The 254,539-nt window shown below is 40.1% G+C and overlaps 28 protein-coding genes across 46 annotated transcripts; 12 read left to right on the top strand and 16 right to left on the bottom strand.

Moving 5' to 3' along the window:
- Positions 1-7,893: 7,893 nt before the first annotated feature.
- Positions 7,894-8,271, bottom strand: RB195_016497 (uncharacterized protein; the record flags this gene model as incomplete). Of its 2 annotated transcripts, none has more annotated exons than XM_064183057.1 (1): positions 7,894-8,271. In XM_064183057.1, one exon carries the CDS (start codon positions 8,269-8,271, stop codon positions 7,894-7,896), a length of 378 nt encoding a protein of 125 aa, XP_064038938.1. The 2 variants fall into 2 exon arrangements, with proteins under 2 accessions (XP_064038938.1, XP_064038939.1); XM_064183058.1 differs by having other exon boundaries at positions 7,894-8,166.
- A 2,279-nt stretch (positions 8,272-10,550) lies between these two features.
- Positions 10,551-11,690, bottom strand: RB195_016496 (uncharacterized protein; the record flags this gene model as incomplete). 2 transcript variants are annotated; one of them, XM_064183055.1, is made up of 2 exons in its annotated part: positions 10,551-10,803; positions 10,924-11,690. In XM_064183055.1, 2 exons carry the CDS (start codon positions 11,688-11,690, stop codon positions 10,551-10,553), a joined length of 1,020 nt encoding a protein of 339 aa, XP_064038936.1. The 2 variants fall into 2 exon arrangements, with proteins under 2 accessions (XP_064038936.1, XP_064038937.1); XM_064183056.1 differs by lacking the exon at positions 10,551-10,803 and having other exon boundaries at positions 10,920-11,690.
- A 29-nt stretch (positions 11,691-11,719) lies between these two features.
- Positions 11,720-13,759, bottom strand: RB195_016495 (uncharacterized protein; the record flags this gene model as incomplete). The annotated part of the gene is made up of 1 exon (XM_064183054.1): positions 11,720-13,759. The coding sequence occupies one exon, from the start codon at positions 13,757-13,759 to the stop codon at positions 11,720-11,722; it is 2,040 nt and encodes a 679-aa protein (XP_064038935.1).
- On the bottom strand, positions 11,720-14,472 carry RB195_016494 (uncharacterized protein; the record flags this gene model as incomplete). The annotated part of the gene is made up of 2 exons (XM_064183053.1): positions 11,720-14,106; positions 14,346-14,472. The coding sequence occupies 2 exons, from the start codon at positions 14,470-14,472 to the stop codon at positions 11,720-11,722; spliced, it is 2,514 nt and encodes an 837-aa protein (XP_064038934.1).
- Positions 14,473-22,916: 8,444 nt separating this feature from the next.
- Positions 22,917-26,880, top strand: RB195_016493 (uncharacterized protein; the record flags this gene model as incomplete). 2 transcript variants are annotated; one of them, XM_064183052.1, is made up of 5 exons in its annotated part: positions 22,917-23,102; positions 23,689-23,841; positions 25,012-25,124; positions 25,547-25,671; positions 26,810-26,880. In XM_064183052.1, 5 exons carry the CDS (start codon positions 22,917-22,919, stop codon positions 26,878-26,880), a joined length of 648 nt encoding a protein of 215 aa, XP_064038933.1. The 2 variants fall into 2 exon arrangements, with proteins under 2 accessions (XP_064038933.1, XP_013308722.2); XM_013453268.2 differs by lacking the exon at positions 22,917-23,102.
- A 1,685-nt stretch (positions 26,881-28,565) lies between these two features.
- RB195_016492 (uncharacterized protein) lies at positions 28,566-34,046 on the bottom strand (the record flags this gene model as incomplete). 2 transcript variants are annotated; one of them, XM_064183051.1, is made up of 12 exons in its annotated part: positions 28,566-28,613; positions 28,674-28,755; positions 29,130-29,221; positions 29,379-29,452; positions 29,519-29,651; positions 29,704-29,784; positions 30,119-30,236; positions 30,322-30,471; positions 30,577-30,656; positions 30,968-31,017; positions 31,398-31,472; positions 33,998-34,046. In XM_064183051.1, the coding sequence occupies 12 exons, from the start codon at positions 34,044-34,046 to the stop codon at positions 28,566-28,568; spliced, it is 1,032 nt and encodes a 343-aa protein (XP_064038931.1). The 2 variants fall into 2 exon arrangements, with proteins under 2 accessions (XP_064038931.1, XP_064038932.1); XM_064183050.1 differs by lacking the exons at positions 28,566-28,613; positions 28,674-28,755 and having other exon boundaries at positions 29,126-29,221.
- A 1,132-nt stretch (positions 34,047-35,178) lies between these two features.
- Positions 35,179-43,428, top strand: RB195_016491 (uncharacterized protein; the record flags this gene model as incomplete). The annotated part of the gene is made up of 10 exons (XM_064183049.1): positions 35,179-35,239; positions 35,296-35,408; positions 36,427-36,503; positions 40,095-40,195; positions 40,288-40,326; positions 40,390-40,453; positions 41,492-41,698; positions 42,195-42,294; positions 42,515-42,601; positions 43,333-43,428. The coding sequence occupies 10 exons, from the start codon at positions 35,179-35,181 to the stop codon at positions 43,426-43,428; spliced, it is 945 nt and encodes a 314-aa protein (XP_064038930.1).
- A 1,495-nt stretch (positions 43,429-44,923) lies between these two features.
- On the bottom strand, positions 44,924-47,855 carry RB195_016490 (uncharacterized protein; the record flags this gene model as incomplete). The annotated part of the gene is made up of 3 exons (XM_064183048.1): positions 44,924-44,973; positions 46,461-46,547; positions 47,714-47,855. 3 exons carry the CDS (start codon positions 47,853-47,855, stop codon positions 44,924-44,926), a joined length of 279 nt encoding a protein of 92 aa, XP_064038929.1.
- Positions 47,856-53,456: 5,601 nt separating this feature from the next.
- On the top strand, positions 53,457-64,211 carry RB195_016489 (uncharacterized protein; the record flags this gene model as incomplete). Its single annotated transcript, XM_064183047.1, has 12 exons — positions 53,457-53,583; positions 57,506-57,683; positions 59,394-59,533; positions 59,864-60,006; positions 60,858-60,976; positions 61,034-61,172; positions 61,231-61,332; positions 61,716-61,826; positions 61,917-62,058; positions 62,455-62,639; positions 62,708-63,084; positions 63,617-64,211. The coding sequence occupies 12 exons, from the start codon at positions 53,457-53,459 to the stop codon at positions 64,209-64,211; spliced, it is 2,358 nt and encodes a 785-aa protein (XP_064038928.1).
- A 5,236-nt stretch (positions 64,212-69,447) lies between these two features.
- RB195_016488 (uncharacterized protein) lies at positions 69,448-77,567 on the top strand (the record flags this gene model as incomplete). The annotated part of the gene is made up of 12 exons (XM_064183046.1): positions 69,448-69,490; positions 69,557-69,704; positions 73,083-73,222; positions 73,696-73,835; positions 73,974-74,092; positions 74,155-74,308; positions 74,364-74,465; positions 75,157-75,267; positions 75,611-75,752; positions 76,220-76,404; positions 76,460-76,617; positions 76,973-77,567. The coding sequence occupies 12 exons, from the start codon at positions 69,448-69,450 to the stop codon at positions 77,565-77,567; spliced, it is 2,037 nt and encodes a 678-aa protein (XP_064038927.1).
- Positions 77,568-81,103: 3,536 nt separating this feature from the next.
- Positions 81,104-86,112, top strand: RB195_016487 (uncharacterized protein; the record flags this gene model as incomplete). Its single annotated transcript, XM_064183045.1, has 12 exons — positions 81,104-81,134; positions 81,200-81,261; positions 81,402-81,508; positions 81,565-81,737; positions 81,801-81,972; positions 82,057-82,131; positions 82,751-82,898; positions 82,949-83,090; positions 83,657-83,781; positions 84,111-84,290; positions 85,095-85,262; positions 85,318-86,112. The coding sequence occupies 12 exons, from the start codon at positions 81,104-81,106 to the stop codon at positions 86,110-86,112; spliced, it is 2,178 nt and encodes a 725-aa protein (XP_064038926.1).
- An 846-nt stretch (positions 86,113-86,958) lies between these two features.
- On the top strand, positions 86,959-103,607 carry RB195_016486 (uncharacterized protein; the record flags this gene model as incomplete). Of its 6 annotated transcripts, none has more annotated exons than XM_064183042.1 (22): positions 89,331-89,421; positions 89,473-89,627; positions 91,707-91,780; positions 91,869-91,958; positions 92,040-92,111; positions 92,784-92,894; positions 93,345-93,429; positions 93,484-93,637; positions 94,261-94,389; positions 94,461-94,580; positions 95,813-95,906; positions 96,932-96,993; positions 97,111-97,209; positions 97,725-97,825; positions 97,943-98,016; positions 98,186-98,275; positions 99,366-99,437; positions 101,661-101,771; positions 102,029-102,113; positions 102,250-102,403; positions 103,315-103,431; positions 103,489-103,607. In XM_064183042.1, 22 exons carry the CDS (start codon positions 89,331-89,333, stop codon positions 103,605-103,607), a joined length of 2,259 nt encoding a protein of 752 aa, XP_064038920.1. The 6 variants fall into 6 exon arrangements, with proteins under 6 accessions (XP_064038925.1, XP_064038920.1, XP_064038922.1 ...); XM_064183041.1 differs by having other exon boundaries at positions 97,725-97,879; XM_064183043.1 differs by having other exon boundaries at positions 97,725-97,879; positions 98,180-98,275.
- Positions 103,608-105,462: 1,855 nt separating this feature from the next.
- RB195_016485 (uncharacterized protein) lies at positions 105,463-120,126 on the bottom strand (the record flags this gene model as incomplete). 3 transcript variants are annotated; one of them, XM_064183038.1, is made up of 17 exons in its annotated part: positions 105,463-105,581; positions 105,647-105,957; positions 107,374-107,455; positions 108,715-108,809; positions 108,972-109,091; positions 109,154-109,299; positions 110,351-110,431; positions 110,532-110,594; positions 110,663-110,746; positions 111,675-111,752; positions 112,420-112,574; positions 112,622-112,788; positions 113,703-113,837; positions 113,994-114,097; positions 115,912-115,991; positions 118,342-118,441; positions 120,049-120,126. In XM_064183038.1, 17 exons carry the CDS (start codon positions 120,124-120,126, stop codon positions 105,463-105,465), a joined length of 1,998 nt encoding a protein of 665 aa, XP_064038917.1. The 3 variants fall into 3 exon arrangements, with proteins under 3 accessions (XP_064038917.1, XP_064038919.1, XP_064038918.1); XM_064183036.1 differs by lacking the exons at positions 113,703-113,837; positions 113,994-114,097; positions 115,912-115,991; positions 118,342-118,441; positions 120,049-120,126 and having other exon boundaries at positions 112,622-112,700; XM_064183037.1 differs by lacking the exons at positions 105,463-105,581; positions 105,647-105,957; positions 107,374-107,455; ... (2 more) ...; positions 109,154-109,299; positions 110,351-110,431 and having other exon boundaries at positions 110,590-110,594; positions 110,659-110,746.
- Positions 115,953-121,709, bottom strand: RB195_016484 (uncharacterized protein; the record flags this gene model as incomplete). Its single annotated transcript, XM_064183035.1, has 3 exons — positions 115,953-115,991; positions 118,342-118,471; positions 121,663-121,709. 3 exons carry the CDS (start codon positions 121,707-121,709, stop codon positions 115,953-115,955), a joined length of 216 nt encoding a protein of 71 aa, XP_064038916.1.
- Positions 121,710-125,332: 3,623 nt separating this feature from the next.
- Positions 125,333-129,033, top strand: RB195_016483 (uncharacterized protein; the record flags this gene model as incomplete). Of its 2 annotated transcripts, XM_064183033.1 has the most annotated exons (13): positions 125,333-125,406; positions 125,570-125,736; positions 125,799-125,953; positions 126,006-126,083; positions 126,414-126,545; positions 127,555-127,635; positions 127,696-127,844; positions 127,955-128,086; positions 128,166-128,269; positions 128,367-128,457; positions 128,518-128,662; positions 128,719-128,812; positions 128,864-129,033. In XM_064183033.1, 13 exons carry the CDS (start codon positions 125,333-125,335, stop codon positions 129,031-129,033), a joined length of 1,572 nt encoding a protein of 523 aa, XP_064038914.1. The 2 variants fall into 2 exon arrangements, with proteins under 2 accessions (XP_064038914.1, XP_064038915.1); XM_064183034.1 differs by lacking the exon at positions 125,333-125,406 and having other exon boundaries at positions 125,622-125,736; positions 126,441-126,545.
- Positions 129,034-130,965: 1,932 nt separating this feature from the next.
- RB195_016482 (uncharacterized protein) lies at positions 130,966-133,001 on the top strand (the record flags this gene model as incomplete). Its single annotated transcript, XM_013437137.2, has 5 exons — positions 130,966-131,124; positions 131,179-131,445; positions 132,402-132,644; positions 132,701-132,865; positions 132,927-133,001. 5 exons carry the CDS (start codon positions 130,966-130,968, stop codon positions 132,999-133,001), a joined length of 909 nt encoding a protein of 302 aa, XP_013292591.2.
- A 1,449-nt stretch (positions 133,002-134,450) lies between these two features.
- RB195_016481 (uncharacterized protein) lies at positions 134,451-146,875 on the bottom strand (the record flags this gene model as incomplete). 2 transcript variants are annotated; one of them, XM_064183032.1, is made up of 32 exons in its annotated part: positions 134,451-134,482; positions 134,552-134,588; positions 135,108-135,254; positions 135,355-135,459; positions 135,525-135,608; positions 135,666-135,786; positions 136,355-136,461; positions 136,512-136,625; positions 136,680-136,820; positions 137,067-137,204; positions 137,312-137,401; positions 137,460-137,636; positions 138,580-138,681; positions 139,172-139,309; positions 139,366-139,476; positions 139,572-139,679; positions 139,998-140,165; positions 140,226-140,513; positions 140,569-140,685; positions 140,891-141,010; positions 141,176-141,337; positions 142,190-142,322; positions 142,378-142,507; positions 142,565-142,732; positions 143,922-144,041; positions 144,116-144,314; positions 144,368-144,454; positions 144,850-144,924; positions 145,399-145,476; positions 145,532-145,627; positions 146,527-146,615; positions 146,815-146,875. In XM_064183032.1, the coding sequence occupies 32 exons, from the start codon at positions 146,873-146,875 to the stop codon at positions 134,451-134,453; spliced, it is 3,843 nt and encodes a 1,280-aa protein (XP_064038912.1). The 2 variants fall into 2 exon arrangements, with proteins under 2 accessions (XP_064038912.1, XP_064038913.1); XM_064183031.1 differs by lacking the exons at positions 134,451-134,482; positions 134,552-134,588; positions 146,527-146,615; positions 146,815-146,875 and having other exon boundaries at positions 135,003-135,254.
- A 775-nt stretch (positions 146,876-147,650) lies between these two features.
- RB195_016479 (uncharacterized protein) lies at positions 147,651-155,266 on the top strand (the record flags this gene model as incomplete). Its single annotated transcript, XM_064183029.1, has 5 exons — positions 147,651-147,717; positions 148,284-148,341; positions 152,217-152,282; positions 153,268-153,314; positions 155,208-155,266. The coding sequence occupies 5 exons, from the start codon at positions 147,651-147,653 to the stop codon at positions 155,264-155,266; spliced, it is 297 nt and encodes a 98-aa protein (XP_064038910.1).
- RB195_016480 (uncharacterized protein) lies at positions 149,642-150,181 on the bottom strand (the record flags this gene model as incomplete). Its single annotated transcript, XM_064183030.1, has 1 exon — positions 149,642-150,181. One exon carries the CDS (start codon positions 150,179-150,181, stop codon positions 149,642-149,644), a length of 540 nt encoding a protein of 179 aa, XP_064038911.1.
- A 2,290-nt stretch (positions 155,267-157,556) lies between the features above and the next one.
- Positions 157,557-163,351, top strand: RB195_016478 (uncharacterized protein; the record flags this gene model as incomplete). The annotated part of the gene is made up of 4 exons (XM_064183028.1): positions 157,557-157,607; positions 157,799-157,905; positions 159,526-159,601; positions 163,106-163,351. 4 exons carry the CDS (start codon positions 157,557-157,559, stop codon positions 163,349-163,351), a joined length of 480 nt encoding a protein of 159 aa, XP_064038909.1.
- A 3,883-nt stretch (positions 163,352-167,234) lies between these two features.
- Positions 167,235-169,285, bottom strand: RB195_016477 (uncharacterized protein; the record flags this gene model as incomplete). The annotated part of the gene is made up of 7 exons (XM_013437140.2): positions 167,235-167,248; positions 167,449-167,540; positions 167,591-167,709; positions 167,780-167,878; positions 167,961-168,034; positions 168,950-169,066; positions 169,141-169,285. The coding sequence occupies 7 exons, from the start codon at positions 169,283-169,285 to the stop codon at positions 167,235-167,237; spliced, it is 660 nt and encodes a 219-aa protein (XP_013292594.2).
- Positions 169,286-171,210: 1,925 nt separating this feature from the next.
- On the top strand, positions 171,211-176,689 carry RB195_016476 (uncharacterized protein; the record flags this gene model as incomplete). 2 transcript variants are annotated; one of them, XM_064183027.1, is made up of 7 exons in its annotated part: positions 171,211-171,269; positions 171,381-171,471; positions 171,783-171,883; positions 171,969-172,083; positions 172,138-172,242; positions 174,801-174,929; positions 176,462-176,689. In XM_064183027.1, 7 exons carry the CDS (start codon positions 171,211-171,213, stop codon positions 176,687-176,689), a joined length of 828 nt encoding a protein of 275 aa, XP_064038908.1. The 2 variants fall into 2 exon arrangements, with proteins under 2 accessions (XP_064038908.1, XP_064038907.1); XM_064183026.1 differs by lacking the exon at positions 174,801-174,929 and having other exon boundaries at positions 171,783-171,842; positions 171,922-172,083.
- Positions 176,690-178,736: 2,047 nt separating this feature from the next.
- On the bottom strand, positions 178,737-192,838 carry RB195_016475 (uncharacterized protein; the record flags this gene model as incomplete). Of its 3 annotated transcripts, XM_064183025.1 has the most annotated exons (37): positions 178,737-178,869; positions 180,839-180,948; positions 181,014-181,146; positions 181,205-181,398; positions 181,637-181,712; positions 182,160-182,302; positions 182,373-182,488; positions 182,551-182,672; positions 182,743-182,831; positions 182,888-182,962; positions 183,213-183,315; positions 183,437-183,561; positions 183,856-183,952; positions 184,005-184,160; positions 185,568-185,671; positions 185,833-185,957; positions 186,010-186,157; positions 186,218-186,310; positions 186,368-186,460; positions 186,643-186,828; positions 186,915-187,016; positions 187,082-187,171; positions 187,316-187,479; positions 187,548-187,640; positions 188,251-188,361; positions 188,424-188,620; positions 188,680-188,771; positions 188,828-188,936; positions 189,022-189,213; positions 189,757-189,770; positions 189,910-189,957; positions 191,323-191,432; positions 191,723-191,846; positions 192,064-192,146; positions 192,205-192,290; positions 192,571-192,671; positions 192,776-192,838. In XM_064183025.1, the coding sequence occupies 37 exons, from the start codon at positions 192,836-192,838 to the stop codon at positions 178,737-178,739; spliced, it is 4,200 nt and encodes a 1,399-aa protein (XP_064038906.1). The 3 variants fall into 3 exon arrangements, with proteins under 3 accessions (XP_064038906.1, XP_013292596.2, XP_013292597.1); XM_013437142.2 differs by lacking the exons at positions 178,737-178,869; positions 189,757-189,770; positions 189,910-189,957; ... (4 more) ...; positions 192,571-192,671; positions 192,776-192,838 and having other exon boundaries at positions 180,811-180,948; positions 189,022-189,212; XM_013437143.2 differs by lacking the exons at positions 178,737-178,869; positions 180,839-180,948; positions 181,014-181,146; ... (25 more) ...; positions 189,022-189,213; positions 189,757-189,770 and having other exon boundaries at positions 189,796-189,957.
- A 425-nt stretch (positions 192,839-193,263) lies between these two features.
- On the bottom strand, positions 193,264-195,766 carry RB195_016474 (uncharacterized protein; the record flags this gene model as incomplete). Of its 2 annotated transcripts, XM_064183024.1 has the most annotated exons (5): positions 193,264-193,413; positions 193,573-193,688; positions 193,978-194,109; positions 194,215-194,241; positions 195,757-195,766. In XM_064183024.1, 5 exons carry the CDS (start codon positions 195,764-195,766, stop codon positions 193,264-193,266), a joined length of 435 nt encoding a protein of 144 aa, XP_064038904.1. The 2 variants fall into 2 exon arrangements, with proteins under 2 accessions (XP_064038904.1, XP_064038905.1); XM_064183023.1 differs by lacking the exons at positions 194,215-194,241; positions 195,757-195,766 and having other exon boundaries at positions 193,978-194,101.
- Positions 195,767-199,598: 3,832 nt separating this feature from the next.
- Positions 199,599-204,965, bottom strand: RB195_016473 (uncharacterized protein; the record flags this gene model as incomplete). The annotated part of the gene is made up of 13 exons (XM_064183022.1): positions 199,599-199,689; positions 199,818-199,891; positions 199,970-200,126; positions 200,364-200,436; positions 200,501-200,571; positions 200,627-200,734; positions 200,800-200,894; positions 201,838-201,957; positions 202,185-202,260; positions 202,397-202,570; positions 202,633-202,801; positions 202,937-203,096; positions 204,927-204,965. 13 exons carry the CDS (start codon positions 204,963-204,965, stop codon positions 199,599-199,601), a joined length of 1,407 nt encoding a protein of 468 aa, XP_064038903.1.
- Positions 204,966-215,355: 10,390 nt separating this feature from the next.
- Positions 215,356-223,355, top strand: RB195_016471 (uncharacterized protein; the record flags this gene model as incomplete). 2 transcript variants are annotated; one of them, XM_064183020.1, is made up of 5 exons in its annotated part: positions 215,356-215,429; positions 220,684-220,732; positions 220,802-220,854; positions 220,918-221,005; positions 223,206-223,355. In XM_064183020.1, the coding sequence occupies 5 exons, from the start codon at positions 215,356-215,358 to the stop codon at positions 223,353-223,355; spliced, it is 414 nt and encodes a 137-aa protein (XP_064038900.1). The 2 variants fall into 2 exon arrangements, with proteins under 2 accessions (XP_064038900.1, XP_064038901.1); XM_064183019.1 differs by lacking the exon at positions 215,356-215,429 and adding an exon at positions 220,505-220,524.
- Positions 218,215-218,547, bottom strand: RB195_016472 (uncharacterized protein; the record flags this gene model as incomplete). The annotated part of the gene is made up of 1 exon (XM_064183021.1): positions 218,215-218,547. One exon carries the CDS (start codon positions 218,545-218,547, stop codon positions 218,215-218,217), a length of 333 nt encoding a protein of 110 aa, XP_064038902.1.
- A 2,054-nt stretch (positions 223,356-225,409) lies between the features above and the next one.
- Positions 225,410-227,301, bottom strand: RB195_016470 (uncharacterized protein; the record flags this gene model as incomplete). Its single annotated transcript, XM_013451594.2, has 6 exons — positions 225,410-225,494; positions 225,567-225,647; positions 226,753-226,861; positions 226,919-227,040; positions 227,118-227,193; positions 227,256-227,301. The coding sequence occupies 6 exons, from the start codon at positions 227,299-227,301 to the stop codon at positions 225,410-225,412; spliced, it is 519 nt and encodes a 172-aa protein (XP_013307048.2).
- Positions 227,302-254,539: the final 27,238 nt, after the last annotated feature.

Here is a 254,539-nt window from a genome sequence, read left to right as displayed (position 1 = left end):
AAGCATCATGTGAGTTTTGTGTGAGTTTCTGTCTAGATTTTCTGGCCGCTTCGAAAACGTTATTTTAATTCTCTGGTGCATCAAAGAAAGGACTGACCAAAGTTTCTTTGAGTGGTATCTTTAATCGTTCAACGCAACTCCTTTAAGTAGAAGGAAATTTGGATATCTCATTGGATAGGCCTCTATACTTCCGTACGTCCTACATACTTTTAGCCATTGCTGTCTGCCTGGAACATGAGAGAATCCAGCTTAATACTTAATTTTTAAACTTGGCCCGAATTTCCAGATTGTTGACCACTGCTTTGTATTATCCCACAGATACCCGAGAATTGTAAATTTCCTGGTAATCTGTCTTTCAGAGCATATATCGGCAGGTGCTTTTTCTGAGACTCCCACCTAATCCGCCAGTCGTACTCTTCTTTTGTTCGGCTAGCGAGCGGAAAACACTTCGTTTTTATTATTTATTTTTTATTTATTTATTTTTTATTTGAACAACACCTTTTTCTGTTTTACTCTGTCACTTCGAATATGCAGAATGCTCTCCACCTACGTATCATCCTAGTGTTCCTAGATTAGAAAAATGAACTGGCTTTCTCCTTTGCCGATTCGATGCCCTACTATGTACATAGAGTTATGCTCCTAGTATTTGAAAAGGAATAAAAGTTCGGAGCAAATGCATGGGAACTGGGTGGAATTCCCTAATTCTCAAAAATTTACAATGTCATCCAGAAGTCTGCATAGGTTTGTTGCTTAGTTAATCCTAAATAGGTTAAACCAGCTCAGCGTTCCAGAATCCTCAGCATACATAATTGAAAATAATGCTTTATTCTGTTCTCTGACAACCTGAAGAAGGTGGTCTGAAGTTAATTCATTTTTGCGTTTTGGACAAATTGTCTTCTTTACAACCTGAAATAATAGGTTGCCTAATCATTTTTTCGCATCCTCATACCTTAATCAAATCCAGTTTTTTAATCACACACTGATGATCATTCATTGATTTCACCACGAGAGTGCACTCACTCTTTTCTCTTGTTGTAACACTCTGTCACGAGTCACAGTGTTCCATCATTCTCGAAAGCTAATGTACCAAAAGCTGGATTCTGAAACTCAAAGAACTAATCAGCAACGGGCTTGAAGTCAGTGAGAGAAATGAACAGTTTTCAGTTTTCAAGAAATCCATAAGGACCTCGAACATGTTGTAGTATGATGTGGAGTGGGTCCTCAAGTTGGCGGTGAGTGCCCAGGGCGACATGCACATGTCAAGTTGAGGTCTTTTGTTGAGGAACGGTCCTCGATTCATCCTACTCTCCAGACTTAGCCCCATCAGACTACTATTTGCTCCGAGCCCTCAATCGGCATCTCAAAGTATTGAACAGTTGTTCCTGAAGCAAAAACTGTTCAATACTTTGAGATATCTCAAGCCGGCTGTTGAGTTGTTCTTTGAGTCTCCGTCCTCTCCCATCCCCGCGAGCTTCTGTTAACAAAGAATAAGTAAGCATCAGAGAAAGACGGCAAACTGTGTTAGACACTCATAAGACATCTCATGGTGAATAAATCGATGGATGTTCATCAATGTGTGTTTAAGAATCTATGAAGCCATATAGGGTATCTGTGTGCAAAAAAGTAGCCAACCTATTCATGGATAAAAATTCTAAATACTCGGATGATGATGGTGAAGTGCTCTTCCCTCCAGTTGATTTCAGAGTTATTAGTATGTGTGGAGCATGCTGCAAAGTTTTACGAGTGGATTTTTGTGCTGCAATCCCTATCTTATCTTCAATATTGCCTCCTCTTAACTGTTTTTGGGCATAACGTGTATTAGAGAAGTCCGTCCTTTCGTAAGCATGATTTTCTTCTTTTCTTTGCGGCCAAAATTATTGTCGGTGTTCGATATAACTTCACTGTCTACAACAGAAAGTCTTAGTGATCCTGGTAGGCTAGAAAAGCAAAGAACAAGGACATTCCACAATTAGAAGTTTTTTTTTTTTACAGATTCTTTGAGAGAAGAGTTTTTACCTACTAATATTTTTGGATCGAAACATGTTGCTCTAGTCACATTTGGAAAATTTCGAAGATCTGGAATTAAAGTTGCAAAAGGCAACAAAATTTCCACAGTGACTTGTACGTGTCGAATATAGTAGGGTCAAAACGAGAACAGTGATAGTAAATTCATCCTTGGGATTGCCATTCCAATTATAAAGTAATTTTACTAGACAAGAGAAGGAATAAAGTCTCTAACGTATCAATTCACTTGAGATGTTCCTGCGCTTTCGACTGCAACTCGCAATCGTTGAGATACAATAAGCGCGTCCTGGCTTATACAATGACTTGCGGGGGCCAGCCGATGTACAAAACAAAGGTTTTTATCCGTACGGACAAGTTTAGTACCGATCCATCGACTCCGGGAAGTGTTTTTCAGCAGTAGGGTGGTTTTGAACGATCGATCGTGCTGTTACTGTCGGACTTCTTACCGACAGCGCTACACCCATCCCTTGCAACTGCAGTGTAGACGAATAATTTACGACCATATGCGCTGTGCCAGGATCACGTTTTCTGTCGTTTTTGTTCTTTTTGGTTTTCTGGCGACGATTAACACACTTTGTTTAATTACTTCGATTTCTGTATCTACTACGTTATCTGTAAGGGTAATCAGAAATAGAGCACATAGGTAGTAGATTGTGTAACCACGGGAGAGAACTGCTTGCGGCTGGTTCGTCTGGATGGGATTTGTGATAATCATTGCTGTCGAATTATTAAAGGCAACATACAATGAATCTGACGTGTTTAGGGAATTCGCAGAGAAAGCTAGAGGTGGGGTTGTAGATTGCGGGATGGTTCCGCTTATCTCCCTAATAATCGCAAAACACGTCCTGGGAACCATTAGGGCTCCGAGGTACGTCAGAACGCTCATCTATGTACACGTTCCGGTCCCCTCAGCACCCTATTGATTGGTTTTACTTAAACAGGGTGGTGAGGAGACCTCACTAAAATTCGACCACTCGAATTTGGATGCGGCGCGTGCGCAAGGTTGGCGCGTCGCAACTGAAAAGGTCGTTAAGGCGGCGTCTTTCACGCCTGTTTTTTACGACGATTAGGGAGAGTTATGCGGCCCCACCCCTGACCTCGGAATCTCCAAGCCCATTTCTAGCTTTTCCCGCGGATTCTCTCACCATCTCAGATTCGTGAGATGCTGCCTTTAATAACCATCTATCCAGGAGGCTTACTATGTCAAGACATTCCCGAATCTCATTCCATCCTCTAATTTTCCCTGTTTCGTCAAACAGTTCCCTTTTAAAAAAGAAACTCACTAAACGTGATTCTCTCTTGTGAGACGGGTTTCTTCCTATGCTTTCACAAGAGGGCTGCTGTCAGTCCGATTTATTCATTTCTTTTTAGAACTGGGATCAAATTAGAAACGTTGTCACTAGAACAAACAATTCATGAATGTATCTGTCGCCAAAAAATGATCAAGTCTGCTGTACTACCTAGATCATTGTAAACATTTTTCTTTTTTTATTTTCTTTTTTTCGGTTAGGGCAAGAGGACTAGTTCGTATGAGATGAAGTTTCTTCTAAATGTGAAGAAACCGGGTTGAACAGGATTATTGTCACCTGATGACGTAGCCCTGGAGCGTCTGCTGCTGTAGCTGCATTTCGTCGCTTAGTCGATAATCGTGGATCCTGTTTCTGTGCGCCATTTACTTTTTGAGGCTTCACCCGTTTACACTTCGCTTAGTGTAAGGTATTCAACCCATGCAGTTCTCAACGCGTTCCAGATATCGTTTTGTTTCACTTCATGCTTTTCCGTTTGTTTTAGAGGAGGACAAGGCAGAGCTTGTTATGTTATTCATGATGTCGTATGTTAATCTTCTGAACTCGGCCCAGCACAGCTTTATTGCTGGCCAATATTCTGTGGCATTGAATCATCTAAAATTCAGCAAACTGGCCTTCGTCCTCTAATCGTGTATGTGGCATCCATCCTCTTTCTCATATGTTTTATTTTGGAGATTAAGTTATAAATTCGTTATGCAAGTTATATAAAAACTTATGAAGTTATATATTCGGAATGGTCAAGTTTACACTGATATGGTGTTTAAGGTTGTTTATGGGAAGATCGGAACCTTTCTTCTTTCAAAAACGAAAGTTCGCAAGCAAAAACAAAACGACACTGTGGTGTAAGGATTGAGATTGAGGAGAGAAAGAAAGTACATACTCTCATCATGGTTATTAGTTATAACTTTTTCCTACAACAACTTAATTTCGAGGGTATTCACTATTATTCAGTGGTTTTAGCATCATTTGTATCTCCTGTTCTCTCCGTGTCGACCCCTCTCTCCACGTCAATTGTGCCGTTATTGTATGATGGTGGAAATTTTGGTCGTGAAGTTGCTAAATAACTACCGAATTGTCTGTGTATAGAGGAGGAACGAAAAATGAATCAAAGGCTCCCTTCAAGTCGATGAAAGTGAGACACAGCGGCATCTTGTACTTTCGCAATTCTTCTACGAAATAGAAATACTTCTATGATTCTGAGGCGGTATGTATAGCAGTGGCCAAAAAAACAATTGACAGACGCTTTTTTTGAGGTTTTCTCTTCTAAATATCATTGAATCGCCCCCAAACTTACACTAGAGCTGTTATTTGGATTAAGAAACTTATTCGGGAAAATAGGTTTACTTTGTTTCTCAGGATTAGTGTTATTTTGGAAAAACTGAGAATTTACTTTTTTACTTTTTTATTTCTAGTTTATTTTGGGTATTTTCTGTGTTTTTCTCGCAGTTTTTTTTTATTTTACTGTTTTCTATTTTTATAATAAGCGACTTGAATTAAATTCCATATACATATTTAGAAAACTCATATAATAAGCTTTCCAACAATGTATAATACCTCGTAAAAAAGCCTTAGTTTATCAAAAAAAATAGTGTTGAAACTAATAAAACAAAAAAACCTGCATTTCTTTTGCACCAACCTAATAGATTGTGTCTAGAACACTCGGAGCATTCTTATATCAGATGAATAAGAAAAAGTGATGAAAAAATATAACAAATAAACTAGGAAATGAAAAAGTAAAAAAGTAAACTCTTAGTTTTTCTGAAATAATAGTAATCCTGAAAAAGGAAAGTAAACTTGTTTTTATAGAATGGGTTCCTTGCCCCAAATGACAGATCTGGCGCAAGTTTGGGAAGGTTGAGTGATTTTCAGAAGGGAAACCCTCATAAAAGCGTTTGTCGATTGATTTTTGGCCGCTCCTGCGCATACCGTTTTAAAAGAAAGTAGAATCGTAGAAGCATTTCAGCACAGCGCGGTACTGCTGGTTTTCTGTTGCTTGCATTCCGACAAACAACGAGTGAAGAGCCTCGCCAATGTGATGAAGACTGGTGCTAGATACTTCAGATGTTCTGGCTTGATTCTGTCGGGACCGGGCGAAGTGCATTTTTTCAGCTGCATGATTGCATGTCGGACTTCGGAAGGGAGGGCTTCTGGGATGACATGTCCATCTTCTCTCAGATGGTGAGATGGACGTGGCTCTCGTAGAGATCTGAGCAGAAATCGTGAGTGACCTTCTCAATCCTTACGCTGATGTATTAGCTTTAGAGTTTAGAGATGCGGGCGCATTTTGGTGGCTTTGAAACTCTTTGCACTCCTCATACAGCCATGAAGATGCATTATTAGCCGTGGTCGATGTTGTCCACTGCGGTATTTTCTCAAAAGGTGACAAACTAGCGAAGAGCTCCCCGTCGATGATGGCACCGGGAGTTCGCTTTGTGAACTTCGCGGCTTTTTCTCCTCTCCCTAAGAAAGAAAATCTACCTTGAAGAAGGCGATAGCCCGATCCCGTATAAAACTTTGTTACAACAGCGGCATCCGTCAGACAAAACCTTTTACTGACGATGATGTGGTCAGTTTCATTTTCATACGCTCTATCGGGTAAAATAAGCGAATAAGCGTCTTTTTTTCAGTATTCAATTTTCCCGGGTATCCTGAATAACGGGGTGTGAAAGGACCTCCTGCGAGGTTAGTTAGAACGCGCCATCTTTGTGCGCTCATCGGTTCCTTCAACAACCTATTCATAGTACAACTTGAAGGCTGCTTAGGATACCTCATTGATGTTCGACCGCTCGTTCCTGTAAGCGGTGTGTGTACAAAGGTAGCGCGTTCTAATGTACTTCGTAGGAACTAAGAGCGTTTTCAACGCTGTTTTTCCATGCGATTGAGGGAAATTGAGTGCGGTTAGACTCATAATCGTAATCTACACTCGCAACACTAGATTGTTCTCTAGTGATCAAAACATTGGAACTTCCATGATACTCTGCCTTTAATTACAGCAGAAAGTTCTTCCGTATAATTGATTTAAGTAGTATTTCTCCGAGCTCTTATTTTCTATTGATGAATTGCTATGAAACTGAGAAAGATGTTGCTCCTAAAAAGAGACTGTTATTTAAGAAACACTTTCTCAGGGTAAGTGGGATTTGCAGCGGTCTTCTAATCCTTTTTGTCTTTTTAAAGCTCATGCTCTTATCCAGCCACATGAATAGTGGAGAGGCACGCATGCAGAAATAAGCTAACAATTTCAACTTTTGTTGCTTCATTTACACCTGTCGCTTCAGGTAACATCATCATTAGAAGCTAACTACGATACCTATATCAAGGATGTTTGTATGCCAAACCAGTTCCACTTTGACCATGACCCACTCTGCTATCGTAATAACTCCTGTCTCTCCGTGCTAGTAGCTCCTCAGTTGATCACGCGAGTGATGTCATCTTAGCAACAGTCCTACTTTTGCAAACTTCGCGTTCCAAAAATGTCGCCATTTCAGTTCATTAGTATTTCTGCGCTTCTTATTATGATGCAGTTGTAGGATTTTATTTCGCTGGTTATTAACGACACTATGCCACAAAACTGAAAAATTAGATCCTCTCATCGACTAGATAAGTGTAGTTGATGGGTATCATAGTAATCACGCCCACTTCCCTTAGTATTTCAGAAAACGGCGTGTGGAACTGCCCTGTGTGATCTTTTCTCCCCAACGATGCAACCTTTTACGGGTAACAGAACTATGACAAGCCGCATCTCGTTTATGACTGTACAGAAAGGTTAGCACATACTGCTTGCTTGGGTTATATTAGTTGAAATGCGGAAATTAGACGAAATGTTGACGAAGTTGCCCGTGTGTTAAGGCGACGAGACCACACAGGGCCCAACACAAATCGTGTCTGTTTTGTCTCTTTTTCTGCATTACTAAGAGAAACTGAGCTAATAGTCATGTACTGCTCCCCTATCTATTCGGAAAGATAAACCAAAATCGTCAAATTCGTGATACGGTGCCTTTAATGACTTCTTTATGCAGACAGTATGAAATTTTCTACATATGTTCCACCAGCATTGTAAACTCTTCTGTAGTTCACCTTGATCAACCTGACTCCCGTTGTTTTTTGAAGTGATCGATTGGTCGCCAGTAATTGTTCCATTCGGACAAGTCCATTCGCTCGTGTGCGATTTTCATTCAGACATGTTCGTTCCGTTGAGCGCAAATCCGGCATCTTAGGCCCTTACGTTCCTCACGTTCTACATCGTCTTTCGCAGTTTTATCTGAAAGACGATATTATCACGCTTTTCTTTGAATTCAATTAGCATTCGTTCTGCTTGGCTGATGCTAGATGTGTCAGATCGATGTCATCAGCAAACCTTGGATGGTGTAGCTGTCCACCATCAATTTCAACCCCTACGTCATCCCATTCTAGCCTTCGCACTGCTTCCTGTAGATCTGCAGTAAATATTTTTTGGTGAGATTGTACCACTATGTTGGATCTCTTCCTCAATGTTAACGTTGCTGTACAATAGTAAAATTCCAGTAGTGAAGTAACTGTATAACTTTCCGACTACCTATATGTATTAAGCAGGGACGCCATGGTTGTTCAACGTTTCCATTACCACTCCTGTCTCACTCGTGGTCTTCTTCAAATGATCAATGAATATGAGACAAGGTGAGAGAGCAACATCATGGCTGAAGAGTTCAAACCACAATTTTCCATGTCGCGGCTCCTCTCTCCCTTTGTCTGCTTTGAAAGCGCTCCTGCCACTTCCTTCCCAGCAATCACTGCTCTGCACTTTTCCGATACCCTTTGTGATTTGGTTATATTTCTTGTGGAATTTCCTCGAACCCATCTTGCACTCTCTCAGTATTCTTTTTGGAATTAGGGCAAGGAACTGTCGCAATAACAACCATGTATTTACAATGTTGATGAACGTGCGCTGGAGATTTCCCCACATTTGAATTCCTTCTAAAGAAAACATTCATGTGTGATGTTGTTCTGGAAATCTCTTATTGCTCGAAATAATGTGACGTGACGACTGAGTGCTGTTAAGTGCAGTGGAACTTTTTGCGTTCGAACAAGTGTGTCTAGGATTCACATGATTTCGATGCACTTTCATTGAAACGTCAAGTGCCAGAGGAACGGGAGTGATTGACTGGTGATGCTCTGAATTAGATTTTAAACCACAAGCCATATGGGCAGCTTCTCTTCTGAGTATGTTACCTATATATTTCTTTTGATTCCGTGAGCAAGTTGTTAGTGAATTAAGATCTCTTCTATCGTCCCTGAGAAATCCACTGCACAGTTCCGTTCTTCTTTCAGGTCTCTGCTAACTGGACAACAGCAGTTCACGTATTCAGTCTTTTATTTGTGTATTTTTCTGAGTATTTTTTGAATTTGATTATTGTTGAAGTGTACTCAGGGCGTGTTTGTTTACGAGGTAAGAAACACGCATTCATTTGCGGAATAGAGGGAAGTGAAATACATATCTCTCGGCACTTCACTTGCTACGCTGTTAAAGTCTATTTCGAGGACCTGTCTTTCAAAAAACGTTGCAGAGAAAACTGCATGTCAAGAGAGATGAGCTTTCAGCTGGTCTCACCGGCCAAGTCCTTCTAATTGAAACACTCGTTTTTTGTCCCGCAAAAGCGCTCGCTTTCAAGGTTTTATTTGTACAATCTTCCGTTGTTAATCCGAGAAAAATTACCGAGAAAAGTAAGCTGCTTCCGCTTGCAATGTGTTTGAATTACAAAATTTAAGCTGTCATGCGGCTATCACGTGCAACTACTCATGTAAGAGACACACTTTCTACCTTTTTCTTAAAAAATACTTCGTTTCACAGCTGACAGCTGTTGGAGATATGCGCACTCTTACTGCTTGAACTTTCGCCGAACTTGGTTGAGATATTCTTTTTGAAGAATCTGATCAGAATATACAGAACAACGAGCTACAAATCCATTAAGGCTTTCTGCCTTTATGTAGCAATTTTTTTTCATTAGTTATATGGAACATCTGAGGAATGGCTCAGAATGTACTGGTTGAACTTGACTGCATACAAGCTTGTGTTTGCAGGGATCATATTTTTGTTACTGTTACTGCTCGATAAATAAAACTTTTGGAATTCTCGATATTTCCTGAAATGTTGATGTTTGTTCAGCTCGGCTCACTACATGCATAAGTTACACCCAGCTGACACCCTCCTATTGTGAATGAATACACGATTTGTGGATAAAGTGGTAAAAAGAAAAGACGGAGCAAAAAGTACGAGAACTTGGTTATGCCAGCCTGGACGTCCGGAAGGTCGTACTTTCAATTATTCTTGCTCGATTCTTGCCTCGTGTGTGAGCAAAATTTTTAAGTATGATGCACTTTCTATACACTTCTTTTATCCGCCACAGAATCAAAACTGTTGTTGTGCTTTAAACTTTCAATCAGATCTCCATACTGATGAGGTAGCGTGCGGTCATCTCACTAAAAATAGCACTGCAACATCGAAAATTTGATTTAGTTACTTTAAGTATTCGTGTTTGGATCTTTTATATATCTACATTTCCTTGATATTATTACAGTTTGGAAGCATATCTTAACTATTGGGCAAGGCTCTCTTTTTCCTCTGTTCCAAATCCTATTAACATAGGATGATATAGTCTTCACCTCCTTGGTGATGGGGGCAAGGCTCCTACATCAGGTATTGTTTTATCGTATTTCTTCAAGTTTTGTGTACTTTTTATGTGGTTTCTTTGACTTTGCTTCGTAGCAGCAATGCAACCAACCTTTTGCTTCCTCTCTCTTAAGCCTCGAATAAATCTGGCAACACAATCCTTTTGCAGTGTTTTTTGGCATCTGCACACCAACGTTGCTCCATATTTTACCCGTTTCATATTCTTGTAGAGCTCGCATACGGATCTGCCAACACCGAGTCCGTCTCTGGACAAACGCACCGCGCGAATTGTAGCCATTTACATAATGTATATTTGTGACACATCGCTAAGTAAAGTATGTGTATGTATATGTATTCGTAGGTTAGCGGGAAAGCCTCATGGTCGGTTGCTCGTCGTTGACCGCTATCGTTTGAGATCAACATTAATTTTTCGAAGGACAAGGTGACATTAGGTATTATTCAAAAATGTGTTTCTCTTCTCTTGTCTTCTTGATTGTACTGCTTCTGATCATATCAGCTCTGTCGTAATTCATGAAATTGATTCCATGGAGGGAGTAAATTCGAGAAATATTCTTCTATGAGTTCAAATTGGGTAATCCAATGGAAACAACTGCCAAAATCGAAACGCGTTTGGCTGTGGAACTGTCAACAAAGGTACAGTGCAACGATGGTACAAAAAGTTTCACAGTGAAGACGAACGCCTTAAAAATGACACGTTTTGGCAGCCCAGGCGAAATTGACAACGACCAATTGACATCCATCGTTGCTGGATCATCTGGAACAAATTGAAAACGTGAAGAAGCAGCACAAGGGTGCATTGTGAACGGACTGAAAGTAAAAAAATAATTGCTTCAGATATCATCTTTTCTTCTTCTGCGTAACAGTTACGAATCATTTCTCCAATTCCAAACCCATTTCTCCAAACCCGTGGGACTTCACCTTGATCACCTTGACTCCCGTTGGTCTTCGAACCGGTCGAGCGGGCGCCAGTAATTCTTCCATTTGTCCCGGTCGCGTGCCAGAGTAGCCCAGTGGTTCCTCCTTTCGCGTGGGACACGAAGAGCATCGTAATTTTCTTTGAAGGACTTCGTGAAGAAATCTGACCATCGGGTCGGCGGTCTTCCTGTATTGCGCTTAATATCGCGGGGAATCCAGTCGCTCACGGCTCTGGTCCAACGGTTGTCGTTAAAGCGCATCACGTGTCCGGCCCACCTTATTTTACTTTCCTTGGCAAACGCGGCGGCGTCTCTGATCTTCGATCGCTGACGTAGGAGAGAACTTCGAATCCCGTCTCTCACTTGCTTGAAACGGGATACTCCTAGCATCACTCTCTCAATTGCGCGTTCAATGACGCTCACCGCGTTTTCTTCCTGCTTGCGAAGTGCCCAGGTTTCTGAGGCATAGGTCAAAGCAGGAAGTACGGTGGTGTTGAAGAGGTGAGCACGGAGCCGGGTGTTCTTGGTCTTCTTCACTACGTCCTCGATGCTCTTGTACGCTCCCCAAGCCGCTCTTCTCCTCCTGCCCAGCTCGGGGGCCAGGTCGTTCATCATGTTCAATTCCCGACCCAGATAGACGTAGCTGGTGCATTCGGATATGTTCGTTCCGTTGAGCGTGAATGGGGCATCCGAGATCCATCCGTTCCGCATGAACATCGTCTTTTGAAGATTCAGCTCAAGACCGATGCATCCACATGTTTCGGCGAATTCGGTCAGCATTCGTTCCGCTTGGCTGATGCTAGGTGTTATCAGTACGATGTCATCAGCAAAGCGCAAATGGTTAACTGCCGACCATCAATCTTCACTCCCATGTCGTCCCATTCCAACTTTCGCATTGCGTTCTCGAGGGTGGCTGTGAATATTTTGGGTGAGATTGTATCACCCTGTCGAACCCCCCTCTTCACGTCAATGATGATATTCTTGTAGAATGGCGAGATTCCGGTCGTGAAGTTACTGTACAACTCTCGAAGCACCTTTATGTACTGAGTGGGAACGCCTTGGTTGTCCAAGGCTTCCACGACCGCTTCCGTCTCAACTGAGTCAAAGGCCTTCTTCAAGTCGATGAAAGTGAGACAGAGCGGCATCTTGTACTCTCGTGATACCTCGATGAGTCTCGAAACAGTGTGAATATGGTCGATCGTGCTGAATCCTTTTCGAAACCCTGCTTGCTCGCATGGTTGTCCTTCATCCAAGACCTTTTCAATCCTATTAAGGATCACTCTTGTGAAGAGCTTGTAGATGACGGACAGTAAGCAGATTGGGCGATAGTTGCCGATGTCATGTGGATCTCCCTTTTTATACAGCAACACGGTCTTGCTGGTCTTCCACTGTTTAGGGACCTTGCATTCCGACAGGTAACGTGTGAAGATCCTCGCCAGGGTGTTGATGAGTACTGGCGGAAGATTCTTCAGGTGTTCTGGTTTTATTCTGTCGGGACCGGCTGCTGTACGATTTCTCACCGACATGATAGCATGTCGTATTTCGGACGGGAGAACCGCTGGAATGACATGTCCATCTTCCCTCAGATGGTGAGGAGGCAAGTGGGCACGGCTGTCGAAGAGATCAGAGTAGAAGTCGTAGATGATTTTCTCCATTCCCCTTCTCGATGCAATGGTTGTTCCCTTCGGGTTCCGGAGAGCTGTCATCCTTGTCTTGCGACTGGCGAAGTCTCGGCGGGCATAGCGGATGCTTTTTCCCGCCTCTGCTGCTTCAGCCAGCACTTCTGCTCTTCTCTCTTTAAGGTCTTTCTTTATCGCCTCTCTGCAAAGCCTTGCGAGCTCGGACGTGAGCTCTTGGTTCCCTGCGGCTCGTGCTGCTCCACGCTGGCGTATCAGCTCAAGAGTTTCAAGAGACAGGCGTCTCTTGGTTGTTTTAATACTCTCAGCCTTCTTCGCGCAGTCATGAAGGTGTTTGACAAGCCGGTCGTATTCCTCGTCGATGTTGTCCATTGCGGAATCTTCCCAAAAGCCGGCTAACGTAGCGAAGAGATCCCAGTTGATGGTAGTTCTGGGATTTCTCTTGCTGAACTTGGCGGCTTTCTCTGACCTCCGCGTGAAAGAAAATCTTCCTCGGAGGAGGCGATGGTCCGATCCCGTATAGAACTTTGGTACAACAGCGACATCCGTCAGGCAGAACCTTTTATTGACGATGATGTGGTCTATCTCATTACGGTACCCTCCACCGGGTGACTCCCACGTCCAGCGTAGAGAGGAGGGCTTCTGGAATTGCGAGTTCCCATGGATGGTCTTAGTCGTCATGATGAACTCGGAAAGCCTCTCCCCCTGGTCATTCCATTGTAGGCCGTGGGTCCCGATGTGAAGTTCCTCCGGCGTTCTTCTTGGGCCAACTTTGGCGTTGAAGTCGCCAATTATGACCTTGTAAAAGGCATGATCTTCTCGGTAGAACTTCTCCAGGTCCATATAGAAAGCTTCGACTTCTTCTTCTTCGTAGCTTGATGTTGGAGCGTAAGCGACGAAGATAGTCAAAGCCGGTGTGGGACCACATCTTCTCATCCGCAGACGTCCGATTCGGGTCGTGAGTTGTTCGAAAGAGTCGATGTTCTGTGCCATACTCGTGTTGACGAGGACGCCAACTCCACCAACACCTCTACTGTCGCATGTTCCTAAGAACAGTTCTTCTCCAGTTTCAAATACAGCGTTGAGAGAGTGACGTCGTCTCGTCTCGGTCAGTCCGATGACGTCGTACTTGATCTTCTTGGCTTGCACCATCAGATCTTCGATGGCCGCTTCCGATGCAAGCGTGCGTGCGTTATAAGTACAGATCGTCATCCTAGTCCTTTTCCGTTTCGGTAGCCTACATGACTCCTGCAACCCCGTCCTACCTGGCGCTACCGTACCAGGCTTTCTACCGGAGTCAGGAGACTCTTTTCTATTACTGTTTTTTGCATGAAATTTAAAACCCACGGGCAGGTTGCAAGCCTCTAGTCCCATGGGTTTTTGGGAGAACTTCCGTTCTCCCAGAGTGGACATGTGGAGCTTATTTGTTGGAGGCGACTCCAAACCGCCTCCCTTGCACCTCCCAGTCAATTGATTGCAGGCTTTTGGCCGGACCGACGTGCGGGATACAATGATTTTACGAGTCAGTCCTGGCACAGCAGAAGCAGGGAGTCCATCCCCTGAATCCACCTGCGTCTCTGGGCAAGCACAAGGTCGCTTTTGGTCCGCGGTTAGCCCCCTATCCGCCACCTGGGGACGCGCCACGTAGCCTCGCGACTAACCGGCTGTGATCCCTCTAGTGAGGGAGATCCGTGGGCAAGGCTCCTACATCAGGTATTGTTTTATCGTATTTCTTCAAGTTTTGTGTACTTTTTATGTGGTTTCTTTGACTTTGCTTCGTAGCAGCAATGCAACCAACCTTTTGCTTCCTCTCTCTTAAGCCTCGAATAAATCTGGCAACACAATCCTTTTGCAGTGTTTTTTGGCATCTGCACACCAACGTTGCTCCATATTTTACCCGTTTCATATTCTTGTAGAGCTCGCATACGGATCTGCCAACACCGAGTCCGTCTCTGGACAAACGCACCGCGCGAATTGTAGCCATTTACATAATGTATATTTGTGACACATCGCTAAGTAAAGTATGTGTATGTATATGTATTCGTAGGTTAGCGGGAAAGCCTCATGGTCGGTTGCTCGTCGTTGACCGCTATCGTTTGAGATCAACATTAATTTTTCGAAGGACAAGGTGACATTAGGTATTATTCAAAAATGTGTTTCTCTTCTCTTGTCTTCTTGATTGTACTGCTTCTGATCATATCAGCTCTGTCGTAATTCATGAAATTGATTCCATGGAGGGAGTAAATTCGAGAAATATTCTTCTATGAGTTCAAATTGGGTAATCCAATGGAAACAACTGCCAAAATCGAAACGCGTTTGGCTGTGGAACTGTCAACAAAGGTACAGTGCAACGATGGTACAAAAAGTTTCACAGTGAAGACGAACGCCTTAAAAATGACACGTTTTGGCAGTCCAGGCGAAATTGACAACGACCAATTGACATCCATCGTTGCTGGATCATCTGGAACAAATTGAAAACGTGAAGAAGCAGCACAAGGGTGCATTGTGAACGGACTGAAAGTAAAAAAATAATTGCTTCAGATATCATCTTTTCTTCTTCTGCGTAACAGTTACGAATCATTTCTCCAATTCCAAACCCATTTCTCCAAACCCGTGGGACTAGAGACTTGCAACCTGCCCATGCAGAGGTTTTAAAATTTACTCATGTCACAGTGATAGAAAAGAGTCTTCTGATCCCGGAGGAAAGTCTGGTACCATAGCGACAGGAATGGAAAGACAGGATACCGAAGCTAAGCTACCGAAACGGAAAGGACTAGGATGACGAAGTGTACTTACGACGCCCCTACGCAAGCTTCGTCAGCTCTCAAAGATTTGAGACGCCCTCACATTTGCCAAGGAAAGTAAGATAAGGTGGGCCAGACACGTGATGCATTTCAACGACAATCGTTGGACAAGAGCCGCAAGCGAGTGGAGATTACTCAAAAAGACCGCCGACCGGATGGTAAGATTTTTCACAAAGTCCTTCAAAGAAAATTATGGTGCTCCTCGTGTCCCACGCGAAAAGAGGAACCACTGGGCAACTCTGCCACGCGATCCGGACAAATGGAAGAATTATTGGCGCCCGTTTTCGACCAGTCCGAAAATCAACTGTAGTCGAGGTGATCAGGGTGATGTCCCGTTGGCAAAAATGTGTTGTTTGTAATGGTTCTTCTTTCAGTTAATGAACGTCCATGTTTCATCTTCGTTATAATGATTTGAAACTAACAGTCCCCTTCCGATATTACATTTGTTCTAACGTATATGTATGTAGATAACGAATTTCCAAAAAGCAGTGAGCCGGGTGCAATGGCGTCTTATAAGTGCCAACGCAAGAAGGCAAAATTATGGGGTGAGAAGAGTCACAGCATGTTGATTCCGTGCACTGTCTGCAGAGTGCGGCAAAACGAAGTAGCGCATCGTCGAATTGGTGCGCCAACGTCAAGATGCCCCGAGGCAGATTCCTCGGTGCGAGATTATGTGCAACGGCGCGAGAAATTGAAGTCAGCGAGGTTATTTGTGCACCAGTTATACAATTTCATGTACGCTTGCAAGAAGTAAATGAGACGTTGTGACATGTCACGGCCGTGGCAATTACATGTCCAACGTTTCAGCTAGTATGCCCTTTCGTATGTCTGGTACCCTGTACCTTCATCATGTCTGTCAGATCCTTTCTTCATAAACTTAGTCCGCGCTTGCAGTCAGCTGCTTGAGTAGTTGTCAGCATTTTACTTGACTTGACGTATCACTCTCATCTTTACCGGGATTTTGGCGACTCTCACGTTATTTCGTGTTAGCACAACATTGTACATCAAATATTAGCGAAAAAAGACGAGAAAAACCAATATTTTGACTGATCCTTAACTATGTAGGCATAAAAGTACAGATTGGGCGGGTGTGGCGCAGTCGGTTAGAGATCCGTTGTAGTCACACGGTCCAGGGTATCGAAACCGCCTTAATGCAAACCAAGCCTTCCATCCCTCCGGGGTCGATAAATTGGTACCAGACTTGTCTGGAAGGATAAAAACACTGATTTGATCATCAGCTGGCCTCCGCAAGTCATTGTATTAGCCAACACGCGTTCCAAAAACCTCAGCGATTACGAATTCCAGTGAAACGCTATATAGAAGGTGTGTTAAATCAAGTATAAATATACTCTTGATGTAGTACTGAAAGCTTTTAGCGAAAAGACGAAATCTTTTATCGATGCTCATACTTCCAGAAATAAAGCGAGAAAAGGGTTTTTAGGAAAGAAATAACTTTCGTTCTGTGGTAGAAAATTACGGAAAAGCTGCTACTTCGAGTCTTTATTGACACTCTGTTATTTTCCAATGCGCTCTATTTTACTCTATTTAATGGCAGCAGCACCAGCGCTGCATTATCGATTCCTCCCATCATCAGCAGCCATTCTCCCGGCTCATCTGTGTTGCACACTTCTCGCCTAGTTTCCATCTTCCTGTTGAACTTTTTTTACTGCTGTCTACGTCCAAGATTGGCCGCAATTCCGATTTATTTAGAGCCCATGAGCCCAGCGATTTATTTAGAGGAATGTCATGCCAAGTAAATATAATGGAACGAAGAGCGAAGAAGATCCCTTAAATTTAGCAGAATTGTTAGCGAAATTGGGAAATTTGGCCAACTAGGAGAATGGAGTTCTCTGTTACATTTTACTTCATTCTTTTCTTCTCGGTTTCGCTCACTTGTCTTATCGTGCTGTCCTTAAGTAGACTTGTGGTCTACTGACATCCACATTCTAAACATCACACATTTTGTTAAATTCGTCACTTGTGAAGGACAAATGAAAATAAATCTGCTGTAGGAACGTTGTTCTCCGACATATTGTAGCACTTTACTATTTTATGTATTCTCCTATCCATTGGTTCGTCTTTCCTCTTTTGCACTAAATTTGATTTTTTTTGACATTTTCCATAGCATTCTTATCGTTTTTCCGCTTAAAATTCCCAAGATATTTTTTCATATTGCTCCTCCTAGAACTTCTTTGATCTTATCTTCATTTGCTTCCATTTCATCTCGCCATATTAACATAATATCTTTGTAGACAGACTTTTCCTTAATCTTCCCTTAAAACCATGTTTTTCTTCGTTTCCGCCAAGATTTAAGAGTGAGTGGAAGTAAAGGAGATAGGGAGGAAGCAAAGAGATAGCGCATTTCCAAGAATGGTGTGCGAAGAGAGGGATTGATCAGTTCCTTCTACTTCACCGTTGAGAAGTCGCTTTTGGTTTCTTCATTTTTGAAATAATCTCTCGTTCTTTGTCGATTCTCCGATAATCACATTTGCTTTGGTACCCCACTGCAAATGTACATATACAGTAGCGAAATCAATTGATGATGATTCAAACGGTTTTCAGAGGTTTTCTTCTCTGAAAATTGATTCAAACGGTTTTCAGAGGTTTTCTTCTCTGAAAATCACTGAATCGTGCCTAAGCGTCCACTAGATCCGTCATTTGGGACTAGACACTTATTCTAAAAAATAAGCTTACTTTGCTTTTTCAGGATTACTATTGTTTCAGGAAAACTGAGAACTTGGTTTTTTACTTCCTCAATTCCTAGTTTATTTGTTTGCATTTTCTGTATTTTTATCGCAGTCTTTTTTATTTTACCGTTTTCTATTGTATTTAGATTGTATCTAGAACATTCGGAGCACGGCACATGTCAGATGAAACTATCAGATGAAAATCTATTCTCCGAGGAATCAATCAAGCAATGAGACAAACCGAATAAACAAAACTGTTTAATGTCTCTAGAGCGACTATCTCCGCTTTTCTGAACAAAACATTAGCATATGGAGTAATTGGAGCAACGTCAAATCCAGAACGAAGCCGAATGAGTAGACGACGACGATAGAAATATTCTTCGAATGAGTTATGGTAATTCTAGGCACACTCTCTCCCATATTCGAGTTCTGTTGGCCATCGCCAATGAAGAGATTCTATAAACTAGAACTGCTCGAAAACGCCCACAAGTTGCTACTCTCAATGGAAGACCTCCTGCGAAGAAACCGCAAATTTCAAGGAAGAATCGTGTTACCCGTGTCACGTGGGCTAAGGAGCGTTTTGGCTAGACTCGCTAGCAGTAAAAAAAAGTTTTATTTTTCCATGAATCCACATTTAGCTTGATGGGAAGTGATGGTATTAGGTATATCAGTTGGAAAAAGATTCGATCCCATGTATCAACTGCCTGTGGTAAAGGATGGTGGAGGAAACATCATGTTTTGGTGTAGCCTTGGAATGGGACCTTCTCGCCAAATTCATAGACATTTGTATGGATATGGCTATGAGGACATTTTAGAAACAACAATGCGTCAATTTGCTCTTCAATTCATTGGCAAGGGATTCATCTTCTACCAAGATAATGACTCGAAGCACACATCTGGCCATATTCGTGACTAGTTCAACTGCCGTATAGCGGTAACTTGTGCAGTCATTCGGCTTTGTTCTGGATTTAGCGCTGCTGGAATTTCTTCATAAGTTAACACTTTCTTCAGAAAAGCGAAGATAGTCGCTCTATATAGTCGGAGACTTTAAACAGTTTTGCTATCTCGACTTGTCTTATTCCTTGATCGATTCTTCGCAGAATGGATTTTCGAGTTTCATCTGACATGTGGTGTGCTCTAAATATTGTAGCCGTAATCTAAATACAATAAAAACAGTAAAATAAAGAAAATCCTGGAGAAAAACACAAAATATACACAAAATAAACTAAGAATTTGAAAAAGTGAAAAAAGAACATTTTCAATTTTTCGAAAATACTACTAATCCTAAGAAAGCTAAGTAAACCTATCATTTTGGAATAAGTTTCTAATCCTAAATGACATATCTGGTGCAAGTTTGGGTATGATTCAGTTGCCTTTAACCTTGAAAACCGTCTGTACAATTGATTTTTGGCCGCTACTTTATATGCTTTCCAAATTTCTCGCAACTTTTTAACATGCAAAAATATGCAACAATTTTAGTTCCCGACAGCCCACTTCCAAATGAAAACTTCTAATTTTCCAGTTTTGGGAAATGTTGTATCACATTCGTCTTCCAGTAGTGCAAAGCATCATAGTTGGGTCTTTTTTTAGAAATTATCATGGCAAATTTGTACAAACAAAAATTCGCTACTGTTTTCTGATGAGCTACAGAGACATGTGTACAGAGTATGAGGGATTTGATGTTTCAAATGTAGGTGCAACCCAAATGATATAGGTATTTAGCCAGTTAGCGGGTGTGGGGTGCGGTTGCAGCGCAATTGGTAGGAGGCTTCGATGTGATTGTACAGGTGATCGTTGGTTCGAAACAGCCCTTGTGTCAAAGAAGTCTTTCGTCCCTTTGGCATCAATGAATTGGTGCAAGATTTGTCTTGGAGTACAGGAACACTGACTTGACATATCGGCTAACCGCTATGAGTCATTGCAAGGCTGCACACACGTTCATAAACCTCAAACAATCCTGATTTAGAGTCGAACGCGTAGGCGGATTCTAAGCGGATTATAAACATGCACTTTATTCGTTAGCGTTTCCAACACAAATTACCTGAAACAATATTCAATAGGGTTTTATGGATGATTCAGTTTATCGTCCATCGAATCGTTCTATTTCTTTCTTCTGTTCTTTGCTGTTTTGGCACTACTATTTACCATTGAGAGTCAAACATGTCGGACCCTATTAGACCAGGTCTGTGTGCCTATTTATTTGGGTGCACCAGCTCTTACCTAATAAAAAGCACAGAAAAAGCGTTCCTTTAGCGCAATTTTTCTTGACCGCGAGGTAGTATCCAGCAGCTCGGGTCTCAGGGATAGATTTTTTAAAACACGCATGGTGATCGAGAGTTTTTGAGCTTTTTTCACATACGTACGAGCGGACATGGACAATCCAGTTCGATTAAGGAAAAAGGAACATGCACTCTTTAAGAAAAAAAACAGGGAGAAACTCCTTTTTGACCTTATTCCTTATGCCACTATGTATGTACACACGATTGGACCACAAATAAGGTTATGAAATGATGAAAAGTATCATCCTTTGTGATACCGTATGGAAGTGGAAATCTTTTACATCTAATAATAGTAGTCTAACTGGAAGTTCGAAAGCGTATGCTGAACACATATGCACTTACTTTCGCTCTACCTTTGATCTAACAAAGGAATAGTATTCAAACATACTGTCGACAAGTGTTCAAATGCTTCCTTCGAGTTTTCATACTCGTCGAACAGTGGGTGTTGGATAAGAAGGGTTGTTTTGGCTACCCACCAAGGTTGCACTTTGCTGCTGATGGTCTACCTCTAAAAACTCGTCCTTAAACTGGAAACCAGTTTTTTTGGAATGCTTCTGATTTGAGCGTGAGAGGATATCTTGCCGACCTCTAAGCATGGAAAGCACACTCAGAGGTATAGTCAAGTCAAAACGACATGAAGCACGCGCTCGAAACAGTGCGGTGGAGGCAGCAGTTAGAACCGAGGTGGGACCATCGCAAACTGCAGCGGTGGGTGTTGCCAGTAAGGGTTCAAGTACTCTCCTAATCGCTACGCTCCACCGCAGCGCCTCGAGAGAAGCCGCGCACACAATTGTACCGTGCCTCACGTCGTTTTGACCCAACTATACTAATTCTGAATCCTACGGTAGAGTTCACAGCTGTCGAGAAACGAGAAACGCCTAGGCTGTCCACTAGGCGTTTCTCGTTGGAACCTCTGCATTGGCGGTGTTCAGTCGATAGTCGTCAATCGATAAAATCGTGGATTGTAGTGGGAGCCTAACCAGAGATGTACCCTTTTAAGAGGAGAAGATTCCTTCCTCTAGTCTAATTTTGTAATGAAGTTACCTCGATAGTCTTGCCATAATTGCATACAATTTTGAACAGATACAGCACTTTTTTGCAGAGATTACGTGTTATTGCACAACGTTGCGGTGATTGCATGGACTTTGGTTGGATGTGTGCGTAATTCTCCGTTAGGCAATAGTGTTTCCTAGAACAAAGAGTTATTTTGTATGAGTCACCGATTTGTTTGAGACACACGTATGACTAAGACGTATTACACGAACCACTTGCAAATCACAGGTATTTATAATTGAGAAATGACTCATATGCACTGATTATCCCTCTTTGCTGCGTTCCTTTATTTGATTCCCTTTGCAGTTTTGGTGAAACGCTAAGAAAACCGTGTTGTGCATTGATTTGTTCTGAGCTGTGCACGAGATTGTCAATAAAAGGAATCATATCACGCACGTGCTGGAAAGAAGCATATCACGTTTACTCACTCAACGACTAGACCAAATGCATAATGCGCAAAGATTTTAGTTTTGGTTTAAAAATTGTCTGCGTCGTGCTTTGTGTTCTATGATTGCCTAAAGGAGTCGATTCTCATGACTTTCTCTTGTTGTTAATATGTCGCTTCTCAATATCAGTGTAGTTGCGTTTTTTCGAAATTATAATCCTCCCCACAAATCAGCGCTTGTAAGAAATCAGATGCATCAAGTAGATGACATCGGATCACATCCAATCCTTTGTTGTGCTTGTGAAAGAAATACTACAGTTTGGTGTTGTACAGATAGTTCCGTACCAAGCGTTCTCGCGGATGTTCCAAATTGTACGGTGATACTTCTGCAACCGAAACAGATCTGTCTAATTTTGAACAAGACGCTATCGAAATTTGCGATCACGGTGTTTGGGATCCTCCTCCATGGATGGGATATCTTTCTGGTTCCCTTGCATCCTTCACTAGCCTTCGACGAAGTGAGCACTGTCATTAGGGGATACATAGGAGCGCGAACTTAAACAGCTGTTCCGGCATCGTTCCCGGACGTTCTATTCATCTTTTCACAATGTGACCGAAGAAGCGGAGACCATTTTGTATGACGTCTTTCGACGGCGGTGGAAGATGTTGATGCACCCTAAGTCGAAAATAACCAAACAGCTGTTCCTACATCAAGTGAGTGCGAATAGCGGATAGCTAGACTTGCAGTTCGTTTATTGACTTTGTGAACGACGGGTATCGACCAAATGCAGCTGAAAAATTATCCCAATCCGAAATCAGTTTCGGAGACCAAAAAAGCTAAGTGTATTGGTCTCGAGTAACACTGTCATACGTCAGTAGTTAGTTGAATAGGACGAGTGCAGGTGTACTTGTGACGCATTGTTTCCTCGCAATGTTTGAAAGAGTTGTTCGAGACAATTCACTCCAAAACGCACACAACACAGTAATATTCACAGCTCTAACTCGGTTGATCACTGCTCGTTGACTAAGTCGGCAGTTGGACCAGTTCTAGCTCAGGATCTGATGGCTTTGACATTCAACAGGTGCTGAAGTGATCCCTCCAAATTGTTACGGTTGCTTCTCCGACAGGGAAACCTATAGCATTGTTGAGGACACGCCGTCATGTTGCGAGTACCTTCCCCTCTGTCTTCGCATTTGAACGTCATTGAGTCAAATCTCTCCACCAGATTGTTGTTATTGTTCCTCATAACTATCGCAGCCCCCTACCCAGATGGTGCGGTTTCCAATGCTGATAACTATCCACTCCCAGGTTCTCGTTTGCTGGAGTGCCGCGAACTGCATGCAGAGGTATTGCACAAAACTAGATGGAGAGGATTACTGTGGTAGACATAGGAGAAAAAGAGATAGCAATCAGACTTGCACACGCGGCCCTTTTCTACAACAATATTTGCTTATGTGAATCATTAAATGTTTTTCTGCCCTAACATTGTCTACCAGAATGTCCTCAAATTTGAAATTTTTGGAAACCACTGGATGGTTCCTTGATTTGCTATTTCACGGATTTTATACGTGTTTATTGTGGATTATGGATTTCTCAGTGTTAACATTGCCTGTTTTCTTTTATTTCAAACAGTCGTCTATAGAATCCTGAACTTTTGAAGTTATTCTACATTGGAGCCGTGCTTCACCAACACTGATTTATGATCCTTCTTTTCATATATGGTTTGTGTATGTATTTCGCTAGAATTTTTAGCTTATGCGGTTATGAATAATATCTGTGTTGTGCGACCCGCTATTGCGCCCGCTTACCTAGTGCTTTGAGTTTGATTTTCCTCAGTCTTGGAGTAATTGTATCCAGAGATTTAATTATTCCGTGAATGTGTTCAAATTTTCTAACTCTTGATTTTTATCCTACTCCCGACCAAAATTACAGATGACAACCGTAAATCCGCAACGGCAGTGTCCACTATTCCGGAAATTCAGCTCAGAAGTGCGACCACCTCCGCTGCTGAGACGAGATGAACGTATTCGTTCAATGACATGTTCGTTCGAAGAAATTGCTGAGTCGGAAGAAGAAGGTACTCAGGTGAGTAGATGGTTGTAGTAATGATATGTTGAATGTATCTCTGAAATATTGTATTACGATGCTTTGAATTTGGGAATTCGATAAGCCTATTTTGTATTGCACATCTATCAAAAAACAAAGATATTCCTCCCACATAGATAGGCTTGTGCTCAGTTGTGTAGTTGTGAGCTGTAGCATCTTTTTTTTCACATTATAGAACGAAAATTTGGATTAAATAGGTTTACCTACTGGTCACTGCTAGAGAATTAATTGAAGGCAACTAGTTAACTTTTAGGATAAAGGGTTAGAGCGTCCGTCGTTAATAAATCCGACTGGGGTATGCCATAATGTTCGACTTAATTCCAAATTATTAGAGCTTTATGAACGTGTGTATACGCTACACAATAAATTGCAGGGCTAAATCTGTCAAGACACAGTTTTTATCCTCCCAGACTAGTCTGGTACTCATTTATCGAGCACAGAGGGATTAAAAGCTTGGATGGTATAGGGCAATTTTGAACAGTTGCAGAAGAAACTCTTCCCAGCAGCTGCACTACACCCACCCTTAGGCTTGTGCTCAGCTGTGTAGTTGTGAGCTGTAGCATCTTTTTTTCACATTATAGAACGAAAATTTAGATTAAATAGGCTTACCTACTGGTCACTGCTAGATAGTTAATTGGAGGCAACTAGCTAGTTTTTATTCGAACATTTGATACTTACTGTTTTTACTCAATCGCCCAGATTTCTAAACTAAATTTATGATTCACGATACTCAATTTATATATTTTACAGAATGTGCTTGCCCAAGTTCGTGTTTGTATTTTTTCAACGAGCACACAGCATCAGCTGTAGCTCTTTTTGCATCCTCGTCAACGTCACAGCTCGACTATACAGATAATGCAATAAAAAGTTCATGGGCCTTTTCCTCATTGTTTTCCTACAGCCGAATGAATGGGGACGGGGGTAATTTAGCCAGCATGTTTCCTGACGACTTCAAATTTTGTCTCCTGAATTACACTCATTCATACGAAACAAGTAATAAATTCAAAAAAAAATAATAGGATGATTGAAGTGGCTTACTTTCCAATGACGGTGATTTGCTTAAACCTGAGGTAGCGCTTTCTGCGTTTACGAGGAATTCGTTAATGCTAAGTTTTTGTGATCTGAGCTCAGAGGTTGCGTTCATTTCAGCTTTCCGAACGAACTCAAGCCGGAGGAAGATCGCCTTTTGCGGTCTCTGTGCAATCTCCATTTCCACAACGACGTGGTAATTCGCCACAGAATCTGAGCCCTACTTTGCAAAAGTAGGTCAAATTTCACTGTTTTTAGGCGGCACATCACGAAATTGATGTTGCTGCTTCTTTCCACAAAAGGGTAGGAATATAGGCGCATATCTTGAGTAAGGGTGTGATCACGCTCAATTCATCCCCGGTTATTCTGAAAAATAGTCTCGTCGATCAAATTTTCCTACGAGACGCCGCCGTGACGTGTTGTTATGTGAATCCGTTAATTAGGTGGAAAATTCGACAGAAATGGCCGTTTACGACGTCGTTTAACGGAACGATTGAGCTTGATCGCACTTATAGTAATCTGTGAATAATTTACGATGTCGGAACTTGTTCACGAAAAGGCAGAGGTGATCTGCATTTGGCCCCACCTCGTAGAGAGGTTACGACGTCAATTTCGTGGTGCGCTGTCCGCAGTCATCTCTGCAGTACTTTTTTAGAAAGCTCGTTGCACCTCGGTTATGTCGCGGTTTCTCGGACCCAGCCATTCGTCGAAAACCGTCCCCAACACATATGTTCAACTCGATGAGCCCGGACCGACACGACAGTGTTACAGATCTACTGAGTGAGTTCTCGCAACGCCTCTTTCATTGACTTGCCTGCACCCGTCACTTCACTTCTGCAAGTTTAGAACAACTGATTTGACGCAATGATGATAATGTGCTAATTATCGAACATGAACTGCTTTTTTTGACGTCCTTCGAAATGAAACCTTAAAACCAAAAGGTGGAATGGAAATACAGCAACAGGATATTTCAGACACAGAAGCCACTCGAAATGCCTTGAAATGCCTAGGAAACTGAGTCATTAACGTAGTTTAATGGTTAGTAATACACAACTACTAGTTATACGGGTTTTATACAGAAAAAAACCAGTCTTACAAGCGCTTAAAGTTGAGCAGCTATTATGGCACAGGACAGAAAGCGTTCTCTAATGATTAGGCGGTTACATTCAATTTTTATCGGAAGTAATGGTAAAATAAGTCTTGCATAGTGTTTCAAATTCATCACTTTTGCTATACCGAAAAGGAAAGCACAACTAGTCAGAAAGAAGAATTCAGTAATTTCCGGCCAGGACCTGTTAGTGTACCAGTAGCCGCATCAGTTATAACTACAAAAACTTTGACTTTACCGTTAACTGAGGCGCCCGATAGAGTTTAGAGGTACGGTCGCTGTCGGCCTTGTGCGCCTTATTATCAACTGGTGATTATCGATCGAACATGGCCACGTCACAGGGCTTGATCGATAAACATCTATGGGTAGTGACGAGCACAATATACGGATAACACCTGTTAATTCCACCAGAGAGAAGAATTTGACGTAATAGAGTGAGGTTACTGTATAAGTATGAAGTTAGTGACGTAAAGATGCAAATTGAATAATCGATATATTTGTTTTTTTGTTTATAGGAGGTTGTAGCGCCATTGCGGCCCAAAACTCATTTATGAAGTTACTCGGTTATTGAGTCTACTTGAACCATCCAGTAACTAACCATTTTGTCCAACCACTTTTTATTATCACAACTATTTCTCTTTCGAAATAAGTTTTTCAGCGATCATCTTACACATACAGCTACAAAAAAATGAGGTCTTTAGCATAAAAGTTGCAAACCTGTTTATAGCTTCTAAAAAATTAGGAAGTATATTTTCGTTCTTGCCATACGTTAAAATACAAAAATCCAAAAATACTCATTTTAAATTTTAGGCTTGCCGCCTATTCCCGAAGCAGCCGCTCCATCGTCATCATCACCGGATTTGAGGGATGAAAGCGAGTAGCTCGGTAGCAGAAGAACCATATGAACTAATATCAACTACTCGCTTGTCTTCTCTACGAGTACGTCACCCACTCGTCAACGCCATCGGGAACCTGACTGAGTAACTCGGCTGATCTGCTCTACGAGAAATACTCGTGTCCCATTTCACATCGATATTCATTATATCTCCATTTGTGTGTGTGTGCCCGCTTACGTTTCTTTTCTTCAAACGCCTCCTTCGTTGAACTTCGAGACTTCGATCAGTTCTAGTCATTCATCGCTTAGCCGACCAATGATACGAATTCTTTACCTCTGCGATCTCTTTCCGATATTATTGTGGTAATCTTTGCCTATTTCCAAAAATATTTGGCGATCGAGCCAGAACACATGTTCTGGAAGTTTGTATAGATATTTTCTCCAAATGTGGTAGATTTGTGTTAAGTTCACCGTCCGATTTGCTCCTCGGGTTTCAACTAAAGCCTTGAATATTTTCATGCGGGTTCAGATTAAAAAGCTTAATTGTCATAGAGAACTTCACGAATAAACATTATCAGTGCGAGGACATCTATTGTTTACACGAAAATTTCTGGGACATCCTACTGCCTTGACTATCTGATAATCGGTGAATGTAGGTCGCATGGAGCTGCGACGACGGAAGTTTATGCACCTTATTCCTCATGGTAAGTAGGTATGTTCTGTGCTTTCACATACTCTCTTAGCACTCAATTCTCAGCTATGCCAGCCCGCATGAGATGAGATTCGTCCTTCTCCTACTTCCCGCTTGAAAAAGTTCATGACGAGTATAAAGGTTCTTATTTTGTTATAGTCAGATTGTAGTTTTTTTTGAGAGGGATAGTATGTATATCTTAACAGCAACAATACCGCGGAAAGGTTGGATTTTTCCATAGTGGGGTCGTAGAGCGATGGGGTTGCCAGGGAAGGGGGTCGAAAGGGAGGGAGCGGTGGTAAGATATTACAACGAATAATATTAAATGATTAAATACATTACAAAATATTACATTAAGTTACAGGGTAAGACAGCAACATGGAAGCTCCAACATTTTCGTTTGAAAATGCACATCATTTTGACAATGGAACAATCAGACCACACAGGTTCGACACCCCACTAAGTCAAATTTGCAATGTGTTTTGAAAAAGAAAAATCGAAAATGAGCCAAGGAACGAATGGCAAATGAGAAAATTGGTAGCTGAAGACACACCAAATAGAAGAAAAAGGAATTTTGCTGAAATGTTGTGTCGAAATATTGGTGTTGAAATATTTTAAACTTTATTCTATTCTATTTGTATTCTAAAATCTATGATATATCTCTAAATACTGATTAAAGCAACTAACACGGCAGAAAAGAGGAGAGTCAGGTGCATAGGCCGGATTATTTAAAAACGCCGAAAAAAAAACCGAAAAAAATCAACATTTTATTCCCACAATATGAAAATGGAAGACGCACGCAGGTTCGACACCCCACTGAACCAAATTTTTGCAAAAGAGAAGGAAAGTTGAAACCGCTTCTAAAAGATGAAGAATTCAATTTTACGTAGTGCTCAATAGTTTGAAGTTGGATTTGTTGGAATTTAGTCAAGAATAAGGCTCAGATTCTGCGCAAGGAATCCCAATGCCTACGTTTTTAGGCATCGCCCTCGGTCCTTGAAGGAACTAAAGGAATTCGTTGAAGAAGAAGTTGAAGAGACTTAGCTCTTCCCAGAGTGGCTGACAGTGGTGGAAACTTCCCAGAGCGGCTGTAAATATGTGTTAGCCGTCAAGGCCAGCATTTGGGAGAAGTGATTTTCAAAACTTACAGCAAAGAATTTTTTATATCTACATTTGGGTAATAAAAAGTTTTTGCTGATGCGTCGTACCGTTTTTTTTTGCAATTTCCTTCTGAAATGTGAAAGTTTGCCGCCAGGTCTTATACATTGGAAAAAATTATGTTCATTTTATACCTTCGCACAGATAAACATGAGTAGAAATATATACGAGCATGAAAAGAACTTTATGGATGAAAAAAGGCTAAACTAAATTTCCGGAGAAATCTTTCATTTTCATAACAAATACTTTACAGATCTTCCTGCTGGGTGGCCACATTAACGGGAAGTTAGGGCAAAATAATCTGTCCAGCGATAAACAACGGATAGTCATAACCACATACAATATTTTCCACGGAAAATGTAAATACAAATGTGTAGGTTTCGTCAAACTCTTGTAGTAAGCCCATCATTCAGGAGAAGGTAGCCCTGTTCACGTGGGCTGACTACCTTCCAACACCTATCCCTGATCCCACACCAACGTTGCCTGCTCCTGGAGCCTTGACGCCGACACCACCGCTTATTCCAACAATACCGCCGCCCTGAAAACAGAAAGAACACATATTTTTAGGTGTACTCTAGTGCTGCGCATTATTTACTAAATTACTAATTATTTACTAAATGCCTTCAAACACATTTTCATAGTCAGCTTTGTTACAGCAAGAGCTTTAATAACGGAGACTCAATTTGTGAATGTACCTTCTCGTTGGGATTATCTTGTCCTCTTCGGAAAGCTTCAGGCGATTTTGATCCCATTATCCCAAGGTCCAATCCTTAAGCAATAAAAGTTGTTCAAGAAGATTATTCTTTTTTTTATTCGCAAGCGATAAACCTCTCACCAAGACCAACTCCAACGCTTTCTCCCATTCCTGGAATTGGACCAACATCAACGCCCCAACCAACGCCAACATCCAATCCTGGCACTGCACCAACCCCAAAACCAAACTTCCCACTTACGTCAACGTGGCCAATCTGCTAGTAGAGAGTTTATTCCGATCAAGATTTGAAACAGATTTTTACTCACCGAGCCATCACCACGAGGGGGTCCCATTCGAGGACCAGGAAGTCGGTGGAAATTGGGAACACTACAAAATGCTGAGTAGTCCTGAAAAAATCATTTGTTTAGGATCGACTTTTGAACTTTTGTTATTTGTATTTGTTCTTCTGTCGGGTACAATTAAGAGTGCTAAGGAGACTGATTTTAAAAAGTAGTTATTTTATTTTGAGCGTAATGAGCGCTCTTCTTGTTAGGCTGCAAAGATTACACAGATGTAGGCTAAATAACTGAAAATTGCTTGTTTCTTTACCAGAGAACATGTTTGAATTTTTCTTGTACTTGCATTGAAAATAAAGATGGAAATGGAAGGCCAACTAAAACATCCAGAAATGAGATGTCCTTCTGTCATGTCAGTCTCCACGAAAAACCAGGAATCACTTGCCTTGCAAAATTCCACGAGATCAATTCGAAGTGGTTTACTGGGCTGGCAAGTATAAGCGAACATGCCTCGCATATCTGAGCAGAAAGAACCATCTTTCGGGTGAAGGCCGGGATAAACCCTAGGATAGAAACCATGGTTGGATTCGAAAAATTTGAAGTCGAATTGAAAAAGAAAAAACAACTATTTCATTAAGTCAAGTGTACCTATACAAAAGTCCGTTTTGAGGACGTTGCTGCTGCTGATAGTAATCTCTATGCGCATTGCCATAGTATTCGTTAAAATGCCTGGAGTGCTTCAGATGCCTTCGGCCGGAAGGCCTAAGGAATGTATCTCCAGTGGATGTAGGAGGAGGCCTAAGAACTGTTCTTCATTCATAATAGAGGATCATGGAAAAACGCTATTGTGCCAAATAAGATGGGATCGGTGACCTGAACGGGGAATTCTTGGGAAAAGCTTACCTTGTACCAAGTTCCTCGAACGGATTCTCATCGTCATTGTTTTCCGGTATGAACCCTTGCTTTTCGGATTCTCCAGATTTCTGACAAAAGTACTACTGTGGTCAAAAAGTTGGAACACGTTTCAATTTAGAACTTCCGATTTATCCAAAGACATTTTTTTCCTTATCTTGGGAGAAACTTCACTGACTGTGTCAAATTTCGTGACAGAGAGGCAAAGTTTCACTTTTCTGGTGCTTTTCGTTACTTTTAAGCTTTATGTTATTTTTTTATTACCTTGATGGGATAGTTGGATGCAAGAAAAAGAATTGACAGAGTATAACACACTCAGGAGGATCATCAAGCCAACTATCCCATCAAGGTAATCAAAAAGCAGCGGACAATCGGAACTCACCGTACTGCTCGGACTGTCTCTCTGAAGTGGTAAAACCGCGTGAGCTCGTGCTGAAATAGTTGTAATTTTTTTTGAAACCGAAGAACTTATTTGTACAAGAAAGCGGTTTTTTTACTCCTCATATCGATCCAATTGTTCTATAAGTAGATCTGGTGAGTTTTTGCCATCAAATGTACATATACTGAATTTCTTTTGTCAGTATATTTCGTTTTCAAAATTGTAGCAGAATACGAAACTTCTTGGTTTCATACTTGTTTTATATTTGTTACTTTTTTAAAAATACCCTCCATCTAGTGTTCTCCAGTATCTGCAGACGTGAAACTTATCGAAAGAAAAAGGCTTCGGATGATTCTAAATTTACTAACAAATGTGAATTAAGACAGATGAACCAAATATTAGGAAAAAAATGAAGATCTTTAGCACAACGTACCTCCTTTGCACAAATCCAAATGAGGTTCTGCTTCGCAAATTTCAGCTTTTGTGAACGAAAGAAAATTATCCGCACCTAAAATAAATGTTTTGGGTGGTTAATATTCGTTTATGTCGTTTCGTTTATGTTTATGTCCCACCAATTTTAAAATTGTCTTTTAAAAAAACGGCCATGCCCTTATACTCTTCTTTCTAAGATTTGAAATTTGTTGATGAGAATGAAGTTTCTGTTGGGGCTCTAAAGGCGCTTCAAAAATATCTGTTGTTCTCAAATTATTATGTAGTGAGAAAATTTTAAAAAGAGCTGTAGTTTGGCTATCTGGGGTGGAGCATACCATGTTTCATTCATACTTGTTCTAGGTTTATTAGAACGGTTTTGTAGAAAATTTAGAGACTAGTGAAGATGTTGTGAAATATTGAAACAGAAAATGATGGAATTTGTCCAGAAGAAGGCAGACAGTTCGAAGTAGTTGATAGCGTTTGTTCGAGATGTGGCTACGGAAGAATAGAACAACTGATATCAAGCTTTTAACTCGTGATTTTCTGGATAACAAAATTTACCTCTCTCAATTTGCTCTCCTTCTCAACTTCTGCAGCATTCAGACCAGAAGAGGACAAGTAATTCAAAGTTGTTAACTAGAAAAAACCTTCCACATAGTTGTTCCCGCTCTCCTGTTATCATTATTTAGATATGGATTTCGCTAAATACAACTTAATACTGCCTAGTAACACTACTAAGTAGTTTCTGCTACATGCCAGGTGTCACTTAAAAAGCCAAAGCAGAATCCCTTACGAACTTGTGGAAACAACACCAGAAGCTCATGTGATGTCGCCCAATACACTTATAGAAATCAACACCGTTAAAGGCATTACCCAATGGATCTGACGGGCCATGGACAAAATCTACACGGGGTCGAAGATTGCGGGATCAGGGGTTGTTCCGCTCATCTCTCCATAAAAAAAAAGGGGAAAGGGTTTTTTTTTTTTTTTTTTTTTTTTTTTTTTCCCCCTTTTTTTTTTGCGCCCCCCCCCCCCTGGGGGGGGGGGGAAAAAAAGGTGGTTTTCCTCCCCTTTTTTTTAAAAAAAAAAAAAAAAAAAGGGGTTTTGGGGAGAGGGGGGTAAGAACGCATGCAAAGAAGAGCATTCTAATGTTCCTCGTAGGAATTAAAGCGGCTCCCATACCGTTTTTTAGGACGAGGAAGAGGTGAGCAGAACCACCTCTCATCCCGGAATCTACAACTCCATCTCTAGCTTTTGCCGTGGATTCCCTCACTACGTCAGATTCGTGGTATGCTGCCTCTAATATCTAGTATCTGCAGCATTCGAAGAGCAACGGTCAATATCAACGAAAATTTCCCTGCAAAGCTGGAAAAAACTGGCACGAAAATTGTTCTTTTCTTTGCTGGAAAAGAGGTGTGGGGATATTTGTCTATCAAGTACCCAAGTTTGTTGACTGGGTTCAAAGGTTCAAGCAGAGAAGAGACATGGTTGAAGATGATAAGACAGTCACATGCCATCCACTCAAAAGTCGTCAGCGATTCGAAAAAACCCAAAAGTCATTCGCAAGGATAGTCATTTGAGTATCCGAGCAGTGACCGAATTGACAATAGTTGACAAAGAAAATTGCACTGCGCTCTTTGCATAAAAGTTTCCTCGAAAAAGGTGCCAAATTTCCCATCAAAGTGGACGTAGAAATGAACATTTGCACAGGTATTCTGTAAATATTGAAAGGCCCACAAGACCTTATTTCTTTCCGAAATTTAAAGCACCCTTTGAAGAAATCAAATTAGAAACACGGACAGTGAGAACAGGAGTAACGAACGTCACTAAGTAGCTATCAGACAACGATTTCCAGCCATCGGGAATTAGTGGAAACTCTCATGGAAAGCTGCAGAAGTCGAGGACAAGAGAAATAGGTAGAATGTGGCCCAAAAAATCATGTGGTTAAAGTTTTAGCGTAACTGTACCATTTTTCTTCAGCCAACCCCATACAAAGTTCATAACTATGCATTTTGAACTAAAGAGTTTTGAACTAAAGAGTTGTATCATTACTTAAAATTGTCGGGAGGATGGATGTGATGGTGTTAACTAATAATTTGAAGTGTTTAAAAGTTATGGAAAAATATTTTGGACCCTCCTGTACCTTTTTGGGGAGGAATAAAAAGTTATAAAATAAAATAAAATAAAATTGAACGAAAGGAGCTGTCATTCCTCGATCTACAATAAAGATCAAGTAGAAAACAAATCTTGAAGTAGGACTAAGGAGTAGATTTTTCTTCGTGTTTTTGCATCCCACGAAAGGAAATTATGATTCCTGCAAAGCTGGATAACATGCCTTCATATTTAGAAGAAAGTTGTAGCAGTTTGATTTAAATCTCTAGTTTTAGCCATATCGAATGGTAGCAGAAACGACTTAGTTAAATCTATGGCAAAAAAAAAAATTCTACGATCGACCTCTTGCTTGTAGAACGCATAGAGAAAAAAGGACGGTACGCATGAATAGCAAACGCGTGGCGGTGTTGATTGCTGCGTCCGACGCCTTAGTCATTACACTCGTTTGGATGCCATACCCGCTTGATATTTAACGAAGTTTAAAGAAACCTTCACTGTAAGAATGCGACGTTGTTGTCGTCTCTGCGAACCGTTCCATGCAATTTTCAGAATGGAAGCTCGACGCGATCCCTCATTCTTCTTTCCTGGACGGGTGTTTCTGATAAAACAATTTTTCCACCAGAACAGTTGTTTCTAATGTTGTCTTTGCGATTTCCTTGTGCATGAGCACGGACTTTAGCTGAAATTGCGCATGACAACTTTCTAATTTCCAACTACTTTTCAGACGCACTTAAACATGATCACTTATTTGTAGCATAGATGATTCCTCAGTAAAAAAAATTCTAGGTGAACTAAAAACTTCTTTACCAATTCTATGTTCTGTCCCAGCACTGCTTAAGCCCACACTCTTTAACTGAAACGTTTTTTTTGAGACAGAGGCTTTTTGTTTTATCATTCTCCTGCTTTTTCTAACTTTTCTTTTCTCATTATTAGGCTGAAGTACTAGCCATGAGAGTTTTTTTTTTCCAACCTCAGAAATACTCGTAAGAATACGTTGTTTTAGCAAAATGTTGTACCTCATTCGCTAGAGAATTAGTCGTTCTATACAAAGTATCTATTCAAGGTAAGTATTTTTTACAACTTTTAAATTTTATTTGTATCTGTTTCTCTAGACTATCAAAATGAAGCGCGCTCTGGACAAAACTGAGAGTTTTAGGCACTTGCTTTGCCCATTTATTCGAGGTGTTGAAGCTGTCGATACTAGCCTCAAGAATTGCGCAGAGCCATCGAACGAGTGTTGACGATTCAAGAAAAAAACGAAAAAGACATGAAAACATGGAAAAATAGACGACAACAAATGTTGAAAAAACCATTATTAGACGTCGAGAAGTTTATTGAACGATGGGAGGTGCAAAAAAAAACTGTCGCATAAAATCAATATCCTCATTTCTCTGGACAAATCTGCTAAAAATGTATTCGATCCAGCGCTGTTCAAAGACTAGGTTGGCCTACGTTACGCTTTCGGACTGTGCAGACGCTGCAGCCCTCTGCGGGCCCTCTTACCACAGGGAGCGGTAGCATACGTCCTACATCATTTCCACATCATTTCTACACCACTCTCTACCTTAAGCGGTAAGAACATGTTAGGTAAAGGGCATATCACCATCCATTTAAATTCAACCGTAAGCATCCGCGGTGTGGTTACAATGTGCTGGTATGCTGTGCTTCAAATGGCTCTCTTAATTCTGCCAGTGAATGCTCGTGAAGTTTCCCAAAAAGACCCGTTGTCATGTGAGTTTCGTACCAGTTGTCCGGTCGCCTTCTACGTAAGCAGCTATATTCTACAGCTTCTGGTGTGGATGAGCAACCAGTGTCGGAGACAATAAAATACGTTCCGATTGGCCATCGTGCAGCCATCAAATGTGAATCTCTTCAGAAAGCGTTCCAACTCGAAGAAAAAGTTAGTTGTGAACCGTTTGTAGAGGAAAAAAAACTTCTCCATCCAGAAAATATCTAGAGAAAATTCACTACGAACTATTGTTTGAAAAAATTCGTTCCTGCAGGTATCATTCAACGGAATAGTAATAATTTCTCCTAAAATAATAATAATAATAATAAAATCTCTCCTAGTGACAATCTCTCCTAAAATCTATGTTGATTGAATACAGCTGGAAAAGCTTGAAAGCAGATATACATCGTAAGCCTTCTAAAAGTAATGACATGTCGGAATTTGGTTAAAGGCATCACTCCACGAATCTGAAGTGGTACGGATTTCAGTTGGAGTATTCGTATACGGGATAGTAGATTATGAAGAGTGGGGTGATTCCGTCCATTTCTTCCTAATTGCCGTATAAGAAACGCCCCGGAAGATGCGGCGCTGCACAAGACTGGCGCGCTCCAATCGAACCTCATGTACAAAATAGTGCGCCAAAACGAACGAAGTCGTGTCTTCCGGGCCGTTTTTTTACGGCAGTTAAGAAGAAATGGACGGAATCACCCCGCTCTCCATAATCTACTATCCCGTATACGAATACTCTACCTGAAACCCGTACCACCTCAGATTTGTGGTGTTATGCTTTTAAATGTACCAATTTATAGCTGCCTGAACAAGTTTATAGCTCTGCTCTTCTCTATCCGTAAATGTCATCGAAAATAAACGTGAGAAAGTTAATGAAGTGGTTCACTAACGTGCTACGTAAAATTGTCCCAGCACACATTTCTAAACAAAATTTAACTAAACTGAAGGTTTCTTTAAAATGTTGTTATTTTCGTTCTCTTCTATGCAATAACATTTCATACATATTCGCAATTCACATTGTCATTCGTTCAAGTCTATAATAATCAACATACTGGGTATTCTTTGATTCCTCAAGCTGTAACCGATTTAAGGACATCCGAAAAGGGGCAGAAAATAATGACGAGTAATTGAATGAGTGAATTTATCTTGAAAGCTACCTCTGAGGAATGTTGCTTTACAGCAGCCGAACACATCTTGGTTTCTGGTCTACAACCGACTCCAAGGACCAAAATGGAAAGAACTTACTAACGAAGACAGGTACGAGTGATCTCTTCCCAATGCAACTTCTAGTGCCTCTTTGGAAGGAAGAGAGAACAGTAAGAAAAGCGATGGAAGTGCATAGATGCTTACAAATATTTTGTTTTCCGGTGCATCAAAACGTACGGAATCTGAAAACTTATATTAACGCTGAATAATTAACAAACATAATTTTAGTAATTGCCTCCAAGCTTATTACCATAGCTGTAGTCGTTGTCGCTGCGCTGGAACTGTTAGGCTAGACTAAATGAGAATAAAATCCATTGATGATTCACTCATCAATGGATTTACTCTTTCTTGTGTCAACTACAAATTAGTTTTAATACCAGAAACCACATTTCACTTTAACCCAAATTTCACTTCAATATTAGCGAAAAATGACAAGGGAGGAAATTCCTCGAAACACGCGTACATTGTGGAATTAACTCAATTTAAGAAGTACATGTAACACTTGACTTTAACCAAATTTCAGTTCAGAGTTTTTTTTTTTCACCAAAGTTCGACTTTCCTTGAAATTTGGCATAGAGATTGCAATAGAGATTGTCGATAGTCAAATTTAAGCAATAGCCAAGATTGCTAACAAACTTTATTACGGCTAACGTTTCGGCGTTGTCGCCTTCGTCAGAGCCTCAGTAGCCGTGTTCCCGTGAATGTTAGCGGATATCCGCGTGGTGCAATCGCTCCGCTGGATCAGTAATCAATAAATTTGACTATCGACAAGTTGTAATACCGTCTCGATGGATGACTAGCAAATACAAGGGAACAACATCTGGCCACAGGGACGAGACCGAAAAATGGAAGACAGTCAAATTTCCTTATATGGAATCAGCAAGTATAAGTTATGTAGAGAGGAGAGAAAGAAGTCCCGATATGGAAGGAAATGCTGTACTTCAAGAAACGGAAAGAAAGATAAAAAGAAAGATGAAAAAACAGTAATATTCTCTTGTGGAACTGATGTCTTTCGCAACCAGCGCAGAAACACGGCAACTCAGCAGTGGATTTCCTTCACTCAATGATTTTCAGAACTGAATTCAGAACAGAACGGAAAATTTTCAGAATTTCAGAGAAAAGAATTCTATATAAGCCATTCAACTTCTGCAAGAGAACCGAATATCAAAAAAGAATCAATTATGCGCTAAGTGTGAGGAAATTGCTCAAACCTCCTTTTTTTGCCTTCTTTTGTCCCATGCTTTAGAATGTGGGTGTCTGTTAGAAGCGAAGGAGGGTAACGCAAACCTTCAATGTAACCACAGTTCTCTAACATTTCTTAAAAAGTACTTGATCTTCAATCGGGCGTAGACTGATTGCATGAGAGTGAGTAACATTTATGCACTGAAGTTTTGGCTAGAAATTTCTTGATATTAAAAAAAACCAACAAAACTGCAACAATGTAGTCAGCCATGTTATCACCGACTGATGATTTTTAAAGTCATCACCCCACGAATCTGAGGTAGTACTGATTTCAGGTGGAGTATTATTATATACGAGATAGTATTATTCGAGATTTTCGTGAACGTAAGCGGACTTCAGACTTTCTGTGGAGTTTGCTCCGCCCACGATGAACGAAAATTAATATTAGTGCCGTCTTCACGAAATTGGACTTGTGCATCCCAACAATCTTCTTCCTTTTTATATTATAACTAAGGGCGAAACATTTCATAGACATCTTCCTAAACGCGTCAGTTCACATTTTGAGAACATTCGAACTTCAGCTTCAAACACTCCTTATCAATATATTATAGACAAAATTTAAAAGTATCACGCGAAATATGGGTTTTCCTCCTCTGTTCTATAAACAGTTATCAAAGAATGACGTTTCGGGATAAAATTACGTGAAAGACATCATCCTACTGATAAAGATAACGTTCCACGTCAGATCACATAAACATCTTGCCACTATTTAAGCACCCGTTTGCATGCGGGTTTCCACTTTCTGAGGCGGCATGCTACCAACTTAGGCGAACGAAGAAGGAGATGGACACGCGGAGGAGTCATATAGGGTGTAAAGCAAAGCGATACAGTGGCCACGGCCAGAAAGCGCAACCATCTATATTTTGCGTCATGCACACGAAGTTATTGCGCACTATTTCGACGCCAGGTGGACCTGTCGCCCCTTCTATAGGGATCGCCGCCGGTGGACCCGTCGCACCCCCTTCTATTGGTATCTGGCGCCGGGGACCCGTCGCACCCTTTTCTGGACATCTGACGCCGGTGGACCCGTCGTACCCCCTTCTATTGGTATCTGGCGCCGGTGGACCCGTCCACTTGCTTCTATAGGTATCTGTCGCCGGTGGACCCGTCGCACCCCCTTCTATTGGTATCCGACGCCGGTGGACCCGTCGCACCCCCTTCTATTGGTATCTGGCCCGTGGCCCGTCGCACTCCTTTTTCTGGACATCTGACGCCGGTGGACCCGTCGTACCCCCTTCTATTGGTATCTGGCGCCGGTGGACCCGTCGCACTTGCTTCTATAGGTATCTGTCGCCGGTGGACCCGTCGCACCCCCTTCTATTGGTATCTGACGCCGGTGGACCCGTCGCACTCCTTTTTCTGGACATCTGGCGCCGGCGCAGCAATCTGACGCCGGTGGACCCGTCGCACCCCCTTCTATAGGTATCCGACGTCTTGGACCCGTCGCACCCCCTTCTAAGGCTATCTGGCGCCGATGGATCCGTCGCACCCCCTTCTAAGGCTATCTGGCGCCGATGGACCCGTCGCACCGCCTTCTAACGCTATCTGGCGCCGATGGACCCGTCGCACCCCCTTCTAAGGCTATCTGGCGCCGATGGACCCGTTGCATCCCCTTCTATAGGTATCCGACGCCGATGGACCCGTCGCACCCCCTTCTATTGGTATCTGACGCCGGTGGACCCGTCGCACCCCCTTCTATTGGTATCTGACGCCGATGGACCCGTCGCACCCCCTTCTAAGGCTATCTGGCGCCGATGGACCCGTCGCACCCCCTTCTATAGGTATCCGACGCCGGTGGACCCCTTCACACCTCATTTTATAGCTTCCTAGCTTCGAGGCATTAACTCGACGCCGGTGGACCCGTCGCACCCCTCATTTTGAATTTCGTGACTGACACACACACACACACACACACACAGACACACGTGACAGAATAAGCCCGTTATTATATAGTAGATACGAGTATTATTATATACGAGATAGTAGATTATGGAGAGGAGTGTGATTCCGTCCATTTCTTCCTAACTGCCGTAAAAAACGGCCTGGAAGGTGCGGCGTGTGCACACTACTGGCGCGCTCAAATCGAACTCCTTGTAGAAAATATCGCTTCGAAACGCTCGAAGCCGTATCTTCCGGGCCGTTTTCTACGGCAACTAGGAAGAAATGAACGGAATCACTCATCTCTCAACAATTTACGATCCCGTATACGAATAGTCCACCGAGAATCCGTACCACTCCAGATTCGTGGGGTGATGACTTTAAGTTTATTGAATGTTGAATTGAATGACATTTTTGTACGTACGATTATGATCTATAAATTCAGTTCAAATCATCTAATTAAAATACTCCTAATAAAGTGGTATGACTATCTGCACTACGCTTCTTTGTTTATACTTTCAGATACAACAACAAACAAATATCTGTTATAAACAGTGTCGTATATTTGTACGGAATGACAGCCACAATGAGCCATTCCGTACTTGAATGTTCAGTGAAAGCAGGTACGGTTTCCATTCTTGTACTATACGGGTTTTCTGTGATTTGTTACATTTCAAAAAAAAAAATGACAGAGCAAGAGTTGTGCGATTTTTAGAACATCAGCTTAAATTAATGAAAGAACGCATAATGTTGGGTGAGACAGTTCTCAGTTGAATAATATTAAGAGAAACAGTCATCTGAAACTTCGTACATTTAGTTGCACAGGACTGTGGCGGCATCAGCAGTGAAAGAACAGAAAATTCAATGAACAAATTAAATCCGTAAGTGTAACAAACGATCACATGAATTTTCCTCGTCTAAGGACCGCATATGTGTTAAAAATTTGGAAAAAATCAGTCAAAAGAAAAAGCGTAAAAAAATAAACCACGGGGGAACGAGGACTGCAATGAGAAATGTGGCGGAAACACACACGCTATACCTCAATATGACGAGATCGATTATATGGATTAGCGTGACCGCGCAAAAATTTGGGATAGAATGGAACTCCTGCAGAAAGATCACAATATCTTGTTTCCTCTCATGTACATCATCCTAAATATTCAAGGAGGAGGATAATATAAGTGATTAGGTAAGAAAAGTGAGAATAGATGACTATACTGTGCTTTGTACAGGGATATTACCTGCTAAAGGAGCACAAAGATGGATCAACAGATCAGATTTGGGTCAATATTTGGTGCACGACAGGACCTCCTCACAAATGAACAAAATGTTCCTATGTGAACCGTAATTTCCAGGTCTACCTAGCACTTTAAAGCAAAACAGTTAAATAATAGTTTTTAATTGATTTTCTTGAGTTGTAGCCAAGATTGGTATTGATCGACTTTATTAAACAACAGCTAACGTTTCGGCGTTATCGCCTTTGTCAAAGCCTGAAAAAAAAAAGAAAGTTAAATAACAGTTACAAGCAGCAAAAAATAAATTCAACTCATTCCGAGTCCGAGCGATAAGGAGAAGAAATCACCGCGAGGCTTGCGATCACTTCAAATTTCTTAACAATTGATGATGTGATTGTCGATGCGATCGTGGATGTCCAAAAAAAAAGCATTAAACAGAGAAGAAATCCCAATGTACACCTTTTTTATCTCTGAGTTTGTGTGGTAATCTTTAAAAACTCGAATATTGAATGTGAAACTGTGAGACTTTTAAAAAACAATGAAATTCAGGAAGCTGATGAACCGATGAAATTCTGAACATACTCGCTAGCATTAATCCATCCATTTTATGACATTTCTTGAGCAACTGAATTTTTTTAAGTTAATTTTCCCATTGACTGCATGTATTCGGATCCACATGTTCAGGTGTCGCTATGGATCTTGTCACCTGAGAAAACGCGACGGTTTTCAACTACTCGAATGTCGATGTTTACCACAATTCACCGGTCTTTTCTGCGACAAATTAGCGAATCGAGCAACACACTACGAGATCCTATTCTACTCACCAATTTTCGCCATCATTTGTGTGCTTCTGTACGTCGCCTGTTGTTTCCCGTACATGGAAGGAATAAGGTGAAGTGAGAGCTAATTTTATTGGCAACCAATTGATTGAGAATTTTTTTGATTGAGAATTCGGTCTGGTTCTCGGATTTTCGGGGATGATACGAGGGACGAGGCGCCACCTCGTGAACGTTGGCTCGACGTTCGCGCGAAAATTTTCGTTGTGTATACAGCAAGCCAAAACTAAAGGAGAGGTGGGGGGGCATACCACGGATCTGATGTGGTGAGGGAATACGCCGGAAAATGGAAATAAAAAGCTAAAGTAGGGTTTGTAGATTGCGAGACCCCGAGAAGTAGTCCCACTCATTTTTGCCGTGGAAACGGTTGGTCCTCGCCACAAATGCTGATGGTATCGATGATTCCTCTTGAATGTAGGAGTTGTGGTTGTTCGAAGTGTGGTTCGTCGGACATGCTGTATTCGTGACGATAGTTTTTCATGTGTCATCTTCGCGATATTGATATAAAATATATCTCTGCTCGGAACAGTAGCTATTTGTTACCCTCTTAGGAGAGAGAAACCTATGGCTTTTGAAAAACACATTCCGTTGGACCATCATTCACTGGATATGAAAAAGAATTACACAGCAATGTTCGTGACACCTCAACAAGTAAGTGAAAGACACAGTTCGAAAGCAACCGAAAAACCTTAAGAAAAACTGAATACTTACTCTTCTCTTTTTTTTACACAGTCGTCTGCTGTCTCTTTCTCTCAGCTTGCTTTTTAGGAAAGTTTATTTGAAAATTTCAAGTTATTGAGTTTCAGGATACTTTTATTCGTTTTTTATAGTACCTATCATATTGGTATCGAATTAAACATATAATTTTGAGTATGCCAAGTTAGCTGCAACTGCACACGGAGAGGAGACTGAAGCAATGTCTGCAAGTTTGAAGAAATCGGAGCAATCTGCTAAGAAGGTACTTGTCCAAAGAAGCTTTGTGTGATGGAAATGTAATGACATCAGAGGTTAAGCTCAAGGGGTAAACTTCTCTAGCTAGCCATCAATGAGGTAAAGTGCATACCTGGTGTATTATGTAGGTGTTCTATTGTAAAGCTTCAACGAAAAGAAGTGATTTACGCGGACAGAAAAGGGTAATTTCTGACGGAGAAAGATTATCATCAAACTGATTTCTAAAACATGCCAGTAAAAATGATATTCATCGTTGAAATAAGGGGTATTTTTTGTGATACAACAGATCCAGTCTTTACGAAGATGATTCGAGCAACGAGAAATGATAGGACTAATGCAATTAAAGGCATCAAATGGATTGGTACGAGTTTCAGGCAGGTAATGCCTATACGGGCTCGTAGATTGTGAGGAAGAGGGTGATTCCGTTCATCTTTCCCTGTATCAGTGAGGGAGGGAGAGCGCAAGCACCGTTCCGCGGTTGTTCGTCGCATTGCAGCAGAAGCCGTCGTAAGAAACAGAAGAAACAGCGTTCTGAGGTCGTTCGTTCGCAATGATACAGGAAGAGACGAACGAAATCACCCTCTTCCCCACAATCTACGATCCCGTATAGGCGTTACCCGTCTGACTTCCGTACCACGCCAGATTCGTGGGATGATGTCTTTAAATGTAAATGAAAAACTTTGCGTGACTGAAATCAACCAAAGTTTCTTAAAATTAGACAGATAAACAAAAATTTAGAAACATCGGACCAAACCTCGCGACCGATCCGGAAGCGCGCTGACGGCACCGACTCAGTTTTCAGTTGAAGAAGTTGGTAGAGAAGATGCTCAGTAATAGCGAGAAGTTATGTGTTTTCAAGAATGATTTGTGATTTTATGATATTTGCATGTATACTACTATTAACATAAAAGATTAACACCATTGTACATAATGCAAGTGTATAACTAAATAAAACGGCGGGTGTGGTGTAGCGGTTAGAGGTTTCGCTTCCTGCACGATCGATCGGAGGTTCGAATCCGCCCTAGTGCTCACCAAGCCTTTCATCCCTCCGTGGTCGATAAATCGGTACCAGACTTGTCTGGGAGGATAAAAGCACTGACTTGACACATCGGCTAGCCACCGCAAGTCATTGTATAGGCCAGTTACACGTTCGTAAACCTCAAACGATTCTGAATTGAAGTGAACGTGGGGGCGCATCCCAAGCGGATTGAGCGGAACGCCAGAAACTTTATCTTTATCTTAATCTTTATAACTAAATAAAATTATTAGTTCGTGATTAATTGACCGTTCTACACAAGTAACAAGTTTCTATAAACGCTGTTTATTTAATCTGTGCTGAAACGAAACCTTTATCCATTTATCCACAAAACTATGTTTCATTAGTTAACAACCGAAGCTCTGAAGAAGGCGATATTGCCGAAACGTTTTTTTTTAATTTTTTTTAACAACCTCGTGTACAGCTTATCAAACTCGATACTACATTCAACTATGCCGAGGTTCATTGAAAGTCGAACTTTTCAACCGAAATAAAAAGCCGCCAAATAGCGCGGTAACTGAACTCTGCGGGCAGTCTGAGCAGCTGCACCCGAAGCAACGTGGTGGAGCAAATGGTTGCAGTCCAGCAGGTCAGAGCACAGGCATGAAAGAAGCTAGCGATGGTTCCGAACTGACCGCTTCCGCTAGTACCTCATCGCTTTGAGCACGTAAATTCACATAACAGCTTCAGATCATTTCAATACGCCTAGATCAGCACAGCAATAAGATCTCAGTTGAATACCAGAGTACATGGAAGTTCTGAAAACGATTAGGTCACTTTTGAGATCTAAATTCTTTTATGTCCATGTAGGTTTCGGAGAGGGAAACTCACTTCTCCAGATAAAAATTTGATTTTATCGAGCGCTCCGCTCCGGAAATTTAGAGTGATGTCCTTGTTGGATTTAGACCGGCCTCTCGTCAACCACATTTTCATTCATTTTAGAAAATGCAGAATAAGAAAATCTTTCGATCTGTCATCAAGTGTGATAGTGAACAAACCACTCACTAAAGCGTTCTTCGGACTTTTCATCGTATGTGTTTATTGTGGGAGTTACTTACTACTACTACAGTTACCTACACACCATCACCACAACATTTTACACAACACAATAAAAAGTGTATTTCAACTTGTCTCTGAGGACTCCAGTCTATTCATTTCATAGCAGAGGGAAACTGTTTATCTCATCTTGCATCACAAAATCATTACAGCCATCTGATTATGTTTATCCCATGATCTGTTATCTCGAAATGAAAAATGGAATCCTGAATGTCTTATGTTTGCTTTTGCAGCCAGTTAGCCAGTATTCCTGTTGGGAGGGAACGATGTGCGGAGCCATGGCCATGCTGAAAAAAGCGCCAAACTGAGTCCCTTACTGTTTTGAATTTTATAAAACATGATGGTTGTTTAGTTCGGTAAGATTGTAAGTTGACGATTAACCCGCCGAGCAGAAATTAGGATCGAGTATCCAGAAATCGGTTAATAGGCATCGATAATAGCGCTGCGCGGTTCTTGACAGCGTCGTCGCAACAGTATCGTAGCTCCATTTGCGTTACGTCTTGTGCTGATCCCCGCTGAGGAAGTATAGATAAGAGAAATGCCGTTTAGAAATTGGATAAGAATTTTCATATCTCTGTTTTCAATTCCTTGATGGGATCCACCCATTCCTCCATGAAAATGTACGATATGGGTTAAAAAAGTCATCCACTGATCGCTGTTTTATACATTTCTTCAGTTTTTTTTTGCTTTCTTAGCATTAATTATTGCACAAGTTTTTGGGTAAACTTGGTATCCAGCGTGTGACAGACTAATGCCTCGCAAAAGAGGTACCTAAAGGTGTATCTCGAAGATACAAAGGTGTCCTTTGCTCACTCTAACCGGTCATATTACTTTTAACTAAAAATTAGAAATGGACCTTTGAAACGCTGAAAAAACTAGAAAGAAGTCTAAAGAATTACATCAAGTTTTGTTGGATAAAGGATATGAGCAAGTAAAAGAACATTTGATATGTGCTCTACACGAATATCCATGAAAAATTTGCTCTACACGAATATCCACGAAAAACTTTACAAAGCATTGACATAAACATTTTTTTAGTTACATAGCAGGGCATTCGGTGGAAAACTTCATTCACCGTTAGCGTCCTTGCGTTGCTGCTTGAATAAGGAATAAGAGCTACGAGTGTGAAATTTTTAAAATGAGGTTAGTGTAGGTTATGAATAACAGTATATCACATAAGCATATCAAACCTATGGTGACTTATCGTAGGCTTCTGGAAAAAGAAAGGTTCAATGGTCGGGACGCTCGGAGGATAACGGTAAATAACAGTAATGATGAGTTGAGATACACCGTATCTTGTTCAAGCCTAATACATTTTCTCTCATTCGCTTTAAATGATCTGGAATTTTGAAAAAAAAACACATATACCTTACTTTGCATATTTGTTGGGGAGATCCTTGTTAGAAGGAATTCGCAGTCAATGCGAAAGGTTAGAAGGCCTATCTACAGTGTCCATGCGTATCCATGGTGCGCAGACCTGAGCATATCTTGGGCGGAAAGCTGTTGGGAAAATTGTAGACGTTTTAGGTCACAACTGAGGGCAATTGTCACAGAAGTAATATCTGAGTCTTGCTGATCTGAACCTGCTTTTAAAGTTTCTCAACTTGCGTTGCAGCTTGGCGCGAAGAAGCCAAATAAAACTTTTTTTGGAAAGTTTGTAAAGTCATGGAGCAATCCCATTTTTGGAGGGGTTAACAATGCTAGATTTATGTTTTTTTTTCATACTTGTCTTGAAACGAGAAAAGAAGAGAACTAATGCTTGAGAAGCTTTTACCTCCTGCGGGCACATGCCCACCGCTTGGCCAAACTCGCCTCGTCCATGGTCGTGGTGGCGTTGGCGGTGGTGGTGCGGGGTTGCAGTCTAGTATTTGATAGCGTTAATTTCTTTGCTAAATGACGTATTCCTAATCTTTTTTTTCTTTGAAAAGCTGGTGTGGAATTAACAGCAAATAGATAGAGATCTCAACTTAAATCTGAATATCTAGAGAAGTGAAAGCACCTTCTTTCTCCTATAAATTAAAATAGACAACCCCATAAAGCAACTCACAACCTCAGCAGGAACACAGCTACAAAGGGAATATACGCTTACCCTTGTAACAATGTCATAACGCTCAGGCTGCCGCTTTGTGTTAACAGTAACTACGTATTACAGTAGTATTAGTAGCGAATGAGTGGATAATCAGAGAGCGGGAATTTGATATTCTTTGCCCAGTTCACTTCAGAATATCCATAATCTTGTAGGTTAACTCATCGCGAAAGCGAGAGTAAAAACACTCGCTCGAAAGAAGAATAAGATTTTTGACAAAAGAATTATATTTGCGCTATATTTCACTTTTCACTACCCCTAAATAAAACTCCTGTTTTGTTTAGGGGTAGTGAAAAGAACTTAGTTAAACGCACATCTATTAATATTCTTTTTTTTTACAAAAAAGTTACATATTCATTCCCTAGATCTCAATCTTTTTGTGTACGAAACATCTCTCCTAAATGTGGAGTGGTGCATCCCAAAAGACTAATCTTCCCTGCATAAAGAATGATAGTGACCAGATCGGAGCAAGCGTGTGGGAGAGAGTGTTATGTCTTTCACTCTGCGCTGTTTTCTACAGGTGCTGTTGAACAAAGGGTGTTAGAACCCTGTTCGTATGAGCAACCAATTCTTAAAAAGGAACTACAAAAGGTTTTAGGAGGCAAATGCAGCTATTCGGAGTGTAATAATATTCCGAAAATATTCCGCACCGTACATGCTAGGTCCCGTTACACCTATAGGAGAACAAAAATAGAAATCAACGGATGTTATCCCTCTCTTCTTTTCCCTCTTTACTGACCTAACCATGATGAACATGCTTTTGGCCTCGTTTACGCTTAGAAAAATCCATAAATAATTGTCGTAAGATTTGGCAACTTTAGGCTATTATTCTAATGCATTATTTTGTCTCTCTCTTAGACTTCAGTTTCAGAGCGTATTTCCACCAAAAATTCTAATAATAATCCAAACTAGCTGTGCTTGTAACGTCGAGGAAGGCCAACCTGAGCCTGTGATTGGAGGTCTCGGTGTCGTCGCTGGTGCAGGGGGACCTGAGAGAGGTGGTGGAGGACATGGGCTCAGTTGACAGGGTAGATAGGCTGGTGCTGCTCCTCCGAGTGCAATCATCAGCCAGATTAGCCGCATGATTCCGGGTGTTTTGCGCTTGTGCAATTTGCTTAACACGACCGGAATGCGTGATATGTGCGTGGAAATATGTGGAAGAATATGTTCGCAAGAGCGCACCCAAAGGTTCGAGCTGGACGCTTCTGGAGAATTTCCGTTCGTGTGATTGTGTTCAGAAGAACTATGGGCACACTAATTACTGCCGTTTACTTTGGTTTAGCTTTCGGCTTTGTGGATTTTCTCCCTAACTTTTTTTAAGAAGATCTTTTTTGATAGTAGATGTGTGTCGGGTTCAGAAGCTAGCATTTTGTAGTTCAAAATGGCAAAAGGTTCCCACCTCCTTTAGAAATATAAAAAATGCCCTATTTAAGGGATATGGCATAACATAGACAATTTGCTTACTTAGGATATAGTATACTCAGGATTCCATCTCTCTGGATCGATAGACAAATCTGAGTTCACAAAGTAAGATAAAATAGTGTATGTTCGTAGTTCTTCCTCTACTAAACACGCTAAAAATTCTACAAGTGTCATATGTGCATGTACATAACAACCGTCGCCAGCGTTACCATGCCATATAATAACGGGCTTATTCTGTCACATGTGTGTGTGTCACGAAATTCCAGAAAGCAGTGAAAGGAGTTTCACGGCGTCAAATTTGACTGAGACGGGTCCTTCGACGTCGGATTAGTGCGCTGGCGCCAGAAAGCTATAAAAGTGGTACGGATCTCATGGCGTCGGGTTGGTGCGTTATTGCCAGAAACCTATAAAGTGGGGTTGGACGGGTCCCAAAGCATCCCAATTTCGGGTGAGAAGGGTCCTACAACATCGGATAAGTGAGCTGACGCAAGCAACGTATAAGATGAGGTGAAACGGGTCCAATGGCGTGCAATTGATGTCCTACGGTGCGGTAGTGTTGCGCAATTACTTCATACGGATTTGCCAAAATGTAAACAAAGCGATGTAAACAGTTTCACAGCCGTGGCTACCGCTCGTGTTGCGTGGGACCTCCGCGACTCCTCCGCATGTCTATTTCCCTGCACGTTTTCCTCAGCTTGGTAACATCCTTTCTTCAGAAAATGGAAACCGCTGCTTGAACAGTAGCCAGCAGTTCATATAACCTGACGTAGAACGTTTTCTTTATCAGAAAAATGATGATGTTCACGTTATTTGATGTTAGCACATCATCATTTGCTAACTGCTGGCGAAAAAGAGGGGAGAAGAAAATCCGTCCCTTCGTTCGGAAGTTGATTTTGTGAAATTTTATCATACGAAATCCTCGCTTTACGATGTACGCATGTCTATTTTCCTGGTGCAAACCTGAGGTCGCCAGCGGCCCCTTAGAAGGGTTGATTCATTCAATTACCCTATATTACGGCCCTCTTTTTCGTGCTTTCACGGTTTTGCACGAAATTATGATTGTTGGACAGAAAATTCTGGTGACACTCTGGTGTCACCAGTGACATTCAACTTGCCTAAGTTTGATTTTACCGAGTTCCTTGTGTGTCCCTGGGAAGTCGACGAGCATTCGGACAATTGACACGTATGATAGTAGTGCATGAACTACAAAAGCTTCTTAAGTTTTCCAGACTGTTCTTCCGAATAGAAGCCAGTTTTGTAAACATGGGAATAATTCTGGTAGTCGTTTTTCTTGGTGTGTAGATGGATTGGAAATTTCGATCTTTTACAGCTGTCATACCTGCTAACCTTTATTGCAGATCTGCATCGTTAAGGTTTGGGAATTGGAGGAAGTAAAGTGTCCCGACTCTGAGGTTTTTTCTTATTTATGACTACGACATCAATTGCAACGACATTCAGATCGGCAATTTTGTTTCTTGTCTTTATACCTTCGCGCTCTTACATTAGAGAAATTAGGAAAGATGCCTAAATGATATCCCTTTATTGGGTCGTCGATTCGTCGGTGGCTAACAGGTTTTCTATTTTCAGGATCTGCAGATGTTCTTACTCAAATCATTTCTAGAATAAGCACAGATCTGATCAACACTTTTACTGTAATTTTTGAAAAATGTCCGGAATATGGTTGAAAAATGAAGATTATGTGCGGAAGGTGGTCGCTGGGGTGGAATCATTAGTATTCCTTCAGCGCCTCCGGCTTCGACAATGTTCTCCTCGTAAATCCAACCGAGCTCGGTTAACGGTTCGCTCAAAAAAAAAATAGGGCGGCTATTTATTATGAATGAATTATTGGATGAGTTTGTGCTAAAACATACAAACAAAACTCTTCGCTTGAAGTTCGTTTGTTTTTTCTCCGAAAATTCCACGACAAATTTCGATTCCAGTCAATAGATACAGTCGAGATCCACTTTTTCTGAACGAGTTCTGATCCTTCTTATTGCGAGTTACGCGAATCGTAAAGCATGTCGTAATTCGCTGCGAAATACATGATTTTCTAGTGCGATCAGTGAAAAAGTGTGCGAGAAGAAGCGGTCAAGAAGGCAAATTCATTGATGGAAGCAAAATGAGAAAATGTCCGAAATCCAGAAAGCGAATCAACTATGGAGCTCATTTTTTTTTACGGTAAGGACTTCTGGTGGAAAAACGTTTGCACTGGGAACATTCTGCGAATTTAGCTGACTGTTTGAAGGGGACAGCAAGAAGGTACACCGAACGTTAACTCAGACAAGAACGGGGGATTTGTGAATAGTGGAAGTTGCATCTCCTGATCATTCTCCAAGCAAATCATTAACATCAATCAATCAATCCAATCAATCATTCATCATATTCGTCAAGCATTGTCTCACCTTATTATTTAGAGAAAGAAGAAGTGTATATGGTTTTGAAAACCTCCTTTTCTTGCAAAAAGCCATTGCTTTGATGCAGCCCTTGCACAGGTCATGACTTACTTGCAGGTCTGAATGTAGCTACCGAAGAAGAACAGCCTTCACGTACCGACCAGAATGTGTAGAGTTGTGTCCTAAACATTAATAACCACAAAATTTGCTTCAAAAACCTGTTTCTTGAAAATCAACTTCAGTTTGACATTTTAAGAGTGCATTACCACTGTTAGAGACGTGTTGGGAATTTTTCGAAATCAGAACCAAAAAATAAATAAATAAATTCTTCTTTGCAAGAACTGAAGGTCACCATTTTTCACCAGTTAGTGAGTTAAAATTAATCACTTTGCACTAACCATGAATTTATCTCGCCTACTCGGAGAAACTGGTCGAAGGTAAATCCTATCTCGGCGTTCTTTTTTAATTCGAGGACATCAACGTCGTTAAAACTTTGCGAACGGTGAAAACACAGCCAAAGCGAAGCGAAAAAACACGCACACGCACATCCCTATACGAGCACTGTGAAAGAAAATATGCTCTATTATTGCGCTTCCTTCGTGTTTTTCCTTTTCCTTGGACAATCGCTTAATTAGGATTTTTTTTTCTTTCCGATATGAGTACGTTTGTATTTGAATGACACTTTGTTTAATTCCGGTTACAGCAATTTTGTAATTTACGTGAAATTTTCGAAGGTGTTTCGTTCTGCTCCTTCTTCTACTACTCATTTGCGTGATACCCAATTGTTGGATTGAGAAATAGGTCACCAGACCAGACCAAATGTCATTTTTAATCTAAAAAAAAAGAACGTAACGCATAGAACATCGTGTTGGTAACGTAGGACTGGTGTTGTGTAAGAAGAAGAGGTACATAATACTTGAAAAACGGTTCTCCATTTTCCGGAATTTCAAAAATACGAATTTTAAAAAGGATATACTACATAATCCGTAGAACAATTGTTGCGGGTTGAGAAAAAATCGGTTTTTCCTATTAATTTTCCATCTCTGGTCCTATAAGAAGTATTCAGTAGTATAGTTACGGCTCCTACCACCATCATTCAATAAGTTTTTCAATACGTCATAATCATTCTCATATTTTTTGTGCCTATTTTGTTTGTTTTCTAATTTTTTTCAAACTTCGTCCGATGCTCTCCATTCAGACGACAAACTGACGAGCAGCTTCAGCGACTTTGTCACTTCGGTCTGCTGCAAAAAAGTAGGAATCAAAAATTCTCTGTATTGTACTATCATTTTAATTATCTGAAACAACAAAAACAAATAAAACGTATAACCACAAATATCGTATGGGACGAACCCTCTGTCGAAAGTATGTAACTCTGTAAGCACTTTTCACCTCCTTATGCATTTTTAGACTCGAGGAAAAAAAAACGCTCACAACTTATGACTTAACCAAATACATAATGCATTTCTTAGTGGGGCGTAATTTATTTTCTTAGGTTTAAAATAGCTTTCTTAGGTTAAAAATAATAAAATTAAGAATTGTTTTGTTTTTGCGAGCATAATTCCTTTAGAATCTAAACTAGAGCATAAAAAAAAGCTTCAGTTTTTTAGGATCCAAATCTAGAAAATTAACTGCCAAAAATTTTTTATTCCTCTAGATTTATTATCATTCGTTATTATCCTATTCTCTGTGGAAACGTAGATGTAATCAAACAAGTAGAATTCCACAGACACTAACTGTAGCTCGTAGGCTTATTGTGCAAATTAGCTGATTTCACAAAAAAGCTAGAGTTTTGATCTACTTGCGGTTTCTTCTGGCTTATAGGTCTCATGCCTACCTAGCCACTCTGCAAATCAGTCGCCGCTTCCAGTAACCGCTCTCTCTCGTTGTGTATTTTTGCGTACGCCTAGTCAAACAATGCCGGCTCATTGGAGTTGTATGGTCTTTCATGAAAAATCGGGTAGAATGCATGAATACAGGTGGAATAAGCAACTAGATGTGACATTCGGCTCGACGATCTCTGCAGACCCCATGATGGAGACGTGCCCGAGAAGGCTCAAGGTGAGGAAGGTGTGGCGCAGTCGGTTAGAGGTTCGTTGTAGCTACACGGTCGAGGTTTCGAAACCGCCCAAGTGCAAATCAGGCCGTTCACGTATCAATGTTTTGAGGGATCTATGGACACTGAGAAGCAGAAAGGAATCTGAGAAGAGGCTGGATCAGTCAATTCACTTTGTTCAAACAAATGGCTATATTTAAGCGCCTTATCATAAGTATTATTGTTCAGTCAATTTTCCGATTAGCTCCAAGCATTAGTGTAAATACAAAGATGCAGTTGAAAAGCTCAAGAAGAGCCGTTGTAAGAAATCCGTCTGACCAGCTGTTGGAAGAGAACCGAAAAAAAATTTGGAATGCAGAGAAACCCAGCACGAAACAAAAGAATTGGATTACATCAAAAACTGGAAACACAGGTTGTTGGTTCAATTCAGAGAACACCGGAAGATAAACATAACAGATGGTGTCCTTGGCTTTATACAACGCGTGGAGCACTAACACATTTTTGACTTGAAAGACTATCGACTTCCTGAGCGTGCGTTTAGGTTTTCCCAACAGTGAGTCGAGAGATGGGATGGGAGCTGGACGATGGTCGTAAAGGCCATATTGGAAAGTTTCATGTGAAACGAAATTGTGTAATATTTGAATAAGTGATTGAAGAAGTGATTTCGGAGTGAATACTAAGACCGTAAGAGACCGTAAGAGTTAGACTTCATTTCCTTCACAACCAATACAATATATTGAAGATCTGCCTATGTATTGTATCAATAAGTCTTGCTACAATTAAATTTAAACCTTTTTAGTACACAGCAGTAAAATGGCGGACAATCAACCAAATGAAGAACATTTACTTTATTACATGCTGTTTCATTTTGGATCGGGTGCTAATGCGACGGTTGGAACAAAGAAAATTTCTGACGCATATGGAGACGTGTTGAAAGTCAGTAGGTGCCAACGCTGTTTTAAAAAATTTTCCAGCGGTGATTTTGACTTAAAGTGACTGACTCGTCTGATAGCGATCGAAGTGGAAGCCCTGTTGGGTTTGATAATGACGTTTTGAAATCACTGGTAAAAATTGAGCCCAAACTGAGTATTCAGGAAATAACAAACGCTCTTCAGACTACTCGGTCAACGGTCCAAAGACATCTTCAAGAAATTGGAAAGGTTCACAAGCAGGGTGTATTGGTGTATATCCCAAAAGGGGGGCCCCCGCGGGGAGGAAAAACCAAAGAAAAAACAAAGCGGCTAAACTAGAAGGTTTTAATAGATTCCTCATATTATTCAGACATAGCACCATCTAATTTTTACTTACTCCGAGCGATAAAACAATCTTTAAAAAAAAATTTGAAGAATATTGATGAAGTGCGAGTTCATCCAGAATCATATTTTTCCGAAGGGAATGAAATTTTATGAACAGAAAGTTGAAACTAGCAGCGAGATGACCAAAGGTCCGGGATAACGATATGAAGATTACATAGTCGATTAAAGATAGAATTAAATGTAAGTATATTGGAACTGTATGGGTAGCCCTAATATTAAAGGTCACATACCACGAATTCTGACGTAGTATGGGAAAGCTAGAGATAGGGTTGTAGATTGAGAGATCCGGGGTGGTTCTGCTCTTCTCTCCCCATTTCTCGTAGAAAAAAACGAGGTGGAGACCCCTTTGGTTCCTACGAGGTACGTGTCAGCCCACCTCTATGTTCACGTTCCGGTCCTCTCAACATAGTACTCATTGGTTTTACTTGGATGGCCGGTGAAGAGACCTCGTAAGCCCGACCGCTCGCTCGTGGATGCGGCGCATGCGCTAGAGTGGGGCGTTGCAACTGAAATCGTCGTAGAAACTTCGTCTTCCACACCGTTTTGACGACTATTAGGAAGAGATGAGATCCACTCCGGATCCCGCAATCTACAACCCCATCTCTAGCTTTTCTCCAGCGGATTTCCTCACTATGTCAGTTTCGAGGAATGATGCTGCTTCAAAGATAGGAAATGTCTATTTTGATGAGATGCACAGTGATATTTGCCTGGATTGGGTGCAGCACGCGATATCGTCGGTTTTGCTAAAAGAGTCGCGTTCAATCTTTGACAGAAACGAGGTTTTTTATCCAGTTTAAAGAAATTAAATGGGTATATTTTGAACGTGTTGAACAAGGAGATTAACAAAAATATAGAAAGGAAAAGAAAAAAAGGGAAATTTCGCAGGAGATTTCATGCTATACAATTTTGCAGAGTTGTAGAGACAGATTTTGCCTGCTTTATTTTGACTGCGCGTCAAAATGTGTGCTCGAACGACGGTCCTTTCACCTCATTCCCCGAGAAAACTGTTTGAAAGTGTTTCGAGGAAGATTTTTCATATCAGAATCTTGTTTTGACCTTATATTTCTTTTCGTTACCTTAAAAGTTAGTTGAGAAGGGGATTCGCACTCAGTCTCTACAATCCCACCTTCTTTGTTTCTTTTGGGCAAAGTTGTAATTGTAAATTTGAGCTCACCAAAATCCTCACCACTCCTGCGCTTAATCCTTGCCAATTAGGTTTGCATTTTATGGTAGTTCATCCTTAAAATCACCTCCTAATCGCATCATAACTTTATTTTTAACGCATAACTCCTGGCGCAACCACTGGCTGTGACTGTCGAACGTTCTCCTGGTCAGTTCCACAAATGTTCGTGTTTTTCAATATTTACACTCTACATTTCATAATTTCCGCTGTCCTTCTTAATTTCTCAGTTTTAATTGACTTTCCGAACAGCAAACATTTTTTAAATTCAAATTGTACCGGAAGAATTTCGGGGTTTCGACGCGATTCAGCCGGAAATCTGTCGTGTTTTATGTTAGAAGGGCATGGTTCCAAAAAATGAAAATTACCGTCGTCTTGAACAAACTAGCAACTAGTCGTGTTCGACAAAACTGGTTTAATAACTTAGTATTTCCTGTGTTCCCTAACCTCAAAATTTTTGCGGCGATTATTTTCCGCATTCGGATGGTTTGAAGCGTCGCCAACCAGGGGAGCAATAACAAAACAGCATCGATGTCGTGGAGACAGCGCGACGAAGAGATCTGCACTTCGAATGCTATTCCGACTTTGGATGTGAGGCGGGCAAAAAACTCATCTATATAAAGGACAAAGCAGTGTGGACGACCATTACCCGTAAGTTCCGCCAGAAGTTTTCCCTGACTTTGCTTGAGCGTGACTGTCACTGCTGTGGGATGAGCAGGGGACCGTTGTTGTTGTTGTTGTGTTCTGTAGTAACAGGTATGTTGCATAACCTGGATGTTACTGATCAGAAGCAGTCTTTCACATATGCATTCGTAGTTGATCCTTTGAGATCCCCAATGGCCAGATCACGGACCTTTTACATCCGATACTATTTTCTAAAGAACACGTTTTTTTCGACACGTTTCGCAGCTTCTTGAAGAGTGCTCATTTGCGTATTTGAATGATTTTTTTAAGCGTTCTTGGCTATTCTACTTCAGTAGAAGTCTAATTAGCAGTTAGTACCTTATAGGGGCAATTAAGGAAGAACAACTATGTACATAGTTGCTCCTTGTCATAAGTTTGTACTCGAAATCAGAAATAACACTAATGACGATATCCAGCACCTTTTTTCCCAATTTTTTTCTACCCTCAATTCGCCTAGGTCATGTGTGAGTGGTACCAATTGCTTATTCTCAATTGATAAAGTCAGTCAGAGTTTAAAAAAAAAACCATAGAAAGAAAAATCTTGCTTTTTATGTCTTGCTCTCCCTTGTATTTTGCATCTCATGGAAGTCAGTCGCAGTCACTGGATTTGTTCTTAAAACGCATGAATCTGCCTAATTTAGAATTTTGCATTTTGCTTTTCATGGAATATACGAGAGCGATCCCCGATCTTCAACCGTCGACGAAAAACGAACCTTTTTATTCACATTCATTGCTCTTGCACAGGAATGTTTCTCTTGTGTTTGATTACACCGATCTAATTACTTTATAAGGGCAATTAAGGAAAACAATTGTGATGAAGTCGTTGACACAAAGCGCAATGTTCGCGGTTGTTCTCATTGTAGCTCGACGCTCGTGTACGATCCGCAATCCGTTCGTTTCTGTTAGTCAGATCTGGAGTCAGGATCTCTCTTTTCTTGACGTTCTAAAACGCTGGTGATCTTGAGGAAAAAACGCTTCAATTTTCCTATAGAATTCACACCGGTTTCTTTTCTGTGAAAATCCCAAGTTTATGAAATAAGTGCTCTTATAGATATGCGTAGAAATAGTTGAATTTCATCTGCGGTCCCGTTTGAGGCTGTGTTCTTGCGCCGATTATCGCCATCTCGATTAAATGCAATACCGCTTTTTGCCGTTCTCGAAGGAAAAGTCCACTAGAAAACCAAAAAAATCAGGAACAAGGAGGGAGCTTCGATCCCAGTTGAATCATTAGAGGGCGAGAGGGACAGAGAGATTAGATACGACCCTTTTCATGTCGCAATTAAAAGCACTGCGTGACTTGGCCTGCAAATAAGAAAATGATGGCCGTGCAAGAGTTGTGGGGTGAAAAAAAAGGAATTCACTTGAAAGAAGAGTCAGCACTTCCACCTAAGCACTTCAATTCCTCTAAAAGGGGAATCTAAAAGGTTTATAAAAGTATAAACGATCTGCACAGACCTTAGGGTTAGTGTTGTGGTCAAATGTGTGTTTTTATTCCTACCTTTACCTAAAGATTCCAATTGGATAACTTAGTGTGTAAGCGAACTGAAAAGCCACGTTTTCGGCTGTAAGTGAAAATTAAATGGAGAAGTACTCTTTTGAGTTGTATGTGGATTGACTGGGATGAAAACGAAAGTGAAGTGGTGCCACATTTGACGTTTCTGAAAGTTAAGTCCTTTTTACAGTTCTACTTCCTTCATCTCGAGCCAATAAGGAATCGGAAGCTTTGTTCTCCTCTCAACACGCTTACCAGGATGGTAATACCTTGCGAATTCCCATCAACGAGACCTCCACTGAAGATCTGCTGGACAAGTTCATGACGCAGGCACTCTCAGGATTGATGGCCGCTATTGCATCCAGAAGGTATGATCAATTCTGCTTTCTTTTTGTGTTACATTTCGTGAAACAGATCGAGAATGGGACCTAGTAAAGAAAAAGGTGCACGGCGTTGACCGATCCCATTGTATATGCGCCTACACTTTTGATTTCAACTCAGAATCGTTTGAAGTTTCGTTTGAGGTTGCAATGACTAACGGGGGTCAGCCGATGTGTCAGGTCAGTATTTTATCCCCCCAGACTAGTCTGGAACCAATTAATAGACCATGAGAGGATGAAAGTCTTGGCTGGCACTAAGAAAGCTTCTCGATTACCTAATTTCGAATCCTTCAACCATTGCATCAGCGTGTTTCACAGCCAGTTCATAATCAAATGTGGATCCACCCATGGGTTCTCATCTGAACAGGTTCTCCTTTACTTTAATCTACATGCCATATCCATTTTGCTTTTTAGGATCTTTTGTTCTTTTCTTTTATTTCCAGTTCTAAATCACATAGAGTTCATCTCTTAATTCTATTATCATATTAGTGGCGTTACTTTGAACAACAAGCAAACAACTGCAGCTAATGGTTTTTCCTCTAATCTCACAAAACGTACTGAGAGAAACACACTTGGACTTGAATTTTTTCAGGAAGCTTTTTAAGAAGAAGCAGGTTATCCTAAAAAAAACGTCCGCAATCCCTCATTACAGTTACTCAAATTTTTTTATTGGAAAGATTATCTAATTTACAGATGAGCTAGCACTCCCTTACGCCGTGGATGTGTCAATAGGGAGGGTGGAGGCTTCCTCACCCAGATATTTTGCACTTTGCTTTGATCTTTGCTTGAATGATCGGAAGTGAACTCACCAAGAATAATATGCAAGCGTCTCAACAAAAAGTGATTCGAGGACTACTCAGTCAAGTAAAACAACTCAAAAAAAAACTCAATTCCCAAAAAAATTATTCGGTTAACAAAAAACACCTAACATAGTTGTTGTACGTTTTTACGTAGCGTAAAGTGCACGAAAGTGATGTTACATGAATAGTCAGTGTGTCTTTGCGGTAGGGGATATTCAGTTATTCCGAGACAAAGGATTTTTTTCAAAATTATTAAAGTCTCATGTGAAAGTAACTTCTTTTTTCTTCGTTGTCTTCTTTTGTTCACAACTGCTGCTTCTAACATACTCGCTTGTGTCTTTTTTTTCTATTTTATTTTATATTTTTTTTATATTTTTCCAAATTCTGTAGTGGAAGGAGCTGCTTCCTGTTTTCAAAAAATCCAACAAACATCCATGAATATATGGAAATTGAAAAAGAGGTTAGTAAAAAGCAGTCAAGTGAGATACGACAAAGAAGAGGATATAGCAGTATTCGAGTCATCGCATAGACATTCGTGCACGACTAGGAATCGTGACGAAGGCTTACTCCTTTTTTGGATGTGAGATGAAGAAAGCAACGCTCTGATATCCGTGTCTCAAACTCCTTTTTTTTATAAGGAACTGGTTAAGAAACGGCGGTTGTATTTAGCTATTGCTACAGTTTTTTCCTCAGGCAAATAGTAGTGCAATGGTTTGACCCGTTGAAGACTTCTTAGAGCAATGATCTTAAATAAAAACAAAAAAAAAATAGAAAAAACTCCCTCACATGATATTTTTGGAGGAAAATGAATGAATTAATGTGAAATCAAACATAAGGACGATTAGCTCAGACGGCCTAACGTTATGAAAGCGATTCATGGCGGGTGATTCTGTTTTAGGTTAGATCAATTGGATTCGGACGATCGCGAAAGAGTCCATCGCTGTTTGAAATTGGCTGCTACAGTACCAGAGTATGCGAAATGTGTGGTGAAACTACTGGATAGGACCAAACACATCAAAAGGGTGAATATAATAAAAAGTGAGTCTAAATGTGTTAGATTTCTGTTCATAAATATTTCTCTTCATGAATGGTATACTCTTTGGCCACTGAGTTTTTGAGGACTGCGTTTCGGCTTCACCTTAGAAACTCTGGGAAGTTAAATAATATTGATGCAGTTAGTTGTTAATATTAGTTTGAATTGCAACAAGTCAATTATTCCATAGTATGTCATTATGTCATTTTTTACCTACATATAGACAACCCCTGCAAGATTGCATTTTCTGGTGGTATAGATCTTCTTCTTCCTTCTTAGTGTTTTTCTATCTAAATGTATGAACAATGAAATATCCAAAATCTTTGTGTTTATAGAAGAGCCGCCCGTTTACGTTTCGACAAGTGGACTGTCGAGCATAGCTCTGAACAGAAAGAGAGGAAATTCAGTGGGAAAGTCTAGTAAACTGGATTGGGTGGGAGGTTTCCGATTGGCTAGGATGAAAAGGAGTCTACAAGAGGTGAAGAAGGATTTTTGACTTGATTTGCCCCTTACTCCAATCACATTCTGTCCGTACCATTACCATTGATTCCTACAAATAGTTTCTATTATGAAAGATAAAGGATAAAGTCTCCGGTGCATGAATCAGCTTAGGCCTGGCCAACGCGTTTCACTGCTATTCGTAATCGCTGAGTTTTACGAACGCATGTCCAGCATATAAAAAGACTTCCGAGGGGCCAGTCGACGATTAAGCCAGTGTTTTTATCCTCTCAGGCAAGTCTGGTACCAATTAGTCGACCCCGTAGGGATGTAAGGTTGATTCGGATCAAAATATGCTTCAAAATCAAATGTTAGACGTAACAATAAACGTAACAATACAATAAAATGTTAAAGGCATCACCACACGAATCTGAGGTGGTGCAGATTTCAGGTGGAGTATTCGTATACGGGATGGGAGACTATGGAGAGGGGAGTGATTCCGTCCATTTCTTCCTAATTACCGTAAAAAACGGCCCGGAAGATACGGCGCCGCACAAGGCTGGCGTCGCTCCAGTCGAACTCCTTGTAGAAAATAGTGCGCCAAAACGCCTGAAGCCGTATCTTCCGGGCGGTTTTTTACGACAATTAAGAAGAAATGTACGGAATCACCCCCCTTTCCCTAGTCTCCCATTCCTATATACGAATACTCCACATGAAATCCGTACCACCTCAGATTCGTGGAGTGATGCCTTTAAAATGTTACCTATCCGCCGTGTGGCCACAGCAGACCTCTTACGGAATGTGCTAAACCCGCCCCGTTTCTGTGACCAATCTTAGCAGAAAAGATTACTTGTTTTGGTGTTTAGAATGGAAAGTTTATTCGCTTTTCAGGTAGTGAAACAATCGTCGTACAACATACCAACTTCTGATGATGATACTTTTGTAGCAAAAATAGTACGACAGATGACAAAAACTGTAAGAAAATTCAAAAGTAAACCAGGTCCAGAGAGGTCAGTTACAAGAAAAGTTGCTTAACTATCGACTTATTCCTCGATTCACTGATGCAGTTGGCGATCAGCGATTCAACGCATCAAATTGGTGGGAGCCGAGGCTCGAGCAGCGAAGAAACGTCGAGATGCGCTGAAAAAGAGGCTGAGAAAGTTGATCAACAACATTCCAAATAAATTTCAGGATGCAGTAAAGCAGGTGAATTTTAGCCTTGGTGGTATGACTTGATCTTTTCATCGAAGTTCACCTGTTCCAGATGGAAACAATGGACCAACAGATAAACGAACAGAACAAAATCGCGCAACGAAAGCGAAAAGAAGTCCGAATTCCGATGAACATGTTGCGGGAATCCATCAAGGTCTTTTGTTGATTTTCTAGTATCGCTTGAAGGTCTGTATTTTTAGATAGTCCGCAATCGGTGTAACAGTTTTGAGCAAGCGAATTCCCTCTACAACTATTGAAACTTATCGAACCCACATTTTTTTTTGGTGGGGCCCTATTTTGCTTACTGGTTGACCTCGCAATAGGGCAGTTTCACTTCTACGATCACTTTTGATAAGTTTTTGCATTAACCAACAAGACACCATTTCACTCGAGCCTCGGAAATATGTAGATTTTCCGATGATTTCCCGAAGGCGTGACAAGGAAAGTGTATGTATGTTCCCCTGAATCCCTGTATCGAAGGAAATAAGAGTTCTAGAAGTTGGCGCATCTGATTTCTGATTCTGGCCGTCATTGCAGACGATTTTGATGGCTTCTGGGAAGAATGTGACGAATTTTGATAGGAAAACACTTAAGCTCATTTCACCACGGTTCCTAAGCCTTGTGCCGGAGCAGAATGAGGATGGTTTGGTGAGTAGTTTAGCTACGAATCGATTATTATACCACTGAGACTAGCGATAAGTAGGTTTGCATTTCTCCTCTTCATTCTTTACGTTTCAGTTCAATTTACTATCCCCTTCGCTATTCTCCATACATCCAGGGGGTAGAGAAGTTGAAAAGGCAATGTCACTACACCAAATGCTCAAGCAATTACCTAACAAGGATCAGGAAGCATGGCTTGATTTTATTGTAGAAACAGCTGGTGGGAATAATTTTTTTTTCGCATAAAAACATCAAAATATACGGAACTTAAACACTTTCACGTCTTACAAGAACAGAGGTGAAAACAAAAAGTGACAGAAAAAGACCACTGTAGTAGGAGAACGAAACACTTAACTGTGATTAATATCAAACTATTGAAACAAATGGTATTTTTCATATGATAAAACAAAATAATTGATCCGGAGCAACGAGAAGTAAAATGATATGAAAAGCACAAAGAAATATTTAAAAAAATGAGCAAAAAAATAATAAAAAAATAAAATAAATGAAATAATAAAATAATAATAACAATAAAATAAATAAATAAATTCAAGCATGATAAACCTAAGATAACAACATGATCTTCCATGTTATATCCGTTATATATTATATCCAGGAGTCACAGATGCAGTAGATAAGGCGGAGAAAAAGCAAAAAGAAGAACGTGAACGAGAAATGTTTGGAAAAGACGGTGTCCCTCTTTACTTTACCAAAGGGAACGTCACAGAACTATTCGGGGACTATGAGAAGCGGAAAATTGAGACGTTCGAGGCCCTCGACAAGAGTTACACCGCTGAACAGGTTTGTTATTGTTGTTATTACTTTTGAGATGTATAGTCGGGTCAAAACGACATGAATCACGAGTGCAGTTCGGATTCGGTGCATTTGCGTACGCGCTCGAAGCGGCAGCAGTTGGGACCGAGTTGGGACCGTCGCAAACTGCAACGATAGGTGATGCCACCAAAGGTTTCACCACGATCCTAGCCGCTACGCTCCACCGAAACGCCTCGAGAGTGGCCACGTATGCAATTGCGTACTGGGCTTCATGTCGTTTTGACCCTACTGTTGATCTAATTGCTGTGTCACAGAAAGACAACCTGGATAAGCAAGGATACGCCTTCCTCAATAGTGATCAGCTGGAACTCGTGTATGGCCCGAAATCACCGTACAATAAATCGGATTCTCTAAGATTATTCCAGAATCTGCGCCGATTAAACGATGATCCTCATCATCTTGTGGAGCGAGAGTACGTAATTGCTTTCTGACGACTTCTCCAAGCTTTAGCGCTGATTTTATTGATTTCCATGCGGTGAAAGCTCCTTCCAGAAAAGAAAGTGATTTCAAGTTGGCCAAGTTGGCCAAACATTTACATTGTTTTTCATTTTTCGAACTGTCAGTCGACATGTCGACAAAGAAGGGAAGATGTGCACATTTCAGTGTTCATTTCCTATATATTTATTTCAGTTTATGTTTCAATCAAACCTTAACATGAATAAGTGCTCCAGCTCAAGTTTAATGTTGTTTTTTGGCCATGCAACGTTAGAGAAGTTTATGCGTTGCATACGTCTTGCTTACGACACTCACTGGATGTACAAACGCCCTATGCCAATGCATGTTCTCGAAGTCTAAAATGTGCTGGAAAAAAAAACATTTTATGAATGCTTTCACTGAAACAAATCGAATAAATCTGGAAAATTGCTATTTGGCACAGAAATCTGTGCTTTTATGATCAGATTTACTGTTTCAATATATTCTAGAATAATTGCGAATAATTTTAGTATTCGTGCGTTGGCAGAAGCGAAAAAATTCCGCGTACGGCAGAAGGACATCGCTCTGTCGCCTTTCGTCCTCTCACCACTGACATTCGCTTCGGCTGCTCTTTCGAACATGTTTATAGTTCTTTCACCGTTAGTTCTGTCGCCCGTCACCCTCTCACCAGCAGTACTGGGACCAATCATCCTGTCACCGTGGGTGTTCGTTCCCCTAGTTCTCTCACCTCGTGTCTTATCTCCACTTATTGTCAATCCGATCATATTCTCACCAATCGTTTTGTCGCCACTTGTCTTGCATCCTTTAATTCTTGTTCCCGGTGTGTTCAATCCTCTTGTTCTCACTCCTTTGGTACTCTCTCCGTTGGTTCTTTCACCTCAAGTATTTTCACCTCTTATACTATCACCAATGGTTCTCAATCCACTTATTCTGAACCCTATGGCAGGATCTCCACTAATTCTCTCCCCATTCGTGCTCTCCCCACTTATTTACTCACCACAGTACCTCTTTGCAGTTATACTTTCCCCGTATGCCCTGTCGCCTCTAATCGAGTCGGAACTCATATGTTCAGAAGTAATTTTATCACCTAGTTGGCTTTCATAACTAATGTTCCTACTTTTATATGAAAATCGTCAAGTACGTTCTCAACGTGTCCTATTCAATATTATGAATAATTACACAAAAACAATGTTGTACTGTTGATCATCAGGAATAAGCGCAATTTTCTGGGCAAGAGATTCTAACACCACTGTTTTCTTCAAGATTTCCATTTTCTATTCTGGCAACAACAAAAACTTTTCGAATAATCCTTCAGATAGAATGATAGGAAGTACGGTAAGCGATCGATTTTCCAAATTCGAATGAAGCATTTCGAAACACGATTTTTCTTTTTTTATTTCATTATGATTGGAAATTCCCCTGATAAATCACTGCCCTCATAACTTTTCTTTGAAAAAATTCCGTATCTGAAAATATTTTGCTGAAAAACAGGAACAAAAACCACATTAACACTTTGAGAGACCCAATTTTTAGACTTGTGGATTATTAACTACTGTCCTTTCTGGCTTGGCTATTATCCTGGATACTAGCAAAGCCAGAAAGGGAAGTTGTTGCTATACGATAACCCACAACTCTAGCAAATCGGGCTTATGAAGTCAGATTCCCTCGGTTTATTTTCGGACAATGTTCTTCAAGCGAACACCAGCTTTATATGTTGATAAGTCATCTTCAATCTTTCAGTTCTTATATTAGTCAGACTTTTACAGAACAACAAAGAGAACTGTCTAGAAATTTTTGATTGTTTCAATTCTTTCGTGTGTATATGTGTATTTTCTTGTGTATTTTGCATTGTTGCTACAAGTACCTGTGATAATTTACTAATTTGAATGTACTATAAGTAATTCAATTTGTATTTAGTTCCCTTCCGTTCAGTAAATATCCATGTTCTTTCCAATGTGATCCAGTGTCTGTATATCAGAAATCTGTGTTAGAGACCGTTTCAATGGTGGATTAAGTTATTGTGTGTGAATTGTCAACTGAATGAATGTATTGGTATAAGAGTCTAATTTGAGAACTGGTTTTCCCCTTCTATTCTTTCTAAAATAATTTGTAATAGTAATATATTTGTCGACCGTTGGACCAGAGCCCTGAGCGACTGGGTTCCCCGCGATATTAAGCGCACTACAGGAAGACCGCCGACCCGATGGTCAGATTTCTTCACGAAGTCCTTCAAAGAAAAATATGATGCTCTTCGTGTCCCACGCGAAAGGAGGAACCACTGGGCTACTCTGGCACGCGATCGGGACAAATGGAAGAATTACTGGCGCCCGCTCGACCAGTTCGAAGATCAACGGGAGTAAAGGTGATCAAGGTAATATATTTGAGAAGTGTTCGATTTTACGGCGATTGCGATTGCAGATTTTTTGTTGGGTACAATCAGTGGATAAATCAGTGTACAAATAATCTGACGGGAATGTGTGTGAGAACAGTACAAGATGGTTTTCCACGCACTTCAATTACGTCTACATTTTTATTTTATTTTGAGAATTTGTTTGAGTCAAATTTTCCGCGTTATGTGAATACGCCTGCCGCCCCTAGGATGAAGGGCTGGACGGAGGGTCGTGCATGATTTGAACGGATGCGTTCAAAACGTATCAAAACCTCCTCTACGCTGCGGAAGCTCCGACAGATTTGATCTCTATTTTTCACAGATCAAATACTACCTGTTTTTCCCTTTCACCTATCGCTGTCACGGTCCAGTATTCCTTATTTTCGTCGTTCTCATAGGTCGAGAATAGCTCAAACGGGTGCTAGTAGTACTTACATTCCTTATCGTTTCCAATCGCTTGCCAGAGTTGCCTCGTGCTTTTATCCTCGTGCTTTCTCCCTCCGTGCATGACACGATGAACATTAAATTTCCCTTTCAAAAAACATAGTGAGAAATTCTGAGCAACGGATCTGGAGCCTTCCTGTAGTGAATGTAATACTGCGTGAAATCCAATCGGTGTTTCTGGAACTTGTCACGGTCCAGAATTCCTTATTTAACCTTTCTTGGCAAAGGTTGTAGCGTGTTTAGTCTTCCATTCGTGACGTGGGAGCAACTTTTAATTCTCTCCCTCACTCGCATTTAAATGTACATTCCTAGCATATAATTTCGGTGGAGAGTTCAATGACGCTGACCGCACTTTCCATTGCTCCTGAAGCTTCCAGTATACGATAAGACAAGAAGAACGTTGTTATCCTCGATGCACTTATACTCTCCCGAAGCAGCTTTTTTCCTCCTGCTCAACTTGAGCTCAGGTCGTTCATACTTTCCTCTCAACCTAGATACGCATACCTGATATATTCAGATGTGTCCTTCCCGTTGAGCGTGAATGGAGCACCCAAGATTTATCAATTTTTCCATGAACAACGTCTTTTGGAGATCCTGCTGAAAACCGATCCTTCCTCGGTGTGATGCCAAGTCCGCCGCTGCGATCAGTTCGAATTAGCCGTCTTATCGTGAACGCTCCAATGCCTACATTCGTACAAGGAAGTGATTTTTAAGAGCGCACAAGGAACGAACTTTCTTCGAATGTTTATGTGATTTCGTCAAGCTGGAAAGGTTACATCAATTCGACTAAATTTTCATTTTCATTAAAATTTTCAATTTCGGCAAAATTTTTTTTTTTTGGAGTTTCCTTTTAGATTCTTCTATATACTTCCGTGAAAGCATTCCGGAAGCCATCTCCTCTCTTTACAGAGGATGCGTTTAACGTTGCTTTTATCGTTAATATACATAATCGCTATGAAGGGATTTTATTTGGAGAGGTAGCTATATAGCCCCCGACAAATTTTTGATTCATTGTGTTTACTTTGAAAATATTGTAATATTGTAAGAGAATAATGAAAATACTGGATTAGTAGATATGTAAGCAGTTAGAATTTTTACTTACTGCTCAGCTGATGCTAGGAGCGCTGAAAAACGCGGGGACTGAGAAATGGTTTAAAACGAACCGTTTAACTATTTATTACAATACGATTTAAAACCTTTTACTTCATTTTAAATCTAAAAATGAAGTATTATGTCAATAGCGTTATACCACTGATATAATTGAAATTTTCCAACGACGGGTAACGTTTATGACCTGTGTTTATTTGGTCAAGAGTAGTTTTTTTTAATAGCACATGTTCAGTGTTACTGCAGCTAAGTGAATATTGGGTGAGAACGTTCCAATTTCTTTCTTTCGTAAACGTAATCTTTTCACAAATCCACCGAGTCAAAGTCAAAATGATCGTTGTTTGTAACAATAGGCTTTCAGTTCTTTCTTTTGGAACTCCAAATCACTTCAAAACAACTTGTGACTCCTTTAAAATAAATCTGAAAAAAGATGTCAACGACTTTAGTATAAATTGATTGATCTAAGGAACGAAACTGCATAGAACTCCGTTATAGAAAATCTATCTAAATAAATAAAAATAAATAAAACATATAATAATATATTTTATTTATTTTTTATTTACTTAATATTTGTATTTAAATATATAATAACATATTTGTTTATATAATAATATAAAATATAAATAAATCAAATCTATCTAAAGCGCAAATCTCACCAATGTCTCAATCCAATTTAACACGGTGCTCTCTATATTTTATTCATATGTGTGTACACCGTAATTCTTTTGTTGTTTAATTAAAATTTTCCAAATACTAGTCAAAATATGCATATCATCATATAACTTCTAAACAAAATCTATGACTTTTTTCCGTTTTGTTTATTCTAAAATTCTAAAAAGTGATATTTGCTTAAAGACAGCATACCACAAGCCTGATGTGGTAAGAGAATTCGCGGAAACGCTAGAGATGATGCTGCATATTTCTGGATGCGACGTGAAAGACGCCGTTTTTTTTTCTCCACGACGATTTCAGTTGCCCCAGGCGCCACGCTTGTGCACAGCCCGCATCCACGTAAGAGCGGTCGTAGATTAATGTTCTCGTCTCACCGGCCTATTCAAGTGAAACAAATGAATAGGCTGCTGAGTGAGCCGGAACGTGTACACGAAAGCGCGTCCTCACGTACTTCGTTGAAAATAAAGTGTTTCCCACGCCGTTTCTTACGATGATTGGGGAGTGATGAGCGGAACTACGCCTGATCCCGTAATCTACGACCCTATCGCTAGCCTTTCCCGCAGATTCCCTCAGCAGGTCACATTCGTAGGATGCTGTTTCAGGACCACGCTTCTCACTTCTAATAAAATTTGAATGGCATGTCTGAGAAAATGTTGCTACAACCACGACGATATGTCGCATCTTCAAGTTCTTCGATCTATGGTATGGAACTCATTTGTTTTCAGTTGAATTGGATAATTATATTGTATGGATATTGTCAGAGAAAAACGAAATCAAAGGAGAAATTCTTGTATTCCCGTTCAATCACCAAACAAAGAGTTTCGAGTTTTTATGAAAAACTGAAAGAAATAAAATTATTACATGAATAAAATATACTCGATACGAGATCCTTATGTTTTCAAATAAATCACATTTATTCGGATAAATGTTTGACGCGTATCCGCCACGAAAAAGACTGCGCCAGGCCTCATAGACAATGAGTTTACCGATTCTTCCTTGAGTGTTTTGACACAGAGAAATGTGTTTTCTTTTCTGGTGCACCGTTCGTGTATGTGAACAAAAAAAAATAGACAAAATAAAAACTTTGCATGGAAAAATGTTTTATTTCATCCAAATCGTGTCACGGTTTCTGCACTCACAAAGGTGGCTTCGATTTGGTTTATGTAGCATACGGTAAAATCCTAATTATCTTGTTCTTTTATAGTTTTTTTGCTTTGTTTCTACATGTCTAGAACCGAAAGCATGAACTATAAATGGAAGATCACCGCCGCCTTCCAGGGAAATGGGAATTTTCGTAATATCTTAAGCACGTCATGAGGTTTCGCAAGGAATTTGCACTTTTAAAAACCTATGGCTTTAAGGAAAGGTTTCCCTGCTTTGGAAACGCTATTTTCATTTTTCATTCCGCAAACGAACTTATTAATAGTAAAAGAAAAATTACAGATCGCAAATAGTGCGCTTCGCCAAGATCGGCGATCTTTCTCGGTGCAAAATTTCGCGTTGGTTCGCATTGTTACGTGAAAATCGAGAGACACTGAATGTGCGACGTTGCGGTCTTCTGCACTCAATGAAGATGAACGTGAATGATATTCGGCTGATTATGCCGACAGGCGGGCATTTCGTCAATATAAAAGAAGAAACGGTGTGAACAACCACTTACCGCAAGCTACGGTAGGATCCCGTCACTTATCCTCACCGATTTGCATTGGAATTGTGCGCTTCTTCCGAATGCCTCAAATATTGTTGCTGTTATTGGCGACTCTTGCGGCAGGTTTGTTTAGCTGTCGTGAATTTTTCACCACATTCATAGTTCCATGTTAGTTATGGAGGTATCCAGCAACGGTTGTTTCTGTTGTCGACCACGTCACTCAAATCTACTTGTCTATGCCACTTTACCATCGAATGCGCGAGATTTACTTAATTGGAAAAATCCGAGAACTACTAATACAAATTAAGTACAAATTAGAAAAGCTTAATCCATCAAGGTACTGTACAGGGACTTCCAAATTGAGCACAGTTTCACTGAACAATTGGGAACATGACAGCAAATTTTAGACTCGTAGTGGAAATATTTTTTTCCCTATTGTAGAATCTACTGACAGATTATTTAATACAGACCGTTTTGATGGCATATAAAATATTACACATGTTATGTTATGCATAGTGTATTTGGAAGCTTTAATTCGTTGCAATGAAATGCTATCAATTTATCGTTCCAGAAGTAGTAGAGTACCAGCTTTCTGTGTACGTTCTGCAGTCTATAAGTCATCCAAAATGGATAATTTAGATAATCTCTGCTCTGTGTCCTATTAAAAAACTAACAACAAAATGTTAGCGACACAAGGAACATTCCTTTCTCCTTTGCAGCTACGTTAGAGACATTGCCAATTTGTGACGCAGATTTAGAATGAAATCTCAAGTTGGATTTTTGAGGGCGAAAAATTTTATTGATGGTGACATTTGGTGCTGAAATTTTTAGCGCTCACACTTTGAAAAATCTTGAAACTTGATGCTTCTGCATTTTTCATCCAATTTTCAACATCTGTAACAATAGGAAGAAACTGGATTTACGAGGTTTTTTATGTGAAATTGGAACCATTTCTTGTAGAAACTTCTGGAATTTACCCATGTTATTTCTGACAAACACCTATTTAACGATTACTAGATTTCAAATAAAATGTCGTGAAAGCGAATAGACCGTTCCAATTTTTTAAACATAAATCCAACAACATTTTTAATTTATTCTGTTGCCATACTGAAAAAAAGAGCAGATGAATTCTCGGTAACAAAGAAAGAAGAGGGAAAATCTACGTAAAACACCACAAGTCCAGCTTTCTTTTGAGATTTACTTGAGACCAAAGTGCTGGAGATGGGTGCTAAAGAAAATCGCTGATTTGAGGATAAAATGACAGCTTTTGACTTCTTTTTCACTGACAGTTGCCGAAGGTCATGAAATAAGCACGTCAATCTTCCAGAATCCCTGGGCCGCACTGAACCAACTGGTTTGCCAACTCAACACGCTTATCAGGATGGAAAAACCCTGCGGCTTCCCATCAATGAAACCGCCACTGAAGAACTGCTCGACAAATGGATGAATCAGGCACTGTCGGGGCTGATGGCTGCTGTAGTTTCTAGAAGGTCAGCCTTTATTGTATTTGTGGATGTGAAAGAAGTTTTCAAACGGGGCAGATATCTTTGTTTCGCAAAACGTCTGAATGATTTGGTTTCTGACAGATGCTTCCACAGTGAAATCCTCAGATGCGTCAATTCTCAATCTAAATTCTCAAATAGTTTAACTGAAATTGGTGAATTTTTCGGAAGATTTCGAGAATACATATGTATAATACATACATATATAATAAGAAAATACATATGAATACATATTTTAATGGTTGATACTATTTGTTTGAATTGATAACCGATAGACCTACTTTGAAGCCTTAGAAAAATTTCATGAAACTCTCAAAATTCCATGCTCACGATTTCTTCAGCAGAACTACAAGGAAGTGCTGATGTTAGTCCCAAGCAGATTCTTTGCAAGTCTATTTCTTCGAATTAATGCAACAACTGATTCTGCTACCGTGATGTAGTAATCGGATGCTCAAAAGTGTTTTTTTTCACAAACTTCGGCATTTAATTCAAAGTATCTTAATCTGATGATCTTAACAATATAAGATGCTGTTTTAAATTAACTAAGAGTTTTCCAAATCGACGACAATGATCAGCTCAAATCCTAACGGTTTCCTAAGATAAAGTGTAAAAAAAACCATTTTGAGTTCCTAATCAGCCTTTGATCGCCCAACCTACACAGTTTACTCACATCAATGTCCAAAAGAAATAGTACTTCCCTTCTGTGCCAACAACAAGTGTATTTATCAAATATTTCTCGCCATTTATCTGCTAGGACACTGAATAGGACACGGAAACGCCGCACAAAATGTTTCTGTTGGGAGAATTATTTGACCCAATCTGACAGCACCTACAAACAGGTTATCAGTTTCCCGTAGAATTTCCGGATTCTTCGTCCGATCCTAGCGTGTTTTCTCCCATTCGTCGGCAAATTGCATAGTGATAGAAACATCAGGTGCAGTATTTGTGCATTAGCGATCACTTCACCGACTGCACGTGCACACGCGGCGACGGAGTGATCGCGGAGAAAAGAGCGATGTCGGCAATCGGGATAAAGTTCGGAAAGATACATCTTGACAACTTGAGACTTAGAAAAGATTCAAGAATGGTTATTCTATAACTTAGTAACTAAACGAAATTTGTGAGAACATATCAAAATTAAATGACCCGACCTGAAAATTAAATGACCTGCCAACCCAACACCCCTCATGCTTTGAAGGACCAGCCTTGTTGTGCAAAATTCAGGCGAAATTCTAGTGAGCTCTCTTTCATCTTGTTTTTTTTTTGTTTTATGGCACACCTACAGGTGTTTTCAATAGAAAAATGAATAAATAAATAAATACGAGCACTAACTGATGGTAATTATTCTGAATGAATTGTAGGATTCATATTATTCAAAACGTTCTGCAAAGTCACATTCATTTTACACCTGAATGATAATTATTGTTTGTAATAATTACTCGGTTGTTCTATCAGAAAAGATTACTCACTATTTACAATGTTTAGTACATTTTTTCAGATAGTTGTTTACGAAACCTTGATTATATGCGCCGATTATGTCAAATGACGATAATTTTGGCTTGTTTCCAAGTCCGCAGGGAAATTGTAATTTATATTGCCACATATCCATCGCATAGTCTTTGCTGAGTTCAATTTGTCAGGTGCTTTGAGACAGAAGAAAATTTTTGCGAGAAATTTTTTTCATGAGTGCTTTAGGAGAAAATATTCCAAGAAATCTTGTATGATTTATGGTGTAAAATTCAAAAGGGTACCTTTGCAATAATTTATTTTTTAAAAAAGTGGGGCCATTAAGACCCCGTAAAGAAACTTTTATAAAAATGTAGAACACAGGAGCGATCAACATTTCCTCCCTCCCTCTTTTCCCTCCATCTCCTTCCTCCCTTCCTTGAAAATGTTAGAACGAAATTTTTCAAAATTTCTGTAAGGTCATTGAATTCCTTTGCACGATTTCCATGTTATGCTATGCGTTTTTATTTTTTCTTCTGCTTTCATTTTACTGATGTCATTTACACCATACAGCATACCATCAAAGCACCGTTTCTACCAGCATATCCGAGAATAAACTTTTAATCACCTAACCTCTGAGGAAAAAAACAATTTTTTGGATTGCTATACCTAAACAGTTGCAAGGTTGTTTCTGCAACAGTTAGATCTGATGTACTAGATGATATATAGAATTTTATGTCATTCACGGGATAAACTAACTTTTTTAGGCTAGAACAGCTGGATTCGAACCACCGTGACGAGCTGCACCGATGCTCGAAAATGGCAAATACAGTGCCAGATCATGCTAAATGTGTGGTGAAAGTGTTGGACAGAACCAAGCACATGAAGCGGATTCGGATAGTTAAAAGTGAGAAAAAAAACAATAAGGAGTCACAATTTTATTTTATTGATATAATTCTGAATATGAAATATTTCTCTGTGTATTTAAACGCTGCGTTTCTTTTACAATTACAATTAGGTGCATTATGTACTATTTGTGTTTGCTTAACAAGAAAAGAGAAAATTAGTTTTAGTTTTTAGAACATTATTTATCCACAAGGACTGTCCTTTAGAAAGTAGCGTTTGAGCACGTTAAGATGTAAGAGCTAGGTTTATTCTAAAATAACGGATTAGATCTACGTTAGGAACGAACACTAGTTTCGAATTTATGACTTTGTTTATATGCCACATGGAAAAAACGAGACAATCTACTTCTCCTATCCTTTTAACATTCGCCATTTGTTTAGATTTACTTCAAATAATTTACTATTTCTTTTACTGTTCGTCATTTATTTATTAACTTATGTTTTGCGCTACATTTTTAACTCTTTACGTCTTCAGACAAACAAACCAATCAAATCAAGCATAAACCGGTAAAGATAGCTGTGGAATCAACGAACAGCAAACCTTTTGTGGAAGCAAGGAATCGCGAGTGGGTTGGAGGATTCAGGATGAGTAGGTCAAAGAGGGAGTCCGGACAGGTGAGCGTAGCTATGTAACTCTTTGTTTTTCGATTTCACTTGGCTTTTTCCTTTTAGTGTCAAGAAGTACATGAGTGACTTTAATGAGAAACAATTCTCGGCAAACTTTCCTCTTTCGTGAAGATTCATCCGTTTAAGGTTATTAACCGTCAGTCATACGATATTACCACGGCAGACGATGAGACTCTTTTCTCCAAGGTAGCCCGACAGATGACAAAAACTATGAGGAAACTCAAGGATAAACCAGGCACCGAAGGGTGAGCTAATGGGAAATTTGCTTCAACATTACTTCAAATTGTAAAAGGTTTTTTTTTATTAGTTGGCGCTCAGCTATTCAACGAATCAAAAACGTTGGTGCCGAAGCACGTGAGCAGAAGAATCGGCGTAAAGAGCTGAAGAAAAGATTACGTCAGATGATTGACAACACTCCTGACGAATTCCAAGATCCACGAAAACCGTTAGCAATGAAGGAGGTAGGGAATTAGGGAGCAGATAGTGTCTAGCGAAGAACTCAAACGACTGTTTAAGATGAATTTGCAAGACGACCATCTTGCCAAACAGAAGAAATTGACCAAGAAGAAACGTGAAGAAATCCGAATTCCCATGAGAATAGTACGGGAGTCGATCAAGGTTTCTTTTAGTTGTTATTTTCCTTGTCTGCTATTTTTAAACGCTAAAACTATACACGAAGGTAGAATTTGAGGTTAGTTGCATTGCTCCATTGCGGAAACTATCTGCAATTAAAATGTGAAAACCGGAATCAATTAATTAACAATTTACTCGGAAGATTCGCCAATAGGAGATAAGATTCTTATTACCGAATTAAAAACATTCCAACACTTTTGAGCTCACAATAGGGTGTAAATGTCGAAAAATGAAACGGCACAGCATAATAAAAGTTCTACGTAACAGTTTGTGAAGCGTATGCATTTTGATCCAACGCAAAGAAATCGCAGATTTAAGGAAAAGAAAACGTGAGACCTGGAATATCATGTATCGCCAAATCTTTCTCTTATAGCACATAGGGAAAGCAATGTCACTTCGCAAAAGTGATAGTAATCAAACTTATACTCTTGTTTAAGTTATTAACTCTTTTAAAGAACTTTGGACTCGAATAGGTAGAGAGAAATGAGAAATATGAAAAAAGAAGAATTTCCATCACCATGATCTCTCCCTCACTTTCAGTAATTAATAAATTATTAATTAATTATATAAATTATTAAATTAATAATTCAATATTAACGTGTGTTCTAAAGAAACTTCAGATTTAGAACTTTAGATAAAACCAAGATTTGTTTCCAGTTATGTTAGTGTCGTTTAGATGGCTCTGATGGCTACCGGCAGAAATGTCACGAACTTTGATAAGAAGACGCTGAAACTTATTTCGCCACGTTTCTTGAGCTTGGTACCGGAACAGGACGACAATGACTTGGTATGAGTTTCTGTAGCTGAGAATATGTCTCTGCAAGTGATTCCAAACTAATTGGATTCCCTTCATGTGCCCAAGTATTCGACCATATCCCTGAATCTAGCGATACAGGTTGTAATCTTGGCCATCTATTTATTACACATCCTGATGAGGACACACACATCCTACATCCTACACACACATCCTACAGTCCTTACACATCCTTCAGTTTTTTGTGTTCACACAAATAATGTATTTTTGAAAATCCTACTTGAACTTTTCATCTTTCTTTTGAATAAAAATTTGTAATAAATTTAATGCACAATCAATTCGTCCTGTCAATTCGTCCTCAAGTCTCTGCTTTCAGTTTAACCTCCTCTCTCCGTCCCTATTCTCACTACATCAAGACGGTGGAGAACTTGAAAAAGTCATGTCTCTGCCGCACATATTGAAAGAATTACCAAATAAAGACCAGGAAGCGTGGCTGGACTTTATAGTGGAAGCGGCAGGTGAGTGAACGTTTTCCAATATTTGACCTGTTTGTGGAAGTGCTGAAACTAAGTGATAGAGAAGGATATAGCTGATAGAATAAGTGTTTCTCTTTCTTTGCACACATTCTATTCATATTTAAGAATTAGCTTGAAGATGATTGAAAGAAAAAGGAAGGAACAGTCTGCATTTCCTCCCATGTTCATAAGCATTATTCTCTGGATGGTTAGTTGCATAGTTTTTGCCAGAAGCCGTACAAGATATAATCAAAAGTTTTGACAGTTGGATTCCTACCTTTTTTATTTCTGACCAAACAATTATACCAATATTATTTTCTGAGTAATTATTCTACTTCTGACACAAGCTCTCTTTCTATTTTCCAAGAAGGAAAGGCGATGGTGAGAAATCTCCAAATATTAACAACTTTGTGTACAGCTTAACAAACTCGATACTACATTCTCCAAATATTGTTGTATCCCATTTTCAGGCGTCACAGATGCAGTAAACAAAGCAGAAGATATGCAAAAAGAAGCTCGAGACCGAGAAATGCGTGGAAAAGACGGCGTACCTCTTTACTTCACGAAAAAGAACGTTACCGACATATTTGGCGATGTTGAAAAACGAAAGATAAACACATTTGAAGCTCTTGATAAAAGCTACACTCACGAACAAGTTAGTTTGAATTCTACTGATCGTTAATCTACTTACTGTACTCATTGTATTTCAGAAGGACGATTTGGACAAACAGGGTTATGCGTTCTTAGATGCTAAACAACTGGACTTAGTCTACGGAGGTGATTCTCCCTACAAAAAAACGGATTCGTTGCGAATGTTCAAGAAAATGCGTCGTTTAAGAGACGATCCGGACCATTTTGTAGAGCAGGAGTGAGTTTCCTTCCTAGCTCCAGAAAACGAGGGGGTGATATTTAAGCTCCGGATTAAGTAAGGCAGTCGTTTGATTTTTCCTGGGTGTGTTTGTCAGAATTCACTAAAGAGTCAACTGGTTATAAAACAGCGCTGCTGTTATGGATAAAAAACTCAGAAAAATCTGGGTGCAGAAGTAGCAGCAACTTAATCGCTTGTACTTTAAATAGAAGCATAAGCGCCTGTATTTCTGTTTTCCTAGAGGTCTGCGAGTTTGATTGGGTCTGAATTGATTTTTTCTCGCTCCATTTCAGAGCGAGTGCTACTTTAGACTGTATTCTTTCTTCATGGCTACAATTTGTAGTTGTGTTTTCAGTATTCGTGCACTGGCAGAAGCGAAGAAATTCCGTGTCCGCCAAAAGGATATCGTGTCATCGCCGTTCATCATGACACCACTGACATTCGCTTCCGCTCCTCTTTCGAACACCTTTATAGTTCTTTCGCCGTTAGTTCTGTCGCCTATCACTCTCTCACCAGCAGTACTAGGACCGATCATCCTGTCACCGTGGGTGTTTATTCCCCTAGTTCTCTCACCTCGTGTCTTATCTCCACTTATTGTCAATCCGCTCATATTCTCACCAATCATTTTGTCGCCACTTGTCTTGCATCCTTTAATTCTTGTTCCTGGTGTGTTCAACCCCATTGTACTTTCACCTCTCGTGCTTTCACCTTTCATCCTTTCGCCTCAGGTCTTCACACCAGTAATACTCTCGCCGATGGTTCTCAATCCACTTATTCTGACACCTATGGCAGGGTCTCCTCTTATTCTTTCACCGTTCGTGCTTTCTCCGATAATCTACTCACCACAGTTCCTCTTTGCAGTCGTACTTTCTCCATATGCGCTTTCGCCTTTGATAGAATCGAAGCTCATCGCATCCGAAGTGGTTCTGTCACCCAGCTGGCTTTCCTAAGCAATTTTAGCCGGAATTAGATCTTTGATTGTTCGATATCGCGGAGAATATGTGACACACATTTTGCACATTATATTTTGTTATTCCTAACTATGCCTCAGAAGCGATAGGTTCCTTTTACTTTGCGAACATCTATCAAAGACGTAGTATATTCGATTAGAGAACTTTTCTAAGGTGTTTCGTCCCTAGTCGCTTTCCATGAAGGTACGTGCAAGTGCCTCTACCGTGCACTCCACAGCTCCTGACTGTCAACAACGAAATTTGGGAATAACATTTGCATACTTTAGATAAATAAGACAATAAACAACCAAAGACATCTGTCACTGTGGCGGATGGCGATTCGACAAACCGACAACTAAGTAATTACAATCGTTGCCGCGAACACCTTTTCTAACGCCTAGGAGATGTAAAACACTATCAGACTACAAATTAAAGAAAGACTTACCCAAACCAAGATCAGTCTCACCCCTTGCCGACTAACTCAAAATTCCAGCACCAGCTTTAAATAATTTCGAGATTGTGGCACGCTTCTGTAAATGTAAAATGTGTTCTCGCTATAAATGCAGTGATTCGTTTTCATTTTTATTTCCTTAGCAACATCCTAAGAAATAAACTCGTCCAAAGCGCTTGCGTTGCTCATATGCCGCAGTCATCCATTTTGTTCAGATAACACTTTTGCTTGTGCTTTTTGTGGATTACTTTGTGCAATAGCTCCTCTTTCCATGTTCAGCTTTCCTGATCGACGTAGTAGGTGTCTTTCACGTTTCTCAGTTCATGTCTACTTTCTCTTTGTTAATTTGCAAATCGTATTCATTCATTGTTCCTCTTCAATTCAGTGTGTATGTACATATTATGGTGAAAATTTGTGTATTTATCCATGTCCATATTCATGTGTCAAGCCGATAAATTGTAATTAATCAAGCAAATCGATTTTCAACAAATATTTACGGTGATTTACTGACTAATTTGAAGTTGTAGGAAGTGACCGTGTATTTGAGCCATATTTAATCCAGAGTTTAATTTCTTCAGCGCATCCCCATCATGAACTCTACGTTAGATTTCCATGAAGTTATTCTTAACAAGCATTTTTCTTCCGGTTGGCACCTATCCAGAAGTCCTATGATGCAGCTAACAAGACCCAGCCTAACTTAGATTTAACTTTTTCTTTTTTTTTATTATTTTAAGCTTTTCTATGTATGAACGCGCATTACTACGTTCTTATCGGAAAAATATGTTACCGTTCCTAGCTAGGATATTTTCAGAAGATAAGAAGAAGAGAAAACTGCGTTGTTTGTAGTAATAGAGTTTTTGAATTCGTTCCAAATCAATTATCTGTCGCATGAGAACGAAATGTTGCGCTGGAATCCATGTGTACGCAGCACTTAATGGACTTTCTCTATCATTGGATTAAATATCGCTATCGCAGAGATCACCGCTTATCATAATTCGCCACCTGGTATTCTGAGTTCATCGAGTACGTTTACAAACGATAAAGTGCACATCGTTGATAAATTCCTTTGAGACACGCCTACAATTAAATTCAGAATTGACGTTTTTGGACACTCGTGCAGCTACAGAATCACGTGAGTACGGTAGCCGATGTATTTACGTGTTGTATTAATGTATTAATGTGTTTTTCCTCTTCCTGTATTAATGTTTTTATCCTCTCAAACAAGTATGGCATCAATTTGTCAATCCCGAAGCTCCGAAGTGCTTGGTTAGGACAAGGACGGTTTCAAAGCATCAACATTTGCTGCCTTCAAATATTTGAAGTAAGCAACTCAAGAATTTTGGATCTAGTCGGTTACGATTCCTGAACTTAGTCCCAACGAAACACGCAAGAAGTAGTCCTCATTCATTTTGAGGCACATAGATTTAATTGGTGACTGTAACTATTGTACTCCCCTTAACTTCTGAAATCCAGCACAGAAACTATTCCTACCAATGTTAACCCGCTTCTGTACGTTTAAATCAGCTATATCGCGAAGGGAACAACAAAAAAAAGTGTGAATTGTAAAAAACCTTCATCCGTAGTACCCATGGTTTACTGCCTTTGAACCTTGGCATATTAAGTAAGTATTAACAACAGCAACTTTTTACAATAACTGAGTAACTTTCGCCATAGAACTGTGCAAGTTGTTTGGCTCGTACCTACCCGGAGCGAACATTTAGATTCTTCATTGCATTTATTGTACGCAAGGCCACCGCGAGCAAGTAGCAATGAAGTTTGTTTATGCGGTCCCAAAGGTTCTGTGTTCCACCACATGAAAAGCCCAGTCCAAATTGGTTAAATACGTAGGAAGAATGTGGAGTCTTTGGTAATGACTCTCCGTTCCGTTACGCTGAACTCCCGGTTATCGTCGACGTGAGGTACTCGGCTCACTTGGTGTCGACAGGCAATTCATGCGAGGCGCCAATTCTTGCAGGATATGGAACAGTGACAAATGGATGTTCTGATGATTTTGTGCGAGTTCTGCTGTGGATCGAGAAGGTTGGGCAAAGCTGTAGTCAAGAACAGCTCGCTTCGGCGAAAATGCTGTCAACCGCGTCAGATAATAGTATCAGGCCGCCGATTGAGTCATTTATTCATTGGATACGTAGATTTCCTTGCTTCACCTGGAACCAAGACTAATACTTGATGAGATAGGTACCCTTTATTTAGAGCTAATGTTGTCGCCTTCGTCAGATCTTGAAAAGTCAAAATTCCAAGTCATGGCTTACTCACTTATGGTTTTGATGTTCACAGTCTCTGACGAAGACTATCATCCTGAAAAGTTAACTCCTGTAATGATAAATACCAATCCTAGTTGCTGCTCATGCCAATCAATGAAAGTCTATCCTTAACTTGCTATATAGATCCATGGAAGCTTGCATGATCAACAAGGAGAATCATCGTGGGTGTTCCAGTCATACACTCACACACATCCAGAAACAATATCTATAAGAGTCATGTATAAATTCCTCAGTTATGTGCAATAATAACTTCTCGTGGAACAAAAAAGGAATATAGAAACCCTTAGAATATAGAAAAAGAATAGAATATAGAAAAATTGAAATTCCCAAAATTTCAAGATGATCAATAGCGATATTAATTTGTCATTGGGAAATGTAAGACAGCAAAAATCGTAGGAAAATTATCTGATTCTGTGATTATCCATGATCTTTCGTACTAAATCAAGGACCTCATGACCTAATTAGACTATGTGTTGCGACTTTTTAATCCTATATACAGCGAAAGTGTTTCCTCGCTCCGTTAACGATTCACCTATAAAAGATCGACCCAATGCACTCTCCCTGGGCAAACGTAAGTCTTTCAGTGCAGTTCGTTCTTGCTGAGCGCATGACCACTTCAATACAGACATCTTTTTCAGATCTTTGGACGAATTTTTCGAGTCGTAGACGAAACCATTACTGTACTCTGATGCTGCTACATTCCTGACTGTTCTTCGAATTTGCTTTTTGCTCTCCTAACGATCAAATTCTCACTCTGACGAATTTTGAACTATCGATTTGTGCCCTCTGACAGATATCTGGCAATGATGGTGCCGCTATTACTTGCCCTCCTAGGTAACCTTGATTACTTGTTGCTCTGCAATATGCCGAATTTCTCCAATATTACTGTAGGTTTACAGTACCGGTGTATTGTATTATGGTTGATAGCGACGTTGACGTCAAGAATTCTCCTCATTATAAGGTTGGTGGCTCGACACTAGTGAGCTGAGTTTCATTGTTACTTCCCAGGTGTTGTGGGTTGATCAGATAATTTCACAGTTACAAGTTCCAAGTTCACATTACGGATATCGTTGTGATGTAATTTTATTTCACTTATTCAAGAATGGGGTCTTCACCATACCAATAAGCGAGGAGAGCGGTAACGAACTTTATCAACATTGGGTAGATCAGGCGTTCAGCAGTTTGATGGCAGCACTCGCGACGGAAAGGTTATCTCTTGCAGTTTTTTCTCCTAACAATTTCTCGTGTAATCCTTTCTTTTAAGGTTACCTAAAGTGTCAAGCTTGGAGAAAGAACGACACTATAAATGTGCAAAACGGGCTGAAAATATACGAACTCATGCTAAATGTGTTAGCATGCTCTTCGAAGCCAGTGCAGATCAAGCGAAACAGATCCGCTGGGCTAAGTTGCTCGGGAAAAGAAGGATGGCTAATCGTGGTCGGTAAACCCCTTTACTAGCTGCTAAATACATCCAATGCAGCGAAAAAGTTTTTGTTGCAGTGCTTCGTCGAAATACTAACTCTTCCTCTCATTGGGGACGGGAGAATTCCTCTAAAATGGTTAAGATCAAATCTAAAAGGAAAATCCCATGGATAGGTGGATTTCGCATGGAACGTCGTAAACGAGAAATAATCAATAAGAGCAGCTACACTCTCATCGATGAGAGGAACAGGTAGGAGGTATCTATGATGATGTCGAAAATTATGGGTAGCTACAGAATTAGGAGTCTGGTGTAGGAAAAAAATCCATATTTCAGATCTCCGTTTGGTCAAATAGCAGAATCTTTGACGAAAACAGTGCGAGCATTAAAAAACAAGAAAAAACACAGAAGGTTGGGTATTATTTCAGCTTCACGTGCACAATTCAGTTTTTGTACACAGGACTCTGTTCATTTTTATATACTCTTTTCTGTTGTCCCGTCTTCTTTTCTTTCCTTTTTGACGGTCTATATTTAGTTTACTTCATTCTATACATACTTCGTACCTGATCACTTCAGACATTTTAAATCATGTCACATCTGCTTTTTGCTTCTATTTGTTTTTTTTTCTCTTTCTCTTGCCTCTTTTTTTCTTACGCTGTTTTCTCTTTAAAAAATACCATACATCTAACTATATTCCCGTACGTGGCCTTCTCTGCTGCTCTCCTTATTCCAAACCGTTCATTTTTCAACCGCTTCGCTTTGCTGTGCATGTACAGACAAAAAATTTAAACGTACATGTACATAGAACTCGCTGACCTTTTTATTCTCTTTTGTGGTGGAAATTTTCGTCAAATTTTAACCAATACATCAGTGTTATTTACATCCAGACAAGGCTTCGTGTACGGTCACATTATCTGATCTATTTTATCCATAAGTTCTTCCCTATCTACGCAGCCTGTTACATGTCTACGCAAATGTTTGTGTTGTTTTCCTTTCATCTTACTGTCCACTCTTTATCGCTACTCTTTAGGTGGCAATCTGTTATTTCTGATATCAAAAAAGAAGCGGAAGAAATGGAGAAAAAGCGACAAGAAAAAGAAATGTTAGAAAAGCGCTTGAAATTCTATTCAAAAGCGGCTGTAAACTACAGGAAATCAAAAAGGCTGGACAAACTAACGGTAAATTTCACACGATTCCATCTATCTCAACGTATCGCTACACCTTCCAGAAGCTGTACGAACTTGAGAAAACTCTTAATCCGGATAGCACTAATCAAATGGATCACATGAAGAGAGAGTACCGGAAGCGACAGAAAAACCTAACACTCTCGGAGAGAGCGGTTTTGGAACCCATCAGAATGATCAGGGAAGGTCCGTCAACGAATTCTATTATCATTTTTATAATATTATTATTATCCTATTATTATTGTTATTAATATTATTATTCTATTATTATCTGCTACGGAAACGTGGCCAAAGAAGAGCGAAACAAAAGAAAATGTTTATAATTATAAATTTTCCTACCTGCAAAAGTTGCTTTTGTGAATTGCTTCAAGTCTCTTATTGATCAGCAGTTATAATTAGAATATGAAGAAATATTTCAACTGTCCATTTTTCATTATCTAAGATTTGGATACTATACTTATAAATATCGTACTATACTTCATCAAAATTATTTTTGACATCTCCAACATACCACATATCTTCTTCTTGGAGCCGTATACGTAGTTACGGACACCTTACGCGCAGCTCTGGATACCAGAACAGAATGCAAACTGGTGAAGAAACGCAAAAATATACTTGCCCTTGGGTCTTACGTTGCTCAAAAGTCTGGGCATCGTGTCGTTATGAAGCGATTAATCAGAGTCTAACGTGCCGAATTTTTTCGTTTTTTCCACAGATGATGAGGATTATGTATTTTTAAAGTTGATGTTCAGGAGTCAAACTTACAATGATGATGACTGGTCATGATGTGAATAATTTTGAGAAGAAGTCTCTCCGCATGATCAGTCCCCGTATGATGACTTTCACTCCGGATGACGTAGATTCTTCCAACAATGAGGTGTGTACTTTGAGAATTTTGAACTATGTATCCGTTCAAATTCCGAAACATACAACGACTGAAGGTGATTTTGAAGAAATTACTCCGGCTGGATGAAAAACGAACGCCAATCTACTGAAATCACCTCCATTAATCTAAAATTTATTTGTTTTATTTGAATTGTCTCAATCATTGAAGGCAGCGTTTCATGAAACTGACGTATGTAGTGCGGAGAAACTCCAGGAAAAACGTAGAGTTCGGATAGTGGATCATTGAAACGAGCGCGATTCCTGTATCATGTCAATTTCGCGATAAGCTACCTAACAAAATTTCCTAACCTTATTTTTTAGATAAATGTGCTATCTCCATCATTGTTCTCTCTCCACGATAAAGGAAATGGTATCGAGAAAATGACATCACTTACAACTTTGCTTAACAGTACTGGAGTACTAAAGGAACGCGACCAGCAGGAATGGATGGATTTCATTATAGAAACCTCTGGAGCAGCAGATGCGTTCGATGAAGCCAAGGTGTGCATCATTACAAAAATCTATTCACCATCCTGATCACTTTGACTACCCCTGTGCTTCGAGTTGATCGAACAGACGCCAGTAAACCCTCCTCGGCAGAAATCCGTATCCCGTCGCTCGCTTCTGTGAAGCAGAATACTTTTAGCATCACTCTCTCTATTGAATGTTCAGTGACTGAGCTGACTGTATTTTCCTTCTGTTCGCGAAGTGCCCAAGTTTCCGAAGCATCCGTTAAAGCGTCGTCTTTGAGCAATCTCTTTGCCAAGTCATATCTTGTGATGTGACGAGACTTCGAGGGGATAGATTACATGTGTCTTTGATTTTCCAGGCTCTATTCATTTTCCGATCTAGATATATGTACATAAAATTAAACGAATACACAATTAGAGGGGATCCAGTGACTATAAACTAGGCTCTGAAGGAGGCGATAACGCCGAAACGTTAGCCAGAATAAAGGTTTATAACAATCTTGGTTCTGCTCAAACAAAGTAGTGCACGATTCAGCTCCCCATTAGTCTGTTTTCTTATGCCCTTCTAGGGAGTCAGTACGTTTTTCTTGTTCAATTGATTTTTGAATGACTGCACCTGATTCACGAACTTCATAAAATTGCGAGATGTTCACGATGAATCATATAACGATAGATTCCACATGCTCAAACAGAAAAAGGTGGACCTTATGACAAAAAGAAAAACTCACTGAGCCCTTTCACTGGAATATCATCACTGTTTAATTTTCCACTTTTGTCCATTATTGCACTTTAAAATCCTAAGCATTCAATTATTGTTGATAATGGGTTCTTGAAGGCAACGAAAAGGATGGAGGAGGCGAAAACCGACGTGAAAAGAATCCGTGGTCCCGATGGGCAACCTATTATCCTCACAAAGGAGAATGTCACTAAACTCTATGGGAAGTACGAGGCGTCAAAAGTTAACCTATTTGAACAACTACAGAATTCGTTCACGCCGGAACAGGTGGATTTTCGGTGCCGTTGAATTTGCTCCTCTTATCTTGAAATCTGCATTTCAGCTGTTGGCAATGAATCGCACTGGATACGCAGTGCTGTCTCCTTCCCAAAGAGTACTGGTCTATGGGGAGAACTCGCCTTTTAACAATTCTATAGCTCTTGAAGCGATGCGAAACGTCACAGACTACGATGCACATCGTACAGTCCGTGACACTGTACGTCACGTGGCGGCTGGAAGGTTACGGTACGAGTCAAGAGGTGGTGTGGTTAGATTGATATCCGTGGTACCTGCGTCGAAACGCCAGAAACGCTCGATTGTGTTGTCTCCACTAAGTGGAGTTGTGCTTTTGAACGATCCTGTGACAGTTAGCCAGCCGTTGATTTTATCCCCAGTTCAATTCTCCGCCCTGATTAACTCACCAGCTATATTTGGCGTGATCGTACTATCGCCGTGGTTGTTTATCCCCGTCGTGTTGTCTCCTCGAATATTTTCACCTGTTGTATTGTCAGCGTTTGCATTTGTGCCAATTATACTCACTCCATTGGCTTTTGTGCCAGTAATCCTGTCCCCAGGAGTTATGAACCCTTTCGTACTGTCTCCATTAATCTTCTCACCGTTTATACTATCGCCTCAAGCTATGACTCCATTGATTTTGTCGCCATTTGCATTCTCGCCTTTCATAGCCACGCCGAATGTGCTTTCGCCGCTTGTCCTGTCACCGTTTGTGTTGTCCCCCATTATTCTCTCTCCAGCCTATGTTTCAGCGTTGGTGCTCTCGCCGTACGCTCTTTCTCCAGCTATTAACTCAACTGGTGCCATATTTACAGCTGTTGCTTCTCCAAGCTGGTTAAGTTGAAGCAAGTTCTGTCATAGAATTTGCTAGCGTAATAATAGAGTAATAAATTCCCGATGACTTCGTTTTATTCTAGTTTCTGATAAGGCGACGACTTTGTCCCTATTTTTATCCCGGTATCCATTTTTTTCAAGGATTCAATTTGCTGCCGATGAATTTCGGTACTTCAAAGCGAGTCCTTTTCCTAGATTGGAGTAGAAAATGCACTGCCCTGAACGAATTCTGCGTCATTTCAGTGAAAGCTTTTGAAATGTGCTCACATGCTTCCTTAATAAGTTTCTTGTCAATTTTTTTCCTTTTTTTCTTTCGAGATGCATTGTTACATAGAAAGCTCTCAGCTCCGAATCCGAGAGATACTCTCAAAGATATTTTGTGCCCTTACGTATTCAAATACCATTTTTTAGTGAAGAAAATCTTGAATTATTTCCATGCGGGTGTGTAATATGATAAATATTACACACCCGCATGGAAATAATTCAAGATTTTCTTGAATTATTTCCATGCGGGTGTGTAATATTAAGCCGCAAAACAAAGAACTAAACTAAAAAAGTACAGCAGTGCATAACATGAAACTGACTTCTATTTTCTTCCTGTTTTTGGCATATTAGGTTACTACTTACATTAATTAATTAATTATTAATTGTTACAAAATTACCTATTTTGGATGAGACAAGTACCTTTTATTAACTTATTTTAAGTGTTATGTAATTGTTATTATTGTGTGAAAGTTGGCCACTAAAATAGTGACTCAGAATATTCGGATAATATTTCAATATTTCTGTAGAATATATTTCTCCTTATTTTGCTTGTTTTCTGTACTATAGCTATTTACCTGGCTTTACTACTGTAATGTCCTTCCTGTTGAGGTAGATCTGATGTTTAAATAGATATCAATGGCTATTGTTCGAGTTGTTGATACAGCAGCAGTTTTAGGCGGAGTCTCCTCGGTCTCCAGGTGATGTGAGGCTCTATTGATCGGAAACCGCTTCTCATGGACTCCAAATCGTCATAGTAACACTTGCATAAAGATATTATATTCTGTAATCGATTTGTGATATTTTATAACTGTTTTCTCTTGAACTAAATACTGCACTGTCTTGTAGCAGATACGAAAAGCAATCTTTTTGGTGGCTTAACTTATCATTGTGATTTTTCCGAGAAGAAATCACTAACAATTTCGTCCTACGCGTGAACTCAAACGATCAGCTATAAACTAGTGTAGTGTTCAATAAATTAAGTAGAGCGACTTACCTCCTGCTTACATAGTTCTATAAAACGAGACTGAGTACAAAAAAAAAGTTGTGCAACGACAGAAAGAAGAATTATGATAGGTGGCCGTTGTCTTAGAAAAGGGCTAGCTTAGTAATCAAATTCTTCTCAAATTCAAAATTATCCTATCATTATATATAGCGTATTATTAAGAAGGAAATAGATTTACGTATGAATTACCATTGAGCAAGAAATGCTGCCTACTGTATTATTTGAATATTGTGTATTATAAATAAGTAATCCTGAGGACATATAGGTAATAAGAAATAGTAATAGAACTTAGTTCCGTTACTTGCTTTTTTATCTAAGTCAGAAAGTAAGTAATGTTAGAGACTGTTAGACTCTCTGTTAAATACTAAGTAGTGCTACTTTTGCTACTATTTTGTTTAATTTTCCACTCACGCTAACTTTGTGTTGTTCGTAAACGACAACATATGTAATTTGGCTGCTTTTAGTCTTATACGGGGGTCGTAAAGAATAACGTTTTAAGCAAAGCAAATCCCTTCTAACCTCTAACTTTCTAGAAACCAGAAAATCTGCTACCAGTCAAAGTTCCATAACATGCTAAACACCGAAAACGAAAACAATAATAAAAAAAAAGGATAAAATATTTGTCCCTACCAGTGTCATGGGGATTGGAGCACTGCTGCTTTATAATTTGTGGCCTTTTACAAAATTTCCTTGGAAAAGTAAGAGGAACATTTGCAACAAACTAAGATCTCGCTTTGTCAGCTTTTTTTCAACTCTATCGAAAATGAAAATGATGAAGAAAATGAAGATGAAAATTTTAAGGCCAACTTTACAATTTCTGGACCTATTCCGTATTCGCGCATGGGTGCTTACTTATTAGCGGAGTTATTCCAGGTACGATATATGGACATACAGTGTTCATGACAAGCACTGAAATTCTGCTCTCACGGATAGAATGTTATCAATAAATGCAAATCATCGAAAGAATCTTTCAAAACATTTATGCGAATCCAACTTAGTTTTTAACTGAAGTGGTTGACGTTTCAGAGCATCCGGCCAATTGTTTACGCTCATTTTGCCCACCACTCCTTATTTTTTGAGCGTTTTATTATGTGTTTCATTATTCATTATTGTTTTATCGACTCTGAACTATAGTCGTTTGTCAAATGCGTTTCTAGTAACTAAATTACGCAACGCCCATAGTAATCACACACATAGTAATCACAACGAGGATTTTCCTAGCAACGGATAATACATGCCGGTCCCCTTCCCTAGGAATCAGCACATGAGCGTTTGATGGTGAAGCTAAATTACCGAAAATGTGCTTTTATGAACGGGTTTGTCACAAATTTTACGGACGAATTTCCTTGTGACACAAAGTAAAAAAATGTTGTTCAATCAGGACTATTATTCAATTCTCACAATGATTCTATCCATCATATTTATTAGTGCTCTTCTTTATTTATTTACTTATTCTTTATTACCTTTCCTATACGAATTGATCAACTTGATTACCAGTTTTGTACCTGATATTTAGGGCCATCCATATAGGTAGTACATTTTTCTAGCTCGTGGACAGTCCAGTAAACAGGGTTCGACAAAAAAAAATAAAGTGAATGTGGTGGCGCATCCCAAGCGGAATGATTAAAGCCACACACTTTATCCTTTATCCTTTATCATCCGCATGTCCTCGGGTTCGCAAAATGAAACCTATTTATGTATCAGAATAATTCAATATGGAAGATTAAAAAAAAGAAAAATTGTAATTGTAGAAATTTAGTAAATAAATGTTGACTTCCTTATCCGCAATCGTTTTCGAAACTGTTCCGAATACAGCATTTATATACCCTATGCTCTTGTTGTGATCGTGCAATGCTTTGATTTTCTGTTCAAACTTCCCCTGCTACCATCGTTTTCCTCTTCAGGTCCTTCAGACTTCCCCTGCTATCATCGTTTTCCTCTTCAGGTTAGATGAAAGAGGCATGGAGATAGTCAAGACGCTCATCAACCCCCAAAACAGTTCCATATTTGATGAGGATCGACAAATACCGGAGAGCCGAATATGGATAAGAGGTGGTCTAGTGCCGTGATATTAATTATTGATTGGTTATGATTTTTTTTCAGAAATTGATACGTTTTATGCAGCATTTCTTGTGTTGGCTTCACTGTTTACGATAGTTATAATATTTCTGACGGTAGTTCAGCTCTACTATGTCATAAAATACGTCAGCAATGCGCGGATACAATCAGATCTCTACTATTTGGCTCTTATGTTTCCCGTAAGTAATTTTGGCTACATGATTTTGCTGATTTTATACATGTAACAACGTAATAACTAGATTAACTAACCCTGCATACTGGCTCAGACTTCAAGAAGCCTGCTTGAGTAGCGGTTAGACCACATTTTGCCCCACTCCCCTCCCGCCTCCCAACTCTCTTTTCCTCAAGTTTCTCCTCAAGTAATTGCATACAGCGCATTTTTCATTGTGTGTGCCATATATGCGTTCATGAGCCTCAAACGAATTGAATCGAACGTGTTGATTCGATTCCAAGCTGTCTGGTCAACGTCGGACAATTTATCGCTTATTTTTTCGTTGTGCACGGTTTTCATCATTCGTGGTCATATCCCTGGAATAATCCTTTTTCGGGGGTTTGATAGATTACTTCGCTGCTAACATGTCTCCTCGAAGGCCTCAGTTTTCAAGACTTGGACTTCCGCCCCACTTTTTTGTAGAGAAATCCGGTACCCACAGACTGCAATCCTAGAGAAGTTCTAGCAGCAAAACTAATGAAGTAGGACTTTGCTAAGACTATGAAGTCCATTATGCTCTACTAAATATTTTGAGAAAAAAGGAAAAGGGAACTCTGAGGAGATTGTCGTGTCGCGTCATTCCGACACTACACATTCGACGACGACCGCATTTACACTACAATGTGGTTATCCTAAGACAAGGAGGACACAATTAGCACGTAGTGGTCCTTACAGTCGACGCTGAATATGTTGAGTAGGCCCGACACGCTGCGTTCTATGTGGACACCCCCATCGATCAATGCTACGGAAATCGGCAATGCAATGGCGCCGATACCAACGAAGAATTTGCTACGAACTTCTATAACGGAGTAGCCATAATCATACAGAAATGTATTGCCCATGTACGCCTGTCTTTGAATCTCAGCATGTTGAAACGAAGTTTTTAAATGATTTCCTTGAGCTGTAGCCAATCACTAATGGCTTTGAACTTTCCAGGCTCTGACGAAGGCGATAACGCCGAAACGTTATCCGTTGTTTAATAAAGGCGATCAATACCAATCTTGGCTACAGCTCAAGGAAATCAATTAAAAACATACAGAAATGTACAGAAAATGAAAAGCTACAAGAAAATAGGAGAGATAGGTAAGCAAGAAGCTTATCTGCGCCAGTGTACTGTTCATTATTGTTCCCGCAAAGATGGTGTCTTCCTCGGCCAAAGATGTAACGCGTTAGGTCAAAACGATACATTCGTTCGCGGGATGAGTCCAACCGAGAGAGACGGTACCGACTGGGAAAGGCAGAGGGGGGAATGAGTGTCTGTCAGTCAAAGAGTTGCAGCAAACAAGTCGTGCTCAAGCTGTTAAAAAACATTCGCCACCGTCCACACAAGCGCCACTCAGGAACGTCCAGAGAGAGAGAGAGGTGTAACCCTTCTTCCATGTGTTCCTTGCTCGTACGTAACACATCAAAATCAATCTTTTGCAACATGGAACCTTTAAGGCAGCTCCACGAATCCGAGGTGGTACGAATTTCAGGCGGAGTTTTCTTATACGGGATAGTAGATTATGGAGAGGAGGGTGATTCCGTCCATTTCTTCCTAATTGCCGTAAAAAACGGCCCGAAAGATACGGCTGCAGGTGTTCTGGCTCACTATTTTCTGCAGGGTGTTCGACCGGAGCGCGCCAGCCTTGTGCGGCGCCGTATCTTCCGGGCCGGTTTTTACGGCAATTAGGAAGAAATGGATGGAATCACCCCCCTCTCCATAATCTACTATCCCCTAAACGAATACTCCACCTGAAATCCATACCACCTCAGATTCGTGGGGTGATGCCTTTAATAAGAGGGTGAATAGTATGCCCAAGGCAAGGTAAAAATGGCATGACCCAGGGTGCAATACGGCGCGAGCATTTTGACTCGCGTGGTTCTCAACCGCAAGTGACTGCGAACATTGCAGCTGAACCGGTGCTCGGTCTCAAGCCCGGTGGTTAGGTTACCCACAGGTCTTCAGTGCCGTGCCGTTCTGCCCTATAGGTCGGGTCACTTTAGTTTGACCATATGAACCAATATTATAACCGTCTAAAAACCAGCCACTAATCGATAATCGCAGGTGACGACTATCTGTAATGTTGCTGGAATGTTCATCCCAAGGGCTGCCATATTCCTCTATGCAGTCGCACTTGTGTAAGATTTTCTGTATCATTGTCATAACTTTGCTTAAAGGCAGAGTAAACGCAGCGATAGATCAACCCCTGTTTCCATCGATTTCCAGATACTTCATGTTTTGCCTTTTCGTCGTTGTGTCCCTTCTTTTCAATATATTCGGCAGCAGAAAAGAGATGTCAGAGTACTTGTTGGAAAGGTGGGTGGTGTTTAGACCTTAGCAATTTCCTGTAACAAATATTGGAGTATCTGTTACGTATATTGACAGCTTGCTTTCTAGAAATATCCGGATTTCCTTCTTGGTGCCTCCATTGTGTTGCTGCCGGTTCCTGCCAGACGTTCCCAGCACTGAGTGAGCATTTGAGAAGGCTGTTTTCGCGTTAACGGTTTTGGCGCTTGCTCATCTAATTCGTCACTTATACAGTACTTATACAGCATACAGTACTCAGAATATAGTTGGGTCACAACGACATGAAGCGCGGACAATTATGAAAGCGGCTGCGCTCGAAGCGGCGCTGTGGAGCGTAGCGGTTGGGGTCGCGTAGGGAACCTCGCTACCGCCAGCCATCTCTGCAGCTCCGCATGATTCCACCTCGATTCTAACCGCTCTCTCCACCGCACCGTTTCGAGCGCAGCCGATTCCGCAATTGTCCGCGCTTCATGTCGTTTTGACCCGACTATAAGTCCAACTTCGAAGCTGTCTGGGCCGAACAAACCCGTGCTCTCTTTGGGCTCCAGACATTTGATCAAATTTTGAGTTTGACTACTACCGTGTTCTCTCTTGTCACACTTCCCATGTATTTTATCAAATGAACGAAAGTTAACTAGATTTATTATGACATATTCGTAGTTAGGAAAATATGGCGACGGTATTTCACTGGGCGCAATACTTTGATCATAATGTAAATTGTTTAGTAAGAACAACCAACAAAGCTTCAGTGTTGGATTTGCCTAACTTGGTTACAACTGTTCTATGACCGTATTGTCATATTTCTCAACTATTCTTATTTCTTAATCAGTTTAGGCAAAACCTGCAGCGTGTTGAATGGCTCGTTTTTCAAACGCCAATTCTGCGCACAGCTTTTGAACTGACTAGTGTTGTCGTATTCATGGAACTTGGACATCGTCATAATTTGTAAGTTGAAAGAAAACAAGAACTTTCTGGCATTCGAAAGATAGCAGGTCTACAACAAGGTTACAAGTTTGTGCTTTGAAATGTTATTGTTTTGGATCCGTCCCTTATGTGAGTTGTGTAAAATATAAGTCTCGCAAGGGCAGTTTGCAGCATTGTTTTTACGATTATTAAAACGCTTTTTTTCAATGCAACGATGACGACGGAGTTTATGAATCAACCGCGCATAAACTCTAGAGATTGATCATATGCAGCGTTCCATAGCACAGATTACTTGTCCTAGAAAAAAAAACGACATCTTTGGAGTAAACATATCGTTTTTACGTGAACACTGCGCCGAGTCTGCTGCTCCATGATAACATTTTTTGAGGATCATGGGGATATGGACCTTGTCATTCCCTGTATATTCTGTGATGTTGTTTCTAGCAGCAATCGTAGAAAGTGCATTTCTAGGTGGTTCATGTTCTCGCAACTTTTTGGCCTGGTCTCAATGTGTGTGGCTTTCTACGGTTGCTACATGATGGTTCCCTTAGGAAAGGTGAGTCGCTATTAGATTTCGGAACTTTTATGGTGTTTTTATTCTTGACTTCAGGAGAAGGTTGCACCCTATCGTTTTATGCAGCTTTTCACTATAGTGGACATAGCTCAATGTCTGTATACTATCCAAAAATTTAGTTTCGACTTCGCCGCAGTTTTTGGGATTATCTCGCCGGATCGTTTGTTGACAGCAGCTGCAAAAGCGCAGTGTAAGTTCAAATTGTTTTTACTATCTGCGGTCAGTCCTATGGTTTCTGCCTCATGTGTTGCTGCCCTGCGATCTTTGCACACGTAATGAGTGCAGGATGCTTTGATTTCCTTATTTTACTGATTTTGTTCCTAATTTTTGTATCAAAGTGAGATGTCTCTAATGTACGAAATAGAGCATTTTTGACACCTTTTGCTTTTTGTATTTTTTAAATACAAAAATTATTAAAATTTAAAAAAACACTTGTGGAGCAAGAAATTCTCTTTCGGATGGTATAGAAGATTTGTCGCAGGTTCGTTGATTTTGTTTCGTTTTGTTTCCATGTTCATTTTTAAGTTAAAAAAAAACAAATCCTCTTAGCTTATTCCTCAACCTGACACACACTTGCGTCATACAAATTTGTCGCAGTGGTCGTAATAGCGACATCTTTTCCGATAAACCTGGTAAAGACTGTGCCTACAAACTTGAACAACGCATGTGAACACCTTCCCTGTTCCAACAGAACTTCACAATGCAGCCCGTCTTTTTTGGATGTGTGCTATGTGGTATATGACATGGATCAAGATGGTCAAGACCATATTTATAATACTATGTAATTTCTACTATTTTTTTTTCTTATTGTAGTTTGGTCATCTTTCATGTTGACATGGGAGATGATGACGCTGTCAGCTATTGCCAGTTATCTTCTACGACCCTCGCAGTCAATATTCTTTGATAAGTACCCGATTGTCGACTCAACATCTTCGCATACAGGTGAGAATTATGTGTTTGATATTTTCTTCTTCTTGGAGTCTATTTCCGTAAAACATGTTGCACCTTTACAGGCAGTAACCAGACTATTAATAGCTTCATTAGTCCTCCCGCTCGTGTTGAACCGAAACCAAAATCCATATTCGATTCGATAGACGACGATACTATTCAGACAAACTCTGGTTCGAAACCGGGTTGATCAGCAGCCTCTTTCACATCCTCTTTGTCTCGCGGCAGACTATAAAGCAATAAGTGGAGGGGATGTCAACCACTGTGGAAAGTAATTCCTTAGAAATCGTCTGAAAGCTTTGAATTTCTCGATTATGTGATGCTCGTTTAGCAAAAGATGATAGATCTGTATTGTAATTTTTTCCTCTACTTCCATTGTAGTCCAGCACTCCGCATGCTACGTCCTACGAAGACTTGAATGTATGTAGTGTCATTTAATATGGTTTAGGTCTCCAAAGATTTAACACTGTATTGTACAGTTACGAATTCATCACCAATTTGGACTTTTCTAATCATCAGGCTGTCATCTTCAAAGGGCAATGGTGTCCGTATTCCGTCATATAATATCACATTTATTGCCTAGTTGTTTATGTTCAAATGAGACGGAAATCCCAAGCAAACACTGCATAAATGCAGTTTCGTAGTACTACATTCTTCTTTCTATATAGTTTGTCACATTTGGTGGCGGAGAACGTGTTCCGATCTCACTAGAATGAGGCCACAATCTTTCCTTATGCGGTCCTGCTTCCGATGTGGTTTGTGCCGGTTCACTCTATGATTAGACAATGTTGCTTTCATGGTTGACTGATGTTGTACACAATCTAGTTTCTATCGCCTTTTGTATTCTATTTGTTTCAAAAACGTGTTGATTTCACTGCATTTGAATTGCATGTCGCAGGTGTTAATTGTTATTTTAAGCAAATTTCATGCAATTCATGTGGAACCTATATATCGAGATTTTCAACGAATTCAAGGCATTTTGAATAATTTCCAGTTATTCTTTGTTTAGTACTGTACTCCTTCATCAATCTCCTTAAGTCATCTGCACACGATCTGATAGTTTTCATTTGGTCTTCACCAACTTTTGCTGGTGATGCACGTCCTGCTGAGACATTAACACCATAAGCTCCTCTGTGCCTCGACAGCAGTCTTACCTTTACGAAAATAAGACGGCAAAATATGACTACCATACTTCTCTTTGCATTCCATGTTGAAATTGAGTTTAGCGAGAGCTGATAGCTACTAAAAATTGGAAGGAAATCCATAACATTGACAGAAGCCTTTCAAAAAGAAAAAAAAAAAACACAAGAACCAGGAGCACACTTCTGTGGGAATCGAAGATTAAATTGATGGCAAAAGCAAGAGTAACTTCATCTCTAGATCTCATTCACGCATAACTATGACGTTGATGTCGAAGATGCCGCCTACTTACGCTCAAAGGCAGCGTGCCGCGAAACTGACGCTGTTGAGTTCTCTGTAGCCGAATATGGAGCTCAGAATTTGGATCACAAGTACGAGCGTGACCTCACTCAATCCTAACCGTTTTGAACTCGTAATCTATAATACACCACAGCAACCTGAACATCGACAGTTTCGTGATACGCTGCCTTTCATTCATTGGAGTGCCGAGAGGTAATTATGCCTACAATAGTTTTGGTGTTTGAAGTGTGCAGGGGGGAAATTCTTTCAAATGGAGTCCGTTCATAGCACGAATCATGAGAGGATTTGACTCTAACTTCCCCTCAAGATGTGCCTGCACAGGAGCGCTCCAAGTTAAAGCCGAGGAAGAAGTTGGTTCCTGCATCTGCGGAAACAAGATCTATGTACAATTCGGTATGCGAAATCCCTTTGCAAGACGCCTTCAACCGAAAAAGCGTCTAAGAAAGATGCGCCGACAGCTGCAAAAAGATCACAAGAAGAAATGAATGTCAATAGCTCACCATATAAAGTGAAATAAAGTAAACAATAAAAACAGTAAATAATAAACAAAGGCCCGAAAGAAGCTTATGCTTTATGCGACACTATACGAGAAAGATGAGCAAGTCTACTCCAGTCCTTTCCACCTACCAACGTGTTTGTTGTTGGTGAGGCAACCGCCATTCCGGAGGAGTACTTCAATACCTCACCGAAATGACTGGTTCCCATAAGTTTGTGAACTCGAATAAAGAGCTGATACGGAGATGCGCAGTCACCTATCAACCGTCAATCGAGTCTTAGTTCAAGCTTACAAGAAAAAAGAACGGAAGGTCCGGTGTAGGTGATAGAATTAGATCGAGGTGGAACGATCACTGGCCGCCCTAAGGACTATTTTAGACATTGCACTCACAACGCACATGACGTGTAAATACGCTCACGTACTACGTTCGGGTCAAAAGCATGTGATCTATGCATCGCATCATGTAGTCGAGTGTCATTGGCATGATTATCATTAACAACAGCATCTCCTGAATCATCCATCTATGTTGTGAAAAAAGAACTCAAACACTATGAAGTCCTGTATTATCTGTAAGCGTATCTGTCTCTTTGTCTTACACAGTGGTTCTCATTTCACTTCATTTGGTCACGGTAATAGGCGGTACTTGGGAAGTGTATCTAGAGGTTTGTTGGTCGTTGCAGGTCTCTCGTGTGATGGTAGTGACAATAAGAATTGAGATGTTTCTTAATGTTTTTAAGCGCCGTGGTTTCTGTTCCCTCTGATTAACTTATTATTTGCAGCTGAATGTTGCATGGAGATAGTGAAAACACTCATAATTTCCTATAATACAACAATTGACGACTATCCAAAATTACCTGAATCACGGATATGGATGCAAGGTGGTGTTTAGATGTAACATACCACTAAATTTATGGTGTTGAGATCTATCCATGAGAAGATAGGGTTGGAAGTGCGGATTATGAGGTTGGAACGAACACGCTCAATTTCTCCTAGTTGTCCTGAGAAAAAGTATGAGAGTTGGCCTTGGCGGTCGAGTTTTCCTACGATGCATTAGTGACGTACCACATCTGGGAGCGCATGCATGCGCGTCCCCTCTGTCAGCGAGCGAGAGAGACACCAGGTTGGCGATTGTCCCGCTCGCAGACACGGCGTTCGTGCCTGCGCCCGCAGATGTGGCGCCTTGCCAGGTGCCTTGTAGGAAAATTTGATCGCAAAGGCCGATCCCATCCCTTTCTAGTCAGGATATTAACGGGAGAATCAAGCTCTGTGGCGTCCATACTGGTCATCAAAAGCTCAACCCTATCTTGTCGCGGCAGAAACCAACATACAACCCAACACAGAAATGCTGGTCTAAATCAAATTTTTTATTAGTATCTTTCAAATGACGATTCAGAAATTGACTCGCTCTATTCTGCTCTTCTCGCGCTGGCCTCAATGTTTACGATATTTACAATTCTTTTGGCAATCTCTCAACTCTACCACGTCGTGAAATACGTCAGTGACCCTAGAATTCAGGCTGATTTGTACTATTTGGTACTGATGTTCCCGGTCTGTGGATGTTTGATGGATTCTAAAAGATTCTTGTTCAATCAACAAACTGTGGTTTTCCAGATAGCAGCTATATGCAATGCTTCCGGAATGTTTATACCACGAGCAGCTTTATTTCTTTATGCTGTCGGTCTCGTGTAAGTTTGGAACTGGATAAAAACTTTGAAACCTTTTGGTTCTTGTTAGTATGTCTTTAATATAACTTTTTGTTAACATAACTTCGTATTTTCATGACGAGATAACCAAAGAACAGTAATTTTTGTGCAGATTACATTTCTTTAAGGGTAAGCGCATTTTCAGTTTTAGATATTTGTCGTTGTGTCTCTTCGCAGCAGCATCCCTGTTATTCGACATTTTCGGAGGCCGGAAACAGATGTCCGAATATTTGTTGAAGAGGTAGTTGCAATACAGCTTCTCTTGTTGGGATATAAGCTGTCAATGAGGCGGAGTATCAAATGAGGATGGAGTGCATCTGACTTACAGTTATCATTTCGGATGCATCTTGCACCATTTTAAAATTAGTAGTACAGTACTTGAAAAAGTATAATAGTATGACCTAAAGTAGGTGGCTATCATTGAACATCTTTGAGTTCTGACGTCAGTAATCATAGTTGCACTTCAGTAAAATGAAAATTGTGTATAGGAGGGTCAAAACGACATGAAGCACGGTATAATTGCATAAGCGGCTGCGCTCGAAGCGGAGCTGTAGAGATGGCGGTTGGAATCGAGGCCGGACCATCGCGAACGGTGGTAGAAGGGGTCCTCACTCGATCTAAACCGCTAAGCTCTCCCGCACCGCTTCGAGTGCAATCGCTTGCTCAACTACTCGTGTTTCCTGTCGCTTCGACTCTATATTAGTGATACAATATACAGAGCGCAAATATTGTGCCTGTATCACCAGTAACAGATAATTTAAACTCGAGCATGCTTCTATATAGCTCGCTAAGGCATTATGAACTTCTGCACTGTTTCCCACATTGGGTCGGCAGGCAGCTCTATCATGGTAGCAACCCCATGTTGTCCAAGGAAACGGCGTTCTAGAGCTCTTATTTTCACTTTCATATTTTTTTTTCCGAGGGCGGGTCACCCATGCCACAACATGTTCTGGCGTAATGGATGTATCTGGGTATCGTGATGAGATCCCACACATTTTGAAAAGAAAAGATACTTCTTTTTTGCAACGTTCACCTATTTTTCCAACGCTTCACTGCCGGCCTCCAACACTAGGAAAGTTTGACTCTATCGGTGTACGAATAACCATCGGCAGCGCACGCTAAAACCGCCTCAAGGTCCCGCCAGCGCTGGCAAAACACGCGCATGCATGTATCTAGTTGATGAATACGGATTGGTGGCCAGTATCTTGGCAGCATACGCAAAAGTCGTTGGCACTTTGATCAAATTATGAGCTACCTCAGTTCAGGTTTCTCATTTTCAAATGCGTGTGCGACCATTCACGACTGCTTTAGTATGCATTTTTGTTTTGCAGGAATATCTGGATTTCGTTTCGCATTCTTCCGCTATGCTGTTTAACGTTCATACCTGCTGTAAAAAGCACAGAGTGGGTAATACCATTTTATTATGACGCTTTCAAGACATGCTCATAGGTGCGTTAGGAAGGTGCTGGTCTCTCCTCAGATGAAGGGAGTCTAGCTCATGAGGAGCAGCTTAAGTGATGAGGATCCCTTCGTTAACCACCCAAAAGTGAAGGGTGTTGGAGTACCGACTCCGACTCTACCAACTATGGGCATTCTGACTGCACCCTGATCCAAAGCCACAAATGTGTCTGACAAACCGCTAAAACACGCTACGGCGGCAGATTTTGTTTCCGGCAGCTCGGCGTCGCTTTTACGCTAGTATTCGCCACATTGTGGGTAGCTCAAGGCGTTAAGGCTTTTTTTCTTTTAAACTTATTGCCGCGTTGCTTATACTATGTTACTACTACTTATGCTTAAAGGCATCATCCCACGAATCTGAGGTGGTACAGATTTCAGGTGGAGTATTCGTATACGGGATAGTAGATTATGGAGAGGGGTGTGATTCCGTCCATTTCTTACTAATTGCCGTAAAAAACGGCCCGGAAAATGCGGCGCGTGCAGAAGGCTGGCGCGCTCCTTGTAGAAAATAGTACGCCGGAAAGCTCGAAGCCGTATCTTCCGGGCCGTTTTCTACGGCAATTAGGAAGAAATAGACAGAATCACTCTTCTCTCAATAATCTACGATCCCGTATACGAATACTCCGCCTGAAATCCGCACCACCTCAGATTCGTGGTATGCTGCCTTTAAGAGATGTGTTTCTTCTACAAACTCCCGTTCTTTTCTCTTTACGTATCAATTCAGCTTCTGTCGTCTCTTCAGAGTCGTTCTTTAGGTAAATGCAGCTTTACTTTCGATACATTACTACTCTTTATTCGCGTTTATTTTTACGTTGCCTATATTTAAGAGGTATATTTCTTCTGTAAGTTCCTGCTGTTTTCTTTTCATAGCTTTACGTTTTGTCTTCTCTCATTTCTTCAGAGTCGTTCCTTACGTCAGTCTCTTTTTACCTCTGATTCATTACTCCTCTTTATTGAAGTTTATTGCTAAGTTGCTTACATACATGGACATGGAGAAGGTATGTTTCTTCTATGAACTCATGCTGTTTTCTCTTCATGTGTGGTTTTCAGTTTCCGTCCTTTCTTCAGAGTCGCTTTTCACATCTGATGATATATGATAGACTGATGTGAGGAACGACTCTGAAGAAACGAGAGGAGATAAAAACGTAAAGCCATGAAAAGAAAACAGCAAGAGCTTACAGAAGAAACATACCTCTTAAATGTAGGCAACGTAGAAATAAACTTGAACAAAGAGCAATAATTTATCGAAAGTAAAGCTGCATTTACCTAAAGAACGACTCTGAAAAACGACAGAAGTTGAATTCATACGTGAAGAGAAAAGAACGGGAGTTTGTAGAAGAAACACATCTCTTTAATATAAACAAAAAGTTTGAAAAGGAGCAACAGCGTACCAAAAGTGAAGCTAGACTGGTGAGAAGAACGACATTGAAGGAACGACAGAAAAAGAAGCAATGACAAAGCTTTACATGTCCTCACAGCTGCGAATAGTGAGCAGTAAAAGCATACGCCGAGTTGCCGCAATGTGGCCTTCCGCGACGCGGCCGCGGAAACAAAATCTGCCGCCGTAGCGTGTTTTAGTGGCTTGTCAGACGCATTTGTGGCCTTGACCAACACTCATCTACATATTCATTGCATTTAAAATTACGTCTATTCTTTTAAGATCTCCTTTACTTGTTTTTGAATTAAGAGATTAGAAAAAAGAATGAAAATTTCGAGAAGAGTTCTCATTATGTTGGTTATTTTCTTTGAATTTCATGAGTCTTTTCTGGAATTGTATTGCATGCCGAGCGCCGCAGGCCAAACTTTGGACGAGCCAACGCCTGAGAGTAAATGAGTGATTACAGTAGCATTGACATCAGCTCACCACATTTAGTTCACAGCTGTTTATGGCGGCTGTCAGGGTGAAAATAGCTCATTCCCATTGGACAAATTCGTCCCGGTATTTTTCAAAAAAAATCTGCGTTGGAAAATTTGATTATTTGTGATAAATCGCTCCACGCATGTCGAAAATATTCCATTTGGTAAACTGTCTAAAGAGGAACAAAATTTTCCGTGGAAGGGTTGACGAAATTCGTTGAGAGATCTGTTTTTTGTGGTACTGTGTGTCTCCTTTCAACCACTCTAAAACGTACAAGTTCTGCAAATTTCTGTAAAAGTTGGCACTTTAGAAGGAATCTCCGACGCGTTGAGTGGCTCGTTTTTCAAACCCCCATTCTTCGAACAATATTCGAAGTGAATAGCGTTGCTGTGTTTATGGAACTTGGACACAGACATAATTTGTAAGTTTTTTAAAATAATTATTATAAAGGTAGCATATCACGATTCCGACGTGGTATGGATTTCCGAGGGTCAAAGACTATACGGGGGCGTAGGTTGCAAAACGAGTGGGATCTCGCTCATCATCGCTCTTTGCGTCACTGTAAACAGACGGCTTCGGAATGCGGTATTGGTGTTGGTGCAGTTTTTTGTTAGTGCAGTTCTCCGAGCTTTCTCTTCTTAATTCTGGTTTTTAACTCGTTTTTTTTGCTTGTTTCAGATGGTTTATGTTTTCGCAGCTATTCGGTTTAATTTCCCTTTGTGTTGCATTTTACGGATGTTATGTGATGGTGCCACTCGCAAAAGTCAGATGAATTATTATTTTTTTGATGATTTCTCTTAATGGATGTTTGAACCTTTAATCCGCATTATTTTTTGCAAGTAAAGATATATTTGAAATGCAGTACGATGTGTTTACTTCTTCGAATTGTGTGATTTCAGAAGAAAATTGCCCCCTATCGTTTTAATGATCTTTTTTATATTGTCGACATTGCTCAGTGTTGCTATACTATCCAGAAGTTTTGCTTTGATTTTGGAGCTACATTTGGGATGTTCTCTCCGAATCATTTATTTACACCGCCAGCCAAGGCTCAATGTAAGTTTGCAGCAGTGTACCAAATGGCTTGGTCAATTCTGTTCATAAGTGAAAGCTTCAAACCAGGGAAAGGCAGAGTTCCGACCTCCGATTCCGAATATTTCCACGTTCAGGCGCCTTTGACATTCTGAGCTTCTCGATTCTAGTTTTAGTATGGAAAAAGTTTTAGTATTACTACCATTCTTCTGCTTGATGTGGCTGATGCTCGATGTTATCAGAACAGAGGGTTAAAGAAGTATTGTCAGCTAAACGAATATGGTTTTGCTGTCGGCCACTAATTTTCGCTCCTATGTTGTCCTGCCCTAACATTCGCATTGCTTTTGCATGAAATGACCATCTTTTACTTTCTTCAGTAAGCTCTGAAAGTGTTTTTCTAGCGTATGCGTAGCGTAGCAGTAAGCTTTTTTTTCGATGTGCATTCCCATGTAAAAAAAAAATCGAACAATTTTCTCGGGTTTTCAGAAATTTTGCTACCTTTGTGCTTAAGGAAGATCACCACTATCATGCATCTAATTCTATGTTAGCACCTCTTCATTTTTTTTTTAAATTGGAGTCAGGCACTGCACTTTCGCTCCCCATTCTTTGATACTTCCCATATCATATGTTCCGGGCTTCCGAGTTCCGGGAACTCGAAGCCTACCTCTATTCATCCCTCTTTCGAAGAGTAACCAGTGCGGCCGGTAAGAAGATCCAAAGGAAGTGGTTGAGGTTTCCTCAAAGACAACTCGAAGATACGAATAAAAGAACCATTACACATTGAACGGTAGCAATAAGAAAAATCAAGGAATGTAAAATTGGTACTTACTACTAATTCACCAAAAGTTCTGGACGATTTTTATTCGCACATCGTCCTTCTTATTGGATTGCTATCTATCGGGCAAATTCTCTCACACGACTGGTGTTATTTACAGTTTGGGCTTCGTTTATGATCACATTCGAGATGATGATGTTATCTGCAGTCGCCACATATGTTATGCAACCGGCTAAATCGGCGTTCTTTGATAAATATCCGACATTAATTACCGAAGGTGAAGACTAGATCCTCGCGTTATTTTTTTTTTCGATGGAACGGTTTTGTTGTTTAGGACATGGTTCATCGGTCACCTTTGTGTCGACAGCCAACTGCATTGAACAAGAAATTAAGACAATCAGTGAATTGAGTGGAGGTAGTTCTGCGAAAACGGAGGATTCAGAAGCAAGCTAACCGTGACCTTCTCGTGAATTGTCGGCTGAACAGTTTTCATTACTCTTTTTCGTTGTACAAATGCAGCGAGGGCACTACCATTTTTTGTGATGTTTTCTGAGATGTGGCTTTGTTCAAACCGAAAGTCGAGAATTTTTCATTAAGTAACCTTATCTCATGTTAATGTTTTTAAAAAAGAACACTCGTTTAAAAGATTTGTTCTGTTTTACTCAATACTGAAATTGAAGAAAGTCTCACCTGTCCTTTCTAAGAATTATCGTTTCTGCTATTTCCCTTCTTCGGTTAGCTTTATATGTTTAGTGTAGCCTTATGTCTTTTTCTCCTGTTCATCTCTTGCTGCATAAGTAGTTGTTTTATTGAGTCCAATGGAATGCACATTAATCACTTTCTGATAAACATCAGGAGTAAAAGAGAAAACAGTACAATTCCTGTCTTCATTTGAACAGCTTCGTTAGGAGCGAAATATATAGAGATGGATTCAAATGACGATAGAAGGTTAATGAAGCTTCATATATCTAAAGTCACTAGGTGATCATGGGATTAGGATGGCATGGTGAGCGGCTCACTCACTGCCCATCACTCTGAATTTTCTCACAATTTATTAAACCCATCTTTCACGTTACAAAGTCATGGTCTTTCTAATTTGATCAGATTTGCAGAGGATTAGTCGGAAAGGCTGCATTTCCAGATGCGCTGATATTGTTCTATTTCCGCTGTAGTTAGCAGTTTCAGCGGCAGCATTATGTTTTGTCACTACGTTACGTAATGCCCATTTGGATGTGACAACATGAAGTTGTTCTCCCATCCCAGCTCCAATCCCATGAACATCTAAGGGACGACTGATAGCCAGCACCAAATTAACGTGACGATCAGACCCATATACAAAGGAACCATACCACGAATCTGGCGTGGTGGGGAAATCCGCGAGAAAAGCTAGAGATAGAGTTGTAGATTCCGAGATCAAGGGTGATTCCGCTCATTTCTCCCTAACCATCATAAAAAACGGAGTGGGGATCGCTTTAATTCCTGCACGGTACGTTCGAACGCGCCTCTGTGTACGTGCTCCGGTCCCCTCAGCAACCTATTCATTGGTTTCACTTGCATAGGCTGGTGAGGAAACCTCATTATCCATTGACCATGCACTTAGGTGGGGAACGTCCACAATGGTGGCGCTTTGCAGCTGAAGTCGTCGTAAAAACAGCATCTTCTACGCCATTCATTAGACGAGTTGGGAGAGATGAGCGGAACCACCATCATACCGCAATTTACAACGCTATTCCTAGTTTTTCTTGCGGATTTCTTCGGCAGGTCATATTTGTAGCATGGTTAAGGGTAGCATATCACAAAATTGACGACTTTGGGATCTTTCTACGAATAGATGGTGATCGGAAAGGGTGTAGTTCACAACTATGACCGATATCACGCTCAGCTCCCCCTAGTTGTCCAGAAAAAAGGAGCGAGAAGCAGCCTTTCTTGTACCCGTGTCCTCTGCAATGCCACTTATCACGTGGAAAAACGCGAAATTTCGATGCTATTCATGAAGTTCGGCTTTAGCCGGACGTTGAGACTGGTGTCCCGTAATAAGTTGCATCGTTGGGAACTCAGTCAAAGCTGATTCACACATCTTCTGGAGAGCCAGGAAAATTGGGCGTCATCGCGCTCATAATCATGAGCACTTAACTGGTACAACTACTAGATAGGGAAGCACTAATTGTTTTGAAACTTGGAGGACGTATGTTTACTAGATCTGGAGCTCTATTAAAGTCATTTTTCTGACGGTTGGCTTGGAACAAACTATAAAATATTGGTAAAAATCAAAGTTGGAGGGGGAATATATTGAAATAAGAGATGCACCCTAGTTACAATGGCTACAAACACAAATAGGTTGTTTGGGCACTTTTAAAGATTCAGCTGCACTTCCTTTATTAGATCGAACATCGTCAACTTTCGTTCCTTCGTGATTGCTGGTTGAAGCTGAAGGTTCTTAGGTTTTTGTTGCTTGGTTCTTGGATGATTCTGCCGAATGAAAAAATACTAACCATTTAATTGATGCATTGATCTGTCCTTACTCTCTTCCAAGATAATAGGCAAACCCATAGAGCTGTAAGAGTCTCGCCGAGATCCGTCCGCCTTCTTAACCAGTTGGAGTGTATCAGGTGCTGAGTGTCGTTTGCGATTTCTATTCATATGCTTGTCCGAGTGTTCCAACTGCTGCATTGAATGTTGCGATGCTTCTCTCCCTGTAGCTATGGGCGTCGGTGGTTGCACGTAAAGAGCTGGAGGAGTTTTTTGACCATCATGTAACCACAACGCCGGCGACAAACTGGCACAATCTAAGTACGATGCAGCGCTGGAAAGGAAACAATGTGGTCAAGCTACATTACGCAACAGGCTCGCAGAGCAATAAAGTGACTGAAATAAGAGCATAAAGCAAAAAAAAAACATGAAGGGGAATAACTGTGGTGATACAACTCGCAAAAAGAAGGTAAGCACATCATCTCTCACTATTCCTCTTGGCATTTAACGTATTAGGTTGGCAACTAAGTTCCCGCCGTTTTTTAATTTTAATACTCCGCGTGTTATTAAATATTTGTGGCATAATGTTTTATGCAGTTTCAAAGAGGATGTTTTGTTCTATCGGAATCTATATTTTATTTTTTGCTCAAATTAATTTATATTGATTTTCAGATCATTAAAATGGAATGTCATTTTAGTTGAATTTGAGAAAAGTGAACCTCTTTCTTTTTGCTTTTAATCAAGGTTCTTAGGCCACAAAAGCTGCTCGCGACATTTGTACTGTGTACGGAGATGGTGCTATAGCTGAGAGAAAACCTCGTGACTGGTATGTCAAATTCAAAAATGGATGCTTTCCCCTCAAAGTCGACATCATTCCGGCCGTCCAGTTGAGTTCGATGGAGAGCGATTGAACCAAATTTTGCACGAAGATTCGAGTCAAATGACAAGGGAACTGGCAGAGAAAATGGAATGCTCTCACACTGCTACTGAGTTTTTTTTTTTTTTTTTTTTTTTTTTTTTTTGGTTTTTTTTTTGGGGGGGGGGGGGGGGGGGGGGGGGGGTTATTAATTATTTTTTTTTTTTTTGGTTTTGGGGAAGGGGGTTTTCGCGAAAAGTTTGTCGCTTTTTAATAAATGTTCCAATCTTGGCTACAGCTCAAGGAAATCAGTTAAAACTGCTCTCACACTATTACAGAGAAACATCTTCATTCGTTGGGAAAGGTTCAAAAGTATGGAGCATGGGTTCCGCATGCTTTAAGTGTCAACAACAAAAATCAACGAGCCACAATCTCTGCTGGTTGGCTTGCTCGTCACCGCGCAACTCATGGACACAAACAACGATTTCTCTACCGAATTATTACTGGCGACGAAGAATGGTTTTTTTTTATTAAAAGCAAAAGAAGGAGGTGTTGGAAATGCCCATTTTTCTCAACTTTACACTCCATTTTGATGATCTGAAAATTAATATAAATTAGCTTGAGCAAAACATCCTCTCCGAAATGGCATAAAACATTATGCCACAAATATTTAACGACATGCGAAATATCAAAATAAAAAAAACGGCGGGAACTCAGTTGCCAACCTAATAGATTCAAAACTAGTGAACAAACAAAGTAAACAAAGTATCATATGTTGGTCAATTGAGAAACATGGAGAGGGATGCCATATGTTAGGTGGAAAACGCCTAATGTTCTGTAGACACGATTACCGAGCGAGAGTAAATACGTAATGCCACACATCCGGGCACCCACCTTGAAATTACCCCAGGGCTTTCTATCGTCCTCAGGCTGCTCACATTCGTTGATCGACGTTTTGCAAATTGCGATAGAGAACCTAGATGGACCATCATATCATACTATTACCGTGATCATGCTATATGATAACGGGCTAATTGCCAATTATCGTATGAGATCCCAGTCCCCTCTGTATGTTCGCCATGGTCCCCGGTTCCACCGCTGTCCGCACCGCTTGAGTGGCCGCTTACGCAAGGTCTGCTGCGTTGCCAACACTGTGTGGTGTGTGTGTCTTGTGTGTGGTGCGTGTGTGTGTGTAGTTACAAATTTCCAAATAATGAGGGAGAGGGGCTCCCGGCGATCGAATCGGTGCGCCGGTATCAGAACGCTATTTTGAACATCTCTGATGATGGATCCCTTCAAACTCTCCACAGCACACATCCGAAGTGATTGTTTGGTTCTTTGGTAGAAGCTCAAAAAATACGACATATTCGAAATCCCTCACCACTCTAATAGCATAACCTTTCTCTGATGAATGTTTACTTTCGAGACATTCATTCGAGACAAATCATTACAAAGACAGTTTGCTCAACACATTCTTGCAAATAACTCACTTCTCATCTCCAGTTGTCAGTCGCTTTAAAAAAAAAAACCATTCTCCTCACGTTTAATAAGGATAATGCAGATGTTTTTGCGCGCCAAGAAATGAACTTCTTTGAGTTCATGAGGAGCCCAAATATCGAGCTTGCTTGCGCATACCACTTTTTTCAAGTGGTTGTGAACGTTTGAATGATGGACGTCTAATGTTTTTGTTTCCGAGCGCGGTTGAAATCAAAATCATCAGCACGGAATTCCGTAAATCATCTTCGGCACCGACATCACCGTAAACGTTACCCAACTCTTCACAAGCGTGGTGCGTGTTCTTCTCCTTGCAGAAATGAAACAGTAAAATGTGGCGAAATCGCACGGTTTGATCTTCCATCTTCAACTTGTTGTAAAATCTGACAACTATCAAAAGACTTAAAATTAACATGATAGCAAATTACTCCAGTGTTTTCAAAAATACACTATCATTATCTATTGCAAAAATACGTAATGGTTTTTCGACAACTCCATTCAGGCAGGACCACCACGAGTGGATAGCAACGGATCTTGTATACGCCTAATTATTATTCGATCATGTTACAAAGAGATTACAGCTACGTTTATTTGATAATCCCCAGTAGTGGCTGTGGATGTTCGTGTACGGTTTCTGCTCATACTGTTGTAGATTTAGACGGACAATATTCGACAGATTACTGCTAGCCCATTTTGTGAACAGAAAATAATAAAACAATTCAAAACCGGATTGTTACTCACTTAATCGTCTACTTCCATGCTTAATTTTCTTGATGAAGTTGCTCATTGATGATGTTGATATGGAAGTTGGAAATTGAGACTGGAGATCGATATGTCTGGAAAGGAGTACTATGTTTTTGTCTATTTCAGCAGTGCAAATCTGAGCGTGCAATCCGAGAGGTCGTGGAGCATGTGTTTGATTTTTTTGTGTGCTCACTTACCACCTTTCTCACTAACTTCTGTTTTATTATCTTCACGTATTCATTAATTTCACAAACCCGTTGTTTTGAATAACAGGCACTACTTCGTCCGATTCCACTTGCCCATCCCAGACAGATGAAGTGTTAATTGTCCTTCGTCGTGGTCGAAGCATGTACGATGAGCTGCTAGGTGTGGCCCTGCGCGACGGAGCATCAGCAGTACACGGATAAATTCAAGCTAACAACCAAAAAGTTCGCACATGTTCACGCAGCTACCCATTTGAGGATTTATGGGACGTATAGCGCTTTGCGCAGTGTACAGTGGTTCTGGATTTGGGGTTTCCCAGAAGGAGTCGCGATCCACAGGTGGATACTTATCGTAGCATTCCTCGACAGAAAATCCTACCTGAAATTAAACAACTCATTTAAGATGAAACGTAGAAAGTGGTCAGTGATCCGGTGGCGTTTTTCCTTCAGTTTTTCTGCTAGACTGGACAAATACAAGTTACATGTCTATTTCAGTGGACCCGACCGGAAAAATACCGTAGCACCGCAAACCCGTTAAAGACGAATTATTTAACGAGAACAGTCGTAATTTCCAACTTTTCGTATAATGGACAATAAAGCTTGTTCCTGATTTACACATTTTCTCAGAAGTTAACAATGCGGAAGCCACAGCGACGTTATTTCACTGCCTTCTTCGTTTCACGCCAACGTGAATCATTTCCAACCTTGTATCGAGCCGCCTTTAGCTCCTACGAATGGTCGGGGCCGATCTTATACAGTGTTGCATCCACTCCTTCTCTACCGGATATTATTCATGTGCAGAATCAATCTACAACCCACCTCTCTGAATTCGCGTTATTTTTTACTGAGTTGGTCGCACGTCAACTTTTTTAGGTCTATAAATCGGACGATTCCGTACATCTTTGGATAATTTTAGATGTGAGATGGTTTTGACGACTCTACTTTACCGATTGAAACGGAATGGATGTATTGGTGCGCGTTCACAGATCGAATCCAGGACTTTCTGCGTGGCGTAATACCTTAAAGGCAGCAGACCACGAACCTGAGGTAGTGCGAATTTCAGGTGGAGTATTTGTACACGGGATAATAGATTATGGAAGGGGTGTGATTCCGTCCATTTCTTCCTAACTGCCGTAAAAAAACGGTCCGGAAGATGGGGCGCCGCACAGGGCTGTCGCGCTCCAATCAAACTCCTTTTGAAAATACTGCGCGGAAGCCGTATCTTCCGGCCCGTTTTTTTTTTAACGGCAATTAGGAAGAAATGGACGGAATCACTCTTCTCTCAATAATGTATACGAATACTCCACCGGAAATCTGCACCACTCCAGATTCGTGGGATGATGCCTTTAACTTCCCACACGGGCTCCTTTTCTCGTGCTTTTGCTGTCATTTTATGCAAATTGTCTCATTATGCATTTCGGCAATCAAACCTGGAGGTTTCGGTCGATAATCCAATTGGACTCGAAATCGTCATCATCCTCACCGAGTGGATTGAGCAGCACTTCGGCGACCTAAGCATTTAGTCATTGATTGATCAATAGTGCGATCTTGTGATCAATAGTGCGTGAATCATGCAAAATCACGGATCTTTCGTCAATCATAAAACCAAACTTTAACCCATCCGACAATGAATGTGAACTGTAGAATGGACATGATGGGAATATAGAGATCAATCTGGAAAGATGGATTATTTATATCTCCCACCAAAAGACGATATTAACACCAAAAGAATGGCAACTTGCGGATTTCTTCACTCCTTCTCTTTCGAGGTATTGTCGACCGAGTAAGGCAAAACCAAAGTAACTGTAGACTGCTAAATGCACAACCTAAAGACAAAGAACTCAATGGAGAAAAATTTACACCTGTTCACAACTAGAAGTGCTCTAAGTAGATCAATGGGTAATGTCTGGATGCAGATGATCATACTGGTGCGGACTAAACGTCCGTGATATTAACATGCAGTCGTTCTATTTTGTCTTGGCACGCTTTTGGTTCGTATTGCCCTCATGTCATTCACTGGACAAGTACAAGGGTTCACAATCACGATCACAACAAACCAAATGAGTGGTTGTACTACATGCATTTCTAGCATGCATTGCTTGAAAACGGTGATTGAAGGCGAAGAAGTGCTTGGAAAATTCTCTACATTGAGTTCTTCCTGTTATTAGGTACAGTTCGAGATGTGTAGTTGGGCCAAAACGACGTAAAACTCCGTGCAGTTGCGTAGGCGGCTGCGCTCGAAGGTGCGTTGGAGCTAGCGATTGGGTCCCAATCTCTACCACACCTCTTCGAGCGCAGCCGCTTACGAAACCGTACCGGGTTTCATGTCTTTTGATCCAACTATACTTTGCAGAGCAAACAGTGAAAAGCTGCACATATCCAAGAATTAGAAGGATTGTTTCACGTGAGGTTTGAGTCAGTTTATGTAAGCCACAGCTTATACTAGTGATGCAGAAATGAGAGTGAATTGATGACCTGGAGCAACTGGTTTTGATTTGGGCGCAGCACTTTTTAGGAAGCTTTTATTTCACTTCACTGCCGTAAATGCTTACATTGTCAGGTAAGTAAATGCTAAAAGATCCCTTTATCTTCTAATTTCTGGATCTGCGCTGAGTTTCTTTCGTTTTCACCGGCTCTCTCATTGAGGAATTCAAAAGTTCGGGTTTCTTGGGAAACTGAGAACTGTGTTTGAGAACGAACATTGGAAGGACTAGAGAAACGAATTCGTTCATTGTGTATGCAACTATGACTGACCTGTGTGTATACAAGCGGTACGGGAACCCAGTCAAACAGAAACAAATTGATTAGCTTTGCCCGGAAGCCAGCAATTCTCTGGAATATTCGCCATCTGAACCTTTTAAAATATGCTGCTACGTTGATCCGGACGCTTAAGATTTTACAGGCGGGAAACCGGAGTCAGTTGCCTTTCGACTTCTCGGTTATAAATTTTGTCTTTGCACTACCTATTCAACAAATCAAGATGACCATATCTACCTTTGCGACCTGGATGACGGAACAATTAAATATGTAGAGTCAGTGGATCAAATTCCAAGCCGACTTTTCGGTTCGACTATAAAAGAACGGGAACCCACCTAGATTACCCAGTCTATTGATTTGCAAAAAAATAGTTTCCGTGCAACCTAAAGAGGTAGTCGAAGCAAACCGCGAGAGGAACTATTGATAGGGAGATCAAGAGTCGATGGAATTTGATGGTTCTTATGTTTTATTTAAATAGTTTAACCATTGCCTTCATCGCAGAGTCATTAAACGCATCCGAATGCAATGTACTGACAGTGAGCAACTCCTTGACACAGCCATACGTGTGTTGTGAACAAATGCTGTTTAGAAGCCACCCCACTCCCTCCCAAACAGTGACTACGGGTCCTACTGTGGAAGTGTAGGGTCACCATTAGAGGTTAAATCGTTCTAGTATGATTTTCAAAACAATTACTGGAACAATGTTTCCGAAATAAGGGTATATGACGCTGGACAAACTAACGTCAAACAGCGAAACGTAGATCACTTCCCCTTCAATACGACCCTCATCACGAGCTAGAGTGACCAGCGATAGAAGCCATTGGATCGGAAGCCAGTACTTGGCATGAGGAGACGATACGGCATTCATATCTTTTAGTTCCTTTTCCGTCATTAAACCTGGAATAAATGGTTAGCACTGAATTTATTGCGACGAATTCTCGTACCTGATGTGACCAGATGATCCATCGTGGGGAACCGTCGTCGAACTAACGTGGATATGTCTCTGAACACCATCGCCTCCATTAGAACTAGGTACCTAATACAAGTGCGACGAAGCATTTTTGAGCGTTCGTTATCGCCTCGGATGGATTGGGTGATTTGTAGCGCAGGTCTGAAGGATATTATATTTATAGTACTATGATATATATGATATATATGATATATATATATATATATATATATATATATATATATATATATATATATATACACATATGTATATATATGATATATATGATATATATAATATAATATATATATATTTATGTATATATGCACATAAATATATGTACATATATGTCATATATTTATATGCATATATACATAAATAAAAAAGGATATATATATATATATATATATATATATATAGTTTGAATATCTGACTAATGTCGGATCTCACGCTTATTTTGATGCTACTAGCTCCGTTCGCTTTCAATGATTGATAAAAGATTTAAAAAAGGGGGACTTTTTTTCAGGGTTTCACCGAAGTATTACAGTCTTCAAGATTTACAATAAACCTTGGTTAATGACGATTCAGTACTTGTCTTCTCAAAGGCAGCGTATCACGAATCCGACGTGGTGAGGAAATCCGCGGGAAAGCTTGAGATGAAGTTGTAGACTGTAGGATCTGGGGAGTTCCGCTCGTCTCTCGTTAATTTCCGTGAAAAAAACCGCCTTAGTTTCCACGAGGCACGTTAGAACGCGCAACCTTGTGCACGCCCCGTTTCCCTAAGCAGCCTATTCATTGATTTTGACTCGAATAAGCTGAAGAGGAGACCTCATCAGGGGAATATGAGTGGAGCCACGCTCGTTTTAGTAATCTGCAACCCGAACTCCACGTTTTCCCGGGGCTTTGCGTGATATGTTGCTTTCAAATTGAGGCGGATAGAAGGTTGTTATAATGCTTGGCACTAACGCGGTTTCGAACCATCGATCGATCATGCAGTCACACGGGAACCTATAACCGACTGCGCCATTCTTTTTTTTTGTATTTTTGATATATTGATAAGTCGAAGCCGTGCTCACTGATCGATCCAGCCGATGTTATTGAAAACCTGCCACCATCTGTTATATACCGCCGAGACATAAAAGCCAAGCATGAATGTGACTGGAATGAACGACGAGTGCTGGTCGAAGAAAATGCATACGTCCTCGAAGGTTCTAGAAATAATATTAAAAATTCAATATATTAGAATATTAATATTAAAAATTGTTGTTACTTTTGAGATGAGGTTCAAGCTTTGATTTTTGGAAGTGGATACTAATTGTTGGAATGAATCAACTTCACAATAAACCGATTTCCTAAGACAAACTTACTGTTTATGCTCTTTGACTAAGAATAGTCTATATATGATACTTAGTATAGCGTAGAATACGCACCATACTAGTAATTCTGCCCACACAGCTTGCCAAACGGAACCCTATGAAAATAAATTCTTTTGAATTGTTTAAACATGATGTGTTGTTATATATATAAAACTATAAGTAAATAAATATATACAAAACTGTCTATAGCTCACCTTCCATCTGAACAATAATCGATGAAATGTGAAGAATTTTGATGTGGCGACATTAAACGTGTAGGTGATAGTCATTGTGAAGTTACGTAATTTTTAGTTAGTTGAAAGGCAGTCAATCAGACTCTTGAACCTTTTTCTGAATCACGTGTATCGATTAGTAGTTGGGTCACAACAAGGTCACATTTCCTAGAGTTTTTTCAACGAGGATCGTACAACTCGTACATACTGATTTTTGAAGAATCCTTTTAACCTCAGTGGAATCAATAAAGAGAATCAGAATGGAAAACAAAGGTAGAATGGTTGATTACGTTGATGCGGTGTAACGGTCTCCATTTTCATTTCGTATGTATAGCGGATTATGTGGCTGGGAAAGGTACGCATTTCCATAATCTTTTTCATGCCGGAAAAGTTCTGATCTTTGTTTGAAGAAGAAGGAAATGTAGACAGAACCTTTGATGGGTCTTTATTAGAAGTCTACTACGCATCAGCCACTGTCCACGTCTTCCTTGTTGTTACGACATTTAGATTTGATTTTATGATTCTCGATTATTGAAGCTGTCTTAACGGCATATTCGAAGAGTGATTCGTCGTCTATGATCGAATGACATTTTCTGGTGAGAAAAAGCATCGAATTTTCCAAGCTGGAAAGCCTCATTGATGTGATCTCATGTAACATCGCTTACAACCAACTCAAGAGTTAGGTCATAGTTGGTATTTTTTGCCGATAAGAAGCTTAGCCTCGAAAAGAATCAGATTTCATTTCATTTTTGTTTTAGTTTTAGCTTTTTCATTTTAGTTCTCTAAATCCAGCATAACTTCTTTCATTTAGCTGGTGATTTTCCTTTCTCAATTCTGCAGCAACAAAAATAGAAGACATTGAAAATACGGCATTAACTTGAGACTAAAATCCCTCCAAGTGGTGTGAGTTTTCCGAACGATTTTTTTTACACATACCAGGAATACCACAATTTTACACATTGGACACATTGGGCAATCCACAATATGTTGCTTCATTATGATCCTTTTCGTTTACTTCTTCGTTGCACATTCTTTTCCTTCTCCTCTCTTCCTAAATTTTTGTCTTCTATTCTCCTTCTTCTCTTTCCAAACGCGTTTATGGGCGAATTTATTGAATTCCCTTTTCTGCAGTCAATCACAGTTTCTAGAAAAGAAGAAATGTTGTTGATTTATGGCTGATGTTGATTATCTGCTGCTTTCTGCTTCATTTATTCTTCAATGAAACAGTCGCTTAGTCGAAAAGTTCGACTTTCAATGAACCTCGACATAGTCGGATGTCGATAGAAGGCGATATTGAGGGAAAGTTAGCGAATAAATTTATTTGACAACCTCGTGTACAGCTTATCAAAATCGATACGACAATCGTTTAGTTATTTTTAGAGTCAAACGTGTAATACGATTTTCCCATCGGGAGGTCGTAGAGGCAGGAGATAGCTAGGTAAAGGAGTCGTAACTGAGAGTGCGGTGCAGTGATTAGCAAATGAAGGATAACATGATAACCAGGACAAAATATTACGTAGTATTAGATAACTTCATACATTACAAAACAAACAATACGATAAACAATAAATAACAACAATACAAATCAACAAATACTATTAAATGATTATTTTAAAGCAAAATATTACATTTGTTTTTAGAAGTAGGACAGTATGGAACCACCAACATTTTGTTTTGAAAAATTACAACCAGCTTACAATGCAACAATGAAACGACCCATTTTCGACGCCCCGCTGAGTCAAATTTCCGCAAAACAGATAGGAAGTTGAGACCACTTCTAAAAGATAAGGAATTTAATTGTACGTAATTTTCGGCAGTTTAAAAGTGGATTTAATGGAGTTTAATAACCAGGAAAGCTCAGTTTCGGTGCACATTGATAAGTCTGGGAGATTGCAAATGACTTCGTCATGACAGGACCAAAAGAAAAAAATTGAGGTAGTTTTTCAGGACAAAATATTACCCCAAAGAAAAGTCATATCTCCGTTTTTTTTTCACCTCCTAGTCTTTTTGGAATTTCGATGGGGAACATTTCAAATTTTCTACGGACGGATGAGTGGAGTGTTTCGGTTTTTTCTTTCGTCGTTCCTCTCTAATTGGTTTGGTACGGCCGGTACCCCTAGCATTATTCTTTCAATTGACGGTGTTGCATTTTTCCCTTTCTTCTGGAGTGCACCGACTTCTGATGCACGTATCAAAGCAGAACGTGCGGTGGTTTTGAAGAGGTAAGCACGGATACGGGTGTTCTTGGTCTTCTTCACTATATGTTTCATGCTCTTAAACACTCCTCATCCCTTGTTTTCTCCTCCCAAGCTCGAGAGTCAGGTCGTTTTTCATGTTCATTTCTTGACCCAGATAAATGTAGCTGGTGCACTCGGGTATGTTCTTTTAGTTGAGCATGAATGAGGCATCCGAGACCCATCCGTTACACATGAAAGTCGTCTTTTGCAAATTCAGCTGAAGTCCGATGCATCCAAATGTTTTGTAGAGTTCGGTCAGCCTTCATTTCGCTTGGCTGATGCTAGGTGTTATCAGAACGATGTCAACGGTAAAGCGCAGATGGTGTAGCTGTCGACCGTCAATCTTCACTTCCATGTCGTTCCATTGTGGCTTTCGCATTGCGTTCTCAAGAGAGGTCGTGAATATCTTGGTAGAGATTGTGTCACGGTGTTGGACCTTTTCTTCACGTCGATGATGATACTCTTGTAGAATGGCGAATTGTGAAGTTACTGTACAATTGTACGAAGTTCCGTTATGCACTGAGTAGGGACGCCTTTGTTGTCCGAGGCTTGTATGACCGCAACCGAATAGACGGTCTTCTCTAAGTCGAAAAAGGTGATACATAGCGGTATCTTGTACTCTGGCGATATCTTGGTGAGTTTCAAAAGAGCGTGATGTGCTCAATCGTTCTTCTGAATCCTTTTCGAAATCCATCTTGCTCTCAGTGTTGTCCTTCATTCAACACTTTTTCAATCCTGTTAAGGATAACTCTTGTGAATAGCTTGCAGATTTCAGATAGCAAGCATCTTTTTTTATACCACTAGTGATGATTTTGCGGGTATTCTATTGTTTAGGAACCTTGCATTCCGACTGGTAACGCGTGAAGAGTCTCGCCGGTGTTGATAAAGACTGCTGAAAGATCCATCAGATCTTAATGATAGTTCTGGGAAAGGAAAATCTTCTCCAGAGTAGGTGATGGAAAGGGTCGATATTGCTTGCTCAGTGTTGACGAGGACACCAACTCCTCTGCTGTCGCATGTTCCTAAAGACAGTTCTTCTCCAGTTTCATGTACGATGTTCTGTTGGTGACGTCGTGTCGTCTCGGTCAGTTCGATGTCATACTTAATCGTGCGTCATCAGATCTTCGATGGCTGCTTCCGTGCATACACATAATTTCAAAATCTATTGGCAGGTTGCTGGCCTCTAGTATTATGAGCTTTGGAAGAACGTTGCGTCCCCTAGGAGTGGACAAGTGGAGCTCATTTATTGGAATCGACTCCAAGCCGCCTCCCACGAATGTGTGGACGAAAACTAAGTGCTTGAGGAAAGAATTTCCTGCATCTCTAAGTTCTTGGAAAAGAAATTATTAGATAAGGTTTCTACACTTCAAGAAGGTAAAATCTGGACAAATATTATTAGGTTCCTTTTTTTTATTAATTCAGTAATTTGACAGAAGTCTCAGCATTCTTCTTTTCGTATTTTTCTGTTAACTGTGTAGTCTCTGTGCTCAAAAAAGTATCTAAGACGCTTTCTTTCTCCATGAACGACTGGAGCGTGGCCTCGTAGAGGTATGTCTGCGTTTCTCCGGACATATCCACGGATACATAACTCCCGGAGGCATTCGTGGAGAAGTCGCTAGCCTTTGTACCTTTTCCCGAATACCCAGAGCATGGAGTCTTTGGCAACAACTCTCTGTTTCTTTGTGCTGAACTACACGACATTGTCAACCTGAAGGTCGTCAGGTCGCTCAGTGTCGAAAGGCATTTCATTCTCGAATGCCATGAAATAGTGATTACGAATGAATTACAATTTTTGCAAGTGCCGCTGTAGACCGGGAATTTGTGGCAGAGTCATGTTCAAGGAGGATAGCGCCAAAGATGCAGGTAACCGCGTTAGGCGATAATACCAACCTCCATGTTGTTTTCTATCTTCAGAGGATAAATGATAGTGTTTAGCGTTGATCGATACTCTTGTGATGCTCCAAATCCAATTGAGAATTTTGATCGTTGTCTAGAAGGATTGGTTGATAAGACCGCACACCTGCAAGTGAATAATTTGAATGAAAATTCGTAGTCTCTTTGGATATGGCATAGCATAAAGCCAAAAAATGCTGAGTTCCTTTTCGATGAGGAAATACTTGTATTTAAAATGAACGAAAATTACTCTCTAAAACTGTTCATTTGCTACTGATTTCATTTCAGCGCAAAAAATATATGGATACACTATAAATGGGTGCATTCATTTCAGAATTTTCTATCGATTGTTTTCGTTTCAGTGTAAGTTGAGAAACGGTCATTAGCATCATCAAGTACATTTTCATTTGGTGATTTTTTAGAGCTTCGTTTTCTTTGAGAAGTTGGATTTCTTTTTTGAAAAGTTGATACTGTGCGAGGCGCGAAAGAGGGTTCAGCGAATCTGAAGTCCACATTGATCTGAGTGATTTGGTGCAGGACGAGCGTCCTTGAACGATGAAAGTGATAGCGATAATGAGATCATCGGTCAAAGGAAGACACGCTACCGAAATCACCTTTTTCCATCTTGCGCACAGAAGTGCAAGCGTATATTTACACATTCTCAAGTGTAGAGGCATGTACCTCACAAAATACTTTCTAAATCACCTTCATTTTTTTAAAAAATTTGTCCTTTTATTTTGCACTCCACAGCTTTCTGTTTTCAAAGCCTTGTTACATGTTGATCTCTGTGAAGTAATTTTGTGTTATTATTTATCATTATTGCCATGTACGAACGCTCAGCAGTTGAAGCTGTCAAAGCGATTTGAAGATAATCATTTTTCTATTCACAAAAGAAAACTATCTGCTTCTACTATCTTCCCTTACAGCATTTCGTCGGTAATCGAGATTGTTGCCATTTTTCATATATGTACTTGGCAAACGGATTTTACGAATCTTAGTCTCCATTTGAAAATTATAAAACCTATTGTTCTTCCACTATAGTCAGGTGTAGGAGTTCAATATTGTTCTCTTCTTGTTATAAATGAGTAGATAGGAATCTCAATAAACCAAATGCATCAGTAATATCACTAAAAGCAATTTTCATGTGAATTTTTAGGAGAAAAATTGTATACAAAGGTAGGCGAGCAAGAGATAGTAAACGATTAGGCGTACAAGCGAACATTTTCTCCCGGGTCTGCTACTGATTTATAGCACAAATTCAGTCTTTGATTGTAAATCCTTATGTGATCGAAAAAAACGTCATTACTAATTTTTATGTTCCCTCTCATTAGCTATATTAGTTGAAATAGCTGTTTACAGATGTTTTATGCTTAGTTGGAGACTAAACAGGCTGCAAACATCTTTTCTGAAATTAGGAAAGAAAACTACCACAAAGTATTCAATGATCTCAAATAACATGAACTAAATAGAAATGAAATAATGGAATTTTCACCGAATATTAACTTTAAAGTAATCCCTTCCACAGTTACAGTGGTTAGTTTCACCTGCCGGAGACAATTGAGGACAACATCTCTGTGTTTCACTTGTAATTTATAAGAATTGAACCACTTAACATTCGTTTTGCGCCATTTTTTATTTCCACTACCACTTTATATTAAATGGTGAGTGAAGACAACATCGTAATAAATAACGCATGCGAAATACCCCATCTTCCCGCACAGGAGCGGTCATCAACATCAACCTGCTTCCCGCCTTATTGATCGTAGTATCAGTGCGTAACATCATTTAAAACGAAGGAAAAAAAAAAGTGGACGAAATGTATTTTTGTTGCCCCAACCAGTTCTTTTACACTTCCTGTCTCTTCATTCACATGAATCTCTCTTATTATAGAGCACAAGAGGTTTTGTATAACAAAAATTCATAAAATTTTAGTAAGAGGATTTCCCTTTTTTTATACAACTGTTTTTGTTCCTGTTCTTATGTTTGGTTGCACTTTTGAGGTGTACTGTCAACTGTAGTCTCGATTCAGTTCTCCTTTGGTTACTTATTTCTTATGGCTTTGAAGGAGACCACTTCTAAATAAAATATACGAATTGAGTGTGCTCTTCAATCGGTTTAACATTCATTCGCAACTCTTCCTCATTTACAGCTTTATTCAATTTTTAGAATCTTCCATCTCTCTGTTTCATTGTTAAAATCAAAAAAAAAAATAAAATAAAAACTTGCGAAACTTCTCTGATCTTCTCTGATGTATGAACAGAGATGTATGTACATTAGCCTGAATGAATGCGTGGACCAAAAAATTAATCTATGCGTGTACATACATATGAATGAAGACTGAAAGAATAAATAAATAAATGGATGGAACCACGAATGTAAGAAACGCAGGAGTCATTAGAAGACTGCAGTTCTACATTTGGAACATCTTTGTCCTGTTGTACAGCTTTTTTTTTTTTTTTTTTTGAAAAACTGCTTACGAGATGGAAAATAGTAAAACTGCGTTCCTCGTATTTGAAAATGTCAAAATTCAGAACGAGTATAAAACAAATCCACAGAAAAGGCAAAGCTAACAAGGGCATCGCGTAGTCTTGCAGTGGAAGCTAATAGTTTGCTCTCTACAATGCCGTTCGGAGATCTTCCGTTTTTTTTTTCCCTTTTCATCATCATCACATTTTACCTTCTTATGCTAATCTCTGACAACTATAAAAACAACTTTTTTTAGTACGTCGCATTTGAATATGACTTCTCCTCAATCGGATCAATGATTTCGTAGATTTGCATAAAACCTGTGTGGAGACAAGAATTAGGACAGCCGCACTCTCGTTTGTTCAGCAATCCTTTCATCCTTTTGTACTCTTTTTAGTGATGAATTTTGCTCAATTCTTCACGTGATAATCATTTTAAACACCCCTTTTGTAGTACATAGATATCTCAAACATACATGAGTGGCCATTCTTATTTAATCTCCTCAGATCTGCATGTGTAAAGGGTCCACTCAGCTTTTTTTTGCTCATATGATAAAAGTATGTAAATTGCCCAACAAGAGTCGAAACACAGATTACTAAACTGGTTTCACGAATATTTTCTGCAAATATTCGCCGTAAGAATTCAATGTTGAAAACAGCAAAGATCTTTCTACACCACGTTATTCTAATAGCGTTTTTATGTCTCGTGTAAATAACTCTTGTAAACATCAATCCTAAAAAAATACTTTTGACTTTACCACTCTATTGCATTTATTCTGCCCTATCGCCGGAATTCTCATTCACTACCGCAATGATTTATGAAATTCGCACAAAGATTAATTCTTTATGATACCTATGTCTTTGAGCAAATTTCTCTTTCTTTTCCAATAAATAACCCATACAAAAAATATTAGTGGAGTTGTGCATAAATAGCAAAGAACGATTTTTTTTCTCAATTTTTAAACGGAAACAATCTTACACAATCTTAAAAGGAATCATGGTCTTTCTCTAGAACTCTCTACGGGAGTTTTTGCGAAATTCCCATGTAAAATATTAAATCTTCGAAAATAAAAGATTGTTGTGATGCATGTTTCATCTCCACGTTTTTTACTTCCATAAAAAAACCCACTGAGTTGTTTGAGCTGTAGCTAAGAGCTGTCTCCACTAACAGCTAACGTTTCGGCGTTTTCGCTGTTAATAAGGATCAGTACTACTTTTCTTTACAACTTAAAAAAATCAATGAAAGCGACATATGTATTCAAGATGTCACAATTCGAGAACAGTCGAACATGGGTGCAAAAAAAAACTACTGCGAATTAATGAACATATACATATTCTCTACTATTGTTCTTCTCATCGAACATCAACGCCCTCGTATCACTCAAGTTTTTCGATGATTCCTGTTGGTTTTTTCTATGTTTTTCCTAACCGTCTCATATTATTTTTTGATGTTCCACCTTCACAACACAAATCTCATAACCAGCATCAGCACCTTTCTCAGCCCCACCCAGATATTATTTCTACAATAGCTGGCTGCATAATTTTTTTTTTATAACTATTCTCAATAGTTCATACGCATTTAAACCTATATGTACTATGTATGTTAACAAATTAGAAATAACTTGTCTTTCCGCATTTTAACAAGCATTTTTGAACTAATATTAAATTATTATTCTTAAGGCTGAATAAAACTTGCGGGAGCCAAATCCCCAATTTGAGAAAAAAATAGACCAACACTTCGGCGGCAGCGTTTCTTTTCATATGAACTCTGAGAAAAACTGAAATTTGTTGTCTTTTCTTTTGTACAATTCTTCGCATAAACAAGCTTGACTCTGTCAACAATGCGTGATTAAAAATCAGCTTACACCTACTTACTGATTAAGTCAAACATCAAACAAACTATGCGATATGTACCATGAGAAAAACAAGGTATGTATGTAGTGCCTTTCCCCTCACTATCGTGGTTTCGTAGTTTGTTTTTCTTTCCAACTCTTTTATAAAGGATATCCCTATCGAAATTGTCAAAATCATGACTTCTTGTAATTTTAGAATCACTATCGTACAAGATACATGTATAAAAAGTGCTTCTTGTTTTGGAAAATTTCACGCTTTCTCGTCTTGGTCGTTGGCGATTTTTTCCTTCACTTTGAAGATTTCAGATTACTAGTTTGCTGTAGTTATCGAACGGCTTTGAAGAATCGCTCCATATCGAAGACTGGAAAGTGGACGAAGAAATTAATATTAACATACAATTAACTCCAAGGAGCTCTCGTACTTGTTGACATGACCGTCACTTATTCGCTGGATGTTGCGAATTCGTCATTTTTCTGTCTCTACCGATTGTTATTCAGATGGAAGGTACATTTATGTGAATTTATGATTTCTTCTTTGAAATTTGGCAGCGTTGAAATGTTGCTCGGTTTTACGTACTAGTAATCGACTTGTACTTTGTGTATTTCGGCGCTAAATCATAACAGTAAATGACGTCATTCTCAAGTCTTCGAACAAAAAAAGAACTGGAGCAGTAAGCCTGGATTTGATCGGCTTGCTAGGTTTTGGCTACGTCTCACGATTCCTCCAAACTTCTCAGCTAGATGAACGCACCCTCACTCGTGAGGATACCGTTGCATATGAGTGCAAACTGCATGGCTGAGGTGTGCTCTGTGAAAAGGGAATGCCTAACCTTCTCATGTAAAAAGTTTGTAGAACCATCGTTCGACCTGCAGCCCCCTATGATGGCCACTACTGCCCCGTGACCAAGCAATTGAAGCGGTCTCAAATTCATGAAAATGAAGATCTTGCGATGCAAACGGGGCACCTCGTATTATTTACATTCGATTCACCCTTGACATAAGGCAAACTTGCATCTACTCTGACCAAGCACATGATCAGCCAATGTGATGACACCTAGACAGAAAAGTGAACTCTGCCACTAAGGGAGAGAAACGCTGGACAAAAAGAAAAACAAAAAGAAAAAAAAGAATTGAGAAATTCAGGAAAATTTGTGTTAAATTTACTGTGGAACTCACAACAAGCGGAAGAAGCTGAAGCAGTTCCCATAGTTCTCGCAAAAAACGACACGGAACGAGAACTCAAAGAAGCAGGTCAGCAACTTTACATGCTTGATTTCCAACACAACGGTTGCATCTAATGCCACGTGATTCGTTAACTTCGATCACGTGACCTGTTCACGGGAAAATGTTGGCAGACACCTTCCCCGTCTCGTTTGTTGCGAGGAGCTCGCAGTTCTCGCTCAGCATTCTGTTCCTTCAAGATATCGTGGTGTGTGGTAAAACAACGGAAACTCCCTAAGACCACCGACCGAAGTTAACGAATATCATTTCAACTTCTAATTTGGGTCCCAAGACCAGAGTTCTCTGACAGATTAAGAATGTCGAGAACTGTAAGAATTTGTGCAAGTAACCCTCGAAGCAGCAATAATAACATTTGAGGAACTTTCAAATACGAATCCAGAAGTGGATTTTATCAGATAAAGATAAAAGATAAAGTTTCTGGCGTTAATCAATCCGCTTGGGATGCGCCCCCACGTTCACTTCCACTCAGAATCGCTTGAGGTTTACGAACGTGTAACTGGCCTATACAATGACTTCGGGGGGACAGCCGATGTGTTTTTATCCTCCCAGACAAGTCTGGTACCGATTTATCGACCACGGAGGGATGAAAGGCTTGGTGAGCACTAGGACGGATTCGAACCTCCGATCGATCGTGCATGAAGCGGAACACCTAACCGCTACACCACACCCACCACCTTATCAAATGGGCGAACCAAAACAGGCAAATTTTCGCCGATATTTCATCTCCATAGTCTTGTCTATTAACGCAACTTTTTCAGAGCTAATCCCAGGATTTTCACACTGTAATGAAAATGTACAAAAATGACCAGCATTATGTTTAATCTCATATCCTCAAATGAGGTGAAATTACATTGTTTTGAACCGAGAACAATACGAGAAAAATTGTCGAGTGAAAAGATAGTCTTTCCATGAGCACCACTCTTTCTAGGGGTCAATATGGAAATCCATATGGGCGGAACTGATGGTATGGCTGATTCTTTACGGCATATTAAGCGTCATTTACAGAGTTGCACTCTCACAAACTCAAAGAGTGTGAGTTTTTTTTTTGCTTCATCGAATACGCTTCCGTTGTGTAATGCGCACATCTCTGTTGAAATCTGCTAGTCGGATTATAAACTCAACTACTGAACTTATTCAGTAGTTTATTGCTTAACAGAAAGTTGACAAACATCCCTCATTTTTCTTTGAAAAGCAAACGAAATAGAACGGAAATCCTCTCATTTTGGAGAAAGAGAATAAATATTACTCAGATAACTAGAAAGGGATTAATTTTGACCCTTTAATGCACTTTCTCAACTGCCGAAAAAAAATCAACTGCCTGCGAATTCTAAAAAGGGTGATCTTCCCTTATAAACATGGGTTTCTAGAATATTCGAAGATCTCTGTGTATTTTTCGACACGTATTCGTCATTTATTCCTATAACATTTATGCTTGGCTTCTATGTATCAGCTGTTTTCAATCGATGGTGGCAGATTTTTGACAATATCGGATGGATTGATACGTGAGTTTCATCTCTTCTTTTTTTTGCAAAAAATTGAAGATAGATGTGAAGAAGGTAAAAAGAGACTTTTGTTTATGATTGAGGAAACTACAGATAAGGAGATCAAGGAAATACAGAGAGACAGGTGACTTGATGCCATATTTTTCTAGATCGCACTCTTTAGGCCCGCTCTCTGGATAACTCAGTATGTCCGTGGACAAACAGAACGTGCAAGAATGATGCGCCGTACTATTATACGTTACCTCGTTCTCACCCAAGCGATGGTATTTCGCGATGTGGCGGCTGGTGTCCGGAGACGATTCCCAACAATGAATCATCTTGTTACCGCAGGTGCGATGAATACAATTGAGTAATCTAAGACCATTACCGCCGCCTCATTTCCTTCAGTTAAGGCCTCATGACCGAAAAGGAGCTCGACGAGTTTGATTCGGTCGTTTCGAATAATCCCAAATATTGGGTACCGATGCATTGGCTGTTCAGTTTGATTCGAGTCGCCAAAGAAGAAGGAAAAATCCCGGGAGAGATTGTATATGTAGATCTGATGGAGGTTTGTCGGAAACTCCTCATCTGAAGATAGAATTAGGAGATTCTTTTTCCAGAAAATCCGCCAATATCGTGTTCAAGTCCTTAGTTTGACACTATATGATTGGGTACCAGTGCCTCTTGTGTACACTCAGGTATGTGTGGAACCATAGATTTGGGAGAACAGTAAAGTTCCATTTCGGGGCTGTACATTTTTGGAATTTCCGCTAATTGGGGTCCAGAAGATTTCTTCCATAACATTTAGGCACATGTTTGTGTGCTGCAGATATGCAATATGCAAATCCGACATATTCACTATTTGGATCAAATTTCCGTAAAGATCCTCATGAGAACATTGAAACAAAACCAGAAAATAACATGGGTAGTTGTTCTTGATCGTATAGAGCAAACCGCTGTATAGTAAAACTCATATCTCCATTCATACTAGACTCATCGTCAAAAAATTGGAAACAATGGGAGTTAAGGCTAACGTAATGCGACATTTCTTGAAGGTGGTTCATCTTGCCGTACGTAGCTATTTCGCCGTCGGACTTCTTGGTAGACAATACTTGCAGCCTGGGCCGAATAGAAATATAAGCATCGACTCCGCTAAGACGGTAAGATGATTTCAATTCTCGAAACAACTTCTCCCAGTGAAATGAAGCAAACAAGCTCAAAAACACATTTACAAGAAACCATTCACGAACACGGAATAAATGACACTATCACATGACCGTAGCTGGTATCGAAATGACAATTCTGGAGCAGTTTATATCTTAAAAACTAATCTTTCTCAAATCTATCCGAAAAACCCAATAGAATCGTTGAGAACATAACAATAAATAAATAAATAAATAAATATATATATATATACAAAAGGTTCAAAGAAAAATATGACAAACTTTCTTCCGACTTCAGAGGTCCAGAATAAGTAATAGATATCTGCAAATGTACTTATTATAAGTCTCTGGACTCGAAAAGAATAACTACTTCTATAATATTTCTGGAACAGCCATCGTTTCTACATTCTACAATTTTTCTTTTAGGTTATTCTTTGTTTGGATTGAAAGGCTTTGTTATGGTCCTTTCATGCTAGATTGGAGTATCAGAAACATCTATAATGGTAATATAGCGATTAAGAAATGAATTTTTAGCGATTAAGAGAAAGAAGAACATAACAAAAACCTTCTTGAAAAAGAGTTTGTACAACGTGTTCAAAGAAAGCACCAAATTTGATTGGATTCCACCGTTTTCTATCGCAAATCACGTACGTAGTTGAAACGAATTTTAAGAACCATTCGAAAATAAGAATCCCAACTAAACACAACAATAATTTTCCTTTTTGAGTGTTGTTTTGACAACCATACTTCACTTCTCTCATTGATCTGGTTCATATCTTTGGAACGATGGTTTAGTTTGCTATTCTGTTGTATCGCTTTTAATGAAGTGCCACTGTGAGTTCAAAATCAAGAGTAAATAAATGTGCAAGAAAAAGACCTTTGTAGATTGATCTCTACGTTCCAGTGATGTCCATACTTCAGTTCATATTTTTCGTGGGGTGGATGAAGGTGAGTTGTTTACTGTGAAAAATCCTTATTCGGCTTGGAATTAGCAAAATCTACCTAGGTAGCTGAAGTGCTGTTGAATCCACTTGGTGAGGACGATGATGATTTTGAATGCAACTACATCCTGGATCGCAACTTAGAAGTTTGATCCCATTTCTTTCCCAGTTGCTTTATTGGAACCCTAAACGCCTGCTCGATTTAGGTTGGTTTGAATGTAGTTGACAATAACTACGACAAATTCCCCAATCTGGTACGCGATCAGTTCTGGGAAGACACTATACCAGAGCCATTGTACACAGCTGAAAGCGCTCAACGACCAATAAATCCACAAGTTGGCAGTTGTGTGGAATTGTGAGTGATTTTGTAGGTGGTAGCCTTTGCCCTAGTGGGCAGTGAATCTTTCGCAGTCTGCAGTTCCTGTATTTGAAAATAAATTGAAAATATTGGTAATTTTCGTGTAGAGCCACCGAGGAAGACACATACATGCTCCGTCCGCGACGTCGAACGATTTCGCGGAGTTCACACTGGGACGGTGAAATAGAGAACGAAGATGTGGTACCTGTATTTGGAATTGATAAACTCAAAGAGAACAGGTGCTGGCTTTGTATTTTGTAAATGTGGGTGTATCCGTCTTCTAATCAGGACAGTTTTATCAGAGAAATCTCTTTTCAGCAGTATTGCCTCCGGAGAGTCAAACGCATTCTCCCAGTCATTCCTGAGTCAAAGCAGGAGAATTAGTGATATGCTGAAACGGATGCAGGGCGGACATAAAGCAAGTGTGTTCTTACAGCTAGAAAGAGCGAGTAGAACCAAATTAGCAACTTTGTGTTCGAATGAATGGAGCAGTGCCTGAATGAACCGGAGCCATTTCAGGTTCGAGTAACGGTGCAGCCCGTCGACCGTCAAGAAAACTCCACCGTATTTCCGACATTGAAAATAATCCCAGTCCAGATATAAAGTCGACGTAAGCATTAAAGTGTGCAGAGATTACTGTAGTCAATAACTGCAAGCTCTCGATTTTAAGCCACAGCAGTTCTTCGTCGCTGGACAGGTTTGGCGAAACCTTTCACAACAACGTGCACCCGCCCAATTTGCATAGTAACAGCAAATCAGTGCCAGATGGCTTGAAGATTTCACCAGATGACACAGGGGAAGACAAAACGGCAAAAGTCACATAATATTACTAGAAAAGAGAACAAATAGAAAAAATAAGGTTTATTTTCAGCCCGTTTCCCCTACATCAAATGTGGCTTGGTTCGTCGACGAATTACCGGTGATTGAGGAAGAGGAGCAAGAAAAACGCAAAATATCTGAAGAGGGTCAGTTAGAATTTAGTCTGGACTTATGATACCCGTCTCACTGCTGTTCAGGTTTAATTGAAAGTGGAAGTTCTCGAGCTGGTCTCCGGAGCTCCGAAACATCTTCAGTGGATCCAATGCCACCGCTTTACGAACGTGACGAGAAGAAACCAGAGAAAACTAACAATGATGAGCTTAAGGATAATCAAGGAGACAGTAATGTGTCCGATGAGAAGAATTGAAGAAACAATTGGTCATGCTAGCCCTTGTACAGTTCTTCTTGTTCTTCTTTCTTGTTCGTCCTGAAAACAGCGTTTGGGGGATTTTCTATGTACGACTCTTCATACTAGAAGGTAGGAGTAGGAACATTGTTCTCTATAATGGCAACAAAATCGCGAAATACCTCTTACAATTCCTTGGAATCAGAGGCTTTGATTGACGAGGAACGGTTTGCGTAACGAGGCAACTCTTTGCATCCATTAAAAAAACGTGTAGGTGTTTGTCAGCCAGAGATTTCAAAATTGTTTTTGCAACTATTTGTATAACCCTTACAATGAGAGGGCAAACTGTTCTACCAAGTCAATGTCCCTATGCTCCCAGACAAGACTTACGATCGATCCCGAAACAATAAAAAAACTTTTTTGGAATCGGGTGGTTTTGACTAAGCAGAAGCAGTAAATACATCCAACCAAAAGGGTAAACACACCCCTCTTTACACATCTAAAAGTGGGAACTGAAATCACGTAAGGTTGATCAATGACAAAATTCCTCAAAGGTGAAGCAACTCTCTGCATCTGAACTAGCAGCGAAATCCGCTTTACGTGATTTCATTTCACCAACAAATGTAGGTGCAAATAGTCCCAATTTCTGCAAACTCGTGAGAAAACACTACAGCAGAGATTTCCCCGAACGCTGTCATTAAAGCAGAATCGCAAAGCTCAATGAATTTTCGAGCCTAATATTTTGTCTGTTTGAAGTCAGCACCACGCCTTCGGCACATACGAGTACGTTCCATAACGAATGGTAAAATAAGTATTGGTGCGAATTTTAAGAGGAATCAGTAGTAACGTCATATTCAATTCTGATAACTGTGTTATCGCAATACTTGTAACTCATTTCCGGTCATTTATTGCAAAATAAATTTTCCTGTATTTCTGCTCCACTCACGAGTCGCTCAGTTGTAAAACACAACCAGATGACTTTACCTTCTCAATGAAACAATGCAAAAAATAGCAGAAATAGATCCAGATTCAGATAAAACTCATTTTTATACATTCCCTCTACACAAAAGAACAAACGAATACGATAATAAGCGTTCAGGTCCGCACAAAATCACTTTGAGAGGCTACAAATTTGATGGAGTTAACAACATGGACTATTACTTTGAACCTACTTAAAGGCATCACCCCACGAATCTGGGGTGGTGCGGGTTTCAGGTGGGTTATGGTTATGCGGGGTCGTAGATTATGGGGAGGACGGTGATTCCATCCATTTCTTCCTAATTGCCGGAAATACGCCCTGCAAGATGCGACTTCGAGCGTTCCGGGGCGCTATTTGGCTATGGTTAGCAAAAGCGGAATGACCGAAAATAATTTGATTCGATAAATTTGTGAGAGATGGCCACAAACCACAAAACGCGTAAATCGAGTTCGAAGTAGCTACGCGTATACTATTTACTCCCAGTGTATACTGAGCTGATTAAATCTCAGGAAATCCACGAATATGATGCTTGTCGTAGAGCACAGTGTAGAGACGATCAGATCCAATGTTTCAAGTTTCACACAAAAGTAAAACGTCTCACGAACAGCTGGGAACACTCAAGTTTTTTTTGAGTGCTATTCTCTAAATGTAATTTTCAAATTTCAGTTATATAATAACATATCGCGCTAAAAATTCTTCTTTTATCGTCTTCAATTCCCTTCCATAACTAAACCCTCACGAACACTGACCGGACAACGAACACACTACCCAGTTTTTGGCAGTTTTCGAGAGGCGTCAGTGAAATCGGGGCCGCGGTTCGGTATAAAATGCGCGATGCACTTTCAGTTCGCCCCACTCTCGTATCCTGATCACTGCACGGTAGTGGCATACCTACCCCACCAATTTCGTTACTATGTTGATTGCTTTTTAAGTGCTGTGATGTGTGTCTTTGAAACAGCAGAAAACGATTACAGATGGAGACGGCGGAGCAAAAGGAACTCCGTCGAGTCGCATTTTTTGCGATTGTTGTCAGCACAGTGGCGGTGATCGCTGCAGTTGTCACACTACCCATGCTCTACAGCTACGTAGCCAATTTCCAGTCTCACCTCATTATCGAGACCGATTTCTGTAAGGTATGCGGATCTAAACACTTCCAGTTCGACCCATACACCTACGCTTAATTTCAGACCCGTGCTAGAGACATGTGGGCTGAAATTCACCATATCGATGGACCAGAGTTCACTCGCGCCAAGCGTCAGTACGGCTCCTCGCCGAATCCTCCACTCTCGGCGCCAGTTGTAGGCGGCTATGGGCAACCTCCAGTGGTCAACAATGAACCTAACCCCACATGTTGCCCTTGTCAGCAGGGTCCAGCTGGGCCGCCTGGTCCACCTGGTGACGATGGTGAGGATGGACCAGATGGACTGCGAGGAAGTGATGGCAACAGTGGGAAGGTAAGCGCTTCGTTGAAATTCAACAAAAAAGAAGGGAATTTTCAGACATGTCTTAGTTAACAGTACAGTATAGTTAACAGTAGGCATAAGCGGATGACCACCAAATCATCTTTATTAGATAAATGATATACTGTCTGCAGTTAACTAATCCGCCTGGGATCTGTCAACTCGTACACTTCATTTCAGAATCTAGGTTTACGAACGCATGTCTAAGAAAAGTCTAGCACCAATTTATCGTACCCCGCAGGGATGAAGGGTTTTCTTTTTTGACTGTAGAGCGGTTCCGGGGCATCGATCGCACAGTCGCAGCTGAACCTCTTACAGACTGCGCTACTCTCTCACCACATTAAGCAAGTGTCTGATAGTCTCCTAAGTCGGATTATGCAGACATTTTAACTACTATCATCCTGACCCTTATGCTGTTTGCGTGATTTCGTTTCCTCCACTTAGTCGTGTTAGTTGGCGCCGTGCTTTTTCGCTTACAGAGCTTTCGTAAAATTAACACATGTTATTATGAGCTGGGACCATACAGTGAGCACGTGTTCAAACACAAACATTAAAGGCAGCATCCGCTGGAATTCCCTCTGTTGTATTCGATCCTCCAATCGACAGTATAGTATAGGACAGGATCAAAACGTAATTTGCTAGTATCACAGCAAAAAAGCGAAGCATCCCTTATGGCCGTGGACAAGAAGTGGATTATAGCTGATACCCAAGAGAATAACCAAAAATACGTGCATACCAGTCGCGGATGAACCTTTTACCAAGTGTGCTGTACTCGCCATTATCCTTATTGTCCTTATTCACCAAAAGTGAAAAAATAATGTCTTTCTCCTAATCAATATAGATTTTGATGTGAGTTGAACCTAAGTACATTGTCTTTTCAAAAAATCTTCTGAAGCAAAGCGAAGCAAGATCTCTAGTTTAATGGAGGATCCTCGAGGATTAATTTTCAGGACGGCAGCATGTTGGAATCTGCTATCAACAACGATGCATGCGTTATCTGTCCACCAGGGCCACCAGGACCACAAGGAATGGCTGGTGCTAAAGGGCCTCAGGGCCCGAAAGGAGCTCCTGGCAAAAACGGCGATGATGGCAAACCTGGATTACCGGGCATGCAAGGTCCCATGGGAATGATGGGTATGCCAGGCAGGCAAGGTGTTGCTGGACCTAAAGGAGCTCCTGGTAGAATCGTACAGGTGAATTTCATTAACTTCTCAGCTGAACATGTTCCAAGTAATGAGTATCGGTCAAGGTAAATGGCCCAGCTGGCCCAGCCGGCCATAAAGGGCCGCGAGGACCACCAGGACCACGCGGTGAGGCTGGTCTAGACGGTGCAAGTTTGGAAGGACCTGCTGGACCTCCTGGCTTACCAGGACGTCCCGGACCACCTGGACAGCCCGGTCCACAAGGGCCAGAGGTAGGCTCCCTGTTGATTCAAACACGCCATCACATAGAAATCTTCAATTTCTTCATTGCAGGGAGCACGGGGAGCTCCAGGCGAGCCGGGCACATGTGAACATTGTCCTATACCACGCACTCCACCTGGATATTAAACCTTTACCCACAATACGTTGTATTGCCATACTCCGCCCAAATAGGGTGCTATCGAGTGAAATGTGTAATAAAAATTTGTACAACCTAAAACTAGTGATAAAATATTGAGCGGTCTACCACAAAACATTTGTAAGTGGATTTAGCTACTGAAATCGAAAATAGGTGCAGACCAGTTTTATAGCGTAGTTCTGTGGTCAAGAAAGAACGCTTCTAAATATCCGTGAAACGATTCAGTTCTGCAACCCAGTTTCTTCTCGTGAGATCGGCTATCCCATCGGAAGATTTTCAACGAGAATGTAAAAGATTCGATTTTCGAAGATAATTCAGAAGTATCCAGTGGGAATACATTCCACTGACTTACATGTTATTTTATCCTATGGTAAGTATTGAGGATTAGAAGGAGAATTTTCTCTCGAAAGTAAAGTCAGGAGCGATTAGCGCGAATTAATCATGTATATCGGTGTTGCGAAATTTACTTCCGTCTAGCGTTATGTAAAAAACAAAAACCTTACAAGATTGATATCCAGCGAACGAAAAACAAATAAAATCCATTTATTCTTAAGCATTTCTCCTGCTTCTCGCTCAAAACATTTATTCAAATGCGACCAATACTTCCAATATACACTGTTATGAGATCCATAACAAAACATAATCAAAGAACTGCAAAAATCAAGCAAGTTTTCGGCTTGGAGTAGGAAAGAGTAATATCAAATTCTGACGTTTTGCTAGGTGTTGCTTTGTTTGAACTTACATTTGCTCAAACAGTAAGGTTGTTTACCTATTTTCTTACATGATTTGCTCAAACTGTAAGGTTGTTTACTTATCTTCTTACATGCACATACCCTTTACAATTTCATAGTTTCTTATTCACACAATAATGACCATCCGTCGATGTATTCACCATGAGTGTCTATCACAGTGTTTGATCTTTTTGGGAGAGTTACAATTCGCTGAAACCAGAAACCGAGAGCTTGGGACACAAAAACAACTCAGCAGCGGACTTGAAGTCAGTGCGATGCGCTGCTTTCTTGAGGCCCTGGCTTTGGAAACGGTCTCCATTCAACCCTATTCTCTAGACGTCCTCCTCATCACTCTCTCTCTCTCTTTCTTTCTCTGTGTGTCCTCCCCCCTTATCCCCTTCCCCATCAGACTACCGATTGCTTCGAGCCCTTAAACATTCCCTGAAGCAGAAACTGTTCAGCTTCGAACCCGCAGTTGAGTTGTTTCTTTGAGTCTCGTCAACCTAGCTTCTGATCCCAGGGAATAGCAACCTTCACAAAAAGATGCATCACTGTGGCAAACACTGGTGCGTTGAGATGCAAGCTGCCGTAAGAAAAAACGGCGGCTTCCAGGCTGTTTTTTACGAGTACTGAGAGTTAGCATAATCACCTGGTTTTCCACAACTTACGACTCTGTACGGAAGCTTTCCGCGGCAAATCCATACTACTTCAGAATCCTGGTATGCTGCCTTCAAGTGTATCTAAATCAAACACAACTTTACACAAAATTACAACTTAACTGAACCAAAATGACGGTAACTGGCACGCACATATATGCTCGCAATTCACAACTTGCTGATGGGAGTTCTGAAAAAAAAATCTCTAGCAAATCACACAGTTTCCATTTAAAAAGATCGCAATGGAACATAACAGACCATTACAAGCACAAGCAATTCTGAATTCCACCTTCCATAATTTATTATAATAAAACTCTCGAAAAAAAAAGACTCAACAGGTTTTTTTAACACAGTCTGTAAATCACTAACACATAAAATTAACCTCAAATAGAACTTTAGTTAAAACAAGACGCAATTAATATTTACATGGATGTAAAGTAGTAAACTACTCCTCACAAGCAACAGATAAAACCCAAAACCATAAACTACTTTAAACAAATGTTACAACGGAAAACCACCTCAAAAGATGGTGAAAACGACTGATTATGAATAAAGTTCGATAGAAACTATATGATTCAATTTAGAGGAAAATCATGATCTGATCTTATTCGCTCTCTTCCATTAATTCAAGTAATGTATGGGTGTCCCATTGAGGTCGCATTTTTATCAAAGCTTGGTACTTAGTCGGCTCCGGAAGCGCTGTGAGAACCACATCGACAACAGTGCACATCTGGATGGTTTGCTCTATCGCAGCATTATTTCTTTCCTGAACCGTAGTTAGAGGAGGATTCCAGAACAGCGTCAACTGAGCTGGTGGCCCGTCGATGAACACTGGGTCTCTAGCCATGTCTAGGCGCTGAAAATTTCAAGATTATCAGTTCCTTTTCGGAAGAGGACAATTCAAATAAGTCACATATCACACTGACTAAATTATTAAATCAATTAATATCTCTCACGTTTACGTAAACTCTCTTCACTACTCCGTACTTTAAAACAAGAACATCAAAAGAAACGTCCATAATGCTTATAACAACTCCACGAGCTTCGATCGGTCCACTCTGCTGGAATGGTTGGTTTCAGAGGATTCCACAAGTACAGCTTCTTTTCTGCTCTGGATACAACTAACCTTCACAATAAGGCCAAAGAACGTATCATCGCTTGAATCACTGACAGCTTTTGCAGCGAGTTTTTTGTCATTGCAGTGCTGAGCCTGTAATGTTTGCATCAATGAAAAACAATCACCTGCATCCGAAAAGTTTGCACTAACCAGCCTTTCTAAATCATCTTTGGTTTTGTCCATTGGGGGGCAATACCCTAATGCTGCAGCTAACTGTCGATGGACAATGATATCAGCGTAACGGCGAAGAGGAGATGTGAAATGAGTATATCTGTTGAACGCACAAGTAAAGTATTTTCAAATGAACATCCCCAAATTATTTCTAACTGAAGTGCGGCGATGAATCTCCATACAAATTACGCTAGTAAGACCAGATTCAAAATTGACCAGTTGTGTAGGCCACAGAAATGAGAGGGGCAATGACATTTATGATGGAGCCATTAAACATACCAACTGCCAATAATATGCACAGTGATAATGGTATAAACTTTTCGCAGAGACCATCATAAAAATGCACCAATTAAGCAGCTCCAGAATATTCAAATAGTTTTAAATCACTCTTCCAACGCAGCCTTTCTTCTCTATGATTTGCATCGGTGTCAGAAGAACATTTAAAAAAGGAATAGTGGACCTCATCAATGATGGCAAACGTGAACGCGAACTCGCGAAGGTATTGTTCAAGAGAGGCCGGCACATTTTTTGACCGGCGAGTTGTGTACGGACTACTTCCTACCTACGTACTGGGAACAAAACAACAAATACTAAAACGAAATTTTTTTATTAAATGAGAGCGTATTCATTCGTCGAAAATACAATTACAGAGAGCGAAAAAAACTCACAAAGGTACATTAAGGGCATAATGATGGTACTCCTCCTTCTTTTTGGCAGAACCAGCACACATATAATAACCAGATTGCATAGGTTTCGCCAGCAACATGGATAATACCTAATATGTGTATATAACTGAAGCGAATTTGAAATTAGTAGTAAACTCACTTGATTTATTGACTGCAGCAGTGAGCTTCCTCCTTGGAATTTACTAAGCGACGAAGCTAAACGAGCAGAAGACGCTGCGTCCAGTGGGAAACCAATCTTTTCGCACACTTCGAGCTGAAGGCAAACCTCTTTTTCGTGCTCTTTTTCCTAAAGCTATCAATTACTAACCACTTCTCGAAGAACCTTTTGTTTCGGCGGGGAGTGTCTTCTTAAGAACGCTGTTTGAGGGAAGCACGACTCTATCTTAGTCGCGACTGCGATGTTCGCCAGCAACATAAATTCCTTGACCAATTTGTGGGAGTCTTGTGGCTAGAGCAGGTAGATGCTTTCAAAGACAATCGGTATATGTGAACCACCAGCTGTGAGTCAACCTCCACCATCAGATAAATTTTGAAAATCCCACATTTCACCATTTTATAAGAGCGTCTCCAGACGAACGTATTAAAATCATCATCAGATTTTTCGTGGGGGCAGAGAACACCAGATAACCGAACTATATTTTCAAGCAAGTCAACTCACAAAGCCATCAAAAAAGTTGAAAATTTAATTTGCTACCTCCTCAGCTTTCACAGAAAGTGGCAATTTTGTCTCTTCGTTCAGTGAAAATACCAATCTTGGTTGTTCAATGCGCAAGGCTCCATTCTTTACGCGAATGGAACGGAGACGTCGTGCAAGCATGTGTAGCTGCATCACCTGAATAGACATGTGCTACTTACTCAGGGAAAACAACTCTCAAGAGTGCGATAGGAATTGAAACTACTAAATCTCTTCATAAATGCAAACATCTTTGTTAACATAACCTTTCTTCTAATTTCCGACAACGAAACGCCGTCAAGAACCTCTGGATAGTCCTCATCGACAAGATTCTTCTCTGGCTCTTCAATGAATCCCTGAAGAGGAAGACTTATGTTCCAGACCTCGCTCACAAAGAAAAAAAAATCGAAGTACCTGAACATGATCGTACTCAAGATGTACTCTCGAACGAATAATGGTCCTGCCAAACCACTCTTCAACTACAGTTCCATTCTTATCCATTTTCCACATTACAGAAAATGCTAGTCTGTCTTTTCCAGGAAGAAAACTACATATATCCTCGCTAAGCACCCGTGGTAGCATTGGAATAGACTAAAAATAGTATTTTCGGCTACTGCCTTCATACATAGAACACTCTCTGTGATTATTGTTGACTAATTTTCTGTCTCTAGTTGCGATGAATGATTATTTTGCAAAGTCGCTCCATAACCTCATGGACCTCCTAACAGACAAAGCCAAATTGTTGTATTCTGTGGCAGGATATTGCAATGGATCAAACACTTTTTGTTGTGCTTTTTCGTTGCAGCAGGTCTTTGGACTTTCTGTTGAGAGGCTAGTTATCGCGTAGTTTTTCAACACTCACACTGTTCCGATCTCGGAACACGACAACTTATAGCTTGCAATGTTTGTTGCCATACTGTCCCATCCTTACCGACCACATGGCAAGGAGGCGGCGCGCTTGTAGATAATGCAGCTTTTGTACTAGCAGGAGCAGGTCGGAAATAATTCTGTGCTCTAAACTTCATTGCTCTTCTTTTGATGAACATTACCACTGAACCACCGTTCAGTGGTAATGTTCGTTCACTGTCTTGGGTAGGAAATCCCAAACTATCGTAAGCCATTCCACTCACGCGCACGCACACATCGGAAGTTCAAGAGTTGCTGAAAAGGGCTGGAGCACTGTGTAGTTTTTGCCAAGAACGACAAAAAAGAGCATTTTCGACACCTGCTTTTTGCGTTTGATCGATCTGCAAAAGCCATAGAGGCTGCTCAAGAGATTTGTGAAGTGCATGTCTAAGAAGCGATGCCTCTTAGAACGTCTCAAAATTGGGCTGCTCATGAAGCTCAAAACTTCAAACAGCGAGCGGATCGGCAGAGATAATGGAATGCTTCAACAATAACATCGAGCCTCATCCTCGCTCATGTTTACTTCGAACTCTAGAAGAAAACGAAGAAACCCCATAGTAGAAACCGGAGTACAAGTCGGATAGCCCAAGCGAAACGACATGGGTCAAACTGTAACATTCCCACTCACTTTGTGCACAAGATTGACAGTACACCCTCGATTAGCTGCCCATGTATCCAACTCAGTATTATCGAACACAAAATGAGACACATCAGCTATGTGAACTCCTATCTGCAACGATCAAAAATATATAGCTACTGAATTAAAGGCAGCATACCACGAATCTGAAGTGGTGCGGATTTCAGGTGGAGTATACATATACATATATCGTAAATTATGGAGACGGGGGCAGTCCTGCTCATCTCTCCCTCCATCACTGTAAACAGCCGCTCCAGAATGATGTTTTGTACAACGCCATCTATTGCAACGCTCCACCCCTTGCGCAGCCTCCGTCCTGCGATTCGTCGAAAACCATTTCGGACTGCCCCGGTAAGCAGTAAGGGACGCTACGCGTGCGAGGGTGGCGCTCTGCAATAGAAGACATCGTAAAAAGCAGCATTCAGGGGCCGGCTGCTAGCAGTGATTTAAGGAGAGATGAGCGGAACCACCCTAGTCTCCATAATCTACGACCCCGTATACGGATACTCCACCTGAAATCCATACCACCCCAGATTCGTGGTATGCTGCCTTTAACATACCATGCTGCAAAAAAAAAATTTACCTCGAACAAAGGTGGACCGGTGTCGTCACAACCGCTTAGCTCTTTAATTGACAGCGCTTCGCCGAACTCGTGCGAATGCTTGGGGCCAACTGTGAATGTCGCGGTATCACGCAAATCACGACGATATTTGAATTCCTTCTACACATGAACAAATTCACAATAAAATAAATAAATGTAGCTTTGCGGTCCGTCACCTCATCAATAGTCCATTGTTTTGACTCGGCGATTGGAAGGCAATGCATAACTGACACCGAAAATTCACGTGTATCGACATTGTTGGCAAATAATAGTCCCTCAGTTTCTGCCTAAAAACGGGTTGAACTTTTTATACAGTGAACAACTAGCACACGTTAATGAATTTCGCGAGCAATAATCAAGTATGGATAGCAGTGTAGCCCACCTCTACGTCTCCGGCCAATCCCAGGGTGCGTTCAAGCTTTCCACGAGCGAACTGAGCTGTAGCCTGCCACTCTACCATCCTTGCCACAAAAATGAACTTGGCGAAGTCCTGAAATTAAGCCATTTCCTTTGCATCCCAACGAAGCCATTTTCTTAGCAAAACTCGGCATGCTGACGGCACACAGAATCAAGAAATACATAAGTAAAATATGTAGTCGTGAGCTTAGCAGTCATAACGGATGCAAAATATCATTCTCTACACTCTATTCCTCATTTCAGAAGAGTCGAGATAATATGCTTAAAAATTCAAAAAAAAACCTAACCAACAATAAGATTGGTAATAATATCACTTTTAATTAATTTTTAATAATATCACTAGTTGCACCATTAAGATGGCTGCCAGTTGGCAACTATTTAAACAGACTACCTGTGGCCTCTCGAAGAATCCGGATGGAAGCTGCTCCGCTGGAATCATCATTCGTGGCATCCGAGAATCGGTAGGAGAGAATAATGCCCAGTTGCGATTTCCATCCGTCATCACTTTGAGCTGACCCATCGCAGCGCGGCAATTCTTCATCTCCATTATGTACATCACCTAAGAATAATCTTCAGTATTAAAAATTTCCTCCGGAATCCCACGTAGATAGCAATTTACTTCAGCAGTCTTTTGTAGGCACACATCAGGTACTCCCCAGTCCTCATCAGGCATCTCTGATAAAGTCCTGTATGCAGAACGCTTCCCAGTGGAGGTAGTTTGCGGACGTTTAGGTAAAGTCAGAATTTTCCTCGCTAATTGGGAATTTGCAGACGCTGTGAAATCACCCACTCTTCCAATCGATAATGAATCGATAATTTTTTGAACTTCTAGTGAAGGAAGACTGGGATGAACAATCGGCGCGCTCGAGCTGTGACTTGTCATGCATTCCCGACGCGCTAATTCGAGCTAAAAAAGAGAAATGATATTTCGTGGTTTACAATATCAGCTAAGCAGTTCTGACCTGTGCTCCAATTATAACCATCGCTTGTCTGCTGTATTTTCGGTCTTTATTGGGAGGGATAGTAAGATTCAAATTCGCTTTTCTTATGTGTGGATCACTCAGCCCACCGATGGGAACCTTAAATGAAATGGAGCATATCTAAAATTGGTTGTGTATGAAAAATGAATCTCTTCCATAACGGAATCAGAAAAAACTGGATTTACAGAAGCACAATTGGGAATCATTGCTTCACAGCACGATTTGGAATTGAAAGAAACGAGATCATATGTTCCGGCTGGGCACGCCTGTCTGTTATTTCGAAATTAATTACCCTTCTACCCACTTCGACCAAATCATCAGATTTCGGAGCGGCAACCGGCGGTATAGTAATTGGTTGACCGTTATCCTCCCTTGATACATTTAAGTGACCGGCACGCCACGCTTGATAAAGGTTCTCACGAATCTAAACGAGGACTTTTCGAACAATTTTGATCTCATACCATCACATCAGTTCTTAGCTAGTGATCTCAAGATTATCCCGTAACTTTCAATAGCTCCTTTACCGTCAGGCTTCATTTTAACTGAGAAATAACATGGTTTCGAGGTAGGAGATTAATAAATAACTTACCACCCAGTTCATCCTCTCTTTGATGCGTACTACAACGACATCACCGTGTAAAGCACGGTTACGGTCATGAACTCCCAAAATCAGCAAATCAAGTTGATCATCACCATCTGGATTATCTACATAGGATTCCTCGTAATTCCTTTGATTGACACGAAGAGATCCCTGGAAAAATTCACCAATATGTTGAATTATGATGTCACTGAATTCTCTTTCCTGTTTTGTCTTCATTCGATTCAATTTTGAATAGAATGAAACAAGTTAACATATTAGGTTGCCCCATTTTACCACTACATCACTCTAGCCTTCCCATGCAATCTTAGTTCTATTCTCGGCAAGGCTAATCAACCCCAACACACCTTCGGAATTCATAAATTGGATTCGTTTGAAATTATTTTTGTAGATGTATGCTGGACTTTTTAGCTTTTTACAATATTTTGCAACAAACTTTTTTCTTTTTAATGTTATGCTGTAAATAGTATATGTATAGTTGAGTCAAAACGACATGAAGCACGGACCGCTGCGTAAGCGGCCGCGCTCGGAAGCGGTGGACACAGCGGTTGGAATCGATGTGGAACCTGGCGAACTGCAGAGGTGGTTGGTGGCAGCGAGGATCCTTAAACGATCCTAACCGTTACGCTTCACCGCTTCGCTTCGAGCGCAGCCGCTTGCGCAAATGTCTGTGCTTCATGTCGTTTTGACCCGACCATAGTACGGAGTAGCATTGGTAGCATACGATGTTAAAAATGTAAACTCAAACAAAGCGCGCAAGGACTCATAGTATGCATTCCATAATACCAGAAAACATAAGGAAAGGATGATTGAACTAAGATAGTCTTCAAAAACCTGGAGCAAAATAGGAGACGACTCCTTTAACTTTGCAAATGTCAGGCTCCACCTCATAGCACTTAAGCACTACAGATTCCAACATCATGCATTGGTGACGTCAATCGAAATGATCTCCCAGTCCAACTATGTCACCTATATCATATGGAAATGAATATCGCAACAACCTACCTTAACAAGATCACCGTTTGCCAAACCTCTGCTCACAGCTTCCAGGCTCATATATGGCATAAAGTACGGTTTTCTAGTCTTCTGGTTGTTTGCTACGCCAACAAGTTGAGTCGAACTTTGGTAAATGTTCGCACTAAATGCAATATCATATTTGCATCAACGAATGTTGTGTCATCATTAACTATTACTTCGAACGCGCAGAAGGATGACTGTTCTGAAGTCTGTAGTTAGCAGACCCTGTTGATACAGTTCGCCTCGAAGCTGTAGCACCATGATGATTAATACCACTTTGAGGACTTTTGTAAACCGGTGGATGATCTGTTCAGTATTTCTATATAAACAGTACACAATTGGTCACAACAGTGAGAGCCTTACTATATTGATTGCAGTGCGGGTGTGAAGGTGGTGGCGGACGCTGCCCTGATGACGACATATTTCTTTCCAGTGGAAACATTGGCGAGAAGTTCACCCACGGGAGCAGAAAGTCCGGAGACAGTGCTCCTCGCCCGCATTGACGGCTGTCACAACAGTAAGCTCCATCGCCTACGAATAAACTACGTTATGCCAAAAATAGAAAGTCTATTAACACAGATGGACATCATCTTAGACACAAAAATAATCAAATTAATGTATAAGCTAGTTATTTCGGGCCACAGTAAAAGCGAAGAAATCGCACATGGAGGTCTCAGTAATTTTGCTAGCATAGGCTACTGCATTACATACTTGATTTAATGAAAGCACCACACAGATGTGTCAGACACAGAAAATTCGTGAACTCCAAAGTTGGTTTGGTAGATTGTTACGTGTAACGTACACGTTACACGTAACAATCTACCAAATCAACATAATTATTGAGACCCTTTGTTGTTTGCTAATAAAGCCGCGTGACAATGATGAAAAATTTGTCACATAGAAATATTTAAATCTACATAAAGAATGAAGGGCTAGTCAATAAACGCGCGGCAAATTCAAAGAACCACAATCACTTGTAAGAACATCCAAATTTTTGTTGAACAAACGAAATAAATCGAAACAATTGGTTCGAGGTTTATCGTTCAGTTGACCACTGCCGCGAATGATTTAACTCGGATGTCGCTTGCTCTACTTGTTATCGGAGAGAATCGCTAGTTGCTCTGCTGATAAGTATAGACGTCTCGATGGTTACAGTTGGAGCTGTGGAGTTGAAGATATACTGCAGACATTTTCGGTTCTAACGAGAATCGCGAGAATTCTACCAGAGCTCGATGTGCTAAATAAACAACAAGAAGAAAGATTAGCACAATTAAATACTTCGATAAAGTGAAAGACGAGACTTTCAGGTCATAGCAGCCTAAATAGATGTGGAAACTTTGAAAAAAAAAACGAGACTATCTGGATACTTTTCAGCGCAGCATCATTCATTTTGTAATAAGACTTGACGCTACACGAAGCTTCAATAGAACCCTGAGAAAGCAACTAACGAAGTGATGAAATTCATGTAAATCGATATTATTTATGCTGTGCACTGGACATATTCCAGCCGCGAAAATGGACGGCGCGAAAGGAAAGGGATATTGAAATAACCGAAGTATTGATTATTCAGTGAAATCTGACGAATTCATGAATAGAGGAACAAAAACGGCAGGAACGAAGAGTTGAATTATAAACGTATACATAGTAAGACTACACTCAACCAGAACCGACTCTGAAGCAAGCTACAAGTATAAAGCTATAACAGCTGGAAAAAGCTTACGAAAAGTCCCAAATATATCTGAACCACGCTGTGCTGTAGCGCTTGCATATGCTTCCATAGTTGTCTTGAAGAGTTCTGGACGAAAAACCGTACCATGAGGTCCTGAGTCAGGTCGATGTACTAAACAGTAGTCTATTTTAGGACAAATATCCCAATCCACTCACACAATCATAATTTAAAGGTATAATACTCACTTATTGATGGAAAACCTGGAACCTGCGGTATCTGTCGTAATGCTGCACTGAATATTGCTTCAGGATCTACGTTGTTTCCCACGAGACGTTGCAAAATCGATCTTCCTATTGAAGCATTTGACTGTGGTTTCACTGCTCCTGATTGCTGACCATATCCTGAGCCCATAACTTCATTTACCGGCACCTTACCAGTACGAACCTTAATATAGCACGTCTCTGAATCACTTCTACTATATTACTGTTGTCCTTCACCTTCTTATGTAACTCTTCTAAGAGGACATTCCCTCTCGGGTTGACCCTTTGGACAGGTGACGATGCTGCTGTCTTGTTCGGGATATTCTGGAAACTTGAACTGATTGATCATTGAAGAATTACATTTCCAATGTTATTCACTACTACGCCGGACGTCAAATGTGGCAGTGAGCTTCTGTTTTAATGACACAGACATAGTTCATTTTTGAAGAAAAAGTCTGATTGAATTGTTGTACTACGAAACCATACAGAATACACAATACATGATAATACAGAATTCACCGATCCTCTGAGTCTACCGTGCATCTGTACATGGGTAGCTGAGTGGGTAAATCGGGACGGATATGCTTCTCGCAAGCACGATACGAAATGCAATGAGTCTTCTTAGTGATCCACACATCCGTAACCTTTGACACGCCATCGCACATCGCAAATTTTTCCGGGGTCAAATATGTCGACTTCAAGCTTCAAAACAGTCTTACCTGACTCACTTCCTTCAATTTCTCCTTCGTTTTTCTTTTGCTATGACGTCGTTTTTTCTGTGAAGTAGAGTTTTCCTAAAATATGCGTGTCTGTTTACTAACCACAAAAACAACACCAAAATTTTCTATCCAAATAAGAACTACAACTTCTGAAGATACACTTTAGAGTCCTGCCCTGCGTAAAGGACGAGCAATAGAGAAGCGACGGCGAAAAACCTACGTTTTTATACAGCTCTCCAAACTTGCATGCATATCTGACGAGAAAACAAGCGGAAAGGAGAGTGCATTGAATGAGACATATTCCGGTCTCTCAGAATACTTCAAACTTTCAGTACGTCCTATCATAGAAAAATACAGGAAATATGTCCATGCAACCACGATTATATGACGTAACATGTGCTTGCAATGATCTCAAAGTTGTGGTAATAATAGTTAAAGTGAGTCAGCGTTGTTCTCAAAATTACTCTTCATCGCTACCTCATGCTGAGTCCAGCGATATTCCAACGTGGCCGGAAACGAGCGAAGATTGATAGAAACTCCACCACTTACTCTGTTGCAATCCGTGCTTAGTATGGGACTTGAGTCGATAACATTCGCTGTTCCTGCTGCAGTAGACGTCTTGCTATCCTTAAGACACATTTTAAATCGGAGCTTATGGAATCCCACGATAGATCTTATCTACCTTAGACTTCGCTGATCGCTTGAATCCACGTTTTTTCTTGGTGGTAGCATGAGAAGTGCTCGACGAACTAGGCTCGGCCGACTTCGTTTCGGGCATCTATAAGAATTAAGTGGGCATTCGAGTTCGGCTGGCTCCGAACAGTGATTGTATACCATAGAGAGTTTGATACAGATATGCAGACATCAATTTTGTTGCAGTAACTTCACAGAGTGGTAAACAATAAGAATAAGAACCGTTAACTTCCCCAATAACCTCCATTTCTATATGAAGAATGAGTAGGCGAACAGCCACACAAACAAACTATCTGCTGGTACAACTTCATGTATAATATATATTATATACAAATAACAAAAGCGACCTCTGAAAGTAGTGCTACATAGCTCAAATGAGTCAAATTATTTCACTTTCCATATAATTTTCGACTCACCACATGTCATCTTTAATCACCTAGGTTATGAATTCCCTCAACCGCCAACGAGGAAAAAATGCCATTAGATCCGTGGGCGTGTCCTTTTAACCGAATGAACTGTCACAAATCACGACTTTTCTCTGCACAACACACACTCCTTCCTTGTACTCTTTTACAAGCGAAGAGGCATGTGTCTCATTAAGCTGAACATACTCCGTACCGATTATATGTGGGAAAAATTCGTCGCTCAGGAGAACGAGGCAAGCGCCGCAACACCCATCGCTCATAATAATCAACCATACTTTCCACTCTCTAAACTTTGGTCAAACCAAGACCTCATGCAGTGACGCAACTGGTCAGTGCAGGACAAACATATGCGCATCTGTTACCAATATTCTTCAAACCAAAACGTCAAAAATATGGTTCCATGATGAAGCACACATATGCTTCCTGACAGCGATTATTAGTGCGGCCATTACATCCAACAGAAATCTAACTGCAAGCGTGAATAGCAGCAGTATAATTGTGGTTTCGCGCTAGGACCCGAAGAAATCACGTTAATACTGAAGGGCCAAGGATAACCGACCACAGCAATCTCGGCGGCGTATTCCAGTAAAGCACACACGCGTTTTAGACTTAGTAGGGTTCCTTTATTTCGTTTGTTCAGTGGCGCAGCTATAAATGAGTTAACCTGAATAGACTTGACAATGAACTTGTAACAATATACTACGATGAAGAAATGAAACGAAACAGAAAGTGAATTGTCCCCACAAAGAGCACGAGTGCGAATCAAACCTACTCGAAGGGATGTGAAGAATAACTAAGATTGCTAAAGGTTTCTGGCGCCCTTTATTGATGTCGTAGGATCAATCACCGTATCCAACAACGTGAACTTGGGAACAACTTTGAATTTCAGCGCTCTTTTCCGAGAACATTTTAGCGCTTACAGAAGCAGTGTAGTGCTCTATTTCAGCTTAAAAGCACGCACGCATGACTCTTGCACTACTATGATAAGTACAAACAACTATTTGTGAAAGTTCTTGCATTGGTATATGAGTCTTTGCAGATCGTTCGCGTGCGATGATCTACGAATCATTCAGTAGTGCACGAAGATTCTCTTCTAACGAAAGTTACAGTTATCTGTTCATTAGTGCCTAAAACTTCTTTGTTTTTGTCAACGTACGTCAAATGGGAGTACATCTTAACCGTTTCATTACATTGATGGACAGTGTTGTCACAGACTAGAACATTTCCCCATTGACCGAGAGAAAAATGATTTGTGGAAGCTGGGCTGTCAGCAGTTTTATTTGTTTTACTTCCTTTACTTGTTTTCACAACGAGGGAAACTGTTTCTGCTAACGATCATATCCGTACAAATGATAGCCCGTTCGAAAGGAAATCAATAAAGATCAGTATTTGGGACACTGGTGTAATACCAAAACTCCATCCAGATCTGATCACATGTAAGGACTCGCTCACCTACTCACATCTTTTTTTTTTGTTTTATTCCTTGTTAAGCGGTGTATAGTTGTTAGATGCTATCCTCTTCCTCGACTGCTATTGCAAGAGCTCGAAAATGCTCTCTACTTTTTGTGTGATGGAAGGTAGAACAGAAATATAGGAGATCTGATCACATATATAGTCGGGTCAAAACGACATGAATCAGGAGTGTAGTTGCGGTGCATTTGCGTACGCGCTCGAAGCGGCACGATGAAGGGAGCAGTTGGAACTGAGTTGGGACCGTCGCAAACTGCAGCGATGGGTGGTGTCAGTAAAGGTTTCGCCACACTCACAACCGTTACGCTTCATCGAAGCGCCTCGAGAGAAGCCGCGTACGCAATTGCGTACGCGGCTTCATGTCGTTTTGACCCTACTATGGTTCTGCGTTCATTGTTGATTTATCTGTCTCTAAGCGTGTTGACAAATTTAGAGATGAAGGTGGGATTCATTAAATCAACTGACCTTGTATTTTAAAGTGTGGCTCGAATATTTTTTTTATTTTCTTTGATTTTTTTTGTAAAACAAGAGTCTCTTAACTCACAAACATTCGTCTCCCTATGAAATACTTCACTTCACTCATGATATATATATGTATACTAATATAATACCTAATTATATGTACTTAATGCGTATTTGCAAAAAATATTGTAAAGGAGAGACATAATTTGCGCGAGTATTGATCATTTGCATCGCTGAACTGCGAAATGTTAAGTATGCATTTGAACCTTCCTCAATTCCTTATTATGGATACTATAGCTCGTAATTCAAAGACATCCTATTTCTACACTATTTACAGAGAGTGGTATCTATCGTTCAAGAATTTGATACACATGTAAACTCGAGAGGACACTGCAGATCTGGTGTCAACCGAAGACAAAGAAGTGACAGAAAAGGTGTTACGGTAGGTGTTTTCTACAACACTTCTGTGTCTTAGCAAAATGAACGATCGTCGCAAATAATAAGCGGGTTGATCTATGTCCTTTCTACCAAGATCTGCAATCAAATATCCCAGCTGTTTTCGTCGACTCAAGGAAATCTCAAGAGTAGAACTGCAGCGAAAATGCAGAAAGTTATGAAATCGATCTGGAGCTGGAAGATACGAAATATGCACATCGGGGAGCCAGCTCTGTCATGTTATCCAAATTCGAGGTCTTTCTTATCTTTGAGTGTCCTTGTGAATTCACGTCGGATGAACGGACAATGTTCCACTTTACACTATGTGTATTAGATGGATGTATGTGTATGGGTACTGGATGTAGATGTGTGTTCCTCAAAAACTTGCTATCTTTTTATCCTTGGGAAACTCCTTTGCACTCAAATTGTCTTAATGATTACATCATAACTGTATATAGTCGCTATCACATCATAATTGTATGTATGGTCGGGTCAAAACGACATGAGGGACGGACAGTTGCGTAAGCGGCTGCGCTCGAAGCGAAACGGTGGAGACAGCGGTTGGAATCGAGGTGGGACCATGGGGATTTACAAAGATGGTTGGCGGTAGCGAGGATTTTTACACGATCCCAACCGCTACGCTCCATCGCGCCACTTCGAGCGCAGCATCTTACGCAACTATCCGTGCTTCATGTCGTTTTGACCCAACTATACCGGAGTACCAGTGAATATAATTAGTGCACTTGGCGAAAAACAATCACTGAGCTTGACAACAAGAAAGGGATCTTTGGGAGGCATCAACTAACAAGTGGAGAAAGATTTGGGATTCTAATGAGAGGTACAAACACTTTTTTTTCTGCAGTGAACGGAAGAGTTCATTATGGATCTGCAGAGCGCAGATAACTGTCGATTCAGACATTTCACCGGATTTTGGTACCTGACTCTCTCATTGTACTCATTTGTGTACTATTTACTGTGCGGTTTTTAATAACATTTTGTTGAAATTATGGAAAATTCCATTGGAAGCAAGCAAATCTGGATCTCTGAACTTGGCGGCTTTCTCTTCTCTCCTTGTGAAGGAAAATTTTCCTCGGAGGAGGCGATGGTCCGATCCCGTATAGAACTTTAGCACAACAGCGACGTCCGTCAGGCAGAACCTTTTATTGACGATGATGTGGTCTATTTCATTACGGTACCCTCCACCGGGTGACTCCCACGTCCAGCGTAGAGAGGAGGGCTTCTGGAATTGCGAGTTCCCATGGATGGTCTTAGTCGTCATGATGAACTCGGAGAGCCTTTCCTCCTGGTCATTCCAGTAGGCCGTGGATCCCGATGTGAAGTTCCTCAGGCGTTTTTCTTTGGCCAACGTTGGGTTGAAATCGCCAGTTACGACCTTGTAGAAGGCATGATCTTCTCGGTAGAACTTCTTCAGGTCCATATAGAAAGATCCGACTTCTTCTTCTTCGTAGCTTTATGTTGGAGCATAAGCGACGAAGATAGTCGAAGCTGGTGTTGGACCACATCTTATCCGTTATCCGTATCCTCATCCGCAGACGTCCGATTCGGGTCGTAAGTTGTTCGAAAGAGTCGATGTTCTTTGCCATACTCGTGTTGACGAGGACGCCAACTCCACCAACACCTCTACTGCCGCATGTTCCTACGAACAGTTCTTCTCCAGTTTCATATACGGCGTTTAGAGGGTGGCGTCGTGTCGTCTCAGTCAGTCTGATGACGTCGTACCTAGTCTCCTTGGCTTGCATCGGCAGATCTTCGATGGCCGCTTCCGATGCAAGCGTACGTACCTTATAAGCACAGATAGTCATCCTAGCCGTTTTTCGTTTCAGCATCCTACGACTCCTGCAACCCTGTCTTTCGTGGTGTTACCGTACCAGGCTTTCCTCCGGAATCAGGAAACTCTTTTCTCTTACCGTGACATGCGTGCTCTGAAAACAATATACCGTTAGCGTTAAAACTGCCTTCAGATGCATTCAAAAGATGAAGAACAAAAAAGTTAGGGAGATGACACTTCACTTTTTCCTTTTTTCCGATCAAGGAAAGGATCTGATGATTTATAGAGAAATAGTAATAACCATATAATAATAGTCATGATTTATAGGCATGAGAACTCCTGCTTTCATTGAAACTTGTTGTGTACAATTGTTTAGCTACCTGATAATTCTAAATTAATATCGAATATTTTTATTTGTGAGTTCGAAATTTCCCAAAAAAAATACTCCTTTGTTCAACATATGCATTAAAAGATAGTCTATTTATGCATCCTTGCTTTAGGGGATAAAACCACCGCACTGATTAAAGGGAGCATACTGCAAATCTGACGCGGTGGGAAAATCCACGACAAAACCTAGAGGTGGAGTTGTAGATTGCGGGATCTGAGGTGGTTCGGTCCACCTCTCCCGAATCGTCCTAAAACACGGCGTGGAAGCGGCTTTAGCTCCTACGAGGTACATTAGAACGCTCTTCTACGTATAAGATCTAGTCCTCTCAGCAACCTACTCATTGGTTTCACTTGAATAGACGAACGAGGTGAACTTACAGGCTTTCGACCGCTGTGCAGCGGCGCGTGCACAAAAGTGCTCCAATTGAAATCGACGTGTACAATGCAGTCTTCCAAGTCGTTATTTACGACTATAAGAGAGAAATGAGCGGAACCAACCCTAATATTACAACCTACGATCTACAGCCCCATCTCCAGCTTTTCCAAGTGTTCCCTCACTACGTCAGATTCGTTGTATGCTACCTTCAAAATATGGGTTTCTGGTTATTTTGTTACTATTCTGCGCTTTTTCTGACGTCGAAAAGTCCTGGACTAATAAAAGAATCCGTTACTGAAAGTTGGCCTCTGGCCACTTTTTTGGAACATACCTGGTTTGTAAACAACTGTAGTGGTGCCGTTCTCCATTAATTTGGACTTCTTTGGACCTAAGAGAATTAGTAATAACCTAGTTCGGGTAACTATTTAATGCTTCACTCTGCTCGGGTGAGAATTTGCCACAAAATACTGCTATTGTGCGGAATACATGTTGAAAAGTAGTCAGGATGAAGTCGCTGGAGTATCACTCCATTTTTGATGCAACAACGCGTTTTACTGAAGTTCGTTATAGTTGAGGTTTTGGAACGCGTATTGGCTTACACAATGACTTGCGGGGTCCAGCCGATCATCAAGTCTGTGTGTTTATCCTCCCAGACACGTCTGGTACCAATTTATCGACTCCGGAGGCATGAAAGACTTTGTTGGCACTAGGGAGGTTTCGAACCATCGACTGTGTGGCTACAGCGGACTTCTAAGCTCCACACCGACCCCTAAATACATGTTTAGAAGCAAATTTTCGGTGTAGACTGGTATTAAATTTTTGTTTCCGGTCAGAAACCGCAAGGTAAATTATCGGTATGAGCAAGGAACTCTTGAATCTTTGTTGCTTCTCCCGAAATCTTTTTTTTTTTTTTTGATAATCTTAATTTTAAATTTTTTCTCATCTGATATGATACGCCGCTTGCACTTGAGATAAAGACATACTCTAATGGACTTTAACGGGCGGAGGGGGTAATGAATTTCATCAACACGAAAGAACTCTCAGAGCAACATAACTGACTTAGAATCAGAGAGTATGCAGTAATCATTGCAACCATTGCCTGCGTAAGTGTTCATTGGAGTATGGTGTTTGATTAGTGATTAATCTCCATGCAACTACGTAGCTGTTGCTTTCGAAATGAGAAATTCTGCTCAGTTGTTGGTTGATTTTTCAGGATTTTTTTTTATTTCAAGAGAATAGCATTCACTTTATAATCTTGTAAATGTTAATGATGTTGTAAAGACCTTTACATTTGAATGAAACGATAGAAAAAAACCAGAACTACTTACAGGAGCAAACGATTCCTACAAATGAAACCAACATCAAACAGGCAAAAACTGAAGTTTGGTGGAGTTAGGTAAGTGACACCAAGGGATTAGCGGCTGCTATGGAGGTACATAGGACCGTTTCACATCTCTGCAATTGAACTGCAGCAAGCAAGGGTCCTGGTTCGGTCACAGCAGCTAATTCCACCACCTCGACCACAACCTCTTCGCTTACGCAATTCTGGCTTCAGGACTTTCTGACCCGACTATACTAAATAATGACGTATTTATTTATCACTATTTTGTTTCTTTTTTCCATGCCTCACAGTTCAACTTCTGAGGTCACATTTTCCCTCGGTCAAGTAGGAAGTTAGGACTTAAAGTGGGCATGCTCTTTTGCAACGTAGTAGAAGTACAAAGACTGGAATGACGCTGCTATACCATCCGCATTTTCCACGATGAAAAAACTCGACGCCTTGCGTAATTTTGGACAGCCGACGATGACTTGCTACTCTTGAGAACATTTTACTTGCCTCAAAACTTCACAACGAGTCTTTTTCCGTAATCCATTTTCTCTTATTTTGAATATTGGAGAATAACGTTTCAAGAACATTTCGACTGAGTATGAGCGTGTTCACACTCAATTCTACCCGGTAATACAGAAAAAAGTGTGAAACCGCTTTGTGTGGACCGCCGATGATACAACTTTTTATTGTTGTAACGGAAGTGTAGAACGTTGGCAATCCATAACGCCTCTACGATTGTGCGGGAAGGGCAGTTCCTGCTGATTGTTGGAGTTACATCACCCGGATAACGGCCGTTATGCGACGACGGAGTTTCACGCATTTTGCCACGTTAGGGGACGATGACCCGAACAGCTGTTTTGCGTTCCTTTTTCTGGATTACTCGGGAAAATTGCGCGTGGTCACGTTAATACTCGTGAACTACACGTCTACTCCTATTTATTAACGGAGAAATTTCACCATCGTCGATTTGATTAAATGCTTTTTGATTTTGAAAGGTGAAAGATTATTTTGAAAGGTTTCACCAGAGGTCTAATGTTTTTAGTGCTTTCAGATCTCGGATTCCGTCCTTACGAAAAGAACTAGAGCTTTTGTGCTCAGGTTGTTGTAACAATGTCCACTCTTGTTTTGATCTACACCTAACCACACAAAAGATAATTTGTTTGCCTGAATTAATCGCTAGTCTTTGATCTCTTATTGGGTGTATTATTTGGAGAACATTCAATGAACAGATAGGTTTTTTTATACCATGTTAATGTTAGCCTTAGTGATTTCTAATCATTGCACTTAGTTCCATTGTTGTGAAGGAAAGGAATTCCTTACGAATTAAATGACGATTTAGATGATTACAGTTAGAGAAGTTATGCACAATAATTATAGAGGAGATATTTCTAACCTGTGAACGTATCAGGCTTCTGTTTTGGAGCGAAAATACCCATTTCCTAAATGTTTTGATAAAGTATTTTGAGAGATATTTGTTCTCTTCTTATGGCAACGAGGTGTAGGTGAAACTTTTTTATACCTTTATTTTTTTATATATATTTCATTATTTTTTATACCTTTATAAATACACTTCCAAATGCCGAGGTTTCAAGGAGAGGGGACTTGCAGATTATTTTGAAAGGTTTCACCAGAGGTCTAATGCTACTTAACTGCAATACCGACGTGCCGCACAGTCCTCTTGAGATCAAATTCGAATCTGGGATGGTACGGATTTCAGACGATCTATTATTCACCAACATAGTACATACTGTATACAACGATTGCGTGAATGAAAAATAATCATATTTGTTTTGTGAGGTCCAATTTTGTCTTGTTACATTTGAAGCGTATATTGGGACAAAATTAAAGCTGAAAAGTGATAAAACTGTCGCGTGAAAAACATTGAAGACAGAACGTTCCTTTTAAGCATAGAAATTAATTTCAAAGCAATTCCGAAAAAGTACAGCTATTTTTGGCGTGCTGGAGGTGAGCCATCTTATGTTTCGCCTGTACTGCCATTTCTTCCTACATTTTTCTTTTTCTTTTTTTTTCTCCGAACAGAAATAGTTAGCATGAGTTTACGTGTGTTAACATAACTTAATCGAAGTAATCAGGATCTGATTCTTTCTCCTCTTCTTAAAAACGTTATGGTGTTTTCAAAAAATCAAGCAATTGTTGCGGAAATAGACGTGTTTTAATGGTGTATTCAGCATTTCTTGTTTTGACTAGGCTGTTATTTCATACATCAAACTAACAAGAGACTCTATTAGCTTTTTCTGGCGCAGACAGGCAAACCGTGTCAGAATGAAAAGAAGATGCCTTAAAGGCATCACCCCACGAATCTGGGGTGGTACGGATTTCACGTGGAGTATTCGTATACGGGATAGTAGACGCGTGCACAAGGCTGGCGCGCTCCAATCGAACTTCTTGTAGAAAATAGCGCGCCGTAACACCCAAAGCCGTATCTTCCAGGCGGCTTTGAGCTATCTTTTTTGCGGCAATTAGGAAGAAATGGACGGAATCACACCCTCTCCATAATCTACTGTCCGGTATACGAATACTACACCTGAAATCCGTACCACCTCAGATTCGTGCGGTGATGCCTTTAAATGTGAAGCTTTCATTGTAACTACAAAAGGTGTTGTTGGCAATTCTCGGATATCCCCACCAACAGCGTGTGGACACCGTGTATGCTCATTTCCGAATAACGAATCTGCAGATGTCAGAACTAGTCCGTGTATGGGAATTGCTTTCGCTCTGAACATCGAATTGCGAACTTCGAACAGACTCGTCGCACATAAATACCTTCAAGCAATTATCGACATTATTGATATTGACCCAGTTTTGCTATATGGACGGTGAGAACGTGACAGCTAATTTTTTCAGTTACACTGATCATAATTTTCACATATATATACCAATACCTTCTCCACAGAAAGATATTTCTCCGTGATTTGGATATATTTCAAGCAGACTTGCTTCCTCACATTAGTATCTTATCTCTGTTTATAGAACAGTGTTTTCAGCGCGAGAAGCCTGCGAAGCCAGCAGCTCGTGCTGCTGATCTATAAATATTGTGGTAACGTGAGAGAAAATAAAAATTCTGTGGCGCATCAATTCACTTGGGATGCGACAACGCGTTTTACTGCACTTCGCTGGGGTTTTGGAACACATGTTGGCCTATACAATGACTTGCGATGGCTAGCCGATGTGTCAAGTCAGTGCCGCTGTCCTCCCAGACCGCTCTGGTACCAATTTACCGAGTTCGGAAAAGTGAAGGGCTTGGTTGGCACTAATGCGATTTAGAACAATTGATCGATCGTGCAGTCACAGCGGAACTTCTTACCGATTGTGCTACACCGTCTACAAAAGAAAATAGAAAATTTTTAAAAAGGCAAAGCATAGAGAATGGTTGTTGCAAAGGATGGATTTCGAATGAATTACGATTAGTAGCATGCGATGCTCGATAACAGTGTTTCCTCCTTCCGAAGAAGGGCCTGTAGAAGTGGACCAAACTAAATGAGTCGTGAAGGTCAGTTGAACGTGTTCCTTTCAATGTGCAGTCCCTTCATGAGCAGTGTTTTGTACAGTCGGGTCAGAACGACTTGGGGCCTTGTGCTGTCGCAGAGGCGAACGCGCTCGAAGCGGCGCGGTGGATTCAACAGATGCGAACGAGGTGGGATCTCGATCCACTGATTTCTGCAGTCCGAGAGCTAACGACGGCTCTACGCACGATCGATCGGAGCTTCGAATCCGCCCCTATTGTCAACCAGGCCTATCATCCCTTCAAGATCGTCGATAAATTGATATCACACTTGTCATTTGGACACTTGGAAGATAAAAGGGCTGACTTCACACATCGGTTAATCCCCGCTGGTCATTGTAAGGCTTTTTATCACAGGTTCATAAACCTTAAACGGATTATAAATTAAAATGAAGGCGTAGGCGCTTCTCCATTGGGACTAACAACGATGTGCACTTGATCCTTTATCCACTTTGAATTTCTCAAACTGCATTAACAAAAATTGGAAAGAAAACTACAACCATATTGTAGTCCTGCTACTACTTCTTTTTGTGGCTATCCTGCGTAATATGCATTTTATGCATTTCCACTCCCAAATTTCTAAAGTCGGTCTCTGAATAACAGCAAACAAATGCAACAAAATATTCATGAAGGCAAATTAAAAGTCACAAAATGCATTACTCTCCAACCTCGACACCAATTAAGTGGTACAAACCCGTGTCGGATATTCTAATTACCAGCTTTACCGATGCATTTTGAAAGTAGCTGATTATCTATTCTTCACAGTCATACGCGTAATGAGCATTCCATCCTACGAGAATAGTAGGCGGGAAGCAATCCCTACGACGACCACGCCTTCTAAGTTCCCACACTACCCTGCGTTGTGAGTTGCTGAGCATCGCTTCCGCTCCTTTATTGACTTCAAGGGCGCCTCTTATTAGAATTCATGTCAGGCAAACTCCCATTTTATACTTGTCGTTGTTCTTGAAGAAAAAAGAAACAGGAATATGCATGATATTGGAACGGAGAAGTTCCAGTCATCTCATTCAATTCTCTGGTACTGTCAAATGCCTGAAGAACTCTGCTTAAGAGCAGTTAGCTCATGTAGCAGGATTATTGAAATCGCAATGAGCTGCATCTTTAAAAAAATCGTTGTAAACTTTTTTGTCGACTATTGTCATGCTGCAGTTTATAGCGCATTAACTGTAAGTGAAGTGCATGAGACTGGATCCTTTCGGGATGCGTCTATGCGTTCTACTTCATCTCAAAATTGTTTGGGGTTTATGAACCGTAGCGCAGCTTATATAAGGGTATGATAAGCCAGCCGATGTAGGGATCAGGTCACTGTTTTACCTTCCCGGACAAGTCAAGTGCCAACTTACTCACATGATGCAATTATTATGTGAATAAGTTGGTACCTGGCACATAATCAATTTATTCACATGATAAAATTATCACTGGAGAGATGTAATCCTGATCGAAGCAATGCGGTTTCAAACCATCGACCGTACAGTACCGTTGCAGCTCTTACCAAATGCGCTACACTAATCCATACACATTTATGAAATTGTATTGGGTACGCTCACCGACATAACAAGCAAACTAAAAAAACATGTCTGCAAATCTTAATTGTAGGTTATCGAGAAATATTCTTAAACTCGAAAAAGCTCACCATGTAGAACAAGGAATATCTAATAACTTCTTCCTTTCTGCGAAAAATTTCATCTGTCTTCGGGTGTTTCATTTGATCGAACATTGAATTTTTCTTATTTTCACCTTACATACGAAATTCTTTATCCGAAGTATATCAAAATAATGCGCAAGATTATTTATTCAGAATGGGAGCAACTGACGTTCTTCCCTATCCGAGGAGACGGTCATCAACTCAGGTGAGCCTTACAAGAAGTTAAGACCACAAGTTTTCACGTGGAGGTTACAAAAGAAGTGTTGATAGTACTTTTGTGAAGAAGGAAATATCAGTTGAGCTTCCTTTTTCTTTTCGTTTCTGTTTTACATTATTTAATAGCGAGTGTGAGAGGTTTGACTAAAATACTGGAAGAACAGAATCACGAGTTTTCAGCTCGAATCACTTAATTTCCGCCTACCAGGAGAAGTGGAAGGGCCCAGCAATCCATATAAAAATCCTGCGCAGCAAATGGATCGCTCAGTTAGAGACAGAGAGCAGAGGTACCATTTTGTGCATTTATGTTATGTTTTACATATACGTCTTTATAAAGAAGTTGGTGTGGCGGCGGTAATAAGCAGACTAGGAAATGTTGCTTAAGTGATTCTCTCTCTGAAAAAAATTCTCAAATGGTGAGCTCCGAGCAAATATATCGGTACTTTTGGAAAGCAACTACTATTTAAACTAGCTTTGAATGCCGGTATGAAACTAATAGTGCATCAATTTTCATTTCATCGATCTCTTTAAAGTTTTCGTTTCGGACCACAGAATGTAAAAATAACTGTTCTGATAAATATGACACTTGGAATGTGGAATGTTGGGAAGCATATTAGTTCCTAAAGGAAAATACTTGAAGCTCATAAAACTCCTGTGATTTCCGCAACGCACATCGAGAACCACGAACTGGCTCCTCATCGATGTAGTGACTGAAATGACAGGAAATGAGATAAACCAATGAGCAAAACCAACAAAACAAGTGTTAAAGTGTTAAAGACCGTACCGTACCGTAGACACAAGACTGCTACTTTATGCATAAATAGATCACGATCTTACATTATATCCCATTCATATCGAGACAGCGAAGCTAGCTGTTCACAATAGCGCTTAGTTTGAAGAAAAACAGCGTGTCCATGCAAAAATTTGCTTGAATTTCTACTCATTCTGACATTCATTTTAACTCAACTTTTTGCATGAACATTTCGATGGTCGTTTGACTTATAGTAATCGTCTGGTCGGTGCATTGCGCTGTCCAAGTCTTTATAATACTCTGGCAACTAATCATTTAATAATTAATCATCGGCGAGAAAGCAAACTATCACACGTTCAAAGTCCCGACCAATTGACGTCATGGCCTATTTCTTGTCGCTGGTTTTAAAAGTGGGAAACCATGTGTGACTGCTATCATTTAGACAAATGAACATGCTCGAAATAGCATCAGTTTCAATTCTCTCAGAGAATTCTTCAATGAGAAACACAATCCGTTCTAAATTCCACGATTGGTACAACATCGCGCAAGCGGTTGCGTGCGAAGCGATGTGGTTTTAAACCGCTCACCGGTGACTCTCATGTATTATTGCGCAGACATTAGATGGCCTATAGCCTAAAGGTGAAGGTAAACAAGAGTTCTATGATGCAGACATCTACCTAAGATCTGTCAGAACAAAAGTGGAGTACAAGGAAATATCTGACCATACTGTGCATCGAGGAGCTCTTCACTTAAAAATAAAGTTAAAGAAAATGAGAGTAAAGAAAAGGAGAAGATTTTCAGAATTACGCACACGTCGTCATTAGAAGGTAACCACGTATGGACAGTCTTGTCTCATAGTTCTACTGTTGACTGATGAGTAACTCGACTTCATCTAATTCTAGCTAGAAACAATGAAGAAGCCCCTCGAGCAACCCGAGACTAATAAATTTACATAGGTGGTGATACATGAGCTATGCTAGCTGCGCTTTTCATGCGGGCTTGATCACTCAAAACATACATGTTTCGCAAAAACGTACAGTTTAATTTTAATTAATTAATCAGACAATCAATTAATTTAATCATGCATGCAATGTAATTTAAGATGTTGTGCATATGAGAAAACACAGATGAGCTTATTAAAGCAACTTATTTGCAGCCAAATGTCACTCAGATCACCTCCGATCCTTCTTCCACTAAGAGTTCTTCCACGTCATGCTTTCTCACGCGAACAGGTAGGCAATCACTCGCAAGTGTAGTCAAAATAACACTCTCACATGGGAATACTGCCAAACAACTCTTCTGTGTAAAATAACATGCCCTTGGTGCCCTACAAATAAATCCTGGAGCCCTGGAGCTATGGCAACGTTTGCTCTTTGCTCTTGTTATTGCTCGATGCTTGACTACAGCAATTACGAATTGCGAAGAAAAAAACCCAAGAAAAGGAACAACATTTTCTCGGATTGAACTAAGATACACTACAGCTGACAAAAATACTATTTAATTCTTGTGATCTCGGCGCTGTTCGCTGCATAATGGAAAGTTTTTCATCAGAAACCGTCCTCCGCTGTACCGGTAGGGGCTCCCAGTAGAGTTCACTAGTGCTCGCAGGCCGTGCCACTGCGTTTGGGAGCCTAAGCAGCTTCTAGTTCTTATTAGTAACTTATTGGTGTGACCACGTCATAGATATTACTTGCATATCAACGAGAGCAGTCACCAGCTGCATCCTAAGTTGTTACGAGGTTCCAAAATTCTTATATGAACTTTCAAGATTAAAAAAATGTAATGATAAGTTATGCTGTTTTGAATAGGAGTTTAATAAATGAGCTGTAGCGAAGCATTCGATAATATAGAGAAATCACTACAACTGCGGCTGCAAATGATCCAATTGATATCGAAAATCTTGATCATCCAGCATTTTTGTACGGGTACAGCTTTCATTCGATTTGATGTGATTTTTGTCCTGTATGCCAAATCTCATCAACATGTTGAAAGAGCGCATTACGTAGAAAATAGTTTAAATATTATGGCAAAACAACTGAAATTGGAACCAAAAATCAAGTAAAAACAAACGAAACGAGCTAAAGGGAGACTGCTGAGGAGCAAGATTTACAATCCTCATTAACTATTAACAGATAGTTTGAGCGGAAAATCAAACAAATACACAGTGGCAACAAGCACCAATAATCCAATCATGACAGAGAATCCGTCATGCAAAATACAGAGAAAAAACCGAAGCATTAGCCGTACAAAATTTACTAGTAGCTATATAAGACAATTTCTATGACGACCGGAAGAAAGAACCGTTGCGGGCTGGCACGAGCTGGACTTTTGTTAACTCGAGCGACCACGACACATATCACGTAGTTTTTCTCCTGGCACACAAATGTTCATGTCCGCATCGTATTGTCTTTGTATCGAATGCGCGTTTGGATTGGAGACAAGAGTCCAGGCGTTTGCATGCAGTCGATGCACGGATTTTTATTTTTGTACGTGTATATGTGCCGAAAGTAGAGGAAATGTACGCAGTGCGGCGGTGACTGCATGTCTTCTGCCAAAATCATTATTCTTTTTGTTGTGACTTTGTGACAGCCTCATTCCCATACCTATAGTGATGATGACAATGAGGGAAGGGCCTCTTGATGGCTCTTCTATGATTATTACAGTTATCGTAATGTGATTTTGTATCCTTGTTTTGTAGTGTGGAATCTTTCATCTCACTCACTTGCACAACTTTCGTTACGTTCAAGTGAAACACAACACAACACTAATTTCATTGAACATTACGTTTCCTTTTGAAATCATGTGACAATCATTTGTTTTTGAAGACTGAATCCGCACAAAACGTCCTTGAGCTCATCGTAACGATGCACTTTCTTGTGACTTGAGAAAGCTTCGTCCATAGAACACCTGTTACCGTTAATCCACCTGCTTGTAGTTGCGATAATTTACAAGATTTAAGAATAGCAATCGTATAAAGACTGCAAAAACAATAATACAATGTACTTGTGGGATTGCAACAACACCTCACTGAACTCCATCTTTCACAAAGCTGCGAACATCTGCACGGTACCACGAAGTGAACCTGTTGATTTAAATGCTTCGCACAGTACAGTTGCTTTTCTCATGAGCCACAGGGCGAGTGAGTAACGTTGTTTGTCTAAATTCGCAGCTATAATTTGAGCATACTACTGTGGAATTATATAAACAGCCACGTCTAGCACATGAAATAGCATGAAACAACAATCCAACCATGTAAATATTGTTACTATACAAAACAACAAAGGCCGAGCAGCTAGAAGTTCATAAGACAGCACCGAGTTTGGAGCACGTTCGTTTTTAGCACAAAACGAAATGGTAGATTGTTTTGTTTGGTACAGAGACATTTGACAAAAGCTCTGGAGAGATGTAGGAAAGGGTGAATTGAGCTTTAAGAAGCTTTTCTTGGTTCGACAGACGTGTGAGTGCTGATGTTTAGGAGAGTGAATTGAGATAGAAACAGCCCTGAAGCTCACAAACTTCGCGAACTCCACGCCATCGCCATGGTACGGAATCTGGTGGGCAATGCTTATACGGGATCGTAGATGATGGACAGGAGAGCGATTCCGTCAATTTCTTCTTAATTGCCGTAAAAACGGCCCGGAGGATGCGGCGCGTGCGCACGGCTGGCGCGCTCGAGTAAAATTCGTTGTAGAAAATGGCGCCCCAAAACGCTCGAAGCCGCATCTTCTGGGCCGTTTTTACGGCATAGGAAGAAATGGACGGAATCACCCCCTCCCCATCATCTATGACTCCGTATAGGCATTGCCCATCTGAAATCTGTACCACCCCAGATTCGTGGGGTGATGCTTTTAAATGCAGCTTCCGTAGAGATTTTCAATATTGCATTCAATATGCTAGTGATTGATTGGAATTTGCAATAATTTAATTTGTAATTTGCAGATATCACAGCAAAAAAATGAACCGTCCTAAATGACTGTGAACTACAGATGGATGAAGACCAGAGTACTAATGAACCTACCTAACAACGCAACGACCAAACGATCGCAAAATAAATTTCAAGAGATTGATTTCGTCACCCATCCTGGAGTTTCATCCCTATTCTCATTTCTAATCCACCCGATTTCGTTCTGTTAATTCTACTGGTGCAAACAATTGCTACGAAACCGATAAACTCCGCAATTTGTTGTCCCTAGTTTGCATCTTTTTTGAATTCGGGAAGGGCATTTTGCTTTCTTGTTGCGATACATGTAGCCAACGCCATGAACACCACCATCTACTTCTCTGAAGATCCCAACATCGGAAATCCCCACTGATGCTAAGATTAATCCCATTAACCCTACATCTAAATTGTAACGAACCATATATTTGAACGTAAGTAATTTGTAAAATTGCATATGCGGTTACAACTGCTTAAGGGGCTGCGCTCGAAGCGACGTAGAGGAACTGGTGGTTGGGGTCCAGGAGGGACCCTAGCTATAGTAGCACGCGGCTTCTCTCTTTTGGAGCATAGCGGCTGGGAGCGTGGTGAAACCTTTGCTGGCACCATCTATCGCTGCAGTTTGCGGCGGTCCCAACTCGGCTCCAACTGCTGTCTCCATCGCATCGTTTCGAGTTACACAAATGCACCGAAATATAGGTCGCTTTTATCCTACTGTAACAGATCGGATAGGTCTGGATGAATTGATTGTTTGTAATGTGCAGAATCGTTTAGAATCATCGAAAAATTGTTTTTTTAGGCTCGATCGCAGTCCAGCGAATGCCTTTTCCGAACCCGTTCGCAGTCAATGCACAGAATAGACGCACCACATAGACTTCAAACAAGAAGAGCTTCCGGGCAGAATGAACGACCTCATGAGGCAAGACGGCGCTTTGCATCGGAAAACGAAGAAAACACCGCGCAGTTCATCGAAAGACTACGAAAAGACCTAATCGCACAAGTACATCATTCACGTGGATTTGAAATGCCTTGTACGGATTTCTAGATGAGGTGTATGATGTAGTAAGGTCAAAACGAAATTAAGCATGTTGCAGCTGCGTAGGCGTCTACGCCCGGTGAAGCGTAGCGGTTAGGCTCGAGGGAGGACCCTTGCTACTGCCACCCTTTGCTGCAGTTCGTGATGGTCCCTCTTCGATTCCAATCGCTGTTTTCGAGCGCAGCCGTTTACAACAGCTGCGCCGTACATCATGTCATTTTGACTCCACTACAGCTAGAAATACGCCTTCTGTATTTATTTCTATCGCTATTCCAGTTATCTGCCCTGCACAGAATAAAGGAATATAAAGGCTCTCCTTAAGTCAACAGCATAAGTTGGTTAAGGAAAATTTGTTTTTACTGTTATGAAATACTGACATAACGACTCATGAGTAAAGCCACCTCCGGTCCGGCACATACAAGTATCAACGCCCGCAAAACACGCTTGTAGGTCCTACAGCTTGGACGAGAATTTGCGATTAATGCAAAGGAATGCAAGCTTTAACCCCTTAAAGGCATCACTCCACGAATCTGAGGTGGTGCGGATTTCAGGTGGAGTATTCTTATAAGGGATAGTAGATGATGCAGAGAATGGTGATTCCGTCCATTTCTTCCTAATTGCTGTAAAAAACGACCCGGAAGGTACGGCTTCGGGCGTTCTGGCGCACTATTTCCTACAAGGAGTTCGAATGGAGCGCCCCAGCCTCGTGCGGCGCCGCATCTTCTGGGCCGTTTTTTTACGGCAATTAGGAAGAAATAGACGTCATAATCTGCTATCCCTTGTAAAAATACTCCACCTGAAATCCGTACCACCTCAGATTCGTGGGGTAATGCATTTAAGTGGCGCGCGCTTGAGCACAAAAGTACACTTCACAGTTGCGGCATGTATGGAAACACGTGTTGGGTGCATAGAAAGATGAAGAAAATTACTACATTTTACCCCAAAGAAGGCGTATGTCACACTAAACCGATTGAATACGAGCCAATGCACATATATATAACGCCGCAGGCGAACAAATGCGACATTAGCCATTACCATTTTTCGCTTTCGATCACTTTTCTACGATGAAATATACAGGTCGTTAGCCCCACGGTCAACTGGGCATGACGTATATATACGTCAAATGTGTAGTTGGAACAATAATATATAAAATAATAGCCGCTCATGTAGCAACCAAAAAATTGCTACAATAAATAGAATTCGAGAAAAATTGATGCTTAATAAATAGGTTAAAATAAAATAGTGTAATGAATACTTATGAATAATACTATGCTGAATATTAATTTATAGTGGTGCAAGCAAAATAAAAATATGCAGTATAACATGCGCCACAGATAGCTCACTGCAAGAATTGGAACTGTCAGCACACATGCGCACATATAAGTAGAAAAGATGAGGAGGTTCTCAGCGCCTATTCGACAACACAGTTTCTCTTATGGCAACGATGGCAGGCAGTCCAGAGTTCGAACTCAATCGGATTCATTATTTTTGCAAGCGGAAGAGAAATTACTGAGAAGAACATTTCGCCGGCAATTTCTCTAAACTGCATTAATAGCATTATTAACCGCACTTAAGTGTGAACCAGAAGTAATTTTAGCAATTAACATAGGCCAGGGCGAGTGTTGTGTAGCGGTTAGAGGTTCCGTTTCCTGCACGATCGATCGGAGGTTCGAATCCGCCCTAGTGCTCACCAAGCCTTTCATCCCTCCGGGGTCGATAAATTGCTACCAGACTTGTCTGTGAGGATAAAAACACTGACTTGACACATCGGCTAGCCACCGCAAGTCATTGTATAGGCCAGTTACACTTCAAATTCGTGAACTTCAAACGATTCTGAATTGAAGTGAACGTGGGGGCGCATCCCAAACGGATTGATCGACGCCAGACACTTTATCCTTCATCCTTTAACGTAGGCCCTGACTGGAAATGACTACTGGCCTGGTCGAATTTTGTTAGGTTGAAGTAAATATGAATAACGGCCTGCAGAAATAACGAAAAGGGACAGCCAAAAGTCCGTTTTGTAGAGGAAGATTTGCGTTATAAAAGATTTACTTCACCTTCTTAGGAGAACCTTGCTATCTGAAACCTAGTTGAGATAAAGTTCAAAATTTTTGCAAATTTTTATACTTTTTCTCAACTGAACTAGCTTTTGAGAGGACGAAAACCATGTTGGACAAAGAGAAAATGAGTTCTGGTAGCAAAAATCCTCCTTTATAGTACACTCTAATCCAAATTGGTTTTTGTAAATCAAGAGCTGAGTTATTGCACTTTCTTCTAAGTTATGCAGATTTTGACGCGCAGCCGAAAATCTAAAATTTCCCACTTTTCTCGTTGCGAGATTACAGCAGCGCGGTTGCAATATTCGGTGCCATATTTTGATAGAACATTGAAGAAAACCCTTGACACCCAAATTTCGATCTCTGTAGGTGTTCTCGTTATCTCAAAAGCTGGTTGAGGATAATTAGAAAATTTGAGGAAATTTTGCTTTTTTCTCACCTGGCTTTAAAAAAAAAAATAGAAGAGTACAAACTTAAACCAAGCTTTGGTCGAGTATAGACCAAATCTTTCTTTACAATTGCGCACAATTGTATTGCAAGAAATTTACTCCGAGTGTCGTTATTCAGAAACTCCGTGAAGCTCATTTTGCGCTATCTTTATCCCTATTTCTGGCTGTAGATGTCTTTTTTTCACTTAGTAACACCAACGAAATAGCTTTTTTGAGCGATTATAGAGGAATTCATTGTAATTGGATATGTACCCATTACACCTTATGACGATTTCTACAAGATTATTAATTCTGTCAGGATTGATCCCCTATCGTTCCAGTAAAAACAGCGCCACAACGCGCTGCGCCATCAACAGCATTTTCAATGCTTTCAACAAAGCACATGTTAGCTAATTAATAAATTACCTTACCTTTTATATGAAATAATAACACAAAACTTTTACTGTTCAGACCAGATGGCATTGACAGCAAGTTGATTTTTAAAAGGATCAAAATTTTAGGTACATTAAGAAGTGCATTAAGAACTTTTTTTCTGATTTTATTGCCTTCGTTATGCCATTATCACGTTATTTGTAATGACTGATTATTTGTAATAATTTCAATTATTCAAGTTCAAAATGTTACTCGTTCTGACAGTTGACTGGAAAACTCAAGAATTTTCTTGAACAGCTCACTCTAAAGAAAAGCGGTGCGAATTGTGTAATTTATACTCTTGTTATTGTTTTCGTACTTATGACCCAGCATTTCGCCTTATCTCGATCTCTTTCATTTGTTTATAATTTTCCCAAACTAGTTCCGGACTAAAAGGTGTTGAATTCTTTCACAAAATCTTTTAAAAGGTACTTCGCGCCATCGATTTTTCTAACATAATGCAAACTTCAATATGTGTTTATTAAACGTCGAATACCACCTATTTCTTTCCTCTCTGCTCTCCCTATTTTTCTCCTCCTCCAAATCCCTCTCAGGACCTCCCTATTTTGGAATTCTCAACGCACGCCTGACTCTGTATGCGTAATAAGCGGTAAAGGGTCCTTGCATCATGAATTGCATGAATCTGAAGAAGGCGAAGACGCCCACTGATTAGTTTTCCACAATAAAGAAAACAGATTTATCATGCATTCTCATGAAAATAATCAAAACAATCAAAAGCAATACTTTCAAAGCAAAAAACAAAACAAAAACGTAGATGTAGGTCATTAAATTTAGAGAAAACACCCATACAACTTTGTACTTACACATATATTCACCGAAATCGCAAATATCTATGAACTGACATTAATCAGATTGTGTGAAAAAACAAAGGTATTGATGAAAATGTACACAGACGAGACCTTTAGTGTGATGAGGACTTCTATTATTTCGTCGCGAAAAAATTTGCCACACGGATTATATTTCACTGTCTGTAAAGAATGAAATTTTTGTTTTAATTAGATTCTATCTTAAAGGCATAAAACCTAGAAAGAAAAATGAGTTCAACAATAAAAAGTCCCGCATTATGAAGCAATTCTTTGATGTCCATTGAATCCTAACAACTAAAGAAATCTACAACTTAAAAAATTATAGAACGACAAATCCACTGGCGGTGTTTAGACAGACGCACGTTTCTTCATCATTTCAGTCATGGCTTCTGAGACGGCATGGAACACAGCATCAGAGCTTTCCCCGTTTAGCGTTATGCAGACTCCATGGTTCCTGGACGCAAAACCGTAGACTGTAGTTAGAAACAGCGTCTTAATTCTTACCTGTAATAGTCAACGACTTTGCTCTCTGTTTTATCGTGAACCTCTATTCTTCTCCTAACTACTTCTGCCACATCATCCTCTCGCCGAAGCAACGGTTCACCAGTAACGTCGTCCTTTCCCTAAAACCTAGTCTTTCACGTTTGCAAACTTAACCATGATGAACACCAGTTTAATCAGAAATAGGCTAACCTCAACCTTGGGAGGATTGAAGTCCAAATTATACGTTCTCCCTGAAGCCGGATGTACTAACTGTTTCGACAGTCGGTCAATGAGGATTTTCTTTGGAACCTTCAAAAATTGAATTTCATCAGAACAAATATCAGTAAAGTTCCGCAAGCTGTGGAAAGATATATGTCTGCGTGACACCAACCTTCAGCTCAGCCACAAGATTCAGAGGAGCTACTTCCTCAACCATTTTTACCTGCGTTAATGAACGGGGATAACCTAAAAATAGCAATAATATAGTCATACTATATTATAGACTTAATATAGACAAAGTTTGCATTACGAGATTTGCAGGTGGATTATAGTTCATTCATATTTACATGGATATCATCAAGATTTAGAGTGTTGAAATAGTGTATCTATGTTTTCTTGTTATGCCAACGAGGTTTTAGGTGAAACTTTTTTATTGGCCTGATTTTTCGACAAACTTGTCTTTTTCAAAGGCCTGAAAATGGTTCGAGGTCTTTAATACCATGCATATCCCATCAAACTCCTCCTCTCTACTCGACAACCCTCGATATTGTTCGAAATACACCACGCAAGACCTTAAAAGGAAAACAACTGACCACTTCCACCGACTGCGGGGTTGGTAAACCACCACGTTCTCAAAGTTGTCACCAAAGCGAGTGAGATCTATGCACTGTGCAGTATCCTTAAGTACTGGTGTCTGGACAACGTTAAGGAACTGCATGTGGTGCAATCTTATAGCTCACAGAGCGTTACGAACGGCAAGAAGTCATTCCAACCGCTACTTGTTCTGCACAGTACTAAGCACAAACAAAAATCTGACTTTATTTCAGCTTGCGTTCTAAAATAAACGACACGCCCTGATATGATTCATCTTGGAACGGTTAGGTCACTTATCCTCGATACCCAGATAGGACACGTGAGATATCAAGGTGTAAACAGTACATGCAACAAGAATCCTCAAAATGATGTACCTAAGAAATAATCCGTGATTTACTTCGCAGAAATTATCCGACCGTAAACATTCCTTAACAAAAGGTTACGGTTATGATTTTGCTCCTAACTATCAACAAGACAAGTATGTGATTCAACCAGGAGAAAAACGTGACTATTACAAAATTATGATTGGCAATAATATTTTGTAAACGAATTTGCTCTTTAACGCACCATCTAAAATCACTTTCTTTCCAGCACGTCGCACTTGTTCTACGAGCAATCCGTTCAGGATACTGTCGGGGACCAGTTCTCCTTTCCGCACGAACGCCGCTGCCCGTTGTCCGAATTCTATACATAGTAGTTTACCCTCGAGAAGTGAACAAGAATATCCTCCCATCTAGAAATAAGCAAAAAAAAAATACCTGTGCCTCGTTGTATATGATCCCTAATGAAATCACCGGCCGAAAAATGAGCAAACTCATCGAATTCCCTAACTAACATCTTTGCAACAGTGCGTTTTCCACTGCCCGCTGGCCCACTGATCAGTACACGGAATATTGATGTCATTCTAAACTGGAAAGTAGGCAAAAGAAACAAATTGACTGATTCAAATCGAACAAATGAGAGAATGAGGGAAAAAAGTTCGAAACACAGAAAACGAAAAGACGAGAGGTAGCCGAAAAAGTTTACATGCGACAGAATGACTATCAACATTAACAACTAAATGACCATTAGTATTAAGAATGAAGAGATATGAACTAAGTCATGGGCTGACACTTATGCTGGTTTTCTAGTTCATAGGAAATTACCTAAACATACAAGTGTTACAAACACTGCAAAAAAAAAGCAAAACGCATCCTTTGTGAGTTAGCAGTCGTACAAATCCACCCACTTGCAATTTAAATAAACCATTATGACACAATTATTTCCGGGTACAAGTGGGGAAATTCGTGAAGGGTACGGAAAGCTATGCCACGTGCTCCCGCAAAACCACAAACCTATGCAAAATTTAAGTGGCGTACCAGAGAACCCCATACGTAGGCAAGTTCAGGATGAACAGAATTGTGCAAGAAATCCAAATAATCCGCATTTATGGACCATAACTCTCTACAAAGAAAAAAACAGGAGATTCGAAAAAAAAATAGACGTCGTAGCCGTCATTAACATGCAGCGCGTGAATTCGCAGTTCACGCGCAAAATACACACCTTGTGTGTGTGTGCGTGTGGCGTTTACAAAGAACCCAAATTGAATGGGGGAGAATTAGAGAATCCGCATCCTTGCGAAAGTTCCGACTAAGCGTGCAATATGTTGTGTTGTTCGCAGACTACACCGCAGGAATCTGCTGCTTATAAAATAATATTTTCTGATTTTGAATATTACGCGTATGGAATTCGCACCTTGCGAAAGTTCCGCTGAGATTAGGCGTCGAACATATGACTTGTTGTGCAACGTACAGACAATACGTAGGTACTTACGACATGCAAAATAATACTCTCTGACTTTTGGTTTTCACTTCATCTGAATTCTCCAGTACCTGGCGGGTTAGTTTCTTCTTTTTTTTTTTTGACTTCTCTGGTTTATATATTAAATTGATAGCCTCTTAGATGCTGGCACTGTACATTGCGTAATCACTCCTACTACGTTTTTTTTTTGCAGATGTACATTTTGTCATCTAATCTATTCCACTATGCCACGGTATTATAACTTCAACGTCCTTCCTCTTTTTCATGTTTCTTTTGACATCGTATGCTGTGCCTTCTGTCATCCTTTGTTGTCGCATGTATGTAATCATGCGAACCATTGGATGCTCTGAAGGGGAAGCTTGATGTGTACTGTTGCGTTTCTATATATCTACCTTAAGACATTAATTAAGTTCACATTTTATGTACCTCCACAAAAAAGATTCTCCACAAAACGATACTGCACTACTAATATCACATTTCTCCCAATAATGTCTATGAGCCAGTAGGTGTGTATCCGCGCGAACGTTTGCTGACCCCTTAATAAAACAATACACCTCATGCCTAGAGGTGTTGAACGAAGACCTCTATAGCCCGTCATTTGGAAGAAGAACATCGGGTCATGTAAGCCTACACGAAAGTTATTATCTGAGGCTGTTCTCAATCGAGTTAGTCGAACTATTTATTATTTCTGTTCTTAACAACTTATCTTGAGTTTACATTATGGATGCCGCACGCAAGTCAGTTTTTTTTTAACACTACTTTGCTTTCTCTTTCATATGCAAATTATATTGATCTGATTCTAGTATCGTCATGAATATGTGCCTGGTTTGTGATGTAGACAAGGGTAAAAAAAACCCAGAGGCACCTTGCTGAAGTCCATGGATATTCACAAGAGCAAATAGCGGAATTCAAGGCTGAGAAAAAGAACCAGGAAATTGCCGCCTCAGGAAGGTCAGTATATAACTGTGAGTACTGTGATGCGGAATTCAACAGTATTAGTGGGCTAAGCCGACACAGAACCACAAAGCATGCTGACGAGTGTTCACTACCCGACATCCTGTGTTCCATATGCAGAGAGACCATCAAAGTGAGTCACATTAATGAACCGCAGCTTTCACGATGGTTTTGTCCATGCAACAATTGTCGTTCACATCTTTATTGATTACTCTTTCTGATTCTACCAAACGTATCCATGTAGAGTCCGTGAGCTTGCACAGCATGCCCATCAACAAGACTCAGACGAATTTGTAGTGGAAACAGTCGCTTTCCAGAATGTAGATGATTATCAGGTTCGAGCAGTATGACAACATGCGTATACGTTAGCGTATGTAAAGTGATTCTTTCTTCTCAAGAGTTGGAAGTTAGCATCAGCGGAAGCAGGTGTAATAAGTCGCTTCGTGAGAAGGACTAAGATTACGGAGCATACCAAAACCACCTATCTCCGCTGTCACTGCTCGTGTTACTGTACAGCATTGCGACCTGAAAAAACGGAAAAAGTGTGACGTACTGCACAGCGTATATGAATGTATGTGTACTACAATTTTAACACAACAATCAGTGGCTCTTCAAATTAATGGTAGTGAAACCAGACGAATTCTAGGTAACGGAAAGGATTGATGCTGTGACAGTCGAACACTGTCTCACCCATCTCGGACATGAAGTCCGTCCATCTCAGCTGAGACTAGATGAGAGTGCTGAAAAGTATGTAGTCTGTTAACGTTATGTTAATGTTGATTCAGATGCGAGTTGATGCCAACTCGGAATCTGATGGCATTCAGCTATATAGGCCAGCGCAAAACCCTAGCGGAGATGGATTCGACAATATGCGCCTTGCACGCCGTCCAGATGTTCCTCCTGTCCGCCGTCCTCAAGCTCCTACTCCGATACGGAAATTGCAGAAGGTTTGAAGTCAATTCTATGTGAAAGTACTCCCCTTAAACTTTAACTTTGTTCAGCGAGCCCATCTACGCAAGGAGGAGCAAGCTAAGCGACGAGGGCCACTGCTGGACATTCCGGACTGTACGCAAGACGAGAAGGACACGTGTACTGTTTGTCTTCAGGTGCTGTCAAGTAGTAGCGCAAATAATCAGATTTGTTGGATTCAGTGTCCGACGTGCGAAGATTGGATGCACAACGAATGTATCAACAATGTGGTAGGGTTTGGAATCATAAGAATGTGTATGCATGTGCATTTACTTGATGTGGTGTGAATGTACATGCAATGTATATAATGGTACAAATGTCAAATTTGGTGATGAGAATAATATGTGATATGACATACAAATATAAGATGTAAACTTCTTCTTTACATAATGTATAAATTTAGTATGAGCACATGTGTTAGCGCCTCCTTCAGAGCATCCAGTGGTTCGCATGATTACACACACGCGACAACAAAGGATGACAGAAGGTACAGCATGTCAAAGGAAACATGAAAAAGAGGAAGTTATAATAAAGTACCGTCGTGGCATCCATTAAAGACATGTTATTCATATGGGAGAAAAACACACAATAAGAGTGACTACGCAGCCGTATAGCAGTCGCAGCACATAAATGGGAATCAATGTAAACATAAACGAAAGAAATCTTAAAAAAAAAAAACAACTTACGTGGCTCATACGTAAGATTGCAAAGACGTAATATTCAAAATCAGAAAACATTATTTTATATGCCGTAGATTCCTGCGCAAGTGTGTAGCCTGCGGACAACACAACATATTCCTAATAATAATATTGCCTAGTAGGAGCTTACGTTAGGTGCGAATTATATCAGACAAGGAGAAGACAGAGATTAATTACAGAAGTCGACCCAGGCGGAAGTGGATAGCGTCGAATATAATGCGACGTGTGTAATTTCACACAACACATAGGCACTTACGACATGACAACAGTGTTTTCTGGTTTTGATTTTTTTCTTTTCCTTTCATATCTTCCTCTGCTTGTCAGGTGAGTATTATTTCTCGACATTTCCCTCCCTAATTTGTTAGCTTGTTTGTCTCTTGCATGAATTTTGTGTATGTTTGCATAAGAGCTTCTTTTCTGTGGGTTTTTCTCAAATATACGTTATGTCCTCTAATGCGTGCTATGACATGCAATATGGTAATTCCATCGTTTTTCTTGTTCTTTATTTTTCTTTTCACATCTCTTGCTGTACCTTCTGCCATCCTTTGTTGTCGCATGTATATGATCGTGCGAACCATTGGATGCTCTGGAGGGGAGGCTTAAAGACATCACCCCACGAATCTGGAGTGGTAAGGATTTCCGGTGGAGTATTCGTATACGGGGTCGTAGATTATGGGGAGGAAGGTGATTTCGTTCAGTTCTTCCTAATTCCCGCAGAAAACGGCCCGGAAGATGCGGCTTCGAGCGTTCCCGCGCACTATTTTCTACAAGGAGTTCGATTGGACTGCATCAGCCTTGTGCACGAGCCGCATCTTCCGGGCCGTTTTTTTACGGCAATTAGGAAGAAATGGACGGAATCACCCCTCTCTTCATAATCTACTATTCCGTATACGAATACTCCACCTGAAATCGGTACCACCTTAAATTTGTGGGGTGATGCCTTTAAGCTTCCCCTCCAGAGCATTCAATGCTTCGCACGATCATATACATGCAAAAGGTTGGGCTTATTGGCAGAGAATGCTGGAAGGAACGGAGACACTGCACGCCTTGCTTGCGGTCATGATGTACCTTCGGTTGGGTGTCCTCAGGCGCTGACTACGATAAGGAAACTGCATAAGGTCTGAAACTAATCATATGTAAAAAGAAATTCTCTAAAGTATTTCTTTCGCGCGCCTACTTACACAAATCAGAGCAAGCTAAGTGAGAGCAAGACCTGGACATTCCGGACTGTAAGACGAGAGGGACGCGTGTGCTGTATGTTTTCGGATGCAGCCAATCAGTGGGAGCACAAAGCATCAAATTTGTTGGATTCAATGTCCAACATGCGAAGACTGGAAGTATACCGAATGTCAGCAACAACGTGTGCCCTCGCGACGGAGCAGAGTTGCAGAGAAGTGATGTGTAAGCATGCAAAAATGTACCCTTATTTATTTAATGTGTCAGTTCTGTGATTAAAGTTAAATGTGTACAAATTCAATAAATAGAAATTATTTATGAGTGTGATGTGATAACTCAGCAGCAGAGGTTGACTACGATGTGATAACAAAGCCTAGGCCTTGAGGGAGATATCAGACCAGAAACGTCACAACATACATCAAGCTTCCCCTCCAGAACATCCAGTGGTTCGCACGATCATATATATGCGACAACAAAGGATGGCAGAAGGTACAGCAAAAGATGTGATGAAAGAAAGGAAAAGTAAGGAAGAAGAGAAACGATGGAATTACTATATTGCATGTCATAGCACGGATTAGAGGACATGACGTATATTTGAGAAAAATCTATAGAAAAGAAGCTTTCATGCAAACATACACAAAATGCATGCAAAAGGCAAACAAGCTAACAAATTAGCGAGAGAAATATCGAGAAATAATTCTCTTCTGAGAAGCAGAGGAAGATATGACAGAGATAGAAATCAAAATCAGAAAATATCATTTTATCATGTCGTAAATACACGCGTGGTGTGTGTAGTTACACACTTATACATTATATTCCAGGCCATCTACTTCCGCCCAGGTCGCCTTCGATGCGTTTGTTATATGCAACGCCATAAACTCCCGTCCACTTTTATACGCCTGTGTCGACTTTGTGGCAACGGCAGGAGCTCGGGTCGCAGCACGGCAAAGGTATTCTCAGACTCGTCCCAATAGGAGCACGCATGAAGTTCCTATCCCGACGAACTAGTGAAATAATCTTGCAAGGAAGTGAAACAATAAAATATGAAATTAACAATTAGGGGCTTGTTTAATAGCGAAGATGGCCGAGGGGAAGTGAAAAGAAAACAGCATTATAAAACTCACACATTGCGGAAGTGGACTGCGTCGATGTAAACAGGAGCATTATAAAAGTCACACATTGTGCAACTGAACACATTGAAGTAGATGGCGTCGAATATATTGTTAGTTGTGTAGCTACACACATGGCGCAGGCCCTACGACATGACAAAATAATATTTTCTGATTTTGAGTACTACGAACTACAAATCTTCTTGGGCTCGACAAGTAAGATTTATTTCTCGTGGATCTTCTTAGTTAATTTGTCCATTTATTCGCTTTCAGTATGTTGTTTGTGTTCGTTTGCATATACGCTCTTTTCCATGGCTTTTTCCTCAAACATAAGTCATCCCCCTCAATGTACGCGATTATATCTGACATTGTAATTCCATCCATTTTTCTTCTTCTTTACACTTCGTTCCACATCGCTCATCCTTTGTTGTCGTATTTATATGAACATGCAAACCAATGGATGCTCTGGAGGGGAAGCTTGATGTGCGACTTTTCTATACGATACCTCCCTGAGGGCACTGCCGGTCTAGTGAAGCTTATATGTAAGCTCAGTCCTTGTTGGTGTTAGAAACCTCAAAGAAGACCTACTGGCACTACACTCTTCCTAATAAAGCACATGAGACTGGTGTGGTGCATGCCCCTATGCTTTGGCTTGCACTTGTTGTATGGATGTAAAAAGTGGGGTTAGCTGCGTCCATGCAGCTCTGTTGTACGCAGGAGCGGGTCAATCTAGTACCCTAATCTTTGTCTAGTTTATTGGCCCAATCTTCATATTTCTCTAGGACGTCGCTCGCAGCAAGATGCATTGTCGTTAGTAAGTAGAGAGACTGAAAATGTGCGAGATGGGCAGTATAGCGGTGATGGAGATGAAAAGATGATGGAAGTATTAGTGGAAGGCGATGTGGAGAACGAAGAAACTCGACGGATACAAAGGACCGCCACAGAGATATTTTCCAAAAAATGGAAATGGTTATTATACATAATTTTCGTCGCTTACTGTTCAACAACCAATAATATATGTTTATAATTGCTTCAGCTCGCGAGTCTCTCTTAAAGGCATCACCCCACGAATCTGAAGTGGTGCAGATTTCAGGTGGAGTATTCGTATACAGGATGGGAGACTACGGAGAGGGAGGTGATTCCGCCCATTTCTTCCTAATTGCCGTAAAAAACGGCCCGGAAGATGCGGCGCCGCACAAGACTGGCGCGCTCCAATCGAACCTCTTGTACAAAATGGTGCGCCAAAACGAATAAAGCCGTATCTTCCGGGCCGTTTTTTACGGCAATTAGGAAGAAATGGACAGAATCACCCCCCTCTCCGTAGTCTCCCATCCTGTATACGAATACTCCACCTGAAACCTGCACCACCTCAGATTCGTGGAGTGATGCCTTTAAAAGTGATGAGAAACCCAACGGAAGGCACGCGAATGGGTTTGGAGCAGGCGGAAAGCATGTTGAAGGAATTCCGTAAAATGATAGACGATTTGGCAGGAAATGTTGAAGAGAGCGAGAATAATGTTCGCCTGGCTCGCCGCCCAGAGGTACCTCCGGTCGGCCGTTCTCAAACGCTAACTCTTATACGGAAGCTGCATAAGGTTTGAATCCTGTGTGCAAGGAAATGTTCTAAAAAATTTGTTCAACGCGCACATCTGCGCAAAGAAGAACAGGCTAAACGAAAGCCAACGATGGATATCCCGGATTGCGCGCAAGACGAGAGGGACGCGTGTGCTGTATGCCTTCGTATGCAGCCAAGCACAAACAGTACAAACAATCAGATTTGTTGGATTCAATGTCCAACATGAAGATGCGAAGATTGCATGCATACTGAATGCATCAGCAACGTCGAGATGGTACCGACCTGGAAAGGAATGACGTCTAGGATGACGGAGATGTAGTCTTATTTATTTAATGTGATGTTATATAAATGTACGTTTAAATATGCACAAATCCAATAAATGGGAATCATACATAAGTGTACAAATTTGTCTTAAGCAGACGTTCGTATTCGCAGGTGCAATGTCCTAACAGAGCAGCAAAGATTGAGTATAACGTAATAACAAAGCCTAAACAAACACATGAGCTTCTCCGCCAGAGCATTCAATGGTTCGTATGTTCATATACATGCGACAACAAAGGATGAGCGATGTGAAACGAAGTGTAAAGAAGAGGAAAAATGGATGAAGTTACAGTATCATCGAGGAAGATGACTTATGTTTAAGCCATGAAAAAGAGCGTATATGCAAACGAACACAAACAAAAGGAGTAAATGGACAAATTAACTTAAGAAATCCACGAAAAATAAAACTTACTTGTCGAGCCCAAGAAGATTTGAAGTTCGTAGCACTCAAAATCAGAAAATATTATTTTGTCATGTCGTAGGGCGTGCACAATGTGTGTAGCTACACATCTAGCAATATATTCGACGCCATGTGTGACTTTTATATGCCTGTAAGAAAACATGTTATTTTTTCTAGGAATGATAGAATATTAGGAAGGAAAAGTGATGTTAGTCAATCAATTTAATTTTAACAAAGAAGACAAATTGGTTTAACGTGTTTTCTTCTGCAGTTTCGTGTCACAGAATAAATCAGTACTATTCACATTCGTTTTCTTCCCTCAGTTCCTGTGAATAACCTCTACAACAGATATACAACGAATACAATAAACAACAACACTCCCGCAAACCGTCATATAATCGATTGGTTTATATCTTAGGCGGTCATATATTAGGTTACTGATTCCAGAAACCATGCAACTAAGGGATTCACTTTTGCTTTCTCGTCAATCAACCGTAGATCCTCAAGTTACGGATAAAAAGCGTCCGGCGTTAATCAATCCGCTCGGGACGCTCCACTGCGTTCACTTCAATTCAGAATCGTTCCAAGTTTACGAAAGCTTGTTTGGCCAATAAAATGACTTGCGGGGGCTAACTGATGTATCAAGTTAATGTTTCTATCCTCCAAAAGGTAAGATAGGTCGAAACACTAGTCTATATGTGCACTTGAAGTTCTTCCAAATACAAGCGTATCGAAGGCGACCTGGGCGGAAGTAGATGGCGTGGAATATAATGTATAAGTGTGCAAGTACACAAACCACGCAGGCACTTACGACATGCTAAAATAATATTTTCTGATTTTGATTTTTATCTTTTTCATATCTTCCTCTGCTTGTTAGGTGAGTATTATTTGTCGACATTTCTCTCGCTAATTTGTAAGCTTGTTTGCCTTTTGCATGCATTTTGTGTATGTTTGCATGAAAGCTTCTTTTCTATACATTTTTCTCAAATATATGTCATGTCCTCTAATCCGTGCTATGACATGCAATATGGTAATTCCATCGTTTCTCTTCTTCCTTACTTTTCCTTTCTTTCATCACATCTTTTGCTGTACCTTCTGCCATCCTTTGTTGTCGCATATATATGATCGTGCGAACCACTGGATGTTCTGGAGGGGAAGCTTGATGTATGTTGTGACGTTTCTGTCTGATATCTCCCTCAAGGCCTAGGCTTTGTTATCACATCGTAGTCAACCTCTGCTGCTGAGTTATCACATCACACTCATAAATAATTTCTATTTATTGAATTTGTACACATTTAACTTTAATCACAGAACTGACACATTAAATAAATAAGGGTACATTTTTGCATGCTTACACATCACTTTTCTGCAACTCTGCTCCGTCGCGAGGGCACACGTCGTTGCTGACATTCGGTATGCTTCCAGTCTTCGCATGTTGGACATTGAATCCAACAAATTTGATGCTTTGTGCTCCCACTGATTGGCTGCATCCAAAGGCATACAGCACACGCGTCCCTCTCGTCTTGCGCACAGTCCGGAATGTCCAGGTCTTACTTTCTCTTGGCCTGCCTAACTTGGTTAAGAACAACCTCAGATATCTTGCTTGCAGTGTTACATGACCCAATGTTGTTCTTCCGGATGGCGGGGTATTAAGAGTCCTCGATTACCACCACTTGGCATGAGGTATAGGCTATTCTATTGAGGGATTCGCGTGGACACACCTATTCGCTCAAGAACAATATAAAGAAGAGTATCGTGCTAGTAATTCCTCCTAGAGGTTTCCAGCATCCACAAGGTTTGAGCTTACATTTAGGCTTCATTTAGCCGGCAGTGTCCTAAGGGAGGTATCAGACAGAAACGTCACAGCATACATTAAGCTTCCTCTCCAAAGCATCTAATGGCTCGCATTAGAGGACATAACGTATATTTGAGAAAAATCTAAAGAAGAGAAACTTCTATGCAAACGTACAAAATTGCATGCAAGAGACAAACGAGCTTACAAGTTAGCGAAAGAAATGTCGAGAAATAACACTCATCCGACAACCAGAGAAAGATATGAAAGAGAAAATATGAAAGAAAAAAAGAAATCAAAATCATAGAACATTATTTTGTCATGTCGTAAGTGCCTACGCGGTTTGCGTAGTTGCACACATAGCATTATATTCCACGCCATCCGCTTCCGCCCAGGTCGCCTTTTATAATCCATCCTTTCTAATCATGCTAATGTAACGGGTTTTTACTCAACTCATTGTGTAACAATGACACATAGCATGTAAGATTGAAGCGCCAGTGAAAAAAAAGAACTTCATTGTGCATACTACATAGAGATCTACGAATATATTCACAATTATAATACACTTTAAGATACAGAAATAACATTTTAAGCATACTTTTAACATTCTATATATATATACATATATATATATATATATATATATATATATATATATATATATATATATATATATATACATATATGGAATGTTGAAAGTATATATATATACATACATATATATATATAATACTATATACATAATATGTATAATATTATACATATTAGATATATATATAATATTATATATAATACATATATGATATTATACAGTTAGGTCAAAACTAAATGAAGCACGGTGCGTAAGCGGTTGCGCTCGAAGCGGCTCGATAGAGGCAGCGGTTGGAATCGAAGTGGGACCATCGCGAACTGCAGCAATGAATGCTGGTAACAGGAGTCATCACTTGAACACAACCGCTCCGCTATATGATCAGACGGAAATACATAGAGACAAACATGCAAATATACGACTAATGTGTGACTCGCAACTATAGCATTGTATTTGTAAGGATGGCACGATTTGCTGCCGCTTGCAATGTGACTATGTCGAGGCACAATTTTCATTAAAATTTCATCTTATTCCTTCGATATCTTTTCAAATACTACGAGTATAAGACAAATGTGCTCTGTTCCATAAGTAGACAAGATGAGAAATTGGTCGATCCATTACACAGCAGGAAAGAATTATAGTAACAAATATATAGATACCACTTCAGCATTTGCAAAATAAGAAGAACCCGTAGAAGGGAGCTGTTCGCCCAGTAGTGCGTAAGGAAGATAAACGAATTAAAATGAGTCACAACAGAAAGACTCGTCGAGTTATAAATAAGAAAGAACAAAAAGAAACGTGAGTCTCATTTCTGCTACACTGAAGTCAGAGCGACATGTAACATCGCTTCAGAAGGAAGCACCCATAACCGATGAATAACCGTCGTCGATATGACTTAATGTAGCGCACCGTAGATATTGATTGACAACAACATTCCATATGAAATAAAGAAGGAAATTTATGTCCAACAAAGTTGCAGTGGTGAATGCAAACCCTACGGGGAAAAATACGAATGTTTTTGCTTAGATTTCTGACATCTAGCTATTATATGTGTTTGACTGCATGGAAGAACCAATTGGTCTTCGTTGCCCATGAACCATTGAAAGCTTCGTCGAACACCTCCGAAAAGAAGTTCTTAGCTTCGGCAGTCATTCCACTGTGGAAAGCAACTCGTAGTGTACTCTGAAATCAAGTGACTATTGGCGCCAAATATTCAGAAAAGAATGAGAAAAAAAGCTCTTGCGCACTTTCAAGTGATCTAAATCAGCTTCCGTTGTCAGCTCGGGAAGTTCCATGGATTGCATCACTGTGAACAATGAGAGAAAAAGATCCCGTTCTTCCCATAACATCATGTAAGCGTCACAACATAATTTCTTAAATCTAAACCAATGTATCAAACAATACAATATATTAGGTTTATTAACGCTCTTTCCTATACTTTGTAACTTCGTGGCTGTCTTTTGACACTGGCCTCCCTTGTCCAATGACACAGAGAAAATGTTCTGTGAGCACAAACGGTACACGGTCTCGCTTGATGCCCAATTTCGTCTTGCCGTGGCCTAATATGTGACCAAAATCAATGTGGAACAGCTTCCCGTCGTGGGTCATCATTATGTTGTCGTTATGACGATCCTGAAAGAAAAATGGCGAGTCGCGACTTTGTAGGTATTCTCGGTCAAATGAAACTTCGAATAAACTTGACATGAAAGGTAAGAAAAGTAAACATGTAATTATCCATATTATCATTATTATTATTAATTATCATAAATAAATGTGTAGGGAATCTAGAACAGATCCTGGTTGAATGGTAATATTCACTCGATCGACAGTTGCAAATCAAATAAAAGTAAGAGTTCTATAGAATACTCACCATTATGCCCATAATAAAGGTAGCGACAGAGTATCCAACGCATGACATTAAGAATCGATCCACACATTCCATATATCTGAAACTTTCCGCAGATCTTATTTTTACGTAGAGTTCACTGGTAAGATAAGATTCCGGTAGTCACATTCAGTCTCTTACCCTCTTCCGTAAAATGATCCTCGTCATCTAAAACGCATATCCTCTTAATAAAAAAAGGAGAGAATCTGTTCCGCAACAAATGTAGTGATGAGATGTTATACGTCGCTTAATGAAAATGATAGGAGTAAAAAAAAAGCGGGCCAATTAAACTATGAATGTACAATTACAATTACAGTTGCTATACTATACTGTACAATTACTGTAATTGGAATGTAACGTTGCGCATACATAATAGTGAGTGCCTTCCACTTAGAAAGCTATAAAAATAAGCCAAAACAAGGCAGAAGTTTTTTCGTTTGACCAATCTTATGTATGCAAACTACTGGTTCTGCGAAAAGAAAGCATTGCATGGGGAAAACCAACTAACTTTTTTGTAGATCCAGCATGGTTTTTGATATATCGATTGATAAATGTAGTTTCCAGCGATTTAACCGCTGTACCAACTTTTCCACCTTCGGATTGTATTTCAAAAATGGTGGAGCAGTTCGGAACCACACCGATCATGCCATACTGAAAATTCAGCTTGTTAAGAAAAATGAGGGCAAAGAATGAAGATAAAGTGAGGAACAAAAAAATATACTTTCGTCCCCATTGGAAGTACAGGGTAGGGACTTAAGCAACAGTCCAGCTGATTCCGCTTCCAAATGCTGTCCATCACTTCTAGAACTTGTAGTACCAACATATCTTGACGAAGATCTTAAGAGAATCGCAATCAAAGACTAAATTCAAAGAAAAAAAACTCGAAAAGAAGAATCTACCATCTCCATTCTTGAAGATAATCTCGTAAGAGGGTAAATGATATTCCGATAGCGGGCTACGATTCTGCCAAGAAAGAAGAAGTGGCATTTTTGCGCTGCCTAGCACTCGACATTTGTCGATTCTGAAAAAAAAAACTACTTCGTTCAATTCAGAGTAGAATGTATCAGATTCTTCAAAAAAACAAAACTAGCCTCAGCTGACCAAGTGCGTGATTTGGGTCAAGGGGCGAATCGATTCTTTCCAAACTGGGGCAGTTGTTTCTTAATTCCTCTCGAAGGCGCTGCTTTGGAATTGTGAGCAATGAACAAAAATCTGCAGTTGAATCGCACCACTTACTTCAGTTGCAGCGTCTTTCTCCTTGTATCCCTTGATGAACACGCTCAACCTATGGAGAAGATCTACCATTTCAACCTAAAATATGCAATAGATTAGAAGCCACATAACAAAGTCTTCAAGGCCTTCAATACTTCCTTATCCTAGCACAATTCTGCAAGAAACACAAACAAAATTAGAAGCAGGACAGTTATGAAGGCCTAATAAAGCAATGATTTTAATTTCCCCTCGGAAGACACAGGGGCCATCGGAAGACTGTAAATCGTTGCTCATGCGAATATCGGTTAAGAGGTGCTGCCTGAAACATTTTCATAAAAGGGCTACTCACTTGTTTAACAACTGTGCGAATATGTTCGTCATTTCCCCGTAAATAAGCCTCGATTATTAAGGCAAAACGTTTGTACAACTCTGTTATGCTGCCGTCGGATTCTCTGAAACGACTATCTTTAGCAGATCAGATATGATGCTAACCAAAAATTGAGTTGAATTTTGAAAATACTAGATGATAGAGAAACACTTCTATGAAAATGTGTTGAGAGTAGTATAGCTTACTTAAGGTTGGCCAGTTCTGCCCTGAGTAGCCAAAACAACTTATGGCCAATGCGATAATCACACAATGCTTTCTTCAGGAGCAAACATGACAACGGAGAGTACGACCAAGCCTCGCATTTTAATGCCTAAAACGATGACGAGCCATTAGAAATACAATTTTTTCAATAATACTTTTGAAAAGACTACGAGTCTGCCAAAAACAAAGAAATCGGTTCCTCAGCAAATCGGCAGAGGTTGAAAAATGTGTGTATTAGTTGAATTCGTTTTTTGCCGTAACGTAGGACAGATCGTTTATTCTATTTTCTAACAAATTGATTGTTGCGTTCTATGATAGCTCAGTGTGTGAGAAAGTCGAGTCGAGTTGAAAAAGACCCAGCCCAGACTCTTTCACTATGCTCAGTAATAACTTCTACACAAACTTGTATGAATGGTAGAATAAACAGTGGAAAAGTTTGGTTATCCAGCAAGGTATCTAGCTGATTGACAGCAAAGCGACGAACGATAGGATCCATACACCTAAAGATGAAATTCATTTTTCACAAAGCTTGGCTTGAAAACCGAAACTAACTTCTTTCCGAGAATGCACAGAGCTGTCCCTACTGTTAGCCGGCCCCAACTCTCGAGCATCACGTAAAGTTCTGTGAAATGTTCTCGCTTTTTCCACGTCTCTCCCGCTTCGGCAATGATGAGTAATGCGTCTGGTAGATTTTGCGAAACGAAATGTCTATAAAAAAGATTCATAAGCACCTACAACAGTGGAAATACAAGGATAGCAAAGAAAATACAAAGAGCTAGCCCAGCGTTACTGGCACATCAAGGAGGAGGAGGATCAAAACGTAGACTACCGCCCGCTTTTCATAAATTTCCAACCCTTTACTGAATGCGCATCGAAGCTCCGCACGACATGCTTGAATAGATTATGAAAGTCACCACGGAAGTGCTTGAGAATTTAAGGACTGGAGCTTGAACCGAACGCATTGCACATAAGGTGATTGGTAGCGAACACCGGCTGCAGAAAAGCCACGGAGCGGATCCCCCGAAATCCGTTAATATGTTCAGCTAACAAGCTCGTTAAGAGTATAGAATCAAATCGATTTTCAACATAAAATGAAAACAATTACGAAAGTCTCTACACCAACTAAAACTAAAACTAAACCACTACCACTAAAAATGCATTCCTAATTCTTATTTTGGAACCATAAGTTGCGAATGAAGAGTTGATTAATACTGTGAAACCTGCTATAGCTTCCAGCCTGATGTTATATCGGGTAATTTTCACCAAGTTAGTGGACCCTGCTCCGGCGCCTTCAGAACTTCGTTTCAATATGCTCTATGAGAGTTTCAGAAAAAGAGTTAAAGAATATCAATCCAACACACACATCAAAAACACCCAATGAAGGTCAAGCTCAAGAAACAGCTGATTCCGTTGGAATTTCAACTGCATGGCCCACATCCAGACTTTATCGAGAGGTAGAGAAGTTTGCAGCGAATACCGCCTGACTTTCGTCCTAACATTCGTCGTCTATTAGAAAGCTTTTGACAACATGCGAGAGCAGCGTAGGCAAAATTCACACCTATGAGCAAGGCTGCGGACCAACTGATGAACCAACACTTTCGTGCTCATCATTCCTACTCGACACTTCTTTCACAGCTCTGTAACGCAGCGAAGATCTTTGATAAATTGAAAAAGGGACCCAACACTATTAAAATATCAAAGAAGTTAATTACTCTTCATTTAGCTGTTGAAAAATGTCGCCAAAAGTTTGGTCGACAATACTAATAAACGATACCGATAATAACAGCTTCACAGTAAGGCTTCCAGTTCCATCTTGAGAACAATACCCCACAATCCAATTGAATGCATATTGCAGTACAAGCGCAGAAGCAGAAAAACCGACGATAGATGAACCAGAAGAACGCTAGCGAGAGGAGCAGATGCAGTGGCGCCACGAACGGACCCAATGGGAGCTAAGCTGAATATGGTTCAAAGCTGTGAACCTTATCAACGTGATTTACGAAACCCATTAACATCCTGGATGATGACTGCAAGGGAAAGAAACGATTTAAAAATTGGAATAACGAAAACGATGCTTGACGGTCATTCCGACTTCTCTATCTACGTGCTCAGTACCTCTGGTTCCAGACGAAAAGTTCCTCTTCTGCCGAAACAACTCCACCTAGCAGTCTTTTCCTTAGTGTGTTGAGTATTCTCCTGACGCTGATGTCATCAGAAAGCTGAAAATTAAACTAAAGTGGCATATTTGCAGCAAGCGGCAAAAAGCAACAACATTACAATCTGCTCACAAGGATTCCATTTAAAGTGGCATGTGTCCTTAGCTTTTACAGCGTATCGTATATCCTTTACAGCAAAAAAAAAAAAAAGAACTCAGGCTCACCGCTTTGGGAGGTTTCTGAATTGAGTGGATGAATTTAACGAAAGGTGCGAACTGAGCGCTATCTGGCATGCGCACTTTCGGCGCCCGATACCGCGCCAGCTCGATTATAAGACGACAGTTTGATCCTGAAGAGGTTTTGAAATATTCCTCTCAATTGCATTCAGTGAAGCCTATCACCTTGCTTGTTATCGTTGTTTCCAACACGACCATGTGGAGGATATTGAGGCTCTCCACCCCATAGATTTAAAGTAACAACACCTTGAAGCAACTCTCCACGCCAGTCAATTAGCCGAATATTAGCCCAACCAAGAACACGATCTTCTGACTAAAATTTGGGATTTATGACCGTTAGATGAACACTGATGGAAGATAGAAAATACTGAACCTTTGTCTTCTTGACTTTAGTTTCCACTAAATGAACTGTTAGAACTGCTGCGGGTGGTAAATCTTTCATGTACAAATCAAACGGAATCATACCCTAGAAAAACTTATAAATTGGGAAAGAGTTATCTTGATTTGAAGCGACCATTCTCACCTCCACCCAACGAGGGTTGTGACTAGGTACCTTAGCAGAAGCTTTGTGTACCAACGAAGTTTTCCCGCAGTAAACGCTAAATTCGACGCTGATCTGCAAAAAAAGAAGATATAGCTATCCAAAAGGAAGTCTTTCAGATCTTGGTAAACAAAAAACAAACAAACAAACGAACAAAAAACCCAAGGTAGCAATGCACGCCGGCAGTGCAGAAAAAGCAAAAAAAAATAAACAAAACAACATGGAAAAGGAATCTGCGAAAAAAATAATGAACCAACCTGGGAATCCAAATCAGAAGTGCCCATGTTACTGCAACTCAATGGGCGCATTGAGAGGTTTTCATCCACGTCCCAAAGCGTGATGCACGTTTCACCAGTTTCATTCCCAGTTACACCGGGTGTTGTACTACTGCCCTTTGCATTCTGGCTAGCAAGACGGCTTTCTTCGGCCCGAACGTAGTTCGGCTACAACGAATTTCATTAACTGTAAGATAAGTCATAAGTCTTCAATCTACAATAAAATAATGAGCTATTATTTTAATATGTGGTACCTTGTGTATAGGTCTTGGCTTTGGGTAATCCACTAGTACGATTTCCTTTCTCCGCAATACGAATCGCGGGTTTCGGTAATTCTCGAAGGCGGAGCGCACATCCTAAGCTGCGAATTCAGCAGAAAGAAGTAGAAACATAACCCAAAGTCGATTGAGAACAAACGTACATTGTAAGTAATCAAAAGTTTGTCGCACTTCGTCAAAAAACTCTTCTGACCAACCAGTTGAAGCAAATATTCGCTCTCAGCTTCCTCAACCTCAAACAAGAACTATACACAATGCAGAGGAATGTTCTCTTCCGTTATTCAATGTATTCATTTTTGTTTAGCTATTCACTGCAAAATAGATATTATGAGCCAACAACGTGATATATAGAAAGACAGAAAAGATTAAAAGATCACCTTAATATGTTCTGAACGCTTCAAGTCTCGAACTACCTTAGCGACCAACGAGGTCGGTGTCATATCGGGCACAAAGTCCACAACTACTTTCGCCGCTCCATGATCTACACCAATCTTTTCGTCTTCGAATGTTCGGAAGAAAACTTGGTACGTCAAATTTGCAGCTGTAGTCACAATTACAACAATCTTGCTAAGTACGTACGCCCGTTACACAAGTGCACTTCGAACTCACATTTTATTTTTGCAATGAGTGAGTGTGGACAAGCTTGAACCACATCCAAAGCCAATGCCTCTGGGAATGCATAGTGGCTGTATCCTTCGTTTCCTGCAAAGGCAAGAAAAAAAAGTTGTCTCCTAAATCCCATAATTTTCCGGCACTCTTATATCTGTGAATTCTTTTTTCTCATCTTTTGGATGAAATGACTACTGTGTTAATACAGCAGTAGTCATTTCATCCCAAAGATATAGAAAAATATTGAACTGCAAAGAATATTGCAACTGCAGCCGGCAGTCATTTCACTACAGTGTTTTCAGATAAGGCGTGTTAGCAGTTAAGCATGTAAATTTCCAGATACCATGAATATTTCAGAAACAAGGTAATTCTCTAAGAAAAAATGTGATTGTGTGAGTGTGACGCTGGCGCTGAAAGTAGAATTAACGATTGCGAAAGCACTTGCTATAATTTCACAAATTCAGCATATGAATAATAGTAATGAACGATGATTCACAGCCGATAAGCTAAACATTGCTGAACTTTTAGTATGGTGGAAGATAATGGACAATTGTAGGAGGTGATCTGTCATAACACCTCTCGGACCCAAAATGCACAAACATCCACAGAAGAGTAGGCTTCGAGACCGCAGTGATACCACAACTTTTACTTTCCCAGTAATGCAGATTACTACTAAAACTTTGATTTCAGCAGAAAATATGACCTCTGCTATCAACAGCAGCACAAGTATCGTTGAATAATGCAGCACGACAAGCTTTCAATTCATCCGTAAGCCTTGATTCCAGTTCATCGAGTGGACATCCTAGCGCTTGCCCTGAAATATCGAAAAATAAGAGGAAGTATGAAAAAGAGAGCGAAGAGGAGAAAGAGATTCACCTATAACGTTAGCCAAGTCACGCTCATGGCGAAAACTTTCAGGTTCGAACAAAGATAACATTGGAAAAGGTTTCGTAAAGTCGATCTTCGATAGTAGTATTTCTTCATTGTAGAGTTCCTCAATTTCACAGGTAGATCTGCGTAATACACGAAAGACGTAATCCGTGTGCTTCATGGAGAACTGTGACACTGCCATTCTGCAACAAATCGCTCTTCTGAGCGATGTACTGGGAAAACAGGGGCGTCAACAGTATACCTCTTCAAACTTTCAAATAAATCGGTCTTTAAAGAGCTCAAACTATAGTCGAATCCACAACAAACAGTTACTTGCATCCAAGGCAATATAACCTAAAGGATCCACAATAAATTCATTAAGAGAGTAATTTTCAAGACAGAAAAAGTACCGTAATGAGTCGTCTCTCTCCGGAGCCGCCTAATTCAACACAACTGACGGGATCTGACGACGAAGAGCAAAGAAGGGACGGATTTGTATAGTTAACTTCAAAAAATGCCCTAAAACAGCGAGTTTTTAAAGTATATAATAATTAAACTGACAATGTCACAAAGTATGAAGACTTCAACTAAGCCAGTTGCTCACTTTTTCCTCTCTTCCCATTCCTCATACAACTCTTGGAGAGATTGGTGGACACACTCTATTCGGCTTAGTCGGTTTTCGGGGTGTTGACAAACTGGTGTCTCTTGTAGTGTTATTCCCATAAAGTCGCTTCGAGAACTTGACGGTCCAGGGACATCTTCTCCGAGGGTTTCGGTAGCAACCATGTCACTCATTCTTACAAATATCGGAATGATTATTTCTTCTCAAGTTTGCCAAAGTACCATATGTGAAAAACAAAAGCGAAAAAGAAAAAAAAAAACACCTCGATGTGAAACACTCTATTATGTAACCTGGTAGCTACTAATGAGAGCTGTACCTAAATCAAGATTCATGCCTAAGTTAGCAAGCGGTGTCTAATAACAGCAGGTTCAGAAAACATACTGTCCAGCTACAATTACACAGTCATCGACTGAAAACAGCATATGCAGTATATGCACATTTTTAAAGTGGCAACAGTTATGCACAAAATTACATGTAGGTTCAGTAATACAATATGACTTGCCCAATAAATGAGTAAAGCAAAATCTTACTATATCAACTTTTGAAGTAACCGCTTGGTTTGCCTTTTCAGAAAAAAAAAACAAGCTTTTGATGTAAACGCTTCATTGTATAAGGATCACCTCAAAATATGTTAGTGTCTTAGAAAAAATCAAAAGAAGCCTTGACTGTATACTCCCGTACTCAAAGAGAATCAGAAAAACAAAACTAAGAACATACTTCTTCAGCGAATTCTATTATTGAAAGGATAAATGTCTGTTAAGAGCGGGACGACCCCTGTGCCCCAGAGGGTCGTGGTAGCTGCGTGGCCGTATGCGTAGACGACGTCGCCGATGCCGATCTGCCCATATTGATTTTAAGCCCTTCACCAACCATCGTCGCGCGAACTAGCCGAATAGTCTCGTCCTTGTTAAATGTTGGCTAAAAAAAGTGGAAAAATAGCAACACGAGTTCACTAGTCTAAAGAAAGTCTGTCAGTTCTGTACCTGGTACAGAAATAAGTCCATAAGTATGTCAAAGCTTATTTCAGTGTATACGCAGAACACTGAAACTTGTTGCCTAAATGAGGTCCAAACAGAGAAACAATGTGTGCGCAGGAAGTGAGCCAAACGTCACCATCAAAACATAGTGAGCAGTACTGCTAGCCTAGAGGACAGTGCTCTCAAGTGCGTACGCTTCTTGGTTCGGTGCCTAAACCATGTCACTTTTTTACACTTTTTTCTATGTGTTTTTTTGTGTGTAATACGCGAACTTCATATCCGGACGGTATACAGCTCCTCTGCAATGAAACTTTGTGATGTGGTCCAATCAACAATGCTCAAATATTGCACCGTGAGATTTCGTTATGATGACTCTTTCCACCACGTGAAGCGGAACCATGGGGATAAGAAAGGGAACATGACAGGTATAGGTCACGGTTATGCTGTAGAATGTCCAAGACCGAAGAAAGAAATGAAATTGAAGGTTTGATCTTTAAGATGAGGTGGTGGGAATGAATAAGAACTAGAGGAGAATGGCAAACGGAGCAAATGCAGAAAAGATTTGCCTCTTTTTCTGTACGCCAAATAATACCGGAGAAGAAAGCCAGTTATTTCTGAGTTTTATATGAAAGAACTTAAATATGTTCGTAAGCTTTACGTATATGTTACTAGAAATGCTACACTGACCACTCTAACACACATATGTAAAGCGTGCGGAGACATTCCAGTTCTATTGCCTCCGATAATTCCGCTTCACGAGATGGAAGGGGTCAGTTGGCAGAACTTCATGGCACAATATTTCTTCTGCCATGAAGCTATTGTTAGTGTATTTTTCATTGAACATTATCTCTAGTAAGTTGGGCCGAGGCGTTTTATACCGTCCACATCCGTTTTTGGTAGAAGGAAATGCAAAAAAAAACGACATCATGGAGGAACTGAATAAAAGAGTGCACGCTTAAACTTAGCATAGTGTTCACGAAGACGCTACCATTGTCGGCTATATTCCTGATCGCATGTATCATTAACTATACCGCGTCGTTTGGGCCACTTCTAGCCCCTTGTTTCTTTATTTGGACCTCTTTTGGGCAACTAGTTTCCACACGCTGCAGATACACTGAACATAAGCTTTGGTTACGATCTCTGGATTACGAACTGATCTGACGCACCTCCCCGAAAACACAAAAGCTTCGCAAAAATACACTGAAAGGTCCGTAAAAGCTAATGTCACAAGTAATTTGAAGTGGTACTTTTTTCGCAACAATTACAATTGAAAATAAATATTGACACAATTAGGATGGATACCAACCTTGTCGGCTAAGTTTTCATTGTGTGCTCGATCTGAAGAATGCAAACTCTGTAGCAATAAATCGACGTACTTATTCAAATGAGTTATCTGTTTGCTGATCACATCTTGGCCTGGAAAAACATCGTAGGATATATCTGCCAGTAAGTGTATTGAATAAAGTGAGCATATATTTATATGAAGTGTTAACAAACTTCCTTCTTACATCACAAAACTTCTATAGCATTATCGCATAAGTAATTTAGAGGGGTGATTAACATTACGCAACCGTCAAAAGTCGTGCAAGAAGGTAACAACATAAAATTATAATAACAAGATGCAGAAGAATTGGGCCGCATTCACAAAACAAACTGTAGAAATCATTGATTTTGTAACATCGAACAGAGATTAAAAACGAATATACCTTTCTGATTCTTGTCCTGCTCTAGCATCATCTCCTCGGATTCCATTTCAGGATTTAACTTTGTACGTAAATAGTCAGGTACAACATCGTGATTCCAGGAATGAACGCGGTAAGATGTTAGCGCCTGCAATTTGCTGGAAATTCAAAGTTTCTTCTTAAAAAAAAAACAGACGTTTTGCATACACGTAAACCCTAAAGTGATTGAGCACAAACTAAGAATCAAGAGCCAATATACCATGGGCTCGTGTAAAATTTGAAAAATCGAAGTAGAAACTAAATATCACAATAATGACACCAAAAAAGAAAATCAAGTTAAAGACAGCCAAGTGAATATCGCTTACTTGAAGCTGCTGGTCTGGCTCAAGCTGCAATCGTTGTGGTACAAGCACGTGACTTCTTAAAAGTGCACCGTGATCTTCATGACCTTCAAGAAATGAACGCATTATAACGCATAAATATTGAGTGTATTTTCTATGATTCACCTGATTGAATAGCACTTTTCTTTAAAGCTCCCTGAAGCTGTGACATTGCAGCAGCCAATGATGAAAATTTATCCAACATATCAGGCCTACAACATTCATTTGAATATTGAATTACAAGTTGTTTTGTAGTAGCGACAAACGACATGAATCACGGTGCAGTTGTGTAACTGCGGCGCTCGAAGCGGCTCGAGAGAGGCAGCGGCTGGAATCGAAATGGGACCATTGCGAACTGCAGCAATGAACGGTAACAGGGGTACTCGTTCGAATTCAACCGCTCCACCGCACCGCTTACGCAAGTGAATCGTGCTTCATTTTGTTTTGACTCCACTGTATATAGGTGTGACAAGAACCAAAAAATTTGGATACCAGGGAACTTTCTCTTGCATATCAAGCATATACAACAATTCTTCTACTATTTTCTTGGCATCCATCGCTTTAACTTCCAAGTAAGAAATGGCAGTATTCATCTTAAAAAAAAACAGATGAAAATAAAGATTACATACTACATTATTACATACTAGATACATACATAAGCATACTGAAGAATTCAATGAACAAAAGAGAAAACTACCTTTTCTGGATCGCTTTGATAGTTTGATGCCTGTGGCAGAGGGAACGAAGGAGGAATGTTCATCCTGTGGTGATAATGAAAAAGAATCTAAGGATGAGTCTCGATATCCCACCCATCAAATATTCAGTCAATGTTAGACTTCAACATGAACGATAACTCGATGCAAGTACTGAATACTAGCGAAAACTTCACATTTAGAAACATATTTGAAGTCTTTATCAAACAATAGATTTAAAGAATGTGAAAAACAGAAAACCAACAAAGGTTCTAACCGCTAACAGAACAAAATAGAAAAAAAGTGCAACGTGAACCTGTCTAAACACTGTATGAAGAGAACAAGATTAAAGCGCCCATAAGGGTACCATGTAGCAGAAAGGATTGAAAATGCATATTCAAAAAGGTCTCAAAAACCGATCAAAATCAAAAATGAGATTCGGGCCTGATATTTCACTCACAAAGAACATAAATTAGGAACAACAAATCATAGATCACTTATTTTGACGCAGACTTTGCAACATCTTCTCTCGATGTTTATTGCGCTTCTGTTCTTCTTGCCTTATAAACTCTTCTTGATCGAACGAGATGGGAATAAGGTTGGAATATTGTGCAGCATTGATATTAAGCGCTGCAGCCGCGGCCTGAAATGTTTTTTGAAAAACAAATCTTAGAGAATGCAACCTGCAGAGGAAAATAGCGTAATTCATTTGTAACGAGCCAAGATTTGTCTTACATTGTATAATGTATATATAATATATATATATATATATATATAAAGAACGAGGATACAACTTCATCACCTGTTTAAGCGCTTCCTTTTCAATTAAATCTTGGTTCTCTCTGATCAGTTGATCCACTATAGCATTCGTAGTTGAGGAGTCACATTGGGGCTGATGTCTCGCAGTATCAGTCTCAGCTTAATTGAGAATTTTAAAGGACTTAGCACTATTTTATGGTAAGTCATTCTTTTTTTGCAAAGTTGCTCTGATACTAACTGTTTAAACGAGAATTCTGCCAATAAAAACAGCATTAACATTACTCATTGGAAATATAGGAATGTGCCTGTGCGCTTAAGCTCAGAATCGTTTGAGGTCCAAGAAAGCGTGTGCAGATGTCATGAGAGGGCAAGCCGATGAGTCAAGTCAGTGATTTTATCCTCCCAAAGGAAAGAAAATTAGGAAAAAAGGAGAAGAGAATTTGTAAACCTTGAGTCTGGGGAAGAGAATGATCTCCATTTAGCCATTCTTTGTAGAAATCCTCCGGTAAGGGAGTAGGAGCATCCTTATTAGGATATAAATATTCTGCTTGTCCATTCCTTCGCGATGGCATACGAGCCTCTGAAAAGAAACACCGTCTGCCTGTGTTCTGACTAGACAACACATTAAAACAACTATCAGTTTAAAAGAAATTTTAGAAGAAAAACCAGCGGATTTTTTTCTCACTTTGATCAAGCGACACGAGTGTACCAACTTAATGAGCAGTGGGAGCTTGGCTTTCGTGCAAACTGGTAAACGGCTATATCTTCAAAACTTCATTAAAGATCGAAACAGAAAAAATAAGTTCGGGTGAAATTAAAGTAAAAATCTTTACGAAAGCCATGTTCGCATCACAAACTGCCACATCGTGCATAAGTATGACTTCTCATCAGAAACAACGTGATTGATCAATCCTTATAAAAAAGCGGTGCTATATTGTGAAATTACAGAACGTCCACCGAGATTCTCCTACCTTTTGGGTTCAAAATAGTTCAGATATTGATTAAAACAGTGAGAACATAATGAACCAACAGAAAGAAAATATGAGAACAAGAATACTTGGTCGTTGTTGTGCGCGAGTGTACATACATAAATGAATGAAAAACCAAATCTCAGGTTGGAATATAGATCTGATTCATTTCCGAGCTCAGCACCTTTCAAGCGGAGAAGAATGATGACTGTGCATCATCACAGTGAGCAATCTCATTCGAATTCGTGATATCTTTGCTTACAAACGTAGAACTACTGTTTATCTGCACCCATCCATTTTTGGTTTTGCAAACTGCCAATCATAGATGCTATAATCGGAGCCGGCGCTCCGACCCCCTTCACTTTTGGACGGTTGGTGGAGGGATCTCCTTCACTTTTGGACAGTAGGCGAAAAGACCCCATTCACTTCTGTACGGTTGGCGAAGGGACCCCCTTCACTTGAACAGATGAGCTAGACCCCCTTCACCTGAGGAGAGTCCGCCTCCTCCCTATCACACCTATGCGTTTTGTTGAATATTCTGCGCCCCGTCTCAGAACACCGCGAAAAGAGGATGGATCTGTGTCTGATTTCAGGAGTCTAAGGCAGAGAAATAAGTAAAATTGGTGGAGACGGAGAAATCGTACCGTTTGACCGTGACTACCTCCTCTGCAAGAAGAACATACAAATCGTAGTTCATCTTATTTCAGAATAAATAGAAACGTTTACGATAATAGTTCAAATCAGTGATGCTAACACTATGTGATGACCCCTTAAGATGGAATCTTCTGCGTATGAAGTTATTTCCGAAAAAGCGACGCTAGCACATTTTTATTGTTGTGTGTGACTGGAAATTAAGATTCTTAACAACACTAAGCGTTAACTTTAACTTCCTCGTTTTCTTTCTTGTTTCCAGAAAAACAATGAAATCAGGACACTAGCAAGAGCAACAATGAAATCAGGACATCTTGACCACAGTTTTCCGGAAGGGCTCTGTTAACAGAAACGAGCAGCGCTTTGTGATGTTGAGTAGAGCATGATAATACCACACTATTAGGTAAACTACGCGATAATTTTAGGATGCGCAGATATCGAAGGTCATTAAATCCCATTTGTACGGAGTGAAGCATTAAGAACAATAAACCAAGCGAATGAAACAATTTCCAAAACAAGCTATAAAAGTACGTACATGAATGTAAAAAAAAAACAAACTAAGCGACCTAGCGTGACTCACACATGTTCAAGGGAAGGACCCAACTGACCCAGGTACATTTGCTCTTGAATGATGTAAGGCTCAAATTCTTTTGAATACGAAGCTGTAAACAGATCATTCCAGCTCTTGTAAAGACTTTATTAGTTCATTAGCTATGGTATGCTGCAGCATCTTCGATAGAATTTGGGGGAAAAATTGCCGCACTTTTGATAACTCTCTAACGGAATGTAAAACATTCAACATTCAACAGAGCTGATTTTGTTGAAGATATGGAGCGGAGACGTGGGACAATACTACGGAGCCAACATGAATGGGTACGGATAAATAATAGTAAAACATTTTATATCATGATGAGACATCAAGATATATTAGACTTATAGGAAAGAATTCATCCCTTGACAACGGAAAAAAGCAATCCTACTAGTAAAATGAGGTAGATTCCAGATTTTTTATAGCGCAAAGAAAATGTTCGGATACACCTTCTAAATGCAACCACTAAATGGACGCATAAATAAAAAAAAAGAAATGTGTAAGTTCTTGTGCTCAAATTCATAGATCATAGAAGATAATACAATACAATATACAAGACGAATAACTTAACTATTTACTTACCTAGTTCCCCAAAATGAAGTTGCGCTCAAATAAACACAACAGCGGGAAAAGGAAAAACTGTACCTATCTCTAGCACATATTCATAGGCTAATTTGCTGATGAGAAACCTCAGAAACACGTCAAAACTCTTTTGCTGTACAACAATAAAACGGATAAGGAATAACAAAAATTGGTCTCTTCTACCCAGTGTTAAAAAATTCATGTATGAAAAGCTCGATAGAAAAAGGCATGAAAATAGGGCTATATCACCTTGAAAAGAAAAAAACAAGGACTCCTTATAATCACAAGAACCTTAGAACTTCCTATTGAGAACATTAAACTCAGATTTGTATGAATCACATTATTGTCTCGAGTGAGGCTCGAACACTTTTTCCTTCAAAGCATGCGCAGTGCGCCAGAGAGCGTGTAGAAACCGACATTAGAAGCATACTACACAGCGTATTGGCGCAAAGCGCGAATGCGCGGTCAGTAAGAAATGCACCCAGAGGACAGGTCCTCTAGGCGGAAATATGACGACAGTTCACGGAGGCACTGGGCTCCGAACGATCACGAGTGGACAAACTCCGTTCTGATTTCCTCGCAATTTTCAAAAAATATGGAAATATCTTACTCGTAAGATTTGAGAATCTTCCTCTTACTATCAATGCATACATAAGCTTTTTCTTCTTTCTCTTCTCTTCTACTTCAGAGAAAATTGGAGACTTTTTTAACCGAACTTTAACATAAATGGCTTTTTTCGAAGAAAAAAGATATGATGAGAAATAAAGGTAAACATAATATAGTAGCTCACATATGATCTACTTTAGAACACGTGTTGGCTTGCAGTATTTTCGACAGTGTCACATTACATCCCCAATGATTGTAAAAACTTCAACGAGGTGCATCTATAAACTGACCGTATGAAAAAAGGACGAAATACTAGAATAGTCGAGGTTTGCGCCCGAAAACATCCAATATCCGAAAAGAAAAGAAATAAAGACAACTTTCAGTGGTTTTTTTTTTTCTGTAAGGATTGTCTTCGACGTCTATTTAGCTCTTTAGCACTGATAAAGTGTTTCATTGCACAAAAATGAATGATCCTGGATTATCTTGGAAGAAACATTTCTTTTCCGTGTTGCATTCGTAGGGTATTGTTTTAGTACACCATATAAAAGATAAAGGATAAATGTCAAATAGAATAAACAAAAAGAAAAGGTAGGAATAAATAACAAATATGGATTTAAAACGGATCAACGCCTCACAAAATTTTAGAGGTTTTTTCGGACCAAAAAATATTCACCGGTTTTTTTCAAACCTAGCTGATTCAACATTAGGTGCTGTTGGCCGATTGTTAGAATGTAGACTTTTTTTTCAAAACAAAACGTGTTCTTTTCAGAAGGGCCGCGTATACAAGTGTTATTGTTATTTGCTCGTGGTGGTCCTGCTATCACTAAATGCAATCAGGCACCTGACTATACGCCTTGGCAGCGTACGAGCTATATAACTAGTGAGTGTGTACGCAACTGTGAATAAGTTTATACTCCAGCGCGTTGCTCTATTCTGATTCTACCAGAGCTGAAAAGTGAAAGAAGGGGAAGGAACTACAAAAGGTTTTTTTTCTAAAATACTGATTTCAGGACAAAAAACAGCACAGAGATGTCTTGTTCGAAGCCTGTCAAAGCATGGAATTCCACACCATTTTTTCGCAGAAACTGTGCTTATTATATCTGTGTCCTTCAATCTAGATCCGTAAAAATTGCCAGTAATTCAATCAGTCTCTCATTCTGCAGTTTACAATAATTTGAGATAGTAGAAATAACAAGACCCGTATTTGTAGAAGATGAATCTAGTATGGCGAAACCCTTTTTTCCTGGAATCATCTCAGTATATCCAAAGCAGGGCAAAACGGCCAAAAACATGAGATACAAACTCCTTTCCTTCAAACTTCCGTTCCTATAGTCGCGCCAAAACGACATGAAACACGGTGCGGTTACGTACGTGGTTGCGCTCGAAGCGGCGCGGTGGAGCGTAGCGGTTAGGTCGATGGAGGTCCTTTGCTAGCATCGTTCATCGTTGCAACTCGCGATGACCGCTACGAGCACATCCGCCTGCTCCGAACTGCACCCTTTTTTATATCGTTTTAAGCCTACTACGTACGTCACGTGTTGTTAGCAAAATGCAGCAATCCTGGATGGTGTGACACTAGGTGGTTACTCCACAAAAGTTGCCCGAAAATTAGGATAAAAGTGCTGTTGTTCGGACGTTATCGGGGAATCTAAGATAGAAGTCATCAGGGGAATAGTGAAGAACAATATAACAAATAAGAACAAAAGCTCAGCGATTGAAGGAAATCTCAGCAACAGTGTTGGTGAGCAACAGATCCACATACAATGTTGGAGTAGAAAATCCATTTCAATCACATTCATAGTCAAACTCTGATTCGTTTGAAATGTTTATGAATGAAACAGACATTACTACAAAAACAATGCAAGCTATATACAAGATTTATTTATTTGCACATTACTATCACGTCGTACAATTAACCAGTTATTAAATTACACCAACTCACTGGTATCATTCATGCAGTAAAATGGTACATAAACAAGAGAAAAAATCAGTAAGTAGGCTCGACTTAAGGAATACACATTTCCACATGTTTTAAATCCACTTGTTTTTCATCAAGAAGTATGTAAAAATCGAAGTGAAACGAAACTAGATATCAGTCTTTTGTAGTATTGGTCATGACTGAGCCTTGTAGTAAGAACGAGTTTTTGTCAGTGAGAGAATGAAAATATAGTAGGGTCACAACGACATGAAGCACGGTGCAGTTGCGTAAGCGGCGCGGTGAAGAAAGCGGTTGAAGTCGAGATGGGAGCATCGCTAACTGCAGCGAAGAATTGTCCTACCAAGGGTCCTCCCTAGATTCTAATCGCTACGCTCCAAGGACTTCGAGCAGCAGCTTACGCAACTGCACCGTACTTCAAGTTGTTATGACCTTACTATAGCACAGCGATCTGAGTCAGAAGCTCTGGTGCGGAGACCTAATCCGACTAATCTCGACTATTTTTTGAAAACTGGGAACCCGAACCTTCCAAACTACAATGAAGCTGAATCTAAACATCTTCTTATTGTTTCTTTTTTGGGATCACATCTCGTTTTCACATTTTCACAAGTTTTAGAAGAGCATGAATCAGTTTTTTTAGAATATCGTTACGAGATATGCGCGTACGGAGTGACATAAATAAAATCATATGTTAATAAAGGAAACACAATAGATACATAATAAGTACAATAGAGTTATTACATTGGATGAAGTTTCCTGAACTTCGCAGCAAGTCGCTCGCCTATCAGTGAATTCTTGTTGAGTGAACTTCTTTCATCAAGAAGAGTACTGAAAACAAAGAAGTAGTGAGCGAAAAAAAAAGAAAAGAAAAAAGGAATTGTGGGCAAACACAAAGACAATCAGATTGGTATTGAAGAATCTCAGCTGTTAGTACGCGAAAACACGTGAAATTTCACCTCGTTTGCAGGAAGTGCGCTGGGTCTTTTGATAGTATACATGCCTGTATCAGCGTTTGTGCGAACAGATCCCGCTAAAACCGCAAGAGTCAGTAATTGTCTGGGGACTTGTCTCAATTTTTCATCTTCTACTTCCGAATTAAGACCTTTACCTGTGCGTTACTTCCACCAATCCGATAGATCTCGTGTCGTATCGGCAGCAATTTACCGGCAGCTTCATCGTACTGTGCTCTGCCAAAGTTTCTCATTCCTTCATACAATGGTATACCAACGTCGCGAGAGACCTTCGTGTTGTCTACGTCGGTATTTCTTTAATAAACAAAGGATGAAGTAGTGATATGGATTGCAGCTGTATATTTGCTAAATAAGAACGATATTAAGTTATGACAGCATATCTCGTAGGTCTATAAACGATCTCGCTACTTCTGGGAAACTCAATATATCATGCAATCATGCATGAAACAAGCAGCAAAATTTAGCAGCACAGCTATTTTCTAGCTGGAAGTGAAACATCACATTTGTTCAATTTCTTGACAACAAACTAACTCTGAGAACTCAACCAGGGAATCATAAAGACGACTCTCGTTTTCGGTTTCCTCTCGCCTCATCAGAGCGATTCCTGCAAAATAAGTAAAAGAAAATGTTACCCAGAAATGTTGCTATGCTCAAAGGAAACTTTATACCTAGATGCGCATCATTGAAGCAAGTTACGTGGTCCTCCAAATGCGTTGACATATTAGGGAGATCATGCCACCTTCAGTTAAAAATCTCATGAGAAAAGTCCTCGTTGAGCTATCTAGAAAACACACCTTTTTCCAACATCAACTCCTTCAAGCTCTAACCGCCACAGCATTGAAGCAGCATCGGCCGTATCCAACACAGATTGTTTACCACTGCAGGCTCGGCGGCACACTTCGCTACAAGAAAAACAAATAGGCAACTCTAAGAGGAATTGCACTCCGTGGAACTTCGAGTGGCGTACTTATCGAAAATTGTCAGCGGCGTCTCGTAGTCTCCCTTTTCAATGTAGAACAGTGCATTGTGCCAGTAATTATGTGTGGCAATAATCCATCCTGGCTGCAAATGGAGCGATTTACGATTCAATTCACACATGAACCAGCGTGTGAGGGAGGCACAATACGACATCACCATTCCTATGTCGGAGGTTGTGTGTCGGAGGAGCTTTTACGCAGGCAAAATTGTGGATTACGCAACGTTACGTACGCGGCGGCACATAAACAAGCATAGAGTCGGATCAAAGTCATGAACCTTTGTTCAGTAGCGCAAACGACTGCACTCGAAGCGGTCTGGTAGAGGGTGGCTGTTAGGATTGAGGAGCCTTTGCTGGCACCACTCATCGCTGCGGTCCGGTTCTGATGCTCCCACCACGATCCCAACCGCTCTCTCCTCAGCGTCGCTTCGAGTGCAGGCGTTTCCCCAACTGCACTTCATGTCGTTTTGACCCGACTATATATCAAAGGCACTGTATCAGGAAACTGACAATGTTGGGATCCCTGGCAAATAGAGTTCAGGTTGTCCATTACAAGTATGAGCGTGGCCACTTTCAATTCCTCCCAATTGTCAAAAAAAAAAAAACAGCTTGGGAACCACTTTAGTTCCTTCTTGGTAGGTTATAATGCGCCAAACTTGTTCATGCTCCGTATTCCTCAGCAGCACAATCATTTATTTTTTATTGGACACCTGAGAAGATTTCATTTACTATCGAACACCCACTCGTGGAAGCAGAGTGTGCGCCGGTGTGGCACGTTCTAACGTACCTCATAGGAACTAAGATCGTTTCATACTCGTTTTTCAGGACGATTGGGAAGAACTGAAAGGGTCCACGCTCATTTTCGTAATCTACCTTAGCCCCTAGATTTGGCGAAAGAGACTTCAACATCGTCAGTTTCTAAATGCCCTTCTTTTAACCGCTTTAAGTGATGTAAACGCCTTGTTTGCAACATTTTTCTTCTCTGAAGTCCTCCTTTGTAACAACAGCCACAAAGATGGTTAAGCTTACCCTCCAGTCATTCACAGTGCTTTCCATAAAGTTGATGCCTTCGTCGTTACGTCCCTGCATAACCATGCAGTGTGCACGTGCGTGTGTCGCCCAGCAATCAAACCGATTCAAATTCAGAGCCTGAAAATGAGTGCCTTGGGGTGCCAAGATAAGAAATCAGATAAGAAATTAGTATTCTGATCCGTCACAGAAAAATCCACGGAAATTCATCAAGTAGTGTTCGATAATATTCCTTCGATAATTATTTTCGATAATATTCTAGTATTCAATTTCGAACTTTCCTTTAAAGGACGGTATGGAAATGTGGTATGAAAATAGTTGAGAAAATATGTAGGATTAGATCATACTTTCACCGCCGCTTTTTCTGCTTCGTCGTATTGTTCACATTCCTCTAATCCGAACGCCCACATACCATGGAGATAGCTAAACAAAATATGCTAGGCCAACAAAATATAAAATAAACAAAGTATCCTTTAGGCTTATTTTAAAAGCTAACTAACAAAATAGCCCGAAATATCTGCTAACAAAATATCCTTCAGGCTTGTATCAAAATCCAAACCTGTAACAAGGCTCGGACCCGTTGTGTTTCGGCAAGACGGCCTGCACTGAATCCCTCTTTCCTTTGGCGTCACCCATAAAAAAATAGGCTTCATGAGCGAATTTGATTGCCATCAAGTCTGTCGGGTACTCGGTAAGGATTTCTTCCCACAAAGCTGAAGCTGCTCTCATTTTTCTGAAGCAGATGATTCGTGTTAGCCATGTCTTTTTGCATGCGAAATTATCAGAAAACCATACCCCTCTCCCCACAGAAGAACGGCTCTGGCGTGTTTTTGTTCCCTTGCGTTACCATATTCTCTAGCATCATCTTGTAGCTGCTCCAAACTTGTTTTTAGGGTTTCGTTAACCCTGCTGCAAGTACCAGTACCGAGGCTCTCTAAGCCGCATCGAAAAGCTCTCGGAAGCACTGAAAACAAATAGAACAGCTTCATTCTTTTGATTAAAAACATCTCCGATCTGTTGTTCTGTTATCCCATGTGATGCCTCGATACGAGAAAATGGAAATAAAGCGAAATGAAGCGTTAAAAATGCAGGTTTTTACCTGCTTTGGGGTCAGCTGCTTTCATTTTTTCTAGTGTCGAATGAAGCCCTCCAAGGAGATCGCAATCTGACCATGAGACAATTTGTCTCAGTGCTCCATCGAATAACTTTGCACATTCGTTGGACGGAGTAGACAATGTCAATCCAGCAGCATTCCATCCCTGGATGGCAGATTTCATTATTCTCAGATTTAAGAGAACATATTGCGGCGAAAAAGAAAAAGAACACAAATCTAAAGAATTTCTCTAAAAAGAGCAGTCCGACAGACTCTCACTTACTTGTTCTGTTCAGAGAAATAGTGAGGTTCCATAATATTTTCGAATGAAGTAGAAGTACTTTATAGCTGCGTCAAAACGACATGAAGCACGGACAGTTGCGTAAGCGGCTGCGTTCGAGGCGGCGCGATGGAGCGTAGCGGTTGGGATCGCGTAAGGATCCTCGCTACCGCCAACCATCTCTGCAGTTCGCCATGGTCCCATCTTGATTCCAGCCGCTGTCTCAACAGCGCCGCTTCGAGCGCAGCCACTTACGTAACTGTGCGTGCTTCATGTCGTTGGACAACTCTATTATCTCAACTCTATTAAGTTATTGGTCACTTCTACGAGGTACTCTCGACAATCATTGAACGATAATTCTACGAAGGACACCTATTCTCTTTGGTCCTGTCGTGATTAGCCGTTAATAAAGTTGTACGTAATTACGAAGAACAAGAGGGAACTGCTGCCTTCTTTTAAACAAAAATCTTGTTACTTTTGGCAGAATCCTAAACTTGGTCTATTGGTTGCGACTTGAGACATTCTCAAATAAGTGGAATCTACCACCCATTATTTAAAAAATGTTTTTGTTCTCCTTAGTTTTACGAAAAGTAGGAGCATAAAAGTTGTAAGCGAAAAATACACAAAATAGGTCTTTCAGAAGACCTAGAATACGACCGCATTCCTAACTAAGTTTCGTTACGTTTACCGATTACCTTGTGCAAGACACATGTTTCATAAAATCTTAGTCAAAATAGGCGTGATAAAATCTTCGAAATGAAGACTTGCACTGATTTTGTTGTTGTTTTTTAAGAAAAAAAGATTCTCCTGCCGAATTGGTCAAAAAAGTGCTGTCTGCTTCATGTTCAGGATTTGTCGATGATGTTGTCGTTGGAAGAAGGTCAGATGAGAAACTGTAGTCGGATCAGAACGACATGAAACATGATGCAGCTGCGCAGACGGCGGCCCTCGATGCGGCGGAGCGTAGCGCTTGGAATCTAGGCTGGACCCTTGCTGACATCATTCCTCGCTCACGATGGTCCCACCTCGATTCCAACCGCTAGTTCAGCCGCTTACACGACTGCCCAGTGCTTTATATCGTTTCGACGCGACTATATCTGGCTCATTTCAGCTATAGTTTTGCTGTCTTTTACAATTAACATATTATATCTGTCTCAATTTATCTTCAAGGTAATATTCTGTAGCTGATTCTGTGGCTTTGTTGAGAATTACAAAGGCCAAGGAGTGTTACCGCTGAGAAATTCCAAATAACAATGGGGAGAGGGTCGTTAAAAAGGCACCTACACCCATACAAAGAAGCAAATCTTATGTGTTTGTTATCTAAATTTGCGACATGTTGTAAAATCTGTTAGAAAAGCAGAATTAGACTTTATTAAATCGGAGAAGGAAGTGCATGAAAGTCGATGAATCGTCAGAATCGACATTCACTAAACCAGTTTCAGTAAATTCTAAGCCATTTTATTAGTGTTAAGTGTACTCTAAATTCCCAAGGAGGAAGTTTCTGTCTATGCTGTGAATATAAAGACCGAAAAAAAATCAATCCAAGAAAAAAGGTGGGAAGGGACAATCAGTTTATGGATTTGATTCTCGATTGGGAGAACATTAGTTCAAGGAATCGGAAAAGTAGGAAAGAAAGAGAAGAATATGAAGAGGGAACTGAAAAAAAAGAATAAAAGTGTAATAATGAAGGGAACGGATAAAAGCATGGCGGATTACCTCAAGGTCGCGGAGATTCTCCGCACACCATGCTGCCATGCCGGGTTCTGTAAAATCGATTTTGATCTGCTTGTTTAAATGACTCTAACGATGAACGACATAATGTTCAACAACGCTTTAAAGCAAACAATCGAGAATGTATCACTTGAGAGAGAAATGAAATGTAGCTATACAAAGTTACGGAAAAAGAGTTCACATTTGCTGCACAATAGGTTTATAATTTGTAGCGTTTAAGAAAATCCCCTCCTCATTTTGGCAGAATTTTATTGTTTCTTATGCAGTCATTCAATCCTACACCCTCTCAGGCGTATCCTTCTAAGCAGTATCGTACTAAAATCTTTGGTCTATGATTCATAGGTTTTTTATGATTGCGAAATAACATGGATAAAAATCATTCATATGTGGAACATAGTAACAGAAATCTTCGTTACTTTGAATAAAGGGAAGAATCCTTCCAAAATTTTATTCTTGCTGAAGTCTAAATGTTTAACTCCGTCATATGTAGTTAATCGGTATTCATTTCAATACTCATTTCTTTGGGAAGGTGTTAAGGATGCAGGGCAAAACTGGTACTAGCACTGGTAGCTTCGTACTCACTTGGCTATACCGATTAGTAAAAATTCTAATTAGGATAACTCCACTTGGACTGCACAGCTAACGATTTCAATCGAGGAGATGGTCTCCCCTCGATTGAAATCGTTGGCTCCACCGTGCCCCTTCCAGAGCAGCTCACACAACTGCAACAGGGTCCAGACAACAAAATGTTTCCAGTTAGATAACTGCGTTACAGCGGAAAAATGGGTCTTGGTTGGATACGTTACTATCCAATAAAAATTCGTCCGCAGACAAGCGCATCATGCAATGGAAATGCGTTTCCACTCGTCTTAGCAGCACTGGAAATGTTTCTGCAACGAACGTCCAGCTACAGTAGCGAAGTGCCGTTCCACCGAGTTTGCGTCAGCAAAGTAACCAAATAATATTGAATAGCAGGATTGGAAAAAAAAAGATGTCGCCAATGGTTTCCCATCGTATTTATCCTCCTGAAGATAAATTTATTGGATACGGGCTCACGTCGTTTTGACGCGAGTTTGGTATGAAAACATCTCTAACACCACATTCACAAAAGCCACTAATGTCTTTACCGTTGTGGTATTTCCAAACTGTAATCTACTGTATAGGAGAAACGTTGTAAACCGAGTGCATCATGCAGCTATTAATCATGGACGCGTCAGCATGAAATGATTGATGGTGAACTGGATGTTTCATATACAAAAAAACATTACAGCATGCCAATCCTGCTTATGGATCCACATGTTCGCACTAACGACTAGACTATGCGCGGAAGCTGCCATTGGTTTGCTGCTGTAAGATTTGCTTTTGAGATCCGGATCGCTTCGTTACGTAGGCTGGAAGCGGCGCTATTTCCTGATTCACATGTGCCTAGTCGACTCATCCACTGTATAAATAAATGATTCCGGAGAAAAGAATAAAATTAAACCGTCGCTTAAAGGTAGCACACTACAAAATTAAGGGCGCTGGGTATCGGTGAGGATGAGAGGAGCACATACATAGGTCTACGAGCATAGTTCACGAGTATGAGCGCGATCACACGTCTGCCAGCGACTGAAAGAGACAGTGTCAGCAGGCCATTGATTGCACGCTCCATGACAAAGGTGCCGCACATGCATGCTCTCGCAGACATGGCCCGTTATTAGGAGCTTCGGAGGGGGATTTTATTTAAAATCTATCTAATTCCATCTAAAACCCGTTTTCCACACGGTTTTTCGGGACAATCATTGAGCATTATCGTGACGCTGGTGACCTACTTCCCTAAACATATCTATTATCCATAGAGAAATCCTAACGCTCTCACTTTGGTGGTATGCTGCTTTTTAGAAGTGTTGAGATACCAGCTCGTATGATGGAGATGCGCTGCATGCGTCATGCTACGCGTAGCATGCATTTTTCTACGTTGCGAGAAGCTGTTTGATAGTAAAGTTATTTCTAATGTAGATTTGTAAAAAGTGACACCTTTTTTGAGCGAGATGTGGAAATATCTTTGGATCTATATTGCAGCGACTTTAACTGACTTCCTCGATACAAAACGTTTGAAATGAGAATTCTTTGAAATGAGTTATATTCTATAATTCATACAAGAAATGGACTTTCAATGGAGTAGTAAACTCTTAAGATATGTAGCTACAATCCGAAATTTCGGTAGCCCATTAGTGTAGCGTTTTCGAAGAAAAAATGTTTCTACTCCTGGTTTAAAAAATGTACAGAGCCTTTGCTTTAGAGGGAAATGTTTCTATTCTTGCATTTTTTTCTTCTTCTACATTTGTTTTTAGCAATCATTTCACATATTTTTGTTGGAATTATGTTTCTAAAATTAAAATCCATTAACACATGCATGAAATGACTGACGACTGGGATGTTAAGAATATGAAAAACCAGTTTCGAAAAGAGAACTTGGCTTTTTATCTCCAAAACGTGAAAATCCAAAGAGTGAAAATGTGGAAGATTGCCTTGTGTTTTCTTTATTATTGCAATATTTCGTTTTTTAATCTTTTTTCTTAAGGAGTGCAGGTGCTTTGCTACTTCCTACATTTCCATTCACTGAGAGAGTCTCAGTTTCGTTTCCAGTTTTAACTTTTTGCCGCCGTACTCTACAATTAAAGCGAAACGAGAAACCTGAAAAGGGGAGAAATAAAAACGAAGACTGGAACAGATCGTTGTTTTCTCTAGAAACTTGCGATGAAGGGAATTTTTTAAGCGTTAATGTCGTCCAATCTAAAACCGGATCAAAGCTAAGAATAATCATATGAGACCTTAGAAGGGCATGTATATCATTTGAGTAGCACAAAGAGCTTGTGCTAAAAAATAGAAGATCATAGATGTAATGGGTGCGTAGGATTTCTCACCTGCAAAATTGTGCGAAAATGCCGAATGTTCGCAGAAACTCTCGACTTTTCTTTCTTTCATAAGGACTGTTACTGTCAAAGAAGTTCGCAAATATGGAATGATGTTCTGAATGTCAGCAGGCGAAAAAAGAAATACACTTAAGTGTCACCTTTAAGCGTTAAGGTTGTTCGTAATTGCATGATGTCAGATCTGCAGAACACACACCTTAGTCTCTTGAACTAGCTACAGTTACAATTCTTATGATGTAAATTAATTCTGATCCTGATTCCAGTACTCCTGTGTTCACCGCCGTCTAGGGCCGTTGTCGTTGCTATTTTGATGTCTTGCCAGCTTCCCTTCATTTATTTGCTGCTTGAAAACTTCGCTTCGTCGCTTCCAAGATGTTCTTTGCCACAATTTCCAACGCTCGTGACGGTCAGTCGTGGAGAGGGTGGAATCGCGATCATTTGATCACTCAAGATTTGTTTGCTGATTGAGCATCATCATGTCAAAAATATGTTACCATATCAGGGATTTTCTTGTAGATGACATCCGCTCGCAGTTTTTTAGTGCTTTCTTTTACAACAAAACAACATGAATAGGAGAAGTGAAAGAGAAAACTTGAGTTCAAGAAACGCCAAATTATTCCCCACAGAACAATCCTAAGAAGCCCTATAAACGCATCTATGTACGTATGTATGTATGTAAGTCTTTCAGTTATTCGTATATGAGATCACTAAGTGTTCCTTCTTCTGCTGAAGCCCTAAGTAGTACCCTCGGCAGTTTTATTTTTTTAAAATTTTCTTTTGATCACTGCTGTTTCTCGTTAGTTTCGTTCTGTTAGGAAAGAACAACTTTGTTCTGAAAGAGACAGAAGATGCAAAACGTAATTTCGAAGGATATGCGCAGAGTTTCAACAGCACCGGAGCGCGCGTCTTGCAGCTCCTGCGAGAATTGGCGAGTAACGCAACCTTAGTGTGCATCGACAGGTGCATCGCATTCCCAAGGAAGGTCGCTCTATTCGTAACTTCCTGCATTCCATCGTCTTTCCTTCCGGTATTCATTGACAACTGGAAATTCGCCTTTTTGCAATTGCTGCTAAGTCACTGTCCCTGATCAATGCTCATCAATTAGATGCACGCAAATATGTCCTGCCGGAAATGGTGGGAATCTGCGTGGAGCTCAATTCTTCTGGAAGTACTTCCACGGAAAGATAATGTTTGGGCTGTAGATCACGGCCAATGCCCCTAATTGTCTCGAAAAACAGCGTGGAAAACGGCGTTGACGATCGAGTTTCCCGTACGAAGCACCTAGCAACATGACACATCTCGAACATACGTGTACGCACGGTGTCTGCCAGCTAGCAAGAGAGACGAAGTCACCGATTGAACCCATCGACCATTGTCCCCATTGTCTGCTCGCTGGCGAGCGCGGGGCGTACTCCTGGGCTCGCAGATGTGAAACGTTGTTGAGTGCATCGCAGGAAAATTCGATCGCCAAGGCCGTTTCCTACGCCGTTCTCTAGGACAATAAGGAGAAATTGAGCGTGATCTTCCTCATACTTGTGATGTGCATCTGTCCCTATCTTTTCATGGAGAGATCCCAAAATCATCAATTCTGTGGTGCGATGCCTGTGAAGTTCGCAGTCTCGACGAACTTACCGGGATGAGAAGTATGTATTGAGTCCAGAAGCAAAGAACAATTTTTGAGTTCTTATGAATCCCACTGTATAAAGGGTAGCAGGTACATTTTTCAATCTAGACGTGATTAAAAAGATTTTTCTCCATGTTGTTCTTCCAGAGTCTGTGGTCACTCTCCCAAAATCCTTACTTATACATGCTCTAGCTAATAGTGCTAAGAGCTTAGCAGCTAAAGGAACTGAACTTCATAGTTTGCTCTTAATTACTTCAAAATACAATGATAGTAGTAGGAAATGCACGAATATATAAGGCCAATGATGTCAAAATTAATTAAAATTCGCCCCCGCGTACGTCCCTCGTACGTGGTTGCACCATATTCCGTTTGTCGGATAGGTGGTTCAACTGAGGGAAGAACAGGTGGCCTTCAACGATACAGTCTGGCCAATTCCAAGTGGAGCTTTGTGTAGTAGCGTGAGCGCTTGCTGCCATTGAACTGCAGATAGGAGGGAAGGTCCCACCCCGATCGCGCCACAGCTTCAAGCCTTTTTTACCGTTGTTGGATGTTGATTTCGTTAATGCAGTTTCTACATATTCATTACTTCTTCTAAGGGTCGTTTATTTGCCCGTCGACTCATCCGTTCACTCATCGTTTCATTCATCCATCTTTTTATCGATTAGTTCTCCTTGTCTGCAATTGGCATACGGTTCTCTTACGATTAGTGCAGAATTGTCTCTGGGTTCCCTTCTAGTTTTTATGGCGACCAATCACTAGTAGGATTGTTTGTATTTCAGTTTTTTACTGCAATATTTGAGTAAAATGTTGTTAGGGAAGAGGGCACTCACCACCGCTCTAATCGATCTGCACTCGAACTCCACTTAGAGCTCAAAAGTCGCTCTTAGTGCACAAAAACCGTCCTTAACTGTCAAATGGGGATTTCGGAGAAGCCATCTCTCATATCATTTCAGGTCCTTTTTATTGCCTTTGAAAGTTCTACATGGTTTGACTTAGCTATTCACCTCCGGTAACTTTGTGCAGAGAGTTTGTTGAATGTATCAACTTCCACTGATGAACTGTTGATTGATGAACTATCACTTTTTCAAATGGAAAAGCCATTTGACGGTTAAGAACGGTTTTTGTGCTCTGAGAGCGATTTTTGCAGCCTAATTGTTCAAATGTAGTTCGATTCGAGCAGTGTTAAGTGCCCACCTTCCCCCTACTCCTCCAAGCTACCTTTTCCCCGCAATATTTTTGTGGAACGAAGGAAATTTCCGTCTCCGAGTGCATCTCCATCCAATTTTATGATGACATTTGCTACACAAAACATTTCCGGTGATGACCGTGACACGCGTCACTGCAAAAAAAGGCACTTCGACGAGTAAAAAAGGACACTGATGGTGTTTTTCGTACGTCACCCTGTACAATTGTACTCAACAGCGGACAGTTTCAAGGAAGGAGAGCATCAGAAATATTCACCCAATCCCTTATCTCAGAATAAACACTCCCTGTTTTGATAGTTGGTCGGGAACTAGCAAATACTATGTTGTCAAAATCATCGTGGCCACTAATGTGAAGCGTTGATTTACCCGTCTGTGAATCTGCCATGAAATTCCACGTACGCCCACAGAGCATTCGGCTACTCATATTTGGGTAATCGAACTAGCACATTTCATCGAATGCTGCCCACTTAATGTGGTCTTGTTCCGTATTTCGCGGCAGAGGAAATGTTGGGAGAAAGTGTGCAATTGAATTTGCTAACCAGTATTTGAGATTGTCAGTGCCTTTCAAAAAGAAGCATACCCTTGCTCCCGTGTGCGCAGTAACGGGAATTAGACGAGAAGTCTTGTCGCAAAGGCATTGGTGCACTCTAATTATGGATATAAGATGTAGTCGGAAATATCATACAAAATATTTGAAAAAACAGATATAAAAATAAAAATAAGGAAACATAAAACTACAAGATATAAAATCATGGAATTAATTACTTATTAAATTAGAACTAATTACGGATATAAGATATATATCTAAATTATGGACATCTCGCCCGTTGTATGGAAGTAAAGGGAGGGGATTTTTATCGTCGAGAGTTCGACAGTTATTTTTAGTATTTTCTCTCTCAATTTCATTAATTTGGTCTAACCTTTAATAATCCAATATTTCCCATGGCAGCCTTACGGTTCCCTATCGCAAACCAGTCAGTCCATACGGTCTCCAGATGGTAAGATTAGAGACATAGTACACGATATGATTCAATATTGGGATGCTGAAAAGTTGCTGAACTTTTCAGACTGTTCTTTGTATAGTGGACTTCTGTGATGGTTGTTAGAGCTAATACACGTTGCCTTCTTTCAATAGTTCATTGTTATTTTAAGTACACATTAGCAGGGCGATCTAGTATTACTTACTCAAGTGCTTTTTTTGTACAACGATTCATCATATTATGATCTTTGCAGGAAACTATAAACAGTGAACTCAATTAATTTAATTTATCACTTTTTCAGTGTTGACTCAATGCTGCACTAGCGGGAAAATCTTATTGCGTTCCTTCTTAAATTTCTCTCTACATATTGTCATGAAAAATAGAACAATAGAAAAATCTACTAGCTCAGATCTAAATTTTATTAGAAAAAGAATTCAATGAAACACAAGTGAAGAAATTTTCTCTTTTGCTGATGGACATAAGGGACTTTTGTAGGAATGCCTGAAAATAAAAAAAAAGCCCTTTGTCACTGTATGTGCAAGTAAGTGCACGTAAGTAAGTATCCTTTGTTGTCCTTTTTGGTTACGGTGAATGAATTTACTCAACTCAGCGACCAACGCTAAAAATCAGCAAAATCTTATGGTTGTGTACCGGTCCTGTCTTCTTCTGGAATATCATTAACATATCCTCACCTTAGAATGAACCCTTAGAATTTTATGCTACAACTTAGATTCTCCAGGTCTCCTCTGACATGGATTTGGCGTCAACCACACTTTTCACTATTTCCGTTTTTTTACCAAAAGAATATTATTTTTACAACTCTTTGTAGAGTCGACGTATTCACTTAACTAAATATATGCTTTATTCGGTGAGATTTTACTTATCAAGAGTGCCTGTGTTTCAATATGCGACGTATGGTGCATTTTTTTAAAACTTTTAACGGATATTAAGGAAAAAAACGGCTAATAGTACGTCGGACAATCACTTTTTGCGATGTTGGGCTGAACGCTGCAATCGCTGAAACGGTTCTAGTGATGCTGTTTCCTTTCAATCAGCAAGAAAGTCAGGAAAGAAAAGTTGCCCTCGACAATTTAAGACGGTGAAAATTGCACTACGAACAAGTGTTGTTTAACCTTTATGCCGATTCAGACAACTTGATTGCAGATCTAGCGAAGAGACGTGGAAATGTTTTCACGGACAAATAAAAGTGAGAGTAGGAACTAAGATTTTTTTCGCGCTAAGAACTAAGATGGGCGTAGAGATCTAAGCGATATGAAAGTAAACACCAGGAAGACGAGCTTTCTTCGTTTTTTTAGAATATAATGTAGTTTTGAAGGGATATTCTCGGATATGGTGGGGATAACGATATGCATGAGACCCACCCAAAACCTTTGTTTCAGCCTTCCCGTAGCTTACATCAAATTGTAACGTCACCATGGATATCTTAGTATGAGTTAAGTTAGTAAGATTACGTAGCGTACGGATACATTTCTTACTTCTTGCGTCAAATTTCACAAAAAAAAAACGCTAAGATTGATTAGAGTTATGTTTTAGTTGATAATTAGATGTTAATTACCCTATAACTTGATTGTATGCGACAGTTGCAGTTTCGTTATTTTCCGGAGAAAGCTATGCGGATCCACCCAATCGGTCCATTTTTGAGATTTTCGCTGATGTAGACAGAATATGAGCAATAAATATCGGAAGGAACAATTCATGGCTTTTCGATTCGTTAGTGAAATCCTTTTTATTCATGTTACACTTTGCTAGAAATTGAAATCTTTGCGGAATGATAATTCAATCGCTAGAAATTTGTTCTTGCGGAGGACCGCGCTCGCAAAAATCGGTCACATGCGATCATCATTTGCATGTATGCCCAATAGGGCATACCTAATGTGTCTAAGTACAGTTCAACATTTGATAAAAAGAGGCAGCAAATCAATAGAACTCGTTGGAGTTCGAAGTCCTAGAAGTTATTTTGAAGTGTATCCACAGAATTTATGTTGTGGTGATAAGCACTGTTGCGAGAATTAAGACCTCATTTTGATGAGTTCTGCAGTAATTACGACTTATAATAACAGCCTCTAGGATATTTTCGGCAATTCTAAACTTTCTGGAAATCATTCACTGGCTAAACGTACAGAATGAATCCAATCTCTCTTATTCACTTTGCTGCACCCAATTCGTTTCTTTTCCTCCAATTTATAATGTACATTTATGTTTTCGTTGCTTTACTGGAACCAACGCGACGTAGTAATGCACACAAAATTGAAAAGTACGTGCCGACCTCTAAAGAACTTCATCATTTCGTGAACTATCGAAAATGTTCATAGCAGATAGTAGAACCAGAAAAATAGCTCACTTCCGGAATTTTCGCGGCATAAACTGAACTTTGGATCTAATGAGAGATGCAGACGGCTGCAGTGTATTCCCCCAATGTTCAGGCTCAGAAAACATGAGAATGAAAAGTAGACGTAGAGGATAATGAGAAAAGAGGTTAATGTGATCGGTCTGCGTTCGTTTTGGTATAGGAAGAAAACATGTAGGCGTTGAATAGATAATGAGATGAACATTTATGGATACTTTACTATTATAGTAACAGACCCGGGAAAGCTCCGTTCCATGAGGACACTCGGAAAGTCCTTCAGGTCTGTTGCTGTAGTTGCTGGTGGGCAACTATATGATTCCGTGATCTGACAATCAAAATGGTCCATAGTCGCGTTGTGGAACCAATTCGGACAACTCTCGCAACTAAGGGCGTTTTAAGCTTTACATAGCAGAAAATATTCATCCTTCTATTAGAGGAATTAACTACATAAATGTACATGCCACTTATAGTGCTATAGAATATATATATATATATATATATTCTACAGTATATTCCGCATACATATCTTATCGAATGTACCGATCAGTACCAAACATCGCCTGTATACATTTTAGGATCTTTTCCAGATTGTAAACCAATTTTTTGCCGAAACAACATTGATCATTTTATCGATCATGTCAATATCCTTGAATTTGATGTGCATTTCCTCTGAAAGCAACGGGAACTCGTCAACCAGGACATTTTTATTACAAATGATAACCTTTTCAAGCGAAAATGTCAAATTTATCGACATATTAGTTTTTTTCCTTTGTTTTCCTAGGTCTAGTGAACTTTGAAGTATGTTAGTATGTCTAAAAAAATTAGCGGTGCTGGCACTTTTTTGGAAAGCGATTATCCCTGTATAGGTACGGCTGATCTCTTATATTTCTTGTTTTCAAGCCGCGCTTCTTCAATATGCGACGAGAAAACCAAAATCTGCTTGAAAGGTCATGCGAAGGAAGTCTTTGAGGACTTCTCTCAACTCGTTTTCGGCTTTCACTAGGAGAAAGTGAGGGAAAAAACAAGACCAGTTTGCTTTTTCACCCGGGACAGCTTCAGCTAAATCGAACGTGTGTGAAATGTTCTTGCTATTTCCTATTTTTTTGGACTTCTGCTTCCGCTCTGACAGAGACGTCAGAAACGACGTATGACATGACCGATAAATCGTCACCCATCTTTTCCAGAAAGTATTGCAGTTTTTTATGGGCAAGGTGGTGTGAAGGTTATCAAAAGATGCGGGCTGATGACGTACGCGCAGTGAACGCCTCCACGTAGAGTCGAGTCCACATGATGTGAGGTCCGACTCCGCCCTTCTCCGGTAGATGTACCGAATGCCGCAACCGCGCGCGCTCTGCACTTTGCTGCTACTACTGCTCGGTTCTATGAAATTAGTTAGGTGAGTTGTCAAGGCTTATATCTTATCCGCTCTACTCCCGTCATTTGCAGTTGCGATGTAGTGTTATTGGGCTTTCTTTTTTCCCTGCGTTGCCGAAATGCCGAGGGATCTCAAAGTCAGTTTGGCAGCGTTGAGGAACGGTTGCGAAAATTTCTATGAACTTAACTGAACTATTTCATTACTGTCATGGACAATTTACAACGAACTGCAGTTCTGCAATACATCATTCCATCATTAGCATATCAAGCACGATACCTTAGAAAATGACTTTTGTTTGCCAGTTCTCAAAATGTGTGGGATGCAGCACTTCAAAAACAATGGACTCCATCATATGCGTAGTTCTGTAGGACAGAGTCTAACGATTTTTTTTTCAAAAACTTTCTACGTCTCCATCATTTAACCGATGCTCCATTTTAAATGTTACCCAAATTCACTTAATGCTGACAGCAGGTGGTGCCATCAAGGCTACATGACTGGGGATCTGCTATCCGGGCTATTGGTTGTGTTATCCACATTAATCCTTACATATCCTGCGTTTTTGAGTTGGTTTTAGGGAATTTCCGTTTTACGCTTTTGGTGGCACTGATGCTACAGAGTTTATGAGAATGATCGTACTGTGCGACCACGATATCTTGCACTTCGAGCTCACGGAGAAGGTTAGCCATAATAATCCAGTTCACTACCAGCCAGAACTTATATGACAAAAATTGTAGTTCCAAATGTCCAGAATTGGCTGTACTTTTGCCATCCATCTTCGTTTTGCTCAGATATATCCACATAAAAACTAAACAGATCACTTTCCACGCTGACAGTTCTCTATTATAACCCATGGGCATACTGCAGAACCGTTTTATCAATCATGAACGGTTCAGTATAAGAAAAAGATAGGGACAAAGAATAGCAGAGAAATGTGCTACGCCATGAGGACTAGTACAGAATTCTACAGTTCAGATGGTATGCGCAGCATCTCCCAGATAACAACAGCTTTCCAAAAAATTCAAAATGACTCATCGGATAGCTAAAGTCTCGATTGGAAATATTTGTCGGCATAGATGTAATAGAAAAAACCACCTTCACATGGTTATATGGATTACGGTGATTTTCTAAAACACACGCTAGGGGGATATCTAAGCCAGGTTCACATCCGAGCAACGCTAAATCTTCTAGCAGCGTTAAGCGGAGGATTATTCGAAGTACGTTACTTGAAGCGTGTTTTTTTTTACTGGCTAGTATAATTGGGTCAAAGCAAAGTGAAGCCTGATGGGGTTTCGTGAGCAGTTGCGCACGAGGCGATGTCGACTTGTGATCGGGTGAGACTTTCGCTAGCTCCACTCTCCTGTGCAGTCCGAGTTCAACTAGCGATGTTCCCACCTCGGAACAGAATCGCTACCTTCATCGCGTCACTTCCAGCGCAGACGCTTACGCAAGTGCACCAAACACGATGTCGTTTTGACCCGACTGTACAGTAGTATTCAATAAATTGGATGGATGAGCTAAATTTGCAATTCGAGAGTTTCGTTGCGGTTAAAAGTAGGTGAACTTTGATCACTTCCTAACGCTCAAGATTTGGACAAGACAAGATGAAATCCCACGAACTTTTTTCGCGCCTTGAGGCATATATCACTTAAGTGTTGTTGTGCATCCAGGACTGAGCAAAACGTAAACCGACTGTAGGAAACCAGTTTATAGAAACAACTATAACATATAAGTATGAAAAATCATTGGGTGATGAAATTGCTGGAAAAGGTCAATTTTGAATCTTCCCTAATATTTAAAACTGGTTAACGATGCTTGCCGACCGTGAATCGCATCGGTATTCCAAGAATTACTCTTTAAATTCAACTAATATCTCTGAAAAGGAGAACTTTAACATCAATCCACAGCTTTGGGAAGTGGATTTCTGAAAGAACCTTACTTGTTTGGAAAAGATGTTTTGCAGTTGACAATAGAAAGATTCATTTAGAGATTGATTTTATTTTTTTTTTCCAATTTCTTCTAAGTTGGTCCAAGATACGTAATCACTAAGCGTGACTGTCATTACCCATGGTCCTTCGATAATCTTCTGGAAACATGATGAAAGATGGGTCTACCATCTATAATAACTATCCTTCCTACTATTAAGCTGGACAGAAAGTCTTGTCACCATTTGTCATTTTTCTGCCTTATTTTTTTCAAAACTCATCTTACAATAGAAATTAATCAAGAATATACTCACCATTATTAATTACAACAGTGTCCCAACTAAGGGCAGGTCAGCGATCCCTTTCTCCCAGAACTGGGGAGTCTGGGAGTCGAAGAAGTCGCTGACCGCCTGTTCAACTTCTTCGAACTTGGTGAAGATTTTCTTAGCTAAGGGGATGGGCACCGTATCCTAAGCCTAACTTCTCCAGTTTCCCAAAAGTCTCCTTAGCTACATGGGGCCTAGCGTTATCGTGGAAAAGGTGAACCGAAACTCATCTCAGCCGTTTTTTTTCGAACGGAAGATGCGAGCTTCTGGAGCTGACTATCGTATATGGAACCGGTGGCGGTGTGACCTTGTGGGAGCAGCTTATAAAACAGCATCCTCCTCGAATCCCAGAATCAGCAAAGGAGACACTTCTCGGGGAGGAGATCCGATTTGGCTTGCGTCGGCGGGTTTTCTCCTCGAAGGAGCAACACGGTACGGTGCGCGTCGCAGTCATAGAGGACCCAAATCTCATCTCCAGCAATAAGATCTTCGAGAAACTCCTTTCGACGCGAGCGAAGAAGGAGAGATTGGATACATGGATAAACCGGGTACTATCCCTCAAAGAAGGAGAGGTGTGAGGGATCCATCGAGCCAGCACTTTTCTGCAGCCGAGAGCCTGGAGGCAACTGACATTTGTTGAACAGCTACACCCGAGTCTCGTCGCAAGACTGTGGGTGTTGACCTCCGGATCCTCTTTGACAGCGTCGAGAATGGTGGAGTCTTCGACAGAGTAGGGGTTTCCCGACCTGGGCTTGTCTTTGAAGTCAGTGCCTCCGCATGCGAAGTAAACAAACCAGCGCTTGACAGTTCCGATCGTAGTGGAGCCCTCGCCCAATCTGCTGTTGATGGTCCGGGCTGCTGCCGTTGCTTCAATGCCGCCACACCATTCATAGAAGACAATAACCCGAAGTTGCTCTTGCGTAGTTGACATTGTGATTAAAGTTAAGGACGGCCACCGGCTATATATACCTATTGTCGAGAAGCCAAAAATGGAAAGCTCTGGAAATTTCGAAAACGGGTGACAAGACTTTCTGTTCGGACTAATATAAACAAATGCTACGAAGAAATCTACATAACAGCATACAACGTGTCGCATCGAAGTGACGCATCACGCCCTCGGCGAAGGCGTGGACTACGTCTTCTCCCCCAAGAGCGACAAGCTTATCGAAGCTCTTTCCTTCTTGTTTTTTTTCCACAGAATTTCATTTTTTTCTGTGAATTATTCCACAAATAGGATTAGGTAATCTTAGCATATTAGTTTTTTTTATTAGTGAGAATTGAATTTGTCGCCCATTTTCCCTTCAATCAATAGTACAATTCGTTCGGAAACGATGGTTCGAAATCCTGAAGAAGTCTACAGAAAAGGCTCCTACTGATCCTCGAAATTCATCAACCAAGAATGGTTGCAACAATTGTGTTTTTTACTGCGAGAGATCATCACATCTTGAAAATCGCACTCTAACCGCTTCATTGTCACAGCAGCGTTATTACGGAAAAAAAAACTTAAGCAGTATCCTTCTCGACGCTTTGGTCCCGACACGAACTTCTATGTCGTTATCAGGGCCAGCAGGGGGTTTTCCCACAAGGGGTCTGGGGTCTCGAGGGATGGTGGAAGTACGCAGGAGAAATCGTAAGGGTGGAGGACAAATAGGAGGAGGATCTATTACTTATTATCGAAGCACTGACCCAAGGTAGTGTGGAACTTGACGGGATAAACGTAGCATTGCTCCAGTCATCCTCTATTTAGGCCTCTGAAGACGGCGAAAAAGCCGAAACGTCAGGCAAATAAAGAGTTCCATCTAAAAACCTCGCAGGCACACTATTACAAAACATTACTTATTATATTATTTTGCTTTTGTTTTAATATGTTCATCAATTTCCTTATCCGTTTTTTTTTACTTTTATACATTGTATTGAATTTCTAATCACTATTTGACTGGTTATATTGGAGAAAGGGAAGATGGCTTGAGACGTGTGAGGTAGTTTTTGGTGGCGGCTACACCAAATTAGTCGGAATGAAACGGAATGAATGAAATTACACTAGTTGTCTTATTTTTTAATTAATTTGGGAAATAATTAATGAAAAGTGCTATGAGGGGAAAGAGAAATCCACTTCTGGCTTATAAAAGTAAACGTTCTTCAATAAATTCTAAGCTATAAAAACAAAATTAATGAATTTAAAGCAAAGCCTAAATCAAATTCTGTTTTGACATACCGTGCGGGCAATTCTATGTGGATTTTGGATTAGATTTATTCGTAATATCTAAGAATTTCTCGACGCGGTGGCTATTAGGGAAATAAACGATCGCTAAACGCAAGAGTTTCCATTCAGAGAAGAATCTCAATCCATTTATTACATTGAAGGACAAAGTGTTTCCATTGCTCAGTTCAGAATTGTAGAGGTTAATAAAAAGTACCTAGAAGCTACACAGAGTCTGAGGGTTTGCAGGGGATGCACTAGTGTCAATGTCAACAGCCTCTTACACAAGTCTGATGCCAGATTATAGACCCCGGAGGGAAGAAGGGACTGATTGGCATGGGACGACGTTGAATTACCGACCGCGCAGTTGGAGAGCAGCCCTGCATTGTACCCACCCACCGCATAGTATTACTTTCTGAAGAGAGCACGTAAGAAATGCAAGGTGACCACGAGAGTACAGTTCTGAAAGTGAGAAGAGATGGCGTTTGCACTCTAGGGAATTGTTTGTTCCTTTTTCTTCCTAATGTGGAAAATGAGAACTCGAGTTGTTGAGTAAAGATACAGATGAGTGAATGATGGAATGAGGGAACTGGATAGGGTGAATAGACGTATGGTAGGGCATATGGTGCTTCTCGACGAGAACAATCAATGAATGATGTAGGCACAGTGTAAGCGGAAGTCATTAATAGTACGCAGTATTAAACAAGTAGAGATGAGTAATATGTAATAGATACTGAAGCAAACTACATTACACATGTGGGAACCGCTAGTTTTACCAATAAATAGTTGATTATAAGCGTATTTATCCGTGAAAAGATTGATTTCAGAGGCTACTGCAACGTGCTAGATCACCAGGCATGCGATGAGTTATGCAAGGTAAGCTGGCCATTACTATCTGACGATCTATTTATCTATCTATATCTATTTATCTTCACATTTCTATAGGTTGACAATTACTGGTATGGCCACTGTACAGCTTGGGATGGAAAGAATTTTAGGCGAGCTCATTCGATGCGTTATTTATGAGGTTGTTTATGGTTTGTTAACTTGTCAACTTTTAGTTGCAAATGCTTTGACTACGTAGCGCCGTTAGACGGTACAGCATGTACAGGAAAACATGCGCACTGTGCAAGAAAATGTAAAGAAACAGTGAGTTTTGAGTCGTTTTATTCTCACTCTGAACAAAAGAAACGGCAGAATCATTAACGTTATTGGACTGAGGATGGATGCATAGTGAAAGAATCGAATATATCGTTAAAACTCAGCGACTTCCCTAACTACCGATCCGTAGTTAGACAAGAACCACATAGCAGAACCCTCCTTTGCCGTATTTGCACTATTCGCTTTTGTAATTACATGGAATTAAGGTGGAGAAGTCAATCTCAGCTTAGTTTCATTCCGTTCCCTGCGGTCCGAATCGGAGCATATCAATGTCGCAGATTAAAGGCATCACTCCACGAACCTGAGGTGGTACGGATTTCAGGTGGAGTATTCTTATAAGGGATAGTAGATGATGCAGAGAATGGTTATTCCGTCCATTTCTTCCTAATTGCCGTAAAAAAAACGGCCCGGAAGACACGGCTTCAGGCGTTTTGGCGCACTTTTTTCTACAAGCAGTTCGACTGGAGCGCGCCAGCCTTGTGCGGCGCCGCATCTTCCGGGCCGTTTTTTACGGCAATTAGGAAGAAATGGACGGAATCACCCTCCTCTCCACAATCTACTATCCCTTATAAAAATACTCCACCTGAAATCTGCACCATCTCAGATTCGTGGGGTGATGCCTTTAACTAGTAAAAGATAGGTTTGTTCCCAATAATACAATGAACCCTGCACTTGACGGGATGTACATACTCTTACAAATAGTGAGGAACTAGTTGGAAAAAATGAAGCGAGAAAATAAATCGAGTTACGCCTTAACTCTCTCGACAATGTAAAACGAGAAAAAGTTTTTTCCTGACACAAAGGTCATTTTTGTTGAACGTGGTAGCGAGGAATAACGGACTTTAATCGTAAATTTGAGTTTTATAAAAAAATAAGACTTTAGATAGATGTTAAATTAGCAGTCTAGCACTGGCAACACGACAAGGTAGCTTTTGAAAATGCATCTGTTTAGACTGTGGATGTGATTAGAATTTACTTTGCTACCAAAACTGACGAATTGACCAATGAACTTTGTTAAAATGGAAAAACAACACAAAATAGAATCGTTGCCTGCTGTACAGTAAAGGCAGCCCTTCGATTTTCTTTTAGTTTTGTGCAGATCTACCAGAGAGAGGGCATTTCCATCCAGCCCAGGCATGAAATAAAAAGGTTTTTATCAGTCATGATAGAAATAGGGAGATTATCGAGAGACAAGTAGTCGTAAGTTATAAAGATTGAAACTTTAAGAAACGCTTGAAATCTTGTTGAGGTAAAATTTCTAGCAAAAACTATATTATACCGTACCACGCTCACAGAAGCTCAAAAAGTAGAGCGGTGTGATTACCAGTTTCTTTTCGAAACAGAAAAAAATCATTTTCTAAACTAGTTTATTTAGTATCTTTAGCTGTTTGACTAATTTTTTATCTAAAAAGTTTTTTTTTTAAATGAGCTCACTCTGACAGCTCTGGAGAGACCTTTTAGTAGCAGCTATAAGAAGCAGGAAGCAACAGAATGATAAGAAGAGCAATTCGATCTTCTTATCAGAAATCGTACAGCGCTGCAAAGCATAACTATGGGAGCATTCCGTCTTCCTGGACATCTTTTATCTGAAACGTCAAGGAACCTGCGATCGTAAAGAAGTGTGTGACGGATTCAAACGCTTATCAAAGAGACATTCGGTACAATGTTTCGTTGCAGTTACACGGCTGTAAGCGACACATGCATTTTGGAAAGACGAGTAGACTCCAGAAAATGATCATGTGAGAAAAATGATGATTGGTATGACGATGCGGTTACGAAAAAAAAAAAACCAAACGAGTCGAGATCGAGTAGAAAGTCACGTTCTTTTAATGCAATATCAGTGTTTTCGCGAAAAATCAATAGAAAGCGACGGTTTCGTTGTTTACTGGTGGTTCGTGTACTGGTTCGAAGAGAAGCGAAATGTTTTACACGTGGTTGGATGCCTCTTGTTGGTGCAGTTGAAAAAAAAGTGCGGCATGAGATCCTGTGGAAATCTTCTGATTTTTAAAACTGTTTCATTCATATATTAATTTACTTCTATTTTTGATTTTCTATTTTCCATCTAGATCTCAGAGGAAAGAGAATATTCAAGAAAAGGAGAAAAATTGACCTATTGTATGCGATCCAGTACTCTTTAGAAGATGTGTGGTTAAAAATTCTGAGTGAAAATTCACCGATTTGCTTCCAGGGATCAGAGGGTGGATTTTGCTATCCGCAGAGAGATCGAGGATCAGAACGTAGACGTACCGGATGCGAATGTTTCAAGGAACTCCCACCGTTAGTGAAACGACGAAAGCGTTCATACAACTACATAATAGCGACGAAACGGTTGTCATAAGTGATAATTTAAGAAAGCCTTCGGTGCAAAGATCTCACAAAACCGAGGGTTCAAAAATCGTTGATGGGTAATGTATAAACAATATTCAATCATTCAGTATTTTGCGTGTAAATTTAAAGTATTGTAGCCATCGTACTTTACGCAGACCACTGTTGTTTTCCATATTTCTCACTGCCTGAATAATAAAATGGATGTATTTTTGTGCAAATTAATTTTCTGAGAGCCATCTTTTTTCGTTCATAATTTATTGTACTGATTGGTTTTATTAAAAGTATAGACATAAAAATTATGATGGAAAAATATACAGAATTAGTTTCCGAAAAGGCCTAAAATACTTTTGCGCTAGGCGATGTGCACTTATTTTTTAATTTATGGGTAGCATAACGCAAGACATTTCTAAGGAGTTCTCTTTTCCAGAGATCTCACGGCTCACACTCACCACTGTGTTCTCCAAAAATATAGGCTGATCTGTTCTTTACTTAGTCGACTTTTTTTTTGAAAAGAAAGATTCAGCTGAAATTTGAAGAACGTGCGTGAAGACATGGAGTTTTCTTCAGGTTTGAGATTGGATGCTATCATTAGAAGGAAATCCGGTGATAATTTCCCTGGTTCACCTCGGCTGAAGTTCCCGTTAAAGAAACCGATATTAAAAAAACCGGAAAGAGGAAATAATTTCTTAGTTGTTAAAGGATTTAATTGAATAATTGGGCCTGTCGAACGAAAAGAATATGAATGAGTAAAAGAGTAAAAACGGAATAATTAAGGTAACGGTCAATAACAAGACGGATTACCTCAAGGTCGCGAAAATTCTTTGCGCACAACACTGCCGGTCCGTGGTCTGCAAAATCGATTTTGATCTGCTTCTTCCAATAACTCAAACGATGAACGACAGAATGCTCAACGATGTTTTATTATGACTCGAACGACTGAAATTATTTCACCCGTCTAGGGAAGGGAAAGGAAGCCGACGTAGCTATACGAGGTTTCCGAAAAACACTTCACATTTCTTCCGAACAATTTTATACATTGCATCATTGGAAAAATGTGGAATAGATGCGGTCGATCGGAACGCGGACTACGACAGGCTGTGAGTACTAAACTTGCCCTTGAAAAAGCACTTTGTTACTGTTTAGGAAATCGGTATCGTTTTTTTTTTTTGACAGAGTTTCAGTATGGCTTTTTTGTTGATTTTTTCGACGTTATCGCTATCGCCAGACCCTGGAAAATTAAAGCCATCACTGACTCATCCTCTCAAACGCCTCATCACCCATCACAGAAAGTATTTAAACGATACACAAGCGAATTCGTGTAATATGAAATGTAAGAAGAAAAAACTTTGCTAATTTGATTAGTGGGGAGAAATCTAAACGTTCAACTGTATCCTATTACAATTAATCGGTTTCCCGACTTCTCTCACTTACAGTTCCATCCCTTTCAAACAACCGTCTCAATTCTCAATTCTCATTTTTCAATAGTCATTTTTGACTCTTTGTCGGTCTACTGACATTACCGTAACTTAGTTGAGGATAATTCTCCAATGGAGCAGGCACAACCAAACTATTCATTGGGGCACACATAATACCAATAACGGCGTACCGTTTATCTGTACTAAATATGAAATTCAAAAAAAAACACATGGTAAAAAGAAATTGTATAGAACACTCAAGGAGAACGATATGTTTAGACAATTTTACTATTAAAGCACTGCAGTGAGCAGTGACGCACATATTTTCTATCATAAAGTGTGGGAAAGAGGAACGGACTATAAAATTTCCAAGCAAGCAATACACAACATTTAATTACCTGGGACAAGAGGCGGGCAGAGGAAGTGGCAAACTATACACAAGGAAATATTATATCGCCGAAGAGATTCTCATAAGAAAGGCTCCTTTTGGACATGATCAACAGAACTGCAGACAAACGTTGTAAGCGGAGATAACAACAGCACGATAAGGATTTCAGAAATGCTTTAGCTTGTAAAAGTTAAATTATTTTATCCCAACAAAGAGAACGTTAAATGAGAGGTGATTGTCCATTGTAGATACAATTTGAAGCTACCGTACAATTAGGCATGCGAGGATCACAGTAAGTAGCACCACCATGTCTGGCGCTCGGCAGCCGGATAATGAGCCATTACAGCTAGAATTCATTTTATAAGTAGTGAAAAGATAAAATTACGGTAGAGTATCAACTGAGTAGTAGAACACCCACCGATCACCGAGGCAACTGCAGACGCGCACACGTTGCGAATCAGCGCGATCGTGTCTGAATAAGTCAGCCGCTGACATCTCTCTGAAAGTGGATAGTTAAGGATGGGAGATAAAGTGCTCGGCGCTGATCAGTCAATTCTGAATACGCTGTCGAGTTCGATTTCTATTCAGATATGGAGATGTTCATGAAAGCAAATGTAACTTATTCAACAAAATGGAGTGTTCATCGATATCTCAAGACAATGCATTTGTCCTCCTAAACAAGTCTAATATCTATTCATCGATCTCCAGAAAGGCGAAAATGAGATCCAGCTATCTCCAAGTCCTCGCTTCTTGAAAACCTCGGCACTGTGAATTGGATTTGTGTTTTCTTGTCTTCCCAATAAGATTTTGGTGAAAATTTATTTATAGTGTAGCGTTTCGATAACCTCGCACTTATCGAAGGCCTCGAAATGGCTTCGTGTTTTTTGATGCTAATTCAAAATGAGGCCGCCCATGCGTGGTTACAAACTATTGGCAGTGGAATATATAAATAGCTGCACTTCGCGATGGTCCCACCTCGATTTCAACTGCTAGCTGCACCGCGTAGCTTCGAGCGCAGCCGCTTGCGCAACTGCATCGTCGTGTTTTATGTCGTTAAGTTAACCCGACTATACAAAATTTGCGTTTACGACACTTCCTTGCAAAATTTCCGGAAAAGTACAGTACGTAAACGCAAGTCCATATCCATCCAGACGGAACTAAGCGGCCATGGATCGGAGGTATTTTTATCTCAACCTTGTTCAAAACGTTTGAAAATTCGCTCTGCTCTTGTTTGAGCCGCAACTCAGCAGGTCACAGACATTTCCATGATTACTTAAAACCACTTCCTTCGTTAGGAGAATCTTCGCACGAAAACGATTTGTAAGTCGACCCTGCGTTGCGATTGCAATTTGAACCTCTCATCCATTAGAATTCCACTGGAAATTTGATCTAGATGCGGTCGATAATCGACCGTTTCTAAGAATACTATAATGTCAAAGGGTTCTAAAAGAGAAAATGAACACTTCTCTTAATTTGGGCGAGTTTTCTTCTGAAAAAAATCGTGTTGACATCAAAGCGTAGGGAAGTTAGTGGAAATGCGCCGTGTTCCTTACGATGCGCTATCCGAATAGGCTTATTACTGCTTCTGTGGGGAAACAAATCACCTGCATATATCATATCGATCGAACATACTGAGCGTATGATTGTTGAGACCTCTCCTAGCCAACGTCAATGCACATCCACGCATGAATAAGCGTTTACCAGTGGGCTGACCTGGAAGGGGAAGAAACGGTATTCTGAGCTAAATAAAGGTCATCCGAAATCACTCACCCATAACGTAGAGATCCTGCTGTACCGTCAAACATATCGTGCGGCACGATACCAAATGCATAGACTCAGGATTCATTGGTTCGTCACATTGATACGAGAAATTCTTTGGCGGAGTGAAATATCTGGAATAGACGGGGCGATCCTCTGCGATACTGGACGGGACATTGAGAGACACAAATAGGCAAGGATAAATTTGTACCTGTCTAATCCATTCTTGAAGAATTCTTCATACATTGGCGACATGCAGCTGTAGCAGCGATTCTGACGGTACATCCCTATGTGATTTTTAATCACTACCAATCAATACCTATCAGATCCACTGACAACTGACACTCACCTGCTTCAACATTTGCTAATAAAAAAGATATACATAAGGACAACATCTGCTATCATAATTTGCGACGCATTCACTAAAAAAGCGTGATCTGAAAAAGCATGGAACATTAATGAAAACGAACATAGGAGAACTTCGCGGCCATCATGGTGAGTATCTCATCATGTAGACCAGCAAAGAATTAAGAGCTGCGCTCAGGAAAAGGTTAGACGTTGTGTTCTTTCTAAAAAGTAGTTCAAAACATAGTTTGGTATGTATCAGAGTAAAAATGCAAAACACCAACTTCAAATCTAGAAATTAGAGGTTTGAGAAGCAAAAGTCTCGGGGTACAATAGAGCAGTTTTTACACAACTAATATAGGCGAAAAGAAATAAAATATGAAAAATGTGAAGTAGACTTTATTGCTGGTGAGGGTATAACAGTTGCTTTGGAGGCTATTTTTACTACTAATGACTTATTTGATACCTAGAGCACTTCTAATGCCTCTAGAAAGAAAGAGAGAGAGATTTGTAACGACTGTTTTACACTCTTGCTTTGATACATGCTAACTATGTACATCCCGAAACTTATGGATTACTGGAGAGAACTCAACATCAAACATTATTCTAAACGTTGGCTTCAATGGACAATATGAAAGTCTTAGGACGTGGTGATTCAATACCTATGAAATGAGCGGATAAAGCAGTAATTTGTTTAGGAGAAGAAGAAAAAACAAAGTAAAAAATATTGGAAAGAAATACATAGAAATACTACTGAAACACGAAATAGTAAGAATGACATATATTTGAATAAGTTTGTTAACATTGAATTAGTTCTGTGTACTGAACGTCTACGTCTAATTGAGGAGGTTTGTAATATGGCAGTGATTAGAAAGTTAAAAATGTTCGAGCATCACAAGGATGTAAATATCAGAACGAAAAAAAAAGCGCTGCACAAGAAAGACTAACTCTAATCGAGGACCACCGGGGATCTCGTCGTAGCATTAAAATGCGATTTATCCGAGTTACCGTCTCAGACAGGCGAAAATACATTTAAAAAAAAACAGGCAAATTAGATTCGTGGGATGATGCCTTCAACTACATTCTTGTAGTTGAAGGCATCACCCCACGAATCTGAGGTGGTACAGATTTCAGGTGGAGTATTCTTATAAGGGATAGTAGATTATGGAGAGGAAGGTGATTACGTCCATTTCTTCCTAATTGCCGTAAAAAACGGCCCGGAAGATGCGGCGCCGTACAAGGCTGGCACGCTCCAGTCGAACTCCTTGTAGAAAAAAGTGCGTCAGAACACCCGAAGCCGTATCTTCCGGGCCGTTTTTTTATGGCAATTAGGAAGAAATGGACGGAATCATCCTCCTCTCCATAGTCTCCCATCCCGTATATGAATACTCCAGCTGAAATCCGTACCACCTCATATTCGTGGAGTGATGCCTTTAAGCCAACTGTACCTAATAATCTCTAATGTATGCCTCGTAAGATCTAAGTATTTAAGCATGCTATAAATTCTATGAAAGTCGTAATCTGGTCAGAGGGTTTCCAAATAAGAACGTAAACTTGGCAGACTAATGTAATCGTAAAAGCTGATGTTCCAGTGATTTTTAACAGCCCAAATAAGAATTCAAAAAAAGGAATGTAAGAAGGGAAAGGAAAGTTAGGATATTCAACGTAAATTGTGGATAATATGTAATATAAGAACGGACGTTGGAGATAACGCATATCGTCTTCACGAAACGGACAAATTTAGATGTTTGCATTCTGTATTCACACTGTATTTATCACTGACTTTACCCAAAGTAGATCCTCAACTCACACTCATTCACTCGTCTTGTACTCCGACCGGATAAATACCGTGAGAGATACTAAGTTTTCTCAAGTTAGACTCATCAATGCATGATTTCTGCTACGATATGCATCAGCAGAAACATTCTTTCCACATTCAAATAAAATTCAGTGTCATTTAATTGATTTAACTTCAAAATAATCGACCACCAACTTTTCTCTTCTTTTCCTGATCTTCGGATTTTTTTCGCTTACAGTTTTTTATCAGAATATAATGCCATCATTTTGATATTTATTTAGCCATAGTAGGTGAGGATCAGCAAGACCAGATTATTACTCGAGTCGAAAAAACTGGAGGAGCATCGAATGTTTTGAAGGTTCCAATGTTTTCAATGGAGAGGACCAGATCTATGTATGAGCAGATGGTCGTTTTAGACACAAAAATGAACTTATCACGACTTTTTTCAGTATTAAGTGAGAAAGATGCACTCCAACGTTCGTGGGTGCGTCTATGGACGAGCTGGTTCAATATCAGTGGCGGGAGCAGGATGAACAGGATGGTTTGAGACGAAAAAAAGCCGCATAAGATAAGGCTTGTCTCAAGTAAACTAAGAAACATAATTTTAAAGGAAATCAGAATTTCTTATTTCTGACCTTAGTGACCACGCTTGTAAAGGAGGATCTGAAAGTACATCATAATCAAATTCCTAAGATGTTTTTTGATAAAGAAAACCTTTGCAGCAGAATTAAGCAATGAAAAATAAAAAAAGTTTTTCCACTGATACGAATTCTAACCATTTCAAGGAAACGACGGAAAACATGTAAACTAATTTTTGCTTAACGAATGGGAATAAAAGTGGTGCACTTATGGAAAACCTGGAAAGGCCGAACATAGACAAATGGTATTCTATTTCTTCACAATCTATTTGTCATTTGAGTCAAAGTAATTCTAACTCTCCAAAAATGTTCTGAAGCATTGAGAAAAAGAAGAAGAGAATGAGTAAGCAAACTGAAAGTATTAGAATTACGTAATATTGATTAACATCCTCATCGATTTGAGGTCTCCATCAAACATTTACTATGACAATTGTCATATTTACTATGAAATGAAATTACTCATTCTAAGAAGTGCTACAAGTCAACGAATAAGCTACTTAGGTCGATTCCGTCGTCTAACATTTGTAGTTGCGTGCCCATACCGCATAAATTACCTCGTTAGCTTCGTAATGGCGATAGCCTGATCGTTCGTTCATGAAGGTTTCCTGAATGATGCTGCTGCGACTCCATGAGTTCAGAGAAGAAAATAGGATCTCTATAGAAATCAATCATGTTTAGGTACAGGTCTTATCCATCAGTCCCTTGAGATTTTGAGATGAAGGAAATCCAACTCCAAGTATCGACTTGAAATATATTATACATGGAAATTTCTCTAATAAGGTTTTCTATCTGGCAACAATCCATATGGTAGGAGGACTAACGCAACATTCACATTTTTTTCTTTGATTGAAGTCGGCAATGCAAGCAATGCAAACGTTCTAGCTGTTTATACCAGCTAAAAGGTTTGAAGAGAAAGGTTCAGTAGAACTGAAAAGAGATCACCTTCCATAACAAACGAGTGAGATGATAATACCACAGATACCACAGTTAATAAGAGGTACACTAACTTTTCGTTATCGTAATAATCAGAAAAAAAAAGATGATAAATAAAAAATAAATAAATATATAAAAAAATAAAAAATAATAAATAGGCACTCCTGCAAGAAAAGCGCCTGACATCCAAGTGATAGGAGGAATTGGTTGGTGTTTTTCTCGTAGCTGACTTTGAAATAGAGGAAAAAATTGCTAAAGAAAAAACTAGGCTTGCTTTGACAAAATAACAGAAAATAATTGGAAGAACTTAGTACATCGACGCTTTCGCGGTCGATTAATCATTTGTTCATAACTCATACAAATTTATCTAACAAACAAGTTGGTAGAAGGACCCAACACTCACGCAAATTATTATTTTGGTAACTAAATAATGTCACATATAAATTTTATAACATGTATTAGGCCGAAAAGGGTGTGAATAGGGAAAAAATCGAGATACTATTATAGAAAATATCCTGGATGACCAAAACCAGCATTTTTCGTTGGAACCTCAGACCTGAGGGTGTTCTGTTGACTATTTTTGATCATATGTTGACTAGTAACCATGACTGGTACTGTCTTTGTCTATTCACTCCAGTAAGAGTATTGATTAGTGAGTTTGACCAGGTTGAGAAAGAGAAAGAAGGAAAAAGAAAGAGTTAAGTGAGGTAAAACAGATAAAAACATTATGTTTAGGATGGACATGCGCACTCCACTGGCACTTGTTCAGCATTCTGTGTTCCAAAAATACTCAAAATACTGCTGTAAATTTGTATGGAAGAGTTGCAGCCACGTCGCACATCACTTATATCACTTATTAGTCTTTCCTCATTCGACATCGTTCCACAAAAAAAAAACAGACATCAACAAATCCTACTAGTAAAGACAAGTGGACTCCCTAGAAGAAGAATCAGTCCTGGTTTATTCCAATTTTTTTTTGTGTCGGCTGCTTATAGGGGACGTTTGCGGGTTTCCCGATATTATATTACAACTCGCATTTATAGCTACAGTTTTACTTTTTTCTCATTCTCCTAAGCTCCCTATTTAGGTTACTTAGTTAAGTAGTCTTGTGCCAAGTCTTAAAATACGCATTTCTGGCAAAGTGCCACCATAGATTCTTCCTATGAAAGCGAGATGGGAGAGTTTGAAACATGGCAAGTTCGCTGGATTTTTTCACCAGCAGACTTTCTTTGGAGTAGATGTCATCCTCTGTAATTCTAGAAGTATATATGGTGCCCTATTTTCAAGAAGGAAGAGTTTCGGAACCTCACAAACTGTTCTTATACAAAGGGGAAAGGGAAGGGAACCGAGAGCAATTCGGAACTACCGTCCAAAATGCTTGTGGGTTTTGTGTTGTGAAATGCTCACAAATATTATCCCGATCGCGCATCGAAAACGTTGTAAAAAAAGCACGACATTAGGAACAAAAAACAAAAGAACAAAAACTCCAGATTCCATCGAAGGTCATAGAGTTTGCCCACACTGAACCCCAACTGGTCCTTGTCTCAGCGTTTGTCTCAATACTACAATGTTAGCAGCTAATGAGTAAAACTACGAGAAAGATTCTCCTCTGGAGACCATTTAAGAGTGTGATAAAGCGCGGTTACGACACCACATCTCTGACAGCATTAACAATTTTGCCAGAATTTTAATTATCTATAATGAATGGCGGAGAGGGGCACAAGAGGAACAAGCGACGTCGACAACGAACGCGGCATGTAAGCTGTCAGTGCGGTTGAGTGTAACGCCGGATGTCAGCCTGAAGAGTATCGTATAACAAGCGTGTTGTTTCAAAATGGACTCGCAACTAAATGCTTTGCTGTGAGGATCGAATTTATTGGCTGTACGCTGGGCATAACATGCAATTTTATGACAGAGTTGGAAGTGTATTCAGGTGAAGATTCAACAGCGTTAATTACCTTAACATTGTTTGTATTAACTTTACTATATACAGTAACTTGACATTCGTTGTATGTACTCAAAATGTTTCCAAGAGGAGGAAAAGGAAGCTGTCTCCCAAAAGAATTACTGCTATAGGCTGAACATCAGGCATGATAACTACTGGAATGTGTACAACGAAGAACAATTAAAATTAAAATTAAAATTGTCTTATTCTTTCCAGAATGGAAAGAAGACGAATGAGATTATTTAAATTTAAAGGTAGTATACCACGACATTGCGGATGTTGGAATCTTCCCTCCGGACCAGAGAGTGCCTCAGTATCCTTTTGTTTGTCCGTTGGCTGGCAGACACGGCGCGTTTTCTTGCACTCGTAAACCTGGGGCCTGCGAGTGCAAGAAAACGGAACTTGGAAGGTGCCTCATAGGAAGGTAAGTGCGACAAGACCGCTTCTCGACCGTTTTTCTTGATAACAAAAGAGAACTGAGTGTTCGAACTCATATTCTTGAACCAAATTCTCATCCGAGAAGAGAACCAAACACCTTAATTTCGTGGTATGTTTCAATTTTTAACACGAAATAAGTTGAATAACTTTAAGAACCTTAAACAGATGACTGATGCTGGTTCAAAATACCTGTCTCCAGCCAAACTATTTTATGGAAAGATTGAAAAAAAAGAAACTAAAAGAGGTACCAAGGTTGCTCTCTCCACTGAGATTGCCATTGTTACGAGGTACTTTGCCTTAATTGGTTATAACGGCATAAAAACAACTAAAGTATAGAAGCAAACTTGCTGGTATGACATGTATGAAGAGTACGTTTGTAGGATTGCAGGAGCATACAGTTCCTCAATACTCTTAATCTGACTCTGCATAAATGAAGAGAATTTTGTTCTGTGCGCAGCTGAAGCGATCATTCATTTCGCCCCCTTCAAAAGTGCAGAGCATTGGAGTACATCCAAAAAAATGAAGGAACAAAATTAATCAGATAACTAATCTGTTTTTTTTCTGAACCTTACAAGGAAGATCGGTTTGTAGGGGCTTGTATTCGAAAGCTAATTTATCGAGCGAAATTCAAGCTGACTGGTACGAATCGATGGTTCGAAACCACATTGAGGCAAACCAAATATTTTATAACTATGTAGTTGATAAATGTACCAAACGTTTTTCTGCTAAATTGATGCATAGTTCTGCTCCCATAAATCACTGTACAGACCCGTACGCATTCGTAAACCTTAAACGATTCTGAATCGAAATGACTGCGTTGCAGGGTCCCACGCGGGCTGATCAACGCCAAGCACGTTTATCCTCTGTCTATAAAAAAAGAGATATTTATCTATAAGGTATTGAGATCCTGCTCTTCGTCTCCTAATCTGAAAAGCAGAAAAAGAAAGTCGGAAATCTTTGCAAAGACGCAGAGAGAGGAGCGCATTTGTTTGAAACTATGAAGAGGAATTCATTGCCAAAAATCCTTATAGATTTACGTGGAATTCGAGTAATTCTATTCTCGAAAAATTGACAATAGAAAAACCTTTTCTAAAGATTTCTAAAGATACATCATTGTATATCTAGGAAAAAAAACTACTGTAATAACAATGAGAAAAAAGTGTATCTAATCTGGAAGAGCCTATTCTGTTGCATAAAGATCATTAGATGAGCTTGAAGCAGAAGCGAAGGCGTTTTCGTCGAAAACCGAAGCAGGTTGATTTCGCGGTTCGAAATTGAAATCCAGAAAAACTGCGATGAGAGCGCGATAAGAACTGAGACGAGTATTGTTGAATGATTGGTGCACCGAAGAACCTTTCCTTGTCATCAATTCGACACTTTCGTTCGGACATGAAGACAATGAATATAGCGAAAAGAGCACTGTTGTTCGAGCTTTTGCTAACATGGGACAAGTGGAAAAGTAGATATTCTGGCAAGTCTCATGGGAGGAAACATAAACGAAACAAGATAAGAACGGTGTTGAACGTCTATCTCCGCCTTCATGTAAAAAATTTAAGGTAAGAAATAACCGAAGAGGGTGTTTATGTGTAAGCGAAGAATTTATTTAGGAGAAAAAAAAAGCGTCGACACGCAAAATAAGTTAAAGCTGCCATTCTATGGAAAACGAATCAAATGGTTAGGCGAATGTCCGAGTGGGAATAAGGCCAGTGGATTAATGTGAATAAATTCACACTAAACTTTGCTTAATTTATCAATGATGATGTTGAGAAAATGAGAGCATCAACTGGCACGGCAACAGATTTCATTTTAGAAAAGTTTAAAAAAGTTAGTATTTAAAAAATTAGCCTTTAACCACAAGTTCCTTCGTATGAATTCGTTTCACTTATTTTTTGCAGTTGGTTCCTCTTCAAACCAAAATCCCACCCCTTGATTGAGGTGATGAAAGTGGACAGGAGTTCGTAGAAGTGCAGTAACTTTCAAATATTTGTTATATGGAGCAATGACGCTGAATGCATGTGGTTTCCCTTCCGCACGATCAACACCATCGAGATGCGTTAAAGCGTTCGACTCCATATCGTAATCGTTCGTGGTTTATGAACGCGTAAACGTGAAGTTTTGTGGGGTTGGTCTACGTAGGTAGTCAGTTACTAACTTGAATCTACTAACCGGTTTCTCTTTAGGAACCTTAAACATACATTTTTGGCGATTGACAGCAACGTAAAGTAGATGCACCTCAACACATTCCTCCAACTTTCCATTCGGATTTCTGGAATTTTACTGGAATCTTGCATACTACTTTTAAGATAAGGATTAGCGCGTTCTTTTTCACAGTCCATAATTTTGCCCCACAAGCTTCATTTAGAACTTGTAAGCATCACGGATATCAGGTTGGGTTGAGAGTCTTAAACATGCGCGAAGCTGAAGTATAATATTATTTTTGGAAAAGATCGATATCTAACCTTAACAGAGGTCTGATGATTAAGCGTTGAACCGTACGAAGTCAAGCAGAGGGCAAGCTGGTGAAGAAGCTGGCCATTTCCCAGAATGTCGTCGAGGGGACATTTTCTCCTTCTTTCTAACTTGACTTAAATTGCATGTCTCGAGGGATGTATTGAGTCTTTTTTCAAGTGCTCGCGGCATCATTCGCGACCTAACTGAAAGTACATGATTACTGCCATTTTGATGGATCATTGGCTTTAACACGAGCTTTTCAGCTTCTTTTTTCATATGTAGTTTTCTATGGGTAACCTGTAGATTTTTAGTTTCGATTTATTCCTGTTTTTTAGGGTTGTTTGTCCACTGTGTCCATTCGCTCAATCCACAACCATCCTCTAATTCAATCCGTTTAATTTTTCGCACATTTGTTCACATCCCTGCGAACCAGTTCATAAATTCGTCCACTCCCTATACTAACCCTTCCCTTCGCCCGTAGTCACTCGCTTGATACGCCAATTCACGCAACAATAGCTAATAGTTTCAGATGAACATCGTGGAAAATCGCAAAATTTTCACATGAACAGTTCTGTCACAGATTGGGTTTTATACACCTGAATACGCTGTTTTTCGGAGATGCAAACGTAACATAAAGGAGTGATCGAGAACTGTTAGCTGTTAAAATACACTTAGCGATAAAACGACTGGTTATTCCTGCCTAGTTCCATCTAATGTAGATACCTGAGATACCGCTGCAGATATCCTGATTGGAAGAGATCAGATCCGACAAGAAATGTAAGATGACTAAAGATTTCTGGAAATTGAACTCTTCGTAAAACATTAGCTACGTATTTAAACCAAGAGCTGGAATAAAAAGGAAGAAATGTTGACCGATAGAACGTACCCTCAGTGAAAATTCCGATAAATATCAAAACCGCGCCAAAGATGTGCGGCCAGAAGAAATTTAACAGAAAAGCTTAGACTTACCTAATATTATTAAGAAACCAAAAGTAATGCAGTGAAAATGTAGAAAAAAGATTTTGCTAAACAAATATTTCCCAAAGTACCGGGACTAAATGGCTGATTTCAATGGACTGTAGCCGAACTATTTTGCAAATTCAACACGATATTTACAATTCGTCTCTCCAATTCAGAAATCTAGAGGACGCATGGAAAATAATTGCTTATCAAATAACAATAACAAATAATCAATGGAAAAGTGGAATAACAGAGAAATTCCAGACGGTTTTTTTATTCAGAAAGAACACAAAGCACCACTATCTGCATTCCGCTCCCTCCGCTTTTGTTCTAATCCCAGCATAACATCGTTGCGGGTAATTGTAGTGGGGTTATGAGGTGTGAGATTGATGAAGGGGACGTTAATGAGAAACTAGGAACGAGTAAGCCGATGTGGTGCGCGAAAACAGGAAAAAATCGTGAAAAATAGGCAACATGGTGGGAAAACAGGAAGAACGTGGGAATTTGTTGCTTTGTTCATCGCAAAACCGAAATACACAACGCTAAAGAAGAATTATTATAGAATTACGGGTTCCAAAGGAAAAACGAACAAATAACTCGATAAAAACAAACCAGCAAATAAGATGTGCTGCAGTGCAGCCAATCCTATTCCCTAGTACATGGAATGACCTTTTTTCGACAGTGCATTTCAGGAAGAATTTTAACACAAAAATATTCGTAGTGCTGTTGATGTTGAATCGTTGGGCTTCCTCTAAGTGCTTCACTACCTGTACTCATTTTTCCAATCAATTTTACCACTATTAGTGCCGAAAAGCGAGAGTACTCCTTTTAAAAAAGAAAAGAAGATTTGAAACGAAGGATACGCGGGTGATCTCCTTATTTTTTCGTTTATTTTGATCCACTGAAACCTTTTCGCTCAATCCATTATTATCTCCTCTGCAGTACTAAGTAAGTTCTAAAGCTTTTAATAAGTTAACTGATCAATTAATGACAACAAGGTGGCAGTTTCGCGCCACTAATTAGCGCTGGAGGTGTCATCTAACGTGCTAACTGGACATTTAGCTGTCGGACAGCGCGCATGTACAAATTAGGAATCGTTTAGTGCTAATTTCCAGGTCAAAGATTAAATGAGCTAACAATTGGCTTCTACCGCATATTTAGATGTCTAGCTACATTGTACTATTGTGAAGGTACTGGAAGAATTCAGCTCTTAGATGCTCGGAAAATCTGGACAACTTTACAAACATGGGGAAAAGACGTTGGGAGGATACGTAGGGGAATCGTAGTCGAGGCTGGATAAGCTAGATCTCGTCGACGCCTCGATGATGACAAGTAATACGATTAGTGGTAGAACATATGTGCCACAGGGCTTTATTATGAAATCCTATAATACACTTATTGGGTCGTTATGAGAAAAATTCGTGAACATTTTAGATTACTGAGAACAACGCTCCCTTTCAAATCTTCTCCTCAATTAATATTGAAGGCGATAAGTAGAGTGTAAGGTAAAAAAAAAGAGTGGAAAAAACATACAAAGGCGTCTAAAGAACAGGGAATATATGTAGAAAGGATTCTGGAGAACTTGACTAAAGCAAAATTTGAGATAAAACAATAGATTTAGAATATTTAATAAACTCACCCCTCGTTTATTGGCGAGCAAAGGAATTTGTTTATATTGACGCTCAATAAAATATAAAACAAAAGAGAAATTGATAAGCATAGATTTTATTTCCCGTGTGTTTACCCTTGTTAATTCCTTTTTCCATCCTTTTTTAGCCCATCAGATACAGAGTAAAAGAGCTCGAAAAGTGAGAGAACTTGTTAGAAGCATTACCCAAATGCTACTGTTATGGAGGAGAAGGCGATGAGAGAAAATCAGCTTCTCACTGGCTTATTTTTTTTTGCGGCAGACAAAAAAGGTATTACATTATTTTTCTTTAAAAGACGTCGCGAAGAAACGTAACCAGGTTGGCGTAGTGCAGAGGTAAGAGATTCCTCTGCAAGAGTGATGATTCGATATTGCCTTAGCCCAACCAAGCCTTTTACCTCTGTGGGGACGACGAATTAGTAAGAGAGTTGTCTGAAGGGATAAAAAAAAGCTGACTTGATACATCGGTTGGCTCTCGCGTGTCATCGGATAGGTCGTATACGCGCTCACTGACTTCAAATTATTCTAAATTTGAGTCAAGAGCGCTGGCGCATCCCAGACAGATTGGTCGAAGCCAAGCAATTTATTCACTGCAATACTACGGTTCATCATGAAGCTAAAACCATTGTTCATAACTTTTTTTGCAGACTTTTTTTTTGATAAATCGTTTCGCGTTGGAGTTGGAGTAATAAGTTGAACGTACGCATCAAATCTTCAAGCATCAGGGTAGCCTTAGTAACGTAGCTATCTACAATATATACATACATATATATTCGTTGTTTTTATTTAGACACGACTTTTTCCAGCCATATTAGTTTGTTTTGTCCTGATTTTTGTAATATTCTAGAGATTCTAAAGCTATTTATTTGACCTACCCACCTTGTTTTGTGTTCAACTGAAATGAAATGTCTGAGTTAAAAATTGACAAAAAAAAGAGAAAGTTCAATGCCCAGTCCTTCTTTCTATTCAGGGGACACCTGCTCGAAAGCAGAGTTCTTATGTGACACTCTGTATCGCAACAAAAGCAAAAGCTCGGGCATAGCGAGAAAATTCAAGGAAAGACGAACTTCCATTGCACGATAATTTCCGTTCACTACCAACTACTGCGATCAAAACCTTCAGCTCAACTTGGTGGAAAAGTCTTGTCACAACCCTCCCATTCTCCAGCTTGAGCGTCATAGACAGTATTTTTTTTTTTTTTTTTTTTTTTTTTTTTCTTTTTTTTTTCCCCCCCTTTTTTCCCCCTTTACCCCCTTCCCTGCTTCTCCTTATCCACCTGTATAAATATCAAAAGACAAAAGATAGTACAAGATTGGGAAAAGGAAGTACACAGTGAACGGTAATGTAGTTATCTACAATATATGTATATATAGGTAAATATATTATAAAATACATTCTTACCCAAGCTTTTGCGAAACATTGACTTTTTATAATAATACAACATAATTTTAAATTGTTTAAAATTAAAAATATACAATGCTTTTCTTATCATTTCGGACGCAAATGGTGAAGGAAAGTTATGAACACGAGCCGCTTACGTGAGATTAGAAGCTAATACGCACGAAGACTCTTCAAAACTACATATAGAACGAAATCACTTTTAAAAATTGGTCGAAGGATTTGAAGAGGAACCAAAAGGGAAATAAACAGGATTGAGAATAAAATGTTCGGATGGAATAGAACAAAATTCTCAGAGATTTTCCATTAATTCATTCATGGATTCATTGTTGCTCTTGTTTACTACATGGGCTAAATCGCCTGTACTATCCACTTATACGGAATCATTCCTCTCACTCGTTCATTCTTCATTTCTGTGGTGCAGCCTTTACTATCGGAGTCCTTGTTAATCTACTAGCTAAGTTTTATGTGGGATAACGTACAGAACAATGCATTAGTGAATTTTTTCTAGCTTTTGAACGACTGTTGCGTTGCGATATCTCCAGAAAAGCAATAACAAACTGGCTCTTATCTGGAAGTTCTTTAGGTGCAACGAGAACGTAAATTCATTATAACATGATGGAACAGCCTATGATAGGATTTGACATCTATAACTAGTTTATTCGTCATCAAAGTTCTGAATAGAGAGTGATTAGCAAAGGATTTCAAAATAAATGTACGAACAACATCATCCATCTAATCAGGAGGTTACGGTAATTGTGGCAGATCTCATATCGTTGCCAATGAAGGAATGCCTGAAGATGCAGTCATCCAAATGACGAATCTCCAATTTCAATGGTTATTCGTACACTAACGAATTGGTAATCTATCAAATGCCTTCGTCAAAAGGACGCTTCACGACGATTGGCTGGAAGAGGGGATATTTCTGTGACGAAATATCCATTGAATTTGTCATATGGGTTTGGGAAAAGGAACTCGCGTGAGGATTTCTCACCTTCAGTAGCAGGAGAATGACCTGCCAACCTACCACCCTTTATGCTTTGAAAAGCGAGTCTTGTTGTGTAAAATTTAGGCGAAGTTCTAGTGACCTCTGTTCCATCTTGTTTTTTTTTGTTTTATGGCACACTTGTAGGTGTTTTCAATAAATAAATAAATACGCCTCTTAGAAAGTGGCACAGGTTACACCCAGATAGCACAAGGATCTATCGTAGTTGGTAAATAAGTTCCCGATTATTTCTTTTAAATCAACCGGGTTTTGAACATGAAGAACTCTGATTTTGGGGCCTCGATTACTGAATTGGTGGAGGGCATCTCGCGTTCTTGCTGCAGTTCTTCTATAGTAAATTACAGTCGGAACCCTAACTATACACTAATGGATGTGGAAACCAATTTCGAAAATCTCTATGAGCGTTGCCTTAAAAAAGGCTAAATCTTGGAGATATTGAGAACTACTGGCAGTGCAATCGAGAAATTAATTTTCTTCATTTAACGATAATCTTCTTCAGAGACATTAGTGATGTCCAACTTTTAAAAAACAAGAGAGAGAGAAAAAAAAAGGAGAGCACTAATGAGGGGATCGTGGGATATCTTACCAGGCCCTATTTTGCTCAAACGCTGGACTTGTCGCTCTTATGTGACCATCTCGTCAGGCACGTTATTTCTCTTGCTTCAAATGTGGGAACTCGGTACAATATAGCAACGGGGTCGGTGAATTTCTAGCTGAGGGTGAGACTTGCCAGTATTTCAACGTATTGAAGGTCTATCACGTCATTCACTCAGAAGAATATCGAATGTATCAAGGGAAGAGGATTTGGAGATTGTTCAAGAACATAGACTAGGTAACTCTCGACGTTTCACTTTATCCAACAGATAGAGATAAAAGAGGAGGACGGTGCAGAGGAGAATGAAAAAAGAAAAGAGGAGAAGGGGGATTGAAAATCACTCCTAGTCAATATTCGAGAGTTCTTACTCCAATACGTATTTGTGTAGTAGTTCATCATGAGAGATTTGTGAAGATTTTATAGGTTTGGCTGTGTACAAAAATAAAGTGTGGATGTGGTTTCAACTACTGGAAATCCTGTTCAAGTCGAAAAATGTACGCCATTATAAAACACTATAACTAGCCGGAATAATCGAACAATAATCGAAGTAATCTGAGAGCAAAATTAAAGTGTTCCTGTTCGAAAGAAGTTCTATAAAATAGTGCATAAAACTTGCTCAAGGCGAAAGTGAAGAAAGGCCTGGGTGTTCCGAAATGTTGTTAAGAAATGTCCGGATTGATGCAATATCGCGTGCGAATTGCAAACAGATCAACGATCCTTCTCAATTCCAGGATTATCCTAGTTTTGAAAAACTGGTTTTTTCCAGCAGACAATTGACAAAAACCCGGATATGGATTATTCAACGAACAGAAAGACAAATTAGAAGAGGAAAGAGCGATAAATAAACTAGCAGATAGATGGTTGGATGAATTGATCGATGAGTTATGCGGCATTTTTTATAATTACGTTCATATGTGGATCTCAACCAATTTATCCATGATAAATACCACCCACTGGGTGACAGCATATCCAAATCTCGACTTCTTTGAACACGGGCCGGTAATACCAACCCAGTCAGCAAAGCTATAGACATCGTCTTACATTACGAATATGACCTTATGATTCGCGGCAGGCAGCAATTCTTATGCTCGTTCACATGGGACGTAAAAGCGATTATACGTGTTATAGATCATGATCGTTAAGAGACGCAAGCATACCGTGACTATTCGTCTCAGGAGCTACATGCTTATTAGTTGCGATGTCCTTGAAAAATAGCTACACATCGAAAGAATAGCAATTCATGGCTTTTCGAATTTGGCATTTGTTGTAGATGTTGATTGTATTTAAGTGAATTTTTAGTTTTGCAAAAACTAAAAGTGTTGTGTGTGTGAACAAGTAAACAGCTGATATTAATAGAAAACTTTCTTTGTGTCAGTGAACTGCATAGGTTATTACGCAGAAATACACAAACAATAGAACGCTGGCAAATTAGTAATTCATGGAACTCTTTGACTGAATGTGATGATATGGCAGCTATTGGATGTAGAATCGCCAAGTGAAATGCAGAGGCACATCGAAAGATACATTGCAAAAGTTAATTTGTTTGGAAAAGGAAGTGCTTAGGCTTCCGAGGTCGCCACAATTCGCACATTCATAGTTAGAGGCTGCCTAGGATGTTGTGAAAAAGTGTAGCTCTAAAACTGCTGCTACAACCACCATGTTCGGTGCTATGGGAGTGTGTATGTGTCGGTGGCGCGAAGTGTGCTTGAATGAAACACTAATTGGAAACCCACGGAATGAGGCCGTGCTTGACGTCGATGACGTTGACTTCACGCGCGGAAACTCGTGCGTGGGACGCTGGCAACGAGGAACGACAGAAACGACCAGGGATTTCAGGCGGATATCAGCTGATAGGCACTTCAAAGCGGTGAGTCTTAAAGATGAACTGAACATCTCAAGCACATGTATAAGTGTTTCATGTTCAATATCCGCTTTTCCGGGAGGCACCGTGTTCTAAGGAAACGTAAATCTAATCGCACCAGTATTAGTAGACAGTTGCAAATATTTGCATCCTTATCCGCATCCATCCATATTACTACCTGTGCTCCTATAAATTAAACAAACGCTTCCGAATACAGATCTTCTACAAGCGCTCAGAAATGATTCTTGTTCATCTATATCACACCCTAAGGTTTCATCCCATTTTAAATACAGAGGTATGGGAGAAAATGTAGGTGGGCGCGGGGCACCCAACTGCGCTCTTACTTCTGTTAGCTCAATGTTTCTTTCTTCGCTTAGCAACTTTATCTTACATGTCAGATCCTCTAAAACTAATGCTTAAGTATTAGGGCGCCGACTAATTTAGTTATTTACTTTCAGAAAGAAGGGGTTAGCTCAGCACACCGCTCCCCCTCCCCCCCTTTTTTTTTTAACCGAGGTATGCACAAGAACTAAAGAGAAACATAAATATGTGTGAAATTGTGAAATGCATGCTTGAGGAGATCTTTTGAAACGCAGAACTGCATCGAAGAAACTGTTGAGAAGAAGGAGAAGAGCCACAATTGAAATAACGGCAAATCACGGACTGGCAAACAGTTCAAGCGAGTAGTGGCAAGAGAGAGCGTGAAAAGTGCTTTGCATGTCGATGTCCTCACATAGTCTGAATCATATATTACGAGCAAATTGTCGGTGCTTTTGGTGGCGACGAATCTGCACGCTTCCTTCATGGGTGTATTGTAATTGGGTGAATGTTAGAAGAACGCGAGCAAGATTTTGTGTTGGCGCTGGTTGCCGGCCGTGTAGTCCATGTCCGATCTTCAATCAAATCAAACGAAAACTGTTGCACTTAGTAGATTTTCCACTTGAAGGCACTGTTCACATTCCAAACGACAGCTGACGACGTGAATTATTTTGCGTGTTCATTTGAAAATGCTGATAGATTTGAGTATTCGGATCATTTGCAGATTTTAAGGGTATAATGAATGAGAAGAGCGATTGCCAGCAACATAGCTTGGGAAAAATTGTCAATTGTTTCACGCAACAACATGCAAAAAAAAGCTTTCTACTGCAAGAACAGGAGACAATGAGCAGAAAAAAGGAGTAATCCTGAAAAGAGGCGGTGCTGCGAAACGGTTGGAAGAGAGCCGAGTTCTTGACTAGCCTATACCACATCGAACGAAACGAGCGATACGACAAACACTTACAAATCCGCCTAAAATAACAGCTGACAAACCCCCCAATGACTTGCAATTGTCATGTCGTTGTCGAAAAGGCGGCTTGAGCGCGGACTTGAAACGAGCGTTAGTGACAAAAAGTGGCTCTAGCGACAAATTTATTACATGTCTCTAGTGAACAGTAGAGGAACGGAAGTGACAAGTGCTTCCCTCGCACTTCGCACCGAACATGAGCGCCATGCAATGCAAAGTGCATGAAAGGTGTTAGTCAAGGAACGGGGAAAAATAAAGAGATGCCCATCGCAAAATTCCAGACAGCTTTCACGGGAGGCTGTTGTCACTTAGGAACAATTGCGGTGTGACATGATGCGTAATAGCCTGCTGGGAAGGCTAATAATCAGTTTTTTCCGGCTGCTGTTTATTTGTTTACTTCTTTGGTGTTCCGAAAGCGCTGGATCCCTCCGCTACAGAGTATATATCTTCTTTTTCAATTCGATAGTTTGTTCAAAATCCACCGATAACTCTTCTGCAGCTATTAATTCTGAGAAAGGTGGTTCACATCAGAACCAAGAAGTCACTGCAGCACAATTATAATTTCGGTCAAATAAATTCACAAAAAAAAATTATTTTAGAGATGAGAAACAGCAACTTTGCTTCATATTTCACTTTCCTCGTTTTCATTGCATATATTTCAGTTTTAGCAGCGTAATAATTTTATCCAATCTGCAAACGTACTGGTATTTTGCCGCCATCCTTTCGATCCGACTACTGGTTCTTAGAACGTTTGATATATGCAAGATTTGTAAACATTTTCCCATGAAACCAAGAAAATCTCCCACTACAAATAATTTCCGATCGAAACGTTTCTTTGAAGCAATCAGGACTGACCACTGCCAGATTTTGCAGGCATACGAGTGCCAACGGTAAACACTGGCAACAATCCTTGTCCATTTTTTCTTATCACAACTGAACCTTGCATCCATCGGAGGACTCTTTTTTTGAAATGCGATCTCTGAGTCCTTGTCCGACACATCGTCTCTAATTAGAACGTAATCTCACCGTCTACTCGGAAGATGAGTGACAACGAGTTCGAAGCAAATAATCTGCATGCATTTGAGTTTCAATATTTATTTATTTATTTATTTATTTATTTATTTATTTATTTTTATTTATTTATTCATTGAAAACACCTACAGGTGTGCCATAAAACAAAAAAAAACAAACAAAGAACAGAGCTCACTAGAATTTCGCCTAAATTTGTTCGCATACTCTGCTATATGCTATAATTGCTAATATGCTTTATTCTATTATGTTTACATTGCCAAAATTAGTTCGCTGGTTTCTGCAGTATTAATCGCTCTTCCAAACATTGATCTAAGATAAGCTATGTACAGTTGCGTACGCAATGCCATGAATGCCGACAAATTCTGTAAACAACTTCAAGCGACTCGGGAAAAAATAGAATGTCACTTCATCAAATGGACGGATTTCCGCGAAGAGCCGTCTAATCCTCTTTCTCTATCTAAAATTACTTAACACTTCCTATGTTATGAGCTCCTCAGAGACGACTAGCAGAAAAGCGTTCGAAAATATGCTGACCTGATGTCCATAAATTTTTCGTACTCTAACCTATGTGAATGCAGGATGTTTTGCGTGTTTGAGCTGTCTGCGTTTATAACAATTCTTGTTGTTAATTAGCCGCGACAGGTCCCTATCAAATACACATGTATACCCATCTCTTCGTGTCATATTCACGAAAATACACCGGGGTAAATATTTTCACGCTTCATTCGAAAGGAAAATAGCTATAGTGGGGTCAACGACTGAGAACAGGAGACAGAGAGACAGACAGAGCGTAGGAAATTAACAGATGAGTTACGAGAGATAGGAAAAGTACACAGTGCATAGTTTTGTAGAGCCTTCGTCTGCCACTGATCTCTGCTTTAAAGGCAGCACTTAGACTCAAAAATGTGTTTGACGCTACTTCTTGTAACTATAACATGGCATTCACAATCACTAAGAATGACACTGAGTAAGTTAAGATTGCAGAACTAACAACAATTTATTACTTTTGGTATGAACTCTCAAGTCCCAAATCCTTTCGGAAAACCCTTAGATGACAAAAAGAGAGCTGGGGGGAATACTCTGCTGGTTGTAGGTAGATCCAAGAAAAGAAGTATATCCAAACCACGCGCACACCTCCACCAGTTCATTAAATTGTACAAGATGGCAGTTCTAGAGTTATCTAAACTTCCTCCAACTTTTTGTGCACTATTAATAGGTGTAGGTGGGTACTGATATAGCAATAAAAGTGGAACGAATATCACCACAAGAAGTTTTCTAATAAATCGAGAAATGAGACAATGGAAAAACATAATTATTTTTTCGTGGTTGATGAGAAAGTGACAATTGCTTACTTAGATGTCTCGATTAAAAAAAAATAACTCGATATCGGGGTGTACAGGCAACCTCTACACTACTACCGAGGGTCAGAGGTAATGCTCGAGTACAAAAGGTACCATATGAGGACCACATTATTACAGCTCCCTAAACTCCTTCGAAGAAAAATTTGACCTTCTTCGCGTCTCTCGCAAAGCGAAAAGACATAGAAAGCAGTTCTTGCAAAAAATTAGGAAAGTGAACTCATTATGTATGTGCCGATGTTCGCAAGATTAATTCAAAAAAAAGGGGCAGTAAGTTGATCAGGATGATAGCATCCAGGGAGGCGCATTTACAAAAGAAAATTCTGAAGAAAAATTCAAGAAGGTGATTTTTTTCTTAAATTGAGTTTTATTATTACATTCATCCTGTTTTTTCTAATTTCTATACCAACCTTTTTTTCTCTCCATAAAGTTCAATTCCCCCTAAATTGAAGGTGAGCGAAACAGAATAGGGGAATGGATGCTGTCAGAATGTCTACACGTTCGCGAATATTTGACAACTTGGCCAGGACGAGTTGGCGATTTTTGGACGCTCGCGAAGTTGCTGTGCATTTCTCGTTTGCGGTGAAAACACCTGTTCACCAAAGTGCGTGTCCTGACAAAGCACGGACGAAAGGAATATGTAAGTGAGTCAGAATTTGAAAAACCATGGAATAAAAATGATGAGAACAGGTAGAGAGCGGCAAAGAAATAATGTTAGCGAAAGAAGATGACGTGCAAAGTTGCTAAAACTGCGCATGAAAAGTAACGCTTTAGAAAAAAAAGAATTCAATAATTACGAAAGATTATGTTTTCGCCTAGGAATTACTGAATAATAAAAAAATCCAGTTGATACTCGTGCTAAAATTTCTCTATCATGCACAATTTCTTCTCAAGAAGTGAACATATTGAAAAAAATGCTGAGTTGAGCAAGAGAGTAAGGTGATACGATCGATATGAGAGCAGACAATGTGGCGTTTTCCAGGATCCCTCTCCTTCCGTCTCTGACCAAAACAGCACTGCTGCTAAGCTGAACAACCTACTGTTAGAAGAAATTGCAAAACGCGCAATGAATACTCTTTTGTGCAGCTGTGTCGTGAGTTTACTGTAGCTTATTTTGAAAATACATTAGAAAACCCTCTACGTATTATTTTTCACATAATAGGAGAGGTGATCGGTGAAATACGGTTTAGATGGTGGAATCTTCAAAACCTACATTATCAACATCTGAGCTTTTCGCTTAAAGGAATATCACGAATCCGACGTGGTCAGGGAATCCTGGGGAAGACCTAGCGGTGGTTGTAGGTTGGTTCCGCTTATCTCCCCTTAGTCGCCGTAAAAAAACGGCGTGGGAAGGGCTTCACTTCGTATGAAATACGTTAGAACGTTCCTCCATGCACACGTTCCTGAAACCTCAGCAGCCTCTTCAATGGTTTTACTTGAACAGGGCGGTGAGAAGACATCATTGATCTTCGACAGCTAGCACGTGGATGCGGCGCGTTCGCAAGGGTGGCGCGTTGAAAGTGAAATCGCCGTCTTCCACGCGGTTTTTTTTCTACGACGATTGAGAACAGATGAGCGGAACCACTAACAAACGATACCACAATTTACAACCCATTTCTAGCTTTTCTCGCGGATTCCCTCAGCACGTCAGATTCATGGTATGTTGATTTAAGTGTTCATAGTGGTTGTAGATGCACTATAAGCGTTTTCGACATCGTTTTGCTCAAAAACCTAATGTGAAATTCTTCGACCAAGAGGAATATTAGGTAAAAAACGATGGTTGCCATCAGGATTTATGAGAAGTTTAAAAAAAACTCAAGGTGGAAACTTGACCAAACTTTGTCGGATTAACGTATTGGGAATTTGAGAAATGTGGGTGTGACCAATCTTCCATTAACTGCGAAGAATCCATCAATGAGGTTCCTCTCACCAATTCTTGGCTTAGGACATACTCATAGTTCAATTCATATTGATTTCATATCGTTCCTGTGAATGTTAAAACTGTATTAGCGATATGCCATGTTAATTTGAAGGTTACGCCCAAAGTCCTCTGTAATTGTAAAAGAATCTGTTATGTTTGCTTGAGATAAGACTAAGTAGGTGAGTATGTACCCGCAGAAAATCCTTCTGAGATTAGGACAAGCTCAGAAAGTGACTGTAACTCCGGTTAGGGAGCAGGTGCAACAATTTTGGTCTGCGTAGATGAGTTCGTATAACCATTCTTCCCCACTTGTACATATCACACACATACATACGCATGCAAATGTCACTTGCACAGACTTTTGTGATGATAATGCTGTAACTTCAACCACTTAATAATTCTAACACGTCCTTTTTTTGAACAAAAAGTTCAAGATACTAAGAGAAGTTCTAACAACAACACTAATTTATGTCAATTTGACTTATGTAGTATTTGGTTGTTTTTGTTTCATACAGAGTTAAATAAAACATACAAACAGTTTTTTGAATTTACATACCCAATTAGTGCAATGAAGAGCTACCATCTTCATGCAAATATTGAATGTAGTTTCTCAATTTCTAATAAACTCTCCACTAGGGAAAGTGAATTGTTTATTGGAAATTGGAAAAGGAAAAAAGGAAAGGAAGTGAACTTTGTGCCCTGTGTTCCTAAGAGTTAGAACACAGCGTTAATGATACTTGAAGCAGATTTAAACCATGCATAAAATCAGAGGTTTAACTAGATATGAAGTTTGACCAACAGAAACAAATGTTTACGTTTTTGATGACGCAGCGCGCCGTTTTCCAGGAATACTTCAAGTACAATGTTACGGCACCACAACTATACCTTTTTTGACCTTTTACGGTAACTTTGCAATGTCGAAACGGAATTAAAATATGCAAAAAAATAGAGCACAGAAGCATGTTCAACGAAATGCTGAACGTGAATATCGATGCACCTTTCAAATTCTAAGAATGCCTTTATATGAAGTTAGTTAAGAAATGTTCGACAAAAGAAACTGGTTTTTTCCTTGTGTTCTTTTGAGAATGAATGCGAAGCTTTACCAAACATCGCGGCGAGTGAGGATGAGGCTGAGGGATTCAGTAATTTCTCAAAATTAGACTACCAAGAAAGGAACAACGGAAGGAGACGTATAGTAATATGTACATGAAAGTTTTGAGAGGATGTGAGAATTCCAGTTATTATGATGTATTTATCAGCAGATAAAGCATGAGAGATAAACAACTTATAACTCAAAAGAATCACACGTGTATGAGCGTAGCAACTATGGACATGTCCGGCGGTGAGCCAGACATAAGAAAAAATAATTCTGCAGGTCCGTTCGAGTTACTGATGCATGTAAATTGTCCACGCAGTGCAAATTCGGAGAAGATTCATCCTTCTCTTCTCAGCGAATGTCGTTATGCATTGTTGGTGAAGTATGATTTTAATTAGATTTCAAGAGTGCAACATCCAAGCAAGACATATGGAGCAGCGATCGAGCGGTGAGCGAAAAGCGACAAAATTGCCAACAGAAAACTTAGGACAACCCAAACTAGAATGATACATGGAAGAAGAAGCGGACCAGTTCTTCATCAAATATAACCTTCCCCACCAGCGGACAGGCTTATTTCAGAAGACGTGGCGGTTGCAATGTAGAGGATTGAATTCGCCGAGGGACCAAAACACATAGTAAAGTTACGCTCAGGTGGTCTGGAGCGATGTATCAAAGAAAAATTAACATTTAACATAAACAACATATATATTGCAATGCAACCACGACCTACCGAGTGAAGAACGAGACTACAACCGGACCTAAACCACCAGTCTTCAAACTATAACTTTCCACTTCCTTCCCTGAACTCAAATCTTATTTCCCACGAATCTACTACATTTATTGGTCAGTGAAAAGAAGGATGTTTGCGCAATGGTCGTCCTCGCTGTGAACGAGTTATCACACTACGTACGTGGCTCCACCAGAATCAAAACCAACACTAGATGACATTATTCTGACCACTGCATGCCGATACTCAATTACCACGCCTGAGTTAACATCAATTAATCGGTGGTGTGAGAACTCGTCCAATACTTTCTGTTGGTGCCCATTCCCAAATGACAGCACGTCAAGTGCATCCGAGTTGCTTATTTTGCGATTTTCTGAGAGAAATGCAAATTTTGCGAATTTTGGCGGTCTATTATGACTTACGCTGTTTGGTCTTATTATAGGTGCATATCTGCAAAGAAGAGCGAAACATTAAAACAGGAAGTGAGGATACGGAGCTGCAAAGTTCAAATTGAATATCACCAACACTTAGCAAATAATTAACTGCTACACATTTTCCCGGTCCAAGCTGGTAGATTCACCCAAAAGCATGTCTACAACCAAGAAAAATAGCAGAAGCAATAAAAACAAGAAAAATAAGAAAAAAATATTATTCGAAATAAAGAGTGGCTTCTCAGACCGCAAAATTAAGACGCTAAGTCAGTCTAAATCAAGTTACATTCAGAAAATCCTCAAACTCCACATCCGCAGCGATCTGGATGAGCTAGCCGCCACCTTAGGCTTGCTTATGCTTATTTTGCCAAAGCTGAGAGGTGCATAGGCGCTGGATATGACACGGAAAAAAAGAAACCGTAACCGAAACATGTACAACCGTAGAAAAGCTCCTTAAGCTACAAATGGAACTGCATAGTGTATCAAAAAACTGTTTAGAACCTGCTACACATCCAGGTAGCAGTGAGATCCCCAAACTGTTCTGTGATATCATATACATATATCTATCTTAAATAATATCTTGGATAAAAAAGACGGACTGAAAAAACAAGGGGTCAACGAAGGGTCACCGAACAAAATTACAAAAAATTAAGCATTTTGATGGACAATAAAAAACAAGTCTTTGAAAATTTTTTCAATGCTGGTTTTCAAGAATTTTTGACGAATGCGGCTCTGCTTTCAAGATTTAATTACATGTGTGGACAAAATACGATCGTTTGAGTAAGAAAAAAGATTTCACGGAAATTCACAGAACTGGTTTTGGTCGTCTATCTTATCTGCATCTTCATGGACATCTTTCGAGGCAATAGTGACATTTTTCTTCGTAACTGAAGCATAGAAGTTTAATTATGCCAAGCGAAAAATGCAACACGTGAAGAGGAGTGCATTCACGACATAAGCGATATTCAGTGTTGAGTTACATTATATTCTGAGGTGAAGAAACGAATTACCTTGCAAGAGGAAACCTTTGCCTACAGTAATCCGGGCGATCGAATATGGATGTAGCTGTTTTTGCAAGACACTGCCAATGAGAAAGTTAAGATTATTTTCCGCCCTCCTTACAGTAAAAAAAAGTAAATAAAGGCTGACATAAATATGGGACCCCGAATTTTGGCCAAGGCTGACCGTACGTAAGTAATAAATCTGAATCTTCGATAAATTCATCGAAATCTCTCCTTATCATTAATTCACTTGAAGCTGATATCAATGCTAATGTTGAAAAAGAAGAAGAGTTGTCTCTATCCATCATTTTAACCTCGTTATTAAGACAAAAGCACGGATCCAAGAAATATTTCCTCCTTTTTCAAACATTTAGAAGCATCAGCTGGTGAATTCTGTTTTCCGGAAAACGAATAATACTATGTATAAGCGTTAGAATGAGCACCATGTGTAGTCCTGATTTCGGTAGTGACAGAAAAAGTAGTGTGGCCGATCTCAGTATTCTAGAACTTTAACGGTCGCTAGCACCGATGTCTGTGGATATCTGAGTGAAGTTCCTGCGGTCATTTGATGAGGAGCTCTCGGAGATAGGTACGGGATGTTTTTGTATTGATTGGACAATCTGAGTGAAGTAAAAGAGCCATTGTATTTAAATTCCCCCGATCGTCATGAAACTGGGTTGCACTGATCGTCATGCTTTCGGATCTGAATCCCCGCAACCACTTCTTCTAGAAATATTTGAAGGAAAGATCTACGCTAGAACCCTAGCATCATTAGACGAGTTGAGGAGTGCTATGGAGCATCAAATGACAGCCATTGATGAGGAAATGCGGCATCGAATCATCGATAGTTCTAGAAATAGACCCCGACAGAGCACTGCTGCAGAGGGCGAACACTTCGAAAATAAAACCTATTGAGCACTAGTTTACTTTGATTTGAATACAGTTGTAATATTCCGATGATTTCGTATACCTGTTCAGGAAATAATCAATAATAATCAGTTCAAAACCATAAATAGTATCCGACACACAGTGAGCTTCGATGAAGTTAAAAGAGTCGAAGAATGCGTAAACTTCAAAAAGTGTGCAGAAGAGTCAGGAGACGTTCAAGAGAGATACACTCATCTGAATGGTGCAGGACGTGGCATTGGAACAGTTTCTTAGTCGAAAAGGGACTTTAAGCCAGTTTCGTTTTCTCGTTGCTAGGTCATTTAACAAGGAAACCCAAGAAAATTGGATAGAACTAGACTCGTTTTGCGATGAGTGCCTTCGACGAACATAAAAGGAGGTCCCGCCTTTCTTGACTATGGCAAACGAAAAGTTGCAGCAGTTGCAAAGAACGCCACAAGGATATGCATGAAGAGAAACAGCAAAGTTTCCAGCAAAGCATTGACTTTCCTTTACCAGTGAGTTTGAACTATGGAATTCTCGATTTTTGTTCCAAAAACGCAGACATTCTTGGGAAAATGGGCAAAATGGGCACATGGTTGCTTTTCTTTCAATTTTTTTAGATGTTCCTGTCACGCGTATCAAATCGAATCAATTATTTATTATTATTATTTTTATTTTTATTTACTAGGGGTAAAAGTCAATCTTTTTTTCATATCAAAAGGTAGTTTACTAATAAAGGGAAAAGAAAACGTATAAGACACTGCAAATTTTGGGAAGACTTGCAATTTAAACAAAATCTTTCCGCTTGATCTGGATTCAGGCGGTGCGTGCTTAAGTCAAAAAAAAAACTTAATTAACACTCGGAAAAAGTCCAAAGGCAGCATAGCACGAATCTAACGTGCTGGGAGAATCAACGTGAAAAGCTAGAGATGGAGCTTGTATATTGCAGGATCCGAGGTGGTTCTGCCCATCTCTTCCTAATAATTGTAAAAAAAAAACGGGCATAGGAACTTAGTTTTAGTTCCAAGAAGTGCGTTAGAACGGACCTCTATGTACACTTTCCAGTCCTCAGCAGCCTATTCTTTGGTTAATTTGAATAGACTGATGAGAAAACATCACTTATCTTCGACCGTTCGCACGTGGACGCGGCGCGTGCACAACGCGTTGCAACTGGAAAACGACGTAGTACGTCTTCGATTAGAGAGAGATGAACGGAATCACCCCGGATCCCACAATCTACAACCCCTAGCCTTTCCCAGTGAATTCTCCCACCGCGTCAGATAAATGATATGCTGGCTTTAAAAGGTCTACACATACGACGCCACCGGCAGCAACAACTGAAAAAAACTGTAGGTAATATAAACATTGATCTGGGAAAAGTATGAACTACAGATATGTGAATTTGTCAATCGCTGCAGAATTTTTGCTCCAAAGATTCATTTTCACAAATTTTCTCACTGAACTGCGTTTCACATACGTTTAAGATTGTCCTTTCAGCGTCAGAGCGCCATGCAAAGTTATGAGAAAGATCTCTAATAGTATAGATCACAGCTACATTGCTAAGAAGTTTTAAAAGTGATTTTGTCAAAAAAAAAAACATGAGAAAGTGTAAGATGTATAATACATAACGGAGTTTTCTATCCTCATACAAGTAAGCAGAAGAGGTGACCTCGCAGTGAACTGAAGAATCAAATCTAAGTCAAACTAGTCAGCCAAATCAAATAGTCATGCTGGGTCAATTACAAAAACTGGAATTAACCTCAGAATTGGCGAGATCAACTAGAGTACTGCAATGAACGTAGCAGGAACGTTTTTCAGCCAAAGGAGACGTATTGTGATAGATGGAGAGCTTAACGCAACGAAAGCCATAAAAATGCC

Source organism: Necator americanus, chromosome II (genome assembly GCF_031761385.1).
Source record: "Necator americanus strain Aroian chromosome II, whole genome shotgun sequence".
Classification (NCBI taxonomy): domain Eukaryota; kingdom Metazoa; phylum Nematoda; class Chromadorea; order Rhabditida; family Ancylostomatidae; genus Necator; species Necator americanus.
This window is presented reverse-complemented; position numbering and strand designations above follow the sequence as displayed.